Source organism: Hippoglossus hippoglossus, chromosome 11 (assembly GCF_009819705.1).
Source record: "Hippoglossus hippoglossus isolate fHipHip1 chromosome 11, fHipHip1.pri, whole genome shotgun sequence".
NCBI classification, from domain to species: Eukaryota; Metazoa; Chordata; class Actinopteri; order Pleuronectiformes; family Pleuronectidae; genus Hippoglossus; species Hippoglossus hippoglossus.
The window spans coordinates 10,066,034-10,335,961 of record NC_047161.1 but is presented as its reverse complement, the minus strand read 5'-3'; the positions used below and the strand labels follow the sequence as shown (position 1 = coordinate 10,335,961).

Genomic DNA, 269,928 nt, shown 5'->3' with positions numbered 1-269,928 from the left:
GCTCTCCTCAAGCGCTGGAACAGCTTCATGGGCCACAAAGGGCAAGCAGTTAACAATAGAGTCACGAGTTTTTTGACTGGAGACCGCTCAGCTCCTACAGATCAGACTGCATTCCTTATCCGACCTAAATCTTAAAAGCAAGGGAAGTAATTATGACGGGGACAGAAAAACTAGGTATGCAGAGAGATGCACGGTGCTCACGACCTCCCACTTCAGCCCAAGTTAAAGGTCAAATTTAGCTTGGCGTTAATCAATGTTCAAAAGTTTCAAGTGTCCCTTTAATGTGCTTTCCTATCAATAGCTGTGTAAAAAATGAATTTCCCCACGCATGCACCCATGGTGACCGCCTGCTACACGGATGTCTGGGTAAGCCCCGGTAGTCGAAGTCACAAGTAAACATTACTCAAACCGGAGGGCCAGTCCTTAATCGACTTAATCACCAAACAATAACTGCATTAATGAGTGCAGACTCATGCTCGGCTCTTTCTAATAAGAGGAACGAGGATTGTGGGAGTGTTTGAGCTTAAGTCAAGCATGAAAAGGATTGTCTGGTGGTATTTTTCTTGGCTGGCCCGTCTGGTCAGATCAAGGCAACCTCTGCCAGATGAGCTGAGGCGGACTGGTTTGGCTGCGGACTGGATCTTGTGATTGGGCCACAACACAAATTGTTGGCCTCACACTCAAGGAAAAAAAACATGACAGGAGAGGATGTTCAGGGGGTTTGTGTTTTTATTCCTGTCTTTGTGATGTTTCGGGAGTTTATCAAAACATAATACAGGCTTGTTTTCCCAGGTCCTGACAGTACAGTGTTGTGTGAGAATAATGCGACAGCTGAGGAGCTCAGTCAGCAACAGAACTGTCCTGTTTTTCAATAAGAAATATTTTACATTCATTTCTAAAATACGGAATTGGTTCAAAAAAGCCTGAAAGAGTGTTTTTAAGGGTAATAATTTGTTTGCTATAGTGAAGAAAAGAATTGCAGGATCTCTTCCAAATTTGAGTTTGTGTTAAATCATGTAAATGTAAATAATAGAGATAATGATTTATCAATTGGCTGATCGGCCAATATGAGCCTCTCACAGACACAGATATCAGTATCTGCATTAATACTTGCTGTTATGAACACTTAAACAATTTTAAGTGTAAACACCTGCAGAAAGGATGTGAATTTCTGTTTGCACTTTATGTAGAAAATATTATCTGAAATTAACATCTACATATTTAGATGCTTTTGCTTTTGCTTTTTCTTTATAGTTATTTACAGAGTTTGTGGTTAAACTGCAAAATTTCAAGCCTCATTTACTTTTCTTTGTCATGATGGTTTTTATATTCGGACTCAGCCCCACAAAATGCATATGGCTTGAATAAAAGATTCAAAATATTTGTTTCACTTAGATTTACAACAAACTTGCAACTTTAAAACAAATGGAATTCTTTGAATTTCAGGGCTGTTTTTTTCCAAAGTCGACTGCAACACATGCATTATACTGTCAAACACACAAACTTCATTAGTGTGTCTGTGTAACGATTGAGTGTGTATTCACTCAGTCTTTTAATAGCTCAGAGTTGTATGGTTTGAGGTTGTTTTTGCCGCACAGAAGTGAGGTAGTGTCTACGCTGCAGTGCCCCTCCACCCCTCTGAATGGTCCTCAGTGACATGCAGCAGAACCATGCTGCTCACTCAACACCGTTAAAAGCACTGAGAGTGGTGGTGAGCTACAAAGGGGCTATAGAGCGCTCATGAATGAGCCACTGAGCGAGGTCTGTGCCTCGACTTACTGTAACTTCCTGACTCCTTTCCTGAGTCTCTGCATGTTGTGCTGGACACTTGACTCATTCATGTTGCTGAGAGCGTCACACTGATGAACGTAGGAAAAGCTGCTTCCTGTCAGTTGACATTTTTACAGTGTCTACATGACAGTTGGAGTGTGTTGCTCAACGGGAGGTTCTCGCTCCCAACACGGGGCTGTTTGAGGCGACGTCATCCCATCTCTCCAAAGACTATAACCAGACTAATCACAACAACAACAACAACCCACAACAGACAGTGTCTCAACAACTAATCCGACCTTCCCTGCTCCCGTCAAGTCTTCCATCAGAGAAATAAATGCTGTGTTAAAGAGAGGGAAGCAGATAAAACAGCAGAAGAGAAAACAAAGGCAAACAATAGTGTGGCGTGGGAAAGCCATTAAGGAGTGTAAGTAAACGTCCGAGTGCGCAGCGGAAACACAAGGGTGGTGGGGGTCGTACGGACTGAGTTTGCACTGTACTATATGTAGTACACAATTGCTGATGTGAGTATTTTTAAAGTTCCCCCTGAGTGGCTGTCGACTCCAGCAGCTCAGTGGGCTCTGTGGGGCGTGAGGGAATGCTCGGAGTGAGGAGTGCAGTGGAAAAACAACAGAGATGGGAGAGGTGGGCTTCAAGAGAACACAACAGTCACCTCCTAATGCGGGACCCCTGTGGTCCCCTCCGGGCCATCCCTGCCTGTAATTCCACCCGTGGCGCACAAGTTGTTGATGAGTGCCACAAATTCTGTTTATACGATCGTGTGAGCTCCTCCTTTGTGCATTTGTGAATTGAACCGTCCGTTCCACATTCAGAGTTTTACAGCCTTTGACCTTGCTCAGCTGTCGTGTGTTGTCACACGGCGGCCTTTAGCCCAGAGGCCGTGTTGGATCCCCCTGCCTGGCCTGGCACTACTGAATGAAAGTAACACTGGAGCAGGGATGGCTCTGTGAGGGGGAGCGTGGCTTTGCCTCAGTGAAACTTTGATGTAAATCCCAGAGGGCCCAAGCAGGGCTCCTCTGTCCATCAACACCTTCTTCCTTTGCCGTCGCCTGGCCTCATTTGGACTGCGGAGCCACGGAGAGGAGAGGCAAGACCAACGGGAGGAGGAGCAGTTACCACGCTAACAGAGGGAGGGTTGTAGTGGGAGATCCCCAGTACAGGATGTTGCCGTGTTGATGTTCTCCTCCTTTCATTGTGGGGTAGTCAGGATTCACAGGACTCTACTGTTAGATGACCATCGTCCTGAATTAGATTCCTCTTTCTGTTGTTTACATGTGTTGCTCTCCAAGAACGCAGAAATATTTCTCATGCCTTTGCTGAGACTTGCGGGTGTGGAAAAGTTAGTTTCAACTATGTCCCTTTTAAAAGCCCAGTCCTTACATTTTCAGCATATCAATTAAGTTCAGATATGATAATATATCACAAGTTTTATTTATAAACTATATCTTTAATACTAACGCCAGCTCAGTATCAAAATTTTCGTATAATTTTTTAGAAACAAGTTTTACATTTTTGCTCAAATAAGAATGTATAAAGTTGAGTTATTATTATGAAGTATTTGTTTACTATTTCATTATAGAATGAGTCAGTGGTGGATCTAGAGTTTTCTAAATCAGGGGCCATAAAGGGGGCCACAATTTACACAGAGGAGCCAATTACAAGTCCAACATCCATGCACAATTCCTGATTCAGTAAGGTGCAGGTTTAAGTCATTCCTTGTTCACTGTTATCTCTAAAGCTTTGAACAAAGCCACATATCATTCAATATATTTTTATTAATTGTTCAACCACATTGTGTTTAGAAAATAAACATTCTTTAAAAAGTTGTCATTTTTACTGTTAGTACTGTTAGTAAGTGTTTTTAAAGACTACTGATGGGATAGGGGTATTTCAGGGCCCAATCAGATTTCACTTGGCACCAGTTCCCCCCTTGCCCCACCGACGGATTTGCCCCTGGAATAAATGAATGTTTAAAAGGAAAAGTTTCTGAAACATTTTGATGCCATGCATTTCTCTCTGTACCATAATGTATTGATGTTCAATATCCATCCCAAATTCAATCAGTAATTAAGTGCATTCTGCACTTCCCCTAACTCAGAGTAAATAGCACTGGGTGGAGGGATTAGGTCCTTTATGAAACAAATTAATTTAGTTAAGGTAATTTAAAATATGTGTCCTGTAAACTACATTGTAGTTCACTTTGAATGCACAATCTGACTTTACCTTTCAATCTGGTTTGTCATGTCAACTGTCTGCATCAACACAGCGGTGTGAAAAGGTTAATCCCGTTTGACTCTGTATGTGTGACGCAAAGTCAAGAGGTAGGGATTAGTATAATGTAAAGTTGTGTAATGGGAGAGGAGCCTGGGAATAACGTCAAGATGTGTGACTTGTGAGAGACTGCAGCCGCATTCCCACACGTCATTCCACAGACCTACATGTTCCACAGAGCAGCAGGCACAGTGGACAGGAACGCACATACTTAGCATGAGTAACCCCCCCCCCCCCCCCCCCCCCCCTCTGATGTTGTTATGGAACACTGTAAAACGTACACAACGCCAAACACATGTCTGAGGCGCACGGTCACTTTCTCTGTTTGGTGCAGAGCACGCGATAGTAAACATTTTATTTTAGACTATCGATCACAGGTTTTGCTTAGATTTCCGTTTCATCCCGTTTACTTGAGCAGATGCCAGAGTGATATGATTGGGGAAAAAGAGCAAATGTACTGTTTGTTTTGAAGCCCAAACTTTCTGATCCAGCCGAGCAGAGGTGTATCGGTTCAAACACACATTATGTCACTATATCTTGGCATCTGCTGGTGTCACTGTTGGTCAGATGAGGCCCTGCAGCAGGACTTTGGGGGACCCCCTCACAATGCATTCCTCAGAGGGCCCCACTGGCAGGTGAGCTCTCTGCAGGGCACCGTGCGCCAAAACCGCAGGATTTGTGCCATAACCACAAACTTGTTGTGTGTCATAGATTTAGAAAAGCTCTGTCCACATGAGGAGGAGGAGGAGGAGGAGGAGGAGGAGGAGGCAGTGGTGGTCATTGTTGCTGTGCACCCCCCCCTGCACCTGTCTCTGCTGTAGCCATGGATTCCAGCCCTGTCCCATATAAACACAAGTGGCACCAATAAACTGCTGTCACCGTGACTTCGTAATAATTGTGCAGAAGTGATCGGTGCATGAGCAACAGTTCTGAGTCAAAGTCAGCAGCTCTACCAGAGACCTCTCGTTCCTTCGGTGCACAGGATAAAACCCCGATCCCTGTCCGGTGCGTCTCACCGTCACTGCGCGCATCCCCGTGCTCACACTCATCCCGTGCGCCTCCTGCACTCCTCGCCTCCCTTTGCTCCGTGCGCGTCCACTCGTCCGGGGAGCGAAGCTTGTTTTTTCCTCCACCTTTATAAGCGCTTTTACAACAACAAAAAAACAACCACCGGATGCAGACATCGCGTTTAAGTGACCTTTTCACAACACTTTTCTGGGACTCCTTTGACATCACGTTCCCAGATGGGCTTCACCCCTGCGCGCTGCACGCTGCACCCCGCCTGCCGGAGCGGAGGAGCGCCGCTGGAGCGGACAGACGCACAACATGAGGAGGGCAGAGCAGGCTGGTGACCGCGGCCGTGGGGAGGCTTCAATCCGCCAAGTACAACTGTAGGAACAGCAGAGACCAACTTAACGAGGCAATTGTGGCTGGTGGAGTTTGTTCGGGATGGCGCAGATCCGCTGCTCGGCCCCTGTGCGCTCTTGCTTTGTGAGTTGCATGTTTAAAGTGTGTTTTTAAGGTTGGTTTACTTGGACTGAGGTGTTTTTTTCTGCAAAGTGATGGCAGATCATTAGCAGCTCACTTTAAAAGCCTATTTCCCCCGGACTTGGCACGTGTGACGACTCCTCTGCACCCCGTTTCTTATCCCCTCTTATCTGACTCCTGACAATGATCGCTGAAGGTCACGGTTCAGCGCCTCTCACTTCTCCAAGTCCTGCGCATCTTTCCTTCTGCGGTTCAGTGATTCGCAGATAACTTTTAACACACCAGACTGCAGGAGATGATCCCGGCTCCTGAGCTCTGATCGGTGGAACCACTTTTTTAAAAGTCCCACTTTGGACAAACCGGACTATGACTGTCGGGCGAAACTTTGCCGTGCGCCCCCGGTGATCCAGTGAAACGTGTCCAAACCACAGTTTCAACTCGCTGCGGGGCTGAGGATGTTGGGAAGCCCGTCGAACAACGGCAGCATCAGGATGCTGACGCCCACGACTCCGAGCGACGACAGGCGGGTGGAGTTCGTGGCTCTGACCGCGGTGCACACGGAGCGGAGCGAGCCGTCCACCCCGGAGCGCGGGCACCCGTCCCACCGCACGGGTCTGCTGGGCACCCCGCGGCCGGGGCCGCCGGGACCCCGGGCCCACGCGGCCGCCTCAAACAAGAGCTACAGAAAGTTACAGAACTGCCTGTACAACGTGCTGGAGAGGCCGAGAGGATGGGCGTTCATCTACCACGCGTTCATGTAAGTTTACCACCATCCCTATAATAACTTTTATAAATGTAACCACATGATCCAAAACTCCAAAGTCTCACAAAGTTAAAGCCACGTGCTGCCAGAGAGGCTCCACCTGACTCTTTCCATGTGTTGTGATCAGTTTACACCAGCAGTCATCTGATGGATTCTCCAATTAACCAGGCAGAGTTGCTTATGCTGCAATTAGCGCGGCCATGTGCCACGCGTCCGTACATCATCTCAACACGGGGTGCAGCGTTCAATTCCCCCTCATTGGATGATCAAATCATCAGGAGGATCTTGGAGGTTAAATTGAATTCATCCAAATCCACAGGGGATAATTGGCAACTTAAAAAAAACCCCTCTAAACATGGTTGAAACCTGCTGATTGTCACATTTTTCACAATGAGGATTGCATTGATTGAGTAACTAACATCATACTGGGAAGTAATGCCAGGAGACACACTCACATATGACCATGACACTTGACTGGACTTGATCGTTGCAACATTTCAGATAAAAAAGGACTTCAACCCAGTGTGAGCCCTGAGCCCTGTATGTGAGAGCTTATTAACCCAACAGGCAAAAACCTCACCAATTAGGCACATGCACGTCAAACTAACGCACGTCCCCCTCTTCTGTCAGGGTGTTAAACCGTGTCTGTCCCATGTGCTCCATAATGTATACAACATGTAAACACTGGGAAAGTATGAGCTCACTGGTGCTGCCTGCTTCCCTCTGAGAAACCAACAGTCCGGGAACAACATGTAAAGCATGCAGTGCTTATTTAATTAGGATGTGTTAACATAGCCCACAGGTTTACTGTAAATATGTGAAAGAAAAAGCACAAGAGAAATGTCTTAGAAAGGTATTAGATATTTATTAAAAGTATTTCCACCATGTCAACACACGTATCATGATCATTTTAGTGGAGAAATCTTCAAACCTTTCACACCCTGGCAGATCCCCAGTTGAAAACCATTGAACTAGGACATAAAGTCAAATTGTATTGACTTTTCGTTTCATTGAATTTGTACCAGTCTCAGATGTAATTTAACTTTGAGGAAACAATTGTGAAGAAAGCGTGGTGTGAACGACAGGTGTCCTTTAAAGTCAAAGTTCACTTAGTGTGTGTTTGCCCTCGACTTAGTATGTTTCAGTTCCTTCTCAAGCGAAGGCCGGGACAGTTGTGCGCCCGCAGCTGTCTTCCAGCAGTGTCTGCGTCTGGCACAGTGTGGACAGAGAATTATGTGTGGGAGCTCCTTGGACCAGGGCAGTGTTCCTGTGCTTTTGTTTAGACAAGTGCAGCTGTCCCCCTGCCAATGCCATCACCATGTTTAACGGAGGGAAATCCCACCACGGGGCCACGACTCGCATGTGTTCTCTTCATACACCTTTGGCACATTGGTGAGTGCAGGTCGGCAAAATCTATAGCCTCTGGTGCTTTCACTTTCTTACACTTACACGTCTGTATCCTCCCTTTTCTTTCCCATTGAGATTGCAAACATGTCTTTGTAGCACACGCAGAACAACATGTACTGACCCTACGTGGGGGGGGTTTCTCATTTAGAGCCATGGCCTTTTCTTGCAGGTTGTTGGTGAGATTCTCCCTGTTATTACATGGTGTGAGAGTGGATGGCAGCTCTGCCAGTGTTGTTATTTCTCTGACTGCGAACACAACAGTCGGTGCCCAGATCATGTTTCAGATGCCACAGCCTCATAGACGGAGCGGGACTGACTTGACTGGAAGCCAGCTGCTTCTGTGATGGTCTGTTTAATGTCTGTACCTGAGACTTAAAACTTACTAGGCCTGCACTTTGACATGAAATTTCTTGGGTGCACATATGTCTTACCCGAGCACATCATTCCCATGATGTCATATTACCCTGAGCTGTGCATTTGTTTTGATTAATTACACGTGAATTGCTCAGCATGCTGGGAGCCGTATCATGTGCGAGGCAAATTCCTTGTAAAATGAAGCTCCATTAAGGCGGCGTTGATCTATTGTAATTAAATTGAGCTGTACACTGCTGTGTAGAGCGCCGCGCTAACTTCCCCAGATCCTTTAATTAGTCCTAAATTGTAACTGCGGATGCTGGAACAGATGCGCTGCTTCCCTCTCGCAGGTGTGTGTTGCGGTGTGTTTGGAAAAGAGGTGAGGCAGCTCTCCACAGTAATGTCTCTCCGTGGGCATCCACTTAAGTCCCACCACACTTCTCAACCCTCCTTATTGCTGTCACAGCTGCACATAAGATGCTGCCTCACACAAACGGATTCCTCTGCTGCACAAAGGTTTTGGGAGATTTAACATCCTGCCCACTAAACAGCTCAGGTTACATTATGATGAACTGTTTCCCATTTCTATGTGCAGCTGTCTCCTCTGGATCACAAACTCTCTCTCCTGCCAGTCCGACAACTCTCCTCTCCTCTCCTCTCCTCTCCTCTCCTCTCCTCTCCTCTCCCCAGAAATACTCACTATTAAAGAAATTCCTTTGCTCTCCAACCTGATCTGTTTCCTTGGACACACTGCGCGTTCATGTACTCACCAAGGCTCCGGTTCAAATGATGCGTGGACCATTTGAAATGTTAAGTGCCTCGTGCCTTGTTCTGGTCCTATCCGCCATTCACAGTAAAATCCCAAGACCTCTTTGTCACCTTTGAATCTCTTCTCTTTGTTTTAACTGCAGTAAACGTACAATGTCAGCAGGAGGGTTGCTCTGCTTGTCTGAGCTGGTAAAGTCCGCCAAAGTTTGTACAAGCAGCCGCAGTCCAGCAAGAAAGTTTGGGTTGTAAAATGCAGAGGTTTCCAAAAATGTGCATAGTTTAGACATAGAAGCTTTGAGTTCCTGCAAATATTGATTTATTTATTTGTTTAAATAATATAACTATTTGAAAAGGGTTTCTGACTAACAGTTTAAGCCATTAAGATATGAGTTTTACAATTTTATTGAACAGAGAAAATAATGTATTAAATGAGTAATAAATTACTAATATTGTAGTAAATTATTTTCCTTTCTCTATGTGTGTATGTCTGTGTATGTATGTGTGTGTGTGTGTGTGTGTGTGTGTGTGTGTGTGTGTGTGTGTGTGTGTGTGTGTGTGTGTGTGTGTGTGTGTGTGTGTGTGTGTGTGTGTTTGTGTGTGTTGGAATGGTTGCAGTGTTTCCCCTCACCTTTAACGCCTCATCCTAACTCCAGCACAGTAAAAACACAAGAAGTCAAGTCGTGGCTGGATGTGCAGGAAAAAGAGTCGAGCCTGAGCAGCCAGAGTGATTGATTGGTTCTAATGAGGGTGACAATATACCGTGCATTTATTATTCATGTCTTATAGAGGTGCAGCAGAGATGAAGGGCCAAATTATACATGGGTGTGCCGCGCAGCTTGAACAGTATCATCTGTGTGAGAAAGGCAGAGAAAAAGTCTTTAAAAGTAGTTGTTTAATAAGGGATTTGTGATTGAATGAATGAACACACCAAACATGACTTTACTTGCCATGAGGACGACTCAGCTTGTGAAATCAGTTGGACAATAGTGGCTCTGGAGAAGTGGACAACACAGATAGATAGTGGATAGACGTCTGATGCTTCTACCTTTCCTCCCGCTATCCAGAAATGAAGCTAAAATATCTGAACAGTGCCATCTTGTGCCAGAGTTTGCGCAGTAATGATTGGGAGTAGAGCCGTGGTAGGGAGGTCTCACTATTACAAATGCTCAACCAATGGCGAATCAGTCTCTGCTGTCAATCATACCGTTTTTATAGCATCAAATGACACATTTTAAAACCAAACCAAACTTTGAGATGAGTTTATTTGATGTGTACTTTGACGATTTAGCTTGACCCATGTCCCATCCATTAATATGGAGGAAGCGAGGTTTATGACCTGCCACCAGGCGCCATCGAGACGCTTTAGCTTCACTTTTTAAGGAAGCTTATATGTCATCCATCTCTGTCCTTTATTGTCAGTCTAAAAGTCAAGATGGTTTGTTGGCCCATCCATCCATCCATCCATCCATCCATCCATCCATCCATCCATCCATCCATCCATCCATCCATCCATCCATCCAACCATCATAAATCCATCCACCCCTCCATTCCTCCATCCATCCATTTGAGTGTAAACTTAAACAAATACACTTCAATAACTGAATGCATCAGAGAACACTTTAAGTGCTTTCCAATCTGTTGCAGCTTTTAATAATACATTATTTATGCTTTTAAAGAAATAATCATTAGTCCAACTGCCCTGGACACTTAATTCTCTCTCTGACCCTTTGCCATGAATCAGTAGCTCCGTCTCATGCCGGATGAGTCTTTCCTGAATAAACCCTTCAGTCTCCACATCGTGCTGGAATCCCTTCACCTTCACCTTTTATGGCACCATCACCGGTGGTGTGTGTTTATGAAAGCTTGGGCCTAAAGCCACATTATTTATAGATGCGGAGGGAGATACCCACAACAGGAGCCATGGCCTAATGCTCTCCAAAACCTCCCCACTGATGGTTTGCTCAAAGAGGCTGTGAAATATCTTTACGGTTATGGTTAATTGATCTTCACACAACCTTTTGTGCAGTACACAGAATGCATCTTGCAAGCTTTTCATTATAGTTGAATTGCCTTTCTGACATTATTAAAGTCATTTCGCTCAGGCAGCTTGTTGATTGAATGTGTTCCCTCTGTCTATTCTTGCATTTTTTTCCTCCCTCTTGTCTCCAATGTGAGCGAGCTAATCTACCGGGGTCATTGAAACAGTCTGGTCGGCTTTTCCAGGTTTTCAACCACGCAACGAGAAATCCACTAAAGTTGTACCCCCCCCCCACCTTCCTCCAGCATCCTCCCAAAACCACTGACGCATTTGGTGTTGCACCTTTTTTTATTATTAATGGTGTGAGCCACGTCAGAAAATAGCTTTTTGTTTGGTTGTTTCCTTTTTTTTAGTTAGCACATGAATGTGTTTTTATTGATGACTAAGTAACAGAGAAAGAAGGAGGTAGTGCATGGGGGGGGGGGGAGTGGCACCATAAAATGGTGACGGGAGAGAAAGCCACTCGGCACTTTGTGTGGGGCTTTAACCGGCTCTGGGCTGCAGATTGGAGGCTTGTTGTTCATTTACCGCTGCTGTTTTTTTTTTATCTGTTCACCTCAGCAGGTTGTGTAAATTCTGCTCCATTAAGAATCCTTTATGGCCCAAATGCCTCAGCTCTTCATTCTGTCTCTCTCTCCTCCATCAGTCCCTCCTCCTCTTTCCTCCTGAGTGGAAATATCATCTCATTTGCTGTATTACCCTTTCTAATTGACTTCCCCTTTCTCGCTTCCTCTATATCTCTCCTCCTTTCTTTCATTCAAACCTGATTGGCTTTTCATGCAAATCAAAGAGTATGCGAGACCTGCTATAGCTAACATGTGGAGGATATATACATGAATATATAGATAATAAGGACAAATCTTCAAAAATGTGAAATGTTAGTAGTAAATAAACTTTTGCCACCTAATGTTTAAGAAGTTGTGACGACCTTATTACTCACTAACTTATTTTACACAATCATTAAATTCATTGGATATTTACTTGGGAAAACGAACGATGTTCAGTATTTAAACTCTCTACTGACGCACCAACATTCCAACTCCAGTCATGCCTCTTTGATATGGCCCTTATGGCATTTCCTTTGATTTATTTGAGTGAAGGAGGAACCGACATCTAGTCGAGCTCTGAATGATACTAAGGCCAAAGTAACTGGATTGGACGTTGTTCTTGAGATTTTTTCTGGAGAAAAGCACAAGGTCATTTAAATCTGTCTGCAGATGTGCTTCCTGAGAGGGCAGCAGGTCATCAGGGATGTACATCTTAAAGGTCTTTATTGGAGTAAAACCTGGGGCTGGGCAATAAAACAATATATAGCAATATAACAAAAGTCCAATATACTGTATATCGGTGTCATGCTAACTACCTTGAATTTGTAAAATGTTTTCTTTAAACTTAAAATAAATAATAATGTGACATTATCATAAAAAGTGTCGACATATTGCCCAGCCCTAGTAAAACCATTAAGTATAATCTCAAAGGTGAAGGAGTTAGTTTGAGAAAGATTTATTATTTAAATTTCTTATTCCCTAATGAAAAGTGCCTCTCATTCCATTTATTTAACCAAATGACACTGATTACACCATCTGCACATGCCTCTACGTCATCCAGATGTGTTTTTTTTACCCTTTAGAAATTGTACACCTGGCCTGTGTGTGCCACAGTTTGCTGGAGGATTTCATTTCACATTCTCAAGCAACTGCTTCAACCTCCTGGCCTGTAGCCCCCCCGTAGACAAGCTTGCTACCTGCTAACACCGATATGTGTGTGACACAGGACAAACAGAAGAGGGAGGGAGCATGATTTCAGTTGCTAATAATGATAATATAATACTGATATGGATTCCTGTATAAAAGTTCTATTTTTGCTCGTCCTCTACTACGACAGCAGCCCAGGAGCACGTAGGGATCTTGTGTCTTGCTCAAGGACACTCAAGAAGCAGGGTAAATGTTTCTTGACTTGGATGTAAAGGTAGTTTCTTCAAAGCCAACAGGGAGAGAACGTATGGGAGGAAACGTTAGGGGCAAACAGTGTGCACAGAGACAGTAGATTCAAATGCAGTAAACATCTCTGTTTTGCAAGTGTTCATAACATTTTCGCTCCCTTAAAGAAATGCAGGGTTTGTGACAGGACGGGGGATTTGTGTACACGTGTGGATGGAAAGGTACGAAGAGGAGAGTTGGAGAGAGAGAGAGAGAGGGGAGAGTTGAGGTTTGTCGCCGTATTAATTTCTCCTTTCGGGGCAAAATGTGTCTCCCCGGAGGAGGGGACTGATCTGTCCTGGGATGGCCGACCAGGAATCAAATTTCCCCCTCAGTATCCAGCTCTGCTCATTGTGCTTACTTTCACTCAGGAATAGGGCATAACACACACACACACACACACACACACACACACACACACACACACACACACACACACACACACACACACACACACACACACACACACGCACACACGCACACACGCACACACGCACACACACCCTCTCATCCTCCTGCAGATAGGTGATCAGTAGGGGTGTTGACACTCTTAAATCCGCAGTCATCTGTGCTTATGTAATGTTATTGATGCTAAATCAGGCCAGGAATACTGTCACATTTGGCTCGGAGGGTCCGAGGGAAATGCCAGGAGTTTATTTTGACAAGTCAAGACCCTCTAAACAATTCTAAACACTTCAGACCTGCTTTCACCATCCAGAGACAGCTCCCCTCTACTGTGTATTTTATGATTACTCCTCTGTATCTGCAAAATATGATATTGGCGATTTCTGCAGTGCCGGCAAATCCTCTCAAGTAGACATAATACAGGAGCTGTAAATACTGACAAAGTGTCCCCTGTCTTCTCAGAGGACTACACTGTTGTCCAGTCTACATGTTCCTCTTTGCTTTTGACACATTTCCGTGTATGTGGTCATGCAGAGGAGGTGGTTCGAATTCAATCAAGATGGATGAGGGCTAAAACCAGATCTGTCCACAGATACAACTACACATAGAATAAATGTTTAAAACTCATTACATCATTAAATGTTATTCATGTGACCAGCCTCCTAAGCAGTTCAAAGCAAAAAACTACTATTGAATGCACCTATTTTGAACCTACCAGTACTTACTCAGTAATTCAGACTCGTTTGTGAAGCATATCTTTTAAGTCTACAAACCTGAATGAGTATATAGGTTGTTTGTCCCAAAGCTCTGATGTGACTGTCCTTAAAAAGCACCTGTATCGTAGCAGGCGTATCTGCTGGGGTTACGATGATAAATATGCACTTATGTGGATTGAACAGTCACAGTTATGTATAGGTTTAGGTAAATATTTATTTGAATGATGAGGGTTTGGATTCAAAATACATACTACTTCAATATTAGAGGACCTTTAGTGTCATGGTTACACTAATAAAAAAGGTTGTGAAACAGTCATGTTTAAAGGAAAAAGACACTGACCCCCAGTTTTAGGGTTAGGAGGCTGACTTGACTTCCTGTGTCAAAGTCTTGTATTGATCCATCCACCCACTCCAACCCTCCTCCTAATGGGGACTTCCTCTTTGCTCCCATCTTAAGTACCATAGCCACTGGAGGATGCCTAACAATGAAGGTAACTATGGGTTGTACTAAGCTGCTTGGAGCAACAACCAATGAGGGGGAAGATCAAATGTTGTTGACGCTGCTGAGCATTACACTTTCACTGCAACAATTGTACCGTTGCAAACTCCCACCCACAAGCATCAGAGAAAGATAAATCGTCAGACGAGATTTCACTGCACTTGCTCAGTCCTGATTTATGTTTATTGATCAACCTTCCTTTGTTTCACTGCGAAATATCACCCAGCACCTTTCCACTCGGCTGATCTGGAAGCTTTCTCTTGGAAGTCGGTGCTAACACGACTTTGGTTCTCACACTCTGCTGTTTTAAATCAATGTTACACCGTACTGTCAAAACCCTGCAACCCATCCGATAAGTCAAACAGGACAACAGGACTTTGGCGACAATAGACGGCCCTGTCAGTGAAGTCTGACTCTTAAAACTGGAAATGTAATGTGTCACAAGCCATGGGAAACCTACTCCGAGCTCTCATCTTCTCTAAATGTTGCACAGTTGCTGCACGACTGAGTGTACAGTATCCATTCACAGCAGCTCAGCATGTGAGTTTTTTCTCTATGGTCCATGGTCAGGTTCTCAATGAGCTTTGATCATTGACAGCCACCGTTCACCTGCCTGTTCATTGACAAAAGAAGATTCAGGACTTGGTGGGATGGGGCAGTCAGGGTGCCGTGAGTTCATCGAGGTGTTCAGTGTGAGTGAAGTGTTGAAGAGTGCTTATAGGCAGGGTCCGTGTGTCGCCAGCGTCTGCGGAGACCATAACGCAGACAGAAAAAGATAAATCAATAGCTTTGGCTTTGCCATTATCTCTCAGCAGCACACTTAAGGCCTGACCCTAATGGGCGGCTGCGACTACACATGCCGATGATCAGCAGATACCGAATAATATGGAAACTAACCCTGTAGTTAACCGCTGATAAGGAATTAGCATGGGAAAGCCAGTCCTTCTTATCTAATTCACTACATGACAGTAACTCTGGGATTTAAAGATAAGTGAAAGGTGAAAGGTTTAGCTACTGGTGCATAACTCAGATTGAAATCTAAATATAACAGGAAATGCTGGAAGTGAGTTGTCATGGGTCACATGGCTAAGATCCTTCATCTTGACATATATTATTTTATATTTTCACATCAATATCCATCGTGATATTATACATTTCCTGGAAAATCTTCAGAAACTGTCCCAAAACAGTTTATGCGTAAATTAAACACACAGGTGTCTTTCTTTGGCTGATCCACAAAACCAGGCAAAGCTAGATTATATAAAATCTTGGGTCTGGGGTCCTCCACAGGCATATGGTCATATTGCAGACCCCTCGTCGTTGGCTGTTCATTGGTTCTTTCGCTGCAAGGTGTAAGGTGTTAAATAACATTAACAAGTATTCAAACTGTTGTAAATTCTTATGTCAATGCATATAAGCTTGATAGGTATAAAAAAGTTGAATGAAAATTGAACTTAATTCGGCGTGAGTGAACACAGATCATATCCCTGCAGAGGTGGGCCGGTCTCATTGATGTGTTTGGTTCCAGCCCCAACAGCTTGTGTATATCATTGTGTCTCTCTCTCTGCTTATATTTCTGGTATTAGATTTTTTGTTCAGTCCACGTGTTTGTAATTTGAAGCCCATCAGGCACATGAGCTCTGTGGATATAAGTTTTCAGGATGAGGAGGCTGCATGACTGTGCAGGCGAACCCGACAACCTACCATCACTAAAACACCCTCAGGTTTTTCAGTGAACCTTTGTCAAGTGCTGCTTAACATCTTACTTTCAGTTTAGAGCGACCTCTGTTCCTTCTTTCTCTCTCTCCTTTAGTCCACCTCTGCTCAGTCTCTGTCTCTTAGCCCACGTTAGGCCTCTGTGTCTTTCTGCTGTTGTCCCTGCCTGGCTGCGGCCTCATGCACAGCCCAGCTTAAGTGTTGTTAAGATAATTTTAATTTATAACGGCCGTCACTGTAAACATGTGAGGAAGCAGCGCCATGGAGACGGCGCTCAAACAAAATCACAATGTGGGACAGTATTTATAAGGTCTGCCTCGTCTGCAGAAAGCGCTTTGCAATGTGTGTATACACTGTGGTCGTATGTACGTTCGCCTTTGCTTATGTGGCTGCGTGTGCATGCGGTCAGAGAAGGTCTTGATTGGCGTGTGCACACTTGCAAAATGTGTGTGCATTCATGCATGTGCAGGTTTATGGAGATTGTATATGTGTATGGTGTGGTGTGTGTGTGTGTAAATGTGTGGCCAGTGGCACTGTGGGCAGAGCATAAACAATAATCAAATGTTAATGACGCACCCATAATTGCTCTGGCTGCCTGCTACTCTCATGAGATTGTTTTTTCATGCATTCTTCCCTCCCCTACTCTAAAATATCTTATATTTGCGCAATTGCTTCCGTTGATGGAAGTGTCATTTCCTCTATTCCCCTGTGACACTTGCTTTTTAAATTCCTGTTGTTGTGATCCGCCGCTCTGGTATCTCTATTTCCATAAGAACTTTGTGCCTTCTCGTCCTCTTATCTGCATCAATTTGTCTGTTTTTCTACCCTTTTCACCACAGTTTTTTTCTCTCCACTTCAATGCCTCCTCATTTTCATTTTCTTTGCTGTTATCTATCCTGGATAGACACACCATAAAGAGGTTCCTGTATACAAGTCGGTAGAAGAAGAGCAGGAGAGAGAGAGTCTATGTATTTTTGGGGCATTTCGCCTTTATTGATAGGACAGTCAGCGTGAAATGGGGAGAGAGATCGGGGGAAGACGCGTAGCAAAGGTCCGGGTTGGAACTGAACCTGCAGCAGTTGCAGGAGGACTCTAGCCTGCGTAAGCGGGGTGCCTGCTAGCTGATCTGGTAGTGACCCGCATGCGGAGGCTACAACCCTCCTGGGAGAGAGAGTTCTGTCCAGATTTTGTATTGTTTCTTCCAAATCCACTAAATGAACTGAATTTATTTACATATTAAAAGTTCCAGCCTGTCAATCGCTCATAGTGCTTAAGAACATACACTGATGATGCAGCGTCAAGTGCCAGTCTTGCTCAAGGACACTTCAACACACTTTGAAGGAGAACCCTCTGTTCACGAGACAACCTCTCTACCTCCTGAGTTGCTGCTCCGGCCTCACATCACACTAATTCACTCCTTTTTTCCCACATCAGAGGTTGAACACGATGAAGTGTTATTGACGGCGAAAACATTTCGGCTGATGTCGAAAACATGTTTTGCTGCAGAACGCACAGAAATGTATTACGATGTGATGGACGATGTTATGTAAAAGTGTGAAATACAAACAAACAAAACAAAACATAAAGCTGTCACATTAAACTGTCCTCATTTTTGTATGTTATGATGTCACGCAGGAGTCCAGCCTGACTCGTATGTGCTTCTTACTGCCGTTACTCCGCTAACGTCGCTTCATACACACACGGACACACGGTAAATCTGTCCCAACATGTTCCGTGCGTGAGTGCGTGCGACGGTGGGCCCTCTGGTCTCCTCTTGGCCCTGAGATTAAAGCAATGTCAGCAAGTGTGTGATGAGACCTCACAGACGATACCTCATCTCTCTCTCTCTCTCCCTCTTTTCCATTCTGGCTCTCCTCGTCTCACCGTCCCCCTCGTCTGTCCAATCCATTATTCAGCCACCTCCTTCTGTCTCGTGTCCACTATTTTTTTCTCATTATCTATCTGTCTGATACTCGCTCCTTGTGGTCGTCACTACTTTGTCCTTCTACCGTCTACTTCTATTTCTATTTATACATCTATTTCCATACTATATGTATTTTACTCTAAGTCTCTATTCCTCTGTCTTGGGGCATTTTTACACCTGTAAGTCTGGACCATGGTACAAAGCAAGTTTCATGTCTTTTAATTGTCTAAAGTTGATCTGTTTAGTTTTGGTTTCACATTGCAATTTACAGAGTGGACTTAAGATTTGTTTTTATGACGTGCTGTTTTCATAATCTACATGAGCTGCGTCTATCCATGTTCGATGCTGATTAGTTTATAGACAGGCGTTAGTCTGACGGTGCATGTTGTCAATTCGTTTATTGTATTGTCTAGCTTTTTTGAACAAGGTGCATGGAAAAGTCTTTCTGTTGCCTCAGCTTCCTGCAATTGGTCCGAAAGTCTGACCTACTAAAACAACATGGTTTGTTTGCTCCAGATCGAGACCACCTCTCTGGTCGTACTTAAGTTTGGTCCATTGGTTCCGAGGCACCTTTTTCATTTGTTGTTTTGGTTTGGACTAAACTTTAAAGTCTGAAGGTCTGGACCAAACAAGGTAGGTGTGAAAGACCCCTTTGCTGCTTGTCAGCGCACAATCTCTGCTTTTGGCCTCCAGCTGCCAGACGTTATGATGTCCTGAGATGTTGTAGCAGTGTCCTCAGACACGGGCAAAAAACCAAACCGCTGCGCAATCAGAAACTCTAATCTTAAGACTAATGCAGCTTAGAGTTGTCTAGCAGCGAAGTGCAGTGTGTATGAAGCCCACAACGCCACTCAGATTTAAAGAATAAGTGGGGCAGTGCATAACAAGTTCATTTTCAAAGGCCAACAATACAACAAGCATGTCTGCTTCACACAGTCATTGTCCAAGTTTGTGCAGGTGAGAAAGTTCGCTGGGCTTGACCTTCTCCTCTCATTGCTCAGACGGATGCCTCTCAGGAGAAAGTGACTGAAACTATTCAGATATTTTCAATTCATCACGTCTCCTCCCTCTCGATGGCCCCTCCTTCAAGCATATAAACACTTTGTACACTTTGTAGACATTGGCCTTTACTGTCGCTGTAGTCAAAGACAAAAATCATGTGAGAGTCTGAAGGGACAGAAGAGAGCAGCAACAAGAGGAAGACCGGTGCGGTGAGAGAGCAGGGGCAGGGCGGAGGTATTGGGTGAAGTTTTTAGCAGAAGGATGAATAATTCAGAAGAGTATTATCTCTCTGCTCTCATCCGCCTGTGCCCTCCATGGCCTGTCACCTAATTGGTTGTAATGAGTTAAAGAGGGGGGTGGGGGTGGCAGAGAGGCCTACAAGTGGTCCACTCTGGTCCTGGCTCGGCCTCCGCTACACTAAAGAGAGGAAGAGGAGGAGATGACAGAAGGGTTAGGGTGGGACGGTGGGTCCAAAATCCACTGTAAATATCGGGGAGTGTGAGAGGACTTTCCCATGCTGTTCAGTCATTAGCTCCTCATAATCAGTCTGTTGTGATACTGATATCTTGAAAGCCGATTTCTACAATCTCATGTGGGAGGCACTGATTTATGTTTGAGTATCCAGTCCTCTAACGTTAAGGAGGGACCTTGGTAGTTTGACAGAAAATGTAAACTTGGTGAACGCTCTTAATCCTGATTCATGTTTTTGTATACCCACAGGGGGATGTGTGTCAGAGGGAGAAAAAAATCACACCACACTGTACATAGAGGAGATATTTATGACCCCAAATTTACACAAACAGAAGTCCAAGACCGGGTGTTGAAAAGCACACTTCCTGTGCTATACAGAGTCAGTGGACAAGGGTCAAGAGTTTCTACAGAGCGATAGAGCTGTGCAGTTCATTTGATAAAAAACCCTGCTCCACGTTTTACTGTAAGCACACGCAGCAGTGTGTGAGGAGAAGTGCCCTTTATCCTACAAAAAACATAACATCCCGTGATGGCCGTGCTCTTTTCCCCACTCTTGTGGACAGTGATATTGTTTCATGTCTTAATATTCTGTATGGGTCAACATGTTTTGTTTGCGGTTGTAGGCGCAGCTCGGAAAGTGGTTGTGGAAACTGGCAAAGTCGCTGTGAGTGTGCGATGTTTGTGTTGAAGGTGTTTTGTTTTTTTTCGGGCTTCACTGGAGGGTGATGCAAGTCTTTTTTCACGATGGCTCTGGACTCTGTCTCAAAAATTACACATAACACAAAGAGACTCACGGTTACACCAAGACACACAGCGACAGACACACAAAAGATTTGCTTTGACAGGGAGGGATGGTGGCGCTGACACTGACAGTAACGCAGGACAGCTCCTCCATGTGATGTGACCGGTTACCAGTGTTTGACTCCAATAACAGCAAAGATAACGTTAGCAGACAGATAGCGAGGCAGACTCGCCACTCGTACAGCTGCTGCATGCCTGTGCCGTACCAACTGAGGGCCCTTCATCCAAGAAGGAAACCCACTCTCTGGGTCAAGGGGTCACTGCTGTGGCTACAAACATAGTGGTAGTGCCGCAAAGCCTGTTTAGTAGTGCCACATTTTGTTTATATAAAAACCTACCCTTCTGCAGTTCTACACATTTCAATGTCGCCAAAACAATTACTTGACAAATTTATGTGGGAGATATTACTTGGCAACATTTTATGAGCTTAATGAGGGTTAAGGACAGAGGATGTCACACTGTTAAGACCTGGGGGACAAATTGCAATTCATGAATATGGGCTATACAAATATAATTTGATTGATTGAAATTTTTTGATTGATTCATTATTTTAGTACATTTTTATGTCGGTTCTCTAATATAAATGTTTTCCTCAATCCTCTTTAACTGCAAAACCATAAATATTTGAGCTGGTATCAGAAAAAACTGTACATTTGAAGAAGAGTCTTAGGACAGAATTTGACGACCATTTTCTGAACTCAACAAGTGAGTGATTTTGGACACATCTGTAGTGTAATAGGTCCTTTGTTGCATGTCTTTGATTTTATTTTCCACCCTGTCAGCTGCAACCAATTTTAGTTTTCTTCCTGGAACAAATGACACCTTATCAACTGTACATACAGATGTCTTATGTCTTTTAATCTTTGGACAAAGGAGTGTGTCAGACTTTTTAGGTTGTGACAAAAATGTCTCCTGTCAAATATTTGACAGAAATCAATGTGTAGCCATACCTCCTTCAGATGGGATGATTGACCAATTTCCGCACAGTTCTTTAAATGACCTCTGACCTTGGTATTAGTGATCTGACCTTAACATTACTGCGACCATTAAGTCCTCTGGAAATCCCGTCAGATCTGCTGACCGCCGTTGTTATGTGTGACCCCGGCTCCCTTTCTCACACCCCTGTGCCTCTAACTTCTGGACCAATCCTATTACTCCGAGTTCAAATGTTACAGTGACTTTCTTTTTTAAGTTGTTTCTCAATCGCGGAGCGCTGCTGCTGACCCTCCGTAATCCATCACCGGAGATCCCCGCTGCCACGGTAACAAGATTAGACCTGTCACAGAGTAATGATGATTGGCCTGAAATCCAGTCGTGGCCCCTGTCAAGGAGGGGGGTAAAGGAGTGTAAGCTGTTTGTGTGTTGTGGGTCATGGGGCGTCTCACCACCAATAAACCTCTGAGAAGTCACATGATTGTGTCCTGACTTCTGCTGGCATGTTCAAAGTTTGAAAGTTTTTCTTCATCATACTTTGATGATCTTTATTACCTCCAGTGACCTTTCCCCAGTAACCAGCCCTGTCGATCCAAGCTGAGTGAAGGTTGAGCCTGTGATGGTTACATATCAGTACTATAAGCACACTGGTGTATGAAGTGGCTGCACATACACCTACTAACTGGTTTGCAGACTCAGGGCTAATAGGCTCACTGCTGGGAACAATGCTACAGCTAAATGTCAGCGCCCTCTCAGCACTTTGCCTGCACCCTGGTCACAGCTCTCGGCTCGGCGTAGTTACTCTCCACTGACAACGTGTCCATGGGCCGCAAAGAGCAGGAATCAGGGAAAGCATCACATTGGTTTGTGTTGGGCTACGTGTGTGTGTGTGTGTGTGTGTGTGTGTGTGTGTGTGTGTGTGTGTGTGTGTATGTGTATGGGTCAGTGTTCACATCTAATTATAAGCTCATCAGGGTCTTTATGATGGTCCCTATTTTTTCCAGTTTAATGCACACGCGATGTCAATATTGTGCATATAAATCACACATGGTCTCATTTTACCAGCCTCCTCTGCCGTAATCACACGCACATTTTCTATAATTTATGCGAGCGATTTCACACTGAATTGATCTGATGTCATAAAAAACAGACACATCTGATATTCCCAGCAGGTCAGAGCTCCACCAATCAACAAGAAATTGTCTTCAATTACGATTAATCCAGGTCAGACAACACACCCTCACACTGTCTTTCCCACATCATGAATTCGTCCTTTCCCTGCGGTCATACTGTAATTTCTCTCCATTTACTGGTGAGATGCGTGACCACACATATTTCTTCTGTCTCTAACCTTCTGCATCGCATATTTTAAAGGGACATGTCACATAGTCACCGGGTGAAAGATCATTTTGCGGGTTGCACGTCAGCTATTCTGGCAACATTTTTTTGATACTTGTGGAATAATGCGTTCCAAGACGACTGCTGTTACTTCTTTCAAGAGGAATCTCTTATGTGAAACAGTCCGGACCAGAGCTGCCACTGAAGACACCAAGGTCAAATGCACTGTGTTGTGTTTTCTCCCCTGTCCGTTTGTTGGTCTGAAGAATGTCCGCACAAATGGGTTCAGACAATTTCCGGAGTTTGCCTTTCACATATGAAGAGCCTAGCAGGAGATTCTCTAGTCAGACACGTTCACAACAACACAATAATCTCTGGAGTGTTCAGGTGAAGGGGAGCACAGGATGCAAGACTTATTAAAATCTGCTGCAGCATCGACACCAGCATGAGCCCAGATCACCTAAAGCTCTTGAATCTCGTTTCTTTCCAGGTTGACACCTTCGTCTGCATAGTCTACGTTTACGTGTTTACGTTTTCACCATTTATTTTAGGGAATCGTTTCAGGCACAACTGAAGAACTGATACCTAAGAGCGTGTGAATTTTAGTGCAGCATGATTGAATTGAAGGGGACTGAACACCTTTGGTGGAGGTGTGCGCTCTACTGAGTGCCATTCTTGTTTTCAGTGACTTGACGTAATTAACAGCTAATATAACTACTTTGCTCTAGTTGGACATTGCTCAGCGGAACCAGGCAAAACAATACTGCTTAGAGTCCTGTGGCTTAATGTTCCAAGGTCCAATGTTCTCCAAATGCATGCTGGGATGCTTGACCCTGATAAGCAGTTATATATGTGGACTCTTGATGGTGTAGATGGTGTTTTTGAATGTATTTTTGCTGAGATGTAAACACAACACAACAAGATGTAAACACAACACTGACATGTTAATAATGTAAAAGTAACACATTAAAGTCCAACATGGAATCTCCCTTTAACTCTGTTTATCAGAGCTTATCACTGAAAACAACAAGAAAAGAGGCTGATAGCAGCAGTGAGGGAGAATTAGAAACAGGCGTTGTTGAGCTGAGGGTAACAGCAGTCGAGTGATAACTCTCTGTGGATCATTATGAGCTTCCTCCTGCACAAAAGAGTTATTTGATCCATTGTAAATATACAATTATTGATCACTGCAGCTTTGAGTCAGGCTTGTGAACTGGATTTGGATGCAGCCTTATAGAAAGGGACACAATTTACTTTTATTATAATCTTCAAATATTCTGCTGTTTAAATAGGTGTTTTTTAGTCTCTAGAGTTTAGGAAATAAATTGTTAAGCTGGATAATTTATTCAGTGTAACCAAGAGTAGGATTATTTGTCAGGAGCGTTTGTGACTTGAGTTTCTTTCTCTCCCTCTTGTGGTCTAATTACTCCAACATGACTGCATTTGGCATAACGCCTTGGAGCTATAAACTGCTGGAGACAGCCTGATCCAAAAGAATATGGTTATTGGAAATGTCACTTGTAATTTAAAGATTTTCTTTTTCATAATTGTCATAATGAGTTAACTTCAATCTCTGGAAGAGAGTCACTGAAATAAATCCTCAAAATCCTCACGCTGGATAAAGAGACTTCAGGAATTCGATTTTACAGAACTGCAACTTGAATCCATTCTGTGTGATGCTCCAGTGTCCCAGTGTTCAGGGGTCAGGTCATTTCTGTTTTACTAAGAGAGAGAGGGACCGAGCTTCAGTGAAAGAGAAAGGAAGCCGCTCTGTTTACCTGGTGTTTTATGCAACTGGAGGAAAAGTTTCAATTAATCAAAAGCTGGGAACAAAGGACTCAATTATGATGTGTTGTAACACACGGCTGAGTGAGTGCAGGCACCGCGCGCGCGTGTGTGTGTGTGTGTGTGTGTGTGTGTGTGTGTGTGTGTGTGTGTGTGTGTGTGTGTGTGTGTGTGTGTGTGTGTGTGTGTGACATTCACCAGCTTGGAAAATGTATCAGTCTAATTGTCACACTGTTTGAAATACATAATTTGTGGACAGACAGTGTGTGCATGGCAGTTGTTCTTTGGTGTGTGTGTGTCTATGTGTGTGATTATCTGGCTGCGTATTGGATGTGTCATGGAGAGCGCTTATGTGTGTAAAGAGTCTTTGTACCAATAAAGAAAATCATTATTTTATTGTGGAATTGTCCGGTAGCACCGCTCGTGATGCAAACTGCCAAGGTTGCACCCTTGTGCGCTTTCTGACCAGGGCTCATTACACAACTGTGTTTCTCCCAGTTATGTAAATAATTGATCCGGTCACGTTATATTCCTGAACATTGTGGCATTCAGAGGAAAACAAACACATTCCTCTTGTTTTTACACAACACCCTCATGTCAGGTTTTCTCCTCTCCTCTCTCCATCCTCGCTCCCTTCCCGTTCTCTCTTCCGGGGCACTACTCCAGCCTGTGAATCGCTCCGTCAGCTTCTTTCCTCGAGAAAAAGTACTTTTCGTCTCTTGTTTGTTTGTGTTGCTTTTTTGGTTCCTGCCTTGAAAAGTTTGCTATCCCAGAAGAAGGAAGGGGGGGGGGGGGGACGGGACTGGCCTGTTTGAGCTGTGCTCTGCAGGACTATACCTGCACACATTTTGTCTGCAGTCGCTATTTAAAGAGGGTGAAACACTATTAATATCTTTCTACTGATTCCACCTTCCTCCCCTCTTCCTCCTCTCGCTCCCTTCTCTTTCTCAGCTGACAACTCCCTCCCTCCTCCTTCTCTGCTACCTCACCTTTTCGCTCTCTTTTCTCCTCTCCAGATAGGACGGAATAGGGGCTGTGAGCTTGGTTTAGGACTGTGTGCGTGTGTGTGTGTGTGTGTGTGTGTGTGTGTGTGTGTGTGTGTGTGTGTGTGTGTGTGTGTGTGTGTGTGTGTGTGTGTGGGTTGTGGTTACACTCGTGTGCTACATTTCCAAGGTGACATTTGCCATCACTTCACATGCATGTCTGTCGGACTCTGCTATAAATAAATCTCGGATTGGGCTTTCTTTGTGCATTTGTTTAAGCGGGTCTATGTGTTTACCTGTGTGTGTCCTTGGGGAAGGTGTCACTGCGAGTGTGTGTTCAATTATCGGACTGTGCGTGTGCTCTCCTATTGTTTGCGTGTTTGTGCACAGATCGTGGGTCAATGACTGAAAGCCGTTGTCAGAGCCTCATTGATCAGGGCTGGCGCCGCAAACACACATGCACTTACACAGGTACAGGTACAGTTTACGTGACGTGACCCAAGAGTCCTTCCAGGTAATGTCCCACATCATCCGTCACCTTCTCTGTTGCAGCAATTGCTCCAAACGGGTCTATCTTTCTCTTTAAATCGTCGTCCATCTGTCTTCACATCTTTCTACGTCAGTTTCCTGTGTTTCTCTTCATCTTCCCTCTCAGTCTTCTTCATCGCCGTCTCCTCTTCCCTCCGCCTCCTCTGTTGTGTGTAACTGATAGCTGCTTTATCATCCGCTGGTGATTGAATCAAAGGTGCATTCTCCGGCACTCCAGCTCTGCTCCTCTGCCAGACACGCCGCTGGAGTGCTAACCCCATACATATACTGTGTAATGCAGCAATACACAATGTCAAATATGTGTATTAGCACTGGTAATAGCTATTTATCTCAATACAGTCAAAGTAATGTGAGATCTCCCTGTTAACTTATGTATGTTTACAGGAAAACAGCAGTAAAAGCATCAGTCCAGGCCTCCATTATAAGAAGTGGTTGCCCCGTGAGCTGCTGTGCATTTATTTGTTGTCTGCCCCACCAGCTGCCCTCTGGAGCTTTACATGCCTTCAGCCAAAGAATGTGCACTTTATATACACAGAGGCAGATGGTGTGTAATCTGTCCATACGACACCACACTTTACAGTGTATGTATGTTTATCATGAAATAAGAGTAAACATGCAAAACATGTGTTAAGCAACACGCGGCATCTTTACTTGGCACCTTGTTAAGCCCCATTTTCACAAATTGTGATTTGTGAAAATGGGGCTTTACAAATCAAATTTGATTGATTCTTTACTTCTCACTTTCCATGTGATTCTGCACTTGCATTTTTCTTGATCCTCTCGTGTCCATGAGACAAATTACACTTGGTCGGCTTTTGGAGGAAAGTCAGACATTCTGCGCATACAGCCGAGCAGGCATTATTCTTTCTAAAATAAAGTTCTGGAGCAATTACCAAAGCAGACAGCCTCCCAGTGACTCTCTTGAGTGCCTGACTCTCATTATATCACAACAGCCTTTTTGATTCACACCTGGTGTATCTATACTTTAACATGGCCATTTATTATATGTCTCTTTATCCTCCTTTCATCCCCAACACGATGAGAGGAGATATTGTGAAGTTTCATTTTATATTGTCTTTTAAAAGAAGGTATTTTTCCTTCTAATATTCACTGTATCTCCTCAGTAATGTTTTGATGGATATATTTTGGATGCAAAGTAGTAAAAGCACTCAACTCTATGTCCTCCTGAGACCAACTTTGCTGATTTGCTGGATTTCGACTGATGCTTTCCTGCTAATTGACATTTCCCTGAACAGAATGGTGGTGCATGGTGGTATTGAGGAGGATGGTGGAGAAAGTGTGCCCTCAGCAGAAATGTGACTCCCACCATGTCTCATGCATTGTCTAAATGTCTCTTAATCTATTTCATTTTTTTATTTATTTATTGATGCGCTTGTGTATTTATATATTTATTTATTCGTTGGGGACCACATCAGAGATATGTGCAGAGGCGTCGTCTTGCCGGTTGCTCCCAGGTCACTTAGCTCCACATGAAGAGCTGTAGTTTGAGAGGAGGTAATCAGACAGGGCGACATTTGTAGATTTCCATTCATAAATAATACATGAAAAAGAAAAGGGGGAACCTCTGCTGTTAAAGTCAATTCTGAAAAAACATTACTCAAATCCTGTGCAGCAGCTATACAACTGGGGCTGATGGGATCAACCTATTTCAGTTCATCCCAAGTGGACTATATGAATGTCTGTTCCAAATCTCTAGAAATCCATTCAAAAGCTGTTGAGTTATTCCAGCCAGTGGTGGACTGACCTGGCTGGTGAATTTGGGAAGTGACCAGAGATGCGCTCTTGATTTTGGTCTCTTTGTTGGATTTGTGACAGTCACAGAATACAGAAAACCAAGAGCCTCATCCTCTAAGCACTAAAACCACAATTATTGACAATAGACTGAATATAAAGAGGAACAACGGATCTCCACTTCCTCCCACTATCCAGAAACAAAGCTAAAACATCCGGCGTATGAACACTACCATCTTGCACATCTGGAGCCAGAGTCTGTGCGGTGGTGATCAGGGAATGGAGCAGAGGTAGCAATCGACCAATCATGAGCCAGTGTCAGCTCAATCCTGATGTTTTATCCTGTTCTTATAACGTTAAATAACTAATTAAAACTAAACTTCCCAGAAACACGCACACTTGAACAAACATCAGTATGATAAGAATGACCTAAAATGAATTAGACCATCTTTGAGAAAAGTTTAGTTTGGTCCGTGTCTCATCCACTAACATGGAGGAGGCAGGGTTTATGAACTACACTGCAGCCAGCTGGAAGGCAAACAAGACGATGGAACACAAGGTGTAGGTAAAAACACAAAGTCTTAACTCACAGGCTTCAAGGTCAGACAGGACCAAGCATAAATCCTGAATCCAGTAGTGATGGCAACAGTCATGCATGAGGAGGCAACACTAGGGAGAGCGTGAGAGAGCATCTGAACACTAACAACACCTTGGTGATATACTGGTTTTTAAAGAGATAACGGCAGCTGCAAGCTAAGAGACCAAACCGTCTGATGCTCACACTTTTAAATTGAAGTGTCGGGCTTCAACTCAACCGGACAGCTAACGGTATGCAAGGCTCATTAAAACGTTCTTGTCGTGTCCAACTGCAGCTCTGTAAAAAAAATCCTTTGGAGACCAGACCGTCTCATTTTGGTTTGGCCCTTACGAACCATGTCCTCCACGATACCCCCTGAATCGGGACACAGAAAACAATGGTAATCACATATTGTTTTCTGTGGCGTTATTTTTGTACCACATTAGTGAGAAGTAGAAGAAAGACAGAAGGATTTTCAAAGAACACAAGAGAAAACAAAAAACACTTCGATTTGGCTGAAGAACATTCAACAGTCTCTACTAGTTTAGTGTCTTATGGTGCTGTCACATTTTTTAGGCAATATCTCCACATTTCTCGAGCCATTGGCTGATGTGCACCTGAGGCTGTGGCGGAATGTTAGTGTTATTATTTTCTGTCATTTCCTTCTTGGTTCTCTAGCCATGTTTTCAAAATCCCTCACTTGCTTCTTGTGGAGACCGCCTGATTGGATGTAAGCCAGCCAATCAGAATTGCTTCCTCCCAGTCTGTGATTGGCTGGTTTTGCGGTACGTTTATATGACCCTAACCCTGACTGTGACTCAAGGTTTGAATGAGATGAGGTTTTTAACTACTGTGTGTGGCTACACGTGGACATGGTGAGCCGTGTTAGCAGTAACTCACTGCAGTCTTTTTGGTGTTACCGTATGTAAGGGATAGTGTTGTTTCCGGGTAAATAACGAGCTGCTTTCATAGCGTCAGCATTTTGTTGAAGCCGAGCCGTCGATGCAGCTATCTGCGCTCTAACCCGTTTCCTGTCATAAAGCCGGTGAAAGAAACCACCTGAGATGCTGCCCCAACTTATCTCCCTCCTTATGGATATACACACAGTGCTTTGAGTTAATTGAGGGGAAAAAGACGGACGGATTAGTCAGCACATTACTCTGCTGATGAACGGCCAAAAAACATTGTTTGTGGAAAGTCATCATCAGTGTGTTTTTCAAACTAACTCAAGCCACCTACTCTCTCCTGTTCACACATCACCGGGCTGAGAAACGTACAGGACTAACTTAGGGATGACTGTTAATTCACACTTGGTGTCCGGTGTCTTTTGAGCTGTCTTTGCTCTACGTTTGTCTCTGTCTTTGTAGCGTCTCATCTTCTGGAAACTGTGGCCGGGCAGGGAGACAAAAAAACAGCTGCTCATTCACTCTCTGCCCAAAACAATGTTTTTTCACCCCAGTTTAAGATGGAGAAAAGAGACAAACAGATCCCAGACTTTTCAGATCCACCATATGCTTTGCAGTGCTTTAATCTAACTGGTGCAGAACATTTGCTGGTCCTTCAGTGAGCCCATGGGCTGCAGGACGAAGTACACACAATCTTGTACATCTCTCGTATCCTTCCTTCCTGTCCTCGATCATTTCTGGAGTAAAGCTGATGCAAGACATCATATACTATTTCATTGATTACACTCTTTAGTCTGTGAGGATGTGGGTCTTTATCAATGTTTCCTCTTCTAGGAATCAAATGTATTAATTTCTGTGTGTGTGTGTGTTGCATATTTCTTTGCTGTGGCTCAGTTCAGTATCTGTTTCTCAGAACAGCAGCTGTCCACCGCTGCTTCCTTATCTGACTCAAAACGCATACTTCTAAGCAGCTTTTTAATGCGAGCACTTAAAATGCATTTCATTTCACAAACATTAGGCAGGGTCGACTTGCTGATAGCATCACTAATCGTGCAGAAAGGGAACCATTGTGTGAGGCCACAACAATTGGTTTATCCGTCCAGCAAGTGCTCTCTAACTTTGGGCTCTGACATGTGGACCAGCTGGACCATGCAGCAGCTGCCACCTGGCTAATTCTGTCCCACTGTTCTGGATTCACATGGCACAGAGAACACGCTGCGATGCTGCTGCCGTATGTTTGTGCGCAAATCAGGTCTGCCTCCGTCCCTCAGCTCTAATTTTACATTACTTACGTTAATTCTCTGGTCAAAGATACGTGATAATGTGCGTTGGTTCTTTTAAAGGTGTCTTACATGAGGGGTTTGGTAGATTAAGTCAGCAAACACCTATAGTTGTTGTTTTCCAGGGTCCATTAGGCTTCTGACTGTGATGACTTTAGATTTTGTTAACTAAAGCATATTGATGTAACTTATAATAGTCAATGTACAATAAGTTTCTTATTCTCATGTACTCAATACAGCGCGTACCATCCCTGTTTCATTATGAAACCACATTCAAATTCCCTAAATCCAGATTTTATTTGGATCGGCACCAAATTCCACAGACTCATTTATACCAGTCCCCTAAACATGTCAGGTTTCTTTCATCAATCGGATGAAAACAAACTATTAGAGCTGTGTCAGTGCTGCATCACTTTATTAGGTCGTTAAATTGAATGTATTAGGTCGTTTACAGTTTTGGAGCTTTACAGTTTTATTATCTGAAGTTTTTTTATGAGTTTCCTAATTGTTTTTTCTTAATTCTCTTAATGTGCTATTTAGAGAAAGATCCAAGTAAAATGTTTTTCTTTTTACTCTCTATTCTCCGGCCTCCGATCTTCACTGTCGACGAGAAACATCTGCTTAGGTTCATCTTACAAATCTTACAAAAGTAAATGTGATGAGAGACTCGTAACGCTAACAAAGCAAATTGTGAAAGAAAAATGACAGAATAATGTGCTTGATAAAACGATCAACAGATAATGAAAACAAGAAATTCTTACTACTGATTATGTGCTCTGCTGTCTCATAAAACTGAAGCTTCTTTTAACCCCCGCTGTCGACAGATCCACTGAAGCAGCATCTAACAATAACTTTTTCCACTGGTGAAGAGGGACAGAGTGTGGCGGGTTACTTCACAAGTGCGAACATTATTCTTTTCAGCGGCACACCGTTCCTGACGTGAATGTTTTCACTGTGAGGTTAATACATCATCCTTTGCTGAGGGCCTTTCGAACAGCGGGGAATATTTGTTGATGTACACTTACAGTAACCTGTAGAGAAACGCACGTCAGTTATATACTGGATATGTGTGCGATGGCTGTGTGTGACCGCTATGCTACGAACTAGATTTGCATGAGGTAATAGTTTTGGCAGTTTAAAGAGATCTTAGGCAGAGCCTTTTTTTTCAAGTGCGTTGCTCGACAGAAAACGTAAATTATGTTCTCGTCTCCTGCGTCTCGAACCTGGTTTAATGATGGAGATCGTGCAGCGGAGACTAGTCACTTCTCCAATTTCGCTGAAGAGATGAATTGTTTATAAACCACGGGGGCACCTCGAATGTGAGACACAATTTCCCAGAATTTATGTCGTGTTTTATTCTCGACACTGAAATGGCCATTACTTCTGAGGTACAGTCATTTCTGTCCCAGGAGAGATTCACCGTCCCGTTCTTTCAGTGACGGCAGTTTGCTAATACCAGTCCTCTTACAAAAAAGGTACACATGTGGATCCTAACATGCTACTTAATTTGTCTATTATCTGTTATTTTTAACAGACCCAGTTCTCAGCCTCTTTGTTTCGACTGAAGATGTAACTCTTTAAATTTAGCTCACAAATAAACATTTATTATAATTTCTTTTTTAAAGTTTATGTAATATCCTAAAACAGCTGTAACTTTAAACTGAATCACATCCTGTATTTGGGATGACGTTTTTATGTCCCTCACAATAAAAGGAAATGGGACACGGTGCGAAGCGGAGCCTCAATGATGTGTTTAATTGTTTCTGGAGAACAATGGACGAACATGAAACGGAGAAACAAGCTGACTGTTGGTTTTGGTCTTTTCAGTTGTTATGAATGATGAAAACAGAAAAACTGTTCTAACAGGAAAGTAATCAATAAATGTTACCATCAGACCAGAAGGTATTCTGGGTTTCTTACATCACAGGACTCAGCGGACGTAAAGCCAAAGACATCAATGCTGCTGTTTGAAGCCAATATCGACCTCTTTTAACTTGAAATACTTGAAAATAACGTGCGTATAAAAGTACAAACATAACTGAGATACCTTCATTAAGCTATAAACACCTCTGAAGCTGGTTCCATTGTTCTGGTTCTTATGCCAATGACCAAATATGATGACATTAGTCAGCAGGCTGTGTTTTTGTTCTGTTATAGATCAACTAATCTTTTCCTGCTTATTTGCAATTTAGTTTTTCTCTGTTGGTTAATCACACAGAGAGTGAACAAAGCAGATTTTAATTAGTTGTGTGATTCTTCTCTTAAGGGATTAATGTAATGCAAAGTGTTCTTATTTCAAATGTGTGTATTTAAAAAAAGTGTTAACTGATTGGGTGTGTGTGTTTGTGTGTGTTTCAGTTTTCTGCTGGTCTTCAGCTGCCTGGTGTTGTCTGTGTTCTCCACCATCCCGGACCATCAGAAGTTCGCCAACCAAGGCCTCTTCATCCTGGTACGACCCTCTCCTCTCCCCCCATATCGCTCACACAAAAACAAACAAACACACACATACACGTCATATCACTTCCTGCAGCGTATCCGTTGAGTGCGTGTTGTTTTGTTTGGAGGCAAAGACAGCCACGCAAGCAGGGTGGAGGATTCAGGTGTTGTTGACTGTGCAGGAAATCACAGATATGATCCACTAACCTTAAAAGCCATCCCATAATCCCTTCCTGTGTGCTCGAGCTGCTTTCGGTAATGGACGCCCACTTTCTCCTTCCGTAACCCGGCTCCTCGTCTCCCAGCCCCCTGCTCCCCTCTCCCTCATCCCACCTTGCTCATCTTTACGTGTTATTTATCGGTTTGATTGACTTTCTCATTCCCGCTGTTCACTCTTTCGATCAATCCCCCAGCCATTAGCAGGCAATCAGCCATTAGTGGACTTTACTTACACGACCATTCGCTCTAATGACATTCAGTGCACCTTAAACTGCCTGTACGGTGCAAAAACCTGAAGGTAATAAAGACACAGACATAAAGAGAAGACCGACAGAGTGTTAATGGTATTTGACTGTTATGGAATAATCTTTATTAATTCTTTTATCTTTTAATTTAATCCTCTAGAAAATTAAAATGTAAATATTGCCTATGCTCTTGTAACATTTGAGCTTTTAGTTTAACAACCTGGTCAATGGAAAATATTTGAGGGCACAGTTTCATAGATCTTGAGGCATGTAGTTTATGAAAAGAATATACATCAGTTTCTCACAGAGAGGAATTATTGGTTGCTTTCCAGATGGGTGGTATGATCACACCCCAGGATGAGTAACTTATGCTCAGTTGTCGCTGACCTTTCTGTCTCTCTTTCTTTCTGTGTGTGTGTGCGTGTGTGTGTAGGAGTTTGTGATGATTGTAGTGTTTGGGTTGGAGTACTTCATCAGGATCTGGGCCGCTGGCTGCTGCTGCCGATACCGTGGCTGGCAGGGACGGCTGAGATTTGCCAGAAAGCCCTTCTGTGTCATAGGTTAGTGTGTGTGCGTATGTGTGTGTGAAAAAATTGTGAAATCTCCTCATCCTCATCTCCTCTTTTTGTCTCTGTGGATTGATTTCCTTCCCCTGCAGACTTCATAGTGTTCGTGGCATCGTTGGCAGTGATCGCTGCAGGCACGCAGGGTAACATCTTCGCCACCTCAGCCCTGCGGAGCATGCGCTTCCTGCAGATTTTGCGTATGGTGCGTATGGACCGAAGGGGAGGCACCTGGAAACTGCTGGGCTCAGTGGTTTATGCTCACAGCAAGGTAGGAATGACCAAATAACTACACATGCTCTGCCACAAAACTAACTTTCTGTGGTTTATATCTGAGAATCTTATACATTTGACAGTGGTCAGTTGCACGGACATTGACATATATAAGTATTCTAGTGCAGGGTGGTATTACAGCGCATTACAGATTATTGTGAGAGCAGGAAGGAGGCTGAGGGCTGTTGTTAAAAGGCTGGTTACTAATGGGACAAATAACTTAATGACTTTCAATGAAGATGAGCAGCTGTTAATAACATTCATGGTTCTAAAACACTGAAGATTACTTTGACTGCTTCGGCGGCCCTGAGAGCTCAATGCACTGCAACTGTAGAAAACACATGCAAGGAAGAATTGCACTCATCAGAGCCCATACCTCCGCCAAGGCCCGACAGTCCCCTCATGAAACCACATTTTATTTCACTAGATCCAGTGAGAAACAACTTCCTGGATCTGCCTTGGGATCCGGATCTGCACCCAAAATGTTATGGGTTCTTTCTCAAATCATTCCACCACTCTCCAAGATTTCATTGAATTCCGTTGAGTAGTTTTTGCGTAGACAACTCAACCAAAAACAGGAACACGCTGCAAGTAACTAAGATGACATTGGCAGTTTTTCCAGGGGACACCAGAGAGTGATGACTGGGTTGTGATGACCCGTCTGGACTGAACTCTCACTTCCTGTTTTATTTCGTCTTTCACTCTCTCTGCACATGAACTCCAGCTTCACTTCCTCCTGTTGTTTTCCGTTTCCTGCCTCTGCACTCACCGCACCTCATCACCAATCACTCACCCAGTATATATACACCTGCTCACACACACACACTTCCCTCCCACCTTGTCTCTGTGTGTCAGGTCGAGCTCTCCAGGGTTCATCCCTCGTGTCACAGTGTATGATCACAGTCTGTTTTTCTTTCTGAGGCTGCCTATGCCCCTGTAAGCTTTGCTGCCTTTTTCTGGTTTTTGACTTTTTGCTAGTTTTTGGATTGTGTGCTCTCTGCCTGTGGATTCTCTGTAACATTCCCACACCTCCCTGCCCGCCTTCCCATGTATGACCCTTGCCTGCATTAAAACTGAGATTGTTAATTTAAACTTTGTTTTGCCTAATTCTGCCAAGTCTCTGTTCTCGTTGCAGTCATCTGTGTTACTTCCATTTAGCTCATTTACAAACAGTTAAATTCAGTAACTTAAAGTCCCAAACTGAACAACAAACATGCCCTTGCCAGTTTTCTCCCTCTGGAAACGTTCTCATCTTTGCTACTTGCAGTGTGCTTCTGTTTATTTTGTAAGTTCTGTCTATTTGCCGTGTGTGTTGAGCCCTCAGAGCCACAATAGACCGCTCATCTTTGGCAGTCAGGTGTTAGTGTTTGTGCTGACGGCTGTTGGCTGCAGATCACAGGTCGAAGGTGGCGATGATGAATTGATGCATCAGCTGTCCAAGCAGAACCATACAACCAAGTCAAAGTGGAGGCCAAGTGTGGTGATGATGTTGGGAATTTGACCATTAACAATAATAGCAGTCTGGTAATGACGGAAGGGATTGTGATGGTGGAGATGCTGCTGCTGACAGTTGTGATTGATTCTCTCTCTCTCTCTCTCTCTCTCTCTCTCTCTCAGGAGTTGATTACAGCCTGGTACATTGGTTTCCTGGTCCTCATCTTCGCCTCCTTCCTCGTTTACCTGGCAGAGAAAGACGTCAACTCAGATTTCAACACCTATGCAGACTCCCTCTGGTGGGGGACTGTGAGTACTGCATATTGCGCACACACACACACACACACACACACACACACACACACACACACACACACACACACAGAAACACACTAGTATCTCCATGAATTCAGAGGAAATTACACTGAGTTCCTTTACCTTGCAGTAATTTCCTGCAGACTTACTCTAACCATAACCATACCTGCACCCTGAAGGGGTGTGGTTAGAGATGAGGGAAGGATGAAAGAGAAGATGAAGGAATGAGGGAAGGATTGAGGAGGATAACGGGATGTGGGAAGGATGGAGGAGAGGACAGAGAGATGAGGGAAGGATGTAAGAGAAGATGTAGGCATGAGGGAAGGTGGGAAGAGAGGATGGGATGAAGGAGTGAAGAAAGTGAGGATCGGGGTAAGGATGAGCAGAGGGGAGGGATGAGGTAGAGGGTTGTTAAAGTTTGGTTCATGTCCCAGGAGGCAGGATTTACGACTTATACTACAGCCAGCCACCAGGTGGCGATTGGGACTCTTTGTTTTCACTTTTCGGTAGCAGCCATGTCGTCCATTTTTACACACAGTCTATGGTTTAACCCATCATATTGTGTGTGTGTGTGTGTGTGTGTGTGTGTGTGTGTGTGTGTGTGTGTTCCTTCACTCCCAGATTACTCTCACTACTATTGGCTATGGTGATAAGACCCCTCGTACGTGGCAGGGACGGCTCCTGGCTGCAGGCTTTGCTCTTCTGGGAGTCTCCTTCTTTGCCCTGCCGGCTGTAAGTCTCCTGACAGCTGCTGCCAGTGACTCCTGTCTGCTCGGACAGAGTGGCCCCCCCTGACATAAATTTGACCTCTGACCCTCAGGGAATTCTGGGGTCAGGTTTTGCCTTGAAGGTTCAGGAGCAGCACAGGCAGAAGCACTTTGAGAAGAGGAGGATGCCTGCTGCCAACCTGATACAGGTGAATGACGGCTCCTTCAATCTTTATGAAACGTGACGTTTGCCAGGCAGGTTGTTGACTTTCAATTTGTGTTTTGTTCAGGCTGCGTGGCGTCTCTACTCCACAGACGCCAAACACTCCTATCTCACAGCGACATGGTACTTCTATGACAGCATGTTGCCTTCGTTCAGGTAGGCGCTCCCATCTGTTTACATGTTCACCACTGAATGGATTCAAACATCAGGAATCTGTAGTTTCCTTCGGTGTGATAAATATTTGTGACCGATTTTAGAGTTGCATCAAAAAACGGTGAATTGTGAAACGTGTATATTTTGCTTCTGCTCGTACATCCGTATCATTATGAAGAAAACACAGATCACACCTGCTGCTGTTTAACCGTTTTCAGTTTAGTGCAGTGGTGGATTTAATTTCTCTTTTACATTTTTTATTTATTATTATTATTATCCCTTTGAAATACCTCTGCCACCTTTTATTTCAATACATTTTCATTACTTTTGTTCTACGCAGTGGTTTCTTATATTTTGCATTTTTGTATTAATTTGACTAATTTATGAGCTTAAAAGGAGGGGAACATGAGACATGCACCTGTTTTATATTCACATCAAGTCACAATGTTCACCTTTCAATACGTAAACATTTCAAGTTCTTACATATTTTATTGCTCTCAAGTATCCCTCTTCTTTTGAGTGTTTGGACTGTTGATTTGCTTCTTTGTGAGGTTTCCATCATTTGTTGTTTTTTGTTCATTTGTCATGTTTTTTTTTGTTTTTTTTTTTGTTTATTTGTGCACGTGGGGGTGTCAGAGAACTGACTCTTCTGTTCAGTCACCTCCAGCGACAGCGTAGCACCAAGAAGGTTCTCCACAACTCCTACCACACGCTGCTGTCTGGGCTGCGGCCCTACAGCTCCCCCTACCTGTCGGGGGACAGGTACGCACACCGCCACCACTCACAGCCTCATGGTACATTCAGACGGGCGGGCAGCTGCCCATCTCATGCTCACACACAGCAGGTGCACACAGACGAACACATTCAACATGTGCACACACACAGAAAGAACAAGGCTGACTGCTGCCGGAGCTTCCCGCATGGACGTGTTGTGCGTTTAACAAAATGTCACTAATATCTAACCTGAGACCACTGTGTTACAGGACCCCCCCCTGCTTCTCTGCATCTTTGTCCGCGTAGCTCGTACCCTCACTCATTCTCCACCACCTTCCACCGTTCTCTCACCAATTTCCTCTTCCTGTCTTCCTCTCTCTTTCCCTTTGTCTCCATTGTGTCTTTTCTATGCCATCCATCCTCCATCCTTCATCTGTTCTCAGGAAGGCAGAAGTTCCATGCAGGTTTGTTCTTCATGAGCTGTGCTTGCTGATTTGAGGATATTCGTAATAAGGATGAATATACGTTTGCGATGATTCATAACTTTGTTAGCGTAAACCTTTAACAAGAAAAAGGACAGCTGATTATCATATTATTATGATATCGGACCTGTGCATGCATTGGACGAGAGGTTGTTGGTGCATAAGTTTTGCAGGTTGAAATGTCCTTGATTTGAGGAGCTGCTCTCACACCATGATGTTTAATCAGCTGTCTTGATGATTATACTCGGGTAAAACATCCCCCATTACTGTTGCATGATCCTTCCCCACCTCCCCAGAACTCAGAGTGTCTACATAATCCAAAGAAATGCTGTTTGGATTATTGAGATCTTTCACCTCGTCACTCTCTTCCTCTGGTTTTACCGTCGCTGCCTTAATCCTCACGGGTTCACCACGTACCCAGGTTGTGTCACAACTTCTCGTCCTCCTTCACTCCCCCCCACCTCTCTCTTCCCCTCACCCTCTCTCCCTCTGCCTTGTCTCCCCAGTCAACTTCTTTCTAAAAAGCGGGGTCTCTTCCGGATTCACGCTGGCCGCAAGCAGAGGTATCCATGGCAACGAGCCTGTGCACGGGGCACGCTAAAATGTCACAGATCAATAACAGCACTCTTCCTCCTTTCTATGACACTCACTTTGCCTGAAACACTCCAAACATTTGTGGGCCTATGCAAGTGGCTCGCTCAAAGTTTTAGGTTCTTGTTAAAAAGTTTCAGAAAGACGAATTGGCTCAGTTAAGATAGCTTGTTGTAGCAGATGCCATAAAATGTATCTTTTTTAACAACGATGCACTGTAGTACCTTTTTAAAAACTTTAATTAGGCTCCACACTCTGGTCCACATATGATTGAGTGAATCCTTTCCTGCTGTGGAGACACGTTGTGTTGATTTTGGTTGAAGGTCATGATAAACCGTGTGTTGAAAACATGACAAATGTCCTTGATGGTTTATTACTTTAACAATTTAGATGCACGTCTTTTCCTTTCATTGAACATCTCGGATGAAACGAGAGAACTAAATATTTGATTAAAAATGACCAAAGACATTTCAAAAATAGAAATATTTAGCATGATGTTCTATTTTGTATTAGTTGCCTTTCTGGCAAATCAGTATGTTTGCGCTTTAAAAGGTTTCAAAGTGCAAAATTGCATCTGTACGCATGCGATACTCCTCCAATGATTTGGAAAGATTCAGTTATTGCCCTGAATGCATCCAAATCATTTACTTGCTTTCCCCTACAGCATGCGGAGGTCTGTCACTCTTCCCCATTTCCTCCATTCAACCCGAAACATTTCAGCATGCTCGTACGAAATGCTGTTTCCACTTACGTCCCTTAACTATTTAAATTTTAATTTAAATGGCCTGCTGTAACACACGCACAACAAAGAGTATATCATCGTAAACATGTAGGAGTGAACGGCTGAGCTGGAATTGCTCTGTGGTGCATGACGTTTGCGTTTCTTCTGGATCTTTGACAGTGTGTAACATGTGAGTGGCTGCAGAGAAGGAGCATGCTTTAACAGCAGCGTTAGGAGTGTTTAGAAGGACTGGCCACTTTCTCCTGTATAAACATGGCCTCACGTATCGGCCCGCCATGGCTTGTATAGAGTCTTGATAAGCCACCTTTTGTACCGCTGCACTTTGATGGGATTAAGGAGGCGAATCTTGGTCCGATGGAGCGTCATCCCAGCAGAGCTGCAAGTCTTGAATCAGGTTTCAGTCTGATTGTGCTGAATCAGGTGCTGTGAAAACCACATTCAATAAGCAAATATTCAGGGCAGAATCAGTTTTTAGCTATTTTAAGTTGCACCTCAGGACTCTCTGCCTCGATGATAAATCCGCCAGTCTGCCCTTCATGGAGACGTAATGTAAATGTCTCCCTGTTTTATCTGTTTGCTGATGAGGAATGTCGCAAAAGATCTGAGGCCATTTTTTGGTGTTACATCACTTTTACTAACAATTTCTTTTCTAACAAGCTCAGGCTGTACTTCTGCTGCCTCCCTAAAGTCCCAGGATAACACAGTTTAGTTTTCCATGAAGGTCAAAGGCATGGACATTGAGAAAAAACTTGGTGGCTGTCATGATCCGAAAACGATAGTCTGCTTACGGACGTTTGACTGTTTTATTTTCACTGTCAGCAGTAAAATGGGCTTCCGGGATCGTATCAGAATGAACAATTCTCGATCATCCCAAAATAGTCGGAACAAGGCATCGCCGCTGCCCCCGGGCTCCGGGGTCCGACGCTCTCCCAGCCAGGAGAACGTACCCGAGGCCACCAGTCCGGGGAAGGTGCAGAAGAGCTGGAGCTTTAATGATCGCACACGCTTCCGCACCTCACTTCGCCTCAAACCACGACCTCCTGCTGATGGTAGGCAACACACACACACACATCAAGCCTTTTTTTATTATCAATCACAGGCACGTCTGCTGGATAATAGTGTCTTTGAATGTCCTTGTTCCAGTGGAGGGGGTCGGAGAGGACAGCGTGGAAGACAAACCATATTGTGACGTTGCAATGGAGGAGGTCATCCCAGCCGTGAAGACGCTTATACGAGCTGTCAGGTGAGTCCAGCTGTCAGCGTCACACCAGTAGTGGAAAGATTTATTCTGTACACAAGAGAAATATAAGTAGTACAGTAGAAAAACTGTACACATGAACAGATCATTCTATAAACCTTTGATGGTCCCATCCAGTAACATTGGTCTTTTGCACTGCCAACAAAATTTTGTCTGTTGCAAAATCCTGAATTGATTAATCCCGAGTGAAACAATTTTTTCGGTTCCAGCTGATCTTAGTCAGCTCATTCAGTGACAATATAACAGAGCTGTAATAGCATGTATTTAAAACAACTTTGCATTTAAATTATCCTTAAATTTTTGTACAATGTAATGTGTTATAAACACTTTATTTAATATTATTATCGTGTTTATAAATGCTAATTAGGAGGGTTGGAGTCTCGGTTCCAAGATTGCCAGCAAAACATTTACCATTACATTAAAGGACACGTCGGGTTAGTATTAGCGTGTTTCTAAGTTATTATAAAGTCATTGACCTTTTTTAATAGGTCTGTTGCGCTCAGTGTGATTGATTCACATCACATGCCGAGATGGAATTTCCCGGTGTCTGGTGTACGTTTTTTTGTGAGCTCCACACATCACAACCTCCCTGTGTAAACGGGCTCACTTCGGTCACACAAACAACCCCATGCGTGCGTTTTCAGATGATGGTATTAATGGGCGAACATGCCGCTCCTCCATTTAGGTGCTGGTGTGTGCAGATTCAGCTGACAGAGTAGAAATGTCCACTTAGGAGAGGTAACTGAGCCCTGCTGCAGGAAGCGCTACTCCCCTCTTGCGACCTTGTCACTCAGCAAGCCGAGCTCATTCAGGCAGGTCATGTGTAGGGAGGCATGCTAGGTTTGCCTTTTCAGGGAGCACACACACAAACAGAAATATCATACAGATGGATGGTCACAGTACAGTCGGGCTGTGTGGAGAGTGGAGACATGTGTTATTGTACAGTTTGGACAAGGACAACTGTAATAATGGACTGAGAGCATTGATGTTGATTGCTGTCACTGTGTCATCTCTTCGTGTTGTTCATCGACTGTAAGCTTGACTGTTTCTGTAGCACAGTGTCAGTGGCAGACGTCCTTACACAGGATGTGGTGTGGCTCTTTAAATTAAAGAGGCTGGTTCCTCCTTCACTTTCTCTAATGAAGCAAAGATAATGCTCATGTAAACAAGGTAGTTGCATTCATAATGTGTGTGTGTGTGTGTGTGTGTGTGTGTGTGTGTGTGTGTGTGTGTGTGTGTGTGTGTGTGTGTGTGTGTGTGTGTGTGTGTGTGTGTGTGTGTGTTCATTTTTATTAAAGCTGTAGTGTTTCTTTTTATAGCTACTCTTGATTCTACCCACTCTGTACTTGATCGTGTGTTAAATGATTTACTATTTGAATTTTGAGTTGGTGCTGGTTTTCATGCTGTATGTTACCTGACTTTGAACCAGATGTTGATACCGTGTTATAAACTAATACAATTTAGTGACTCGTGTAAGGATTTGTTCTTTAACTTAAAGTCTCTTATAGGGATAGTTTACCCACAAATGAAAATTCACTCATCTACTCACCACTGTGCCGATGGAGGGATGGGTGAAGTCCACAAAACACTTCTGGAGTTTCAGGGGAAAACAGTGTTGCAGCCAAATCCAATACAATTGAAGTAACTGGTGAACGTAAAAAACATAGCATTCCTCCATACTGCTCCTGTGGTGTCATCCAAGTGTCCGTAAGCCCCGATATTCAAACTCGACTCGAAACAGTGTCAGTTACACCAAGTTTTTAGCCTAAATGTCCGCTGTGATCCTCCTCCGGAGCCGTGTTCACGTTCGAGTGCACACACATCGCACAAGCTCGCGTCTCCATGCTCTTGCCCAAGGGACATGTGACGACATCAGCGAGAACTTAGAGCTTTTTTTTTGTTTTTTTCTTACGTTTGAAGAGTGGTCACCATTTACTTCAATTGTATTGGATTTGGCTGCAATGCTGTTTGCCCCTGAAACTCCAGAAGTGTTTTGTGGACTCACCCCTCCATCGTGTATAGAGGTGAGTAGATAATGAGTGAATTTTCATTTTTGGGTGAACTATCCCTTTAAGCGGCAGCCACTCATGTGTCTCAGGCAATCATCCATTCATCAAAGTTATTGCATGCTGAAGCATCCAAGGCCTAAAGGTTGGAGGCTCTACTCCTATCATGGAGTGTTCGGGTGATTGAGAGGCAGATTGTAATTCTCTTTGGGTAAAAGCACTTTATAAATGTAGTCCGTCCATTTGAGCACATTGTCAGTGTCAGCTGTCTGAAGCAGGTGCTTTGTGAACAAACTGAATGTTTCTCCTTCGCAGGCGTACAGCAGGAGGATGTTTTCCGTTCCCGGGATGCAGCATGATGTATTATTGCTTGATATTGTTAGGCCACTGACAGGGTATTATATGATCCCTCCTCGGGTTTGCACTTGACTCAGCAGATAGCTCTGACCTCAGCTGCTCCGTGCCGCAGACAATGGAAGAGAGGGACTTCCAATAGAGAGTGCAGGTGTGTACACAGCAGGTGCTAGCACACGCACGTGCTCACGCAGTGTCTTATAAGGTTCACGACTGACGTACTTGAAACACCGGGTTTTGCAGGAGGCCTTAGTGCTGAGGTTTCACTTTAGAGAGATGCATTATCAGTGCCAGGCTGTCTGAATAAATGCATACGGTGTTCTGTTTATGAATAGAAGGGAAGGTAGAGGGAGGTAAAGGAGAAGAAGAAGAAGAGGATGGGAAAACTACTGTGACTCTTCACATGCAAAAATCCAATACTGTGTATAACACCAAATTTCTGCTCATTTGCAGTCTCAGGTGAAGTGCCTACTTTATTAAATAAATAAAAATAGTTTGGACATGCTTACTATTTATATCCATTTGATCTTTCGTCATCATCATCAGTTTTTTTTTGTGTGTTTCAGCGGTAATATTTTTAAACCTGTATAATGTTTACGCGGTGTATTTCTGTAAGAATGATTGAACACACATACTGCAGCTCGTGCATTAACTTTTTGTTCACTTATGAATCAGAGGCGTCCCTGCAGTGGCTCGCCCTACTTGGCCTTCTCAGGAAATGTGTCAGCATAACAGTGACATTTTTAAGTCACGGTTAAAACCTTCCCACCGGAGACTATCTGGGATCTACCTTTGCTGAGCTGCAAAAAATATTTGCCCTAGCTATGCAAGCATTTTGGGACACAGATGACACTTCCTGTTCCTCCAATCGAGTTTTTTCACGTCTCCTCTTCCGAATGTTAGGAAGGTATAATATCTTTCCGTGAGCAGTGCCAGCTGTACTGTACCACTGCTTGCACCGTACCTGGACGTTTTCTGACAGTAGACCTGACCACGTATAATAAAAGACATTTCATCGACTGAGAAAGAGTCAGCATTTTGAGGAAACCTTTGGAGGAACCAATTCAAAAGCCCCCGTGCTCTTTTTTTTTTTGTACCTGCACCTGAGAAAAAAAAATCTAAATCTGCATCTACCTGCAAAATAAGAAAAGGCCGCGAAATACCCCAGGCGTAGGAGTCATCAAGAAACAAGAGTGCTGTGTTAGGGGGAAGAGTGCGCTGACGGCTGCTACAACACCAGCTGTGGACCACTCCTCCTCCTCTCGCTCCTCTTCTCCTTCGCTTGCACCTTCTCCTCTTCTTTGTCGCAGCTGCACCCGGCCGCTAAACAAATCTGTGTGCTGCGTATGTGTGTGTGTGCGGCTGCGGTAAATGCAAGCGCTGCATGCCCCGGACAAAGGTTACCGTGGGTAATTTCAGAAAATGACCCCTCTCGCAAGTTCAGATTTCACCTGCTCCTGTTTAGCTCGTGTGCAGTTGTGTTACTGTGTGTGTCCCTCTGACTGAGATGCAATGCATTTGTGGCATTGTATTTGTTTTTGTGCACGTGTGTGGTTTTGTACACGGGTATGTGTGTGACGTTTTCTGGAAAAAGCTGAGCGGTTCTGATCTTTCACTTCCCCAGACCTTTGATGTGATCCCTTTCTTCCTCCTGTGAGGGCAACTGGGACTATTATAGTGGGTTTAGTCATCTGGCTGCGAGAGATAGGGTTTCCTCAATCCCTCCCGGATTGACTCGTCGTTCAATCCATCACAGGATGAGATGACAGCTTGAGTGTGTGTGTATTTTGTGTCATCGCTGAGCTGCCTATCGAAGAAATGATAAGAAAGGAATTGAATGACCCACCCAACATAGAAGGCCAGACACACAAACACACACAGCATGACGTTCCAACCACAGCGATATTTACAGGTATGTGTTCAGCGGATACAGTGGTGCTGGGTCAACATTCCTCAGTGTGTGATTCCCCTCGCAGAGGGATGTGGGTAGCGATGATGAGCTGTGTGCACTGGGAGTGGGAGCAGCTATGGTCCACCAGTGGCTCCAACATGGCTGTCACACTGACAAAAGAGGAGAATCAGGGCAAAGCTCTAACTGTGTGTGTGTGTGTGTGAGAGTGTGTGAGAGTGTGAGTGTGTGTGTGTGTGTGTGTGTTAATTGCTGAAACAGCAGGTCCTGATAAGCAAATGTCTCTGGAAGATGTTGTCATCATCACAATATACACGCATGGTTTAGTAAGAGGGGCTGCTCTGCTCTCTTTATGGGGCTGTTTGTGAATGATAAGGTCACTCTGACTGTAATTAATCTTGTTATTCTCAGTGTTGGGCCCCATCATTTGATAGATGGCCCTGCATTTTCACAAAGGTTTACTGGACGTCCACTGATGTGTGATGTGGGGTTTGTTTCTGCTGCACGTGTAGGATCTTGAAGTTCCTTGTGGCCAAGAGGAAGTTCAAGGAGACGCTGCGTCCGTATGATGTGAAGGACGTCATAGAGCAGTACTCTGCGGGACACCTGGACATGCTGGGACGCATCAAGAGCCTGCAGATGAGGTAGGTTTCACACATTTGAAACTGGAAGCGGGGATAAACAGTTACTGTGCTCACACCAAGCATTTCACTGAAAATACAAAGAAATGAATATAATTGATTGTGTTTGTGTGAAAGGGTGGACCAGATAATCGGACGAGGAGCCGTTCAGCCTGACAAGAAGACACGCCCAGAGAAAGGAGAGAAGACACCGCCAGAACTGGATCCACTGGATGAGCTAAGCATGATGGGACGTGTAGTCAAAGTGGAGAAACAGGTAATAGAGGGGTACTTTGATTTATACGCCATTTGTGGAACTGTGTTTTCTGTGTAATCATATAAGCTATTAAAAAAATTCCAGGTGGATCACTTTTACGCTGGCGAATTTAATGAAAAGCTGCCATAAAATGTACAGGAAGTGCAATAAACCGAGGAAGTGATGTTAATGTCTGTTCCAATTAGTCGATGGATTTTCTTTCCTCGCTCCATCTTTTTCACAGCTCCCACGAGACGCTGACAACTAATGGCTGAGACTTTTTCCTAGAGTGATAAGATATACTAAGCTTCTGTGGTCAATACATGAAACCATTAAGACTCATTGTCCATCTTATCAGAACCAGTGATGAAACACACAAGTAAAGCATCTCCTACAATTTCTGAAGGGATTGAAATAACAAAAATTTCACAATGGAATGATTTAATATTTCTTTGTCTTTTATCACTTTGTCTGTTTTCTTTCTCTGTTCAAAATCCAGGATGTGCTGATACAAATTGTGCAAAGGTTTTTTTTCCATTTGTGTGTTTTCTCAGGTTCAGTCCATAGAGAACAAGCTGGACCTCCTGCTCAATTTCTACACCCAGTGCCTAAAGAAAGGCTCGTCCAACTTCACCCTGTCCTCCCTCCTGGACCCCGACCTCACCTCCGACTACCACAGCCCCACGGACCAAAGAGACCTCTTCCCCTCCGCCTCCACGCTCAACATCTCACGGTCCGATACCGGCAACTTGGAATGACAGTGAGCTGCACACACACAGTCCTTTGGCTGAGTCCTCACTCTGAGCAGCCCGCCGTCATCCTCCCATATCTCAAATCCACATCCTCATCTGTTGTCTTTAAAGCGAATGTGTTTCCACAGCTGATCCAGACGGAGGCCTCCACATGGCCTCAGCCAAAGCTGCTCACCGGACCCTCCTCTCAACCCACTCGACGAGGATGGAGAAACGGAGAGGAGCACGTGAACGATGATACTTGACTACTGAACCACTTTCCCCCTGCTCACCTCTTGCTTTCTATCTACGCTGACTTCGAAGCTTCATCTGTAGATAATCTGACTTTGAGCTTTGATGTTTTGTAATTCTTTGGAGAAATCTTTCTCTCTCTCTCTCTGATCATTTCAGTTGTTTTTTTTTCTGTGTTGGCCGCTTGAATCAACTGATGGAGAGTTTTCTGACTTTGCTGGCATCACAACTCTGTGATGGGTACGACCTGTACATTTTCCATTCACACCACCATAAAAACAAATGTATAACTAGAAGAGCTGTCTACAGAGAAATAATCTGCTCTCTTGGACGGGCAGACTGGCCAGAGAGCCACCTCGCCAAAGCACCAAACCTCCATGGTTGCCCTCTCCACCCAGACGATGGAGTTTGAAATGAGCGAAACCCTGCTTTTATCGCCCAAACCTGTCACATGAAAAAAGCTGGAAGAATGTGTTGGATTGACTCATGTGTACAGTTTGCGTTGACCTTCATTCATCCTCGACGGAATTCCGTCTCCTACAAGCCCACTTGCAAAAAAGATGTTTTGCTTGCATTGAAGGGAGGATTTAACGGAGCCAAAATGTCCTTTAATGGCTCTAAAATCCCTCCTCTGCAATGTTTTAAAAGGCTTCTGTTCCTCTTTAAGTGCTCCCGTAACCAGAGTTTGTTTTTATAACATGCCTTGTAAAGCTCTCCGTCTTGCAGCCCACGATCCAAACATGCATGTTCCCTCCGATGAGTCCTGTAGATAAAGCCTCACCGATTCCTCTGTCAGAATTTTTCCGACGTCTGACACTTTTTCTGCACATCGAGCCTCAGGTCAGGTTTTGTCACGTCATCCGGTTCAGGCGGTCATTCGTACTTCACCCCCTCTCTCACTGGAGGGATCCTTCTCACCTGCTGCATGCACTTGCAGAAACATTACGGCCAGTTTCGGAGCGAACAACCTGTAAAGTGTTTGGGTTTGACATGTGAATTCCAGGCCTTTAACCTCATGAACGCTCGTGTCTTAGGAAACGGTTTCGAGCCTCACAGCTTCAGTACGAACAGACGGGGTGCAGCAGGGTTGAGCTCCAGCCATCACTTATAGGTGTTTACTGTCATTGCCAATCCCCTGTACTGTCTTCTGTCTTTTCTTCCTCGGAGATGTTTGACGCACAGAAAATGCTCTGTGCTCGTGGACAAAACTGGAGACACACACACGAAATGAAGACAATTTCTTTACTTAAGTACTTTGGCACTTGATAATAACACATTTTATGTATAAAATCATCATTTTGTTTTGATTTCCTTGATGTAATTATGTTCATGCACTTATTTTTGTGTAACCTACGATAGCAAATATATTTTTTAATGATTTTTGTGTTTGATAAAGTGAATGTAGGGGTTTAATTTAACATATTTAATTCGGTTAGATATGGTCTCTAAATAAATGTAGCCTTTGTTAAATCATGGATGACACAACTGTAACACGCAGCGGATCAGGTTCACACACGACTCACAAAAGCTCCTGTGTGTTTTTGAGCTCATCATTTTCTTTTTGGTGTCGTTAGATTCAAATAAGAAAACATTCACTCATACTGTATTTGGCCAGTGAAAACACTTTATGTTCCCGAAGGTGTTTCGTTTATTTCAGTCAAGCCAGTTGACTCAGGTGCTCCACTTCTCCATTCAAGCCAAGCTCAGACTTCAAACAGTGAATGTACTTTATCGCTCGATCTTTTTTAGGTTCTAGTGCTCTCTCTTTATCTTCAAGTCTTTGCGTTCGTTCTGAATAGAAACATTAGGTACGTGGTTTCATTCTTTGGCCTAAACGATAAGAGGTGCCTCGTTGTTAGAGGCGTCGTCACACTGTCACTTCATCGTCACCTGGAATGTCCAGCTTTTTAAAAAAAATGTATGTGAGACCACTGTATTGCATGTTGTTGTTAGTTGTGGCCCCAGTATTAGAAAACAAGTAATAATTAAGGATGTCTTCTGTAAAGTCTTGAGTCAAGACATGAAAGGAAATGACTTGTGCCTTCTATGTCCTTGTTCTTTAACTGATATGTCGCGGCTTTTGATCTCAAACATAAAATATCAGTGCTGCCTCCAAGACAACAGTGTTTCATTGAGATAGCATCCTCATGAGGATAGCCATGCTGTTTTGTTTTTTTTTGCAAAGAAAATGTTTCACCACAGAAACATAATCAAAATTGTTATGAACACATAGTTTTTAGGGGTGTTCGCCTTTTATGAGGAACTTTAATATTTTCTGAGAATATTTACTGTATGTTTAGCGAATCATCGCAACTAACCCAGGACCTAGCATCGACGTCCTTTACTGTGTTTGAACATTTGTCAGATCTGGAGGCACGGGCATTTCTATCACCGCAGGAAACTCTGCAGGCATGTCTCCTTTCGTAAAAAAGCATGTCATGTAGATCTGAATGGCTTCCACACAACTACCTCTGAGGCCACTAGGGGGCACTAGTCTAGGAAACCAAGTATGAGAAGCAGTAACCGATTGTCGAGGTGACTGAATTCTATGCATGACTCAAATGTGCACGTTCTCTCTTCTCGTTTCACTCTGTTCTTGACGTCCTCACCGTCCATTGTTCACTGACTTGCTGCCATTTGACATTCCAGCTCGTTGCCCTTTAACTGCTCTCTTAGGTGTTGGAGCTGTTGTTGAAAACGAAAACGCGAACAGATCGAAGCAATAAGCAAAATGCTAAGCTAACAAAGTCTTCCAATTCCAATTGATGTAGCTACATGGTTGATGACATGGCGCTTATCGTATTTTCTAATCTAATGCACACCTCTGTTTGATCTTTTAAAGAGATACAAAGATGTGTATCTGCGGAGGATAAAATTAGCTCACTTGACTAACTTATTAATTTATTTGTTTCAATAAAGCTCTTTGACTGTATGTTGGCTTCTCGCTTTTCTTTTACACACGGTTCTACTGCAGGTGTTGAAATCCGACGGCAAAAAAACAAACGGGTAAATAATTTGTCAAGAAAGTTTACTAAAACATTGTCAATTAGGGAGAAATCACAATCTTGTTTCATCTTCCACTCTTTCATTGCCTTTTAGAGTTTACAAACATTTATTTAGAGCAAGATGCTGGTTAAAAGACATTTATTGACATAAGTTGCAATAAACAAATAATTTCTTCCCTTGTGTAACTCGAATTCCTAAAAAAAAGGAAAGTTAACTGACAGCAGAGCTTTTACGGAAGGTGATTGACAGGTTAGATTCAGACCACGGGATAATTTCTTCATGGTCACTGTATAAAGTTTCCAACACCGTAGAAGTGGCAGAACAAAGTCACATGACGTTTATAGGGGTCGACAATCAAATAGGCAAATGTCTGCTCCTCCTCTCGTATCCCGGGGAAACAACGCCCCGATTTAACCTGCGAGGGAGAAATTATAGTGTTTGAAGTTTTATAGCTGAAGAAAAAGATGTTTACTGATTTCAGGTTATTATTGATGGTTGTATAATGTCTTCAGAGCAGGACACGCATCATTATTTCCATAATAACACAAGGCTGCTGTGTGATCTTCAGCCAATTATAGGTCAGATCCAATGAAAACATGTTCACATGACCAGAGTTAGGATCAGAAGTTATGAACTGAGCATTTAGTTCGATGCATTTGTACGAGTGTAAGGAAGAAACAAGACAGTGAACCAGTAACTTACGTAGGCGCTGACTTTGAGCACCGTGGAAACAACGCTGATCCTCTTTGTGTTTGGATCCTTCTGAACGCTACAGAACAAACCATAAACTTAAGTTTTTTATCATGAATAACACAGACAAGATACTTTTATACTGTTATACTATTAGAATAATTCAAAACTTTTACAAATCCAGTTTTCATATACAAAAAGGAGCAATAAATAATAGCAATAACAGATGACCTGTTTGCAAAATGACAGAAACTTAATGATTTGAATGAGAAATAAAAAAACGTACCATGTAATATCATAAATGTTGTAAAAGAGATGTCAAATATGAAAGTATGTGATAGAACTAACATTGTTTAAATATATTTTAAATTAGAGTTATAGATAAATATAAGACACTTGATAAATTATAAATACATTCTTGTGATAGTTGGGTTTAGCTTTATGCTCTGGTGTTACAGATGCTAATAGTAAAGTAATGTGCAGTCATGTGTATCTTTAGTCATTATTTGGACTGTGTAGTAAAGGTGTAGGTGTTATAGGGTCGGTTTCAGCCTCCAACTTTTTGGTCAATATGTTTTTTGTTGTTATTATTCTATGCACAAAAATACTTTGCCAAACAAATCTATCTAAATCTCATATGTACACATATGGAGTTGTAAGGAAACATAGTATTTGACAGTATGGCATCATACTCTACCTGATCAGATCTTTGTACACTTGCTTCGTGGTGTTGATGTAAGGCTGGATGGTGTCTTCGTACTGACAGAGCTCCCCCCCAAGACACAGGTGCTTGAAGAGGCGAAACAGAAACTCTCCCCGCTCCTCCCCCCCGACCGCGGAGTAGTGCTCGCTGTCCTCCTCCCGCAGCATCTGGAGGAACAGAGGATGATGAGCACTGGCCTCAAATCAAAGAAGATCAACATAGACGAGACAAACGGACGGACGGATGAAGGAGAGAGAGAGAGAGAGAGAGAGAGAGAGAGAGAGAGAGTCACCTGTCTGAGTTCATCATAGTCGGAGTAGACTTCGTGTAAGCATTTAACTATGTGTCCAGAGGGCCTCAGGACGCCACAAGAGAAGATCGGGTCAAAGAGCTCCATGGAGACTTTGGTGCATGCTACCACCTCCACATGGACAGACACCACAGGCTTGTCTACAACACGCACACACACACACACACAAGTCAAAAACATTCCACAGGGATCTGATCGTCTGGCAGATGACATCAATTTCCTATGATCAGCGATGAAAGGCATTCTGGGGGATGTTGCATACCGAGAGGCACCTGGACTCCGGCCTCCATCTTTTTCAGACAGGATAACACGTCAGGGTCTCTGAAGAAATCCTGCAAACACATAGTGACATCAGGAGCATTCAAATACAATCAAACCAAATCAAAACATTTTTCATTTTCCACAAGATTAATTCACTTTGACTTCAGTATTTCCAGGAATCAAAATGTCAAAATATCTATTTCAAGTTAGGGCTGCAACTATTTTCCTCGTGAATCTGTCTTTCCTTTTCTGTAACGATCATAAATGAAAAAGAAAGGCAGCATATTTTCAAGCTAAACCGAGTCAATGACAAATAACTATAAATCGACTCTGAAAATATTTGCCGATTGATTTTCTTTCCCTCAACTAATCAATTAATCGACCAGATGTTGCAGCTGTTCATCCATTACAATGAGAAAGATTTAGTTTATGTTTTAGTTTAATTCAATTGTTTTCAGTGCTATCCAGAAACAATTTTACAAAACACTTTTGTAGGAAGAGCAGGAGGAAGAAAAAACATCCGACTCAATTCTACATTCATCAATATCCATCATCATGCCAAAACTGTTACTCAATACGTTCATATTGTTTCATTATTTCAATTTTTTTAAATTTTAAATTGATTAATTGAAGAATATCTGAGCAACTAACATGGTTAAGGATAGTTTTCAGTTACCAATCCTGTTCTATTAGTCACTGTTTATACATGAAAATGGTTTTATTATTACTTTATATATGTATGTTTTATTTCTAGTATATACATTTAGTAAGTATGTGATTATATAATATAGTGGATCTTACCAGTGCAAACTGTTCACAGTTGTAAGAGTGAAAGCTCTGATCAAAGCTGAAACACTGAGCTGAGATCCTTCCCTGCATGGACCTGGAATGACACACGTCCATTCATCAACAGCACGTTAGAAAGTGAATTTATTACAGTTTCCTGGTTCGTTCCATTTATTTACCATTTCATTATCAGCGTTGAAACCTCTTTGTCCTGCAGGAAGAAGAACTTCTTGTTGGGAAGAGCGCGAAAAGAAAAGCTTTGCTCAAACGGTAACTTCTCTGCCATGTTGTTTTTTTTACTGCTTCTTCACGACAAACCGTGAGGAGCGTCTCCTCTTCACCAACACGGAGCAGCTTGGTTGTCGCTCACGGGCCAATCAACGACAGGATTTCTCACCAAGAGCCAATAGACGTTTAGTTTCTGTTTTAAGGCTCCTTTGATGACATAGAAGATGAGTCTTTTTTGGCATCAGAGGAGCCGACTAAATGAAGAATAAGCTGTAAAAGAAACACCCAGCCATGCATTAAATAACACAGGAAATGAATACGGGTCGTTTTTGACCCACGTTGTGCATTAGAAGGAGTTTACATAGCTTGTGTATCAAAGGGTTAATCTGTTGAATCCCATCTCAGATCCGCGTGGTGTTGCCTTGGCAACAGACGCCGGAAACGGCCCCTGGAAGATTCCATGAGCTACAACGTAAAGTCTTTTTAACGCAACGTTACTGATATTAAAATATGAAGATTACTGTTTGAATACCTTTATTGTATCATACTGTACTTTTTTCGTATTACATTCACCGGTTTTACTTATTTCTACTTTTTATTATGGTAATAGGTGGTCACACTTAAATTGTAGTGTTTTCATTCTTTTATTATTTTTAGGGTTAGGGTTAGGGATATTTATTCTGTGTTTCTACTTGTTCTTATGTTATTTTTGTGTATCTGTACATGTGTGTCTTTTATTTGTGAAGCACTCTGTCACTTTGTTTTGAGAAGTGCTATAAAATAAAGATATTCTTATTCTTATTATTCTTATTATTCTTATTCTTCTTCTTCTTCTTCTTCTTATGTATATTTATTTAACTCGATAAATGTATGGAATTAATTTGACCAAACAACATGAGTGAGCGATGATAGTTCTGTTACAGCCACCAGAGGGCGACACTGTACTGCTTTGTAAACACTCATACATTTTTTTTGTGGTTATTTCTCTATCAATTTTCCACATAATAATAATAATAATATATGTGCATGCATTGCATTACTGCACACATAATAATAATAATAATAATAATCCAAACTTTAAATCCCTTAAAATGTAATCTTCTTACATTGAAATCTTTCACTTGACTGTCTATTCATTTCTAACAACTTACACATGTGAATGTGAAACATGTAATAACGTAGTTTGAACCATTCATTTTCCAGATGATTTATTTATCCATCCCACCCAAAGGGAATTTGCTGAAGCATCTCACCAGTTGAGGATGACAGGCCTCATATGCCGACCTTGTTCTTGTTCTTCCTCTAACTCCCCACAGATCCCGACAAATATTTGTTTTTATTATTACTGGCTCAAATACTCATTTCATTCCGCCTCATTCCCAACATTCTTGGATGGTCGAGGATGTGGGTTCTGTTTGATGCACATTCCATTACGGGACTCTTCGGCCCTGATCGTGTCCGTGAGGGGAGAATATCCGGTGTGGGGGACATCCTGAGGTCATGATAATGTAAACGCTTTGTGTCATCTCTTTAAATCTGTGTAAAACTTTATGTATTAACGCACTTACAACTTCAGATAAGACAAGGCAGGTTTAAAACCATGAGGGGTATCAGGGTTTTTACACTCTGATGGGGAGCATGAGGTTTTAAACTGTATAAAGACAATTGATAAAAATCTCAATCCTGTTAAGAACATAGATAAAACTCTAATGGTTTCATCTCAGCTGATGACACGAGTGATGGGGAGAGATTTTGTATCATTTGGGGGGTTCGTGGGTCCCTGAGGTCGATGCAGACAAACCTCAAACCTCCATCATGTCCCACATCAAATCTTAAGCCGTTTTAGTCATAAAGAGCTTCTGTAAATATGTAATTTTTACATGTTAGAGCAATTAAGTCACTTCTTCTTGTTTAAATTGATTAAAGTAGCAGGTTGATGATGTCAAAATGAACCGTTCTCTCTCTTCTATCCTGAACAATGAATGTATCATTATGTAAGACTGACGACCACATTAAAATGTAAACAACTCAACCATTTGATCATATTCAAAATATTTAAGATAATTTGAGTAATACAGGTTGAACTTTATTTAAACTTTACATTCTCATGAAGAAACCTCCCGATAGTGTGAGATCATAGTTTAGTGACGATACATGATGATGATGATACATAATGGGTCCTATAGGGGGGGCCAAATCCCAACAATTAACTGAAGCAGGGAGGAAACTGTGTCAAACTGATGTGTCAACACTTTTCAGTCTGGATGTAATGTGACAGGTAATGAGTCAGGGAATGAAAACAAAACGTGTTCTTCTCATTGTCTGCAGATTGCTGCGTTGTAATTGCGCCTAATTCCTCCTCATTACGTCCGTCAGGATCTGAACCGAAGCTTGACAGGCAGGCGGGGGTGGGGCAGGTGAGGAGATGTCAGAGCTGAGGAATGCTGGGAGGTGATTGCTGTCTGCGATCCTATCTTTCCCTGACAGTTATAAAATGATTTTAACAGCCGAGGCGGAACTTTTTCCAGATGCCATGGAATAGTTTGTGAAATCAGGATGACTCCCATTGGTCTGCGTCATTCAGCAAGGGAATATTCGTTAGTTTCTTTTGAAACCAAACAAATTTATTTAAAATTGGTGTTTGGGGACTTTTAGGGGCTCAATTAAAACCCACCTAGAATTACCACCCTGCGGTTATGCCTCCTCCAACATGTGCTGTTTCAGTCGACACCGTGACCTTTGACCTTTGACCACTGAAATCTAATCAGTTATTCTTTGCATTCAAGTGATGACTGGTCAAAATTTCCTCAAGGCAAACTTGGTACGTTCAAGAGGCAAAAAACATGTATTGTGAGGTCACCATGACCTTGACCTTTGGCTCCAAAACTCAGATGAGTTCAAGTGAATGTTTGTGCCAAATGTGATGAGATTCCCTCATGGTGTTCTGGTGAAATAGTGTTCACCAGGAAAAACATGTTCCTCATGAGGTCACAGTGACCTTGACCTTTGAGATGTTTGTTCCCTCAAGGTGTTCTTGGCGTATTGTGTTTTGAAGAGTGGGACGGACACAACCTGAAAACCTAAGTAACTCAAGATAATTGTGACCCTTCATACACTTTCTGTTTGGTTTTGTAAAGGGCCATAGGGCTGTATGGTGGAGGGTGATAACCTCAGGGTTTCGAAAATCCTGGCTGAGGTTGTGATTTATTTATTTTGTTATTAAACTTGAAATGAAATTAGAGGGTGGCACGGTGGTGTGGTGGGTCGCACTGTCACCTCACAGCAAGAGTCCTGGTTCGAAGCCATTTGATTGGCTGGGGTCTTTCTGTGTGGAGTTTGCATGTTCTGCCCATGTCTGTGTGAGTTTTCTCAGCTGGGATTGGCTCCAGCTCCTCCTGCGACCATCAAAGGATAAATAATGGATGGATGGATACAATTTGACTCCAAAATCATTCCTATCAAAACTTAATTTTGTTAGTGTTATATTCTCAGATGCTGAGATGATTTCTATACTGGATGGGTGATTTGTTTACTATATGAAAACTGTTCCCTGAGACATTTGTGCTGATGACGTTTTGCTCCAAATTCCTTATCTCGCTCCCACTCAGAACAAGAGATTACAGCCACAGATGTTTATTACCCTCACTCACCTGTGCCCAGGCAGGAGGGACGTGTTCTGGCGTCAGGGACAGTTTTGGCGAATCAGTGCGATAACAGGAAAATACCCCAGAAAGATAGAGAGAAAGGAGAAATGCAAAATACGCTGCTTTTTGGTGAAAACAAAAGTTGAGGAGCCCCTGTGACAGCCGAGCACTCAGCCTTGTAAAGTGCTGCTGAATCGATCATTTTTCCAGGCCCAGTGATAATATCTGACCTGGACTCAGTCAGGGCAGCCTGGGAGTCCTGTTCCCAAATGTCACTCAAACAATTAAGAGGCTTAACGTGGCTCCAGTTTGCAGCATCTCTCCCCTCCCAGGTGTCTGGAGGGTTTAAACCATATCATCTTCACCAATATCATCCTCATCACGTCGAGCTTCATATCTATTGTGCTTTCTTCCCTTTATCCTCTCGCCTCATCATATATCACTTATACTTCAAAACAGAAAGTATGTTGCATTAAGTTGAGTTGCGACCACTTTCGGGCAATTTTCTGTGCGGTTTTGTTGACTGTCTCTCAGCGTGACAATCCCTTTGAGTTGTCTACTCTGGTGCTGGATGATATGATCTATCAAAAATGTTGTATTAGTCGATATTGATAATTATCACGATGAATGTCACTTTATCATTCCTTCAAAAACAGATTTTTGCTCCTGAGTGAAGGTTTTGGTTTCCAATCTTCTTTATGAGCAGAAAATGACAAACAGCAAAACATTTTACAAGTCTGGATCAATAAAACGTTAAACCTCCTTACTGTGCATAATGCATACGTATCATTATTACTATTATCGATATATGTTGAATGTTTGTTATATTGCTATTGATGAAACTTATATTGATTTTGTTTTATTGCCCAGCCCCAGTCTGTGTGTGTATGTGTATAATGTAATGTCTGAGTTAAAATGAATACAGTGACTCAAAGGGAAACGTTTTAGCTGAGCAGAGAAACATGTTTGACTACAAATCGACTGTACAAAGAAAGCAGAACCGAGGCAAAGAGTTGTGCCCAGACTTGGAGAACAATGACAAATCCTGCTGCGCTGTTTTGATACTGACCAAGTGAGAATCTGAAACTTTTCCTCATGATGTCATGTGGAGAGTGAACTTTGTTACTGTTCTGTTATTTTTGTGTGTGTGTGTGTGTGTGTGTGTGTGTGTGTGTGTGTGTGTGTGTGTGTGTGTGTGTGTGTGTGTGCGTGTGTTCAGGGTCAGCGCAGAATCTGAGTCCCAAAGGGAGCTCAGGTGTTTTTCTTTCCCGTTTGTATGGTGTATTGTGAGAGTGCAGAGCAGTGTGACACCCAAACACATTCATTCTGTGGTTTATCTCTGTTTGTGTTTACGGTTCAGTTGGTTGTGACAAAAGTCACGATAACAGTATTTGCTTCACAGAATGTCAGTTATCGTTTTTAATATGTTTATATTTGTTAATCTTTTTGTGTTTTGTATCTTTTTGTAAAATCAGATTTTTTCTGTCCTGTACCTTTAATCATCTCACGCTGCTCTTGTAACAAACCAGAATAATCTCTCTCACTCAAGTTTTTCCTCAGAACCCAGAGCTTGTTTGTTGTGTCTTCCTCTGAGCACACTTTCCCCTTGTTTATAAATTTCCCACTGTGCGGCGTGAAATTTTATCTAAGATATTCTGGGAATCCTGGAGCTTTGCAGGGACACGCCAAAGAGGAGGAGGAATACGGAGGAAGGGTAGATAAGAGAAGATGGATAGAGTTGAAGGAGGAGTGGGGAGGGGGGGGGGCACAGGTAATGTCTCTTTTAAAGCAAGGCCCTCACTGATGTGGCTGTCCATGAATGTTTGATACTATCTGTGGAGTTGTTGTCTGCTCTGCGTCTCGACACCACGCTCACCTTCTTTTACCGAGTCAGCGAATCAGCGTAAAGCGTATTGATGGATAGCAGCGCTGTCATCAGACGCTGATGGTTCCAGGGGTTTTACAGGATTAGTGTTTCACTGACAAAAAGGTTTCAGCTCTATGAGGTTCAGAGGTCAGCACTAGAGTGGCTGATGCATGGGAGATAACTGATTTTTGTTATGGCCAAACAAACAAAAACTATACAAAGTTATCAAATTTTTTATTTTTATATATATATATATGCATGTGTTTGTCTGTACTGCGATATGCTATATGATGGCAGCGTTTTTATGCAGAATATTTTGATTAATTTCTGGATAGTGGGAGGAAATAGAGTTGCATCTTCATCTTTGTATACAGTCTATGGTCGGACCCCACCTGGGATTGGCTGCAGCATCTCCTTGCAACCCTAAGCGCTGTAGATGATTGGATGATTTGATGGATCTATACAAAAAAGGTTGTTGACTTTGTCCAAGTACTTTTGGCCATATATCATATAACATAAAATAACAGAACTATCCTTTTGAAAAAATTGACGAATGAGGGATTGGCTCTGTTTCTATGAGCACTATTTTCCAGCTACTGTCTTAAAAGAGTCTGAAGAGCCACTGTGCACAAGTGAAGTTTTTATGTCTGGTGACTAATGAGAGAACATAAATAATTTGTCATATGTCCATATGTCAAAGTGTCCCGGATCAAAAACACTGAGCCCTTCATTGTTCCAGATGACGAGAACTTTGAAAATGTGAGGAACTGAGTCACTTTGGATTCTGCTGAGTCATGAATATAATATGTGAGTTGATTGGTTCATTAATAATACGCCTGGTTTCTAAAGAAGAAAGAAGAAGTTATGATAAAGTGCTCTAGTTTGTTGACATGAATTATTGCAGCTGAGGCAAGCACATTTTAGATTCGCAACACTTTCCATTCGTCCCAGTTGGGTTCCAAGTTGATGACTGGTCTTGTTCATCTCTTGCCTCTGTCGCCCTTTCGACTTTAGAAACACTGTCTTTATACTGCTTCTGTTTGCACCACTTCTGTCCCGGTCCCCGTGGCAACCGTCCCTTTACAACCCTCCGACTGAAATGGAACATGGTGCTGGATGTTCCGCAGGCGTCCGGGAATGTAATCACCAGGTCTTCGCCAGCCAGTTGTAGCCTCTGACGGAAACAATCTTGCGCCCTGTGACAGTGGCTGGTATCGATGATCTCATGCAGTGCGTGTCTTCCATGCACAACATGTAGATATGCATGTGCTGGTGTATTTATTTCATGCACTCAGTTATTATTGCTTTGTGCAGCCAATGAGACCCTCAACTGGTTCGCTGTCCTTCAAAACAAACCATTGAGGGGGGGGGGGGGGCAGGATACCAGCCAAAGAATGTCTGTCATTGGCCTGAAACAACACTCCTTTCAAAATCTTAATTCAGCAGCGTAAACAAAGAAACACAACGTTTCTAAACCATGGGATGTTTCTTCAGTCTTTAGTCCCTGGGGAGATCAGTCAGTGGAGCGCTTGTGTAACAGTTGTATAAGTGAGACAGGAGAACCAGAGGATAAACACAGCAGAGGTAAGGAGCGCTGCTGATGCTGCCGCCCCCTGAAGCCCCGTCTGCTCCAAATAAAACACAACTCTTCCTCAGGGCCAAACTCTTCCTCCGCTTTATTTGTGTGGAAGATTCTTTGGCAGAAGTGAAGCTGTAAACGTGTCGTACTCCGAGGAGTCACGCTGCTCTGAACGATTTTGCAAAATAAAGTGTGTATTTGATTGATTCAGCATTTTTTGATGGTTTTGCTGAAAGGTGCAAGCTGAGGAAACACCAGAAAGCCTCAGTCCCATCAGAGTCTGGCCCAGTGAAACACATGTCTTTGTTAAATAGGATGAATCCTGCCTCCTCCATGTTAGTGGATGGGACCCGGACCAAAGTACACGTCAAATAGATTTGTGTTGAGATGCATTGTCTATTTTTATATACAGTCTACGGTCTGTTAAAGGACTGTGCGTGAGATCATTTTCTATTTACATTTTTTTCTTCATTACATTCACTGGAGCATTCTATATTTACTGTCCAATTTTGGGGATTATAAGGTCGTAAAAAATTCATTATTTATCAGCAGCACAGCTAACAAAGGTAGGACAGCTTCGTACACTTTGAATTCTCCAGCTCTAGAATCCCTTAAAGATCGGACGACTTACCAAAGGTCAAAGGTGCAAATACATGTGTCAGAGTTCATCAAAGTTAAATCATTTGTTTTTTAATGGAAGCGTATTGCTAGAAATAGAACAAACACACAGAATGTGAACTGAATGAATTAATTCATGAAATGTTTCTGTTTTGCTTTAAATGCAGATGTGATGAGAATTTAAAAACAGAACAGACCTGGTGAACGTCTAACGCCCCATTAGGAGGGACGAGTACCTTCACATAATGCATGGATGAGTGGATGAGTGCATGCATGGGTGACAGGTATTGAGTGAGGTTGTTGAGGCACACAGGGCTGGGTCAGTTCCTGTGGGGACGGAGAGATGGATGGATGGAGAGCTGGGAAGGTTTGAGTGGAGGCGCTGGGGAGATGGACCACCTGAGGCCACATCTTCTGTTTCTGTTAAAGTAAAGGGATGACATCATCAGCAAGGGAGATTGAGGGTGTGTTTTGGCAGGACAAACACACACACACACACACACACACACACACACACACACACACACACACACACACACACACACACTCTCAAATCTGGACAAAACGTGTTTCCTTCACTGTCCAATGTTACATTTCCTCCCTCTGGAAGTTAAAGAATCTCTGTCTCTCCCAAATGAATCTTGATTATTTGTTATTATTAAGATGTGTAACCTTAGTTGACATTATTTTTGAATTACTGGTTATTTATTATATTCTTATATTCAAAATTACTTCTGTTGCATATTAAGTTATGTAACATTATCTTAGAATTAAGTTTATTATATACTAAATTGTTGCATTATTAAATACAATTATTATATATTTTGTATAACATATGTAAATGTACCATTTGTTAATTTGATATTCATTTATATGTGTATTTAGTTTTCTTCCTCGTGCTTTTGGTTCGAACCTGCCTGGTTTTCTGGGGGGACAATTAAAAGAAAGACGCTGGAGTTGAGGATTAGAGAGAGAATTAAAAAACCTACGTGTTACCCACAGCCCAGAGAACACGATCCAGCCAGAAATCAGCGTCACACATGATTGCGACACTCTCTTGACAAACAGTGTGTAATGTTTTTTCCTGAGCTACCTTTTTATCAACACCTCTTACTCAGCCGAGACGTTGTGTGCTTGTGGCTGAAAAACACTAAAGAATCAAAGCAACAAGCCCCTGCACGTCACGCACAGTAACTTTGACTTGAAATGAACTTGTGGCTACAAACTGTTGGAGGTCTTTACTTAATTAGACACTGCAGACACTCCAGGCACTGTAACATGAGACGTCATCTCAGGCTCTGAAGATGTGCTGTGTAATTATGTAATAAAAGTAATGAATTATCAACAAAGATGTTTCTAAAAGGATTTGTAGCAACTTTATTTGATAGGACCACATCTGTCACTGGATGAAAATATAAACAGTGTTTGATGAGAGGTAGCAGATGATTCACTCTGTGAGTGGCTTCCTAAATAAGTCAGGACATGCTGCAGTTTTTGGAAAAGCTAGTTAGTTTTATAGCAAATACTTTATGATAAATATTTGATTAAGAAGAATGTAATTGTATTTTCTTCTTATTACCTTGTAGTCCTGTAAAAATACTTAAACTGAGATATTACAGTAATCATATCATTTATTACGTTAATTAGCATAAAAGAGACATCTGTTCTCAAGTCAACATTTTACAACATGATTAACACGACTCTTTCTTCCACATATTCATGAAAGTTCCACTGAAGCAAATGATTTTTCCAGAGAATCATTATTTCCAGCAGCTGCTGAGCTTGTGAATGATTCTTCTCATCAAGCAGAACTTATCATTTTGCTGACATCAACGCAGTTCAGATATACCTTTGGCAACTCAGTTTTTCCTCTGACTGAATGATTCAGAATCTGTCACCTCTCGGTCAGCAATAATCAGTCGATGGTTTCACAATCGATATGAGTCTGATGTGACGGACAAACATGTGAGGGTGGCAGAGGTGACAGCGTTTTACATCCTGCAATAATTCAAATTCTGCAATTTGTTTTCATCTCATAGGTGCATGTGATTAACATTAATACAAACTGTGGAAAAGGGCTTTGTATATGTGTATTTCTCTGTTTATGTAAAATGTGCTAGTAGCAACTAAAGCATGATATGAACTCATTAATAATTCTAAACTCATAACTGGCTAAATACTAAACTAGAATGACAGTAGAGCAAATACCTCCCCCACATGCACGGATCTTCACCAAACTACACACACTCATAAATATAAGTCCCCTAAACATCTCTGATTTCATGAATTATTCTCTGAGAAATCAATGAAAATGTTGAAAAATACCCGATCCAGATTCACCCCCTAATCCAGATCAACAAAATATAATGGATTTCTTCCCTGACCCATACCACATCCATCCAGTGGAAAACACAACACGTGTGTGTGTGTGTGTGTGTGTGTGTGTGTGTGTGTGTGTGTGTGTGTGTGTGTGTGTGTGTGTGTGTGTGTGTGTGTGTGTGTGTGTGTGTGTGTGTGAGTGTGTGTCAGAGCTGTTACGATTGTCTCCTTTGCCCTTTAGCAGTCAGTCACTTTCAGGAATTGACCTGACGTCCTCTTTCCGCAGTTTAGTTTCAAATCTGCAAAATTGTGGTGACAAGGATTTTCACATCCATGCAGTCATGTCCTTGCTCCGCTGACTGACTGTGAGACAAATGTTTAGTCTTGGAGATATGCCGAATAAAAGCAACTATAGATCGGGACCTGTTTTACTCGACCCCGAGAAGCAATCTGAGCCTGAAACTGACCTGATCAGGAGGATTTAGGGGACTAGTGAATAGATGTAGTGTATCTCATATTCCTGAACCCATCAAGTTGTTTGTGTCGGGGCTGTTTTGCGAGAAGCGTCCAAACAAAAGTGCGTCCACTGTTCTCCAAAACAAAACTGTTGCGGAGCTGCAGCTGCAGAAAGAGCGAGAACAAACAGTACATTGAAATTCTGACAGTCTCCCAGATGTCTGTGCTTCTCATTAACCCAAACACGTGGGTGTTTTTCCAAACACCTGCTGCTACAATAAGCACCACAAAACATTTTGGACGGGTTGTTGACGCACTCCGTTCACGTGTGTGCCGCGAGAACGCCCATTCTTGTTTACTATCAGCAGCGCCCGTCCCACATGTTCTTGGAACGGGGAGAGATGGAGATGGATACGTGTCCACTCCTCCGAGGGGGTCAGGGGGCGCGGACCTCCACTCTGACTCGGTGCAGCTGGGATTCCCGGACTCGCTGCGCAGCATCACGGGAGGATTGTGATGCAATGATCATGAAAAAGAGAGGGATTGTTTGTCAAGATGACTGTGTGTGTGTGTTTGTGTGTGTGTGTGTGTGTGTGTGTGTGTGTGTGTTTGTCTGGCCCACGCCATGCGCCAAGGTCAAATCTCAAAGCGAGGCCTGGAGTTACCTAATCACAGTAAAAGTCTTAATGCACACAACTGTCTTTTTGTGTATGAGTGTGTGTGTGTTTCCCTGCAGTGCACTTGCTGGGCTCTCCTCGTGTATCTATAGGCTCTATTGTTACCATGTGTGTCCTCGGCCTCCACAGTTCAGGCTATTCTCGGGGAAATGACATCACAAACAGAAGCTGATCTGATATCACTTTTCTCTTCCGCTGCCTCTAGGAAATGAGTGTCACAGTGAAACATCTGAAGGGGCTTGTTAGGGCCTGAGTCACCGAAGGCTTGGTCGGGCCTGTGTGTGTCCATATCGAACCTACACCATTACATGAGTGTTACAACACACCGCCTACAGATCCTGTAAAACACATTTGTAAGAGCAATCGGAGGTGATTCACTGTCCTCGTCTGAATCACACACACACACACACACACTCCCTGGTCTGGTGACTTCCTCGTGTGATTCAGAGGGTCTGCTATCCGAGGGTCCTCAAAACACACAGACACACACACGCACATATACACCTTCTTCTACAGATGGTGACAATCAGGCTTTTGTCTCTTGTGCCTCTCAGTCATTCCGTGAAGACTGCATGGATGCAAAAAATCCTTGTGACGAGCAATTTTGCAGATTTCAAACTAAATTGAGGAAAGAAGACGTCAATTCCTGAAAGTGACTGACTGCTAAAGGGCAAAGGACACACACGCACACACGCACACACCCACACACACATGCACACACACACACACACACACACACACACACACACACACACACACACACACACACACACACACACACACACACACACAGGTTTGCGCAATTATCCTTAATCATTAGGATCATTATTAATAGGATTATTATGACTTTACATTGACTTCCATTCATAAAAAAAGCCTATCCAAAACCTTATCACTAACATTAACCATAACAAAATAATGCCTAACCGCAACTTAACCTCAACCTTACCACACACACACACACACACACACACACACACACACACACACACACACACACACACACACACACACACACGTTCTTCTCCAGATGTCTACAATCAACCTCTTATGCATTTACAGTCAACCCAGCGTCACATACACTCGGGTACGTGAATCATTTGCATTCTTTACATGTCAGTACAACTGACTCAATCTTCACTGGAAGGTAAACAACAGGCTCAGTAACAAGGCTTAATAATGACTGAGTGGGTGGTGACGGCAAAACACTGTGAACGCAGCTCAGAGCCCCTTTCTTCAGGAGGCGTACGGCTGCTCCAGTCGAAAATTATAGTGTTGAGAAGTGAACCTAGAACCCAGAACTGTCTCATCTTCTGCTCACATTACTGAACAATAATCAGTCTGAGAGCTTTTCATTTCTGTCCTGTAAGTCAGACACACTGTTTGGAATCTTGCAAATGACAGATCCAGGTTGTCTGGGGATTCCCCCCGAACCAGACTTTATATGACAGTTTACTGTTATGTCAGTTTTTTTGTTGTTGCATAAGGAACTCAAGAACATTTCACATTTGTCTGACATGTAAGTGTATTTAAAAATCCATGAAATATAAAGTATATGTTGCTTTATAGATGTGGTTACTTGTCTTATATTCCACATAGAATTGCAGTAAACCCAGTAATGACAGATCTACAGAGTAAAACAACACAACAGCCGACTGAGGTGTTAATTTAAACAGTTTTATATATTGCAGAGTTGCAATGCATCATATTTTATATACTGATCATAGAGTGAAACATTAACCTGTAATGTAACTAGAAACTAAAGCTGTTAAAAGAGAGAAAGTAGAATATTTATCTCTGGAGAAAGAAGTATAAAGTATAGAATCAAATTGAAATACTCAAATAAAGTTAAAGTACCTAAAGAATTGAGCTAAATTATAATACTTGAGTAAATGCACGTAGTTACTTTGTTCTCTCCCAAATTAGAAACTGTTTTATTGCTTTGATTTTGATTTAAGTGGGTGAAGAAGTTAGATTTTGATCCATTTGCTTCTTTTTTGTTTTTTTCTTTGAATGCTGTCTATTTAATAAGTTAATAAATTCTATGTTAACCCTTTTTATAGGTCAACAAACAAAAACTAGAAGTTAGGAGGATTAGGATTTTACAAGACATATAAGAATCAAAGTCTGAGCAGAAGATGTAGCATTTGAATCATATTTGTAAAAAACTATGGTGAGATTTAAGAAGTATCAAGTCAGTTCAATAACTATGCAACATTTACTTATTTATTTAATCATTAATATTATACAGTTGTTTGTGTATTTATTATTGTGATGAGACTTTGCTCCAGATCAACCAGGAGACACTGGAAGACACTGGAAGACACTGGAAGACGCTCTTCTTTTCCTGTAAATATTCTACAAGTGCAATTTAACTTGTATTTAATTTAACACCAAATTCAACTCTGACATATTTGTGCGGTCAGTGTCTTTTGTCCTGAGAGGATTTTCTCCGAGACGCCCCGCCCTCTGTCCAGCCCCACCCTGTCTAACACCCTGCTGTGTTACAGTTATTGATTCAGCCTCCAGCTCATTGATCAACCTAACAGGGGGTCCACGGGGCAGCTGGGTCTTTCAGGACCACCATGTTTGTGCTCTAAACCCCTGGTTGGCATTCTAATCCAGGAAATAAGCAAAAAGCAGGAACAAATTAATACAAACTTTAAGAAATTAATCCAGTATTATTTTATTTTAGTGTTTTTTGCCGATAGTTTGTATGTTGTGTCTTAAAATGATGCATCAAATATGACAATCATCATCTTATGAGAAGACTGATTCATATATACAATATATATATATATATAAATATATATATGTACATTTTCATGCATTCTGAACATTTTTTAATCCATACAAAAACACTTCCTTTTTGATTTCCTGAACTGAATCAATCCAGGAGGAGGAGAAAACAGAGGCAGATGATGTAAAACAACTAATTTGGGCCGAAAACTCAGCTCAGGCTGGTTTGAACATTTCTAGAAGTTGGGAGTTTGTCTTCAAGCCAATCAAATATTTCCCTGGCTCCCTGAGGGGAAGTTATGCAAACCAGTGTCCACTAGAGGGTGAACACTCAGCAACTGTGTGTACAAGGAGTGGATTCATTTGACCATGCAGGGGAAAAACCACAGATAGTGGCAGAGGGGAAACCGCTGCTGTTAACAGTGGAAGTGACAGTGGAAACGAATGGAGGGAATACAGATGTGGCTCGTCACCTTCAGATCAGTGCGGCTCCAGTCTGATAAGGAGAGGGAGGCATGAGGAGATATCCAACCTGTGGGAGTCACAGGGAAACAAGTGTGAGGGAGGGAGGGAGGGAGAGGGAGCGATCACAGAGCAGGAGGCAGTGGAGCAGGGGGACAGGGCCGGGAGTGAGGTGGAGGTGGGGGGGGCACCGAGGGGGGGGGGGAGTGGTTATTCGTCACTGGCTGCCTGTATATAGAGAAGACGAGAGTCTGACAGAGCAGATCCTGTGAGAGAGGCAGGAGGGAGGCCGACTTTCATTTGTTGTTTTCCTGAACCTGCGAGCCAGCGACACTTCATCCGAAAGCCTCTGTCGGATTTAAAAAAAACAACCTGGATTTCTCTTTTAATTCAAGGTAAATAAACTTTTTTTCTTTTTAACTCTCTTTACTTTTTGACTCTAGATTCAGAGCAGGTGCAAACTGAACAGTACAGATTCACTGTTCTCAAATGTCTTCATGAATCAGAGGAACTTTATATTTGATTTTATGTAACCTGATCTTCTCATCTTCTTCCCTCCATTCTCTTTCTTTCATTTTCACTCTTGCCGTATATTTACCTTCAGGGTGTGGGGTTGTGTGACACAATATATTCAGGCATAAGAGTTGGAAGGCTGCTGAGATTTTTTTTAAAGAGGTTATTGAGTCCAGTGAGTGTGAGGCTACATCCAGACCAGTGATCCTCTCCCCTGTTGCAGGCCTTATTAGACACCTGTATGCTTATCATAGATGTCGCCCACTGCCTTGAACTGGTGGGCGCTTTAAAAATAGAAACGGGTAATAGCCTGTGCAGTGTCACACAGAGGGAAATGGAGCTGAAAGGGCTTTTATGCAGATTAACTGCGCCAAGATTCCTGAATCATCTGGTGGTTGGTGCAGCGCAATCTCAAAGTTCAGCTGAGTGAAGCAAAGTTCAGCTGAGTGAAGCAAAGTGAAAGAGTCATATAAGAAAAATTACAATATAACACAGTTATTTTCTTACCCAGGCGGAAAGTTTAGGTTTTTATTTTTTGTCTTTATATTTCTGCCTCCACCACAATACAGCAGTGAGGTGAACAACTTTAATTCAAAAGTAAATTTCTGGTTCCCACAGTTATTTGTTAGAAAAGAAAATCTGAGTCTAAAATGGTCCAGTGTGGGATCTGTTCTGCTGTTGAATTACATCTCAGATGTTTCCTAACCTGGGAAGATCATAACCAAACTATTTGAATTTCTAGATGTCTGCTCAGATAGGTGAGAAAATGTCTTGGTAAGTTTGGTGAACTGACCCTTTAATAGAGAAAGAGCTGTGTTTTTTAATATAATCAGTTTGTACAAGCAACCAAGAAAATTTAGGTTGTGAACATTGTCCTGCTTCTGTGTGATGTGTGTGTTCCAGGTATTACTAGTGTTGTGGGGATGTAATCTGTTTATACAGTCACATTATGGGGACTTAAGGGGACAAAAAGCAAGTCGACATACGTGAATTATTACATTTTAAGGTGAAGACATGTTTAGCTTTAGGTTAAGGTTGGGGTAAGGGTTAGGCAAGAAGCAAGTCTTCAGGAAATCACTGTAAGTCATGTCGTGTGTGTGTGCGTGTGTGTGTGTGTGTGTGCTGAGGGTCCGGAGTGGGATCAGTTGCTCGACCGCAGCTGCCTGGATCACTGATGAGCCATATGGAAGCTTCAGAGACGCTCTGTCAAACATATGTTTAATAAAACTAAAATGAGCTGAGACATCAGTGTCTAATTAAATCTTTAATATCTATTGATCAGAATCAGATGTTGTTACTTAACTGATTCTGTCGATGTGTTTGAAATATTGAGTTTGACTGTTTGGTTCGGTTTGGACTTGGATTGACTTACGCTGAAAACTGTTTTCTTACATTGAAGCTACAGGAATAATAACAGTGACGAGTGGTTGAAGTTGCTCCTGATGGCGTACGACTGTCAGCAGGCAACGCCAGGGTCATCACTTGTGGTTTCACTCTGGTGTTGTGACCCGAAGGCCTCGGCACTTTGTTGAGCAGACTGGTGGGTGTTTTATTATACTGCTGCTCAGAGTCTGCCACAACAAAACACTGGGGTAAAAGAGGAGGGCTGCCCAACCCATGCTGCCATATGCCGGTGTGTGTGTGTGTGGGTGTGTGAGTGTGTTTCAACTAAAGGCACAGTCATGCAGAAAACAGCGCAGCAAAGATCCTTTTCCGGAGCCCCGCTTTATGTGCGGAGTGTCTATTGTGCTCTGAGGTCTGATTGGATAATTAATGATGCTATTTATGTAAGCAGCAGGCCAACCCCACATCTTTGTCCGGCCCCCGCAGAGACTCACTCATTGAGTAACCTGAGACAGACACACGCACACAAACAGCCATATGGATGATTGTTTGACCTTTGTCGGCTCGCAGAGGGACAGTTGTGATGCTCTTTTACATACACACACACACACACACGCACATGCACACGCACACACCCACGCACACAAACACATAATGGAAAGTGTTGTGTCGAAAATCACAGACAAAAAGTAAAAAAGTATCACAGTGTACACAGTAGTGGGGTGTAACAAAGTACATTTACTTCAATAACAAGATCTGGATCCAATCGGGGCAGGCGTTAACATTAGACCCCGCCTGTTTTAATGAGAGCAACATGCACCTGCAGCAGCAGCATCACTGGTTGAGAAACAACTGAAATGAATTCAGAGGAGGCCGAGTATGTTGTTGCATTGGGGAAAAGCGGCACTCTGCAAGTACTTTTACTTTTAACACTTTAATCTTTAAAAGCGAGTACTTACTTACTTTTACTGAAGTAGAAAAGGTAATGTGATACTTTTACATTAGTCAACTGTTTGAGTTTGAGTGCCTCCTCCACCGCTGACTGTGCCTCATTTAAAGTCAGAGACCAGGAGAAGTTTCTTTCAAAGCAAATCACTGATTCATATGTTGTTGTTTTTTTATACTTTCTCCATACTGGCTCCAACTTGTGCTAAAATGGTTGTTGTGTGATTGTAGATTGTGCAGTTGGAGTATGAGCTACCAACATGACATTTTAGATAAACTTTATTGTCCATAGAACGCAGACTGTAACAGTTCACCCACACAATTTCCTCGAGTGTGACAGATTAGCTCTGACAGCAGGACATTACTTTATTTCCGTGACTGTGATAGCATTCTAATCTGGGATAATAAAGGTGACCTGTGACAAGTGACTGCACAGGGTAATTATAGTGCAGCTGAATTCATGTGTCACAACCACTGCAGTGTGAATACGAATAAATCTGGTGCAAGAGGAATATACGAAGAGGAAATATTGGGACAGGGAGGGTAAAAAAAAAAAAGGTAGCGAGTGAACTGGCCTTTCACCCTGAGACCCGACAAGGCTCCATCGTTCATCCGGTTTAAAGCGACCATCGAGGACTTGTTCTCCACCACTTCCATCCTGCTGAGAGCATTTTCATATTAAGCTGCTGTTTGTCTTGGCGGCTTGGAAGGAAAAGCTGGAATAAGCAAGCAGATGATCTCCAAGCATCACATGGGTTTCTATTTGGACCGTTTGCTGCCAAGGTTGTTTAAATTTATCCTGTGTGTGTGTGTGTGTGTGTGTGTGTGAATGTGAAATACGCAGCAAGAGGTGGATGGTGAGTTGGCAGCAGTCCTACCCCAATTATCCTTCTCGCAGTGTTAACCTCACTCACCTCTCTTCCTCTGAAGTGTGAAGCGTTTGTCCAGCGTCTTCCTTTGGAAAAGTTTCATAAATACGTTTCCACTCCATCATATACGAGTTGTTTTAATGAGCATTACACAAAAGCATGTCTTGAATAGAATCGCCTCAATCTCTTGATATGTCTCCTTCACAGATTTATCATGAAGCTCATCCTGTTGACAGTGTCAGCGCTGCTCCTGCTGGTAGGAGAGGGTACAGCAGACAGAATCCTGTCCAGGAGGACCAAGAGGGAGCTTGCCAGTCCTCTCCATGTTGGTGGCATCAGGGACCCACGCGGCTCGTACTGTGAGAGGAGAGGAGGCTGCTGCCCGGGCAGAGACGACCTGTGCACGGTGCCCTACCTGGACACCATCTGTTACTGTGACCTGTTCTGTAACCGCACCGTGTCCGACTGCTGCCCTGACTTCTGGGGACACTGTTTAGGCGTGGAGCCTCCTTTCATTGGTAAGTCAGGGTGGACAAGTGTGTGTGTGTGTGTGTGTGTGTGTGTGTGTGTGTGTGTTTGGGCCTGTTGGAATTAGTTAAGCTCAATCAGAAAGCAGCAGAGAACCCTGCCGACAACTCTGTGCTGGACCACAATGCAAAGCAGCATGACACCTGAAAATAAATTACGTAGGTATGTAACCGGCTTTCCCTCAAACTCGGACAAGTCAGAGATAAAATAACAATTAAAACTGGGGGATATAATATATGTGCTATTTTAGTTATAACTTCCAATCAGTAACCACTGAATAGCTTTATATGGTCAAAACTGACAAATGGTTTCTAATGTTTGATAATGATTTTAAAAAGCCCTGAAAAAGACAGAAGCTTTTTCCTTTATATACAAATTTAGACCCCAAAAAAAAAAATCTTAATATAAATATGGAGTAAGAAATAAATTACCCTCTGTTCCTCCCTTTTAAGCAAACATATGATTTTGTATATTTCATACCATAAATAGATGAGTTAAAGTTGAAATATTTCCCCCCCAATTTTTCTCAGTGTTTGATTATCTGAACTCTCTAAGCCATTGTCACGCCACTCTCCCAGTGCAGAGGTGTAAAATGTGCCAGCGACAGCAGAGTCCTGTACCTGAGAACAGAGCAGGGAACAGTGGGCTTCTTATGTACCCAGACAGGGGGAGGGAGGGGGGGAGGGAGGGAGGATGAAAGGATGAATGGAGGTCAGGAGAAAGAATGTAGGCAATGCAGAGGGAGGGAGAGACAGACAACGGGCGCAGGATGGATGGGGGTGGTTGGCCGGGGTGGGCGGCGCAGGTATGTGCTCCCTGAGCGACAAGGTAGTGGGATCAGGAGCTGGGATGTGCACACTAATGCATTTGCACACACACACACACACACACACACACACACACACACACACACACACACACACACACACACACACACACACACACACACACACACACACACACAGAGACACACAATGGCACCGTCAAGCAGCCTAGAAGAAAGCTGTCGCACTTCAAAAGGAAGGAGGCGACAGATTTTTTACAACAGGTCCTTTCTCTTATTGCTGCCGTCCAGTCACAGATCGTTCAGATCAGTCATCAATATTCAATAGTTTATACAGCCTGACTTTAAATGCAGTTAAAAATGTCACAACCACCCATTATACGGGATCACATGGCCGACTGTCAGCTCTACAGCCTCCTGCATATAAATCAGCTCTTCATAAAAGTGTGACTCTCCCCACGCTGCAGCTCGGCACTAAATGAGTTGTGATATAGGCCGGGTGAGGCAGCTGCGAGGGGGGAAAATGGATATCGGAGCCATAAATCACACTATCAGCTCGAGGCCTCACACCACAGGCGAGGAAAACACACTCGCAGTGTTAATTTTCACAGAGCACATGCTGTGAATTCCACATGAAATTCACACTGACAGCACCCTCTGCCGTAAATCAGCGTGCAGATAAACCTCAATGCGAGCCTGTCACCAAGTCAGGGCAGTTTTTCAATCCGCCAACGAGCAAGGTTCAAACTCCAAGTGCAGCTGAACAAATGCCTGCAGAAGGAATGCGTCCCTCTTGGATCTTTTTTAGCGCAGATCGGACATAACTTCTCCACAGACGCTCTCAAATGCCAATAGATGTTTTTTGAGTGCTTCAGTATGATTAATGCACATTTGTGGCGCTTTCCCTCAATTTCACAAGAGGTGGCGAAGTCGAGCGTAAGCTGGTTAAAGCATGACGAGGGCCTGGGAAGCCTGGAAAGCAGCTAACAGCACATTCCTAAACTGGATTAGTAGAGCTCAGGGTGCACCCAGACCCACATATACTGCACACGCACTCCAGGAGTTGCACATTCTGTTGTGTTGTTTGTGTTTCATTAAGTGTGAGTGCTCATTTGTGTCTCTTGTGTTATTGTGAGATTAGCAGAAGGATCTTTGTTGTTGAGCCACATGAAACCCACAGTTGCCCCTCTTTGTCTCCCTCTCAGGCAGCTGCGAAAGAAATGGAAACAGGTTCCTTACAGGGCAAACATACAAAGAAAACTGCAATTTATGGTATGTAAACCCCTTTCTCCTTCTACACTTTCCTCTTTCAACCTCTTAAATCCTGCAGGCTTTTCCCTCCAATGTCCCCTGAAGTAGCTCAAAGCTGAAAAAACATCTTTCCCTCACCTTCTGACTGTTTCATCCACATGTGCTCGCTATCTGCTCCATCTAACACTTTGTATAAACCATAAGATGAGTGGATTATTCAAGCCCTACAGGCCATGTTTTCATGAATGCACCATTACAATAAATTAAATATTGTGTTTATGTTTTGCATCACATTCCTTTACATTTCCTGTTGTTTTCTTAAAACCTCAGGGATCTGTACTCGAATTCAAAATCAAGTTGTGTGGGTTTGCACAATACATGTGTTTGTGTGTGTGCACAGCATGTGTTTCTAATAAGAAACCAACTTATTATCATAAACACTGGTGGCTTTATGGAGTAATATCCAGTTTTTATGATATCCAGCCTTTATATCTATGTTGTGGGTTGAAATCTCACATTAATGACATGATGTTCATACCACACACAGACATAGAGACACACACACACACACACACACACACACACACACACACACACACACACACACACTGACCCTGTGTACTTGCACTTCCTTTCTATCCTAACTTCTTTGTAAACAATAGGCAATATATAAATATATTTTAGGAGGTAGAGAGGGTCGTCCACTAACCAGAAGGTCAGCGGTTCGATCCCCATCTCCTACAGCCTGCATGCATTCCAAAATGTCATTGGGCAAAATACTTAAGTACCCCTAACTTACCCCTGACGGTTGTGCCAACAGTGTATGACTGGTGTGTGATTGTATAAACGGTGAGTGAATGGGTCTTCACGCTTCTGTCTGGTTCAGATTCCTCCTCTGCTCTTGGATTTCTTTCTTCTGTGCAACAAATCTGTCCAGATTCCCAAACCAATGCACAGCCAGATGTAATGTTGACAAATTAAATTGTTCTGTCCAGAGGAGGAGCACAGGAAATCTGTTCAAGCTCACAGTTTGAGCACCAGCGGAGCAAATCTAAGCACAAGCTAGGGCTATTTGAGTGCAAGCGCAGGGTTTTGAGTGAAAGCATTCCAAAATCTGAATGGGATATCAATAAGTGCTTCCCTCAAACTGACAGACCACAATGGTAAACATCATGCCCCCAAATATCTGACATCAAGTAACAAACAGCTCAGCAGTGTGTAGCTTTTCTCTTTGTCTGTAGTTGTCTGTGCCCACCTCTACAATAGGGTCCCTGGTAAATTCAATCATTTCCCCTTGAGTCTCTGAGCTGTGTTCTTACACATGCATAAAAATGACCCTGAACACAGCAACACAAAGCTCAAGCATTATTTTTCCACTTCAGTGATGCTGATGATATACTCTTGATTTTATGACCTTCACAGGAAGTGAAGACATCCTAAATAAGTATTTTAGATGAGCTATCAGTTGCAGCAATGTGACTTTTATCTCCACAGCCTTCACAGTGTAGCTGTTGTCGTTTTTTCTCTAAATGTACAAGTGTCAAGGAGACACAAAACAGTCCTTGAGAGACTTGAGGGAGGCTGTGAAGGCAGAGAGAAGGGAAACAGAATTCCTCACCTGTCCTCCACTATGGTTTCTCACATCTGTGTCATTGAAGGTTCCTCAAAAACCCTGTAAAAGTATACGTGTGTGAACATGAACACTTGACACATAAATGTTAATTTAACATCTTTTAGTGGATCAGTCGTATATTCGGCTCCATGCAAAAATGGACTTGCTGTGGCTGTTTGTCATGACACGTCCAACCCAAACCAGCCTGACCCCACTGATCTCCACACCATCCGCTTTAGAGGCTCCAGCTGCTCAGCTCCAGTAGCTGCATGTGTCAGTCTGACAGGCCAGAAGTCTGACTCTTATCAAGACGGCACAATTAGGTTTGACCCAATGGGTGCGATGGCCTGCAGATGGGCGAGGATGCACGTTGATGAATGGCAGGATAACATTTCTGTCAGAGGAAAGACTTGTGTGGGTTGAGTGTGGTGAAAAATGACCTCTCAAGGTCTTGAAGTCAGCATTTACGTGCTAACTCCCCCTTTCACAACCAAACAATAGAGTGTTATGTGCATACGCTCTAACATGTGCTTGTCAGGGCAATACACGGATGCTTGAAAAATTGCACCACAACTTTGGCACACAGGGACAAGCACTCCCCTCATCCTGCGCCCACTCTCTCCACTTATTAATTTCCCAGATGTGCGTCCTCCCAGCTGGAGGAGGAGGAGGAGGATGGGGCTTCCGCTCTTCCTTCTTCTCCCTCGAGTCTCTCATTAGCAGCGGTGGAGCCCCCGCACACGCACACTCTTATCTGCGCCTCCTACATATCGTCACTGATAATAGCAGCAAATGGCCTGTCACAGAAACACTCAATGAATGTGCATTCTTTGAGACGCAATCACTATGATCTTTATACGTCTCTACATAGTTAGAGCTTCACCACACTGAGCATGAGGTATTAAAGTGACGCTTGCACAGTGTGTACAGTCGTGTGTGTGTGAGGATGTGCAACGATAAGTGTGGCAGTCTTTTGTTGTGTTAATGGGATCTCCAGCCAAGGGGGCCTTTTCCTCCCTTAGCTGTTGGCATCCTGATAACGCTTTATCTCCTCCCAACAATCTGGAACGTGGCGCCTCCTGCTCGCACCGCGGCAGCCTCCTACAGGAGCGCCCATCGCCGCTCTGATTTGCCAGCAGCTCGGCTCTGTCTGCTCGTCGCGCAGCGTCCTTCAGATCGGACGACAGACAACGACAGCTGTAGCTTTGTCTCGTTGCGTAGCGTCTCGGATAACGTCACATCACAGTGTACACAAACACGGCTCCGTTCCCACGGCTCTGACAGGGTCTGTGATACCTCGTGTCACTCAGGTGTGTATTGTCTCCGAGGTGGAGAAGATCTCTGTCTGTAATGGGGGGGACTGTGACGGGGAATGTAAAATATGGCCTCTCGCTGACAGACCTTATATTTCACTCCAATACACACTCCTGCCCCTTGTCTCCGTAAGTCATGCTGCCTTTCACCGTGTGTCTGTCTGTGTGTGTGTGTCCACTGCTGTGTGAATTTATTGCTGCGACTATAGCGCTGAGCTGCAGGCCTGTGTTCCTGCTGCTGATGGGACAGAGATGGCAAAGGTCATTTGTCTCTTTCCTCAAATCAAAGCCGTCGTCTGTGGAACACTCACAGGTCTTAACTCTGCCAGTGTGTGTGCATGTGTGTATTTGTATGTAGGCGTGTGCATGAGCATTGTGTTTGCATGGGTCTCAGATTCCCAGGGAGGAGCAGTTTTGTGCCCGTGTGTGTGTGTAATGATCCTCTTGGAAAGGTTCCCTTCTCTTGTGAACATAATATTAGATGTACAGTAGACACTATGGATGGCAGTCCATATACGTCAGTGTGGGAAACACCCCTCATTGTTTCTCACACCAACTCAGTCCTCATAATAATCTCATATCGAGTCGTGGCTACACACAGTGAATTATAGACACTACTTTATAGGTTTGGCATTTTGTCTTGTATAATCAGGAGGTTTTGTTGAGATAAGTATTTTACGAGACACATGAGAACAAAAACACTTTTAGTCAGACACTGAATAAAACAAGAAAACCCCAATAAAGCTGGAAAATTTCCCGAGAACAATCGAGTGTGGGAGCTGTTTGCAAGTGATTTAAAAGATATATAACAGTCAGTCAGGTCCGCTGAGCACCAGGACTAATCTGTAATCCTGTAACAAAGCAATCTGTCATTAGTACACTTCAGCTTTTGTACACATTAAACACACAGAATATAACCTGTTAATTAGTGAGCTTTATCGGTGGATTGTGTCCCATGTGGCTTGGTTTCTCCAGGGTTTATGCTAAGCTACGCTAAATGACAGCAAATTCCCATTTACCACACAGGCATGACAGGGGAAGTGTTCACCCCAAAATGTTGAACTGTTTGTGAATGTATTAACAAATGAATTATGACACATAAATTGTGACTCCCCAATAGTTTGATGGTTTAGAAAAATGTCATTTATAAACTGAGGTACTATCTCTTTAATTATTACGTGTTATTCTGTAACAACCTGATAGGATAATATAAAAGTGCAGGACAGTTAGCGATAGTAACGTTTTTGTTTTATTCAGACAGCTACAAGAAATATACAGGCAATCCAAAGTTCTGTAAAATGTCATAGTTAGAAATAATTAACCAGCAAGACAGGGACTCTCCAATGAAGCTACATTTTTGTGCAGGAATGTTTTTAATCATTTACTCTGAGGTAATCAAAAAATCTGTGACAATGAGGAAAGTTTCTGTCTTGTGCAGTTTTTGTCAAGTATGATTTTCAAGTCGGGGTCTTTGTACTTATATACATTTTAAAATGTGGAACTTCAACTATTAAAGCTATAGTGTTTACTAATGAAAGTTCCTGCGTTATATTGTTGTGTTGGTACTTTTGCCAATACAATGGATCATTTTTCTACTACTTGTGTGACTATAACTTATCTAATGATTCAGGGTCCACAGACACACACACACACACACACACACACACACACACACACACACACACACACACACACACACACACACACACACACACACACACACACACACACACCTTCATACCAAACAGTTTTTTAGCATCCCCAAACTAAACATCTGAACATCATCATTAATATCCTGCTCTCTTATCTGCTCTGTCATCTTCTTGACGTCTTCATTCCCTCTGGACTAAAAATGGCTCTGCGTTCTGCAGCCATAAAAGGCTGAATGTTCCCTTTAACCTTTCCCTCTCTTTGCTGACTCGCTTCTTGGGAATTCCACTGAACCACTGTATATTTGACTGAGATGATCTTTCTATTTTAGCCAATGAGTTCATCGGAATTTGCTTAAATATGGAGAAAGAAGCTATTTCTGTGCGATTACAGCATCTCATTGTCTCTACTGTCCATCTCCCCACTTCAGCACATGTGGGACTACAGGACGATGGGAGTGTGAGCAGAACGCCTGTCTGATGGAGTCTGACATGATCCATGCCATCAACAGAGGAAACTATGGGTAAAAAACACGGACACACGTAAACACACATATTTGAAGGTATATCATGGTTGCAAAGTTCACACATTTTTGTTTTTAGGTGGAAGGCTTCAAACTACAGTCAGCTGTACGGCATGTCTCTGGACGAGGGGATCCGGTATCGTCTGGGCACACAGAGACCCTCCAGGACTATAATGAACATGAATGAGATCCAGGTACATGGCGGTCGTCCTCCTTGAGAGAGAATCATTTTGGGGGTGTATCTAACTGACGAAACAAAATATGTGTGTGGTCAAATTCCTGAAGGCACAGAAGCAAACTTAAGCCACTGATATTATTGTCAATCCCGAGAGCTGCTGTTTTGTAGCTGACCTCTGACATCTGACCCTGCTTTTAAAAGTGAGAAGAAATATCACCTTACTTGTTGCCAGTGGCATAACCTCGAACACCTCTTAAACCCTGGATTTCCCCTTTTAAATAATACAAAAATAAATGTTAAAGACATTCACTTGAACTCACATGAATGTGGTGTCATTAGAAAACGTTTATTTGTTTTTTTCATCAGTCATATCAGTCAGAAACTAGCCTGAAAATGTATGTGTCCTAGACGACATGGAGGTGAATGAGTACACGTGTGTGTGCGTGTTGGGGGGTGGGGGTGTTGGAGGCAGGAAGTTTAGGCGACAGGTGAAAATGCAGAGAAAAGCTGACTTGTTACCATTGTGTTATGTTCTTTATACTTCCTCTGAGTTTGGGATTCGCGGTATGCTGGTTCCCAGATCAACTAGAATAAGGGAGAGCTGATTAAACTCTTTCACTTAATTATGGCGGCCCGTCGGAATGCGATGGCGTTTCCGTCTGGAACCTCGGCCCACTCTGATCCACTCAGTCTTTGTTTACATTTCCCGCAGACAGATTACATAAGACGGAACCAAAACATCAGACAGGAGAAGACAAGCGAGGGTGATGGTGGCAGCCGAGGAGAATAAAGAGCAGGCTCCCCTTCAGTCTGCACCTCGCTACCTCTGCCCACATCCATTACTTCGCCCATCCATCCATCCATCCATCCATCCATCCATCCATCCATCCATCCATCCATCCATCCATCCATCCATCCATCCTTCCTCACTTCCTCACTCCCCCGTTTACCTCTCCCAGCATTCCACGACTCTTCCACCTGTAAAACCTCGCCGCTCCCCCTCCTCCTTCCGCTGTCAGCGTGTCCCTACCTGTGCCAGGAACCAGAGCAGAGTCCATTCATAAATCTCTCTCCCTTCCTGCGTGTCTGCAGACTCATGTGTAATGGATGGAAAATTGGAAACATAATCAATTACACAAACACAGACAACTCTTACTCTTGCAGCCATTCCTCTTCATTTTTTTTTTATTCGGCCTTTAGTTGAATTTCTTCAGGTGTGCGGATTTTCTGGACTTTGACCTTCCGCAACAACCACTCCGTGACCAGTGGCACATTCCTGAGTTATGCATCAGGTGGCCGTCTGTTCTCTGAATACCTCACTATTTAACCAGAGGAATGCAGCGCAGGCAGCCCGGCTCTTTGTGGGCGAGTGGGCGGAAATACATCGCAGAGCAGCGTGCGTTCTGTTGCCGCACATAACTGGGCGATTAGGCGAGCATCCAACCCAGAGTGGAGACTAACAGATTGAGCCTGTTTGGCATCTGAGAAGCACCTGGGAGTGAATGCGCTCTGTCATCCTTTCGTTCTAATTAAGATTTATCATCACGCTGAGGTTGATAATCTGAATGGAGGTGGATGCCTCCGTGGATGCTCAGTTCACTTGGTACAAATGAGGGACTCAATTATGCATTGATGTAAGCACATGGCCTCTTGGTTTCATGGAGAGGGCCTGGGACCAAAAGGTTGCTGTCTATTCTACCGGGTCAGAGATCGACACAGGCCCAAATAGTCCAAATCGTCGGTGAATGGGTCCCTTCTCCCGCAGGGTTGATTAGCAGACTTATGTAACCTGCCTGCGTCGTCCACTAGTATTTGAATGGCAGTCGTTAACTAGTGTTTTGTTCGCTTGTGCGGTTGTTTTGCTCGCACCACGCTTACACAAGCTTCAGAGCTGCAGCCCCATGTTGGCGTGTGTGGAACTGGAGTCTCCTCTGTTCTACTTTACATTCCTGCGTGACATGTTGTCTGTCTTTTTTCACAATGATGGTTTTTCCTAAGAAGTGTCAATAGCAGCAGTCTCGTGAGACATTACGGTCAAAGCAGATAAACAGGACTCTGACGTCTCCTCCCTCTCTCCGTCCGTTAGATGAACATGGATCCTCAGAGTGACAGTCTGCCACTCTACTTCAGCTCAGCAGAGAAGTGGCCCGGGAAGATTCACGAGCCACTGGACCAGGGCAACTGTGCAGCTTCCTGGGCTTTTTCAACTGCAGGTAAGTCGTAAAATAAATTCAGTATTAGTCGAACTACATGGAAATACCCTGAAAATACAGAATTCCATTATGAGACATACAGCAATGATAAATAGCGTAGGGAAGTAAAAAGGTGTAAAATTAAACATCTTTTGATACAAGTTCAAAAACACAAACAAGAATAGCACTGCCGCCAAGGCCCAACAGTCTCCTTATATTCAAGTCATAGATATCAGTTCCGTAAATGGGCCAGATTTCATCAAGATCCATGATTCCCTGGGAAAATTTATGAAAATGTCAAAAACAATGCCCTATGTCACAATGTTAAAGAATGTGAAATAAAAATCCTGGATCTGCCCCCCTGATCCAGATCTGTGCCAATGATTAATGGGTTTTTCCTTTGCCCATTTCCCATCCTTCCACCAAGTTCCGTGGTAATACGTTGAATAGTTTATGTTAAAATCCCGACATGCTGCACTCTTGGTCAGAAGTTTCCTTCTTGTCTCCGTGGACATGATGATGTTTTCTGTGGTCAGACGTTGTCATGTGCAAATAGAGATGAGGAGGAGTTTACCAACAGTATTCAGGGATTGTTCATCTTTTTGTTTAAATGTTTGTTAACCAGCTTCACCTGGTTAGTTTTCATGGGTGTGTATGGGCCTCCTGATAAATAACTGACATCCGTTATAACACAATTTTGTCTCCTTGAAGAATTTTAGGTACAAAAAAAGTAAATCAAAATAATCCTGTAACCTGTGATCAAATCTTTTTGTTGTGTTTCCGATCCTTGTCTCCAGCTGTGGCCTCGGACAGAATCTCCATCCAGTCGATGGGTCACATGACTCCTCAGCTCTCGCCCCAAAACCTTATTTCCTGTGACACACGCAACCAGGGAGGCTGCGCCGGGGGCCGCATCGATGGAGCCTGGTGGTACCTCAGGCGTAGAGGGTAAGCACAACACCCAAAATGACCCTCATTGTATGGAACCAAGATATGGTGATGACTTGTTGACATCTCTTTCTCTCCTCTCCCTGCTCACAGAGTGGTGACGGAGGAATGCTACCCCTACCGACCCCCGCAGCAGACGCCAGCAGAGGTGGGACGCTGCATGATGCAAAGCCGCTCCGTTGGCCGGGGGAAGAGGCAGGCCACGCAGCGCTGCCCCAACTCGCACAACTACCAAAACGACATCTACCAGTCCACGCCGCCGTACAGGCTCTCATCCAGCGTAAGCAGCACATCGCCAACACCCGACCTGCCCTTTAAATCTCCAGCAAACTGTAGAATTTTGGATCTCCCTCGTGCTACAGTAGACATAATCTCTCTCACATGTTTTAAGTGTTTTTGCACATTTTCTTTCACGCATACTTGACCCCCTTGTGAATGAACATGGGAATGTACAGGATTAAGCTCTCGCCGCTGACGCCACCTGGTTGTATTTCTACCTGTATGTTTGGCAGCTTTCATGGTGCAGGCAGTTGAAATACTTTATAAATGTATTGGATACTCATGGCAGTGAGTGAATTATACTAATTTACAGATGGAACTGTGGATGTCCTCATCTATAATCGTTATCTGATATAATATCCCATGTGTCTGTATCAGATCTCTGTGTTTACCCTCTATTATCAGATTACTCAACTCTACACATCAGTTATATTCTCTATTTGGTCATTGATTAAGAAGCACAACTTTACATAAGAGTTTCTAATGTTTATATCAAAGTTAAATCGCTGGATGATCTCAAATTTCAACCGTCCCCTCGTCCACTTCACGGAGAAATCGCCTCTGGCCTTTCTTATTAGCGTTAGGTGTTGTGCAACATTCACTCAAACTGCTTCCAGAAGCCGTCTCTGCGTGCAGCCACCGCTCTCGTGTGCCCTCTCCGATTCACAGACGACCCCCGAGCTGCAGCCGACATGTGGTTTCATCAGGCAGCATCCATCAGTGCTAAACGACAGCTAATGCCTCTGAAAATCATTACAGCCTGTTGTTACTGTCTCCCGATGGTCTGTGAAGTCAATAAGCCAGGCATTAAGGCCGGAGGGCCCCGCTGGACTCAATCTTGTTATCTAACTTTTAACATCCAGAGGAGGAGGAGGTGGGGGGGGGGGGGGGGGGGGGGGGGGGGGGGGGGGGGGGTTGTTTTCATCCTCTCCATTTCACCGACATGTAATGATCTTCCTCTCCATCTCCCTCTGCTCTGCCTGTAAATCTCTGCCTCTATCTTCTCTCTCAGGATAAAGAGATTATGAAGGAGATTATGGATAATGGCCCCGTGCAAGGTAAGACGATGCCTCCTTCTGTGTGTTCCTCTCAAATGTACATTAATGTCAACATTTGCTCCCGGTGAGTGTTGCTGCACTCCCGAGGGACGCGCAAATCCAAATGTGTGCTTCCTCAAGCCTCATGTCATGATGTCATGTTTGACCTTATCAACCCGAAGGTTTTGTCCCAGGTTTTAACTACGACCTCAGTCGCTTGGTCAAAAATGATGGGCCTCCATGTCAGTGTGGTTGAACTGACCTTCCTTTATTAGCTCGCCTCACTGTCTGGTGCCCATCTGGACCGTTGTCAAGTACACTCCAGTAGAGGAGTCATGTGTGTGTGTGTGTGTGTGTGTGTGTGTGTGTGTGTGTGTGTGTGTGTGTGTGTGTGTGTGTGTGTGCGTGTGTGTGTGTGCATGTGTGTGTGCGTGTGTGTGTCCTCAGTGATCCTCTGAGTCAGTGCCAGCCTCTTGTTTTATTGTTTAGCAGCTCAGGATAACTTACTGGCTTCATGTCAAGTTTCCCCTTTTGTCTTTGAGCTTGTCTCTGAAACAAAGGTGTATAGGTGTGTGTGTGTGTGTCTGTGCATGTCCCTGTGTGAGTGCACATACGCATTGTGAGTTTCTGGGAAGTGTTCTTGGCCAGAGAATGCAGGTAGATCTCCAAAAGAGGGAATTTCTGAGAGTAACATCCAGAGAGTTATTAATCTGGAAAGTGAAAGTCACACGGAGTTCAGCTGTGCAGCACACACACACACACACACACACACACACACACACACACACACACACACACACACACACACACACACACACACACCAGGGGAAATTAGGTAATTACTTTTAGATTAATCGAGGTTTAAGTAAGATCTTTATCTCTCTTCAGCAGCTCTTATAATAGATATTGATATTGTTTCTGTGTGTACGTGTGTGTGTGTGTGTGTGTGTGTGTGTGTGTGTGTGTGTGTGTGTGTGTGTGTGTGTGTGTGTGTGTGTGTGTGGGTGTGTTGTATCCGCCTACTAATTCTCCCTGCCCATTTTTTCTTGCAGCTATTATGGAGGTCCACGAGGACTTCTTTGTCTATAAGAGTGGGATCTACAAACACACTGACGTCAGCTTCACCAAACCTCCACAATACCGCAAACACGGAACACACTCAGTCAGGATCACTGGGTAAGTCACCCATGTACAGTTTCCCTGCACGTACCAAGCCTTTGTTTTCTCAGTTTTGTGGCGTATAAATAATAACACGGGCCCAAGTCGAGTTCTTACCCTTTGCACAAACATGAATAGACTCAAGATAAATACGATTGTGCTGCGATTTTATGATTCTGTGTTTGATGATGAAATATTCAACAATCGACAGGAAAACTAAGAATAGAGTTTTCATTCTCCGGCCAAAAAACATTTGCCTCGTCTCCTCCCAAACAGTTTATTAAGGATGAATCAGGTTTGAATTGAGCAGCTGCTGCTCCCATCAGGCTTCATTCAAAGCTTCATGTGCACGTGTGTTTGCACAAGATTGGCAACACATGTACATGTGGATAAACTTCCCTCCAGGTCTCACAGACACACCTTGGCTCCACTCCTCCGTCTGCCCCAGTCTCCTTTATCTAGTAACTACTGCGACCACAGGTATGCAGGCGGGCAGACGGCTGACACACCTGGAATACCTGCCCCCACCCTCGGGTGTCTCGTTACCCCCCCCCCACCCTCCTGTCTCCATCACTTACCTACCACAACTCTTCTCATGTCGCAGAGTCTCCATCATCACCGCTCTGCTGGTCGTCTTATTACCGATCATCCCACCTTCTCTTCTAGCTCCTCTGTACTCTTGTTCTCATCCAGACCGTCCTCACACAGACAGGTTCGCTGTTAGCTGCGGTTTTCAGGTGTTGTTTTCAGGGCAGTGAGAGGCCAGAGGCTCTGACCTGCAAAAAGTCATAAATATCCTTCATTTTTTGGACTTACAAAAATGTGGTCGCGCTCTCCTCCATTAGACCTCCAGCTGGTTTTGAAGTGTGTGTTTCAGGACAATGATACGTTGCTGCTCACCAGTCTCACTTTCCAAATTAGAGAAATGAGCAGCTATCCTCGTAATGGGTCTGTTATGGCGGCTGAGGAATGTGAATGTTTGACTGTACCTCAGAGTCTGAGCTTGTCTCTGAAGTTACATGAACTCCAGACAGAGGGGGGGTTGGGGGGGGGGGGGGATTTCAGCTCCATGATAAAAGCAGTCTCTTTCTACTTTTATCTGATTGGCCGTGGTTGAAGACAAAATACAACCTGTTTACCAGGGATCTTCACTTGTTGTGTTCATGTACATTTTATAACATTGCATACATCATGTATAGACATGTATATGATAAACACTCAGGCCTTCATCCTCCAACCTGTACTTAGCTCTTTCAAATCACATACCTGAGGAGCGCACGCTGTTCAGAAATGTCTTGTTGGGAAACTTTGCGCACTGTGTTCAAGTTAGGATCACACACTGTAGACTGTAATTACACCTCAGCCTATCTTTTTCAATAAACTGCGGAGGTATGCAGGGTGTGAGATGATGCTGAGGAAGAGGACATCCAGCGTTTCCTGAAGGCCTCCCGCTGTTTGGCTCGAGTGGATGTGGATGGGCCTGCGACACAGGTTTTAAGGACAGATGGAGCGAAGAGGGGAGCCGGTGAACCCAGTGTTTTGAGCTCCAACCTGCCAGCCACTAGCATCGGTGTGTTTACATAGGCCAAATCCCATAGCGGTGCGTTCCTCTAAGCCCAGGGCCTGGGAAAGTTTTTGGAAAGAGCATTGAGGTCCACTGTGGTGGAAAGGTCTTTGTCTGGGCTGCTGATCCTCGCTGCACCGGACAGAGAGAGGGGGATCAGTCCCCCCGTAGAGGAGGTCAGGGGTGGGCTGAGGGGCGTTGGGGAAGGGCGGGGGCACGTGGGCACAGCGGTATGCTCATCATTGTCCCCGACTGAGCAAGTGAGCTGATTGGAGGCCAGATTAGAGCTCAGCAGTGGTCTGATGCTGTCTGGCTCTTTCCATATCAATAAATATGCAGGCAGGCAGGCATGCATACGGGATCGTCACACACACACACACACGTACAGGTGTGTGCCCCAGAGCCCCTGAAACTCTTATCCCACTTCTCCCATTTATTTCAGTTTGTAGCATCTGATGTTTACGCAGCCGTTTTTATTGTGTCTACTCGTGGTCAGTGTGACGTCCGACTCCAGCTGACGAAACACCGGGCTAATAAAGTCACTCGCTGATAGAAGGTTGGCACTATCTGCCCGTGTTGTGGTGGCGGGCTACTGACTTGGCAGAGTCTGAGGCCAGCCTCTCTATTTCCCAGCATTCCTTTCCCTTATAAAAGATAACAAGCGCTCGGGCACCCGGACTCTCTTGGGAAACCGAAGGCCTAGAGTGCAAAAACAGGATGGGAACGGGCTTTGGGAGAATGTTTTGATCATGTCCAGCAGAAACTGTAGGCGTCTAAAAGTTGGCAGCTGCTAAGCTGAGACGAACGTGCAAGGCATGATGGGAATTTGCGGGGCCTTTGGCAAGGTTTTCTTAGAAGAAACAAGGAAGAAGGGTTAAGATAAGCCTCTAAGTTCAGATTCACACGTGTATATTTGTGTTTTTATAATCATCAGTTTTGTTGTGTGTTGTCCGTCCACTGATGGAGCCGAGGTAGTGTTCACTTCCTCTAAACCAACCCTCTCCTTCCTGTTTCATGGAAGGGGAAAGAGGAAAAGGGGAACTCTGTGTTCTTTGAATTGGAAAGATGTAGGAGTGCCTCAAGGCGTTGTCCAGCCATAAATACTCTGTTTTCAGGATGTTGTTAAGAAGATGAAAAATGTTTCTTTCCATTCCTCCCACTTGAACCTGACTTATACCTCTTCCTGCTTTTCTATATCAATAAAGCCAACTGCGAAAGTATGTGAACACATTCCTGAGAAGAATGCTAGCTGCAAATCATCCGTACTTTAAATATAGCTGTGCACAGCTGATCTTAAGTCTATATGTGAGGACATCTTCTCTTCCTGTTGTTTGACCCTTCACTCTCATGCATGTTCTTTCTGCTTTGTGCGTCAGGTGGGGAGAGGAGAGAAACGTTGATGGGACGTCAAGAAAATATTGGGTGAGCACAAGTTTCTTTCTTGACTGTGCTTGAATCTTCATTAAAATGTAAACATTTGTAATATATTTTGTTGACTTGTGTTCTTACATTATCCAAAATGTCTCCAACAATCTTCAAACCTAGAGATATCCCCCAATTGTATTTAAGGAAACAGGACGTTTCATTTTAGTCGCCTTGTAATTGCGTCATATCTGCTTTACCTGTGGCTTTGCAAGTCTCTGCTGTAACGTCTGGGTCAAATGACCTATGAAGAAGGAAAAACACAAACTAAATATTTTGGAAGTGGTTTTCTTTAGAGACTCTAATTGGCTGAAGTTACATATTGTCACAAAACAATCCTCATCTGTATTTTCTTTGTGTTTTTCCAGATCGCTGCCAACTCCTGGGGAAAGAACTGGGGAGAGAGCGGTTACTTCCGAATCGCTCGCGGGGACAATGAGTGTGAGATTGAAGCATTTGTGATCGGAGCCTGGGGCAGGATCACGATGGAGGACATGAAAAACCACCAGCACCACCATCATCGTCGACACATTTAAAGACACGCCAGATTATTTTTTTTAAATCCCATCTATAGTCAGGTGTTATCCCAGAGGAGAACCACATCCAGAGTCTGAGAACTTCACCACTTCCCCTTGTCCACCAGGCTGGAGGGGGGGACAACACCAAAACCAGCCCCAGAGCCCCTGAATCTTCTCCTTTCTCACCTCACTTCACTCTGGGGATTAATACAACTCCTCCCCTCCTCAGTCTTCAACCTTTTAAGAGAGCGACCTTTCCCTCTTCTCCCTCAACTCAAGGTTTATGGCACCAAAAACAGAGAAAAACTAAGCTCCAGTGCTTTAATGTTGCCTCACAACGAAGCACCTCAGGTACCGACTGCTCCAAAGACTTCCCAGAAACCTCAGTCATTTCTGGTGAAGCCATGCTCATGTCACGTAGGTTGATGACACAAGGAGAAGCTCAATCTGATGCTTTCAAGAGTCAACCTGAAACTTTAGTCGTCTGCAGCTCTGCATGCTAGAATCCAGAGGGACGCGGTTACAGAGGGACAGCGTAGAAACGAGGAAACGCGAGAGCCAGATTATTAGAAATCAGACCTGTTCAGAGGGACACACCCAGCTTAACCTTGTAATGTGATAATATGTCACTGGTCTTAGAGGACACACACGTTTAGAGTTAGTTTCTCACACATTCCAGTAAAATCGGAGAATCCAGCAGAGGAAACATGAGGTGATTTGTGAGTATGCAATTACAAAAAATTCTGACTTCAAAAAACCAAATACCGTTAGATTTTGTTGACGCACTGTGATGGGAAGGACAGCGTCAGTGGTTAAACATGTTTCTTCTGTTATTCGGCTGCAGGTGAATTCAATTATTTTCAGCCAGGACAGATGAAAAATGTCACCAACAATTAAAGGCATACAAATAAACGCCATGCTGTTTTTTTCTGACCCCGGGGCACCAAGTCATTTAAGAAATAAAAACACTGAAGCGTCAAAGAAAAAAGAAACCACAGTTGTATTGACCACTGCAAAAGAAGGTGTTTGTGAATAGTCGTCTTAAAATGCTTTTTTTCTGTGTACACTGTTACAATTCGAGATCAAGTTGTTGTTATTTTTTTTGCCGCGGTCACATGTTAAAGTTTTATTTTACTACTCATGTTTTAAATGTACTGTATGTAGTAACTCTCACAACACACACATCACTCAGCTGCTTTTCTGCTTCTGCATAGCTGTAACTGTTCAGGAGGATGAGGAGGAGAAGCTGCTGCTAAATCCAGTCTGTCCTACAATATGTCTGTCTTTAGTTTTAATGCATTTCACATGTAATAAACACGTAAAGCCACTTCTCACTGGTGCTGAAAAAGCGCTTCATGTCACGCAGGTTGACGATAAACTGTTTAGCATTTTAATGTTCTCATTTTCATTTTCATTTAGTTTTGTTTCGCGTTCTGCTGGAAATCGAACATGTTCTGACTCATCGGCCCTGCTACTGTGTCACGGCACTTTGTGATGCCTTCATTTCAGCATGATTGCAGGCACATTGAGGGACTTTCACATAGTTTTCGAGCACAGCCTCACTTGAAAAGGAACACATGCTATATTATTACCACTTACCTTAAATTACATCCCAGTGTGCTTCAGCTGTAACTTCAAAAAGAGCCTTTCTATTTCTCTATCAGCAGCTCTTGTGATCTTTAAGGTCCCTACATAGTCTCCTTCAGGCATGGATAGGTAGATGGACGTAAAAGCAAAGAGAAATGTTCGGATGGTCACACATTGTGTAATGTGGTGGAGGCGGCTATAGATGGATGAAAGTGGTTCGTGCATATTTCTCATGCAACGCACTGAGTGTTTGCTTTCAGATTGATATGAGCAAAGGCAGAGAAGGGAACAGGAGCGGTCCATCAACATGAGATGCACAACAGGTTTATAATAAATGACAAAACACAGAGAATAATGTGAAACATCTGCAGCCTGAGGAGGAGAAGCTTCAAATATATGTTTTCATGTGCTAGTTCCTTTGGTGACTGGTTTAGAGATGAAGAGTCATTTACACAGAGTATTTCATGACGTCCTAGTTATTTGTGGGACAAACCAATGCCGTGTTACTTAAGTGCACCTTAACAGGGGAAGCATAGTTGCAGACAGTGTAACTGATGTGGAGCAGGGCCTGAGAAGAGCAGACAACTTAGTTTTCATTCAGATGTTAGTTGAATCTGACCAAAGCTGGAATCTTATTTCATTTCCATTGTGCAGAGACATCTTGTTGTCAGTGTTGGTTTGTTTTGCCGACATTAAGTTGGATTAATGATCCTTCAGCTTCAAGCTTGGACCTAACTGCTATATACAGCATTGAATAGCTTAACATATGTAAAAGGTTCAGATGGGACCAATAACAATAGATATTATCTGCAAAACCTGTCCTTATGGATTCATATCATAGACATTAATGTTAACTTCAGCTAAACAGTTTTCTCCAACTACACAACCTCTCCTCTAAACCCCCCCCCCCCCACAGAGCTGCAGCAGACATCTGCTCACAAGTTGTGTATTTTATGTAAAATGAACCACTTAGTCACTGATGTGTAGACTTTATTTATGACGAGATGCGTAAATTATATACTTTTATTCTTCTTTGTTTTCCCTGTGCAATGTTTACTATCTCACTGTCTCTTTGTATCTCCTGTATTGTGTGCACCAAACGCAAATACCACATTAGTGTTCACTTGTGCAGCACAATAAAGTCTTTCTGAAACAGCTCGTATTGTGTCTTGCATTGACGGAGGGTGAGATAATGAGGGGAAAATGCCTGACAGATTAGGTGGAAGGGGACGGTGTGTGATTTTTAGGGAAGATTTGGGATCAGCGAGGCACAAAGGGAGAGACGGGTCGCAGGGTGTTCAGGGTGAAGCTCCATCGGACGTGGTCGGGTGGGATGAGGACAGTTTTTCTAAGGACCTGCTGTGTCAGCGTAATCTTCCATTACTAAACCCAATAACTGTGGGCAGAGGACGACCAGCCAAAGAGTATGCATGATAACAGACAGTTTAGTAGTAATATACATTATTTCTCATATAAATATATTATTATATTAATTCTTCAAACTGGATTTAATTAAATTCCTTTCAGACGGCCCCATCTCCGCTCAATACTTGATCAAATTATTAGATCTTTTCCCTGCCATTAATTATACTTTGATTTGTGTATGTGTTTGTGTGTTTTGTATGTCTGTGTCTCCCCGTCCCACATAAACACCTGGCTGCGCATTTGCCTCAGAGAGGGACAGTTTGACAGAGTCGCCCTCCTGTTTGAAGTGTGAGAGAGAAATTGCAGGTCTTTAAAATTGGCCACAGTGAGCAAATTACTGCATATATCAACTGGTTGTGTCAGTGAAAACTACCAGGTGCAACAAAACACTTTGACTAACATGAGGGTGAGCAGACCTGTGGAGGTGTTGACCTCAACCTTGCATTCCTGCAATCGAAAGGGCTTGTCTGTGGAACTTTTTTTACGAGCTTTGAGTAAATTCGTTGCTCAACCCTTCAACTTTAAGTACATTTGGAGTTTCTGTTGGTTACAGGTGAATGCGAAAAATGCATCTGTTGAATTTTCTGTTTAAAAGTTGTACTTTGAGATGGTCACGCTATGCTTTTCACTGCAAACTAATGTGTTTCCCGAGAAAGATTAAGTTGCATATACAGCAAAGTGATGACGATAATGCTACAGGTTAAAAAAACAATCTGTTCTCTCTTATTGCGTTGAAACCATTAGTCTTATGTTTCGTTGTGTTAACGAGATAATGTTTTGAGATAAAACATTCTGAAGGGCACTGAGTGGAGTCCGTACCTCCACCAAGGCCCAACAGTCCCCTGATGAGACCACATTCAAATTCACTAGATCCAGATGTTTATTTGGATCTGCACCCAATTGCACACACTTATCAAGGTCAGATTTTTTTTCATCAAAATCCATGAAATATTATCTGAGAAATCAATGAAAATGTTGAAAAAGCCCTATCTCACAATGTTCCCTGACCCATATCGCATCCTTCTACATCCTTCATTTTCCCTGTCCAACCTAAACCCATCCTTCCACCAGGTTTTCATTTCATTTGTATAGTAGTTTTTGTGTAATGCTGCAAACTAACAGACATTTTTTTCCTTGACGGAGGTAATTCAAATACGTGACTGGGAATTTTTCCGCCATTATGTAGAAAAAAAATCATATTTGAGGGCTTATGCAACAAGATATTTTTGCCATGTGATTATTCTCAGATGATGAAAGGCCCTTTAATCTGTAAACTATTAATACTTTTCTATCTCGTACTATAATGTGTCACAAATACACTTACAAATGCAGATGTAAAAATGATTAATGAAATCACCACCATCTTCACCTCCTCAATTTTTACAAGCCCAGTATTAAAACTCCAACCCATAAACCTCCCCTCCAATGTGGCTCTGCACTAGATAAATACTACAAATCATCAATTGCAATAAAATTCATCCCACGGGGTTATTAAGATCTGGCTTCAGCGAAGGCTTTAGATTGGACTCTGGAGAAAAAGAACACAATATTACACAGCTTATCTCTTTCACAGCAGCCCACGAGGGCCAGTTTATGGAAACTTAGATCAAGGGATCTGTCTGGGGACTGTTTACATTTCTCTCATTGTTTCTGCGTCACCGAGCAGCCAAGCATTTCATTACCTCAGAAGCTACTGCTCTTTTCCCTCCAGCTGATGGGGAGGAATGGACACATACAAGGAAGAGGAGGAAGCAGTTATTATGACGGAGGAGATGGAACAATCAGTGGCTGGAGACCCCCACCCTGCATGGGACCCCACCCTGGTCGCCCTCCGGTCCAGGAATATGATCTTCTTTTCAGTTTCTGTTCTGCTTATGTTACACCCACATACTCTGACATAATACATCCCCCTAGACCCATAACCTAACTATAATCATCATATGACATTCTTCAACCTAATTCTATCCCTCAAACCCTAAACAGTCCTTTTAAGGTTTGTCTGAAACACTCTCTCTCAGGTCTAATATTTAAAGTGGTCCTCACAAAAATAGAAGTACAAGTACACACATTGCCGCCTACCACTGTTCCAAGTGCTGTTCATAACTGGGCGTACTCAGGGGATGTCCACAAACATGTTGTTGAAGATCTGTGCCCTTTCCCACAAACAACAACCTAATAAAAACAAAATACTATTAGTTTGGGGGGGGGGGGGGGGGGGGGGGACCTTGTCAGATGTTCGGAGCAGGGCCAAAACACACAGCTTCAGGCAGAATCCTGAGACAAAGGTATGTACTGCTTGATTGTGTTGTTCTCTGCTGTGCAAATATTCCCATATTACATTTTTCCCACTATATATCACAAGCACTTCTAATAAATGGTTCCTGAGGGGAACATTGTTTCATGTCACCTGTGGAATATGCTCCCACCAGCGACTGGAGCTGGAGATGGATGCAGGAGGTTTCTCAACATCTTGTGATTTCGTCAGACATACACCTCCTCCAGGGAGGTTCTGTTTTCCTCTGCGTTTGTCTGTTAGTTGGCAGGGTTTACGCAAAAACTACTGGACGGATTACCTATTAAATGCTGGTGCAGATCCAGATCAGGAGGCAGATCCACAAGTATTTGTTTCCACATTTTCATTGATTTCTCTGAGTATAATTCATGGAAAGAAATCCGGCTCATTTAGGGATTGATTTTTACGAGTGTGTGCAATTTGGTGCATGTCCAATCAAAAACCTGGATTTGTTGAATTTAAAAGTGGTTTCATAAGGCGACTGTCTGGCCTTAGTGGAGGTATGAACTCCACTCAAAGTCCATTCTAGTTATACATCATCTAGTCATACTTGTAGTGGAGTGCTTCAGTGCTGCCATCTTCTGGTAGTCTGTCAGTACAACCGCAAAAAACACGCTACTTTCATGAGGAACAACTTTATTATTTATATAATGTGCCAAACTCCAGCAATATTTGATTAAAGGAAGTTAAATAAAGACCTATATCATGTAACAATAATGAGACACATGATTATCTCAATGGAGTTTTATCAACATGTATATTCTTTGGAAAAAAATCCATATTGAAATAATGTAACTTTTAGAAAAACAGACAGTCTAAGGCCTCCAGGAGCAGAACCAGACATCATATCTTCAGTAGATCAGTCAAACCTGCATCAGTGTTTACTAGTTTCCTTCTATTCAAAGTGGCAGTGTCTTCTTTAAAAGATAAACAAGCTGTTTTTACCGTGGACTAGTTCCTCTCCTACACTCACACATTCTGTAGGCACATATGTAGAAAATACCTGCAACAGACAGAGGCAGTGTGTTTGGTACAAGCGTTGAACAATCTGACTTAAAAAGATATCTTATTTTTTATTTCAGCTCTAAATCTCCTATCATATATCAACATTGTATTCATTATGTATCAAGAGGACTGAAGTTATTTTAAAAAATACACAACAAAAAAGTGAAATTAGTCCAATCTCACCTGCGAAAAAGGTCATAAGCATGGCCACCCATCCCAGTATGTATGACCAGGAGAAGCGCCAGTCCCCAAAACGTCTTCCCAGGAAGTTGATTGTGACTCCGGTATAGATGGCCATACCCAGTAGAACAAAGAAAGCTGGGGGGGGGGGGGGTCAGTGGAAAGAACATGTCCGTTATGCTTGAGTATTTGTGTAACTGCACATTGTGTGTGTGTGTCGGGCTCAGAGGGAGGACAACTCACTGGAGACAAAAAACATTGATTCCTGCAGCAAGGAGCGGTTGAACCGTTCAAAGGAGGAGAAGTGTGCGAAGGACATGATGCCCGCGATGATGCCCGCGAAGCACGACATCCCTGAGAGGATCATGAATGCCCGGGTGGCGTTCCAGTAGGCTGGAAGGAAACAGGATGAAGTCGTCAGTTATGTCACCCTGAAAAAATGTCTTTGAGAGCATCCTTGATTAACGCTAACATGACATCTGCCAAGATCATTTTTACAGTCAGGCCCAAAGTGCAGGAAGTGATTCAGGGAGTTTTGCCTTTTAAAGTGTCAGATTGTTGAACCATATGGGGAAATGTCTTTATCTCTATAGATTCAATTTAGATTTGTAGCTCAGGGGCACAAACCAGTCCATCATTTTTCACCAGACAATCAAATGAACTGTTTGTTCCTTCCATGATTCTGAGAAAAGGTTTTACTTTTGCCATTAGAATAAAAGAACGAGGTGAGGAAGTGCACAGCTCCAGACAGCAGCTCTCACATCTTGAGAGAAGGAATGGCTTGTCTCTTGCAGTAGCTGATGATGAAATATACTGGGACTTAGCAGGCAGGGGTTCAAAGTCTTTTTGAGATTGTCAAGCCAGTCACACAGCAACAGTGCGATGTCGAGCTGAAAACAAAGCTACACACTCCCCTGAAAAAAACACAACCATGCCTGTGCTTCTCATTCATCTTGTTTCTTGGATGTCCTGCAGGAATAACAATAAAAGAAACACTGTGAGGGTCTCACCTATGCTGTCGGTCTGCATGTAGCACTTGTTGGACATGCAGTACCTCCACAGACCCTGGTGGGCATAGTTTCCAGAGAGACGGTACTGCATCCAGTAGTCAGTGGCAGTGGAGACCACCAGCAGGATGTTACCCACTATAGCACAGAACAGGCCTCCTCCCATGAAGCTGTACATCTTGAGCTGAGATAACGGGGCCACTGCAGAGCAACTAGGGGAGGTAATAGACAAATGAGCAATAATAAAAATCACACTTATTTAATCATGCACGACATAAACTTGTGCACACAGACTTACCTGCGTGTGAATCAAATTTAACACGATTTCTCAGAGCTGAGCTGCAACTGAAGCCATTGAATATGCAATAAAACGCAATAAGCTCCTGTTTTGCCACCACATGATGATGTAAACTTGGGTATCTTTAAAACAAACCAAACAATACTCATGCAAATTCTGCAAAAACCTCAAAAAGGATCTTGAAAAGAGGACCACATTTGGTGCCAGCCAATCACAAAGCCATGCCACAATACAGAAAACCAGAAAAACACGAAACACACATCCAAACTGAAAATATTTGTCTCTATATGAACATATGACAAGCATTTCAACAGCTGCTTTATTCATCAATGTATAATGAGCATGGGTGAATTTCAAAATTCAAACTTGTAATCAAACATTTACCTCTTCTTTTGGGGAAACATCACTTCTAGTTGAACAAGTGCAACGCTAAACCACAGTTACAGCTACTCTTTATGATGGGGCAGTTTGCTGTCGTTCCGCTTCTAGATCCGTATGTCACATCAGTGTTTTTTCTGCAGTAATGAGGTTTTATCTGATTCCGCCAGGCCTCTATTCAATCACAGTCATCATAAATGTAAATGTATCGCTCTCAGATAAAAACACACACACACACAAATCCTGAAATTTGATCCCTTACCTCGTTTCTGGAAATGCACCGTCTCTACTGCCCACCTTCCAGAGGTAAAGAGAGAGACGGGTGAGAGGGGCGAAGTGAGAGAGCTGCTGCTCACTTGGTGGGAAAGAGAGGGAGAGAGTATCAGACAATACTTCCACCAAAAAGTTGTCCCCTCGTTTTTTCTGTCGATGAAAGCAAAATCCTTTGCGGCCATCGCTCTCCCAGTGTGGGATGCACTTGAATGAGATGCTGCAGGGGCCACAGTGCATGTGACCTTGTACGTGTATGTGTGTGAGTGTGTGTGGGTATGGGGCCTTGGAAAAGGGGTGGCGGTCCATGTTTCCTTTTTTTAGGTTTTGTTTGTTTGTAAATGGTGTGCTCTAGAACTGGGGATGTGCATAGGTATGCAGGACTGTCTGTCTGTGTCAATGCAACGTGCTGAAACAGACACTTCTCTTTCAGTGCTGTCACACTGTGGCAGCATGGAGGGACACATATAGAGGGAACACACGCAACTCATTGTCCCTCCTATAGGACTGTCTTGATTAAAAATCTGTTATCACATGTGTTTTATAACATTCTGATCTCTATCGTACAAATTATATTGTGATAAATATTTAGAAATGGAAAATGTGTGATTCACTGAAAGATATATACAAAAATGCATATTCTTGCACTCTGTACAGTAATAAAATGTCAAAATGTTTCATTCAAAATAAAAGACTGTACAAAATTAGGATAATTACCAAAGTTTAAATGTATTCTCTTGTAATAACAGGGGTCATGAACTTTAGGATATTTTTCGGATAATCTGTTTGTAAGCATGTGTTTCTATATATGAATGAGCATCAGTGAAGATGACGTTTTAGTCCCTCAATCTGTGATATAGAAGGAACGAGAAATGACCTGATAATGTACTGATACAGTATGGTGTAAAGGTGACTAAGGTGCCATTAAGCAAGGCACTTTAACCCCAACAGGAATTCAGAAATCCACGGCTTAGTCACTGGCAGATTAGTCTGTGGTTCCACCCAGCAGTTTCCATTTTTTGGTTAAAATGACCAAGAGGAAATGTGAGCAAGCACAATGTGAAAAAGGAAAGAAAAGGAAGGAAGGGAAAATAACAATATTGACCAGAAAGGCTGAATTAACATGAATATACAATACAATAGCACCACATGTTCTCACTGTGTTACAGCATAATGTGGCTAATGTTAAACCAGCTCCCACACGCCTCTGGCCAGTTCAAGGTTTGATCTTTGAACCCTGCGCAAAGATCCTGATTGTTAAAAAGAGAACCAGCCCTTCTGGGACAAGGGTCATGTGTTTAACTGGAAAGAAAATAGCATATAGTATTGATCAACATAGAAATCAAGACTGACATTTGAATACCAATGATGTTGTCATATGATGATGACATAGGGCATACAGATTAAGGGACAGAAGTAAGTGTGGAGATAAATAGTCAGCAGTGGAAATTAATCACATGCACTACAGCAAAAAAAAAAGGGTTAGGGTTAGAAACAAATTTGATAATCAAACGTTCAGTTAAGTTTGATATCTACAAATTAACTTTGAGCAAACTTTACTGATATTTATGGGAGCATGCTGTATTTTTCTGTATTTGTAATTTGATTAATTTATCAATAATTCATTCCATGCCAGGAAGGCAATGTCTTTTCTTATTTATTTGAGAAACATGTATTGATTATTTTTCCTTTGATAATCAGAACTGTTGATGTCATTAATATCGTGTTAATCTATGATTTTGTGTATTTAAAGTTGAAAAAAGGGACACATTTCCTGTCTCCGAAGCTCTGAAGTGGAGCCACCTACTGTTTTGTATTATAGTAACAAAAGCACCACCTTCAGACACATGACCAGCTGATGAGCACATGAATGTATCATGTAGTTTATCGTGTAGTTTAGCAGTGATAAATCTATTTTCACTAGTGGACCTGAGGTGAGGGACAGACATGAACCCAAGAGATTCCTTCTGGAAGGAGGTTTGACCTCTTATGACCCGGAAGCTGACGCCAGACGTGAGCTGTTCCATTGGTGGAGTAAAGATGGCTGACCAAGGCGCCGCAGATCCTGGTAATAACAACAATAATAAAGCCGAAGACTCGGAGGGAACTATTATCAAGGTCACAGTGAAAACCCCGAAGGACAAAGAAGAGATCGCCATCGCAGAGGATGCCTCCGTCACTCAGGTGTGTTGGTCGGAGAGCTGCGTGCTCTAACGTCATGCCCCTGCCCACAACTTCAGCTAGGAAGCTAGCTAGCCGCGTTAGCATGTGTCGTCCCTCTCACCGGCTAACTGTGAGTGTGTGAAATAAAATAAGCTGTGCTTGGTGGGAGTTGTGTTGCTTGGGGTAACAGCTCTTCGGCGTGATGAACGTTGTTGACATCCGTTCGAGGGATGCGACCACGTTATCATGTGTGCTGGCTAACCGGCTAGCTGGCTAATGGCTAACGGCTAGCTACTTCGCGATAGATGAGGCAACGTTAGCTAACTATGTAGCCAAACAAGTGTCAGCTGACGGGCTTGTTCTGTGGCTGCGGTGCTAATGGCCCGGTGGAACCACAGAATGGGCTTTTGGGTGGGGGATGAATCCAGTCAGTTTCATTTCCCCCCACCTCAGCTCAGCAGATCAGAAAGATACCAAAGCTCCTCTTGTCTCTAGAACATTCTCCCTGCTGCCACTGAGTCATTCAGCTTCCCTGGGAATACACTGCTCTCTCTGAGCTGCAGTTTGCCTGGAGACGTGTTACAGTGAAACCATCGTGTAATCACTGAGCCAGGGAGGAACCATGCTCTCTGCTGCAGGGTTTGCACTGCACTCACTTCTTGGACCTGTATCTCTGATATATCTCTGAAAACTGATAATAGATATTAACAAAAGGAAATAAGTATCAGCAGCTTGAAAAAAGAGATTTGTGACATTTTGAAAGGAAATGTACTTGTGATCGATCTTCTTGTGCTGGTGGTCATCCCATCGACAGAAGGAGCTCCACAGAGTTTATCGTAATACAATTTGTTTGTGGCCATGGTACAATCAGATGACCTGTGCGCGTGAATAACGCTGTCGCTTGTGCCATAATGCATGACAGGGATCAGCCTGTCTCGTTTGCTTCAGTTAATAAAATTAATATTCTGTCTATTGTATTGTTAGTTGTAAAACTGTTCCTTCGTGGCCACACCAGCACTACGAGTGCTTTATCATGGCTTAGTGTTAAAATGAGTAAAATGTAATATGTGCAGTAAAAATGTAAGATGGACCCACACTGCTTGTTCTCTTCATGAAGAGATCATTGTCTTAGTGTATAATGGTTCACACAGTAGTTAAAGAGTAACTGATTTGGCAGATTTAGAGAGTTTGGACCACTGCTAATAGGATAAGGACAAAGGACCTTCTTGGAAATTGGATTGTTGAGGCTTGAAGGTTGCAACAGAACAGAAACAGATTAGAGCAGTGCTGCTGAAGTGTATTCATCTCATTCTAAATAATACCCTTTTCATTTCAGGTTTCCCTGCCCCCCCCCCCCCCCCCCCCCCCCCCCCCCCCCCCCCCCCCCCCCCCCCCCCCCCCCCCTTTCCCTCTCCCTCTCCTCCTGTCTAATCGCAATTTTGCTTTTATCATTTTTTGCTGTCGCACAGTTCAAAGAAGAGATCTCAAGGCGGTTTAAAGCCAAACAGGACCAGTTGGTTCTGATCTTTGCAGGGAAGATCTTGAAGGATGGCGACAGCCTCAGCCAACACGGCATCAAGGATGGCCTGACAGTTCACCTAGTCATTAAGACAGCACAGAAGTAAGTCTAAATTAATTTACAGAGTAGGGATGGGTCATGACGCTCGAATTGTTCAATTATGAAAAGTCTAATGAACAAAATGTATGCAACTATCATCAATTCAAATTCAGGGAACTGTATTTGTCATTTATGGTTTATTTGATATTGACTGACACACTACACATTGTCATAGACATACAGTGGCAAACGGAAAACAGCATCTGATGCATGTATTATAGTGTTTATAGCAGAGGCGAATTTGCAACACTAGTGAAGAAGGGCTTTTGTGAAAATGTTTCATTTATGTTTACCTGCAACCCCTAACCCTGAGCCGAACTATCAGCTCGTGCATGTTCTGAATTTCCCCTTACAAATGATCCCTGTAGGGCAGGAGAAGGTGCAAGTGCCGCGGCCTCTAGCTCAACCTCTACTCCAGCTGCCAGTTCATCCACCTCTAGTCCAGGCACCAACCCCTCCTCCACAGCAGGTTCTACTGGTTCTGCCCCACCATCCACACAGACACCCAACTTACTGAGTGAGTCCACTTGTATTTCAAGTATTTTGCATTCAGGCAATTTGTCAGTTCAGAGCTAAGATAAACATGTTTAACCGTCACCAACTCATTTCACCTCCTTCAGCTGGCTTTGGTGACCTGTCGAGTTTGGCTGGACTGGGCATGGGCTCATCTAACTTCATGGAGCTGCAGCAGCAGATGCAGAGGCAGCTCATGTCCAACCCAGAGATGCTCTCTCAGATCATGGAGAACCCGCTGGTGCAAAACATGATGTCCAACCCTGACCTGATGAGGCAGATGATCATGGCCAATCCTCAGATGCAGACGCTGATGGAACGCAATCCTGAGATCTCCCACATGCTCAACAACCCCGAGCTCATGAGACAGGTAAAGGAAGTAATGATGGCTGAGTCACGCATGAAAGACTACAGTAGTTTCCAAGTGCATTTGGTTTATTAAAATGTTTACCTGTTGTGTGTTTAAAAACAACTTGAACTGATGTACCTTCTCTTTTATCTCACCCTCCAGACCATGGAGCTGGCCAGGAACCCAGCCATGATGCAGGAAATGATGCGGAACCAGGACCGGGCTCTGAGCAACCTGGAGAGCATCCCAGGAGGTTACAATGCTTTGAGGAGGATGTACACAGACATCCAGGAACCCATGTTCAGCGCTGCCAGGGAACAGGTAGCTAGGAGGAGGGCTTACTGATCAAATCTGTATTTGTTTGAGCTGTATTAATTCATTGTTAGGATTAGCTTTCACACATTATCTCATCTGTTGAAATGGTAAATGTTTTTACTACTGATTTTAAAAAAAAACGTGTCTGATCTCTTTTCCTGTAGTTTGGTAGCAACCCGTTCTCAGCTCTAGGTGGCGGCTCTGACTCTGGTGTCCAGCCATCACGGACAGAGAACCGGGAGCCTCTGCCCAATCCATGGAGCCCACCAAATTCTTCTAACCCCCCTGAGAGTGGAGGGGGGACCACAGGAAGCACTAGCACTACCGGGGGCACCACCCCCAGTGTGTCCAATCCTCTGGGCATCAATCCAGGAAGTCTGGGCAATGGTAAGAAAGTGCAGCTTGTGATTCTCTATATAGCATGTGTGTTATTTTGTTGTGCACTTGCAAGTTGTTCAGTTACTGTATTTACCTGTATACACATATGCATGTCTATGTGTTACAGGCATGTTCAACAGCCCTGGCATGCAGAGTCTACTGCAGCAGATCTCAGAAAACCCTCAGCTGATGCAGAACATGCTGTCTGCTCCCTACATGCGCAGTATGATGCAGTCACTGTCTCAAAACCCAGAGTTGGCTTCCCAGGTAAGGAGCGGAAAGAGAAATGCACATACACAACCACCACCGTAGAGAAAATACACAGATATCATCACACCCTGAAATAATAGTTTAAATCTTGCACTAGGACCTTTTTGTTTGGACTGCACACCACATATGGTTTTGATTGATTCTACCGAACAGGACCAGGAACATACAGCTTGTAATGAATTGTAAATAGTGGGTTCTGGCTTGGCCTGTTGTGTGTTAGGCCAATAAGCCCAGTTATTTAGACCATACTCCCAGAGAACAGAGGGGATTGACTGTTAAGCTCACTTGCATTTGCAGCAAATCTTAAGAAAGAATAAATAAATATTTGCTTCCAGGAAACAATAATGGCTGCAGAGGAAATCAGAACAAGTTTACTGTGGAGTGCCGCACAAACAGTGACATGAAACACAGGGATTCACCGGAACATTTATTTCTGTTATGCAACACTTGTATTAAATCTCTCCGAAGGTGCTAAAACACGTTTAATTTCAACATGCCCTCTTGGGACTAAGCAGCATAGTCGGGTGTGGAGTGAAAATAACCTTGACTGTTTCTTTCTCTCTCACTACCAGGTTTTGATGAATAATCCCTTGTTTGCTGGAAACCCACAGCTCCAGGAACAGTTTAGATCTCAGCTACCCGTCTTTTTGCAGCAGGTACCACACACCTTTCAGTCCAGTAACTCATTCTTAGAAGTTGATCTTAAGTTTCTTTTAAAATGGCTCCAAGACAGTCCTGGTAACATAAGAAAGGATGGCAGTGAGCGGCTCAGAGGGGGAAGAACTGTATTGTATTGTGTCTTAGCCTAGATGGTGTGAAATAGATATGTATCTGTACATGCAGAACATTTTGTTTCAAGGATTATGGACACCTGACATACATTTTCTGCTACCAGCTCAGATATTGTTGATAAGTCTTTAGCCATTTTCTCATAAGCCCCAGGTCAGAATGTCATTGACATTTGGCAGGTACATTGCTTTTACTCAATTAAATTAAAATGCTTTAGATGGACCATAAACATGTCAATATGTTAACGTATTGCTGCTCTCTGTTTGGTTTCAGATGCAGAACCCAGAAGCCCTGTCGGTTATGACCAACCCCAGAGCCATGCAAGCTCTAATGCAGATCCAACAGGGCCTACAGACACTGCAGACAGAAGCACCAGGCCTCATGCCTAGGTATGTGCACACAGACAAATATACACATTGCATTTTATTTAGATGATCTTTCTTCCAATTTTGATTATTCTTTTGGTCTAGTTTGATGCCAGGTGGGATGCCTGGGATGCCAGGTGGGATGCCTGGGATGCCAGGTGGGATGCCTGGGATGCCAGGTGGGATGCCAGGTGGGATGCCTGGGATGCCAGGTGGGATGCCAGGTGGGATGCCAGGGGGAATTCCAGGCATACCCACGGGAGGGGCCATGCCCACAGAGAACCCGGCCTCCTCACCCAGCAGTGCAGCAACAAACCCCGCCCAGCAGCAACTGATGCAACAGATGCTCCAGATGTTTGCTGGAGGAGGAGGAGGAGGAGGAGTAGGAGGAGGAGGAGGAGGAACTGCAACGGTACAGAGGAATAACGTCTTTTACACCCGTATGATGCTTTCTGTTATTCGTTTTCTAAAAGATTCGTCAATCTGCTTTGTGTAGACCCAGACCCCAGAGATGCGGTTCCAGTCCCAGCTGGACCAGCTGAACGCCATGGGCTTCATAAACCGCGAAGCCAACCTGCAGGCCCTCATCGCTACTGGAGGAGACATCAATGCCGCTATCGAGAGACTGCTGGGCTCACAGCCCTCGTAAAGACATACAGTGCACACTGACACACAGACACGTGCATACATACATACATACCTAACTCATACACAGACCCAGCATCTACAGAGAACCAAGAGAAATTTAAGTCTATTGTCCCAAACTTTACAGAAATAAACTCGGGCAGGATCTGTTAGACCCTCATACTTCATCTGTTCTCAGATCATTCCCTAGTCCCCATACTTTCTCTGTTTGGCGTCATTCACCCAGATCTCTGTCCCAGAGTGCTGCTGTAGAGTCGGACTGACCCACTCTCCCCTTGTGGGGTGTTCTGGTGCAGAGAAAAGGAGCCCAAAAATTCTCCTAAGAAGGGATTCCCCACAATTTCCTAATTCATTGTTTTTCCTCACGTAAAACTGGAGTGTAGTGTTGCAGACAGGCATTTACACAATACATATTAAACCCCTGTGATGTGATTGGCTGTTGCTTCTGTTTCATACGTGGCCATCATGAGACAGTTTGTTAGCATTTAAACTCGCAGATCAATACATGAAGATCTTCTGGTATACAGACAGAACACAAACAGGATTCTTGTCTGACTGTGTTCAGTCCCATTCCTTGCTCTTTCCCTGTTCTTGAGATTCTACATAAACGGCTGTTTTTGCCCAACAGTTTTCACTATTTATTGCAAGCGCTTCAGAAAATGACGCCCTCCGTACATCCCTAAACTTGTAATTTGTCATTCCGGATCAAAGTGCCCAGTCTAGGGTGCACAGTGTCTTTTCCTTCTGAGGCACCACTGCTGTGCCTTCTGTCCTCCCATGCCCTGTAAGAGCATCGTCAGCGATCTACACCCTCACTCGGCGGGTTCGTGAGAAACCACGCAATAAATTCCACACAGCGTCATCCAGAACTGTATCCATAATCAAATATCCCACTGCAGCAGCTCTGAAGCAGAGGACACTGTTAGAATGAATATGAATGAAACAAACAAGCTTTCTTTCATTTTAATCTGATTCTTCGTTTAATTTTATTATTTCTCTTTTTTTTGTTCTTTTTTTTTTTTAGGTGCATTTAGTACCTAGAGATAATTATAATTTGTCTCGCATTAAAATAAATGTGGAAATCAGTAAAAGAATAACTAAAGAAACAATGGAAAAGGCTTTACAAACAATTCTGGTATGGTTGCACCATACGTTTCTAAAATCAAGTTCTAGGTTGTCTTATTCTTTTTTCCTTTTGAAAAATCTCAGCATTGTAGTTGTGGTAACCTTGGCAACTGCTTCGATAGCTTTGCTTTGTCTGTTGACCTCAGCTGAAAAGAAAAAAAAAACATCTCCCAATCGAACATGTTGGAACTAACTTTTAACAGTACTGTACTAAAAAAATAAAACATGGTCAAAAACAGTCAATGCCCAGTGTCAGTTGATTGTAGCCTTGTGATGGTGCAAGATTACTTCCGTAGCTTTTTCTTTTCTTCTGGTGTTTCTATAAAATCCTCAGGTTCTTATTCTGTTGCTGTTTGTTTAGATATGAAGATGCTGGAGTTGTAGTGAAGTGTGTTGTTTAAGTAAAGTGTGTGTGGGGAACAAATTAAAATTCTGCAAATTATGTTGGGCACAGCTATTGATAACACTTTATTTTATTGATACCATATTTATTTATCATTTAATAGACGGGAGCCAAAATGTTAGAATTTCTTAATTGTCTAAATAGAAATGATAGATTGAGAAATTAATGACAATTTGAACTTTCTTTTAAAGCGACCAGTTCTTTTAATGTAATTCCTCTGGAAATGTACCAACTCCGCACAGCCAGCGAAGTTAAGCCGACTGCCTTTGAATCCTGTTTCCTTCTCTGACTGGAGTTTATCATGTTCTTTTGTTCCATGAAATAAAGCATTAGACTCGTGTATGAAACAAAGCTGCATTGTGGCTCATATTGTCACAGTATGAATGTCACAAGCAAACCATGATGCAGGATTGTAAGATTTCTGCCATCTACCTTTAACACCTATAGTATAACTATGTGAGTCCAAACTCAAAATGTGCTGTGTGTAACTGTTTATCTGTTTAAAATTTAAAAAACCAAGTGCAACCACAGTGAGACGTGTATATTAGCCCATCCCCATCAGACAGGTGGCAAAATGGCGACAAAGAGATCCACCTGTTAGGTCAGGCTTATTGTCACACTAATGAAAGAAGAGCATAGGAGAGGGTGGAGTCTGTACCTGAGAGCGGTTCTACCTGTTCCACCTGCTCCTACCCCCCCGCCTGTCTGCCCTCCCTGTTGTGTCAGCTGATGAGGGATCGGCAGGCCGGCAGGACTCCAGCCTAACTGCCTGCCTGTCTGCCTGCCCTCAATCAGGAGCTGCCCCCTATCCACACAGAAAGGAGGAAGCGGGTGGATAAAGCCTGTTTGGTTTATTTTTTTATTTTTTTAACTCTCTTTCATCAATTTTCACCTTTACACACACTCTCTCTCTCTCTCTCTCTCTCTCTCTCTCTCTCTCTCCACACCGGAAGGAGAGAAAGAGAAGTGAGGTTGTGTGTTCTTTCTGTTCCTCTTTTTTATTTTTTATTACCTGTTGCTCTTCTCTGCTCTGGGAGCTGATATTTACTGCGTGACACCAGATCCTGTCGCCACAGCGTGCACCATGGGGTCTGATGATTCGTACAACTTTGTCTTTAAAGGTGAGTCGTGTTTAGTTGAGCTGTGATTGAAGAGACAAAGCAGTGTATTCGTGTGCGTGTGTTGCTGTAAAGCTGTCAGGTGCAGCTCAGGTTGTAGCAGGAATTTCACAGGCAGGAGGGAGGTGAACAAGGAAGTGGATGCTTTATGTCCATTTGATTGTAAACCTATTGACCTTTGACCTATTATGGAAATAATCTTGCATTTCCTCACACCTCACTAACAATGAGAGGTTGTTTTTATGCCTGGTTTCATGGTTTAAATGTGACGATTCATTCCATCCATTCCAGAGAAGTGTCAGCCACTGGGCAGACCTGCCACGTTTATGTGATGTCATGGTGTCTGGTGTGTCTTGTGAGGGTGACAGAAAGTCTACATGTGTCAAATCAGACCAAGCATCTCTGATTAGTTACAGGAACCTATAGATTTTTTTATCACTGAACATTTATATTCTTGGACTTAATGTGTCATCAAGGTATTTCTTACAGATTGATTTATTTTGGCCCCGTCTTTGCCTGTTTCCAGTGGTTTTGATAGGGGAGTCTGGTGTAGGAAAAAGCAATATTCTGTCCCGCTTCACCAAAAATGAGTTCAATCACGACAGCCGCACAACCATTGGTGTCGAGTTCAGCACGCGGACAGTTCAGCTGGACAACTTCTCCATCAAAGCTCAAATCTGGGACACGGCGGGGCTGGAGCGCTACAGGGCCATCACCTCAGCGTGGGTACACACACACACACACACACATAGTATATGGATTATACATAGGTTTGTGTAACTGAGTTGAGTAAAAACAGTCACACCTCCTGCACCCACATCAGTAATTTTTCTACGATAGCAACTTCCTTAAAGGTTCCATGTGCCGAATTTAGTGACCTCTAGAGGGGAAGTTGAATGCAGCGCTGAAGGACCCGCTCCCGATGTAAAGCTAAAGTATTTAAATATAAAGAGCCAATTCTAGGGTAAAGAAAATAACAATGAAACAGATGAAACACACTAGTGAAAACATCCCTAAGATTTGTTTATATTCAATTTCTGCCAATAAATCCCTTTCTCCAAAATCGTACACACTGAACCTTTAAGATCCAACCCTCTCTCACCTGGTGGACTCAGGTATTACAGGGGAGCGGTCGGGGCCCTGTTGGTCTATGACATCACCAAGCACCTGACCTATGAGAGCGCCGAGCGGTGGCTGAAGGAGCTGTTCGACCACGCGGACCCTCACATGGTGGTCATGCTGGTGGGGAACAAGAGAGACCTGGAGAACCTCAGGACCGTGCCCAAAGAGGAGGCCAGGGACTTTGCAGGTCAGTTCACCGGCGTCGTCATTACCCACAGATTCTTGAGCCACATCAACTGACAATGAAAAGTATAGTGTTCAATAGTGTTAAGTTTGCTGCCTGAAAATAGCCACTTTTCATTGCTCCCAATCCAGAGAAGAAAGGTTTAATGTTTATGGAAACATCAGCGTTGGACTCCACCAACGTCGAGGCTGCTTTCAATGAAGTCCTCTCTGGTAAGGGTTCACTAACTCTTGTCAAAATACACATCCCTTGTTTTCTTGGAATTGCCCTATGACGTGTGTGTGTGTGTGTGTGTGTGTGTGTGTGTGTGTGTGTGTGTGTGTGTGTGTGTGTCTCTCCAGAGATCCATAGGAAGGTGGCCAGCAGAGAGGTGACCCGCGGCTCCATTAGTGCTGTAACTCTATCCAGCCCCATCGGTCTGGCCAGCGAGGCACAGGACGAGCACAAAGGCTGCTGCAAGAGCTAACAGACGAGCGGCCCCCATGAAAATAAAGTTTCTGCACAGGCCATGTTGAAACAACATCACGCTTGACCGTCGCTCACGCTCGAGCACGACATCATTCACACAAATTTTGAAGAGCGAGGTACCTGCTTGAGACAAACCTCCTTCACTATAAAAGCTGTACAGTAGATAAATCAAAACCAAAACATTTTTTACACTATATTTCCTGTGGTGAGCAATTGGTGCTTCTACTTTAGATCAATCTGTTTTTTCCTTCCTCTCATCTTCATATTGTTAAGGAGAAGCTGTAAAGATGTGTTGCTTTTCTACAGGAATGCACTGGGATTCATTTTGAATAAATTATTTATGTCATTCTGTCTGCAGGTAATTAATACACAGAAATGAATGTATTAGTGGCATTACACAGATAATCTAAATGAGGGACTAGGAGAGAGGGATGATGTTAAAGAAAGAGTCAAAGAGTATGCAGCTGTGGTACTGAGCCTGTGGATTAAAAGAGTTTTATATTGAGCTTTTCTAGTCTTGATGTTCACTCAAAGCATTTTTCACGACAGTTTTGCCATTCAACCATTCACACACACCAGTGTTACCAGTGTGTCTACCTGCAGCTTTTCTCTGTCACACATCAATCGCACACTGCCGGTTTAGCCATCAGGAGCAATATGGGGTTCAGTATCTTGCCCAAGGACACTTCGGCACTCAGAATGGGGGGGCCTGGATCGAACCACCGAACGTCTGGCTCCACCTCCTGAGCCACAGCCACAGTTCCTTTTCCATTGGTGGGAAATTAAAAAAGAAACAGTTCCGCTGCACAACAATATTTTGTTTTGTGTTGAGAAATACAGTTCGGCCTCTGAGAGTTATTCAAATGAAACAGACTGAAAACAGGAAATTAACTTTTGATCAAATTTCTAAGAAGTCAGGCACGCACCCAGTGAAGGAGCTGGTAGTAGACACTGCTTCATATTTAAGTGCAAGTTTTAAACCAGAATGATGTTTTCACATTTATTTTCTGAGGGGAGAGGAATGTTTCTAAGTGCTCACATTAAATCTGATCTCAGGATGTGTTCGTGCAAGTGTAGCTCTGTGCAATATTTAAAGCACAAAAGTGTATCGTAAAAGTCTGAAACCTCATTCATTTATAATTTTTGCACTTTTTTAGGTTCTGGATTTTTTTTTAAATTAGGGGGAAGATTTAATTTTAAGAAAAGTTATAAATAATGTAATTTACTTTGTGAAAAAGCACATTGGAAGCAGGTAATCACAAAGAATTTTGAATTGTCTTTAATCTTTAATTTATAGGGTCTCACTAAAAAGTTTTGAAAAATTGCTATAGTATCTCAAGTTGAGGGCGTTGTGTCTCCTGTCCGCCTGTAGGTGGCAGTGCTGATGTGGAAAGCTGACTATGTGTAGTGCATTTGTTCAAACTTTCATTTCCCTACCACCTCCACTACATCTCATACTACCATCTAATCCCTTATCATTACATTAATGATCGTGGTGCTGTCGCCATGGCAGCAACCTCTGATTTCTCTGTCCACTTCACAAGCTAATCAGCGCGTTCGTGAAGTAGGAAAATTAATTTACACGTTTCCCACAAATAGTAGATTCATTCACAGGTTTTATGTCAGCATGTGAAGATTTATTAATACAGACTCACAGATGTGCATTAGGGGAAATGAATGTCGTTTGAGTGTGTGTGGCCAGATTTCACTACTGAAGATAATTTTTGCTCTGGTGAAATTACCCCAAAAGCTTTTATTAAGTTTTCCCTCATGAAAATATGACAGGGAAGGCTCTGCACCGGGCAGCGAATGTTTAATTATTTCCTGTGAATATGGATATTTTTATGACCCGAGTGAAAGCATCTGGTGTAATAATCCACACAGACTACACAGGTTGAAAGGATGGACATGAAGTGTGTAAATGTCCATCTGTCCCACCGAGCCTCCAGGTAAGGGTTTGCAAAAATCACGAATCAACGATATCACAAGCTCTTTTATTCTGCGTGTCGGAGCGAGAGGCCTGAACAATGAAGCGAGATATCACAAGCCACACCTGGATCAGCGTGTGTTTTCTGGCCTCACCTTAAAGGCAAAGTTCAGAGCAGTTGGAAAGAACTGGTATTTTAGCACATACATGTGGTGGCTATTACTCACATGCTACTAGACACATGTAGCCTGTAAAAAGTGTGTCTGTCCGAAACCAAGACTCGTACACTGATCACATTAATACTGGTTTTAATGTAGTGGCAGATTGGCGTATGTCTGTGGCCTGTTTTGAAAGAGTTAATTTTGAACTGTCATTAATGGAATTTATTTTGGCAGATGGATACATGTTACACTACCTTTGTCTCAGACATGGAGCTGTTAGCTATGATTCCTCCTCCAGCACTTTGCCTCAGTGGGGAATCTTGTACAGTTGCTACATCTGTCTAGGTTTAATTATAACCTTTGTACTCAAGACCTTTGGCCCCATGGAGCGTCTCTAAAACCCGTACTTATGGCCTGCATGATTCCTTTTGTCTTTTTGATTCTCTTCCTCCTCCCTTCTTGATTTCACAGACTTCCTGATTATTTTTTCCTGACATGCTGTCTGGCTCCTGCTGTTTATCGCAGCTTCCTGTGTTTGTTAGTTTATATGTCTTGGTACCACAAATCCACGTCACCCAAGTGAAGCAGAACATTCAATTACCTACAAGATCTTAAAATGCATCTCCACTCTGTCTCTTGTCTTGGACTTGGCAATAAAACAATATCAACAATTATCGTAACATAATATGCATCAGTAGCAATATAACAAAAGTCACATATTGTGCACAGTGAGGAGATATAACATAATAATACAATAATAATTGATCTTCCTCAGAAAAAAATAATTTGCAATATTAAGTGTTTGTCATTCTCTGCTCATGAATAAGAATTTAAAGCCACAACCTTCAATCAGGAGCAAAGATCTGTGATAATTTATTGTGATAATTATCAATGTCAGTAGATATGTACATTTTAATCTTGATATGATTTTTGGGCGTAACACCCAACCCCTCTGTTTCCCGTCAACACACCCTCTTCATGAAGCTTTATGAAGAGGGAAAGATTTCCCAACCCATTAAAATCCCTTAATCCTTCCATTTAAATCTGGGACAAGAGATTTTGAGGTGGGACAGATTATGTAATGATCTGAGGGTTGGGTTGCCTGATGGCTCACCTGGCTAAGCGGATGAACGACTCCTGCAGCGGCTGCAGATTCGGTTCTGTCCCGGCCCTGTCTTCACCCTCTCTCTCTCTTTCTCCCACTTTCACACCTAAATCCAGTCCTATCAAAAAGGTGATATTTTTCAGACTCACTGAACCAAATTGCTCTGGTGGTCAGACCAGCACTGGCCTCTGCTTTCAGTCTGTGTGTGTGTGTGTGAACCAAATAAGTCAATTTACCAAATGGAGTCCACTGACATGACTACAGTGCAATGTGGGGACGTTTGCCAGCATCTGTACACGCAAACTCAAAACCAAAACGCAGGAGTGTGTGTGTATGTGTGTGTGTGTGTGATGGTCTACATTCCTCCATCACCCTTCATCTGTCGGCACGTGTCAGCCGAGAAACACAAATTAGGAGATTTCCACATCGGCTGACATCATTGCATAAATAGAATCAAAGTCAATACCCACTGATTACCATGGTGATGTTGTTATGGCGACCATTCAAAGGAAGAGGTGATCCGATGGGGTGGCTGTGTACTCAGACTCTCTATATTAACCAAAATGTGCGAGGTGAAAACCTGCTGAGAGGTGGATTATTGCCTGGTAGTCGTCTGTAGAGCAAATGTTAAGTAGTGTGTTTATCACCGCTCAACCTATTATGGGATTAAAAAGTGCTTGAAACTTCCCATACCTGTGTCTTTGTGCATTTGTCTGCCCTCTCGTAATTAACTAAATCATATAATTTGGGTAATTAACTCCTTTAAAAGGCCTTAATTTCTTAATGGAGCCTGTTGTGCGTTGACGTCTGTAGTCAAGGCTCCAGCTGGGGTCACACAAGATTCCATGAAAGTAAAACAGGTTGCCAGCCACAAACACAGCCGAGAGCCTTTGTTGCCCGTCCACTTAACACAATATTACACACTTTGGTTGCCATGACAGCCAGTGTTTGTCTGCGAGCGTGTGATGCCAAAACGGCTGCAGGTGTAAAGCGATGCATTGAACTGTGTTACTCGAGTGCGGCTCCGAGCTGAAACCGGAGAGCAGAAACGGGCTCATCATTATCTCCGGTGTGACAAGGGCGATTTCTGCTGAGTTTACATTTGTGCTTAAGCGATGACATCTGGAGAGCAGGAGGGCAGATCATGTTGAAGACGAGTCAACAGCCACTCATTCGAGCTTAATAAAGTAAATTACTCATGAGTAATGTGCTCATACTTGTCTGTAACCTGGTTTCATGTTGCTGCCCCGACCGCAAATCCTCTGACCTCCTTTGACAGCTTCACACCATCACTGCAGTGGTGATTTCCATCCTTGGCACGACTCTCTCGCTTGAGGAAAAGAAGACATCTGGCTAAAACTAGAATCCCTGAACTCTCAACTGTGTGTCACTCTGAGAGAAACTTTTCAGCTGAGATGGGAAAAAGGCAAATAATACCACCCAGCCCTGAAAAGTGCTCTGCTCTTTCTCAGAGGAACGCCAAACGTCTGGCAGTACCGTAAATGACAAAAGGGGCGATAAATTGAGTTTATGAGTGGATATTTCCATGTCTGTGCTTTTCTCCTCCGCAGCTTTTGTTCCATGGAGTGTCTCTGTGTGTGTGTGTGTGTGTGTGTGTGTGTGTGTGTGTGTGTGTGTGTGTGTGTGTGCGTGTGTGTGTGTGTGTGTGTGTGTGTGAGCATTGAAGTACTGTCCAGATAGGGTGGCTCGGCCAGGAGACGTGCCTTGAGCGTGTCGTACATAGGTTTTCACTTCACATACTATTTTGTTCCACCAAATCATTTCCCTGATTGACCCTGAGAGGAGCCTATCCACCAGCCAGGCTTTGTATCAGTTCATTTCACTTCTTGTTGCGTGAGTCCTTGTAGTGAGGCCCTGTGTGCCGCTTGCTAATCAGAAATATGTTCTGAATTCATGGGCATCACTAATGAACAGGCTTGTTTATTCAAATGCAGGAGCACGCGCACACACACACACACACACACACACACACACACACACACACACACACACACACACACACACACACACACACACACACACACACACACACACACACACACACAGAGGCAGTGTGTCTGCCCATTTTCAACAGTTGTTGAATTGACGGTCTTCCTGAGCTTAGTCTCCTTGGAGTTCTGTACTGTGGGAAAACACATGTTGTTGTCCACTTTCCTGACATAGAGGTGGGGGGTGGGGGTGGGGGGGGGGGGCGCTCGGGCTTGAGGACAAGAAAGTTAAAGCGAGGTCACTCTGCCAAGAAATACAGTACACCACCTCTCAGAGGATGTGTGTGTGTGTGTGTGTGTGTGTGCAAGACAGATCTGAACATATGTTTGAGTCTCAGTGAGTGAATGCATATGCACAACCCTGCATAGAAGCATGCATATGGAACCTGCATGCAGTCTGTGATGTTTTCAGCTGGACTGCGTGTGCAGGCTGTAGTGTGTCCTTTCCTCGCTGCCCAGTGAAAGCCTCGGGATGCATCTAAAAATACCGTGCATGGGCCCGAGAGGAAAAGAACTGAGGATGGAAACCATTTCCAGAGGCAAGTAGGAAGAACACAGAGCTCCGTCAAAAGAAAAAGAAAAAAAGACAGCAAAGCCTGAAGACATGAAGAAATCCCCCCTGTGACAAGCAGAGGAAGGATTTCCCCTCCTCCCCTCACAGGTGCAGGATTAGTTATTTTCAATAAAGATGAGATATCCTTGTGTCTGTTGTGTGGTGTTTCATATATATTGAGTTACACACTGCTCACTGTCTGTATTAAACCTGGAAGGGCTTCTCAGTGCAGTGTTTGTGATGGCACCGCGGGTTGCACTCATCCAGGGCGGGTGCTACTCACACACTCATTAAGTTAATTTCCGTCTATTTTGCCGAATTAAAAACACATTTCTGGGAGATGTGAGATGCAGGGGCAGACTGGTGCACGACTCGTGAAGATATGAAGAGGAGGAGGAGGAGGAGGAAGAGGAGGAGGAGGAGTGGATCCAGATGGGAAGGAGCAGCACCGGCGCTGCAGGAGGGGAGAGACGGAGTGTGGAGGAGAAGACGCGCAGCCTCATCTCCGCCTGGAACATGACACACACTTTTATCGAACACTGAACGACCGGATTACACCTCGGTGGAGACATGTTTTTCGGTATGTAAGCGATGCATTATGGCTTTAATCTTTAGAGGAGTGTGTGCTCGTGTGAGTGCGTGTTTGTGTTTTACGCAGTCACTTGTTGCTATGTTGGAACCGATGTAAGCTTTGTGAAGTCAGTCACCTGCACAGTGGAACAGAGAGAGATAGGGATTGTGCGGTTTATGTATTTACTGCAGCTCTTAGAATAAAACTAAATATCTAAATTATAATCTACATGTTTGTTTTAATGAGAAACAACTGGGTGAATTATTTAATAACAGGAGACACGATGATAGAGAATATAACAGAAGAAAGAGTCACTAAGCAAAGTGGAAGAAAATACCCCATATTTTATTATAAATGATAATGTAGGCTATGTGATTATTATTCTCCTGTTTAATAAAGTATAAAAGTGATAGAAATTATAATACAATTTTAATATGATGATATAATAAGGATAATACTATATTAAACCGTCATACACATTATTACATAAACATTTAATATGACAAATCACAGTTGTATTATTCTTTTCAAAATTGACCAGCTATGGTTTTGTTTAAGGTCTAAATTCTTGCAAATGCAGGAAACACAGCACAAAACACACACACACACACACACACACACACACACACGCGCACACGCACACGCACACGCACACAGCTCGTTAAAGGTAATCAGACAGTGTCAGAGCGGATGGGTGTGTTGCTGTGATGCTGATTACACATGTGAGCTGGTCCTGGATCAAAAGCTCAGAGAAACATGCAAACTGGACATAAAGCTTCAGTAACAACCAGCACTCAACAAACAAGACACTTATCACACAGCACTTTCACTTTAACGACCACGTTAGATCAGCTGCATGTTTGGGTGAAGGTTTGAATGTGTGTGTGTGTGTGTGTGTGTGTGTGTGTGTGTGTGTGTGTGTGTGTGTGTGTGTGTGTGTGTGTGTGTGTGTGTGTGTCAGTCAGTAGGGTCATTTTTAAGCAAAAGTTGCAAAACATTTAATCGTATAATTGAACATTTCTGTTGTTTTAAATGAACTATTTAAATATACAGAATGTCTTTGGGTCATATTCAGTTTGTTAATTCATATTATTCACAATTTTTTACTTTCAATGGATAAAAAGATTAATCGATACTGAAAATAATAATTGGTTGCAGCTCTAATGAGTTGGGCTTTTAGTCATTTTAGAATTTAGTGGGGTCAATACATATCTGCCCTAGTTAGCTAAACTACCCGTGTTCTGACACAATTGGAAATTGACAAGTAAATAAAAAGCATCGTACACACATTAGTTCGGTTGTAAGTTAAAACAAATCTGAGAAAAAACTGCTTTTTTTTGGACAGTTTTAAAAACATTTTCAATCAATCAGGTTTTTGGCCGTTGACACTTTGAGGTCAGGATGTCTTTGAGTTTTTATCATCATCTTAAAGAATGACCTCATCCCTCCTGAGATAATTCTCCATGTGTCTCTTTGTCTGTCTCCGCCCTGCTGTGCTGTCTCTCAGGTAATGTGTGTCACAGCGTCTCGCCGCCGCTGGCCCGTCCCACGCTGTGCAGGGCCCAGCTGTCGCCCGACCCAAAGCCCCTCCTCCCCTTCCACCTGCTGCCTGGATTCCTTGACGTGAGTACTGTCAGTCACTCCGGTTGTCATGGCAACCACAATCTCACATATACTCTCCTCAAAAAGGACAAAACCCCAAAACCTAATTTTGCTCGTGAACGACTCTGCCTGCTCGCAGTTGTTTATTATTTTTTTTAAAACACAGATGTATGAGCCCACTGCCTACATCTTTCCAAATATACCACCACTGAGGCAGAGAGCTGTGACATTTCCTCACATCCTGGGGGGGTGGATCTGATTCCTTGGTATTCCTCACACAGAGCCTTTCATAGAGCTGTCTGCCGCTGTGTTTGTGAGGGGTGAAGGTGGAGAGAGCCAGAGCCAGAGCCGGCCTAGTGCAAGCCCCGAGGAGCTGACGTGTCAGGAGAGGCTGAGGGCTGACGTCTGGTTCACAGAGGAGTCGTGCTATTTGTCTTAATGTATTCCTTTTGTGATCATATGCGGAATGACATAAATCGATGGAGTGTATGTCATGTAGCTACAGTGAGATGCACTCGCCGACATCACTGAAAGCAAGCCTCTTACACACTGTGTGTATTTATTTCGAGCTCACGCAGCCAAGAAAACACAATGCGTTTGTTTGCCGCTGACATGAAGAGGCTGAAAACCACTAATAAGACCATCACTGAGTCTGGCTGAAGACTCACTCTGAAGCAAAAAAACAACAATTTTCTTTTTGATCCTCCCTTTACTTTGCTTTCGAGTCGTCCCTAATCTCTGATGTGCTCTTAGAAGAGATACACAGAGACAAATTGAGGGTTTGAAAGAGGGAGAGCGTGTTTACATATTGACCGTGTTGTTAGTCTAAAAAGTAGTTAGTGTAATGTATTTTTTTGCGTAGGACTGTGTGTGTATTTCCTTTTTCTTTTTGTCAAACCCGAGGAGACATCAGACATCGGTCGGGGTCTCAGCGTCCTCCCCACCTTCTCCACTTCTTCGCTCTCTCTGTGTATTTTCCACTTTGTCTCCTGCTGTCCACTTCCCCGTCCCTCATCCTCTCACATGCTTCTCTTGCTTTTGAAGCATTTAGGTCCTGGTTTCTCTAAAACTTGCTGCACTGGCCCTCCGCTCTGCCTGACACCAAAAATAAATAAATAAATAAAAAATAATAACTTTCACTTTTCACTTCCTCCTGGTGGACAACATTCACACTCAAGTCAGAGAAGCTCCCTCACTTTTAACTGAGCATAGAGTGTTGTTCTCACATCACCCTGTTGAGTCACAGCCCCTCTCACCTATTTATAACCACTACTAAGGACGTGTCGCTGTGGCCGCTCACATAGGAGCCCCTCGCTCCTCTAACTGGATTGTTGCACCAGAGGGAAAAAATGTCCTCCTCTGCCTTTTGTATGATTTCATTTTCAGTATTTTGACATTTTCTGTAACATTTTACCTTTATTCTGGAATAAACCAGTCTAGATGCATTTTCTTTATATGGGGTCAGGATATATGAGGACAACTGGTCAACAATTGAAGAAATTCCCTCAAGACAGACTAGTCGAAGAGGCCAAGACCATGTTATGTGAGGCCAATGTGACCTTGACATTTGACCCCACAAATATAATCAGTTAACCCATGCGTCAGTGGAATTTGAAATGATTCTCTTGCGGCATACTTAATATAACATGTGGTGACACAGTGACCTTGACCTTTGACTTTTGAACACCAAAATTCGAATCAGGTCATTTTTGAGTTCAGCTGAACAAATCTGTCCAAATTTGGAGAAAGTCCTTCGAGGCATTCTTAAGATATCATGTTCACAAGAATATGACGGATGGACAGACAACCAAAAAACATGTTGTCTCAGAGCAGTGGCTGTCACCTGCACAGAGGCATAACAAGTCTTCCTCCTCTCACTCTTTTTCTTCTGACTGCCCCTTATACACTTCTGTAGAAACCTGAGATATTAGGCATTAAATATGAACGTAAATAGCATCGAACCTAAATTAACTTTTGACTCAAGTTAACTCTGTTTGGAAACTGAACATTGTTTAGAGAGAATCTTCTCCCTCGTCTGATTTGAGCCTGTGGCTTCTCAGTAAGTTGTCACACAGCTGACCTCTTTCTTTCTGGAACATGTAGTGTGTGTGTGTGTGTGTGTGTGTGTGTGTGTGTGTGTGTGTGTGTGTGTGTGTGTGTGTGTCTCCTGTAAATGCAGATGCGCTGTTGGCCTCTGTGCAGCGCTGCACAACAGTTTGTTTGGTGCCCACATGTGGTTTGTCATGGTTACAGCGTTGTGTGCATGTCTGTGGATGTTTGCGCTTTTAGTTTCACAGTGCGTGCGTGCGTGTGTGTTTTTCTTTTCCTGAAAATGGAAACATAAAACGTGTCTGTTTCAAGGTGAATACAAATTTAAATGACAAAGAACACAAGGCAGCAGCTCATTCATCATAACCGACCCATTTTTAGAGGCTTATCGTCATGCAGTCACGCGTAACTGTCGCGCTGGTACATAGTACATAAATCCAGGAACATTCATCATTATAAATGTTGGAGCTCTTGACTGTGCTCCAGGAAAAAGTCTGTTTTACTTCACTCTGCCATATGTTTCAGTCATAACCTTCTGCACGGAGCAGAGTGTCTGACCGGCCATCGGCGCTACGTGTGAGGAGGTTTGTAGAGGGAACGAGCCCCGTTGTAAATGGAGCTGTGAGGTGGAGGCCACGCCTTCATTTACTGTATCATACACATACACTCAATCCACTGCTTTTCTTATGACTCCACGCCGGCCACAACCAGTGGCTGGAGCCTTTATGTTTTCGAGTTGTCCTTCTGTCTGATTATTGTGAACATGATATCTCAAGAACGCCTTCAGAGACGTTTTTCAAATTTGGTACACATGTTCAGTTGGACTCGAAATTGGAGGTCATTGGTCAGAGGATGATTTCACAAACCCCGTTGTTTGCCTGATGAACGCTTTATCTTAAGAACGCCTTTGGAGAATCCTTTTGAATTTGGCACAAATGTTCAATTAGACTGATGGATAAACCGATTAGATATATACTTTATAAAAGCAATCTCGTTGTAATCATAGTCCACGATCAGCTGCCACCACTATTACGATCCACTATCACAATCTCTAATTGGCGATCCACCGTCATGATCTATGGTCCACGATGACAATCTACGAGCCACCATCACGATCCACGATGTGGCCACAACAGAAATCCCGGATCTGCAAACGATAAAGCACAAGGACTCCGGGGAGGAAGTCAAGTCAGTAACATGTATTGATAAGACATTAATGAGAGGGTGTCTGCCTCCTGAACTGAAACTGGGAGATGATTCCACAGGAAAGTAGCTTGATAGCTTTAATGTGACAATAAGCAGAAAGCGCATCGATAGAGGTGGGTTTGTTTCTACAGGTGATATGCCTGGAGAGGAAAGACAGAATGGCCTGTGTAAAAAAAAAAGAAGGGCCAAAATGACTTTGCCACAGGTGCTGCTCCATCCCAGAGTGTGGAGTGGGAGTGGGGGGTAGGAGGGTGAGTCTACAGGGGAGGCAGGGGGATGACTTTGATCACACGGAGACGGAGGGAGCGGCAGAGGGTTTAGAGGGGAGCAGATGGAGAGTTTGAAGTCAGGAATGTGTGATGGAAGGTCAGATGGTGATACAGGAGCCTCGGGCTGATGAGGGAGGAGGGGACTGAGACGAGAGGCTTTTACTTAAAATGCTCACGCTCGCTCGGAGAGACTTAAAACTACGCTCACGTTATCAATTATTAAATGCTGTCTAATAAACGTTTCACTGTAGATTCACACGTCGTGGTCGTTACAAATGTTATTTTATGATTTACTTTTATTATTTCATAATTTGTATTCTACACGTTTCACTCGAGACTTGTTTTTTGTCACATTTGTTTGTTATATACACAAATAGCTGCAAGGAAGCAGACGGAGATAAGAGACCAATGACTGCTGAGAATCATTCCAGAGCAGCTGGAGTGATGATCAGAGAAAATGAGCAAGCGTGTGTACTGCACACACACACACACACACACACACACACACTGAGAGAGGGAGAGCGAGAGAGATTCTGTTACATGTTTTACTTTTAAAGGCAAAGAATTTATCTTCAGCTCTACAGACACAAGCAGTTGACCCATAACAACACAGATATTCACAGATTTTCCTCCCTAGCTGTGGCTACTTATATATATATATCCTTACGTTCTGTCACGGTTCATAAAGTAACCTACTCTGCAGGTGAAAAGATCTGTAATTTTATCAAAACTCACCACAACACAACACGTGATCATAAAGCTGTGTACCTTGCATGTAACTGCATGGTAATGGCAACTGATCACATCTTGCAGTGTTTTCAGACCTCACCTAAAACTGTTTGACGGTAAAGACCCTCTGCAGGGTTGGTTTCGTGGAGTCTTCCTGGAACAGGGCTGGGTGCGTAAACACTCATAAGACACACACACACACACACACACACACCCCCCTGCAGACTTTAAAGATGGCTGTTAAAAGTTAGTATTTCGTCCACTATGGAGAGCAGAGGATGTGGTCAAGTTTGCTTCACTGTGGTCTGACTGGATTCCAATCATGATGTTTTTTAACTGCAGAAACACAGATCAGGACAGTTTTAGACATTTTCAAATAACATATGTGACATCATCTACTTCTCTGCTGTCCATGAGAATCTGTATTATGCTATTTTAGTGCTATTTTGTACCTTTTATGGGGTTTTCTGCTGCCTTTGAGTGTTGCAACATTATATGCAAAGGCAATTGGCCAGGACCCCGGGCTGAGAGGGGGGCCTCCAGAACGGCTGATTAGATTAGTCCACAGCAATGACCATGTTTTGACAACCCCCTTAAGTTGTATGATCGTAAATAATTGTTTGAAGATTGGAATTATGCAGTTTTTGTGCTTTGGTCGGTTTGGTTTGATCTAGGGCCCCCAGGTCCCTTTTGCCTGGGGCCCCCACACTGAAGCACTCCCTATTGAATGTTGAAATGTTGCTTTGTGTCTGTGCACATGTGTATACATGTATCGCACCAGCTGTGTGTTTGTTGTTGTGTTCATGTCTGACTGGCTGCCAGAACAACTACTCCCTCATTCCGCTGAGAAATGTTGCGGTGCTTCTCTGAACACATTGTTTGCAAACAATGTGTAATTTATAACGTAGCCTGATCACTTTCACTACTCATTGTTGTCTTTCACAATCCTGATCCAGTTTGTGACGTCCCGCTTCTCCTTTGTTGCAGCTGGATCACGTCCATAAAGCCCTGATGGGCCCCGGCTTCGGGCTCACCTCGCACCTGAAGAGGAAGAACAGCTCCTGTGGAGTCTGTCGACTGAAGTTCAACTCTGAGGTGGGCGGTGTCGTGCATAAAAGAAATGCAGTGAATTGTTTTTCTATCTGTGTTAATCACATTTCTCACACACACCCTTTTGCATGACAGGAGGAGGCCTGTCCTGTCATGCTGGTTCTGAGGTTTTAGAGCTGCCTGGTTTATTCACGGGGTGAAATGTTCACAACTCTAATATTTGACCTTTGCATAGTGTTATTTTTTCCATTGTGCGAAATGCAGAACGATTCATAATCTATTTTAAGCAAGAAAGTCTGGTACACAGATTGTTACACAGAAATCGTTGTCAGGAAAAGTACATGAAAAACAGCATCCCCTGCACTTTCATCAGGAACATTCTAAACTTTTATTTACTTGCTGCTCTGTGTAAGTTTGTGCATTAAACACTTCAAGTTTACATAAGTAAATAATTATGTGTTTGCAGTTAGTTCATTCCCTCTTGCTTGCTGTTGTGCACAGGTGCAGGCGTCTTCCCATTATAGTGGCACCAAACACGCGAAAAGGCTGAAAGCTCTTGACGCCCCCGATTTAAAGATCAGGACCTCTGAACCAGTCGCCAAGGAAACCACATCGCAAATCCTCCCGTCGCCCTGCTCGCAGCCCTCCAGCTCTGACACAACATCAGGAGGTGTGTGTCTCTGCAGGCACACACACACGCACGCACACGCACACTGCATGAGTGTGTGTGCGTATGCCGACGTTAAATATATGACAACGATAGATATTTGAATGTACAGCTCAAATCTCCTTTTCCCACTCATGACTTTTAACTCTTTGATGTGATAGGCCCCCCCCGCTGCTTCGGGTTTCACAGTGAGGAGATTAAAGGTTGAGCCTTATACTCTACTCCTTCTTCATATCTACATTTACCCTCCTCATTCAGTAGCCTCCTGTGATCAAAAACACACTGCAAATGCTTTGAATGCATGATCTGTGGGAAGCTGTGCAGTGTGTGTGTGTGCGTGTGCGTGTGCGTGTGCGTGTGCGTGTGCGTGTGCCTGGAAATATGTCAGCATAAATGTGAAAGCGCCAACTGCTCTGCAGCATGAGTGCGTATACATGCGCCAGTGCTGATATGCTACTTTTGCATGTGTGTGGGTGTTAAGGAATGGAAATAATACATTTGGCTGCAAGCTCAAGAGCAAAAAAAAAAAAAAAGATAGAAGAATTGCATGTGACACCACTGATATGAGAGTTTGTTTGTGTGAGGGAAAGATCGAGGGATCATTTGCAGTTGGGAGTTAGTTTAGGGCAAGTGGAGGAGACGGCAGGAGAGGCCTCTGAGGGTTAGTTCAGCAAACAGCCTGCTCGGCCTCTCAGAGTGATGAATCAATGCTAACACACAGACACTTACTCAGCCAGGCAGAGCTAATCATTGTTATTAGCAAAGCCTGAATCCTTAAATCAGCACAGGCTCCTCCAGGGAACCGCTTAGAAAATAGATAATAGAGCCAAAGCATTTCTACACAAAACTGTGCGTTTGATTGCTGGAAGACAGATCCTACGGGAAATCATTGATTATCAGTGTGATTAGAGGGGTTGATAGAGCTTCTAATCACTTGTAGCCTGGTGAGTTTTTATCTCTGTCTCTGAGGAAGTCGTGAAAGTGGTGCCTGTGTAAGCTGCGAGAGTTCCGAAATTTCTGAGGAATACAAATTATAAATACAAAAATATTTGTCCCCACTCCCTCTCCCTGGCTCTCTCTGTTTGCTTCTCACACTTCTCAATGTACCCTTCAGAACCTCCAGCCCCGAACCCTGCTTCCGAGGCTGTGCCAACGAGCAGCGGCTCCCCTGAAACTGTGAAACCACCGTCTGAGTCCTCGCTGTCACCCAGCCCGAGGACGACAGAGAAAGAGGCGCAGGGAGTTGGGGATGCCGAGGTTGCCCCAGAGGAGGAGACGGAAGAAGAGAAAGCTATTCGTCTCCTCTACTGCTCCCTCTGCAAGGTGGCTGTCAACTCCGCCTCGCAGCTGCAGGCCCACAACAGCGGTGAGAAGCTCATCGCAGTTGTCAGGTTTACCGTGCACGCACTGTGTTTGATCCTCATGCTGAAGCGACTTTGTGTCTCCCGCAGGCACTAAGCACAAGACCATGCTCGAGGCTCGAAGTGGCTATGGAGCCATCAAGTCCTTTCCCAGGACGGGGGTGAAAGCCAATTGGGCCCCGCCGCCGGAGTCGACGACCGGACTCCAGAACAAAACTTTCCACTGTGAGATCTGCGATGTGCATGTCAACTCCGAGACTCAGCTCAAACAGGTTCATTGATGAAAATGCCAAGTGAAAAAACTGAGCTTAGGTCGGTTACTTGTTACAGTGATTCACCCAGAGATGAATGTTTCTGACTGTGGTTGTAAAATACGACAATATTAAGTTAAGTCAGTGAGTCCTCAGTCTTGGATATCATGTGAAAGGAACGTCCAGATGCCAGACATGCATTTGAGATAATTCAGCATTGGAACAGATGTCAGATGTGAATATGCCTGAATATAACAGTTGCTCTTTAGAAAACCTTTGCATGAACATTCCTGGAGTCTTTTTTCTTTTTTTTAAACTTTTTTTAACTTGCACACAATGTTACTCATTCATAAGAAAAGACGGTCTGCATATGTTTGGTACAAACCTAAGTTACAAGCTGTAATTTTGGAGCCTTGTGTGAACATTCCTCTGTGTGCACAGATCCACTCCCCTACATTTGCCATTAGCTATAAAAACAGGCAGGTTTAATATTCCCCCTCAGCCGGAAAGGCTTTGTTATTTAATTTAGGTGTGATTGAAGACCGTCTGTTTTATGATTTCTCTGCTCATTATGGAATGATGTATGGGCTACGCGTTTGAGTAAATGTCTTTAATCTTGCTTGTCTTGTGTGTATGAAAACGTATTTGATGCAGATTGTGTTCGTAGAGCTTGAGACAGACAACATTCTTCTTTTTCTAGTTACGTTCTCGTCTGATCTTTTTTTCCTCCTAGTCTCTGTGCATAATCATTGACTGTATATAAAGATGGATGACATGACTGCTCCACAAAAGTGAAAACAAATCATCTCGATTGCTCCCTAGTGGCTGGCTGCAATATACAAACCCTGCCTCATCCATGTTAGCAGATGGGACATTTTTCGTAACAATGTTTTCTGTCATTTAAGGTGTAGTTCTTATCGCGCTGATTTATGTTTATGTGTGCGAAATGTCCCGATTGTTAGCTTGTGACTGTCTCACGATTGGTCCAGCGCATGCATGACAGGACCTCGATATCGGGGCTCCATCCTCCAATCGTTACTGGTCAAACTCTGGTTCCAAATTATGTCAAAACCAAGAGACGACGGCATCCGTATTTGGAATGTTTTCATTTTTGTACAATGGGAGGTAGTGAAGACGTATCGTCCATGTTCATATACAGTCTATATGGTTAATGCAACAAAGACCACGATTAACTCACTAACTTTAGTCGTCGGCTGAACACTGGGCAGGTGACTCAAGACAATGGCCCATCACACTCACTGGTTGGTGCCTCTTGTGCATGTGAAGCTATGAAAAGGTTAACTGTCACACAGAAATAACCCTTCACAGAGTCGAGACAGTCAAATGCATAAGCAGATCCACCAGCAATTCAGGACCATGCATATTTATTCCAAATCACAGTGTGAACATCTCACACCTGTCACGCCGCCCGAAAAGTGAAACCCACAGATCCCTCATCATAGAGCGCAAAGATACTCAGCTTAGTCTGAATGTGATGATAGCATTAGCATCTGTTGGCGATATGAATGCATAGTGCTGGTCCTCATATCTGACTGTTTAAACGTTATCTTTGGCCAGGTGCTCATGAATATTTAGCAGTTCACCGCTGATTGTGTGCGCCGCGCTGGCTGAAGCCATCTGCTTGTGCTTGTCAAATTTACGAACCCAACTCCCATGAATATTTTCAACCTCAAAGTCAGCGCCAACAAATTATCCACATTCTGCCTGAATCGTCTATATAGGAGCTTTGATTAGGCTTCCCTTAATTTCCTCTTCGCTGATTATTCAAATTTCTAAACAAAAGTGACCTCCGCTTATTTTCTCCGCGTGCTCCGTTTCCGTGCTGCCGCCGGCATCCCTGGGTTTATTTATTGCAGCGCTTCTCTGACTCTGCGTCTCCCCCCTCTCCAGCACATCAGCAGCAGGAGACACAAGGATAGAGCTGCAGGTAAACCGGCCAAGCCCAAGTTCAGCCCCTACACTCCCACCCTGCGACACCAGAGTTTCCAGGCGGTGAGTTCGCTGCTGTTGCTCGATTTATTTTCCCTCCTCATCAGTGTTTGTGTACAAGAGCTGATTCTCCAGAGCCTTTTCCAGGAAGCTCAACTCCCTACTGCCAATGTCAGAGATGTAATAGGAGTTGAAGAATCTTCCGTCTGAAATGTTTTACTTCTGCGTCAGAAAAACTCTTATTAAGATTAAGATGTTTATAAGTTGGACGGCTTGTACTCTATTTGTGAAGTAGCTGCTGAGACTTTATCTTCTTGTCCTTATCTGGTTTCCTACTGTTCACTTTTCACTTTAAAAATCTTGATTGCAGCTTGTTTGTCCATTTCCTCCTCAGATCCGACTGGCCCTGCAGAAGAAACAAGACCTGATCAAACCTCTGGCCTCGACTCTTCTACAGCATCAACTTTCTGTCGCTGCCGCAGCTGCCATGGCAACACTGGGCCCCTTCCCCCTCCGGCCCGCCTCGAACTCCAGCCCCGCCCTATTTCAGAGTCAGCCTCTCTCCCAGGCTCTTCTGCATCCGGCCCCTGGACCCATCTGTTCAACACACACATCGGTGCTTTTTTCCCCTTACTGACCCTATGGACGTCTCCATCAGCTCTGAACTACAGGTAAAGGCAGAGCTGACACCTGAGAAGACGTGATATCAAACGGTACTTGCTGTTCTCAACACAATAATAGATACTGTGGGTGTCATGGACCAGGGGGATACGGATGGGATGGACCAGGGGGATACGGATGGGATGGACCAGGGGGATACGGATGGGATTGACCAGGGGGATACGGATGGGATGGACCAGGGGGCCGGGATGGAGAAGGCACGAAAGCAGCAAATGAGTGAAAACAGTATTTTCTGACGAAAGCGTGTGTGTGTGAGTGATTATGTGTGAGTGCACGCACAGATGTAGCCATCACAGAAGTACAACTTAATGCAACATTTGTGCTCTACTCCATTAACTTTTATAGATTTATAGATAATCCGTATAACATTTAAGAGAGTCCTCCTTACAATGAACCTCCATGATGACTATAACTCTGTGTGTGTTAAGATATGCAGATATGCATCTTATGAATGAACGTGTGAGTGCCAATCAGAGCATGCTTGACTCTTGCTGCTTTTTATTTTCCAATAAACAATAGCTGTGGATACTCATATTGGATTCAATATTTTTAATTTTTCTATAGTTTTATCAACACTCAAACTGCCTATTGTACAATCCACAGTCACCCATTCACACACACACATTCATACAGCGCTACCTGTATGCTGCACTTCTTCTATCACACACTTCTGGGACAGCCGTCAGGGACAACTTGGTGTTCACTGTCTTGTCCAAGGACACTTTGGCATGTGGACTGGATGAGCTAGGGATCGAACCACTGACCTTCTGGTAGGTGACCCTAAACCACAGCTGCCCCCAGATGACATCACATCGGGTGAAGTGTATTCCAGGGCTAACGCCCATTCACAATCACAGCTATAGTTGATTTAGAGCCTCCAATTAACCTCTGGACGGTAGGAGGACACACGCTGAAACATGCATTTTAGTAGATAACTTTTTAAAACAACATTTCAGCATGATACTCATCAGTTTGTGGGATGGATATTTGTTTTAAAAGATTTATTAGATAAGGCCCAAGCCAGGAACACGTCTATCTGCGTACTTTCTGCTCCGTGTGTACGTGTTCACCCAAACATGTGCCGCGTCGAGACGCACTCAGGCATCACCTCCTCCCAAACCAATAACTCTCTGTGTTGAGCCTCTGACCTGAGCCTGTTTCTTTCTCCTTCTCTATTTAGCAGCAGGCAGAAACAATCATTCCTCGGTCTGTGTTCAGGTATTTGCCAACGTAATGAAAAGGACACATCCATAGTCTTTATTTGGCTTCAGTAGACATTGAAGTCTTTTTCCAACTATTTATTCCTGGGGAGTACAGATAACCCCTTTCACCCCCGCTGCATCCCATCCAACTTCATTTCTCTGAGAGGAAATCAAAGCAGGAATGTGGTGCCCTGCTTCATTGTCTGTCTTTTTGATCCGGTTTACTGCATCGTGCATCTCATTTTAAAGTTAATTTTAAAAGCCTTGAGGTTTAAAACAAATGTGCTGCAGCTGAAGTATACGGTCACTGATCTGAGGAGCTGTTTATGCTGTTGAAACACGTCAGGCAGGCGATCCGATTTTGTCTCAGGGTTGTTTCTCCTTCTGCATATTCCTTTTACAACTATAAACTATTTCAACTGAGACTGAATCCGATAATGCCGACGCTATCTAAATCATCTGACATTCTGAGTGATGGCCATTCTAACCTTTCTCCGAGGCCGAGCTCAGTTCGTCGGGTAAGAGGCTGTGTGATCGCAGCTTTTTCAACTTTCCGTGACTTCTCTTTTTTTCTTTTTCGTCTTCCATCAGCCGACTGACACCAAACTGGAATAATTAGATATTGTCTGCTTTTGCTACCCACAGCTGCTCCAAAGTAAATAATTCCACAGAATTATCATCCACTCAATCACTGCCTCCTGATCCTCCAGTTGTCACAGCAGTCATTATTATTGTTATTAATTGTGTGGTGCAGTGATCGTGAACATATGTGTGTGGGATGCTCTATTCTTGAAAAGGCTGTCGGAATTCATACCTCCTCTGGCCCCTTACCTCCCGGGCTCAGTCCCTCGCCAGCTTTCACTTTTCACCTTCACTATTTGTCATCTTTCTTTTGTTATCTCGCCATTACGTTCACTCTCTTCACTTTCTCTCTCTCTCTTTCTCCTCTGTCAGATTTGTGGCATGCATGAGCAGATGCACACATGAGCATATGTCAGCAGCACAAAAGCCTGACTCGGCATCCAGGGAATTTTTCATTCTCTGCTACCTGGAGGGAGTACAAAGGTGCAGAGCAGAGCGGTGCATGCCATGTGAGGGCAGCTGTGCTCGCTGCTCACAGAGAAAAAGACTATAATAAGATTTTGGCATGAGGATGCAGCATTTTGACGTCTGCGTTTTGCGCATGTCATAAAACAAAGATGGTCATGGGTATTTGCAGATGAGAAAATGACATAACAGAGATGTGGGATGGAAAATATTTTATGAAACTCGACAAAAAAAACCAAACATGAAATACACCTGCAAACTGAAAAGTAAAGTAAAAATATTAAGTTAAATAAGAATAAACACTGAAGGAAATCTTGTCGCTGAAATATATTAGGAAAATAAAAATCATACTTTATGAGATGGGAGAATGGGTTTTTCGGAGGATTGCATGAAAGAATAGCTCAACATTTTTGGAAAATACAATAATTAGCACTTTATTGTTTTTACACTTTTTTGTATGCCTAGTGTGAAAGGCTGTGAGTTTCCTTGTTTCCAGCCTTTATGCTAAGCTAAGTAGCTGCTGGCTCAACTACGTATTTACCTGACAGATATAGTAGTATAGTAGTGTCTTCTCATTAAAAGCAGTCCCTTTAAAAGCAAACTCAAATTTATTTGTGTGACATAAATATGGCAAATTTACTGGGGTTATGACTGAAACAATTCAAATGATTCATTTAGAAAAATATTACATCATTGTTACTCATTCAGAGCACAGCTTCTCACTGCCCAGGAAACAAAGTAGGGAGTTGTAAATTACATTTTATATTTCCTATTCTATTTCCATTTCTAAGTAGCAGCCGTTGCTGTCGTAGCGCCTAACAGAATTTGTTTTAGTTTCCTGAGTGGCGGTGTGGCGGTGTGGCATGGAGCAACACATCAGTAAACGGAGGGGATGTTGGCTGTGAAGTAAATGGCACAGCAGGGTGTTTAAGAGCAGGCTGTAGGGCATAATGACCAAGCTGCAACCCACAGAGAGCTTAATGTGTGTCTGTGGCTCGGTGCCGCTGTCGGCCAGGTTCAAAGAGATGTGCTGCTGGAGGAGAGCTCCTCCATTTAGCGATGCAGTCAGACACAAGCCAGCCTCACATCAGGGAAAGGCTGTCAGGTTAGAATCCCTCTGCAATATTGTCCAGCTGTCGTAGCTAATAACTACACAGGTCTAGGTCTGGACTAGTTATACTATTAATTATGGTCATTTTATTTATTAGTTGGTAATGTTCTGATGTCGGTTAGAGGGGGACACAAGTTAATCTCTGATTGACAACCATACCCAGCATTCAGGGGATTGTGTTGCAGCCCCGTCAGCTTTGTAAACCTTTGCAAACTACTCGCTAAACACTGCAAATGAAGAATGAAGTTTGGAATTATATGATTTTGGGAAGGGTATGATCACATCATAATTTGGGTTGCTGTGGCTCAGGAGCAGGTGTTCCACTAACCAGAAGGTTGGTGGTTTAATCCCCAGCTTGGGCAAACACTAAACCCCATATTGCCCCTCGCCGCTGTTCTATCAGCATGTGGCTGAAGTGTGATAGAAAAAGTGCTCAATTAGAAGCTCTATACGAATGTGTGTGAAGATTTAAATTTAAAGCACTTTGACTGGTCTATAAGACTAGAACGTGCTATATAAATACAGTTGAAATTATATTGTTTATTATATAAATATTTAATGTTTAATATATAATATTTTGATATATGTATATTTGAGTTTTATTGTTATTGATGATGATATCAGTTTCAATCATGTTGGAATGGTTAGTATAATTTCCTGGCCTCCTGCATCTTTCCTATATTTACAAGTATCATTATCCTATAAGTCTTGGACTGGGTGGTTGATGTTCTCCATGTGTAACTAAACTAAAGAAAACGTGGTGATGATGTAGGTGGCAACTCATCAATCCGAGATTCATAAAACAAGCTATAATCTGATTTCCCGAGCTGTTTCTGGCTTACGGTTTGCTTTTGTGGTTGATTACAGACCCTGTGTTATGATTTCATTATCATAAATCGTGAGTATGGCACCATATGCACATTTTTCCATATTAAAAAAAGGAGCGCTGTGTATTTTTAGCCCCGGCTGAGGCGAGTGCACAGATTAGAGCTAATACTTTTCATCTGGCAGGAAAGCAGATGATCTTTTTATTGGCCAGTCACAGTGTCTGGACAGGGATGGGTGAACCAGAGATCAGACTGGACAGGGATTTGTTTGTGAATCCCTGATATTAGTGCATCACATCATTAGATATTTGAGCCAGTAGCTCCTGTTATACTAAAAAAGGCAGTGTCTTCGCCCGTGTTGACGTCCGCAGTCAGTGGTTGTTGGTATCTTTATCGTGCCTTGATTTCTCTGACTGCCACAAAACCCACTCCGTTTAGAATTTCAGTCCCTTCTGTCCTTTTCCTGTACCTGTGATAATAAGTTTCCCTCCAGGTGTCTGACACAAGGAGAGTCAGGGGTGGCATGAAATGACTGTGTGATAGATTTGTCTATTAAAGCAAGCTGTGCTAAAACCTGTGGCTGTCTTCATGTCTTGCTCTCTATGTTTACCTCCCTCCTGACTCATTTTTTCTTTGCAATACATAAACGCCTTCATACAAAGCACACACTCACTATTTCCCTGCAGTAAGGGAGCAGCTGTAACACTTACTTGCCTTTCGCAGGAATATTGCAGCTTTTAGGTGAAATAGAGGTGATCTTATTATTAAAACAGTGAGTCATTACAGATTTGTATGGCTCACTTAGTAACAGAGCACTCACACCTACAACACTTACTCAGACCCCCAACTAATACCAAAAGGCCATGCCTGTTACTAAAAAGAGCTTATGACGTTAGCTGGATTTTCATATATAGTTTTTTTAATATATTTTCTTAGTAATAAAGCTTAACTGCTACATATCCTTATGCAACCTATACAGAAATAATCCCATTGTGAACATCTGGGAGAAAAGTAAGCTGAATCAACAACGAACCGCATGCTTTACTCAAGGGTCTTGGCCGAAAGTACAGGCCTGTTTTACAGCTGAGGCACCCGTACTGAAGTCATTTGTTTTCAGAGGGCGACACTGACAACACCCGAGCCTCACCAAAGCCCTTTCCACAGCCTCAATATGCCACTCACTTGGCTGTCGCAGACACTTTCTTGGATCCTCACTGACAAAAAACGGTGGAAGGATGTTATATTAGCTGCAGTACCATGCATGAAGGGTGCTAGTTTCTTCCCCAGTGGGCTGCCAAGTAAGACATGCCTGCTTGACTCTGACTTGAGAAAGAAAATGAGATCATGACCAGGTATTTTACTGTAATTCAATATTTATGGAACATTTACTGCATGAGCAAAACCTGAGAAAGGGCAGGAATGGGCACTCGTGGCATTGAAGCAGGATTTTAATGGGAGACAGTTGTGCTGGTGCACGAAGGTATATAGGCCCTAAGATCGTGTGTATATAGACCTGAAGATAGTGCATATAGGTAGTATGTATATAGGCACTAAGATAGTGTGTATATAGGTCCTAATAAAGTGTGCGTTTAGGCCCAAAATTAGTGTTAACATAGACCCTAATATAGTGTGTATATAGGTCCTACAATCGTATATATAGGCCCTAAGATATAGGACCTAAGATAACCTGTAAATAGGCCCTTAAGTAGTGTGTATATAGGCCCGAAGATAGGGAATATGTATTAGGTCCTCAGATAATGTTTATAAAGACCCCAAGATAATGTGTGTATTGGCCCCAATACAAAGTGTATATGGGCCTTAAAATAGTGGTTGTATATAGGCCCTAAGATAATGTGTAAATAGGTAAGATATAGATTTATAGACTATAGACTATATAGGGCCAACGATAGTGTGTATGAGATGCATCTTTCATTAACATGTTCTACATGCACAATATTACTTTTATTATTTCATGGACAATATCTTTACTTCCATTATTAACATGTACAGTATCATTAATACCATGACAAATATTACGTTCATTATCATGTGCAAGACTTAAAATGTTAAAAACATATTTTTCTACTCTTGTTTCAGTCTAGTTCCCTATATTTTTGGAACTTATCTTACTTATAATGTTATATATTTAGACACTGGTCCTAACTTGATATTTTCATACTTCAGTTATTTGTTATACTTTTTATATTATTATTTGTTATAACAATTTTGGGGAAAGATCTGGCACAAGAATTTCCTTCTACATTATTAAAGTTCTATCTTATCTTATCTTATCCAAGCTTTGTAGAACTGTACACTCCCTGATTCTGGGTTTTTAGAGGAGCAGCGAACATTAAATCACTTGCAGGTAAATGAAGTTTATTTCCCTCTGTGCATCAGCGCCATCTTGCGAACCGATATTTTCATTCTTAGGAAGTGACGTCGTCCGAAGTTTCATCCAATCAGCACTCGCGGCTCAGAATTCGAACGTTAGCTCGCTGAGAGTCTGCTGGTGATCGGAGAGGAAACGTATCATCTGCTGCCATTTTTAAATAAATAGCACAGTTTATTGTATTCACACATCGATACACACATGCTGGTAAGTCGCTTACATATAGAACGTCCTGCTGCAGCTGCCGGAGATAGACGGTCCGTGCGGTTTACGTCCACGAGCGTGCTAGCTTAGCTAACAGGTTAGCCGAGTCGTTTGTTTTGCTTAGGCTTCTGATCACAATGCTGCGCTGCTGATTAGCCGGACAACTCTCAAACACTTGAAACCCGAGCGGAGGCCGTGAGCCATGGTGAAGGAGCGGGCCCAGAAGAAGTCCTTCCAGCAGAGTCTGGAGGACATCAAGGAGAAGATGAAGGAGAAGAGGAACAAACGGCTGGCCAGTGCCTCGGCTCCCAGCAGAGGAAGACCCCGGATCATTCACAAAAGCAGCGGTGAGGATCAGCACGTTCCCCACAGTTAATGTAACTGAAATCAATATATATACATTCATTATAATGTACTTGTAAGATGTAGGTGACATGAAGATGCTTCAAACAACCATGAAAATACCACCAGTAGTGATGATCAGCACGTTTTCCTCAATTAATGTAACTTAAATCAAAATATGTATTCACTGTACTGTACTTTGTGTTGTGACGATGATGGTATCGTGCCTCAATCGAACACATGCTCATCTTATTGTGTTCACTCCTAGGGGCTATGTCCGCAAACACCATCCTGATCGGTGTCCAGGAGAACAACAAGACGCTGGCCGTAGCCCTGCAGTCTGAAAAGGAAAAAGTGAGACAAGCCAACGCAGTGATCCTGCAGCTGAAACGAGAGCAGCAGGCTCTGTTCCTTCACCTGCTGCTGCTCAAGAGGAAGCTCAAGGAGCGGGAAGCCCTGACGGCGAGCGCTTCAGAGGTACCTGTCGCCTCCTCTTGCCCACATCCAGTCCATGATTCACATTGGTGCCGATTCTGGGTTTCACTTAAAAATTGTATGAATGTATAATTTTCTATCTTTTTAGACAAAAGCTACAAACATCTCAGTTGAACCTCAGCACCACAGGAATTCAGCAAGGTAACTTTAAAATGCAAAGTTCATGGCAGGACATTTTTTATCACAACCTTTATCCTGAGTCCTATGACTGAAAATCGGTTACCTTTTTGATTTTCAGGAGAAAGCGGACCAGCGAGAACCTCGATGAGCCCGTTGTGTGCAAAGCTTCACCAATTAGTGCAGGTATACAAACACATGCGCTAATATTCCAGGTCAAAATCGGGGATTAGTCACAATAGTTGACTCATTATCAGCTGAGAAAAGAGTAGAAATACTCATTTTGTTCATTTCCATTTATTGTTTTGTTTTTTTAATCTAAATGTAAATTATTCTCAGGTTGATTAAATAGAATCTGTTCTTTGGATTTTCAGATAGTTACACAAAAGCTGTTGTTTACAATATACAGTATTTTAATATACTATTGCATTTGTCCTAATCCTGAAGTTGAGCTTGTGTAATTCATGATGTTGTCTTTTTCCTCACAGAGCCTCAGACCTCTGGACAACGTGGATGTGACAAGCAGCTTACTTTGCCAGCCTCAGTGGTTGTACGGCGTGGGCACACGGACAGAAGAAACAAAAGGAGGTCTGAGTGTGTGCAGGAACAGAGGTTGTTGAGTGGGGGCGACGCCACGGCAGGGTTAGAGACTTTAATAGCAAGTCCTATTCAGGCTGAGGATAAAAATCCAAATCAGCCGCAGCCAGCACCGGAACCAGAACTCGCAGATCTCATTGACACTGAAGAGTTTCAGCACTCTACCCCTGAACAAGTCCCGCCTAAAAAAAGCAACCAAAAGCAGTCCAACAGGAAACAAGCCCAGCAGCAGCCCCGCACCAAACAGGAGGCGCCTGCACGGAAAGCTGAGAGAGGCCGCAGACCAGAGCGCGCCCAGTTAAAGAAGCCATGGGACAAACCCAGAGCCCGCTCCAAGAGTCGGGACCGTTCGGCCACACGTTCCAAAGCAGCACCTCCATCCCAGGGCAATAAGCTCAACACGTCACTGGGATTTAATGACACGTTTGACTTTGACTGTGAAGAGACGGTACACGTGGCGCCGTTCAGGGCGAAGGCCGAGGGCAGTCAGCCGGCCACACCGATCAGCGAAGAGGCTCCGCAGAGAGAACAGGCCCAAACTGGTGCATCACCGGTCGCCTCCAGACTGGATGAGTCAAGCTCGTCATCACCATCATCTGAATCAGAGGACAGCCTTTATGTTCCTCAAAAAACCAGGAGGAGACAGACTTCACTGGGCAAGACCAAAGCGATCACCACTCGTAGAGGCCGGCCCAGACAAAAAGAAAACATCCCCCCAAACAAGGAGATCTCTGGTGAGAACTTAGGCATTAATTTCTGTTAAAAGCTTTGAAAGAGACGTTTAATGGTTATAATTAAACAATTTCTATCATTGCTTTGTGTTTTACAGTCTTTAGAGATGAGGAGTCAAGTCCCAAGACTGCAGAGCCTGAAGAGGAAGAAGCTCATCTCCCTCACTGCCCTGATTCCAGCTTCTCTAACAGCCCGAACCCTGAGGGGATGGAACAGGAAACTCACCAAGGTGAGTACATGTTCTGAGACATGTTCACTTTATGTCTGTTACAATAGCTTCATAGTGTCTGAGATCTTATGCCACAGGGAGACTGACAAAACAATCTGCTCATCCTGCCTGTGTGGCAATAATATTATTATATTATTAGCTATTTACCCTCAGTAAAGGACTTGCTGCTCAGCTGGGATGCAGTGGCAATTTAGTGACGACTCCTTGTTGGAATCTTGCTGCAGCATAGACAAGTCTGACTTCAATGTTTTTCAACGTGTTATTGTCAGAGAAACATGGCTGTTTTATTTATAAATGTGACATAATAACAAAAATGTCAGGGTTAAGAAAATAGAGTCCTTTAGGGGCTTGAATGTTGGTTTTTTTGCAAGTGGTCATTTGCTTTAAAGGTGAATGTGTGTGTTTTTTTGCCAGAGCCTCACAGGGAGATTGTGGAGGAGGATTGTTTGCTGGCTGTCAGCCCTCTGGTTGAAGCTGAGATGATGAGAATAGACAACGTCCTGCACAACTTCAGAGATCCCACCAGCGACACTGCTCCTCTCTTACCTCATCTAACACCTCAGCGGATCAAGACGTGCAAGAGACGTAAGCTTATTCACCAATGACTGTGTATAAACATGGAACATCCATCTTTACATACAGTCATTGCTCATTTCCCAAACCTGCTTGTTTAAGTGAAATCTGCTTGGGAGTTTTGGTGAGACTCACTGTGTTATCTCTTCTCTGCATTGTCTCTATTGCACTCTGTTCACTGGTGTACGCACAAAAAAACACACAACCTCTGTTTCCTTTTCTCTTTCTTGTGTCACATCTTCCTTCACATTTCCACAGGTGGGCTTGGTGTAAGGACAGCAGGGCGGGGCTTGAGTCTGTGTGATGTGACCAATATGTCCCCTGCAGCCTACCGCAAGTACCCGTCTGATGGCAGATGCTCCACTCCTGTCCCCGCTCGCAAGCGGCGCTGCACCATGGTGGTGGACTACAAGGAGCCCTCGCTGAACGGGTAAGATGGCATTTTAAAGCTACTCTTGCAGTGAAATGTTTTATGCTGTACGAATTCTCAATTATATTCTCATCCTAACAGGAAACTTCGGCGGGGAGACAAGTTCACAGACTTGCAGTTCCTCCGTTCTCCTATATTCAAGGGGAAGACTGACAGCAGGAAACCGAGGAACTCTGTGAGCAGCAAGCAGCCGTTTGAGAAATACAATGAGTCGTTTGTTGGCTGCCGCTGAAAGCAGCGACCTCGTTTCCAAGTGTTCGCTGTCAGTTTTTAAGTGCTGTCATAGAGTTTGGTTTTCATTTGCAAGGTCCTTTTTGTTTTTGTGATTTGTGTGAGATATATATATATCTCGCATATAATTTGACTGTGAACAGTTTAAGATTGTTTTCCCTTAACTTTTCATTGTTTCATACTTTTAGCTTAATTTTCTTGTCTTTTCTTTGAGTCTTTCCTCTCTCCTACTTCTTCATTTTCCGAAGACCAGGTTTTGAAAATTTTAATGCCATCTTGCCTAAACCAGAATGAGCTGAACTGAATATGAGCTCGTATTATTGTCTTTTAATAAATTGAATGTACCCCTCGTCTATACATCTTGTCCTTTAAGACTTGTGGGGAGGCTGGAGCCAATCCCAGCCGACACTGGGCGAGAGGCGGGGTACATCCACTACTCTATAATACAACAATAACTAATAATTTGCTCATTTACATAATACAAGATTATATTAACAGCTCTGCTCAAATGAGAAGTTTAGAAAACTGAATTCCAATCTAAACTTGTTTAGGTTGAACTCAAAATTGACTTTAATTGTTTGTTAAATCTTGGCCATTGCAAAAAAAGATACAAAAATGTACCTTGATTATACTTATTCTGTTGGTAAAACTGTTTCCCTTTATTGCAGCTGAAAAGTTTCTAAGTAGTTAAAGAAAGCTGGGTCTGATTTAGCAAAGAAATCCAGACTCATTGTGACCTTTGTCCACTGAAATCTAATCACTTAATCTGAGTCTAAGTGAAGATTTGTGCCAAATTTTAAATGAATCTCAGAGGCATTCTTAAGATAACGCATTTAAGAGGGTTACATTGACCTTTGACCTCCAAATTCCAACCAGGTCATACTCGTGGCCAAGTGAACATTTATACCAAATCTGACTAAATTCCCTCAAGGTGATCTTGAGATATCTTTATCACCAGATTGCGACATGGTGTTGCCGGCGCGGAGGCATAGAAATGATGTGATTGAGTTGAATCACCACAGACGCTGAATTAGCCTCACCTCTTTTATTCAGTCTATAAAATAGGCTAATACTATGTCATTAAAACCAGTTGTACAAAGAGCATGAAGTATTTTTTTATCCAGACATAATACAAAACGTATTTTCCTAAAGTTTGAAAAGTACAAACACCTTTTTACAAAACAGCAAAACTACATAGTATTGCACAATCTTCTCATTTATCTCCAAAGTATAAAGTTATCAATCTCCATCTGCAGGGCAAAAATAAAGAGAGAATAAATTAACCTTGTCTAAAGCATTTCCTTTTTAAATTACAGCACATAAATAAGAATAAACTCTAGATAATTAAATTAGTCCTTAGTCAGCGGTAATTTATATGTCAAACAAATTTTTTGAAGAGAAGAGGATTATTTTTATGTTTACTAATACTTGGAAAAATAAAAGTGCATTTCGATAGTCACACTGCCCTAGGTGGCTTATACAAAAAAGATTATTTAGTTTTAGTTCTCGAAACAGAAAATATATGTTATATACACATTTAAAATATACAATGGGAATAAGTGCTTTAAAATAATTAAAATCTGTACAAATTTAAAGTATGTATTCCTCTTTTGGCAGGATGAACTCATCACAGTCAAACTTTGACCTCATTAATGGCGCGCACGATTACACAGACTCTGATCTCAAAATCTGATCTCCCAGTCGCAGCCCTCGAAGGTAACACTTGTGTAATGATGTAACACACAGTAGATGTGACATATCTACCTGAGTCCACTGAGAGGAGGAGGAGGAGGAGGCAGGCATTCAGAAAGGCAGGGGGATGAAAGAAAAGAAAGGAGACGGAGAGAGACAAGGTAAGAAAGGTGAGCGGGGACTCTCCAATCAGCCGTCAGTCTGTGTTGCCTCTCAAAGTCTTCACACACATACAACAGAAGCTCCCTGCTCCGTTCAATATGTATTACTCTCACGCCTTCCTCTCTCCTTTCTCCACACGGGACCCTGGGATATGTGATGAAATGTGAAGACACACGTTTTCTTGTTATGTTTCATGGCAGCGACAGTCTCACAGGTCGTCAGTGAGGCCGTCCCTCGCGGCCTATCTTTCAGTGTAAATATCAGTCTAAGCTACCGATTCAGGATCTTTGCCTGCATGCATCGAACATTAAAGGGTGCTGATCTGAGACCAGTGTGCACCTTTTACATCAAAATATGTCTCTGAAACCCGACAGCTCCAGAGTCAGTAGTCCCGCTCCTGGCTTGTCTTCACACCCGGCTGTCATCTGCATCACTTATAACCTGGACCACAGAGGCCTTGTCTCATTTTTTGTGGAGGTGAAGAGAAACTTCTCCTCCTCCTCCTCCTCCTCCTCCTTCCTCCTCTGTTCTACTTCTCGATGAGGCCTGCCTCTTTAATCTTGGTGTAGAAGAACTTCTCCAGTAGGTTGGCGCACTTGTAGTACTCGCTCTCCGGAGGGTTGTACTCTCGACAGTTGGTGAAGATGCGCTGCATGTCGGCCATGAACAGCTTGCGCGTCGTGTAGTACCTGCTCTTCAGGCGCTCGCTCATTGTCTTCAGATCTGTGAGCAGAACGTGAAGTTGAATGTGAAATGTGATTTCTTTTCTGATCATACTCTCTCAGTAATTAGTTAAATGAATACAGAGCTCTTCTCTTTTTTCACCAAGGACACTTCAGTCTTGGTGCCACTAGAACAGGATTTAACAGTGAGAACCACCGAAATGTGCTAAATGTGATATTGAGTCATGTTTCAATCCCAAAAGCTACTGTTTCATTGAAGTAGAGTTATTCTCTCTAATCACTACCTCCTCTAGGGATGTTCTGTTTGTTTGTTGGTTTGTATAATTGTTTGCAAACAGGATTATAACTACAGGACAGATTATCTCGAAATTTGATGGAACGATGTGCTATGGGTCAGGGAAGGAGAAGGATTTTTTTTCCATTTTCTTTAACATTGCGAGATTGGATGATTTTTTACATTTTCACCAATTTCACCGGGAATAATCCAGTATATTTAGAGGACTGAGGGAGCCTGTTGGGGAAATGACTGAAAAAGCCACAGCGTCTCCCACACACACACTTTGGGTGAGTAACTTTGAAAGAAGCTAAATGATACCACCATGCTAAGCATTAGCATTGGTTATTATTAAACTGCTGCTAATGTACGGATCAATTCTTGCTTTACACATCTCCCAGGGGATGATGTGACCCATCGAGAAGGGTGTTGTTCAATGTTTAGGGGAATGATATTTATGAGTGTGTGTAATTTGGTCCAAATGAAAGTCCAGATCTAGTGAATTTAAATGTGATTTCATAAGGGGACTGTTATGAAACTGTGGATTTTATTATTCATTAGTTAATTATTAAGTAGAGCCTAACTAACATATTAGTCTGATAAAATTGGCCAAAATAAGTTTTTCATAGACGGATCACATTTCAGCGTTTATTGCAGACATGAAAACCTTTATTTTTCAGAATAAACAAAGCAGAATAAAGGTGCATTTATCTTTAAAAATGTATGTAAAAAAACTATTTGGTTTTATTTTTATAAAGTGTGGTTAACCTGTAAAATATCAAGGGTAAACTATATTTCTTTGTGATAGGAATCATTGTCAGATTTGATTAAAATATATTAGTTATCAGTTGCTATGTCGCGGTCAGAATTTGGTTACTCTCTAATATCGGTATGAGGTCAGGCTCTATTATTAACCACAATTTTTGGCTCCGCTTTACTTTGATGTCATGTGATTACATACCCATGGGGAAGCGAATCACTTGATAGTACCCAGGGGCCTCTGTTTTCTTCACAGGTTCCATGAACGGCCAGGCGTTCGGGTGACTCTATGACATGACATGAAGACGAGTGATTGTTATGGACAAAAGAGGTGTGTGTGTGTGTGTGTGTATATATGTTGTCGGTGCTGTGCGTGTGTGCGTTTGTTCCTCACCTTCACATGTTGAAGGATGGTCTTCAGAGTGCTGTACAGTTGATCAGGGTCCTTCAGTTCCTTACTGGAGAACAATAAATAAAGAATGCAAAAACATTATATCAACATAGTAATAATGACAAATAGTGGTATTATATGTATAATAAATATATAAGTATAATAAGGAAAACAGTGTTGAAAATACCATGATACAATACTTGGAAGAAGTGATGTTTGCCTATAGTGGGATTAATATACAATTATCATATTGTATTGTATCCATTTTTAGCTTATCGTATCACATTGCATCGTATTGCATCGTATCGCATTGAATCATATTACATTATATTTTAGCTTATCGCACCATATCACATTGTATCGTATCATACTTTATCTTATCATATATCATATCACATCATATTGTATCGTATCATATTGTATTTTATCTTATTGTAGTGTAGTTTATTTTATGGTATCATAAGGTATCTTATATCGTATTGTATTCTATGGAAGTGTCTGTAACACCGATCATTGCTGTTTATATCCTTGCTGACCTAAGAGATTTAATAATACGCCTGCAAACTGATCTTCGGTCCTTAATTTAGAAATATTGCTTCATGCCAACGTGGGGAAAACATCAGCCAAGTCATTTGGTGAAGCAATGCAGAGGCACAGTGCTCGGTTGAAATCTCTCACAGAAGAGTCACACTTACCCTTTGCCCACAGGTTTCCAGCCGGTTTCACCTGTTTATAAAATGACACCAAAATTAGCACCATCTAAAATACTCAAAATAATATAAATGCCATATACTGTGAATACGGTTAGTACGAGTAACGTACGTATGCCCGGAATGCTTTCTATAGGAATCTGCCGAACTCCTTCCTTAAAACAGGAAAGTCCGGGATAGACTTTTCTGATCTGAGCCTGTTTCCTCTCTATCAGTTTCTTAATGATCTGACAGAAAGAGACACACGAGGGTGGAATCAAAGATAGTGAGTGTAGGAACAGAGAGAAGGAAGGATTTAAAAGTTTCTGAGTTTTCATTTAAAATTCCAAACGCCCACACACCTCCTTCTGCTTCTTGATGATAACGGAGAACTCCGTGTAGGGGATGCTGGGGTTGAGTTCACAGCCCATGAGTGTGGCTCCCTCGTAGTCCTTGATGTAGCCCACATACTTGGCCTTGGGAACTTTGATGTCCTTTGAGAAACCCTGAGATGGAGGAGGAGACATGTTTATACAGGGCCACGCAGCCTCTGCAAAAATGTTCCTATTTAAAAAAACACACACGTGTTGTGGAACTCAACAGTGCATGGACGGATTTTCACTTTACGTGGCGTAAATATTACTTGGGGGGGGGATCTCCAGATCATTAACTTTTGTAGCAAATGTCAAGGGGATAAAAAAATCTAAATTTTGTTCCCCAAGATATCCCCATAAAAATAGGATTAGAGGGACAATCTAAAGCTTATATTGATAAAAAAAAAAGACTGCATCATATGATTATATATTATAATTCATCATAATATCTTATAAATGACATCATGATGACTTCATTATGAAACGCTTGTTTTTCATCATTACGTACATAGTAGTTTATTTCTCCACTTGTGTCATTAAAATGATTTTGTTTTACAGAGGGAAGACGTATGTGAGAGACTGGGGAGGACGACAATAACATCCTGTGACCCAAGCAGCTGTAATGTAATAAGCATGTGCTGAGCAAATGAATGAACTCCGCATGTCACCTGTTTCTTGAAGTAGCCGATGGCGTACTCATCAGCATAAGTGAGGAAGTTGAGGATTTCATGCTTGATGTGATACTCCTTCAGGTGGTTCATCAGATGGGTTCCATAACCCTGCAGCCACACAACCACAGGCAGAGGTTAAAAACGGATCAACTAGAGAGACTGAAGTTTCGATTGGGGCTGAGAAGCCGGAGCCGCTCTCACCTTGACCTGTTCGTTGGAGGTGACGGCACAGAAGACGATCTCTGTGAAGCCCTGCGATGGAAACATGCGGAAGCAGATCCCTCCGATCACGCGTCCGTCCTTGATCAGCGACAGCGTCTTGTGCTTCCTGTCAATGACAAGATGCATTTCAGTCACCTCTTCAACATCCCCCCCCCCCCTAACTGTGATAAGTGATGATGACTAACTACGGTTCCACCCACGGATCGAACACCAGCCGCGTGATGTACTCCTTGGGCATGCGGGGGAGCTGGTGGGAGAACACGTTCTGGAGGCCCACGAGCCACATCAGGATCCGCTTATTGGGCTTCTGGTTTAAGGAGTTGCCGATGACGTGGAACTCGATCACCCCCCTGCGCTCCTCCAAACGGGCAGCTTCGTCACGTGCAGAGTGGGCTGACAGCAGACTGGTCTGCACAGGAAGGAGAATCATGAAAACATACATCATGATTATAACCTTTACTCCCAGCATCAGCATCCTCGTGAAGAAAATAGGTTTAGAAAGGGTTGAGCTGCATTATTTTCTGTGTCTTCTTCTTCTAAAATTCTAAATTCGTATACGGTCACATACCCACAGATCAGATTGCCATATGGATTACTCTAGTAAATATGTCGTAGAAAATCTGTTCACTAAATGTCTCAATCTTTTTTCCTTTAATAAAACATTTTTGCTAATTAAATCAATATTTTCTCTGTATGCTAAACTTATGGAAAAACATATGGAAGACAAATATCATAAAGGCATACAAATACATTTTCAGTCAACTCTTTAGTTTCACCATCATGATATTAATCATCCAACTATCTGTTTCTATCATTTCCTTGAAGTTTTGTGCCTTTACCTCGGGAATGGCAGCAGGGTCGGTGATGGTTGCCATCACCTCATTGATGAGCTCCAAGGGGATGTCACCCACCGCCCGCGGCCTCTTGTTTTCCTCATGGGGAAGGGGCTCGGTGGGTTTACGCTTCTCTCCCACTATGACAGCACAGGGGCAAAGAGGGAGGGACTTGTCATCATCAGTGCATTAAAACCCAAACTAGACGTCAACCAGCATTCGAGTTCAGCTTATTGTGGATTCATCTCCATCTGTTATGCGTGGTAGTAAAACCGATGTACAGTCAGTGTGTTTGGTGCCACTTTATGACCAATTTTCAGTTTCATTGAGGCAAAGAAATCTTGTTTTAAATCAGTCAGATGAAGATGATGAATATTTTCTAGATATGAAGCCATGTAGAGGTTTGACTGTAACACCTGGGATTGACTCCAACACAGTTTTCCTGGCTGGACTGACACTGCCACAGGTGGTTGGGTCCACCGACACAGGACTGGTGCTGTAGTACAACGGCCTGGCCACAGGGGGCGCGCTGATGACTGCAAAGGAATACAGAGGATGATAAAAGCAAAAGTTAAAAAATCAGAAGTCGGCTTCAATGATGCTTCTGCACGTTTGTGTTTGGCCTGCGAGGGTGTGTGTTACCTGTGTGAATAGGAATCTGCCCCCCCGACGCTCCTGCCAAGAAGTCTTGGCTCCAGATGGGAGAGCTGTGGCTGTACACCTCCTCCTCCAGCATAGACAAGAACCTGAGCCAAAGAAAACACAGCAAAAACAGCTCAGTTAAAAAAGGTAGTCGAGTGCACATATGTGATTAGTGGTTGTTCTGGATTGTTAATTACGTGTTAGTTTGAACATAAAGCCAATTTAAATGTGCTGTACATTTCCCGGTGATAAATCTCGGGAGTTGCTGTATGTTTTCTCTATTTCCTTACTTAGGAAAGTGTGTGAGAATGAGTGTGCGTTTCTCGGGTGGCAGCTTGTCCTTTTCCTGTCGGGCCTGCTCTAGCAGTTGTTTCCTCATCACTGTGAACACCGAGCGCAGCAGCGTCCGCCCGAAGATCTGCGTGGTCTCGTACCGGGGCAGGCTGTCGCAGAACTGAGGCACGTTGCAGTAGCAGAGCCATCTGACAGGAGAAGCTCAGTTTAAACGTGACTGTGTAATCAGGTGTAATGCACGTTGACGGGATGTGTGCCCACGCTGCTACCTGGTGTAGTTGGCTTTGTATCCAGCGGCGTCGTCGGTAGGCACCCTCTGGCGTCTCTGCGAGGGCGTCTCCAGCTGCCAGTAGTTGATTTGGTTGAGGAACATCTTAGCAAGCTCCATGATTGTTTGACGTTCCTTAGACGGCAGGTGGCTGAACTTGTACTGGACAAAATTGTTCACCCCCTATTTGTATGGGAAAGAGAATAAGCATGAGGAAACAATAGAATCCGAATATTGATGCGCAATAGGTCAATATGTGTATTTACCTGCTCAATGCTGGGTTTTTCAAACGGAGGACTCTCCTGTGCTTCTAACGTCGGTTTACCCATTTGTAGAATGGATTTCCTCAGCAGCTGAAAGATCAACAGAAAAGACATATGTGTGATTACTTGTACACAACGAGGGTCGGGAAACTCCTGTGTTTGTGTATGTTTTAATACTCAAAGCAGAGGCTTACTTTGAAGAGTGAAAAGTAGACCTGCTTAGTGTCAGCATCCTCCTCTTTGTGAACACACGTGTAGAGATACTCCACGTCCAGGACGATTCCGAGAAGCCTGTTCATTTCCTCCTCCGACACGTTTTCTAGATGGGTCACGTGATCACCTGGGAGAAACGCAAAAAACAAGAATTAATAATAAAATCGATAATAAGTCGAATGTCTAATATCATTTAGCTTCTTTCCAGGTCACTCACCCAAAGTGTGAGAGCAGCTGCGACAGGGCTCCTGCAGGTTGACTGTGTTGGACTGCTGGTCAGTTCGGGGGGGAGTGGGAGGGGGGTTCTGGCTTTTCCAGCCATTACACTTACAGGCTCCTTCAGCCTAAGAAGCACAGTTTACATTAGTACAAGCATAAATCCAACTTATCTTAAACTAGAGTAGCACTCAGAGGACCTCCTGCCTGTGCCAAGGCCCAACAGTCTCCTTTAAATTTAATCAAGCTGCATCAAATTGCACACGCTCAAATGATATCAGCGACTAAATATGTTAAGTTTAATTCATCAAGATCCATGAAATATTTCCTGGGAAATTGGTGAATATTTAAAACAATTCTCTCCGCGCCCTGATCTGGATCCACACCAGAATTTAATGGGTGCTTTCCTGACGCATAATAATAACTTAATAATAATAATTATAGAGCACTTTTTAGTACAAAGTACAAAGTGCTACACAAGAGAAAATAAGTAAATAAAATACAGAACAAGTACATGAATAATAATGGTAATAATTATAGAGATAAAAGAGCAATATTAGCCTGGTTACCCCAAGTAAATTCAGGAATATGCCCTCCGATAAAAGTATGTTTTAAGCCGAGACTGACAAGATGGCACCATCTCAGACAGCATTATATCCTCAGGCGATTCATTCCAGAGCCTTGAGGCCCTGATGGCAAACGCTCTGTCCCCCTGGTTTACAGCCAAGATTCTGAAGGGAAACTTGACCCTGGGCAGAAGTAAATAGGGAATTAAAAGATCAGCGATAAAGCCTGGGGCCAGGCCATGAAGATCCTTAAAAGTAATCAATAAAATGCTTAAATCAATCCTGAAACAAACTGGGAGCCAATGTAAAAAATTATAAAACAGGTGGGATGTGATCAAATCTCTAACTTAGGTAATAGCATAAATGCTGAATTTTGTGCAGACTGCAGTCGTTTCAGGGTTTTCTAATTAAAACCAGGGAAAAGGCTGTGGCAGTAATCAAGGTGTGAGGGAATATCATGTACGATCGTTTCTGCATCTCTGCATCCTTATGCCAAGTTTCCTGGTAATCCGTCCAGACTAAACAAACCGAAAAACAGAACTTCCTTTGTTGACTGTGCAACATTAGATTGATAGTCAGATCTGGCAGTGAGTGATCTTACAAGTGGAACGAGCATCGATATGTTGTGTTTGTAAAGTTGTTTTAGGTAATGATCCTTCATGACTCACAGGTTGTCGCCCACTTGCATAGTTTACCTGCTTTGTACTCACAATATATTAAAGGTTAGATGGTCTGTAGTCATGTAGCACTTTTATAGTCTTGACGACCACTCAAAGCACTTCACCGTACAGCTTATTGCCACTCATACAGTGCATCTATGGGCAGCACTTTTTCTATGAGAGGCAATTTGGGGTTAGGCTTCTTGCCCAAGGGCACTTTGGCATTCGGATGGATGGATGAAGACCGAGATCGAACCGCCGACCGCTCTGCCCCCTCAGCCACAGCCTCTTGACACTCATGTTTTTTATTGTAAATGTGCCACAGCAGCATACAAGCTTTTTTACACCTTGTCAAGGCCTCTCAGGTTAATGGAGGTTTGTTGTGACTGCTCGGGCTCAGTAGGTGGGGCGAGCAGGCCTGTCACCGTCAGCTGGACGCGCCGCACTGCGCATGCGTCGTGAAACAACAACAAACTCCGCCTCCCTCTCGGCCACCCCCCCTCCAGCAGCTGTCACCCTGTCAAAACAAAGACCCAGTCCCTCTCTCTCTCCCTGCGGATCATATACTCTGCATGAACCCCCCCACCCTCAAAATAAAAATCCCCTCCGCTCAGCACCGCGCGCTCACCGGCGGCGCGGCGCTGAAATGTCCCCGTGGGGGAAGCCTTTACGCACGGATGCAGCCCCTGCGCGCACAGCACCGCACAGCTACTCCCAAGAACCAGCGCCAAGCCAATGTTTACGTTCACAACCCCCCACCTTGACAGAAACATAGTGCGGTCGTAAAAGCAGCGGACAGTTTGCAGCTGGAGGCCCCAGCTCTGAACCCCTGTGCCCGCGATGACGCTTTAGGTCACTTGATTTTTAATAGCGCCTTCTCGGTAATTGCTTCGTGCATGCAAAATGAAAAAAAAAAAAAAATGAAGTGCGGCAATGGCTTCCTTTGCTGCGCTTGCATTTTGTAAACTATTGCAACCTTGCACAGGGCAGACGCTTTGTAAAGAGCGAGCCCTCACACCGCTGCTAGGGAAGAGTCTGCAGGTAGATCGTACTTTGCAGGAGGAATACACGCCGAGTTTTTCCAGTTTCTTCGGCCGAGGTGAGGAGCGGAGTTGCGCCTTCTTCACGGCGATACGTGCGGATCCTCCAGCGGCGCCGGAGCCCTCCGTCCCCCCGGCTCCAGGAGCGGCCGGAACCAAGCCCGCGGCCCCGATGGCCGGCGAACCCTGCTGGATCCCGGCGCTGTCGGCCATAGTTCGCAACGAACCCCGACGGGAGCCGCGGCCCGGGGAAAATATTCGCTCTGCCGTCCGCTCTTATTCCACCAGCGGAGGATCAGACATGGCGCTCATCCTTATTTTCAATTTCTCACTGTAGGCCCATTTTCCTCCGCTAGGGGACTGAGATGGGACATACGGACCGATTCCACCAGAATTCAGAGAGGAAAGGTCACGAAATGCGAGAAAAATCTCAAGGTCAAACCAGATGGAAAAACATGTGGCTTGGTTTCCCGAGCTGCTGGATCACGGTCACTTCATGCCACAGCGAGCAAATCCTAGAATTAACAACAATAACCATGTTTAATAGACTATGATAATATTATGTTTTTGCTTTATAACAAAAATGTGTTTGAGAGATAACAAAAAGTGGAATCCCCCTAAAGGAAAACACGCGTAATTTCTCATCACATTTAGACAAATATTAGCATCAGGATTTATGAGCCATGTGGATAATTAAACAGGGTAAATGTCAGACATAATAAAAATATCAATCAGTGTTTATCAGTGTCAATTTGACAGGTAGAGGACAGTGGTCCATGCACACACACACACACGTATATATATATATACACAGCCTGATTACAATAATAAATGATCAACTTTATTTCAGTATTTATTTGGTCATTACATAACAGTACTGTAAAATGCTTGCATTTTTAGGTTTCTCTGCTGCAATTAAGTGTTCGTGGCAAAAAACAAAACAAAACCATACAATTTAAGTCCCCATTATGTGTTAATTCATCATTAATCTATTCATGAATCACCATCGATCCCCGGCTGACAGTTGTTAACACTGTTTGCTACAATACGGTCACAAGGTTACTGAGATGTTATGGAGGGGCAGACGGCTGGTTAATCAAACGGTTTTGTATCGTGTCCGACTCCTCTGGAGCTTTTAGGAGCCTCTGGAGGTTCAGATCTAACTACAGGTGGAGGAGAGCCGGACAAGGAATCGCAGCCTGATACCACTACAAAAAAAACCATTAGTGAAATCCAAATAGTGTTACAAAATAGAAACCAAAATATTTGGATTTTGTTTTCTTGTGAGGGAAAATAAAAAGGTACAAGACAGATGACTAAATAAATGCAATTTCATTCTTTTTGTTTATAACACTACGTACATTTATAAAGACCGCCACTGATTATGATTTAACCATTTGTGTGGAAAAGGAACAGCAACAAAACTCCAAAGCTGTTTTTTTTTTCTTCTCCAACTGTACAGTTTTTTTTAAATGATTATCTAGACAGCTCCCTAGCAAGCATTAGTCCGGTCACTGGTAAATCAAAAAAAAGGTAGACTACACTGCAACACCCTATTTACAGTATATTATTTATATATTTATATTTATTTATATATATTTATATCACACTGGCTGTAATAATGACAAGATATATTCATGAGCATCATTAGTGCAAGGCATGAGTAAGACAGGTCTGTAAAAAGAGTTATGAGTGTGTGTGTGTGTGTGTGTGTGTGTGTATATAACAATGATGTATAGTTGGGGGGGGGTTGGACAAAAAAAATACAACACAAATAGGTTGCGAGGTGGTGGTGTAACAGACTACATGTGTGTATGTGTGTGTGCGCTTATGTACAATAATGTTTAGGTCGCACAGAGTTCAAAGGGGAAATTTAGATTTTTATGTGTTCGAACATAAACGAACATAAACGGGCACGTGTGAGTAAGTCTATGGATGAGATCTGTCACCAGCCAGCCAGGCCCAGTTTGTACACAGCGACACATGACCGTGTCTAAAGCACTTCCTTATCAAGAGAAGATGACAAATAATTAACGATTCAAAAGGTGATTATGAAGCAAACGGACATATTGCAACTCCCTGCTCGCTACCATCACCTTCGCTTTTTACCATGTGCAATCCCAGCAGCCGTCCATCAACATCAACACGACAGTAAAGGTCACCTGCGTTAACTAAATCATCCAAAGGCAGAAACCCACGTGACCCCAGTATGACCACGGAGGGGTGGTCTACACGAGATTTATGAAAGGACACTGCATGAGGAGGTGGAGGGGCGGTGACACTGATGAGTTGCTCAGAGACCCCCCTGCGCCTTGTTGTGGAGAAAGCTGGGTGTAGCAGGGGGTTCTGCTGCTCTGCACTGGTCCTGACACTTAAACTCACAGACTTAAGACTGCGAAACATTGCACGATGCCACTGGGGACAGCTAGAAGCAGGCATGGCCCCAGAATAGAGCCTACAAGGGTGGAAGAGAATGTACACTAGTGCTACTTTGGGTTTAGGGGGGAGAGGACGTGGATAGTAGTGGACAGGCAGAGGGGAGTCAGATAGAGAAAATCTAAAAGGACTACAGTCCACAGCTGTTTTTTTTTTACTTTCACATAAAGGTTTCCTGGTGAAAAAAGATACATAACGCTTTGGGTTCTTCTCCATCTGTCTCCACCCTCCACTTTTCCACCCTCGCATTATTAATGCACTCCTCTTTTCCAATTGACTATTTTCTAGGCTGCTGCCGTTTTTTGTTTTTCCACTTTAGGCCATGTGAGTATACAGATATGTGCTTACACAATTCTGACTGACTTCTGGCAAAAATGATCAAAAAATTAACAAAAACAGATAATTTGTGTTTTAGATTTTTTGTCTAAAGCTATCCAAGAAAATGGAAGTGGTCACTTCCCACATCGACATGTTGGAAGGAAGATGATGGAAGGCAGGGTACACTAATAATCTCTAATACGTGCTGTCATTGTTCTATCAGTAATAACTGCAAAAAGCTAGATGACAGAAAGTAAGAGTGGATGGTAAGGAGGCTTCACCAGGTACCAGCAGAACCACGATGTAGGAAAAGAGAGATCAGTGTAATGGAGTTGACTTCACTACACTGAAAAAAAATGAAAGGTGGGCACAGGGCATCTTTTTCTCGATTTGCCGATCAGAGATGTGGAGATAAGAGTACAACACATTGCATTAGTAACTGCAGTGGCAGTCAGGGCATCAGTCGCATTAGCTACTGCTGTACAGGTTGGTTGGAGGGAAGGCGTTCTTCACGTTAGTTACTGCAGCACGGAGCCTTGGCTGGCTGGGCGGCTTCTGTCAGGTCCACTCCCCGGGTGCGTGCAGTGTTTGGTCCTACAGCCTGAGGCTCACTCTTCGGCAATCTCTTTGCTGAAACGGAAAGAAAAACTAAACTTAACAACAATAAAAAGGTATTGCAGCTTTTGTATGGAGCAGAAGCAATGACAAGTGTCTAATCTTCCATTATCCAAGCCTGACCTCAACCATTTACTAACAAGAAACACTTTATAGAACTTCTTGTGGGACTAATTAGTTTAGTTCAGATTACCACTCTATAAATGCACTGGCAAAATCTATGAATGAAGTGTCAAGAGTTACCCACCAATAGCCATAAATATCTCGTTCACATTCATAGAAGTCTTAGCGGATGTTTCCATGAAAAGTAAGCTGTTGTCATCTGCGTAGGACTGGGCATCCTGTTGACACAGCGTAAACACCATGAGTTTAACACATCTTACACACGCACACACTAACGCAGAGGAGAAACACAATTAGTGGTAAAGGGTGTCAAGACACAGCATTTTTTTCTTGTCTGACCTGGAAATCGACAGCTCTCTTGCTGGCTAGGTCAGCTTTGTTGCCTGACAGAGCGATGACAATATTTGGGCTGGCTTGTCTCTGCAGCTCCTTCACCCAGTTCTTAGCCCGTGCAAAGGATTCCTGCAAAATACAAGAAATGTGTGCCATTTGTCAATACCTTCACGCTACTTCAAACTGTAACAGCAGCAGTATTTGAACTTGTTGTAGGGTAAGGGTGGGGCTGAATGCACGGCAACTATCATCAGTAAGTGATGAGATCATGTTGGGAAAGTTGCATGAAGGACAAGGTGGACAAACATGCCTCGTTTGTGATGTCGTAGACCACAATGGCAGCCTGTGCTCCTCTGTAATACATGGGTGCCAAACTGTGGTAACGCTCCTGGCCTGCAGTGTCCCAGATTTCGAATTTCACTGTTGTGTCATCTAGACACACTGTTTGAGTGAGGAAGGCCGCTGCAGGGAAAGGAAAAGGTGAAGGTTAGTCAGCATCGGGTAATCAGTATCGACACCATAGCAATTTCATGTGAAGAGAAATTCTCATAAATATATCAAAACAAATGCTGTCAATTCCCAATATGTGAGTAAAACTAACTCTCACTCTGTAGAACTAAATTTGACCTTGGATCACAAAACAACTATTTGAATAAAAGCAAAATAATTAATACTATTACAAAACTACTATTTGCTCACCTCCTATTGTGCTCTCCTGGAATTCATGGAACTGGCCTTTGACGAAGCGAAGCACTAAGCTGGACTTTCCAACAGCTGACTCCCCCAACAGCACCAGCTTAAACTGACAGATCTTGTTCCCTGCGTTGGGCCCATTGGGTCTCGTAGCTCCTCCCCGATTGGCCATGACCAAGTCAGATCACCTGGTGTCCTGTGTGCCAAACCTCACTATCAGGACGCCTACTGCAAGAACCAAGAGAAGAAATTGCTTTATCAACGGCCATAAGAACGTGTTAGACATAGAAGAGCATCGCAGCTCAGAGTAAATGCAACAAACAACAAATCAGCTTGAATTAAATGTGCCCCCAGCATTTTATGTTACAATAATGTTTTTATAAACAATGACAAAATTCATACTAATGGTACTACACAGTGTCTTGTTTGTTTAAGATCTATCAACAGTTACTAAAATGAACAGATTTGTCTTTGTTTTGATGAGACATTTACACATAAAAAAAGATGAATCTACTTCAGTGTAAAATAACAGGGTCCAGACTACATTAGCCTTATTGTACAAAATACAAACATAGGCTGTGACCTCTATGAAGCACTTATAGGAATGAATATGTAACATGGGGCATTTCTAGAATTCTGAAAAATATTGGATGCAATTAACAAGAACTTGTGTTCACTGATTTGACATTTACAGAGGACAAGTACCCATCAGCTGTTGAGAATAAATCATGTATGATTGCCATAAGGAGCATTAGGCTGCACATCACTCTCGTTAAATACGCTCTCCATTCTCTGTTAGTGATCAATCTTTAAAGTCACGTCATTCAAAAAATCCATTCTTCAGCCCTGTTGCATCATATTTTCTAATGTTGTGCATTGTACAGGCTCACGTTTGTGTATTTAAGTCTTCATGACAAAGTAAATTCCTCCATATCCCCATTTGTAAACTTATTTTCAAATCATTTGAATGCCGCTGGTTTACTCCATCTTAAGTCTTTCAAACATGTAAAGCCCTCATTTAAGTATAATGACATCATTGTTGACACAGTTTATCAGACGACACACAAGTAAGCATTTCTTCCCAACAATGTATTTATGAATAACATTATCCAATAGACAAAAGAAGCCCACCACAGCCACATAGAGTAACAGCGAGCAAATCCCTTCAGTTTCAGGAGATTCCACGAGACTTTCACCCACACGTATGAGTACATTCCATGCATTCATGCATTGCTTGCTAACTGACTTAGGAAGAAACTGCTGACTAATTTATAAACCACAAATAGCTGTTGTCAGGAGATAATCAAAACACATATCTTACATTGCAGGGAGAATTTGTCCTGTGCATGATTAGTGAACTCTTATCCACGAAAACAAACATACATTACTGTAATGACTTTCAATGTGCACCTCACACCAAACTCCCTAATCCAGGGGACACATATAAAAGAGGTCAGTCTCACATATGCTCTCAAATGCTATGAGGCCCGGTGGTGCTTCATGGAGCATATCAGTCACATGTTTGCCGATATTGTTCTCTGAGAGGTGTTGGCAGTGAGGTCACAGTTAATCGTGATAATATACTGCTGCACTAAATTATACTGAGAGGCGTACACCTTGCCATGCACTGTCACTGTCCTATGAAACTGTGCAAATGTTCAGGTGCCTTTTTTTGTGCTTGTTTCACTGCTGTAACAGTGAGTGCATATACCTACACACGTATATTCAAAATAACAGTGCAAAGACAAGTCTGATCAAGTGTAGTCTGATCACCTGAGGTGCTGAAGTGTTGACAGACATCATGAGGATCAAAATATAAACTGATCACAAAATAAGGGACTAACCTCTCTACAGGTTTAGCTTTACAAGTCTATGAATGTGTGTGTGTGTGTGTGTGTGTGTGTGTGTGTGTGTGTGTGTGTGTGTGTGTGTGTGTGTGTGTGTGTGTAGATAACTTACGTCTGGGTAAACACAGAACTTGTGACACACAAACCCACACAGAAGAACCTGCAGAGAGTAACTGCGTTTCAGGGACTGGAGTCAGAGGCTGTCAACAAACGACTGTGACGCTCACACACGATGTGGGTGTATCTGTCGTTAGTTGACTGTAAACACACTCACTCGTGTTAGCTGGAGCCTCGTATCCCTTTCCATTAGAGAGAGGGGGACGCCATTTTCCAAATTGTTTTGGTTGTCTAACCAGTTAGCTTCCTTTGCAGTAGCCACTCTGACGTTAGCCTCCCAACAGCACACAACGACAGGCTCAGACAAATAAAAGTTACAGACAATGTTGACACGCGAGTCAACGCATTGTTTGGGGGTCGTTGTCACGCGGGTGCGTTGTGTTGGTGGGCCAGCGTTATTTAACGTGGAGTTGTCCAAACCGCAATAAAACAAACATGAACGTTAGCCTGGTAGCATCGTTGGCATTCCACCCACTGACCTGATTCCACCCAGTTAGCTGTTAGCTATTAAGAGTCAGCTGTTAGCCAGACGCACAGCTGCTCACAGCAGACCGCGTTAGCCGCATGCTAACGGCGACACATCGACACAGAGGAGGAAGAGCAGGACTCGTTCGGATGTGCCACGGGGCCTGCGTTTCTGCATTCACGCAGCTACCGAACACCAGCTGCAGTCGGCTAGCCACGGGCGCTATGCTAACACCAGCCCACCGATGACAAGTGAGCAGAGGTTAGCTTTAGCCTGTCCGGCCAGCTGGGAAGCACAACTTGTCGATTCACGTCGAGTACCTGAGAGACGATGGAGGGAACTTTCCAACGCCGCCGCTGTGGGGTTTCACGCACGGAACCAGGGACACCGTGGTGAGGTGGTGGTGGTGGTGAGGGGGGAACCGAGAAAATCAATTTCAACAACCCCGTCACGTCTCCTCCTTTTTCTTTCTTCTCGCAACTTCCCCTTAGAACCAAAACACAAACAAGACCTTCCGCCCCCCCCGCGCCACGTCACACCGCGCGTCCGCCTCCAGACTCCGGGACATGCGCAGTGTCTCGTGAACCGACGTAGTGTTTGTGGCGACACTCTGTAATAACGTGTTTTTAACCGATGATCAGACTGATTTAGTGCATCATCAGTGGCTCATGTTTGGATAATATTGCCTTATTTTGTAGGAGCACATTTAAAGGTTCAGTGGTGAAAGGGATCTATCGGCAGAAAATTGAATATGAAATAATACTAATGATGTTTACACTTGTTTGTTTCATCTAAATTGCATGAATTGTTTTTTTCTTTACACTAGAATAGGCCCTTTATATTTAAATAATTTATATTTACATTGGGAGTTGGTCCTCTCTACGGAGGCCGCCATGTTTTTTACAGTAGTCCAAACTGGACAAACTTAAACACCTTTTGAGTTTTTATGACAACTGAAGGCGACCACAGGTTCTTCTTCATGTTTGAAGGGGGAGGGTGAGACGAGGGGGGCTCAGCTGCAACATGACACTTCACCACTAGATGTCACAAATTTCTACACACTGAACCTTTAATAGACCCTATTTATAAATGATAAACATATTCATGGGACAATGCACATCCATTTATCAAAGCAGGAGCATATGATGTGTTCATAAGTAGGCCCAGATCATTATTAATGTCTAGATATGGCCCATTTTACTGCTAGTAGCTCATAATAATAACCATGCAATTTATGTTTAAATTAAGGTTAAAGTCATTGGAAGAATTGTTCATTTGATATCAGTGCCTCCAGGATTTGAAAAGAAAATACAAAAATTTACATCTGCAACAAAAATGTTGCTTTTTCTCTTGTAACTTTTATAATCTTATTAACCTTAAGATTGATCTTTGGTACACTTGGGGGGTTCATTAGATAGGTACGAAACTAAAAAGAGGATTTAGGGAAAAAGTGATGTGATTATGTGTGGGATTTAGAGAAAAGGAAAAGTGAAACGAGCACTTCAATCAGCCACTTACATCACCGCAGATAATAAAAAAATCTGATTATATATTTGGATTTACTGTATCTTGAGATAAGTTAAGATCAATGCACCTGCATTCATTTCTTTAATAACTGAGTAGTTATCAAACATAAAAATAATATCTGGAAATCTTGGAAGATACCACCTGAAATATATTTTAACATTTAACATAGTATTTAAAGTACTTTCATACAATAGAAAACTACCAAATATTCACATTTGAGGAGATGCAGGCGACATACATTTTGAAAAAAAATCAAAAAAGGGCTGAAAAAAAATCAAAAAAGTTAATCAATTATCAAAATTGCTGCCAGTTAATTTTCTGACAGATGATCCATGAATTCATCAGTTTTCTGGATAGCACTGACACTGAAATGTAGGAAAATAGAATTCCTTCTGTCCTGGTGTCCCCGATGAGGTTATTCCAGGCCTCGGCTCATTAAAAGAACCGTAGCACAGTGATGAGCCGACAGGTGGTGCTGTAGCAGCTTCAGTGACGGAGGTGAAGGAGTAGAAGAAGAAGAAAGCCCCGCCCTGCTCCTCCGGCCCTTCCGGATCAGACCATCTCAGCACGTTTTCTTTATTTTTATCTCGTGTCTGCGTTGAGCCACATTTTTATCCTCGGGTTATTCTAACTCTTTGTTTATTTAATGGTTAGTTTCATGTCGCTGCTCCAGACTCAGTGAACAAAGTGAGCAGCAGCAGCAGCATCCAGTCATGGAGGAGGAGACACCGGAGGAGCAGCTGGTGAAACAGCAGCGAAAGGAAAAAAAAGATCTGCAAGGTAGCTGCTGCCATTGGTTTAAAAATGTTTTATTAAATGTAATAACCTTTCTCAATTGTTAGAATATGATGTGTTATTCAATTTAGTAGAATTTAACCCAGTTAAACCACTAGCAGCAGCAGTATGGCAATTTAATTTGAAACAAGTCAGAGCCTTTGGAACGGCTGTCAAAAAATACAATTAACTCAAAACACATATTTTCAACTTGTGTCTTTGTTAAAATACTGTCAAGTCAAGTATCGTAACGTAACGTAACGTAACGTGACGTAACGTTTCAAGTGTCTAATCACTGCTGCCAAACCTGATCAGAGATGTTTTAAATCAGCTGTTAGAGGCCAAATACCACACGTGACACCACAGAATGGGATGTGGCATGATGAGAAATTATAGCAGAATATTCATTCCCTATTTTACACTCATCCCAGCACTCTTTCTTTTTTTAATTGTATTTCTTTCATTGTTTGTAATTCACACAGTTTGAGTATAGACATGTATGTTGTTGTTCATGGTTGCTTTTTATGTATGTTATATATGCATCTTTTATTTCCTCCCACTGGTATGTACATAATTATTACATGTTATAATAATTATAATAACTTAACCCTAACTCCCTCAATGACTGGAAGAAACCTCATGCAGAACCAGACTCAGTGTCGGCGGCCATTTCTTCCTTGATCGTTATGTTTACCTATCTTCTATCATCTTTAGCTCCATTTCTATTTGTATCTAATATGTATAAGTACATTGTTGGCAACTAGATAAAGACAGTCATGTTCCATGTTTACTACACATAATTGCCTAATAAAGCTGATTCTCTTTATGCCATGTTACATAGGTTACAGTTAACTAATAGAACGAGTTTGGCAGCACATGCCTCATATCTATTATGGATTTATGAAGGATGTTTAAGTAAACTTCCTCTAACCAACTAACACAAGGTGCATTAATATCATCTGGAGATGCATCCTTCTTCAACAAGCCTGCATTTAATATTTGTTCAGCTTAAATTAAGTATCGTGTTGTCTGTACTTCATTTTTAGCTAAAATCCAGAGCATGAAAAATGCGGTCCCCAAAAATGACAAGAAAAGGAGGAAGCAGTTGACAGAGGAAATTGCCAAGCTGGAAGCGGACCTCAGTCAGAAACACGAGGAGGAAATCGGGCAGCGCCAATCTACACCTGACGTAAAGGTAAAGGCCTGCATTCAGATGGTTGACAAATATCATGGTTATGCATCAGAGTCAAACTGTAAATGATGAAAATGCATTTAGTTACTGAGCGAAACATGCAAGGGATGTATTTTTTCACATTTGCATGATGTTATTCATACTTACACAAAGTCTGTTTATTGATTGATGCTCACCTCACCCAATTTTTCAAGGTGGAAGAGTTGGTGAATGGAGTTGAGACCATGGAGATGGAGGATAGAGAACACGAGGAGGGCAAACAAACACGAGTATCAAAGGCCCAGAAGAGAAGGGTGAGTTACAGGTTCCTTCTCAAACAGGACAGGTTAAAAGCTGTTAGTTTTTTCACACAGCAATTTACTCTGTCAGTGTACAGAGGAAGACGCTCATTTCCCAGAATTCCCATGCACAAACCATTACATACCGAATAATAAGAAAATGTCAGGACCTTACACAGCAACATGGTAACTGATTAAACCTTAACATTTCATCAATGATGTAATGCATTTAATGGAAATGGAACCTCTCCAGGAAAAGAAGGCTACACAGGACAAGGAGAGGGAGAGCAGGATAGCAGAGGCCGAGGTGGAGAACCTGCAGGGTGTGAGGCACCAGGAGGGCGTAAAGCTGGCTCAGAAACTCGCCCAGCAGCAGCTCCAGATCAAGGAGATCTCCTCCGATGGCCACTGCATGTACCGAGCTATTGAAGATCAGCTGGCACAGCGATCAAAGGTACGTATTGTCACTGTCGCTGCGTTTTGAATATCTAATCAGAAGTGGGATAAGCAAATCCAGACAATGTAGAATTGCTGCAGGTGAAAATGGCGACTTCCCGCAGGATTTACACAAAGGGAACATATTATGTTGTGTTTTATTGCAGGCTGGTTTAACCATGAGTGTGAAGAGGCTGCGGTCTCATACTGCCGAGTACATGAGAGGCCATGTTGATGACTTCCTGCCTTTCCTCACCAACCCCAACACTGGTGACATGTTCACAACAGGTAACACGGTCATCTTTCCTTTGGTTAACTGACCAAAAGTGTTAGTTACAGATATCTATTTAGAACGTAATAATGTGAATGCCCAGTATTCATACAAGTGTTTGTTGGTTTCCAGAGGAGTTTGAGAAATACTGCAGTGAAGTGGAGCTCACAGCAGCTTGGGGTGGACAACTGGAGGTTAGTCATTTATCATTGATGCACTGTGCTCTTGCTCCTGTTGTTCTCTACAATAATTAGCATATTTTTCTTGTCTTTTATCCTGCAGCTCCGAGCTTTGACCCAAGTTCTCCAGCTGCCGATAGAAGTGATCCAGGCTGATTCCCCAGCTATAAAAATTGGGGAGGAATATAAAAGCGAGCAGATCACCCTTGTGTATGTTGTTAATATGTTATTATCTGTTTGGGATATATGAAAATATATTTAAATGAGACACTATGGTTGGATTTGTAACTGTTGAGCGACATTGGCAAAGCAGACAAGAGACTTAATGCAGGAATATAATTTAGATATAATCTGGAATCATGAAAAATACGTTTGTAAAAGGCAAAACAAAAGACAGTTAAGAACAGCTTATGTACATCACTTCAAGAAATTATGTTTTTTCACATTTTTCACTTGATCAGCAATAGACCAACTTGTATGACTCTAATTTACGTTTAAACTACATCAGAGGTTCTGATATGGCTTTACAAAATGAATTGCAGAGCTGTATCTAAGAGATTTTGACTCCGAACTTGTCTTGTTGTTTACAGCTACATGCGTCACGCCTATGGATTGGGAGAGCACTACAATTCCGTGGAGCGGCTAAAGGAACCAGCCAATGCCGAGGACAGCTGAGAGACAACTCAGTCTCAGTGTGACATAAACCAGTTTGTGTGAAAACCACTCACACCAAGGCCCCATAAATACAAATGTATTGCAAAGGGTGAATTGTGCTTAGCAAAAAAAAAAAGGCATATAAATTAAATGAATGTGCTCATGATTTTACATTGGACACCCTTGGTCTAGATAACCCATGGTGCCCCTGCAGCCCCCTTTTGGGATGTAGTGTTGTAGAACGTACTTTTAAGCAAAATCCACAAGGACAGAGGAAGAGCTGTTAATTATACATGTCCTATGAGGATTCTAAAGGTTTGCCGTGTTCTAGGAGGGAACTGAGTTGTTGGACCTGTTAACTCATATCAATGTTATTTAAATACGTACTATACTGATGAGATTGAGTTGTGCCACTGCTCGATGTTTGGTCATTCTTATCAGGAATTATTGATTGTATTTGAAGTGATGTTTTTAGTGTTGGAAGTACGGCACAAGCATTATCTGTAGAAAAGAAGGGAAAGTACCAGTGTGCACCAGTGAGTCTTCATTCTTTACAAACACGTGACATTGTGACGTCAACCTCCGATGTTTTTCCTCTGGTTTATTATTAGGCGTTTTCAATAATGTAATGATAGTAGATTCTATTTCTATAGAATTTTTCAAGCTTAAGCCCAAAGTGTTTTCCGAGTGAAAATAAAATTGAATCAGAAACCCATGAATCCATAAATATTTTGGAACATGATAGCATATATATATAAACAGCAGAAAATAGATGTACAAGTACAGTGTTTTTATCATGTCAATAGAATAAATAAAATCAGAGTGTGTTCAACGAGACAAATAAAGGATAAAATGTGGTTAAAAGAAAAACATGCTCCATTAAGAAATCTATGTAAAGGAATTAAACTGGTACAATGCAATTATAAACCAATATCATGTGAAGTGAACATTTACTGTATTCCTGTAAAGTTAAATAAAAGCACATATAAATAAAGAAATGATGAGGAAACAATCACTATTAGATTTATGTAAAAATGTGAACACACACTGCAGAACTGTCTCTTCATTCTCTTGTCGCTAGATGTCGCTACCGGACAAGAGACGAATCTTAACGACAAGTCAGGAGCAGGAAGCGTCTTGTCTCCATGGAAACCTGTGGAGAAGACTGAGGTGTGTTTTACAAATGGCTGAATTCGTGGTCAGAGCTTCCTATGGTAAAGCGACGTCTCTGAATTTGAGCTCAAAGAAGCTGAAAGAGGTTCCTCAGTGTGTTTTCTCTTTAACAAGCCTGTCGGTTCTCCTGCTGAACAACAACTGTATCAATGCTCTGCCCTCACAGCTAACATCTCTCCAACACGTGAGTCTGTGAGCTAACTCTTTAAATCACCTACACGCCACCTGAGTTGGTCATGAAATATTTGTCTGTACCTAATGTCTGTAAGCTGGCAGAGTTGAATCTGGGGAATAACGCCCTGAAGGAGATTCCAGCTGTTTTGCGCCACCTGGAGTCCTTGAAGAAACTTTATCTGTTCAGCAACCAGATAACAGCAGTTTCACCGGAAGTGATGGGTAAGTTGTCAGTGTTCTACTTCTTCAGTAACATCTGCCCCAAAAAACACACAAAGCTAAAATCTACCTACTTATTATATTTTGTATTTTTCAGGTGCCCTACGAAATCTTGTTGTGCTCAATCTGAACCACAACCAAATACAGAGACTTCCTCCAGAGATTAAAAGGTACACGTGGTGTCCATGATGGTTCTTCATACTGTCAATGATCTATCTATCTATCTATCTATCTATCTATCTATCTATCTATCTATCTATCTGTCTGTCTGTCTGTCTGTCTGTCTGTCTGTCTATCTATCTATCTATCTATCTAAGCTTCTTCCAATCTTGTTTTTATCAACCCAGAAATGTTGCCAAAATAAGACACATTTTAAATTGGAAAAAGTCTTGTAAATGCTTTAATCTCACGCCTTGATAATTGCAGCAGTCTTTATTCGTGGCTTATCCAATAAAAATAAAAATATGAATACCTAACAGCCTTTTCTTGATTTTATCTGAAGAAAACATTGAAGTAAAAGCACAAATGAGCTAAGAATGGTGGTTTTCTGCGTTAAATACCCGTCAGTTTGAGGAAGCTTCGACATCTCAGTGTGCTGGACAATAACCTGGAGGAGGTCCCTGCTGAGCTGGGTCATCTCACCAAGCTGTCTGAGATGAACCTGACTTCCAACAAGCTGTCTCGGTTGCCTGAGCAGCTGTACCAGTGTCGCGAGCTGACCAAGCTCCACGTGGCCAGAAACCAGCTGACCAGCCTCCCAGAGGTCGGTGTTCACTGATCTGATCCTGAACTTCTGAGGATATGCTAATGCGCTCGTCTCACATCTAAACACAAAGAGCAGTTTTCTTTTTCAGCAATGCTGGATTTTAATATTTCTCATGTCACCCAGGGGATTGGGGCTCTGGAAAAACTCCAGGTTCTCGATGTGGCTGGGAACAAGTTGTCCATGTTCCCTGTTGAGGTACAACGTATAACATTATCTAATATTAGGCCATCATATATCTAACACACATGTTAATAACTGTAACTGTCTGCCCTGCAGTTTCACCTGCTGCCCCTGAAGGAGCTGCACTGTGAAGGCAACAGGTTTGTGCACTGTGAGCCAATGCCGTCAACGCAGGATGCAGAAGTACTCACATTAAAGGTAACTATCATGAAGTCTGTCCGCTATGTAAGATATCTCACAAAATATCTGTTTATTTTGTAAATACCTAAAAAAATGTCTTGTTTCATCTTTGTTTCCCAGGAACTGGTTGCAAGATTTGTGTTGTGGGAGAACAGGAACAAGTTCTCTCTGATCCACAGGATGCTTCCCCACTACCCACATCTCACTGCTCTGTTAGCCAATGGCAGCTGTTGTGCAGTTTGCCTCCGCCCCTTTCTCACCACCTGGCTGGAGTGCGTGCATTTTGTCAGTCTGAGGAAGGTGAGGTGAATGCTTTTTTCTTCACTTACATTCAATTAAAGTGTTGTGTGAAAACATTTCGTTAAATTTTGTGATTTATGTGTTTATGTGACACCCGATTATGTATCTATGACTTTTATATTGGGATAAAATAGAATTGATTGTGTGTGTTACAGGACATGAGAATTAGGAGTTCATTGACTATTCCTGTCCGTGCCGTTCTCTGCTCCTACAAGTGCTTTAATACAGAAGGACACTCCTACTATGGCGTTGCTATAAGATGAATGCAAGTTCATGAAAAAGGTACTAACCATGATCTCAGACACATTTCATCACACATATTTGCTAACGCTCATATTTTAGACCTTATGGATGAGACAACACATTTCAGACAACAGTTTGATGTGTTGATGCTGCAGTCAAAGTTTTTGTTTCTTTCCAACCTCTCATGAATGAGATTTGACTCGGTGTCCACTAGATGGCAGCAAATGAACGTGGTTGTTTGCACATTTAGTTGGACCCTGTTTCAGAGCTTAACTCAGTCCTCAGCTGACTTTATAATAAACCCTTAATGTGTGGTAAATACAGCTTTTATTAACACGTCAACACACAGTGACCTAAAATATGGTGTTTATCCACACATTGTTTACCATGCATACAACCTATGACCCCTGTTTTTTTCATGATGGTTATTGTCAGTGCAGGTACACATTTAACCGTGATCCCTGTAGAGAAACACCAAGCTTATCTGAAGCCTCGATCATCCCACCTAATTATCGATTCATAAACATGTCAACAAACTATTTACTAAAATGTTTACCCTACACATTTGACGTTTTAAATTGAGTGCTGATCGAGCTGCACTAACTGACTCCACGGATGCCCCCTATCTCTGTCTCCATCTCCAGCCAGTGGCATCTGTTCCAACCTGCCAGATAAGAGAGGGATAGAGCGAGAGAGAGAGAGAGAGAGAGAGAGAGAGAGAGAGAGAGAGGGTGAGACAGATAAAGCTTCATTTCTGGCAAATTAATTTCCCATCCACGCCTCCAGAGCTTGCTAGCTCTTTCGCTGTAGCTGCTGCTGCGGCCGCCGCTGCTGCGTGTGTCTACTGACTCAGAGCCTCATGCATAATGCATCAGGTTTAATTGCAAACCCAGAAACTAATGACTTTGGACTGGTTAACAGCAGGGGAGCCATACATCTCGAGCAAACTGAATGAAGAATCAGCTCAGAGGAGAGAAAAAAAGGAGCCTAGTCCCTAATTGATGAATAATTGAAGCGGCGAGCTACAGGGCATAATTGTGACATTTTGTTTCAATCAATTTCCAAGTGGTGTGGGCGAAAGTACACTTAGAGGGAAAAGGCAATGACAATTAATGAGAGGGAAAGAGAGAGACAGAAAGAGCGGATGGTGATGGAAATGGACGTTGGGTCTTCGGTCATTGCAGGCGTTCGCTGGGGGGGGGAGCTGGACTCATTCAAACATGTCTTTTCTCTCAAGCTCCATCTCACTTTGTAGGTTCTCTGGCAAACTGTGGAACTAAAACCCACGCCAGTCTGTCTTGGCCTGATTGGCGTTGACTGGTCAAGCAGACAAAGCGAGGGCGACAGGGCAACCGGGGCACAAAGCCACTAAATCACTTGCATGGGCAGATAAAGTCCTGCCCTGAGCATGGTCCTTAACATTTTACATTCTGTATTTGTCAACAGTTTCAGTAAAGACGTGAAAATGAAACTGTGTTTTCACTTCCACACATGTCGGAAGTTGTGCAAACATTTCTCAATCTAAAAACATTTCGTTAAGCCGTGAAATTATCACCCCGGATACCGTCATTAATTTCAGATCTGTGTGTTCACGAGAAAATTCAGCCTGATTACATCACTGTAGATTTTGCTCCCCAGCCTGCAGCGCTGGAAGAGCACTGTATGTTCTAAGATTACACCGACACTATTTGGTTCTCGGGAACATTTTTACCATAAATGATACATAAGTTTACATAATGTCCTCACAATGGAAATTCAGAAATAGTTTTAAGGGCTGCACAAGAACTCACAAATAGGTCATTAAATAGGCCATTTCAATCTGCTGGGACCTCGCTAATGGGTGAAAGGCCAACAGTATGTGCCTTCTTGCAGGCAGCAGATGCTGGGTCCTGGAGCAGTGGAGCAGCAGCAGCAGCAGCAGCAGCAGCAGCAGCAGAGGCCTCAGGACTTTGTCTGTTAGTTGGTCTGGTGTCTGGTGTCGAGCTTCCTGCTTGTGTTCACACAAACACACACGCCACTTTAACACGCTGCAGAAAATCAAACACAATCACTCCATCCACTCTGCACTGATGGCACATCATCAAGATAACTTTCCCCCCACCCGCTTTGTCTTCATCATGTCGTTTTCACGGAACACGTAGTCGCACCCCCCCCCCCCCCCCCCCACCACCACCACCACCACCACCACCACCCGTGCAGACACACTCTTCTTCCATATCACTGAGCTGTCCCTCATGATTGCCATATTCAGAGAGCCCCGTGTGTTTGCGCAGAGCGTATCTAAAAAATCCACGCACGGCTTTGATTGACGTCTATGGAAATGAGGAGGTTGCATCCTCAAAGGAGACACCATACGGATGGGAGCAGCGCACTGACGAGAGGCGTCGACAAAAGGTGCTTGTAAATTCCTGACATGCCTAGCATATGTTAATGAGCCATTCTCTTGCTCTGATATAATTACTGCGAGGGGATATTGCCTTTGGTGGAAATATCTGTCTCACATGGCGTGGCTACCTCGCGGGGGCGGGAGAAAAAAGTAAAGAATGATAAAGTAGAGGGTGCATAAATTCTCATTTACCATGCTTGGAGGTAAAGAGAGTGATGTTGGCAAATTCGCTCAGGATGATATATTGGGTAGAAGGCACCTTGGGTTCATTACATGGCTCCTTTGTTAAAGTGCTTTCTGCAGTCTTGTGTCGTTTGTTAGGGGGTATTTAGTCTGTCTTGTCATTTGGAGCACTTACTTAGGATGTCTTCAGAGGAGCCTATGGCTGCCTGGGCTCGCGTCGCATCTCGGGGCTAGAAAAGCCAAGTGATACTGTGGCTAAAAACAGAACGCGGGATTCTGGTTGCAGGCTCCTATTGTTATGGATATGATGAAAGGTCATATGCAGCCTTGTCTCTGTATTTTTCACTGTGGATTCTTCGACTCTGTTTTGTCAAGTCTGTGTATTTTTATCCTGTTTCTAAATCTTAAAACGTCATTTGCTTTTTTCCCCCCTGTGGTTTTATATGAATCCACACTTTTATGTTTTATATGCTCCGACAAGTGTTTGCAGCTGGTTCCAGGAACAAACCCCGTCCCGCAGGATTTATTTTCACCAGCACTGTGGCATGCTTTGTCATTTCCAGGGCTCCATCAAAGCAGTGATGGCGGGTTTTCGCCTCAGAAGAAAGATCTGACTCTGGTTCCCCCTGATTTCTCCTCTTCTGTAATAGCAGAGTTCCTCCTAAAATGAATATTGTTGATTGCTGAATTAGGGCCCTTGTGAGCGAAGTGAGAGAAACAGACAGACGAGTGGTCGACCAGTGTCATCACCAGTAGTGTGCATCACTCCAATCAGCAGACTCTATTGTTGTCCATCGCTGCCCATGACAGGACTTGGTATCGAGCCACTGGCACTGTACCAGATTCTTGTCTGGTCGATGGCCGCACAATTAATTCTGTTGTGTTACTAATAGCAGCGAGCACTAGGGGGCAGTGTGGCTCTCTGCTGGCCCTCCAACAGAGGTGGGGGGGGGAGAGATGCAGTGATGCACAGCACACTGAGACGTGCCTGATGAATCCAAGAGATAGAGCAGTTAATAAAAACAAGAACAATGAGGTGTTATTGGAATTCAAAGATTAATTGAAATCGGTGCATCGGATCGGAGCGCGGCGACACACGTGTGACTGTACAATCTGACAAGTGCAGCCAAATATGAGAAAAGGTGAAAGTCTTCTTGAACCCGTTGATGCGTATCAATGGAGAAAAGGGACGACACAGGCGGCAGACGAACGAGACAATAACCGCACTATCTCCTCATCGAGATCAATCAACACACTCCACAATAGAGCTTCCTCCACACGCACGAGGAGAAGAAACAATCTGAACGAACCAGACTTGTGTTGCAGACCAAGACTATAAAAAAAAAGATGCCATAAAACAAAACCACCCAAATGTAACAATCCAATAACTCAGCTTCCTCCTAATCTCTTCTGTTCGCCTACAACACAATGTCATATAAATAACAGTCTGAATGCGAGCGGGTAAACTGTCTGTCCTTTGAGGTTCCAATGGAAGCGGGGCCATCGCTGCGCCGTCCCTCATTAGGGGGAGCTGAGACCAGCGCCCGGCCGTCGGGCCAGCGACCTCTCCGTGGCAGTTCTGGGTCGGCACCAACCACGCTGCGGCAAAAAAACACCATTACCACGCCACATTTGTTGAAGAAATAAGACACTGCTGCAACTTCAAAAGAGACCCCAAAATAAATCTTTAATCTCGAGCGTCTTTGAATCTCTTCGCAAAGTTTCCTCGTGTTCTGGCAATAACGGGGACGGCGGAGAGGGACGTGGGTTTCTGTTTGTTTTCGAAAAAAGACAGCTACTGTTTATTTATTCGGGGAACAAAACTGGAAGTGGGGGGGGGGGGGGGGGGAGAAAACGAGGCTGAAAGAGACATAGACGCTTTGATGTCACTTCAGAAAGTTCACTCAGTGGAACGCCATGTGGTATTTGATGTGTGTTTTGATGCTGGCATTTTCCAAAAGTACTTCTTTATTGTGCGTTATTGGTCCCTGTGTTGCTGTGGTTTTAATGTGACTCCTAGCACTGAAGAGAATGCACATCCTCTGACATGTTCCTACAGCTTCCTTATTCGATTCATCATTTGAACCAATCAGCTGCTGAGTTGACCCCACGCCATCTTTCTGCTCTCCTCCATCATCCGCTGTGATTGACGGCACATGATCTCGAAAACCCAAATCTGGGGGGGTCACGTGACGACCACTGGAGCATGCCCAGTGCAGCAGATCGGCGGGCGGGTGGGACACCAGGTAGCAGCATCTGGTCTCCGCGTTTTTCTGGAACACACGAGTGCCTGTGGCGCTGCAGGCTTGGCTGGTCGAACATCTGTCCGCGAGCTGCGGCCGGCTGGATGAGCAGACCAGCAGCCCAACCAACCGGGCCAAATGAGCGTCCTGCACACATGGATGTCCTTCAGGAATATGTGGGTTAATGTCTCTGTTATCGCAATCTGACTCCACTCAGTCCTGTCCATACTTTTTTTTTTCCAGAGAGCGGATGTCTTTGTATTTGCTCTTTGTTTGTCTGAATAAAATCTATGTTTCTCCCCAGCTCCGTGTTTGTTGATGCTTGGTTTCTTGTGGAGCAAAAGCTTTCTTTGCAGCGTCACTCGATTTGCAAAGAAGCAAATGTAGAGTGTACAAACTAACATTCATTTTCAATATATTTGGCATTTCAAGCACATGTGGATTTGTTAAAAGATGCAACAAGAAAATCCTTTATACTTTTATGACAAATCAATATTTTAAGGACTTGCCAAGGTCAGCAGGACTCATCCTCCGGGGCCACGGACGTCTCAACAAAATCTCAGAGCAATCCGCTGTTGGAATATTTCAGTTCGCACCACAATGATTGAGCGACCGACCGACAAAGTGAAATTGAAAGCAGCCCTCAGCTCGCTCAGCGTTTTAAACACCACAATCCTTTTAAAAGCTCCAACTCCCTGTCCATCTTGTATCTGTAGCAAATTTAAAATTCATAGGTCACAGCGGCGAGGAGAGAGGGAGAAAAAGAGTTTAGCATCGCCGCGTTGAGAATGACAAGGACCCGCTGTGAATCACGAGGCGGAAATCGTAACCTTGCCGGGATAATTGATGAAACTCCGGAGCCACCGCCATGTCAATCACGCGCTCATGTGCTGTGTGCCTGTGAAGAGGGGTAAACATTTCCAAGATAATTAGGAGAGGGTTCAATCTGACAAAAGACAACCATTTGCATGTGGTTTTAATGAATCCAAAACATTCTGTATGGGACATTGCCTTCGTGTAATTAGCATATGCTGAATTTCCTGAACAACAAAAATGTGTTAATGCCCTCAAGAGAAGCTCCAATTACTTTTAACATCGTGACAACCACACAGTTGTTTGTATTTGTAGCTTAATGCAAAATTCAGCTTTCCCTTTTCCTGTTGCTATAATATCGCAGCTAATTGACGCCGCTAGGAATAAAAACAACCCAAAAAACAACTCAACACTTCACACAACTCCGACCAGTAGAAAAGAGCAGCATGATGCATGGTGCCCGCTCGTCCCCTTCGAATCCAGCCTCGCCGACAACAGATGGCCATCTCTCCCACAATGCCGAGCGGTCACAGATGCCAACAGAAGAGGTGACAAACACTCTGCAGGTGTCTGTCCCTCTGCGTCTGTGGCATGTGCACACATTTTCATCTATGTGTGCGTGTGTGTGTGTGTGTGTGCATCGGGGGACAAAGAGCATCTTCCTTGCAGGGAGAGGAGAGTGTAATTGATAGCAGAGGACAACCTGCAGGAAGGAAGTGCCATCGTATGCTAAATGGATGGGTTGGCACAGACTGGCACAAACTGTTGGCACAGATGCGGCAGAAGTCAACGTTATTCATTATGGAAACTTATGTGAGTGTGTTGATAATCTCTTCTCCTAACAAGTGATTTGTGAAGCATCGTTTCCAGAAGCACTGACATCTGCATGGCGACAATTATTTCTATATTAATACATATACACCTCCTAAAATATATCACGTGGTTGCATTGTGCATATGATACGTTTATACCTTCTAACAGCAGATATGTCCTGTATCGCTGCTTTTATTCCGTGCTGCAATTTATGAGTGGCTTTGACTGCACTGGGCAATCTGCTCCCTCTCCCCGTGTGCCGGCCAGGCCAGGTGTGGTGGTTGGCAAGGGCTCGCAACGCCAGGTGAGCAAGCTGCTGGCCAGGTGCCCTCCAGAGGATCGCTAGACTGACCAGATACCAGATGGCTGCGGAGTACGGCAGGCAGACAGACCAGTACACACACACACACACAGACACACACGCACACACCCACACGCACGCACGCTCTCGTGTGCAGTAAAAAGCAGAGCATTAGGAAACATTGCAGCCCTCCAGCGAGTTTGAAAGTGAAATGCTTAATGTGTTTTTACTGTACTTCTCTTCAAGCAGCTGAGGCAGAACTCATGCACAACACATAACGGCCACAGTACAACTCACTGCACCTCAGAGCTCACATAAATGTCACTCGTAAAGTCTGACGCTAGATCAGGATGAAATGTCGAGAGTTTATGGGACACAGGCTTTGGTGCTGAAATAAGTTCTTTGGCATGCGAGGTATGTTACAATTGGAAACATTTGTCTACAGAGACGTTAACAAAGAAATGATGCATGATTAAAATATGGATCTGTCAACAGCTGCAAAGGGTCGATTTGCTGGAGCCAAAGATTTTTTGAGCAAATTGAGAATTTTTTTTTGCGGGAACATTATTTTTGTTTTTACAGCGTACATTCACTCATCTGCTTCCAAAAAGCCACTGAAACTGAACCGCTCACCGGCCACAAGTCGTGCTGTGCGTCACGTGAAGGTTCTCCGAGCTGCGCCTGTAGCATGTCGAGGCACAGTGACTGTGTGGCGGTAGTTTATCACGACGAGCCTCGCAGCTCCTCTGTTTCCACAAAGCCACCCACGCCTGCTGTGGATTTAGGGGTTGCTATAGAGCTCCTGAATCTCAGCCCAAAACCGATTAGCCTGGCTCTTTTTGGGGTTTGGCTTGATTCAGGATCTAATTCCCTCTGGCTCAAATTAGGTCAGGTTTAATTTTATCTCACCCCCCCCCACCCAATCACACACACACATGCGGCACACATTGGGGCACTATTTATTTATTTTTTATTATTTTGATGTCTTTTTTTTATAACATAACATTTTTCAGGTTAAAACAGGAGCCTGTAAAAGTGTTTTGGGTTATTTAAGGGCAGTGTATTAAATATTTTATATATTCCCTTTACTCTTCTACATTGCCAGATTCCACCATATCTGACAAGACCTGACGCTCATTGAAGCTAATGCCATGACGGTACGTTTACAGCTTCATACAGTGTCGAGATCCTATGCAAACTCTGAACAAATTCTCTTCACACTAGTGTCCAAGACATGAAATACCATAAAGCTGCTTTTAATACATGCATTACATTTAGTCCATGATACTTCAGCCTTCATACAGAAACAATGACAGTTGTTTTTCCTGCATTAACTGATGGTTCATAAATCACACTCGTGGGCCTGGCCGGGAGAAGACAGATTGGCCATCTGTAAATATTTATTCAGCATCTCTATAATTAAACAGAGCCAATGCATCATGTCAGCCATACATGTCTGATGACTCCGGCTCACATACAGCGCTGAATAATACAGTGTGGAACAACTTGGTCAAACATTTACTGTAGATCTGAGAGAGACGGAGAGACGGAGAGACAGAGAGAGAGCAACGAAGTGACGGAGGAGAGATGAGTTCAACATGTTAGAATAATAAAGGATGGATTGATAAATGCAAGATGTCATTTGACAAAGAGCGATAGGAGAAGAGGAATCAACGGATGACATGATAAATACAAGATGTTGCAGGAGGGTGGGGGGCGGGGGGGGGGGGAGAGAAAGATGAGCAGCGAAGAAAAGATGGATCCAAGATGTCAGAGGAAGGAAAGAGTGGGAAAGTCTGATGGAGGAAATAGTTTCATGATGGTCTGCCGCTCGCTGTGCGACCTGTAAGATTTTAATCACGCTAATTTTAAATCGCTTAATTTTTCCAATAATATTTGGTTTGAATTACTTATTCATTACGATAAAAATGGATGAAACGCCATGATTGACAGCTAAGACTGACTCGCGAGCGCGTGTATCAGTGGGACCTTGACACTACTGCGCAGACTCTGAAATTACATCATCGCCACAAGAGGGCAGTGTTCATATCCATATGCTTCACGTCTGTATCGGAAGTGGAGACGCGTCATCCATCTTTACATATAGATTTTTATATGATATATAATAGCTGCATTTGCTCCTAATCATTTTATGTTTAGGTTGTCGAACAATACAACTTTAGTTGTTATCTAAAGAGGAAAATGGTCTAAGGTCATGTCATAAACACGGCCACTAATCCTACAATTATTTTTATACTACTCTATAGGAAGAACTAATCTAAATAATTATCTAGATATTACAAAGTTGTTGTGATATCCTGTGCAGCTTTGTGCTGGAGACAGAAGAGGAAAAGTTCATTCAGTTTGTTGAGAATGTCTTATTAGAAGGAACTTGAACCACCAGCCAACAAAGTTCAGTAATCTATAGCTGGATGAGCGGTGCAGACGCTGGAGAAGCTGCGGAGCTCCGAGTAGCGTGAGACAAATTAGGCTCATATTAATCTCTTTTTTTCAGAATATGAGATATCAAACGTCTGTGTCTTCAGTTGTTAATACGAGAGAAGCTCAGTAGCTCCTTTACAAAAGAAAAACTGTTACTCTAATTTAGTCTCTTGGTCTTTTCAGCTCTCTGAGTATTTGCTACACAGAAAGGATGCTTGCCACTTGAAGGAGAGAAATAAACACAGTGAATTATGTCCTTCACAAAAACATGTGATTCAACTACAATTTACATTTTAACACAAAGATTTCTGAAATATGCCCGTTTTTTTTAACTGTACAGTCAGGGTTACTCTGGCCTGATATCGCTCACAACATTGTTGACCATCTGAGCTACAAGCTTTGTAGCCACATGTTGACTGGATTATGATTTTGGCCACTGCAGGAAAAAAACGTGTTGGAGGAGTGGGTTAAGCAGTGTAATACTTTTGGGTTAGGGGGTTAGGGTTAATTTATTCAAACGTCATTTAATTAAAATGTATGGTAATTAAGGTCTGTTGCTGTCCCACATGCACACGACTCCTATGTGCACAGTTTGTTTATTAGTCGTGGATTGTGTCTGGATTTAAATCCATATGGGAGCTGCCATTTTCGATCGGAGACATTTCACGCAGCTCCAGAGCGGTGTTGTAACCTCCCTCGGTCCCATGACAACCAACCCTGGATAATCTGTCATCAATCTTCCCTCCGTCTCGCACCAATCAAATCTGTGTGCCATGGGATATCAGAGGAGCCCCATGTATATTTCAACAAACTATCTCAGCCGATCTGCAAAACTCAGAGAAATGTGACATTCTGAATGAAAAATTGATTATAACAAACAAACCGTTCACCGATAAATAGCTTTTAATCAAGATGATGGCTTGACGTGCCTCTGGTGCTTTATTGCATTTTAACATTTTTATTAATACATGACTTCGGAATAAATTCCTCATCCACGGGGGAAAACTGCATGAAGTGCACAACTATAAATAATCCATTGGCTCTCCTTCAACTTTCATCAACTCATTATATGAAACTCATTTTTTTCTGACAACCAGGAAAAACATTACAAGTCAAATATCACTCTGGTGAAACATTGAGAGTCCGCACTGGAGATATTTTTTTAACACATTTCAATATTGGACAAACTTCGAACTGAAGTTAATTGAAGTTGTGATGTATTTTTGAGTGGAATAGAATTTGATTCCTAATATCTGACAAGAAAAGATTCCTACACATTATCACTCTTTTGACACGACATGAAAGGGGAGAAGACATCCCACCAATTACAAACTACTGCACATAGATGGGCCTCATAAAGAATGACCAGTAACAAAAATCTATTCAAAAGAACCAAGAACCAATCATCTTATGGATCACGGTTCAATAATGTCTCCCAAACTCAGACACTGAGTTGAATCCTAACGTATTTGCAAACATTTGGACGTTCTATCCAAGTTTAACCTTGATTGTCGTGATGTCCCCCAATTTATGACATTTATTGAGGATTAGAGACCACCATCAAATCTAGGGTCGTTGAAGCAGCACCAACCCAAAGCTATGTCATCTATGGTATCCGCAATGCAACTCCCCCCATGTCTCTTTGCTCCCTGGAAGCTCCAGCAACCCCCAACACTACTCGCATGCACTCGCAAGCACACACACACACACACACACACACACACACACACACACACACACACACACACACACACACACACACACACACACACACACACACACATATACTTCACATGCCCCCTGAGAGAGATGGATGGCATGCCTTTCCATCCCTCTCCTAGGCCGGCATCCAGGTGCACAACAGCTGGGGAAGCCGAGGCGGGGGTGCTGGATGAGGAGGGATGGGGGAGACAGAGGACCGGGGATGGGTGGATGGAAGTGGGGCCAGGGGGGTGTAAAGGATGCTCAGGAATAAGCTATAAATTTCCTCAGGAGCGCTCCGGGTGCTCGTGGCTTCTCCTTGTCTGTCCAGACAGCTGAACTAATGTATGGTGTTGCTGTGGAGGCGAGCCCAGTTTCATCAGGCAAACTTTGTAATGGTTCATTTTTTTTTGGCGCTCTCTTGACCGACAGGCGTAGACCTATGTAAATGTGAAAGAAGAAAGCATGACAGCGGTTCTAAACGGAAGAACTAATTTAAAAAAAAAAAGATGGTAGACATTGATAGAAGAGTGTCTTGTGCAGAAAAATATTCCGGCTGATTTATGACCCTCCTTTGGTGCTTCATTTAAGATTGGAAAAGATACATCACAAGCACTCAGCAGCCACACACCCTCAATGTTCAAATGTGGCCAACAGTGATTAACTTTCACTTTTTGATACATGGCTCAAATGTGTGATTTAGCCCAAAGTATTCCCCCAATGTTTAATCGTGACTTCTATGTCCCTCCAGTGCTGGGGAAAAGGAGATATATGGAGCAGCAGGCACCTCTCGGACCATTCTATGTGTCTTATATTAATGGACAGATTCATTTGAACAATGTCAGGAGTTAGAGAAAATACAGCTAGAGGTCACACACAGAGAGAAAATGAAACTTTCTTATTTATCATTACAGTTATTGATCATTTTCTAGATGACAGATAATATCAACACTATCCATTTCTATTTATTTATTAATAATTCATATTTCGACAAATGTCCTTTGGTCTGTCTAATACCGCAAGAAACAATATATTTGAATCTTACACTGTGAATATACTGTATATAACTGTTTTAAAGTCATTATTTATGTTTTATAAGCAGGATGTTTGCATATTTGGTCTTTTGCATATTGTGACATTCTCATGTCGACTTATCTCCACAAATATTACATTCTTAAGTACGTTTTTTAACTTGTGGACCTGAAACAGCTAAATTCAATAACTGAAAACTGACCAGCAACAATTCTTATAGTTGATCAATTAGTTGATCAATTAAAAACTTGTTTTGTCAACAACTTGGAATTTTCTGACCTTTGATAGATACAATTATTAATAAATTAACCCAAAACATAATTTAAATAATTAATAACTGTTATTTGCTCCTCTTGTCATTTGAATGTTTTTGGACAGTGTTTGTTTTAATGCATGCAAAAACAAACATTTCACTCAAGGTTACAGTAGTTTACAGTTCAGGCTCAATCTATGGACCAATTCATCACCTTATGAAAACCTGGATGATAGGAAGGATTTTCCTAACTATCCATATGTTGCAGGGTTTATACGAGGTTTCATGCAGCTGAGAGGTGCTATGATGGTATGGGATGGATCCACTTAGCGGGAGACAGTGGGGTTCAAGATGACGGATGGTGCGAGATGTCCCGCTGTGTGTCATGGTAAACTGTTTTTGGACGGGATTTGGCTCAGTGGGCTTGGAGAGGGACGGACGATGTTGAGAGAGAGAATAAAACAGGAGAGAAGGGGCTCGAACGTGGTCATAAGAAATGTAAAGGTAGAAATATTAAAACTAGATGAAACTTCCATATCAATATGCCTTTGTCTCATAAACGCTTCCACAGAGACCACACGTGGAGGCATATCCACAACTTGAACAGTATCATGTGTACGTGTGGGTACTATATCTCAGCGTGTCATTCATCATGTGGTAAAGCCGCAGTAGGCAGTGTACAGTATGCTTGGCCTCTGCTCCTCATTCAGCTCTCATTAGCCATCAATCACCTCCCGTCCACTGGCTGCCTGCATGAGGAGAGACCTCCTGACTTCACGTCCCACCAAGATGTTCACTTTGGCACTTAACACACTCACACACACACACACACACACACACACACGGAAAAATGTACTTCCTCACCCCATGAAGTCAGCATCAAATGTGGAGGTTCAGAGAAATGTTTACTTACTGAGAAGTTTTTTTTTTTTTTTGTGATTTGATGGTCTGCCAGTTCTTGAAGTTTAATACTGTGGCTTGTTTATCTTCCATCACACAATATAAGCAAAGGGGCAAGATTTTTCATTTTAAGATTATTCTCAAGCTATTTTTGAAATGATGAACTACAGATTGTAAACTGGTTCTTGTGCCAGAAAGCAACTGCAAGATTTATTGTTTGCAGGAAATGGGAGATTCTCTATTATTTTACAGTTTTACAGAGGAAATCTTCCACTGACAATGTACTGAGCAAACTGTATGTTTTCAATTTGTTACGCTTTTTGTGAGAATAGGAAAAAGCATTGACATATTGCAGGGTTTTTATCAGCCATATGTGCTCTGAATTCCACTCATTTCAAGCCTTATTTCTCCACAGTGAAGAAACAGGTGTGTCTTTGACTGTGTATGCTTGAATACGCATTTCCATTTGTGTGAAACAAATGCGGCTGTGCTGTTTCAACAAGACCAGATGCACAATGGTTTACAGGATGCTGCCGTGGCTAAAGGCCAATTTATACTTCTGTGTTGAATCATACTTTTTAGTCATGTACCCTGTCTGCGTTTTTACATTTTTTACCAGGGAGGTGGTCACCTGTTGGTTGTTACATGAATATATGCAGTAAAAGTTGTATTTACCGAGTTTATGCAGAATCCTGTTAGACTGCCAAGGACGGTAACATCTTTATGGATGTTTTAACGGCAGATGCAGGTAATATTTTTTCATGGTGCAGCTGATGAACATACTGTCTCTGACAAACAAATGCTCATTGTGTTTGTGTGGGGGAGAGAGGGAGACTCAAAGCGCTGTCCTGTTCTTTTATGCCATTTGGATTCCGTTTTTAAAATTGAACTGCAGATGCAGCCTTCTCTCTCATCAGGGATGAGCTGAGAGAGGATGGCAGAATTGACAGGTTATCAAGGGGGATGGATTTTTGGTCCTTTTGGTCAAATTCACCTCTTCGTACACCCCAAGCCACAGCCTACTCCATTACTGGACGTGCTCCTCCCTAGAGATGTAACTACACATTGTCAAAAGGCAGACCAACTGTGGTTGGTCCACTTTGTAGCATGACGTGTCCATATCGCTCAGTGGCTGGACAAGGACACTCAATCAGTTCAGTGGTCAAACACATTATCTCCTGCAGCTTCTTCTCTCTTCTCTGTGCAGCAGTAATGTCAGTAAAACAAGTCAGCCTCTTGTTCAACATTTGTTCGCTCCAACTATAACGTCATCCACTCCGTTTCAGCCGCTATTGTCACATGGAAATCGTACAACTAATTGGCGTTTTAGCGTTGCAGAGTAACACAGACCCACCTGCACTCAGCATATAGGCTCTGCGTCAGTCCTACATAGGAGCATAAACCAGGCTTAAGGGGGAGAGTGGAGGAGCTGGCGGGGAAGGGGTGAGGGAGTGGAGAGTGAAGAAGAAGAGGAGAAAAGATTACTTTTTTCTATTGAATCTTCCCAGTGAGTTTTCACTTTCCCCCCAGGGACATAAGGAAGCATTGTGTATTTTTCTCTCCACTCACCTGCTGGGCAGTGTATGGAGGCCATTACTTGACATTGATAGCTGCATGGACTTTTTGTCCTTGGCCTGTATACGCTACAGCTGATTACACTCTGCAGCACGGCTGAGGAGATACAGTACAAGGGTGTAGGACATTCTTTCACTCAGCAAGCTACAGTGTTTGTGACGTAATTGCAACCTTGACCTCTGTCCCTGCTTCCCAATGTGTTGGACTAATGAACAAAATAACCCTCATTCAATGACTGTCCTCGGATCAGGAGGGAATTAAATAGCTTTAGTGGGTTACAGTACACACAAGTGTTTTGTCATTTCGCTTTCGCCAAGTCATAAATCACGTAGAACTCTGATATTTGCAGGGCATTTTAATCAAATGCCACTGATAGAAAGCGTTTCAGCCTCATATCCTTTACCCCCGACTATCTCGCTCCTCCTATCTTTCCCTCTGTCTCTCTCAGTCTGGTTGCTTGACTCCTAGCTATCTCTTCCTCCAGCTCTCCCCATCAATCTCTGCCCCCTGTCTCTTTTGCTATTTTTCTTCTCCTCACTGCTGTTTGCAATGTGTGTCTGAAAGACAGTGAGAGATGGATGGAGAGAGAGAGAGAGAGAGAGAGAGAGAGAGAGAGAGAGAGAGAGAGAGAGGCAGAGAGAGAGAGAGAGAGAGAGAGAGGTCTGACACATGGGCCCAGTTCCTTAATAATGTCATTCGGTATGAACGCTATTAGCAGATTACCCCTGGCCCAGGGCAGCCTAGCCATGTGCAGGAACTAGATAACCTTGTGTTCGGTAATTTAATATCAACACTTCCCCTCTTTTCTTACCACGCTTTACAACACACAAATACCCTGCTTGTCCCCTCCGGTCGTGTTTCTTGAAGAGAGGGGGGGGCGAGGGAGAGAGAGAGAGTGAGAGAGAGAGGATTACAAGATAGTGACTTCTTAAAGATTCCTTTCCTCTGCTGAGAAGTGTGGCAAATCGTCCCTTGTCCATGGATGTGAGAAAATACATAAACAGGCTTATAGTGAAAATTCCATCAGATTTAATGCAGTGAATTTAACTCAGCGCAACATCAAAGGAGCCGCCCATCTTTTAAAAGCCCTCGATTGGGTAATGTCATTTTCCCCCTCCTTCTAGTTTTATTCCTGGCGGGCTATCATATGCCCAACATTTACCACATATCAGGCCAATATGAAAAGCGCAGAGGAAATTTCCTGTCACACAGTTGGATTTTGTAAGAGTGGGTGAGAGAGGCAGGGGCTGACTGAGAGGGGAGAGAGAGATCTACCACTCAAAGTAGCAAGTCGTTATGGAATCAAATCCCACGCTCTATCCCCCACAAGCTGAATCACAATCCTGCATTAGCTGCGATATCACTCTTCGTCCTGCTGCTGCTCTTTTTCCCACCGCCCGTGAGCCAAGCGGGTGCGAGAGGCCAGACGGCGCGGCCCTATCACTCACCGGCACTCTCTCACATCGGCATTACCACGCCTTTATCTCATCTCCTGCAGCCCGGCATGGCCGGCCGCCTCTCGCTCCTCCAGGCTACTTTACTAATAACCTATTCCTTATCAGTCACCGTGCACCTCTGCCTGTGATCAAAGAGCCAATTAATGGAGTGAGAAAAGGTGAAGCATTCAAATAATGGAGACAGCTGTTTTTCTCTGTTTGAGAAAATCCATTTTGTATTGTTATCGGCTCCAAGCAGCTCCCGCCAGAACAGCGCTTAATTCAAGTCGCTGTCTGCTTCTGCCTGGCTTGATAAGAGAGAGTAAGAAAAGACAAGGGGAGAGAAAGGGGAGATGAGGGGAGAAGAAAAGAGCCCTGGTCACAATGAACTTTATGTATAAGAATGTGGCAGGAATATCACAGCAGTCCAACTCATCCCTGAGCTTTATCAGCTCCAAAGTGGTTCAACTCAGAGATAAAGATGGGGGGGATGGGGGTCATAAAAAAGGCAGAGCTGCTGCAGCCGACAAGCTGCTTTATGGCTTCACTGTCATTCATTTTGAAAGGGGAGCAGCTGATCCCAGCTCTTTGAGGCCCAACACAATCTCGTCGGGCAAAAACCTGAGGTTAGTTAAGAGGTTAATTGTACTGGTGTCAGAGCAGCATATAAATAGCTCCATCAAAGACTCACATCTTAACAGCTTTGTTGTAATTTGTACCACTCCACTTAATTTTAACAGTTCCTTTAGCCCTGTCGGTTATGTGTGGTGACATTTTAAAGCGTCGGGTGAAGTTGTTGCACCGGATGTCTAATCAGTCTTTCAGGTGGCGAGGATGCCTCTTCATAAACTGACGCTTATTTCACATTCTAGCTTCAGTAATGATTAGGCTGATTTGTTTCCTATATTAGTCAGCGAATGGTCGTATCCAGGATATACTGGATATTAATGGGGTGGGTGGCTCTAGCTGGTTCTTATACTGTCGTCTTCACTGCGAGACCAAACACTAGTCATTTACTTGTCATATCTAATCACTTATCAAATACAGCGGCAGAGCCCACTTGGAGATGGAAATTATATTTACAGACTTAAACATATGATTTAAAAGGGTCCATAAAATAGTTTACGGGCAGTCAAACAGGGTCATGGGATTTGAAGACATCCAGACATATAGTCAGATTTAATGTATTTAGTGCTAAATTGTAACTGACATCATTTTTATTCCTCACTTTACCAATTACGCAAAACGTTGACTGAAAATGTGACGTCAACACATTTTCCGTAGATATCATATTTAAAGGAGAGAAATGAAAGGGAAATATATGTTGTGCTCTGTTAAGGTATATATTGCATAGGATTATGTTGCATGATATTTTCTGTGTGGGTTTTGGTTTAAACTGTACATACTGTACTGTGGGCAGTGTGTTAGAAAGAGGATGAGGGAAACAGACAGTGAGTGTGAGGAAATTAAGGAATCATCGGGAAAAAAGGAGAGAAAAGAGTGTTTTAAGTCCACAATGCTTGTGTCATAGTATCACTGATTACTGTAAATGAGTTTCTATCACGTCTTGTGTGAATACAAACAATTCACCCCTCACATAGCTACATATTCCAGGTCATTGAATGCTACTTTAGGCTTGTGTGGTATAAAGCCTTCCTAACCATGTCTTAAGCTTAAGCGGGAACAGGCTACAGAAAATTCCCAAAACACTCCAGCAGTAAGGAAGTGCACGGCCACCACCTTGAAATAATTAAGGAATGGTGTATGTACTTAGCAGTCATACTTTATACAGACGAGCTGGGGCTAGAAGGACAGGAATAAATGTGTAATAGGTGTCATCTGTGTAGCAGTGACATGAGTGGATAAATGAACCTAAGTAGCATATATTACAAAGAAAAAGGGCCCCAGCATCGAGCTTTGGGGGACACCTGTTGGGAAGGGATGGGATAAGGATGTTTCTCAAAGCTCACACCTCCAGTTTGTGATGTGGAATGTCTGTAAATAGTTTTAAAGCTTAGATAACCTAGATGACATCATCAGAGTCGTACACCTCATGACATGTAAACTGAACTAGGGCAGGGAAATGAATGGAGTGTACTTGCAGATAAGTTGGTGTTGATCTGGATACTATCTATATCTTGGACACTGCTGCTGCAGAGAAAGAACACGAGTCTCAAAACTGCGAGGCAGGTATTAACATATTTATTACACCGTAAAGAGAACAACAATACCAGAATTATACTGCAAAGTTTCACAGACTGACAGACCATAGTTTACAGCCCAAAAAAGGAATAAAAAAAGAAACTAAAAAGAAATAAAATCAACAAGAAACCACAGTTCTGACATAGTAGACTGGAAAGCTCTCTAGAGGACACTGACTCTAAGCGATGGAAAGACCGCTCAGCGTCAGCCTACCACTAACCTGTGGTTTTCATGTCTCAATTAAGTATTGCACAACAACTTCAAATCATTTGAACTCTTTTTTTTTCCACAATAAATTTTCTCAAGAGAACGTAAAAAAAACCTCCCACCCTTAAAGTTCAACTCACTCCCCCAGATTAATGCTACGGCCTTTGCTGTTCACTGTTGGCCCCAACTCATTTTCCCAATGTTCCTTGTTAAGTAAGAAATTTAAATAACATTTCCTCCTATTGTGAAAAAACAGGCATGCCTAAATTCATAGCCTTAGTCTTTTTGTTTCTTTATTTTTTTTATACTTTTTTTATTTTTTATTTTTATAAGGTTTTCCTTTTTGTGTATCCCCCTTTTGAATTTACCCCAGCTGACAAGTTGACAAGCACTTCAGCATGTCTTTACAACAGAGAAGAGAAAAGGAGAAATAGGTGGAGGGGAAACGGGGGAGAAAAGAGAGCGAGAGAGAAACAACATTTCTTATCTGTGACCTTAGCTCGTGTCATCGAAAGAGGAATCGACAACACTTTTCATTAAAATCAGCACAATTTTTTAAAAATCTGTTCAAACAATTCAAACTCTTGATGTACTCTAAAAACGCCACAGGCATAAAGGAACATAACAAAAGTTTTTTTTTTCACTTTTTTCTCATTTGTATTCATTTATGTTTCATTTATTTATGAGGTCTGCATTGTTACCAAGTAGTGATATGGTTTTGCAGCTGTATGAGCTTCGACTTTGGGTTTTTTATTTTCCTGTTCTCTTGTGCCCATTTGGTTTCGACTAGACCAGTATCAGCGCCGCGACTGATGCTCTTATCGTGCTGTAAGAGGTAGAGTGAGACTTGTTTGCCACCGAGGAATTTGTAGCAAAACACACATAGAGGAGGGAAGAAAGAAAAAAAAAATATATAGAGCTTTTCAAAGAATCATTGAGCAATAACTTTCATCTTCCTTTTTTTTCTTTTTTTAAAACCCAGGTTTTGCCCTGATAATGATGACCACACGTTATTTGTTGTATACTTTCAAACACACTTGTGTTAAAACAGCTTGGCTGTTCCTTCACAGCTTCTGAGGAGTCGCGAGTTGGGTGTCAGACACCTTTTTGGATAGTTTAACCCTTTGAGAATGCAGTCGTGTAGTTTAGTCCGACAAAAAGAGAGGGAGAGATGAGGAAGTACAGAGGGAGAAAACTGCACAGAACCTTTGTGGGCGTCCACTTGTTCCTTGAGGTCAGAATTTGTAACGCGCTTCCGTGTAGCACCAAGGTGTTTGGGGTGAAGAGCCTTTGTGTGCGTCAGGTTAAGTGCTCTCTTACTATGGATGAGAGGTTTGTTTGATTTACATTGAAGGTTTACAACAAAGCTGTGACTGATTATCTATCCCAAAAAAAGACATACTCTGATATAAATAAATATAAAACAGCTGTAAATGGCGTGGGTGTGAAAGCCCAGTCTCACATTCACCTCTTTTATAAATAAAGAACTTAACTGCTTAAAGCTAAAATGGGCACTTAATCTGACATTTGTGTAATGAGAAAATGCACAAACAAGATCAAAACAAATCCCAAGAATTTACTTCAAAAATGGTCACAGAAGTCATTAGGGTTCATGTCACATTAGTTATTATTGCTCCAGTTAAAATGTAACAGTGCTGTGAGACGTCGATTATGTTTAATTCACACCTTCTCATTTCACAATGCAAGATGAGTGTGGTCGGTTTCCAGAAGGAATTCAAATAAACGATTTTATGAAATTAAAGTTTGACCTTGTTCTGTGAACGTGAGAACAAAAGCTGCAGAAATAAATAACCAAATGTTTGTGAGAACAAACCTCTGTTGAAAGTTGTTTAAATCAGGATTTTGGTCCTTGGTGTCAGTCTTTGGCTGTTTTTGGTGTTTATTATTATGTTTTTTTTATCTCTTGTGTTAATACTGTGTGTTACCTGGTGCTTTGCAGTGTTAAAGCTGTCAATCGGAGTCTACACTTCTGCATTTGGAAAGTTAGTTTGTTAGATTTTTTTAGTTTTGACATTTTTTTGGTAGATTTTCCGTTTTTTTCTTAAAAAATAACAAATATTTAACAAACGTTCAGTAATGTGCATGCACTGTCTGTAACTGTAACTATAAAATAAAAATAAACAATATGGCTGCTTTTGTTAGCATGTTAAGAATTAAAAAAAGTGGGTTTGGTGATTTTACATTTTTCCAGCGGCCCCAGACCCGTCCCACCCGCCCCTCCCAAAAAATTTAAAAATGGATTATGCTATCACTACGTACAAAATGGCTGAAGAGTTATGGCTCTATACCAACAACACAAGTATGCTGAAAAGAAGCATGCCAAAATAACCTCCGTGACAGTGCAATACATTTATGTATGTCCCTTGTACAAAACATTTAGGGTAGCATTCCGCGCAACATGCTAGTTCTCAGAAAAGATCTGGGTCGGACTCAAGTAGCAGCTCTGAGATATAGCTTCTGTCTTTTCTTGAGGACAAAGGGAAGTTAAACTTATAGTAACTACGAGGGATCTACCACCTACGCACAGAATAGAAAAGCAGCTTGGAAAAAAGATAACACTTCTTTTTTTTTGTCTCTTTTTGCACCAGCTAGACTCCAATCAGATCTGAGAGAGAGAGAGTCTATCTAGAGAGCCCACAGAGAGAGAGAGAGACAGAGAGAGAGAGAGAGAGAGAGAGACAGAGCTATGAAGGTATTTGAGTTGTGACTGGTTGAAGTACTATGCAGTGTCACAATTGTCCAACACATATACAATAAATAACCATTGATGACACCACTGGACAGAAGTCTTAAACACCATGACATCTATAGAAAAAGAACATGAAGAAAGATGAGAATGTTTTTTTTTCAGAGGTGAGTCAGGAGGGGAGAGTGTGGGGTGAGTCGTCACACTGTGGATTTTCAGCTCCGGGTGTCCCGGTGTGCTGCTGTCGAGGTGATTTGACAGTCTCACCGGCGGGATGGTGCCTTTGCTTGCTGCTGGAGAGCTTCCCCGACCCACCGAGCATGCACGTGTGAATTGTAGTCAGTACATCCTCCACATGTGCAGTGGGCAAAGTTTTTGTATCCTTTTACATGCTTCAGGGAGACGGATTTGTATTTCCCAGCCCACTGACCTGGATATTATTACAAGTGAGAGGGAAATAACATTGGTTGAACAGCTGGCTCTGCTCGCAATCTGCTGCACATCTGCCCGTTTCATGGCAGTCTGTGGACCAGAGATTCAGTCCATCCCTCTCCCCTCTCCAGGCAGCAAATTTATTTATGTCTCCATCCGTCAGCGTCTTTCAGAGTTTTTTAAATCGAATTTCTTTCCTTTCGAAGAATGCTGATGCCATATTCCGCTAGCTAGTTATATTCCCTTGGTATGTCGTTTGGTAAATCGTCTTCTTGAGGTTGACTAGTCTCATGTCCCAGGTACAGGAAGTAATTAAGTGTTAATTCCAGGATGGAAAATAAAAACATAAAAAACAGGGAGGTCAGATATATACTGTTCTTGGGTTCACGGCTATCTCTGGTCAGTCTCATATTTACAGGAGAAAATAAGATAAGCTACAATGACAGCAACATTAACAACAACAGGCACAACGACAAACAGACAACAAGAATAGCAAGTGTAACGACAAAAGGATGTCAATATTTAAATTCATTCATTCAAAACAAAGAATATCTTTGAGTTTCCTTAAAGTCATGGCAAGTCAATATGACCTGATTATGGACCTCCTCCTCCTTCTATGACTACGCTGCAAGATAGACAGAAGCATTGCCATCTCTCTCTGTTAGTCATGTTAGCTTAGCATCTTTGCAAGGCAATGTAGACAGTCATGCTGTGTGTGGGGTTGAGGGCTCTCAGCTCCTCCAGGCCTTCACGCCTCCATCCTCTGTGAGAGTCTCTTAGCGGGGTGTGCCATCCAGGGTGGAGGAGGATGGGGTGCTGGGGGTGGATGAGCGAGGTGTAGCAGCAGGCGGGGTAGCAGCCGGACTCCCTGTCCCACTGCTCGGGGTGCAGGCGGATGAGCTAATGGGAGCGGGGGTCTCTGACCCGGGAACGCCTCCCTGCTGCTGGTTAGCCTGCTGCTGCTGCTGGGCCTGGAGGGTCTGGCCGCAGACGTGGTGGTGCTTCTCCCAGTCCTTATGCTGGCAGAAGGAGCCGCAGTAGCGTGCTGTGTTGCACCCACTGCAAGTCTCACTGGCTTTACGGCCACAGTTCCAGCAGCTCTGACAGACAGAAAGAGACAAAGTTAACTAACACACAAAACAATGAACTTCTGATAATTGATGAAACTGTAATTTGTTTTATTTTATGTGTCTATTCACACTTCGAGATGATCGTGTGTTGGATGAATGACAGAACACAGCTACATCAAACAGAAGTATCGAACATGACGCCAAAATTAGCTACAGCTATCGGAGTGCCAGTCTGCACTCCCTGCTTTTACAACACTTAAGCTTAAAACAAACCACAGACAGATCAAAAACCCATCTCTCATTACACTTAGGGCCTCTTATATATCTTAGAAACCGCATGGAGAGCACGCCGGGGCGGCTGCATATCCACAGGAAACAGGAGGACAAGGTTACAAACAGCTTCTAGAAGTTCTCCTCTGGGGCGCTTCTCTCTCATAAACATCACTCCTGCAATTAATGTCAGATGTGAGCCATACTTCCCGCTCACTTAACTGATTAAACGTCAAGGTCTCCAATGGTGATTAGTAAATGAAAGCTCCTTCCCTTTTTCCTCTCAACTGAATTTCAAAACATGCTAGCTACTGAAAAAGAAAGCGGAAGGAAGAAAGCGAGGCTAATAGATGCATGATTGACCTTGTTTTGCTTTATTTATCTACCGACTATAAACTAACCTTTATTTGCAGGAACTTAAAGCTGCAAATAATAAGCAGCCTCTTTAATATACTTGAGAGATATTGCACAGTGATTTATTAATTATCATCTGTGTAATTTGGGAGTCAACAGAACAGCTGGCAACAAAAGTAAAATCAACGACATCAAAGGAAGATGCGACACCATAACTGCCAAACAAGACGGTGACATTGGCGGTAATGCACCTTGGCGATGGTTACCACCGCCAATAAAGCGAACAAAGAAAGAAGAAAGAAAGAAGAAGAAGACAATGTGAAGTGTTTCAAAGCTGAGGGCACAGCTTCTGATGTTTTGAAGTATCTGTGTGTGTGTGCGTCTATGTTCCTACCTCGCTGGAGTCCTCCTGCTGGTTGATTACGGAGATCGCGTCGTCGGCCGCCTGCCGCTTGGCCTCGGCCACCGTGCGCTCCATCTTGGCCCGCTCGCTGCTGATCATCTCGTGAGCCTTGCGCTCCGCCTCCGACACGGCCTTCTGCAGCTCTGACATGGCTTGACGCTTGACCTCATTCACTGCCTCTTCTGGAAAGAGTGTGGACACAGAGGAAGTCAAGCCTCCGGCACCTGCAACGCAATTTGTATCACATCATCCTGTCGTTTGAGCTTCATTTGAAATTAGTACACAGTCTCTCATGTTTGATCTTGGCCTAAGACACCAATGTTACAATTTCTGTATGTAAGCATCTCTCACACAAAAATGTAGAGTGGTTTGTTTGTTTTTTTAAATCCCATTCAAAACTACTGTGTCATAGTAGGTTTGTACAGAAATCGTCACCATCACACAAATGCTTTTACAAATTTGTATGTAAATTACAAAATCTGAGAGAAGACACTTTGTAGTTTTGTTCTGAAGAGGATGAGATATATTTCAAATGGCAAAGAAAACTACTTAAGCTATTGTAGTTTGTAGCTTTTTTAATTCCCACATCTCATCTGAATGTTTACTGGGAACATTAACACAAGACTCGTGATTTGCTTTAAATTATTCAGGTTTGTCAACCGACATCCTCTCTTTTGCATCCCCGCTTCTAATTAGGGAATTCTTATGACTGTGACTGGGGCATGTTTAATCACTTAGATCCTCTAATGGGTCAATATGTGATGCTTTTAATTGAAAAAAAGTTGAAATTATTTTTATTCTAAGAGAAGATATGTTTTTTTTCTCTTTTAATTTGAAAAATATCCCCGAGACAACAGCACAAGCCAAATAATCCCAGGTAATCACTCTGCTCATGAGCGGCAGCAACGTGTTATTTTAGACTTGTTTTGTGGAGTGAATAACCTTGCCGTGCGGGTGTTAAGCGGTGGAATTCCAGCCGCACACGTCAAAGCAAAAGGAGGGCTTTTTGTTTGCTCCCATCAAGCCTGTAACTTGACTAATTGTGTATGCAAATCAGGCAATTTATATTTAAATTATGCATTTCCATTGTGATCCCAGAGGCCCATGCGGTGAGGGGAAGTGGGAAACCGGTAGGACACCGTGCAAGGTGCTTGAATATTTATCACCAACTGTAAACATTTTGCTCATTTAAAACAGATGTATTCACCACCACACTCCATTGTGTTAAAAATCCTATTTTGCAATCCTCCCTAGGTCACATTTAAATCAGTCACTCCTCAGCCAGAATACGTACAACTGAAGTGAAAGGAATAGAATAAATACTGAGAGGAACACAGGGAGGATTAAAACTAGCTGTCAACATTATGAAAATTTACTGAATAAAGAAATATACAGCTTTATATCTTATAAATATGCTTAACTTTACTTCATTTCCTTTGTGAAAATCACTCCTGTAATTGTAAATGTAAAAAAAAAAAAAAAACGACCAGACAAGTGTGCTTTTCTAAAGACAAACATTTTCTTTTCATCCCTACTGAGCTAAGTTTTTCAACCAGGGGGGTTTTGTCTTTAACCTACTGCGCTGCTTGAAGTCATGGAAATTGCCCTGGTGCCGTGTGATATATGCCGTGTGCATGGAATTGTGATTACACACCAAATGCCTTAGATGGAAGATCGATCAAAGCTGGTGTGGGGAGCAGAGCACTGGAGAGCAGGCAGGAGTCCCGGTGGTGATACTCAATTCAATTTAAATGCATATTACTTGTTCTGAGTATCTCACACATCATGCTTGGTCAAGCAAGGGGACAAATTCTTTTCTCCAAGGGGTTTAAAAAGCAGATATGCTGTATCACTGACGGTGAATATAAAATGGATTCCTCAAGCATCTAACCCTCGGCGGGAAAAAATTCTTTCAGTTTTTCAGGACAGCTATAATGGGGATTGCAGCTGTGCCCACAAGTTTTTAGAATGCTGTTTGTGTACACTAAAAATTTAATAGCAACTAATGAAAGCTGTTAAAGAAACAAATTAGTTTCGATACTTGATCTTAACTGGCTCTCCAAATTTGCCTCGACAATTTTACATCACTTTCTTAAATAGAATAGCTGCAGTGTTTATCGCTGAGGGGATTACAAAAAGTAAAATGACACCAAATCTTTCTACTGTACGGTTAACAGCAAACCCACTGGTCCAGCTGTAATAGCCACTTAAGTCCTTTTTTTGACTAGTGCAATAAAATAATTTTATTACCTGACATCATATTTTGAGGGCATTGAGTGTGATGGAGAAACTTTAAAAGATTTATATAACTTCCTACTGTATCAAATATAAAGTAGTAAACCTGGTACAGTACTTAAGTTCTGTAGATTACACTCGAATGAGATGGTAGAATGGGATTTAAATACAACAAAGAGAGGGATAGATGATGGTGTAAAAGTGAAACTCACCAGCTTTCTTCCAAATCTCTTCCGGGACGTAGCCAGACACAGGCCGGTGCAGCAGCTCCCTGTGGATTTCTGGGAAGACAAAACCACACCAACAACTTAGCAAAGGTTATCAGAGATCAACTATTATTTGGCAAGAGACATAATGTAAAAGACTGTAGAACAAATCAGAGCAGAAGCTAGAAGCTCCTCTCTGTCAAAACATACACACTCTCATCTGTGTAAACAAACAGTAAAGGACCCAGAATTGAACCCTGGGGCACTCCACATTCAGTATGTACAAAATTTAGAAAAAAACATAATTTTCATGTAGAATCCAAGCTATTTAAGTGAGAATGGAAATTAGTTTGGATCAGCTTATAAATAATATTTGTATGTATATAAAGTTGCTGATTTGATGATTACGTATTTAAAAGAAGAAGAAAAAAATCCCTTACCTGGTGTTGCATTTTCCTGTGCTGCGGGGCTCTGCTGCCTTGGCTGCCCACTAGTGGCGCCCTTCTTCAGCTCTTCAGCATCACTGTATCTTCGGATCCAGTAGTTGAGCTCCTCTCGGTCGGCCTCTTGGCACCGCCGCAGTACCGTTAGCGAGCGCCGTGTTTTCTCCACCATGTCCATGATACAGTTCAGCAGCTGGGGGGCGACAAGGAGCAGATGTGTCGCTGAGTTTACACATAGATGTGGATGGATTGATTGAAACTCAGTGAGGATGTGGTGGGGTTATAAATTAAAGATGGAATCGTATCATGTTATTCTAGTGAGTGGGATTAAGTTTCGATGTCATATTTCATGTAGTTTGAACATTTAGAAAGTTACAGCGTCTTTAAAGGGGCTGGGTTAACAACACTGACGATAAACAATCAAACAACATTGCAGACAAACAAACATTTACGTGCAAGCATGAACATATACAGCTCCATTCTATAAAAAACGACTTTAGGACTATTAGTTGTGATTTAAATGTAACGTTAAATCTTTATTTTGATGGATTTAATTAAACTTAACATATTTTTATTCTGCATATGGAAGTTATCACACAACACAGATTTTCACAATTTGCCACAGAGACTTAAACTTCAATGCACAATGTCATACTGTGTATGACAGTTTCACTCATTTGAAATAACTGAAACGAGGACTTAGACAATCTTTGCTTCTTACAGAGACAGAACTATAGGGTATAGTAATAAAAATGTTATTACTTTTCTTACATGGTCAAGGTGCTTCCACTCCTCAGCCCACTCTCTGTCCGTCAGCCTGTGGTCTATCACTTCCTCCTGCCTGGTCCCTGCATGCATTCCTGTAAGAAAGAGAACGATGGACAACAGAAAGAAAGATAAACAAAGGGTAAGTCAGTATGACACAGAGGATCGATGTAACATTACGCCACCACTTGCTTTGCCCTCCCTATTCATCTATTCTTCATTTGGTCCCTGGTTGGCACTTTCCCTCCATCCATTTCTTTCTCTTTCTCCCCGAGGGCAGGGCTGAAATGACCGAGCTTCTAGTCCAATAAACATCTATCACAGGGCGAGACATGGTAAATGTCTCCTATTTTTAGAGGAGAGCCAAAGTCGTTATTATAGCTTCATCAAGGGCTACACAGAGAGAAATGTCTCTAATATGACAACACTCTGCCCAAATGTGCTTCTGCTGTGAACCCTCCGCCATCGGGTTTCAGTTTGTCCACATACAAACCAACATATACCACGAACCACTAAGCTTCCACTGGGCTGAAGTGGATCCTGACTGTTATCAAATTCCGATCTTGTTATACAAAGAAGCGAGAAGCCTGAGAAATGACGTAAGATGATGTAACCGTTGTCAGTGCTTACATTCATACACAAAATCCTCTTGGTAATAATACTGAATAGGAGCTTTGAGACTGTTCAGCATTGTGGGATTAGTTATTTCTCTCTTCACACATATACACACACACACACACAGACACAATCACACAAACACACCATTCCCCACGTCCTCACCGATGGACCTGGCTCTCTCCCGGATCTCCCGGTGGTTGGAGGCCGAGTGTCTGTAGTTGTCTCGGTAGTGGTGGGCGATGGCCATGTCGTCCAGCCTGTAGTGCTGCGGGGGGATTGGACCCGGGTGGGGCAGGCCGTTGGGCTGGTAGGAGAGCCCGTTGGATGGGCTGAAGCGCTGGGCGGGGCTGATGGTGCAGGGCCGTTTGTTGGGGTGAACGTCTGGGTGCAGGGCGCCATCTCGCTCGAAGCCATTTTCTTTGGTTCTGGGTGGAGACGGAGGAAGATGAGTTTTGAGTTTGTGTTTCATTTTCTCCCAGTGAGGGACAATAGTTAAGATTTTTACATTTTTTGCAAGAATCCTGAGACAACACCTGCATGTAGAATCATTTCACCATACTACAACATAACTTGTTACAAGTAAAATACAAGATCTAAATATCAGACCAAATATGTCTGAATTGTTTGCTGTTGTTTGCGATGACAGCTGCATTTCTTGTGCGTCAATAGATCAGGAGGAAAGAAAAAGGGAATAAAAGAAGAGGAGTGGACAGGACACAGTCATCACACAGTGTGATGTTGATATCCCACCTATTTTGTTAAAAAATAACTGATTCAAAATTTGTTTGTGAGCTATTACAGAAAAGAACCAAACATGTCATCACAACAACTGTGCCGGTCCTTTGTGATAGAGTAAAGATTGGAATTAAATCTCAGACAAAGGAACTTCCATATAAAAGATTGTTTTTTTTGCAATCGTCGTGAAAACCCTTTCATTGAAAACATGGCCATTCATATATACACACACATACACAACTAAAGCTTGAATGTGTGTGTGTGTGTATGCTCACAAAAATCTCAGGTACACACATACATACTCACACAAGTAGCTTCCAGGGGATCAGGTGGATTTTTGTCAGCCTGCTTCCAAAGATTAATGTGGCCAGGTGTGTTTGTGTGTGTGTGCATGCTTGCACATGTGTGTCCGTGTGTGTGTGTGTGTGTGTGTGTGTGTGTGTGTGTGTGTGTGTTCTTAGCTTTGTCGGTTCACAGTTAAATCTTGCCAACCTCCCCCGACTATCTTCAGTTTTCTCTCTCTCTCTCTCTTCCCCTCTCCTCTTCCTCTCCCTCTCCGATGAACAGATTGAACTTCTTAATGAGCTGTTTTTATGGGCTCCTAATGCTCATCCACAGCTCTCCATATGCTCTTTCCCTCCATCCGTCCGTCTCTCCCTGCCTCCCTTGACTCATCCATCCATTCCAACCCCCCCCCCCCCCCACACCCCCAACCACACTCTTATCTCCCTGGCTTTCCTGCTGCAACAATGTTTATATCTGCAGGCACTGGAGTACACGCATGCACATACGCTCGCCGTCATCGACACAATGCCGTAATGTGGGCGCAAATAATTTATCTACTGTAGATAAATACATGTTTTGTATTAAGGGGCCTGTGGCTCAGGAGGTGGAGCAGGTCGCTCAGTCACCAGAAGGTCAGTGTCCTTGGGCAAGACACTGTGGCCACGTCCATATTACTCAACAATTTTACAATGATACAACTGCTAACAAGCTTTGATTCAAGCATGTGAGGTCACGTGATATGCGTTTTCAGGCGTGTTAGTATGAACAGGGATTAAAACGGATACGGAGCCAAAACGCTTGTGTGGACAGAGATTGGTTTAGTTTGATAACACCATCTTCTTGTGAAACCTTCGTAGTGTGGAAGTAGCCTGAGCCCCTTATTGTCTCAGAGTGTGAATATGGTGAAATAGAGTAAGTACTATATATAGAAGCACTGTATGAATGAGTGCGTTTGACTCACAGTGTGAGGCTCCTTGAATGGTAAAGACATTTCATCTTGTAAAACATCTGCAGTATGTGTTGACTGACTGGGATTTGAAGATGATTTCAACAAACAAGATGGAAATTGTTTCAGAAACAACTTACCAGCCCGATCTGTAATGCTCTAAAAATACGCTGCATTATTCTGAATTTACCATGCAAGCTTTTACAGTACACAGCCCGGTAATTTGTGCACTCGCAACTTATATCAAAAATATCAGCTTTTGTTAGAGAATTTACAGAACACGGGTATTACAATGGGTATTTTTCTTTCAGCATATTGTACTGTGATATCCCTGCTCTAGTTTCTGCAGTGCACGGTATTAATGAGGATCCATTGACGGTGCATTGTTGTCTGTAATTAAGGATTCCCATTCAGATTCCAATATTCTGAACCAGGGCTCCAATAAGTGGGAGTGCGGAGCAGAGGTAAGCAGAAAGCAGAGGTGCTTAGCCAGCCGTATTGGTGCTGGAGCCTCATCTGTATGTGTTATCAGCCCATCTCCCTAGGTACACACACACACACACACATACACACACACACACACACACACACACACACACACACACACACACACAAACTGTACAGAGGTGTGCATGAACCCTCCTTACACTTTCACACTGGATAGTCAGTTCCTGTACACACACACACACACCCTTACACAAACACACCACATATTCTCGCTGAATACAGATGCCTACTTACTTTCTCCCTCTCCCCCCATATATTCTCTCCCTCTCTCACACATTTACACACACATCTCCCCTAAGCTCGCTCCCCTATGCACCAGACGGCCTGCAAATATGCAGGTTTTACAGAAAAACTCTGCCTATCTGACTGTTGGGGGAAAAAGAGGTGAGAATTATTAATATTGCGTTCAGCTTTTTTGTCCCTCAGCAAATATAAAAATTACATTTTCCTCCCCGCTGCCTGTATTCAAAATTTTAGACCCGCAGGAATTACTCTTTATTTCAGAAGACCTGGGACACATTGTACTTTGCAGCAGAGGCACAAACTCACAACAAATACTAACACACTTTCTTTCCAAGAAGTTAATGCTTTATAAAAAAAGTATTTGTATGAGTTGTGCATATCTAATAGCAAAGGTAAAAATCTGGATACAGATTCTTCAGTTGTGTTTTTGTCATGTTGCACATTTCTACCACACAACATTCACTGCGGCCTGGGAATGAGCCACACAGTCTTAACCATGCAAATGTTTTACGTCGGTCTGGAAAGCTTTTCTGCTTGTTTTCATTTTCTGCTGCTTCGGGGGGGAGACTGTTGGAGAGAGGACAAAACGCTTTTACACTGCTGCGTGTTCCTGGAAGGCAACATCTCACCGCTCGTCCATTAGAGCTGGGAACATTGAGTCATAACCCAAGTCCATGACAACAAATGATTGTAATGATCTGGCAGGGGGGGGGGGCCTGACTTCAAGCATGGAAGTAAAAGATCATTTAGAAATCTGAATCATACACAACCCAGGAAGTGCTCATACACCCACACTTTACATTAAGACACGGCTGTCTCCTATCTTTTTTTCTGTCAGGGTGTGTGTGTGTGTGTGTGTGTGTGTGTGTGTGTGTGTGTGTGTGTGTGTGTGCGTGCGTGTGTGTGTGTGTGCGTGTGTATCCAGGTCTTTCCTATCTCTTCCTCTCCTCAGTTCTGCTCCATTAAACCCAGGAGCTGGCAGCCGAGATGTCCAACGGAGCACGTCATGAGGCCTGGTGGCTCTCTGACAGACTCTTCCCTCATATACATGAACACATTACACTATTGCCTTGTTCTAACCCAAAATTAAGATTCACTTGGCACCAAAATCCAATTTCCAAAGTGGCTGCGACTTCCCGATTCACACACCTGTCTGGCGTCCTCCTCTTGCCGTTCTCGTTGACGTCCATTAGGAGTTCAGAGGAGTCCACAGGGGAGGTGGTGCTGGTGTCCAGCAGCAGCTGCTCGTGCTGGGCCAGGTACTGGGCCGGGTTCTGCTTGGCCAGCCGGGCACAGTGCAGCAGCTCCCTCTGGAGAAGCGGCAGGTTGGCCTACGAAGAGAAACAGCACTGGATTATTAGCGGAAAGTGTTTGCTGTATAGGAAAAGATTTTTTGTCTTTCGATGAAGGTAAAAAAGTAAAGACATTTCTTTCTGAGAGGTTCATTGTTTTCAGATTCTGAGCTGAGTTAATTGTACTAAAATATCTTGTAGCCAGATCTTGTAGTGAAAACATAGCAATGAAACTTTAGAGATAAAATGCAAATCCATTGTGCATAGACACAAATTGATCAAGAGGTTATTAAATCAACTTACGCTGTGAAAAGAAGAAAAATACATTCAACTAAATATAAAAAGGTTATTGATGAAAGATAAAATTAATCAAACTGGTGCAACTCAAATTGTAAAGCTCTACAAAACGTAATTGAGGTTATTTTTGAGAAATACTGCAATATCTGATAACACATAAAAACTTTACTATCAGTAAGAACATAAAGTACAAAGCTTCCAGACAACATGTTATTATAATAATATATATATAAAAATGTTTTTCTACAGTTATTTTGTTCCGAATACATCAATTTGAGGTAACAACAGATCCATTTCCTCCCTGTTATCCGGCCCCTTGTTTGCTCATTACCACTGAACCAGGACCACATCCTGTGATCTCAGGTGCATTAACACTTTCTCTATACGGTGGGTCCACTTTTCTTTTTTTTTTTTATAGGAGCAGCAGCGATTTTCAATCTCTTTGACATAACAAGGGGGTCCGCTTTCTTGTGCGGAGTTACGGGTCATGCAGGTACGCGAGTGTCGACTTCAAACGCGTCTGATGGGGTGCATTTTGAAGCAACGAGATGAAAGTGTTGCGTCAGGCGGGCTCAGAATGCGAGTGGGGGGCTATTTTGGTGGAGGTACATCACAGGAGCCCTTTGAGGGGCCATCTTTGTAAGTTTCAGGTCCGTTAATCTTTGTTTTGTCCTCAATAACATAATCTCTTTCTAAGTCTCTTCCTTATTTTCTACTTTCCTCCTTTTCTCCAGTTTTGTAATCCTCTCCCTGATTTAGGATTTTATTCACTCCTTCATCCTTTTCTTTCCTCTTGTTTTATTCATCATTAGCTGATGAATTTTGACTATTCAATCTAATCTTTGCCGACTACATAAATAAAACTCTCAAAACAGAACCATGATTTCTTTAGTGGTATTTATGTTTCATAATCACAAAAAGAAATCTCTCTCCGGTAATTGGCTGTAAAGGAAATGCCAAACACTGGCCTTCACTTTACCTGCCTGAGTTAATGGTCCGTTAATAGTTTATGATCGTAATTACCCTCGGAGAAAAAAGAGAGTATAAAATAGATTGCTTTGACCCTGGTGAACTCATCTTTCATTAATTAGAGGTCATCCTAATTGCCAGAGATGCGGGATGCATTAACAAAAAGACTGAGTCAAGTAAAGCAGACCGCTGACGAGACCGGATCATTTTTCACATGACAAAGTGCAGAGATCTGCTTCTGTACAGTCACGGTAAACCAACATCTACTTGTATTAAGGGAAAACCTCAAGTAGTGTTCGCTCAGCGGCTGAAATCTGCTCCGGGTGATTTATTGAGAAAATGTTGGAACTGTCATTTTGTCAAATGGAGCCGAAAAAATAAAATCAGAAAATGCCGCGCACAGGATATACTGCACTTAATCATCTTTCTCTCACTGTGTAATTTGCTGGAGAATCGCTCCTTTGCACGTCTGGATTGTCCTGTTTCAATTATTTCCTATCACCGCTCTCTCTTGTGCTAAATGTGTTTATTCCTCTGTGTCGCAGCACGTCTCTCACTCCCGCGCGACACAAGAAAAACAAACCACTCGACAGCCAAGACGGGAACGAAAAAGCACAACTTGAAAAACAGAGACAACGCCGATACTTCTGAAGCCAGTTGTCTCGTGTGACGGGCGTCCCGCCAGCACATCACGTCACTGGAGCTGTGCGGTTTATGATTGCCTCCTTCCAGTAAATAGTCCCAACCAATTTGTGGTTTAGTATTAAGAGAAGGGGGAAAGGAGTTGAGTGGGATGGGTGGGTGGGTGAGGATGTTGGGGGGGGGGGACTGGAAGGGTCGGCTCAGTCTAACATTAGCGGAATGAAAAAGTCTGAGCCCTGACACGCATTGTTGCAGCTGTGCTTTGACGCACCTATAAAAGCTCCCCCACACCTCCAACCGCTCTCTGCTACCATATGGTAGCTGGCATTAAAGGCCCCGCAGTGGGAAGACACTAAAATTAGACTGGGGAGAGGGAGAGGCAGAGAAGGAGCGAAGGAGGAGAAAAAAAAAAAAAAAGAAAAAGAGAAAGAGTTGCATCTTTGATTCCGCAGCCATCCCAGTGATTCGCTAACCATCTGGCGAGGAGATGAGGAGGGAAGGAGGGACTGGAGGATGGATGGAGAGAACACAGTGGATAAACAGATACAGGAATGGGATACAGAGAAATCAGGAGGTAAGTTAGGAGGAAAGATGAAGAGATGAGAGAAAAAGATAAGGGTAAGGGAAGGACATGAGGAAGGAGAGAGCGAGGACACACACTCCCTCTTTGTGTTGTTAACAGCCAGTAATGGAGGTTCTAGTGGGACCAATTTCTGCCGCCCGCATCCGAGCAGGACCTCGGTGGATAATATAAGCTTGTGAATGTCAGCTCACACGTGCACACATCTGCATATTCACTCGTGCACGCACACAGACATTACATATCGCACAATGTCTTGTCTTCTAAAATTACATTTGCTTCACGACTGTCACAAACGGAAACGGCAGCGTGCGGAGGGACAGATAAGAGATGGAGAGAAGATAAAGAGGAATAAAGAGAGAGAGGAATGAAGAAGAGGATTGAAAGGAAACTGAACAAAAAAAAAAAGCGTAAGCCCTTTAAATCATGCTGACTTTCAGAGTGCGCTCCCACTTGACACAAAATGGTCACTATTTCACCTGATATAGAAAAACCAACATCCCACTTCATTTATTCCTCCGACTGGAATAAAGAGATGTGAGGTGCACTGCTGAGTGAATGAAACAAGGTGAGCGGCAACAAATGGGCTGAGGCAAGGTCACGACTGGATGCTTAAGAGAGTGCTCGGCCCTCTGTAATGTACCTTGTTAATGGCTGGAAATGGGAAATATGCGCTGAAAATGTGGCTTAGTGGGATGAAGAATCGATGACAAAGCCGGAGAGAAAGAAAAGAAGGAGGCTGGAAAGCGAACACAAGAAAGGGGGACGTTGTCCTCGTGCCAAACCCACATTGCTCTGTTCCAGCACATGTTAAGCTAAGTTTCTTCCAAAAAAAAAAAAAAAAAAAAAATACTTCTTTCCAGTTCAAACAGTGAACAGATAAATTATAATCTGAGGAAAAAGTTGCCAACTCTAGGTTTAAAAAGAGGGAACTAAAAAAGTGTGACTTGTGTATTTAATTTAGAGGAGAGACTAAAGCTGCTTTCAGACATGCAATGACATCTGGAGATATTCCTGAAAATATCCAGAGGGGCTGTGTTTGAGAATGCAAATGTCCAAGTCAGTTGCTCTGGACATTTTCCGGAACTTTTCTTGCCAGCCCTCCTGGTAAATTGTCTGGAAAATGTCTGAGTGAGTCCATGTGAGAATACAGCAGGAAGACGTCCAGAGAATTCACAGCGAGCGAGTGGACACTGACACGACACAAATAGAAGATGCAGATGAAGATGTCAACATGATTCACGAGTTTTTTCGGAAATGCGGGCCGACGCCTGTGCTGATGTGCTGTAAACACAAACACTGCGATTTCCTCTCTCTCGTCTGAATATTCTTGACATTTTTCTGATGTTGTGAACCCGTCAGAGCATCATTTTCTGGACTTTTTTTTACAGTTACACGTCTGAACAGCTTACGACCAAAGAAATAAAAATGGTTGATTACGTAACAGGCAAAAAATTGCAGAGAAACAGATAAACAGGAAAAAACAGGTTACGGACAGTTATAAGAGAGAGATAAAGAGAGAATCTAAAATAAGGAGTAAACTGGAATATAAATAGCACGTGCTGGCTAAATGTTTTCCAGATTTGGTTGATGAGGCAGAGTGACTCTCTGTAGTAAGTTTGAATATGTACCTTCAGAAAGGGGATGACAAAGGGTCGCAGCGGGAAGTTGGTGGCTTCTTGGAGCTTGGAGTGAAATTCTTCGATGGTTAGCGTGGAATTCTAAAGGAGAGAGAGAGAGAGAGAGAGAGAAAACACATGAATCCATGTGGAAGGCATTAGGTGATAATATTACTTATTGGAAGCTAAGCTATATCCTGGCCTGGAGTGAACGTTTTGGTTTTTTTTCTAATAGGAAGCACATGTGCAGGCCACAGTGAAGAGAGCCGCAGAAAGCAAAGACACACATCTCCTGCAATTAACAAAACAAATACAAACGCAGGAGTCACATCATTGAAAAACATATGTGTTTATTTTAAACCAAGTATAATCTTTTTCGAAAACATGTATTTCATAATGAATGTTAGTGGACTTCATCATTGTTTTTTGATGTGTCTAAAAATGTAATTGCAGTTGTGGGCTTTTCAGTCTATTTTCACATCGGCACACAGACACACAGACACACACACACACACACACACACACACACACACACACACACACACACACACACACACACACACACACACACACACACACACACATGTTTTCTGTTGCGTACATGTAATGGCATCCTTGTCCTTATCAACACAGTCTATGAGAGCCTGTCACACTGGTGCCATAATGCTCCTCGCCTGTGTTACCTCAGACTAACTGTCTCGACCAACGTGACTAAAATACCTGCGTGAAGTGGAGCAGGCAGTAGACAGGGAGGTGGAGGTTGTATATTTAGCGTGTATGGTTACAAATAGGAGACACGTCCGTGTATGTTTTTAAAAGTGGGTTATAGATTTCAGTTTGTCAGCCCCCCCCCCACATGCAAGGTCTACTTTTCTTCTTTGATTGTGTGCAACACACACGATAATGCCTGACAAGACGGCAGCGACACTATTTTTAATTTTCAACATGAAGTATTCCGAAGCTGCAGAGACGGTGGGAGAAAGAGGAAGAAAGAGGAAGAAAGAGGAAGAAAGAGGTGAGCGTGCACATGGGAGAAGAATCTGCTTTATAACAAGCAAAAATACAAACAAAGGGGGGAAAAAAATCAAGCGAGACGGGAAACATAACAAAAAAAAGAAAAAAAAAGCTGCAGATATTATTTTTTCCTCCCCACACTCTCACAGCCTTATTTCCCAGACCTGAATTTTGTTACATTCAGCCTTACATCTGTTCGCCCAGATTGCGTCGGGGCTGTTCTTGACAGCTAGTGAAACCTCCCGAGCCTCCCTCTCTGCAGCGCACAAGCAGCTAATTAACAGTGTCACTCTCTTCAATGAGGCAGGGGGAGGGACGGAGGGAGAGAGAGAGAGGGAGAGAGACACCGAGGTGGTGGGGGGGGGGTGCAAGCCAAAAGGACACAGGAGAGGCATGTGCGTATGTAGACGGTGAGAAAAATAAACACGGTGAAGCCAAAAGGAGGCTATGCTCTGTGTGGCTAATTAAAAGAATTCCTCCCTCCGTCTCCTCCGTCTCCTCCGCCTCCTCCGTTCTGCACGACGTTCAATCACTATTTCTGTATTCCCCTGCTCGCCCCGCTCAGATTTTTCCTCAGATCACACAGACGTGCGGTAAATATTTAGATTTGCACATGTATTTTATACCGAAAGCTCCCGGTGATGTAGCCTCGATAGAACCGTGTCAGCGAGGCGGCAGAGATGCATCTGTCTCATCAAGCCTCTGTTTGATTGAATGTATTTTGATGTCTTGCGGTGCTTGATTTGTATTTTTTGCAGTTTTACTGATGAAGAAATCTCTGGTGAGGAAAACATCTCTGCACACGCTGTAATTTGAACATTTCATGGATCCAGTTGTTATTCTATGAACACTGAACATGTTGCTTTTAAACTCTTTGATTGCTATTTCATTTTGATATCGAACATCCCACTGTCTTTATTCTCTGGATCTTGATTTCTTCATCCTCTTAAAGCTACAACCATCATTTTTTTTTCATTGCAATTCAATATATTTATTCTCTAAATAACTACAAATAAATAATTTAAAGTCTTAATGTTGCAACCGGCTGAGTCAGACGTTTATCAGGAACCTGCACAACCTCAGGTTTGATGTTAAATTAAGAAGCTTAATCCTTATCGCCTCGTGCCCGTTGTATTTCAATTTAAATAAATGTAACACAGTTAAATCCAGAGTGGATCAGGTGCATAAAAATGGTAGTTTGGTGATTTGATGTCGGTCTTTGTAGTCAACAACATACGTTCGGTGTTTCGTGTTAGGATGAAGAAAGTGCTGCGAAAGTAGATGTGCAAATCTCTCCAGGTGTTTATTTTACTCTCATGCCTGAAGGAGCAGATGCGTGAGATTTTTTTTTTAGCGCAAGAAAATAAAACAGCGAATATAAACCCCCTGGTGGTTTTCATTAGCCGCGTTAAGTCGCTTAATTCCTCATCTCTGTGACTTACAACTAACCTGACACTATTTAAACTTTTTTTGGGGGATTCAATAAACCCTTTTCCATCTGGCTCTTCAGGTACGTTGGACAAATGTTCAGAGTCATTCTCAAATAACCCACTAATTGATTCACTTATTCCTGCCCAGGTTAGACCTGGTGTCAGCTTTCACTCAATGAGCCCTTTGAACTGCAGCTCACACACACACACACACACACACACACACACACACACACACACACACACACACACACACACACACACACACACACACACACACACACACACACACACACACACACACACACACACACACACACACACACACACACACACACACACACACACACACACACACACACACACAGTAGCTACTCACCACTAGTCCCAGCACTAATGTGCGGACCCGCTCGCCGATTTCAGGCGAGATGTCGTTGCCAAACTGCTGCAGAGTTGTGAGGAAGCGCTTGAGCTTGCTGAGCTGCCGGGCGCCACAGGCCGGCGGCAGCTGCTGGTTGGCCAGTGAGGATGAGGAGGACGAGCTGGGGCCGTTGCTGTATCCGTTTGGGGGAGACGGAGCGCCGTTGAGCGCCGTGGGAGAGTGGCTGCTGCCATTGGTTACTGCGTGAGTCAAGAACATATATAATAATTATCAAGAGAAAGACGGCCAAAATGAGAACGATTATGTTTTGGGTAAATATCATTTCCATGGAAACAAACTGTTGTGCAAAGGGAACTCTGAATTTTTGTTTGCCGAATATAAATCACGAGATACAACTTAAAACCCAGACTGGCTAACACCAACATGGGTCAGCGTCATGGAGACTCAACCACTGATTTCAAATGGTTTACATTCCACTGAAAACATTCACAATACTCAACATTTGTTTCCAATCATCCCGACTTGTTTGATCCTTTGCGGCATCCTCTCATTAAAAACATATTTCTGCATTTGGCGACACGTTGCCTCGCTCCACCTCCTTCTCCCTCCCCCTCCTTTCCTGCAGTCTAAACAAGCGGGGACAGCGTGACCCCCCGTCTTGCCAGCGCACGGCAGCAGTTTGTGTGTTGTGTGTGCGCGCGTGTCTATGGGGGGAGTTGGTGTACAAAGAAATACAAGGCGGCATAAAGCTTTCTCTCTAATGAGATTAGGTTTTGACTAGCGATCCACTCACTCCCCCTCTGGCCGCCGTCCAAAGCCGCCACTGTAAAGAGAGGAGAGAGACGAGATGCTCAAACTGCATCTGGTAACAATTACGTCGGGTGGAAATCAAAGCATACTGCTTTGTTAAAACCTTCGGCATGCGTAATGAGAGAGCTGGGCCTTTCCTCTCTCATCGCACGGAAGCCCCAACGTTAATTGTGGAGTGTGAGTGTTTGCGAGGGAGACGGATACAAAGAGAAAGAGAAAGCAGTAACAAGAGATGAAGAAAGGGTGAGTAAGAGACTGAAAGAGAACAAAATAATGCCTTTGTTGCAGAGGAGCAGCGCTGCAAATGCAGAATTGAAGGTTTTGAACCACGGAGCCTTTGATTCTTTGATTCTAGTGCTCTTCATGCAAGTGGTTAAGTGTGTACTTCGGAGTGAATACCCGGGTGTAATTTGCTCGTCACGGCCTGTGTTCGCGTCGTGGCAAAGCTCCAAGGGTTTGTAAGCGTGGGCGTTGATGAACTTGTTGGGGGAGTTGCTGGGAACGACAGCGATTTGGAAAAAGCTCAATGCAAATTGTAAAGAGCGTCTCGTGATGTTGATGTTTCCTTTTACATACGATACCATTGAGCATCATATATCTTTGCATGTGCCAGTACGCGACCCTGCCTCCTGCTTTCTATAAGAACTAAACTGCAACAGCAGATGTGTTTTGTGATAAACGTTGGCTGGATTAGATTCAGATGTTTCAGTGCACGAGTCCCCACATTTATTAACAGCAGCAGAGTCGCCAGCAGGTGGTTGAGGTGGAGAGCATGCGTACGCAGTGCATGAGCATCACACCGCAGCTTCTCCCCCACAGCCACGACTGTGGTGAGGCGCAGGCGACAAAAGCACTTTGGTTTAAGGTTATGGAAAGGTGGTGGTTTTGCTGAAGTGTCAGTGTGTCTGCGTTGTCCCTGTGAAGTTTCTCTGTATTAAACAATGTTCACAAAAAGATCACAATGTTTTCTTAACCTTAACATGGCTGTAAAAAAAAGTTAAAGATTGTTGGAGTCACTGTTCCGCAAGATCAGATATTTTGTCGGATTATACTCAGTATCAATGAATTTGCAACTTGTCAAACACATTAATTAACAATATATCCTCATTAAATTGATACAAAAACCATATGTTCGCACTTATTTTACCATGTTACATATTTGCTGTTGCAGATTAATTGAATAGAAACATCATTTCGAGGAGACAGGGTTGAGGGCACGTGTTTATCTGCTCTGTTTCACCTTTTAAAACTGTTTGCGTTATAAGGATCCCGGGTGACATGCACCTCTGCTGCTCTATTGCACAACCCTTAACATACAGTAGAACTCTAAACCCGTCTCTACTCACAGGTTGTGGGGGTGTAGGAGCTGTTGCGTGGTGCTCCCTGTGTGCTGGGTGGGGGCGGCATGGTAGGGGGGGTCAACCTGGACTGTGTCTTGACGTCCGCAGGTGAGTCGGGCATGGTGGAGCGCTTCCCAGTGCGATCTGGAAGAAGACAGCAAAGGAAAAAGATTATAATAACAAACCAATCGCGACAATTAAACACAGGGAATAAACAACATTTCGAGGCAACACATCCCAGCAAGAGCTAAATCATTATTCCCGCAGTGGCAGGATTTAATATAACAACAACGCTTTTGTAAGGTGTCCCAAACACACACACACACACACACACACACACACTAGATGTGGAAATAGATGGCTCACCACATCATATGTCTTTCCACTATGACACTGATGCATTATGCTCAGACTGTCAAATGAGAAATGGGAGAGAGAGGAGGGAGAGACCCACAGACAGACGCCCGAGAGACGAGTGTAAATCTGCAGCGAGCGCGGGTCTCATTCCACCACCATCTGTGCCATCCTGCATGCCCGCTGTACAGGGTGGCGACAACACCCCCCCCCCCCCCCCCCCCCCCCCACCCACCCCTCCCCTGCTAACGACTGCAGTGCTCATTACACACACACACACACACACACACACACACACACACACACACACACACACACACACACACACACACACACACACTTGTGCCCCTAATGCTTGTATCTCTGGAAAGTATAGTCACATCTGTTCAGGACAGGATCGCTGCAGACAGGCATCTTCTTCGTGAACTAATTCCATTTAAAAAAAAGGACATGAACCTAATAACTCATAAGAAATATGTCAAAGATAAACCATCGAAAACCAAACTTTGTTTTTCCGATTACATGACCATTGTCACCTTATTAAGTTGCTTTGTGCTCAGCAGATAACCCAACCACATCAAACGCATGAGAACGGCAACACAACATTATCAGAGCGGTGCCCCGGCGTGAGGGCTGTATTGGGCAGGATAAGACGCGTGCACACACACACACACACACACACACACGCACACAACAAACAGGCCTATCGCAGAGTCAACAGTCCATTATCAACTGTCTCTGTGGCACATTGTGAGGAGGAAATTATAAAAAAAAGAAAAAGGAAAAGAAGAACGATTTTAGAGGGTGGAGGATGAAACATAGAGAGAGGAGCAGCGAGAGAAACAACAGTACTATCAGTGACATTGGAAACTTGTAGCTATAATCATTAGGACACACACACACACTCATTAATCAGGGTGGTCCCAGTCACACATTCCTCTGGTGGCTATGCATTTTTTGCGTGATGAACATGCATCCTGTTGGGTTTTTTTTACGTGTGTTTGTTTGCATTTTCTCCCTCAATGTTCGTGCCGTCATGCGTGTTTAAAAACACACTGCAGACAACTTAAATGTGAGTGCTCCTCTGTGCCGTCTGTTTGCCTCCACGCTGCCAAGTTTAGACAAAATGAAAGAGAAATACTGACGCGGGAGACAGGATAGCCTAAGCCTGTTGGCTAGGCCCGAGCCTCAGTAGCACTCTGCCTCGCTCGCTGCTGCCGAGGTGCACTGTGACTAAGTACTTTAGTCACGCCAGCTCGGCTTTAGCAGCCAGGCGAGCGAGAGATGGAGATGTCAGTGAAAATTCTGAAATAGAGCGCACTCCGCAGCTCCGTTACTGAGTTGAACGTTTGGGGGTCAGATCTGTTTCCTCCACATGTTGACCCCTAAAAGGAAACAATCGAGCTCACTGCGAGACAAACACATGATATGAAAATACACACCAATTATCAGAGTGTAATGAGCAGCAAAACGTTCAGGAACAGCAAAGGTCACATGCATATGCAGTGATATGTCGTTGTGAGGATATTTTCCTGTTAAAACTTGTGGATTTCTTTTTTTGTCCTAGAGAGCCTCCAAAGATCCTCAAGGCAAACGCGACCCGAGCTAGATACTCAAACTCTGTCGGAGGAGGGAAAAGAAAAGGGAAGAACCATCCCATCCTCTCTCCAGACAGAGGTCACACTCCTCCTCCTCAAACCATGCACACTCCGGTGCCGTGCTAGGAGGGGTCGACTGATAAAGTCACTGGGAAGGTGGGAATTATCTGGCTCCCAGCACATCAAAATAAAAACCTCTCAGGGTTATTAGCTGCAAATAGCTTCAGTTTAGGCAGAAAAGGTTGAATTTTAAGGTTTGGTTTGACCCAAAAATATGTTTGATTCTACAGTTAAAATGAATATATCAATGTAAGTGCATCCCACTTAATATATGTTAAGGTTTAGCTTGGACATGGGGAATGAAATGTGAAGGGGAAAGCGATAAATTCCCGGAGAGCAGCATGAACGGACACAGAGCAGATTAGTGGAAAAACTGGAGTGATTGGGAAAGCAGAGGATCGAGGGATGGAGGTGAAAGAGGAGTAAATATGAAGGGAGGCCACGGAGAACGGAGCGACTGTCCAAACCTCTAACTGTCTACCCACTGTGCTGCACATTTGGTAACTGTCTGCGCTTTTCCCCCTCTCGCTACCTTTTTCCACACACATTCATCCTCGCGACCTGGCCAGACTGAGAAAGGTTTACTGCTCTAATTTCACCCCGGTAAAAAAAAGTAAAAAAAGTCTGGATCCGACTATTTATTTTATAAACTCGGGCTTCAGCAGAAAGGCCAGTGGAAACATATAGTCTTACCTCTGGCTGCCAGCTATCACATCCTGTGTGCCTGCTGAAAATATGATCTACGAAAATACAAGGTCATTAAAAGAAAGACGGCCGGGTGACGGCACCCAAGGTACTTCATCATTTTCCAGTCAAACACAAAGACCGTATATGTATATACTTAACCAGCCCAAGTTAAATAAGGAGAAGTCACCGTATCGCACATGGTTGCACTTATCCTGTTTCAATTGATCTTTGAGCTCATGCTTTCCATACTTCTGTTTATTTCCTCTTCTAATTGTGCGGTAATTTCTGGGCCCAGTGGACATCGTCGATTGTTAGCGAGTGGGAGATATAATTAGGATCCAAATCATCTTATAATTAATCTTCGAGACCTGATAAGGAAACGGATAAAGTGAATGACTCACATCACCACGAGGCAATTTGAAATCAGACACTGACGTCCGGCAGTCCCGAGGGTGGCACATGGGGGGGGGGGGGGGGGGGGGGGGGGGGGGGGGGGGTCTTTAAAGACATGGCTGGAGCTATATTCCATTGGGTGTTATCATTTGAAAACGTTTTTTTTCTACAATAAAAGATGAAAAAGTCAATCTGAAACATTGAAGGCGAGGCAAAAAAAAATATCCCAACGAAAATTCTGGACTTGCGATCCACCTGAACTCCCACGTGGCACCAGGAGCCCGATGGCCGTATGGAAAGATGAGTCTGGTTGCAGGCTTGTAATTGAGGATTAACACCTGGGTCAGTGTTATCGTCGGATGGCAGTCGCCGGGTAGAGATGAGAGAAAAACATAAACCCAGAAAGCATTTGAAACTCATCCGCAGTCCCTCAGGTGAAGAAGATGAAGGATAAAGGATGAATTAGTGGGGAAATCCATGCAAACGGCAAACACACACACACACACACACACACACACACACACACAGGCAATATTCCCCCTCTTATACACACACAAACCCACACACACACACTTTTGTGATTTATAAGCACCATGCCCTCTGTTTCTGATTTGATTGAGGGCATTGCAGAGACTATAAGCAGAATAAAATCAATGTCTTCATACTAACCAACAAGGGCTGCACCCAACCATTCACTCAGCAATTACTGTGCCACTTGAATCAATAGCAATACTCCCTCCACGAGGTAATTTATCCTCTTTGGCAAAAATAAGAAATACACCCGGCAAGTGGAGCACATTATTGCAAACACATAGGACTGTGTATTTGGCGTTTTCATGAGCAAATATGGCTTAAAACTTAAAATATATATACGTACAGACATGTGTCAGACAGGCCTCTGATTGACGGCGATAGCAAGCGACTTCATGCATAATTCAACTAAAAAAAAACCAGCCTTCTTAAACAACCTTGAAAACAAAGCCCGGCGTCTCCTCCACAGTAATACACCTGTTAAACGTTAATGGCTGAACTTAAATGCACGTCTATTGTCGTCCATTTATTAGCCCTGTTACCGCCCCATCAGCTGCACACTGTAAGCGAAGGATGGTGATATTCCAGGACCGGGCAGATATCGACGTGCAGGAGCTTTAATGGAAAGGGGCCCGATGAGTGCTTTGACTTTGCCTAACTCGCTTTACGACTTCTCAGAAGTGCTGTTGTCCAGGAATTAATGGATTGAAGAGGGTGAGGACGGCTGCTGAAGAGGCAGCAACCGGCTATTAAAGAAGAGGAGAGCTTCCCAAATGTGTGTTGATTCATCTTGTGCACTCCAAGCAGGCGAGAGATGCCAAACCCATTGACCATCGCGCCGTGGTCGACGGTGATTTAAGCCTCACAACAGCCACTTGGCGCGTGGCTTCTCATCGAGCATCATAGCGGAACTCTTAGTGCAAATATTTGTATCACAGGTGGACTGAGGGAGGCTCAAACTCATGAGAATACCGGGGCTGTAGTGGCACTTCAGTAAATGCATTATTATCCCGCTATCATATTGTGTGTGTCAGGTAATTACACTGATATCTGACTGAATTATGGGCTCCCCCTGAGGGATGAGGCTGAACTTGTTTCACGGACACGAAGCCACCACTGTCAGCATCCTGCGTATAGCGAGAAATCATTGGGTGTAAATCCCTGCAGGTTCTCACCATTTTTTTGGCTGCTCCCAACTCTCTTGTGCCCCTCGGATTTATTTTTCAATCCACCCCAGTTTCTAAACCACCAGTTTCGTCTGCCAAGTTTTTGTCTTTCACTCTTTGTAGCAGTTGAGAATAATACAATTTAAGAATTTGAATATGCTAACTACCCTCACGTCTCCTCTCCTTGCTAACAGTAAGTAAAAGTTCAAATGACTCTTGTTTGAAACTTCCCTAATCTCTTTACAATCTATGTCTCTGGCTCACAGAGCGATCCTCGAAATGAGGAGAAACCCTGGACAACCACCTGCCACTCACAGGGATGTCTTCACACTTACATCACCCGTTTGCATCGGCCGTGATTACGTGATCCTCGATGTTTGCAAAACCTCTCTTTCTTTCCCTCTTCGCCTTTCTCGCCCTCCCGCTCGTGCGCCCCCCCCCCCCCTTTCAGCCGAGCTCAAAGAAAGGAGATTTTTATCCCCCCGCTGACTTGTGATGCACGCCTTTTCTAAGGTTACATGCGAGTTACATCACTCGCCTAAAACAAGGTTGCTGCAATGAACGATATCTGGGAGGAACGCGGTCCCGAGAAACAGTTCAAAATGTTACCGAAAGGACTTTAGCTCGATGCAGAACTACAATGTTGAACCTTATGCATTTCATCATCACACGCGCACAGCGAGGAGGTCATTTCATATTCAAATCACCATGAGAAATGAGGACAACATTGCCTAACCTTGGTGTTTTATATTATTCATAGAGGCTACAATCACTTCAAAGTCTATCATCAGGAGTCAAACAATCTCCATTACACACTTCATAAGCTCCAATTGCTTCTGTGCGTATACGTATGTGTTTGCATGAGCGTGTGCGTGCGCTGTGATCATACAATTGGAGACCCAGAAAATGATGTGATAACAGTGGCAGTAATACGCCACTCGAGAGTACTTCACACAGGCAAATCCCATTCTTCAAAACGACAATGGATTTCAATCATGCTGGGTGCATTTTCCAGAGTTGGCGGCTGTGACATAAACAATTTACGCGAGCACAAGATTGTATTAGTCAGACATAAGATATCATCATTATGGAGTTAAATGGAAAAATGTGTGCGTGAGAGTGACCCACTCGTGCCCTGCACACACACACACACAAACACACAAAAGCCCACACACATGCACAAACATATAACGTACACATGCATAATACCTCCAGCACACACACTGATTCGTTGCCGTTCAGGTGACAACTGTGAGGCACTGACGCTGCGTGAAGCCTGTGAATTGAGCGGTAATGTCCACACCGTGCCAATGTCTGTGCAAGATGGTGCCTCAGGGTGTGTTATACCCCCCCCCCCCCCCCCCCCCCCCACACACACACACACACACACACACACACACACACACACACACACACACACACATATATGTACACACACAATAATGTGGGAAGAGAGGGAGCAGGACGGATAGGTAATGGAATAGATGAAGCGATACAGAGATGGTGGCGATAGCGGCTTGTAGTGAATCCTCTGTGTGCTGGGTACAGATGAGAGCGAGAGAGAGAGGGAGCAGGGGATGAACACAAGGGAGGGATAAAAAAATGGAGAGAATGAGAGAGGAGGGATGTGTTGAAGAGCACAGCTGAGGGACAGGTGGGGCGATTGAGATTCAGGCGGCGTACGCGGAGAAACAAGAGGAATCTATCGGTATGCAAGAGTGGTAACCTCTCTCCTCTCTTTCCATCATCCCCTCCTCTAGACCATGCACACACACGCACGCACAAGCACACACACGCACGCACAAGCACACACACACACACACACACGCACACACGCACACGCATGCACGCACACACACACACACACACACACAGCTTCATCGGCAGCCAGATGGAGCAGTATGCAGAGCATGTCCCATCAAACTCCACCCGCTTGTCAAGAAGATGTATGGATGCTACACCCTACCGCAAACCCACAAACACACAAATACATACACGGAACTGCAAGGATGCATGTGCACACTACAAGCAAAACAACACAACTCTCTCTCTCTCTCTCTCTCTCATACGCACACATAGATCTGATTTCCATCATCTCATTTATTTCCCTCCCCAGCAGATGCAGGATGCAGAGGAGAGCTGTACCACCATCAGTTTGTCCCTTTGGACTTCTCCCTCTCTTCTTCCTCCACACGTTCTCGCCCTCTCTCTCATTTTCCCACCCTTCTTTCCATCCCTCTCTCTTTCTCCTCTGTGAAGACAAATATTCCTACCGAGTGAACGCTCCACATTCACTTACGACTGCTGCGCCATCTCATCACCCAACAAAATTACAGTGAACGACTGGGCACAGTGTGGAATAGCCTCCGGTAATGAGGATGTCATTTTATTTAACGCAAATATCATGGCTTTAAATGTTACTTCATGGGATGTGATCAACTACCTGGTAAATCTCTTTTCAAATCTCTCTCGTCAATCATTGATGTTGGTTTGTTTCAAAGCTCAGCTCCCCTGGTGTTTGATGTTCCTGTCTTCATCGCAGTCCATTCAATCAAAGTGGATGGAAAAAAATTCAAGTTTGCCATTTTTTAAAAACGTATTAGAGATGGAGCCTCGGGACTCAAGGGAATCTTTAATAAGACTATTTTTTATGATGAATAAGTTGAGGTAATTTGTCAAAGGAGAAAGAAACTTTTCTGCGGACGTGTACCAACTAATATTAAATGTTTAAATAGTTAATGTGTTCCACTGATCTGAGAGCATCACATTTTTCATCTCCCACAACCAGTCATTTTATAGAATATGTTACATTAGGGAATATGGTTTTCTTAAAAATGGCTCGTTCACAAGGTCCAACTAATAATAGAGGAATTACTATGAGAAAAAAAGGCCATCTTATTTATCTTATTTTAGAATAAACACTGCTGCATAATAACTGTTTATACAGAGGAATCACAAGAGGAATAATCTGTGAGAAACGGCAGTATCCAAAATAAGTGTTTTCCCTCTAAATGCTCTGATTTTCAAGAGTTTTGCATCCATTCTGCTTCGATTTATGGCGCCATGTTACCAAATATCATAAATACATAGACATATGTACAGACTGAGGATAATAGTGAATGAGCGATGGCACAGTCACATCACTGGAGCATTGTATTTTTCTCTCTTCAGTCGCACATTGTGTATTTACACTTTTTCAAGCCAGCAAAGACATAAGGAGATTTCTCAATCGCACACAAAGGTCTGAACACCATCTGTTCCATCGCACAAACATTAACACACACACGCCAGCACATATGCACACAAACACAAAAATACATAAACTGAACATACAAATCCTGCAGAGCATCTCAGACTACACACACACACGCACACACACACACACACTGGACAATAAAACATATGCTGTGAATAACATTCGGAGCCCTTCACTCTTTAAAAGAAAAAAAAAAGGATTTATAGTAATGTCTGTTTTACCCATCTGTTAAAATAAGGTCTCTCTTGCAGGGAGGAGGAGAGGAAGCAAGTGTTAAGGAACAATAAAAATGATTCACGGTGCCCGTTACACGTCCTCTCAAATCGAACCGATTCCTGCCACATCTTGTTGCCAGGCAAAATTGAACTACAGGGTCTTGTAAAAGAAAAAGACGGGCGACGGGAACGGGTGGTGGAAAAAGAAAACATACAGCAAGTGGGTGAATGAGGGGAAGAAAGAGGGTCAGGGCGAGTTAGAGGTAAAGAAAACATGATGATATGCACAGTGACAGAAGGAGATAGGAAGAGGAAGCATTTGCTTTTGAAACATAGACATTTTTCCAAAGCACGGCTCAACATATTTAGAAAACTATCAAAAATGTGCTTTTGAATAAAGCTGCAGCTGTTGCTGCCATTAACGACATGATGTCAATATAATGACACAAATGTTGTTTTCCCGGGGAAAATAAAGTGTATATAAATCAGACGTAAGCCTTGGTGAGCTCTATTTGTCCATTCGATGGAAGGCAGCCGACTGAAAATGACTTTCCTCCAACAGTTTGGTTGATTTCTGATGCCACGCTGACGCAGGGCCAAGTGAACCCAAATGGATCTGGGTGTTTTCCCAGACAGGACTCAGTGCCAGCGGAGGACGAGTCACACAGAACGCTCAATGCACATCCTAATGCTGAAGACACATGCTCTATAAGCTCCATGCACAGCCGCAGGGTTACCTTTAATACTTTAATATACACATATACAGTTTGCTGTGTGGCTGAGGGATGATATAGTTGCAGCATATTAAAAAAGGTATCTAGTTTTAATGTTTACTTTTGCAAAGCCTGTTAGTGATTGCAGTTATGCCTGCAGACTGGCACTTGATTCGCAGGTCAAACATTTCAGTTTGATGGTGGATGGGTGAAACAGGCCAATTGGACGAGTCATCAGAGGAAACTTTGCTTTCTTCTTGGGAGAAACAAAGCCGCCCATTCCCACGGCTGCAGCACCTAACGAAGAGAATCCTGTGCATGCAACGAGCGCTGTGCGTGCGAGTGCTCATTCACTCATTCTTTTGGCCCTTAGCAATACGAACATTAACAATGAAAGGTTCTAGGGAATTCTTAGGTCGATGGATAAATGGAAATGTCATTGTAAGTCATGCATTAGAACACAAAGCTTTGCTGCAGTCAATGTAAGTGGCTCAAGAACACACAGACCCCTCTATGAACAGCTTGACCCTTGTAGCATAAGCACAATTTGAAATCACTGATGCATCCAGTCCATCTCTAAACACAAACACACTGACACACACACACACACACACACACAGACACACACATGCACCCAAGTGGCAATTTGTATCTGTTTGCCTGCTCTGCCCCCCCTTCAGCCAGATGGAAGCTCCTCTCTGCAACCAATTTATATCTGTGTGTGTGTGTGTCCACGATAAAAGGAATCATATCCCCGTCATCTGGAGCGAAATCAATTTTCAACAGACAGTTAAGGCCCTCGTGTTTTACATGTCGGTTATCTTTTACTATGTGGAGAGAGCTGAAGGATGGAGGCCCGGCGGATCGGATGGCTGGATGGAGAGATAGACAATGCTGGCAGTTATTGTGTGTGATGGGTATAAAAACAGCAGGGGATGAAAGGATGAAACACATGCGGTAAAATCAGAGTTCAAGAAAGAGGGACGAGGTAGGAAAAGGGAGGTGAGGACGCTGGGAAAAAGAAAGGAGGCCGAAAACGAGAGATAACAAGCGACTATGAGAGACAGATGGGGAAATCAAACGCCAAAGAGGCAGAGGACGAGCACAGAGAAGAAAAAGAGGGCAGAGTTTAACAGTAAGGCAGGGAGGGTTCCTGGGGGGGAGGCCGGTGGGGGAGGGAACAACCCGTCTGCCTGGTGTTTTCAAAATATCACATGACGGCTGCCATGTGTTGGAAATTACCGCCGCTTAACTATCTTCCCCAAAACCGCTCCGAAAAAATATGTCTGCAATTTATGAAATGTGTTCCAGGACTCGGCTAAGTAGAACCAGATTTGCAAAACTGTGGGGGAAAAAACCTTTACCCCCCCCTTCACCACCCCCTTCTCTGAAAACCGCTACTCTTTTCTTTTTACGCTCCCTCTGCACTCTCTCTCTCTCTCTCTCCCTCCCTCCATCCCTTCTTTTCCCCCTGCAGAAGGAGATGTTTAAAAACGGGGTCTTAGTCACATCTGGTGAGCAGGGAGCCGGAGAGTGGTGGCTGGTGTGACCTCGCATCAGGGCATTTCCAGGATTACATAGTATGTGTGTGTGCATGTGTGTGTGCATGTGTGTGTGCGTGTGTGTCCCAGTGAGGCCGTGTGTGATATGGTGACCCTAGTTTGCTAATGGCTCTGAGTGGCTGAGAGTACGGCTAGAGACGAAGATGGCAGAGGGACACACACACACGCACGCACACAAAATCAGTATCGGCACAACAGGCGGAAAAAGCGGAAATTGATGATTCTTATTACCTCCGCCAAGAAGGTTATGTTTTCAATTATATTGCTTGTTCATGAGCGATATCAGGCATATTTAGGGGACTGAAATCTGTAAGTGTGTCATTTGGGGTGATTTGATTGAATTAAATGGGACAACTGGGCCACAGGTATGTGCTCCACTGAGTGCCATCATACTTAAAATATCGTACATGCTATAAATATGTAAATAAATAAAATGTCCCATTAAATGTTGCTATAAAATATCCGTAACCATGCCATGGATAGTAACTGCTTGGCATTTCTTCTTTTCCTTTTTGCTTTCAGCCCTGAGGAGCCAGGATCCTCAGAACAGGGCAGTACAACTTTGCTCAGACTTCATTAGAGTTAACTCTGCGCTGTGGGACACATGCTGCAATATTTGTTCTGCACGAGGTGCCTCAGATCACTGACCCCCCCCCCCACACCAACCTCCCACTCGGCATCAAACAATGCAGCAGCTTTTTTAACAACTCTGAACTCTGTCCTCACACCCACCGCCGGTACTACTAACAGCATCATCGCGACAACCGCGACGTGTTTAGCTTTTCTGTGGCATGGACACACACATAGAGACACAGAGAGCGAAAGAGAGAGACTGTGACACGCAGCCGAGCCGCTCTCCAGTGCTACAGATGGATGCCACCACTCTCTCTGGAGTGATGCCAGCGCCAGCTAGTGAACAGCTTGCCTGGCACTGTGCTGTGTGTGTGTGTGTGTGTCTGTGTGAGACTGTGTGTGTGTGTGTGTGTGCCTGCAGAAACAGTAGCGAAATAGCCTTGCACAGATGGGTGGCCAAAATACCCCCCCTGCATACACAAAAACACACACACACACACACACACACACACATAGTGTCTTAGTTCTGCTTTTCCAACCTGCCACTCGCTGCCTCTTGCACAGCTGCTTCCTCAGAGGCACATACACACAGTTTACACACAGCGGACAACTGCAATACCACACACAGACACACAAACACACACACACACACACACACACAGACACACACACACATCTGTGCTTAGTTTACACTTCCTGTTTAAGACATTTAAGTCCTCCCCACCCACGCATATGCGCGCACACACACATATCGCTGCCACCACCAAAGCCCACACGCAGACTGACATATGCATTTGTGTGCAAGTGTCTGACACACAAACACTGACTAATATGCTCCTTTATCCTCCGTCTTTATTCAACCTTGTATGGTTCTGCTTGTTTCCTCACCCCACACAGAGAGAAAACATCAAGGCGTTACGCTGGAAAGCCTCCAGTGCTGGCAGCCTGCCAGCAGAGGCCTATAGATCGGCACGATCAGAGGAGTGTGTTAAGACACGTCACTGTGAATGATTTGACAATGAAATTAAGACATGAAAGCTCTTGCTGGAACAATAGAAGCCACACAATGTAATTACAATGCAGTTGAAACTGTTTCAAACGCTCAAGGTGCGATGTTGTGACGGGAATCTGATGTCACGTCATGTTTTGTATCCGCTGCCACTGTGCGGTAACCCGCTTCATGAAGGACTGAGTCTTGAACATTCAGAAGGTTTTTCATGATTCAGGGTGAGAAGGCCGCTCTGTGAAGATGAAACAAAGACAGAGCAACTTTAACCAACTGAATAAGTCGGTTGGGAGACAGCCTGCGAGTCAGTCAATGAGCTTAGGTGGCTGGCAGCAGGTTCCCTCGCCCCGGTGCATAGGGGAGAGCACGGTGGCTGGCAGCGCCAACTGTGCACTGCGTCGCCGTGCCAACTCCGCCAGCCTTGCAGTGTCTGTTTGCCAGGGCCATCTGGGAAGAACAGCTCTGTGCACATACAGCACCGCTCCTCAACTCAGAGGGCACAGACACACTCACACACACATGCACGGATACACACAAGAGAGCAAGGGCAGACGTGTGCTACACATACATGCAGCGTGCGCAAATATGCATGGTATGAACACTGCACACACACACAAGCGCAGCCGGCCACTGACAGCTCACCATCTGTGAGCTGCCTCTGACTTCTCCCTCTGCTTCGTTCTCTGCCCTTGTTTCGTGCTTTCATAAACTCCGAGTCCCTCTCCTCACCTCCTCACTCTCTCTCACCCAGTCTCATCTTACTGGATGCATTTCCAAAACACAGATCCCGTCTTATGTCACGGCCACCTGTGTACGGACACCTGACATGTATGTTGATATCCCGGCATATGAGATTATAAGATGTGCCATCACCTGACAGATCTGTTTGCAGGTTATCTGAAACTGATAGAGACGGACCAGCCTCTCCCCCAACAGATGAGATGAGGGGTCTGCAATACTGTTTGCAATAAATATACGCTTGGGTGTGGACACATGTAAAATCCAGCGATTACCCATAATACATCGCAGAAAACCGATGAAAACCAGAGCGAGAGATGAAAAAACGTGGGGACAAAAGGAGTGAATGTGAGGTGGCGAGAAGTCCTATTACACACGGCGTTCTTCTGCAGAGCGGAGTGAGTGAGAACAAAAGAGAGGATAAAAACCAAGGGAGAGAGAGAGACCCAGTGACGAGAGGAGGGGAGAGGAGGAGTAGGGAGGTAATACGAGTTCATAACCGTGGAATTCACATCAAAGAAAAGCTAAAACAGGTCAGTGTCTTTAACAGAGTTTTGCCTTGGGTGAATCTCTCTCTCTCTCTCTCTCACATGTTTCTCATTTAAAACCCTCTGAACCACTGTTTGAAAACGAAGGCCAAGGAAACGCACAAGTCCTCAACACATCTTTTTTCTCCTCTTTCTTCTGTGGGAGTACGTTCACATGCGATTCACTCAATCAGCTCATTTGCTGAACAGTATCGAGAGAAAAAAAATCAATACACTTTTCCAGATGGCGTTCAATTTATCTCAATATCTTTATTCCGGCATCACAGTTTAACAGCTTGAGTGTTGGAAGACCACCAAGCCATTACTCTCCTCCTCGACAACACAACAGCTGTAATATTTTCCATCACAAATATCTTTCTACCCCTCGCTCTGTTTATTTCTTTTCCCTCTCACTATCTGCAATAACTGATTGTTTCTCCCACCATCTTACCTCTCCTCCGCCTCCTCCCCCCACAGTCACCTACGTCCTGCTCTCCCCTTTATCGCCTCCACCCATCTTCACCACTCATCCGCCACTATCTCTGTCCTTCTCCCCATCCAACCTCCCCCAGAAACACCACATGCTCTGGCAGCGGCGGCAGAACAAGTAGCCTCATTACAAACAAGGAAAATCCATTTGGAGCAGCCGTCTGCAGCTTCTCTGGCCCCCTCTGAACTCTCCTGAGTAGAAGTGCCCCACATCTCTCCCCTCCTCGAAATGTTCTCTCCATTTTTCTTCTCTGCTTTATCCGTTTCTTGAGCCAAAAATAATAACATGTTTTCAATTATATTGGACCAAACTTCTCAGGCCGACACTTTAATATCTTATTTTCTTGCACGATTTAATCACGTTGCTTTGAAATCGCCCAATCAGCTCCTTCACGCTGCCTGTTGACCTCTCATTACTTTGCTAATGTGACAAAACTCACTTTTTATTTCACAATTAACATTATAACACCTATAAATTATTATTATAATTCTATTTTAAGTTAAGGCAGGATGTGTATATTCTGTATATATATCTGCCTGCATGTGACTGAGGGATCATGCCTCAAGTAAAATGGTACCGGTGACTAAACGGTGTCAGAACCGATACGAGGGTCGACAATAAGAACGGCTATTATATTGCTAGAGCAAATTGGAAGATTCAATTTAAACTGTCAACAGTTAAAAGATTAATCTATTAATATAAACTACAATCATTTTAACGGTAAATAACACTTTCATTGCTTAAGGTACCGGCCGTGTAGAAAACAGTGCCTGATTGACAGCAGATTTCAGCATCTGATCGTACTGGCAACCGGTCAATCCATAAATATAAAGATAATAGCAACTTTAATACTGAGTTACTGTCCAGTTACTGGTGGATTTATATGATACATATGGCAGATATCAGATGTTACAACCAGGTTAAAACAGGGTAACAATGTAGTAGTAAAATTGGAGACAAAAACATCACACTGTGTTTGGCTAATGTATCCCAGTGCAGACAGGAAACATTTATCATTTTTGTTCAATGACCTCAAACTTATAGTGGAGGTCCATTCAGTTAAACTAATGGATTGGATCGATTCTCTGCAGTGGTTTGGGCAGTTGGAAAATAAATCACTGCACCATTTGGCTGTCATTTTCTCTGTTCTCCTCCTCATTTCGTCTTCTCTCCTCTTCCTGCACGGTTCCTTTTTCTCCTTCCTCACACTCTGTCTTTTAAAAGCTCTGCATTTATTTTCACCCCTCATCCGTCTCTCCAGTGCTCTCTCTCTCCCTCCCTCTGTCTCTCTCCCTCTCTCACTCTCGCTCTCTCCTTCTGCTCTGCCATCATCACAACATCTGATTAACATATGTCTGGGCTTTCACTCCCTGTCAGCTTGCAGGCATCTGCACACATGCACACCCACACACATTCGCACACACTTTCGCACAATCCCATGCACCGTGTCTCAGGTTCAGGAGGGTAGGAGACAAAGAATGGCACCGAAATTCCCCTGATCCTCCTTTTAACTGCGTTTACCTCCCTTTCTGTGTGAGTGTGTGTGTTGTGTGTTTGTGCTTGTGCGAGAGTGTGTGTGTGTGTGTGCCCACAATAGTGAGGATGAGAGACAAAGCATCTTAACATTATTGCAAGCCAACAAGCCTCATGTTCCCAAGTGAGCTGCTTAAAACGCCAGTAATGGAGGAGAGAGAGAAAGGGATGAAGAAATATAATAAGACAGAGAATTGAGATAGAGACGGATGAGTGTGTTTGTGTGCGTGTGTGTGTGTGCGCTGATAAACAACAGCAATAGCTCCACCAGCTCCCCTGAGACTTGTGGCCCCTAAAAAAACTCGCACTCACATTCGTCTCTCTCTTTAAGCTCATATTTCCTTTCATAAGCAGACACTGATACAATGGATTCAGTTTATTCAATAAACAGCAGTGGGGAAGTTGATTTCATATCCCACCTTCCAGTTATTGTAATCAGAGACCTGTTATTGATTATTTTGAAGCCTGTAAGCGCCAGGAAGGCCCGCCATGCTAACCGGGGCCAGGCCATATATACCAGTCGGGATACGTGATCAGTCAGTACAGTGGAAAGCTTTTTTTTTTTTTTACCTAATAAGGAGTCATTGGCTCACAGCACCAATGAAATCATGTCATATGTGTGGAAGTGCGCTGTAGCGGGATGCCGAAGCCTCTCTTCAGGCCATTTGTTCTCTCTGTCCCAGATTGCCTGGCAGCGGTCCCACTTTCACCATCTCGTCCACAACAAAAACATGTAATAACAAGCAACAGACGTAGGCTACCAAACAAATACTTTAGCGAGAGGCTTGCCAAAACACATAATCCGACTGACGGCAACAACAGCTTTGCACAACTCCAAATAGTCGGGATTGTTTGCATTTTGGTCCGCGTGTTGTAAAACCTACAATTTCACGTGTTTGTTGTAACGGCGCTCCCTGCCATTTGGGCACGTTTGTTAAAAAAGGCACAAATGCATTCAAAGCGCTCCCATTGCAAACACCACATTTACATTTGTGTGGGATATGAGTCGTGCTGTGTTAAATTACGCTCTCATTGTGCGAGCGTGTCTGTGAATGAGCATCAGGGCCGTACTTTATGCAAGTATTAAACAAGTCAACTTGTCAGCGAGCGACAAACGCTGTGGCTTTCAGTATAAGCTCGCCGAATCCCAATCATATATCTGTCTCTACTCGCCTCCTTTCCTGTCCCCTAACACCCTCCCTTCGCCTCCTATTCACAGTATTAAAGAGTCATTCCGTACAAGGGTTAATATATGGGCTTAAATTCAAAACAGGCGAATAAAAGCCCTTCTTCTTACAAGCGCTTTAACAAACTGAATAGTCACACATGCTGATGAGGACGGTAAGGGGGTTTTATTGAAGCGTCAATGCCATTTTGCCTGGGCCAGAGCATCCGTGCGTGTGTGTGTGTGTGTGTGTGTGTGTGTGTGTGTGTGTGTGTGTGTGTGCAAGGGGTGGGAGGGGGTGTAGCTCACTTCAACAAGAATGAATGGGAGTGACTTTTTGTGGAAGACTTGATAAACTCAATAGAGCTTTGGAGGGCCCACTCAATGATGAGTCAATGAGGTGGACTTGAATAGTGGGGGTGATGGAGTGAGACAGACACACACACACACACACAAAATGCTCCCTCTCTTTCTCTCTCTCTCTCTCTCTCACACACACACACACACACACACACACACACACTGAAGTCCCATGAGACCACCTCTGGCCGCTCCATGTGTGTAGGTTTAATGGCACAGAGGGATGTAAGCGAGGGGATGGAGGAAGAGAAATATGCAAAAAGAGCATATAGATGCAAAAGCATGTAAATATAGGGTTGTGTTTGGACTCACATGACACACACACACACACTGTTTTCCCTTTCCTTTCTCTTTTGCCCACTAATCCCTGCTCATGTGCTGACTAAAACTGATGTGCGTGCTTCCATGTGCATGTGTGAGTGTGTGTGAGTGTGTGTGTTGTGTGTGTGTGTGTGCAGCCTACAAAACCCACAGAACCTCACACAGTTTACATCCCAGTGGAGACCATTACTGATTCTCTACCAGACACACAGGAAAGACGTAGTCTGAGAGAGACACGCAGGAAAAGAGGCAAAAGAGTAGAGGAGAACGAAGTGCGGGTTGGTGGAATCAGAGAAACGGGATAAGAGAAAGAGAGCGTTAGGGAGAGACTGACAGACTGATACACACACACACACACAAATGGAAAGATAAATGAACCGATATTCTGGCAGCGCTACACAATGCTGAGAGAAAAGGAAAGGGAACATCAGGGCAAACGTCAGTACTCTTCCTCTCCGCGACTCTCTCTCTCCCTCTTTCCGCTTTTTGCTGTCAAAGGATCGACCAAAGATGGCCTCAGCTTTAGTGCAATCTGATGTAACTCGCCAGAAACAGAGTCTCAATACCGCATATCAAACAGCCGTAGTCTCCAGTCATCAAACTGGAGAAGGAGGCTTTGTGAAATCTGTCCAGAATGTCTCCGACTGTAAGCCGGACGGTCCGTGTAGTCAACCAACTCCAGTCGGCTTTTATTAAGGGTGTTTTGATGGAGATGAGAGGAGAGGAAGGATGGAAAGAGGAAGGATGGATGAAGAGGAAGGGGGTGGTGGTTGAAAGAGATACCAGCCCGTGTAGAAGGGCAATGGGCCACAACAAGCCCTCCTGTAGGCTGTACTCAGCCGCTCTCTGCCTCCTGGTCTCACACTGCCTCTGTGTGTGTGTGTGTGTGTGTGTGTGTGTGTGTGTGTGTGTGTGTGTGTGTGTGTGTGTGTGTGTGTGTGTGTGTGTGTGCGTGCGTGTGCGTGCACATGCACAATGGCTGCAAGTGAACAAGAACTCTGAAGGGAGGTTACATGTGGGCTCGGCTTTTGTGTGTGCATGAGCGAGAAGAAGAGGGAGCTGCGGAGAGACAGCGAGTGAAAGCAAGTGTAGTCGAAACGGTGCAATCAGCGGAGGAAAAAAAAGAAAAGCGGCGAGCGAGAGACTCCCTGTGTGTGCGGCAGGTCCCCAGCCATCTGGACACTCTCCTCCTCCTCCACCTCCTCCTCCACCTCCTCCTCCTCCTCCCTCTTTTCCCCTCTTCCCTCTCTTCTGCCGACTGGTGTGCTATTCATGGCGGACCCATTTCACCTTTCAGTGTGTTACGCCCGCTCGCCACAATACATGCTAATGAGGTAGAACAAATTACTTTTTTGCCGTGGGTGCATGCATGTGTGAGGGCCCGTGTGTGTGTGTTGGTGGATGGATGGGTTGCTGAAATCTTCCAATCTCGGCTGCTTGCTACCAAACCAGTTGCTTAACTGCCGTAAGAGTTGTTAATGGTTATGCAGACACCATTTTTCCCCCTCACCTGAGGGCACAAATAGCAGCAGATTACTCAAACATGATCTGATGTCTCCGAAGGAAGATGCTTGATTTCTAACCGACTGCAGGCGGAGAACTATCAATATATCTTATAAACCTTATAGAGTGGAGGGAACTGTATTTTAAACACACTGTGCCTCAAGGATCAATGGCAAATAAACCATCTGATCCCAATACAGGGCACTACCGGCCTCAACCAGTCCCATAAATCCTCACTCACGGCCAACTTCCATTTAGCCGGCGCTGAGTGACTTGGCCCACTTCCAATCTGATCTGCTCACCGATGATGAAGTGGAGAGGTGGCTGTCAGAGGAGAGGCAGAGGAGGGGAGAGAGCACACATTTCCAGTTTCTCTGTAGCGCACAGATGACACCAGATGAATGGAGCACTTGATTTGTTGCAACGGCGCGACTGACACCGGCAACACGGAGAAAAACTGAAAAAACAAGCGAGCAAGAAAAGGGGAGTGCTCGGCTGCTGAGAGATGGAGGCGCGCGATAGAAGCCCGGGACATTTGTGAAGACATGTGAACAAGGAAAGGGGGGAAAAGAAAAATGTGTGCCAATACAGACAGGGTGACATAGAGTTTGTCAACTCAGGAAGATCTTCTCTCTGCCTCACTAGGTGGCGCTAACGATACATCTGCACACCTGCCAACTCCTCTCCCCTTACCCTCTTCTTCCTCCCCCCCAACTCTCTCTCTCTTTCCATGGTGAATCACTGTGACAGCCGGGGCCTGGCAGTCATAATTAACCGAGCGCAGTAGCTAGTGTCGCGCTCCGTGCAGCCCCACCACGGTGAGCCGGGAGTCCCAGAGGGAGGAGGTTATACGGCACAAGAGTGGACTCAAGTCACAGTTGGAGCTGCTGAAGGGAGCTGTGGTTGTGGCTGTGAGTGTGTCACAAAGTGTGTGTGTGTGTGTGTGTGTGTGTGTGTGTGTGTGTGTGTGTTCCTTCAAACCAGAGGACGCTCTGTGCAGACATGTGCAGCACACACACTTAATGATGTGTTTTCATCCCATTGTCGAGTCAATGACACAGATAATGAGGGGTGAGTGTGCCGAGTTCAAGTTGTTCTTAAAGGTTGGGGGGGGTGTTAGGTTGCTTAGGTCAGTATTGCTGCCATATACAATTCTAAAATCAATAAACAACAAGAGTAATTTCAAAGGCTATAAATGTTGTTAAGAAGCATGAAGGAAGAAGTTGAATAAAAATAATTCTAACAGTGGCATTATCCGTTTTATATGATTAGAAATGTCGGTGACTGCACGATTTGTATATAAATGTACCTGCGTCTCAGTCACTCCTCAGAATCCTGATCCCAAAGAAAGACATTTAAAGTTGCACAACATTTCTTACATGTAAGACACAGATTTGTCATGTAACAGCTGTGGAACAAATTGTGTTACTAAGTTATTTTAACACCCAGAGCTTCCAATTAAACCAGAGAATTCTCCTCATCAAAGTCACCGCTCTCCCCCAAAGCCAGGGAAGCAACTCACGTGGCTGTTTCCACCAAAATAGCCCTAAACTCAGTTTTTCACAGCAGTCGTGGAAGCGGTGCCACAGTTCCTTTAACTAGTACAGCAACAGGAACCAGACCATTCCTGGCTCCCCTCCCAGGCCCCCGGGGCCCAGGGCCCAGCCCAGCTCACCACACAATGGGCCGGCAGAATGAGAGGAACCACTGGCCATCCACAGATAGCCCCGCTGGTCAGGAACCAGAAATGGAACCAGAAGGAACCTGGGAGGGGGAGGGGGCGGGGGGAGAGGATGGGAACCCGCAGAGAAAGCGAGAGGAGAAGGGTGGGGATGGTTGGCTGGTTGGGGTCAGGATGTGTGCGAAGGGGACAGTGTGTGTTTGTGTGTGTTAGTGTGTGTTTGTGTGGAAGACAGAATTGCGCCGTCGAGATAAATGTCTTGTTCCTCTGCAAAACACGCCGTGCACGCACAGCAGCACACACGCACGCCGTCCACTCAGTCACTCTCTCTCTCTCCGGGTCCAGGATGTTTTTCCTTGTTTTCAAGTAATTAAAGCCGCAGCAGCGACTGTGGGATGGAGGGCGGTGGAAGGATAGTTGGTGGAGCAGGGAGAGGGGGATTGGAGGGTGGAGGTGGGACCGGTGGCCCTGGACCTGACCCCACAGGCCTGCCTCCTGCCCCGGGTGAAGCGGACTGTCCTATCTGTCTTCCTCAGACGCTGCCGGGGGCATCGAACAGTGAGTCAAGCAGCGGTCTATTTACTGGAGTCAAACAATAAAAAGTAGAGGTGAATTAAGTCAGAGGTAGAACGAGGTCTGAATGTGGCCGTGGTCCTCCTGACCAGAACTCAATGCTCTATCTTGGGGGGGTCTCTAGTGAAACACACTTAGATATATATATATATATATATACACACACACACACACACACAGTGCCCACTGTTTCCATGACAACAGGAGAAGCAGATATGCTCTCCCAACTGTCAAAGGACACATGCACATATATGCACATGCAAAGACAGGTGAGTGCAAGGATGCTATTTATTTTATTCGCACTTCTTACGCTACTGGTGTGACAGAGAGAGAAAAGTAAGCTGAAAGGAAAATTGCTGGAAAGAAAAGCAAGGTGGAAAAAGGAGAGAAAGCAGAATGGAATGACTGCTGAATTAAAAAACATGTGTATTTTGCACAGAACCCGCAGTGATGATGCCTCTTTGAACATGCCAGTGAGATCGAACACAAAAATAATGTGAATCTAAATATGGTGTCTCTCTTCTCAGTACCCTATGTTCTTCACCTGTCTGTCCCTGAACCACACTCAGCACGTCTCAGGCTGGTAAAATAAAACACGGTGTCCTTGCCTGTTCCTCTGGCACCATTACTGCTGCTCTCAGACACCAGAGAGAGAGACAGACAGGGACGGTCTGGTCCGTCCTCAATCAAAACCACTGAGCAGTATCAGGATTGATGGTTTTCCAGGGATGGAGGGTTGTCATAGTGTGTGAATATGTGTATGTGGGTGAAGGCATTTCCTTTGTACCTAAGGAGATTTGTTCTATCACTCGCTCCTACACAATTCGCTTCTCAGGGAAGTGTATAAAGTAAAAACTCATATTCCAGGATTTCCTGTAAATTAACTTTTTTAAGACGTGTGAATTCATGAATTAAATTTTCTTACACTGTCACTTTCATATTGCGAGATCCAGACTCAATTTGCGGGGTGTGAATGAAACGCTGGCACATTTCAAATGAGGAGACCCATTAAATTCAGGATGTGAGCGCGCTCTCGCAGCCCACACGCGGTGGCTGCTGTGTCTTCTTTTCTCTCATTAAAAGAAAAACAAAACATGAAAAAAAAACATGCACGCCTCTCCATCCATCTTCAGGAAGACATCGTCACCCGGCAATCATTTGAAGAGCAAGAAGTTGTTTTTCTGCGAGCTGCGTGTGTCATACTTTACAAGCTTTCTTCCACATACCATGAATGCAAAAACAAAAATTCCCAACCTCTTAATCCCCAGTTGCACTATAATTTTCTATTATACAGTAGAGCAGCTATATATAGTGGCTCGCATGTAGCTGTGGTTAAGACTTGCTGTGTGAACTCCTTGACATGGACAAGTTAAACATGGGTTGACTGATTTCATATGTTATTTTCCCCCCAAATGCTGAAGTGCTTCCAGTGTCGACGCCGTGTCGCTGCCTGAGAGAGGGAGCGACAGCGGATCTCAAAAACACATTAGAGGTCTGAGAGCTGAAGCTTGTATCCGAGCTCAGCAATTTGGAAACTCATAACTGTTGTTTAACATCTTGTACTGGGTCATTTCTTTTTTCTCGTTCTCTCTGTCACTACCTCCTTCTCTCCCCCCTCCCTCCCTCCCTCCGTGGCTCCTGGCAAAAAAACTCCAGCGGTTTTCGAGTCACTCACAAACGTGTCCCACTCTATTTCCAGGGTCTTGTTCTCCAACTGGCACCGACACACAGGCTTACATCAGAGCCACAGATGCACACACAACCTCACGCAGCCTGATTCATAACCTGGCTTTCAGTCTAAAACACAGGAATCTCATTTTGGATTGTTCCCACTAAGTACTGGTGCCTAGAGTCACTGCTCTCAACAGATAGAAGAGTTGGGTTCACAAGATGTTTGTTAAATCACAAGCTGACTATCTATGACAAAACTAATGCCCTGATTATTACAATATTGTCTGTATTTAGTTTTTTTAACATACAGACTGTTCTATCTAATTAAAGCAGTTTAATTTAGTTTTTATTTAGCCAATGACTTTGGAAACGGCTGCAATTTATTTCCTCACATGATGGATGTCTCATTACCTCGGCCAACCAACTTTGAGTGTGTGCAGTTTGGTGCAGATCCAAATAAATATACAGATCTGGTGTTTGGTTTTGGCAGAGGAATGCATTCTACTGAGTGCAGATCTAGTTTTGGTAAATATCCTCCTCTCTCTCCTCTCTCGTCTCCACATCTCACCTCGCTGCACCTCTCTCTCCCCCTATCTCCACTTTGGTCTCCCCCCACCCCCATTTTTGTAATCACAATCTAATCCTTTTCAATCAATTCCCCATGAAGACACCACCCGCCCACCAACACAAACACACATGCACGCACATTAAAGCCCACACACACACAGAGTGAACAAACAAAGGTCGACTCAACACACTATCATCTGCAAACATAGTGGTGGCATCAGAGCACACACACACACACACACACACACACACACACACACACACACACACACACACACACACACATACAACACGCTAATTCACTTGAATCAAAACTACTTAAAATAATGGCCTATTCAAACATTTTGATGTATCAGAAGAAAAACACACAGCAACAAACTGAATTATTAAAACTGACTGATTACGTTCAGCTACACGTGTAAATCCCTTCTACATGCTAATGGCAAACAAACACGGGCTCAGCCTAATCACACACATGTGCTTGCACCAGCGTGACCGTGCGTCCTCCATCCCTGATATCAGCTGGTGACTCGGTGGTGGTTATTGTCCTACCAGGCAGGAGCCCAGGGGCAGTGCACGACTAATGCATTAGTGTCTTTGGCAGGAAGGGGCATCTGTCATGTGTGGGCTCGTGTTTTTGTGTGATTGTGTGTCGTAGCCTCGGGCAAAGTGGCAAAACCAAAGACAAATTTTTTTATTTTTATTTATCCAAATACAGGGACTGTATGCATGGCATGGTGCTTGTTGGGACCTTTTAATTCATTTTAATATACATGTAATAAAATTCTACGAGACTGTGTTTTGTGACAGTAAAAAAACAATGATTTAATGAAACGTAATCGGCTGTAACATTGAGCTCGGCGTGCTTTTGTTAAGTGGCTAAATGACAGGACGAGGGTGTTGGAGTAAGAGTGGTACATCTGATGTGTCCGTGCACAAAATAAACTTATTTGTGTGTATGTGCTTCTCTGTTACGGTAACGCCCCACAACACATAATCCTCGGTGGCTGCTCTGTGCCCTATCAAATACACACCACTGCCACACAGCACCTTACAAGACAAAGCACCTTCCCTCATTTCAGATTGAAAACTCTGCCATATGGTGCTGAGCTGCAAATCTTTGTTTGAATATTCAACTTCATGCTGTCTGTGAGCATGTGAGAGAGCGATTTGGTGAGTGCACACCTGCGTGTCTGTCAGTAGATGTGTGTGTGTGTGTGTGTGTGTGTGTGTGTGTGTGTGTTCCACGTGAAGTTCAGTCCTGTGTGTGAGGTGGTTAAATTCGCAAACATAAAGTCGCAGCTGCGCCACAATGCACGATCCCTGCGCAGCTGTGAATTATACATGGACACTTTAATACTGCCAAAGAGGAAATAGCAAATTAAGATCTTAGTGTTGCTGCACCGCTAAAGTGTGGAGCAAATTGTTTGTGTGCATTTCTTCCCAACTAAACTTGTCTTGTTCCTAGAAGTGAATTGATGGGATGCGTCTCCGACCCTGAGTAGCAGCTTTACTCTCTTGACTCCCGACTGGGTCGTGGAGGTGCTGACACAGACCCCAGGGTCCTACTCAAATAGTTAAGGGGTAGGGGTTTTCCTCTCACTAAAGCATCCTCCAACTAACATCTAGGCAGTAATTTGTCCTCTCACTGGGGAGGCATAAAAAACCGAACCCCAAATTCTTTGCAGTTATGGAAAAAATAAAGAGAGAACAAAAAAAAAAGAAGCCAAATACTTTATCTCCCCCTCTAACTGAAAGTTATTACATTTTCTGAATGGTATGACTTTCTAATGGTTAGCATATGTGAATATGTGTGCACAGACAGAGAGCAGTAGTTGAGGATAAGTTAATAGCACAAGCAGAGGGGGAACTGCGAACCCTTGGCTTATAAAGGATACTTGTTTCCCCGCCGCACCGAAAACCAGATGTTGATAAAGAGGCATAGGGGGAGGAGAGAAGACAGATGGGCAAGAAATTACCATCGCTCGGGCCAAACATCTTGAAACATCTGCAAAAAAATTTCGGACCTTACAAGGGGAGATGGATTTACGCTCTCTCCTGGATTTTTATTGCTCCGTGAGAGCCCTTCTCCCTCCTCTGCTCTGCGCCTACTCTGTGTAACCAGGACTAAAGAGTTTTGCCGCAAATCTGGAGCTGTTTAAATCCTGGAAAAGAGATCGGATTCTTCCACAAATGGCTCTATCGTGTAGAGTGGACAAACATGTCTGTGCACTGGAGGAGCCGTAAAACTTCAGAAGTGTGCCTCGATAGCAAGTCGGCACCGGTTCACCATCACGCCGCCTTGCTCGATATGAAACGCCATAAATGTCAAGGTACATTGCAATACGGACACCGGCGTGTTTAGACATCATGCACATGTGGGGGCTAAAAATATAATTCATATCATATTTCTAAAAGAGGAGTTTGGTTACCATGGAGACACATCATCTACAGAACTATAAAACGCGCAGCTGAGGATGACATGTCCATATGGTGAGACTATAACAGAGGGAAAGAACAGATGCTTTGATGAAAGGACTGTCAATCGCAAATCCATAAGAGCAGCTGGGGTCATGAGTGTGTATCAGATAACACCACAGACATACAGATAGAGATGGATAGATAGATAGATACACAGATAGAGATGGATGGATAGATATGTTTTCTATATGTAACAAACACACACATCTGAGGAGAGGTGCTTGCATAGAAGGACTGACGGACGGACAGATAGACAGATGTTTTCTATCTGTAATAAAACACACCCCCCCCCCCCCCACACACACACACACACACACACACACACACACACACACACACACACACACCCACACACACACCAGAGGACCGAGGAGAGGCGGTTCTTGAGATCTCTATCTGTTCATCAATACCCGGCTACAGCCTCACATCTAATCCTCTCGTCCAACTGCAGCAGCTTTCTTTACTCAACCACCATTTTCAGACTTTTTATTATTATCCCCTTCAAGAAAAAATAAACCCCAGTGTGAGTGTGATTATTCTGAACGTAATCGTCTTTTTTGGAGGAGGAAATGCCATCAAATATCATTTGTGTTGAAATAAAATGGACTGTAATTTTGTTACAGGCTATATCGACTCTGAGCGTACAAACACTTAGCGGGGTGGCTAGCGACAAGTCAGGCTATTGAAGGTTGGATGGGGATTGGGGGAAGTGGATTGGGGGGGGGGGGGTTGTCAGCGTACACTAGAAGTTAAACAAAATGAGGCTTTTACTTGGCCCCAATTGGGGAAAATGGACCAGCTCCTTCCACTTCCATTCCAATTTCCAAAATGGCCCTTCCGCGAAATAATTGACTCTCGGGCGTTTATCATTCAAGGCACCTGCTGTCGGTTTGACAACAACACAATTGGACGGAGGAAGCGGCCGTCGCTCCATTGTCCTATCTCCCTGTTTGTCTGTGACATCAACTGACAACAGCTGGAAGCCCCTCTCCTCCTACAATACCCATCATGCAAGTCAAATTCAAGCACAAAAGAGGGGAGCCTCATTATTTGGCTGCAGTGGTGTGATATTAACCAGCAAATGGAGGAAACAATGATTGAGTTGTGATGTCGGATAAAAGGCTCGGGGGCGACTGGAAGTCCTAAAACAACAGTGGCCGTGTCTGCTCTGCAGTTGTCAACCGCACTTTATTATGAATATTAGAGGAACACATCTTAGACGCAGATGTGCATTGGCTGTTCGCACTTACTCACACACGCAGGCATGTGAGCACACACATATTTGAAAACACACACACGCACACGCACACGCACACTCTCCTGCTTCTCTCCTTCTCTCTCTCTGTAATTGACTGAACACGTCAATACTCGCAGGGAAAAAACAGAGGGTCCACTGTCTGCGTCCATCGATCGGCACTTCTCTCTTTCTCTCCCTCCCTGTCTGCTGATCTTAATTACACTTCTTTTTACCAGGCTGTGCCGAGGCTCCACTCCAGCCGCTGCCCTTTTCAAAAAGTGTACCGTCCAAATCCATAGATCAAAATTAATGAGAGAGAACGGAGCTGTAAATCATATATCGGGGGGGGTATCCAAGCTGATAAGTCGGCATGGTGATCGTAAATTATGTCTTTAAAAGAAAAAAAAAGGGGGGGGGGGGGGCAGAAAGAGAATTATTTTCACATGCTCATGCAGGTCAGCGTTAACAATGTAGGATTTTATGCGAGAAGCAACCTCGGTTCGGGTTATTAAATGTGCTAAAGCGTGACAGGGCCGAGGTGACGTATCTGCCCACCCTCACTCAATCTGCCACTTTCTCGTCTCCTCTTTTTGTGTCTCTCGTTGTCAATTTGTCTGATTTTCTGCCTGCCTGTTTGTTTGTTTTAAGAGCTCTCTCTCTTTCTCTCTCACTCACACACACACACACTCACACACCCACACACACACAGAGTCAAGGTCAAAAGCGACTTTTATGGCAAGGTTTTATGGACTGGCAGCAAAGCAAGCCGGTCCATTCCTCAACAATTGTCCTCTTGTGAACTCAGGAGAAAAAAGGCTCCTAATCACACAGTTTCACAGCTCTTACTCCCCATCAATCAAACCTGCCTGTGTCTTAAACGTGTGTATGTGAGAGTGAGAGAGAGAGAGAGAGAGAGAGAGAGAGAGAGAGAGAGAGAGCTCCCACCTTCCATCATCCCAAACGTCTGCTGAATCACAAAACAAAAGCTATTAGAAATGGCAGTGCAGTAATCTCCTTCCACATACGCCCACACACATGTGCACACTTTTCTTTTCACACCAACCTTTACAAAATACAAGTAAACACACACACACACACACACAAACAGACACACACACCATCTAGTCTTTAAATGTAAATTAGCTGACAGGTGAATATCGAGGAGGTGAGCGATAACGGGGAACATCTTCACTCAGCCACATTATCACCGGTCCGCATCACTCAGAATCTCCTATTCAATATCGTTACCTTTGGCGGAGTGGAGGGAGAAATACACTTTTGTGTGTGTGTCCTTTTGTATTCTTTAAGACATACTGTATAGACACCTGCGTGTGCACTCTCTCACACACACACACACACACACACACACACACACACACACACACACACACACACACACACACACACACACACACACACACACACACACACACACACACAGGCTGCAGTCAGAGAATCACATCCAGTGGCTTATCTTTTGGAATAAGAAAAGGGGCTTGTCAGGATGGCACATTGTGTGTGTGTGTGTGTGTGTGTGTGTGTGTGTGTGTGTGTGTGTGTGTGTGTACATGTGCGAGGGGAAGGCAATGTGCATTAGGGCGATTACAATATCAGCCGACTCCAGATGGAGGCAGGAAAATAAACAGTGGGAGAACGAGAGAGCGAGGGGACAGACATCATGAGAAGAGGCCTAAGAGAGAGATTCTTTGTGTGTGTGTGTGTGTGTGTGTGTGTGTGTGTGTGTGTGTGTGTGTGTGTGTGTGTGTGTGTGTGTGTGTGTGTGTGTTTGTGTGTGTGTGGCAGTCTGCCTGTGCGTGATACAGTTAGAGAAAGTGGAGTTAATTAGCAACTCAATCCCAGTCTATATACAGAGGACTATGAGGGCATAGAGTGTGTGTTTGTGTTGCCCTGCACAGGTCTATCAGTGTGTGTTTTAGCCCAGCAAACACTGAGCGCTTTCACACACAGTTTCGCCGTTTACCTCAACAACGACCAACCTGTATTTCCCAGCTGTCCGTCTTTTGGACGCCGCTTGTACAGCTGTCGCTACGTCACTGAAGAAGAAGGAGGATGAGGAAGTTGGATTTGGTCACATTTCCATCATGGTGACTTCCCGTTCGCTAAACGGCTTGAAGTGAGGAATCCCGCGAAAAAGAATTTACTGCGTCCATGAAACGTGATGAATTGTCCGACACTGCCCTATTGGCCTCCTCTTCAGTTGCCCTATAAGTCTCATGTTATCTGGAGTAAAAAACACGAACAAGGCCAATAAAAATCGGTTTGTAGTGCTCGCTGTTGACTTTGACATTAAATAAGCCCCCGCAAAGGCCAACTCACAGCTACAATAAAGCAAAGACCTCTTGCCTTTGTGGGCATGGGAGAGCGCGCACGGACACACAAATACATACGCAGAAACACACACACACACAAACACACACATACCTGCAAGTCCTTTTATAACACTGCTGCTCTTTCATGGGTGATGAAATTCAATAAGCAGTGAAGAGAACTGCCCTCTCGCTGATAACCATCAATGGGCCTATCGATCTACAAGGGCAATGTGTGTGTATGCACACGCACACACACACACACACACACGCACTCTGATTCCATCTATAATTCACTCTGGGACTTGGTAACAGACGGCTCTGAATAATCAGAACAGATCTATACATCTTGAAGGAGTGCATGGAACAGTGGTTTTAGTATCCAGTTCTACAGCTTTACACTTGCCCTCTGACTGCACGTCTTCAAACAAAACCTATCTCAAAACACCCCACCGTCTTTATCTTCATATATCACAGTTCAGTTACCGCGGCCGATGTGTTTGAATGATTAATACGTTGAGCTTCACAAAAGGAGTCAGCAACAAACCCTCCGAGCAGCAATCAACTCCAGGATTTGCAGAAAAAAATGAAAAGCCAAACTGTCAACTCGAAGGAATTCATGGCTTTTCCAATCGCGTCGCCATTTGGGCTGCAATTTATTAGTTATCTCTACCAAGGATGTTGTGTTTTTATCTGTTTGTGTTTGTGTATTAGCAGTATTACACAAAACTACAGTTCGGATTACAGCGAAACTTGGTGGAATGATTGGGTATCAGGGAAGAAGCCATTGGTGATGATTCGGATCAGGGGGCAGATCCAGGAGTTTTTTTTTATTTTAGTTTTTTTTTACTTTCTTTAACATTGCGATCATCATTGATTTGTCAGATAAAAATTCGTAAATCCCGATGAAAAAAATTTGACGGGGACTGATAAATATGATTTTAAATGCAATCTCATGAGGGGGAATGTTGGGCCTTGATAAAGGTTTTTCATTCTCAAATCATCTGTTTGATCAATCGTGTAGTTTAGAAATACTGAACCTAACTGTTCATCGTACAGTAAAATATTTGTTATTTTTGTCATTAAAAAAAGACTGAAACCTTGTAATCAATTATGAAAACAGTTTGTGATTAATTGAATAATCTATAACAGCCCTACAGCCAGTCCATTAATGAAGTAGCTAGTTTCTGCAGAAGCACAACAAGGCAGGACAAACATGCCAAAAAAGATGCATCTACTGCTCAACGTGTTCAAGAAGCCAAATGAGCCCATTGGAACAACACAGGACATTTGCAGGTGCATGAGCCAATACTGAGCCATTAACATAAACAGGCTTCTGCTGGGAGAATAGTTCATATGCTAAGAGAAAGTAAAACCTTCCAGCTGATGCAGAAATACACAAGGGGCCTTCACAGTGTAGCCGGCATATTAACTCTGTTGAGTCATCATCACTTGTGCGCCATATAGCAAATCTGGACTGCATCCAAACGGCCGTGTGTCACACTTAAAAGAAGTGCTCCGTAATTACATCACAGCGGCTCAGTGTGACTGTGCTAAAGGGGAAATCAGCAGTTTCCCCTCTAAAATAAATGAATGCTGTGTTTAGATGCACTATAAACCACTAGCAAGCTACTAGCTGTGGTTAACATCAAAAAGCATGGAAGGGGAAAAAAAGCAGATAATGAAAGCAAAGTGATGGTATATATGAAAACCACATTGTGTGCTCGAACTGCGTGCACTTTTCCAACCTGCCAACTAGCAATATGTAGTGTTTGTCTGTAGGTGAGAATCAAATGACTGCCATCATGTTTGCGAGGCCACGTCCGTGTGTGTGTGTGCAAGCGGCGGTCTGATGCATTTAACCCTATAGCCCGGGAAGCGGGGGTGAGAGAGCGGGGAGGGGGAACAGGTGTGAGGCAGGCTGGTGGCTGCAGGCAGATGGCCCCTGGAAGTGACGGCTGATTCTGCAGAGCCCGGACCACAGTTAGTGGCTAATGTTAATACGAGCCTGTTTATACAGCGTACACGTGGACGCAGCAACACACACACACACACACACACACACACACACACACACACACACACACACACACACACACACACACACACACACACACACACACACACACACACACACACACACACACACACACACACACACACACACACACAAACTGATAACCTGCAAACAGCACTTATCATTTACTCTCCCCTCATCACCAGCTTTGTTTACCTTTCATTTACTCCTTCTCTCTCTCTCTGTCTCCCTCTCTCTCTTTATCTCTGTAAACACACACACTCCAGGTAATGGTCTTTTCAGTCAAGTCACTACTTTAATGGAAGTCCCAGTGGTTAAAGAATGGGGAAAAGAAACAACAGATGACACAGTAAATGATGCCCGGGGTAAACAATTTGAATAGTGTGACCACAGCAGTAAATAAAAAATAAATACTAACAATAAATACTGAGAATAATAAGCTTGATAATATTGAATTTACTTTTATATCACCATGTATCCATGATGACAGCCCAGTAAAAACTCTTCTTAGATGCAGATTTTTTCTCATCGTAAAAAACAGTTTTCTTGTTGACGTATCAATGCAAAACGCTCGTAAACAATCCCCCTCCATCCACATTTAACACAGCAAAGTCTACATCAGCAGCGGCTCAAGCTTTTGAGAGGAGTTAACAATCGCCCTCTTGGGTGCCTGCAAGGCTTTGCATGGGACTATTTGGCATGCGTCAAAAATGTCCAAAGCCCCTGCGTGTTTCCAGGAGATATTTTCCTCCTCCTCTATAGTCAGAGCCGTGAGAACTGTAGGGCATCGACAGCATTGTGTCCCAGCAGCCTCCCTCCCTCTAACCCGCATGTCTGCTCTTTTCCCAGTCGGGTGAAAACATTCCCACTGGAGTAAAATATAGCCCAAACCCTTTAATTTCAATCCTACGCCATTCCATTAAAAAAAAAAAAAGAATCCGATTTCTGCCTCTTTTTTTTGTGCTTTAGGTTGTGTGAGGATGACAAAGTCACAGCGGGTGGAGCTGGAAACTTCATATGGATTTGAGAAGATGCGTTTGACAGTTGTAACAGAGTCCCTGGAGGATGTTTTCAAATGCAAAGTCTCTCTCTATAAATGCTTTCCAGGATGCCCGAGCACGCAAGGAGGAGAGGAGAGGAGGATAGAGGAGAGGAGGATAGAGGAGAGGAGGATAGAGGAGGCTTTCCACAAACACAGACAGAATAACAAAGTCGCTTCATTCAAAAATATTTCCACCAACCTGCCAACATCTTCAACCACAATGTCTTGAAAAATGATGATGAATGACAGAATATTTGTTTCTATTCGGAACTTTAGTGAGAATCTATCTTCAGATTTTGGTTTATTCTCGTTATTCACTTGCACCCTTTGCCATTTTCCTTTTTTCCCAGCTGCTGTAAAGGCTGTACTTCCCTTTTAAGAGAACAAACTTGACCAGTGAGTTGCCTGTTGCCTGAGAACAACCCTTCATCCTGGATTCAAGCTCATGAACTGATGTGTGCTCTTTATGGGGACAGCTGTGACTGGATGTCTCTATCTCAACAGACTCAACCAGTCATTTGTGTTAAGGGAATAGTTTTGTTTTTTTAAATCACAAAAAATGACTCGATTCTTCGAAAATATCCCCAGATACAAGAATTGGTGAAATGGTTAAGTTGAGAATTAAAATTTTTCTTTAGAGTTTTAAGGGAAATTGGGAGTTAAATCTGTAAAGTTTGGGATATTTAGTCAATCTACACATTAAATGTCGTTCCATGACAAATGAGCTCACTGTTAATTTCCCATTAGAATAGAATGTGTCTGTGACCACAACACACAGTCACGCACAGACACATCGTTCAGTCCCGCAACTTGTCATCTCAGTAGACAATAGAAAATGAAATGTTGCACTTCCGTTAATATTTAAAAGAAACAGGCAAACGTGATGATTGGCTTTGATTCAAAGCGGTTTCGGACTTTAACTCTACAGCTCGATAAATCACCATATATGGCACCAAATCACAAAACGTTATATTCTGTCCATGGATCAACAGCTATTTGCTCCAATGTGGCACCGATTTCTACGCGTGAGAACAAAAACACAACAACCGCGGCGCAACTGGGGAAACACAACCCGTAAAGCGAGAGGGCACTTACACTGAAAGGAGGCAGAAATTCCCACCATGCGGTACGTTGATGTGAGAGGGCTAAATAATTTCCAGTCCCCCAGATTGCGCGCACGGTCCCCGCGATGATCCGCTTGTGTCGTGTGGACGAAAGCTGCGGAGTCCCGGGGCTGAGGCGGCGTACTTCCAGCGGCTCGAGAAAATGTGGTTTCAAACTCCGACAAAAGAAGAAGGGGCAGCTCACGACGAGGCTCGTGGTGAGTGGGAAGAGGGAGAAGCCCGGAGTCTCGTCAAAAAGCGCAGAGGCTGAGGAGGAGGAGGAGGAGGAGGAGGAGAGAGGAGAAAGAGATGGAGAGAGGAGAGGATGCAGTGGTGCGCAAAAGCCCCCTCTGGTTTGCTCTTTACGCGTCTTCGCTCTTTCCTCCAGAATCCTCCAGACGTCGAGTCGCTTTCGGATCGTGTGGAAGTCGGTTTTGAAAAAGGTGAGAAAACAATTCTCGCTCACACCCGCGGTTTTCAGGGGCTCCCAGGTTTCTGCTTCTCCGCTGGTGTGGGGAAGAGGAGTAGCGGCGCTCTGCCTCCAGTCGGCGGTGCGCAGCAGAGCCAGGTGGCGGTGGGCGGGACTGAAGCTGAGGAAGAGGAGGAGGAGGAGGAGGAGGAGGCGAGTGGGCAGCAGCAGCAGCAGCAGCAGCAGCATCTGTGTGTCCTAAAACAGGTTGGAAAAAAAGCAGGGTCAGGTCAAGTCGAAGTGTTTTCAACTGCGCCAGTGGCTTCCGAAGCTTTTTCACGCCAAGGGCTGTCAGGGAGATTACTCCCCAAGGTTCTTCTTTACCCAAGGGCGCTAGAGAATGTGAGCAGTCAAACAGTAGCCAATGTTGGTCAAGAATGAATTAACACACTTTTCAGGTCCATCCTGAAAAATACTAAGATGCCCGCATGTGCAGTAAAAGTGTCACTGCTTCTGTGGTATTCTATGATGTTTTCCCTGTGTTGGTGAAAGATCTTTCCGGTGTAAGTGACGGAAGACAAAATCTACCGGCCAAAAAAAGGGAAGGCAGAATTTAAAATGAAAATCAAATGAGGCTTAAGAAGTCGGACTTAGACAAGTTCAGTGGTCATCTGTCCGTTATACATCTTTAACACTAAAACGAGCCGGTACACTCTCCTTTTCCAAGAGAGGCCTTCCTGTTTAGTCCCCTGGTGTGTCTGTGTTTAAGGGTTAAGGGTAGTCTTTATTGTCCCAGAGGGGCAATTTGGTTTGCAAACAACACACAACCAACGCACAACCCATACACATCATAACAGTACATGAAATATGCATCACGTTTGACGTCACAAACGCACCGACAGATGAAGCGCTCTCATCTCGCTGTCTTGTCAAATTAGCGCGTTCTTCCGGGTGTCAAGTTTCCACCACCGCAGATCGGAGCCAGAGCCGATTTAAATCTTTTGACCCGGGAGTGAATCCATTTCTATTGCAGACAAAAGCCAGATGTTATTGGAGTTTAGTTGTTGTTTTTTTGATCAGTGGAAAAGGGGCTTCAGTCTTCTCACAACAAGTCCTCCAACCTGACAAAGCATACATAGATAGCTTGTCTCTGACCCATGTAGGAGGGTCTCCTGAAATAGCATCCATCTGTGTCGTGGTCACATTATGCTCATTGTTATAATTTCGGTTAAGGTTAGGTTTGGTTATGGTTGTGTTATGTTTCGGCTCAAAAGTATTTAAGGTTTAGGAAAAGATTGCGGTTTGGGTTCAAATAACTGCTTCCTTAAGGTTAGAGGACGTTTATAGCCATGGTTACAACAACAAGGCGGTTAAGGTTGAATGATGAGGAATCCGAGAAACAACAAAAACTATGGGTTTCAAATGGGAAACAAACTGAAGTGTTTGGTGTGAAAGTCCCGTTGCCTGTGGATCCGTCCAAGTCTTGTTCTAACATTGTCACTCATTTGACTTTGACTTCGATATCCTGTTTAAAAATTGGGACACCAGAAGTTCGAAATGAAAATAATTGAAAAATGCAAAAAGCTTTTCTGCACTTTACTGATGTGGAAAAGTCGGTGTGTTGATGAAACGGATTCCAAACAAAATGCAAAGGAAATAGGCTTAGTTACTAAATAATACATGACTTTAACATATGAAAGCATGAGATCATGTATACATGAAACAAACATAAACAGCATATTCCCATTATTTATTGATGGTTTGTGTTTTAGGTTTGACTGGTGCTCTTCCAGTTGCATCATCTCACTGCACCCTGTTCTTCTGCAACAGTTTAACGGCACCGATAAGCACCAGCAAATGCTTATGTCGATATGCCCAGGTTGTAAATTTCATATACGAGTATAGTTTATGGAAACACACGTACCTTTTCTCTTGACAGTTTTCTGGAAATTCTGTTAAAAAAATTGAACTACATTCATATGGAAACTTGGCAACACAAAGTCTCACTTTGGAAAGAAGCCACTTGACTCGTCTTTCTCTGGCAGATGAAGCCTCCTGTTTGCCTCAGATACACATTTTTGCACAAATAAGAACCATAAAGTTGTTGTGTGTTGTTGTACTGTATGTTGTCTTATATGTGCTCTGGGGCATAATGACATAGAAAAGTTCTACTTGTCCTCTATCACATTAAACCTGCTCGATAAGGGGTTCTGTTTGTGGCCATTATGGAAAGGACCAACCAATAATTATTTTAAGGTGTAAGTGCTTTGTTTTAAAACTAACTTGAAAAGAATTGGACCTTGTTATCCATCCACATTGAATCAACTATTTTTTTTAGTTTCGTTTATTTTTAGTTGGGATCCCGTGGCGTGTCCTCGTGGTCCTCAGACTCTACTTTGAGAACCACTTGCACAGACAGCAGCTGAGTGTCATGGACAGGAACCAGCCAGTTGAGAGCTTGAGGAGCCGGTTGGCTGTTGTGTGTGTGCGGGTGTGTGCGTGTGCGGGTGTGTGTGCAAAAAGAAAAGTAGGTCTGCATGAAGCATGTCTGCACTTACACAAACACACAAACTGTGTCTTTATCTTTCCCTCAGCTGAATAAGGCACAGGCAGGCTGGCCTGCAGTAACCTAAGGCAAACGCTTTCCCCGGACCATCTGGAAGTCATCTCGCCTGCAGAGCCAGTGAAAAGCACAGAGCACGAGTTACGTTTACAACTCGGTGATAACAACTGGTCCACTTGAACTGCATGGATGAGCAAGTCATGCACCGTAGCCTTGTTCATAACATCTCATAAAACATTCACGCTCTATTCTACGCCGCTCTTTTCTATTATCTTCTATTCTGCAGTGCCCAGGTACATGTGGTTTTGCCTTTTGCCTGAAACTAATTTACAAAAACATGATGTTGGTGCTAGCGCCAATTACTGAACTTCAGATAATTGCAACACATTCCTCAGTGAACCTTCAACATTCAGCCTTGACGACACAATTCCTGAAAAATAATAAAATCTCATCCAATGTGTTTTTACTGGCAAAAATGAATCAGATTTTCAATGTCCCTAATTCAGCAAATGGAGCATCATCAAAACTAAAGTAGAGGTGTGTGTACTTTTGTCTGTCATGTAAATGTATATGTAAAACACTCTGTGGATTGTTAGTGAACCAACGTGGAGCTCATTGTTCCCTCAATGCGATCTCTGTGGGGAAAAGATGATGCCATTAATGGCAATTGTTTGCAACTGTGCCATTGTGCATTTCTCTTTCATTTTGTCTTTCTCCCTCTCCCCCCTCTCATCCCTCCCCTGTCGTCTGGAGAGCTTCTGCTTAGGGTTTGCATTGTGTTCTCAAACAGGCTATGGATAGATACAGTCGCTGGCACTTTCATAAGCAGAGAGCTGGGACGCTCCACTTCCATTTTACGTCCTGGATGCTTTTGTCTCACATAGACAGTGGGCTACGCAGGATGTGCGAGCATAGCATCCCTTACCCTCTCTCCCTCTGAGGAAAGAAGGGAATATTGAACATGAGACATGACGGAGATGAAATGAAGGAAGGAGTTTGTGGGGAGTGCGTGTCTGAGAAATCAGTGGCCTTTCAAGAGAAAGGTCACCGGGGGGGGGGGGGGGGGGGGGGGGGGGGGGGGTGCAGAGGTAACGTGCCCACTCAAACCAGGCATCCAGACGTGGTCAGAGAAGCCAGCAGGGCCCGTGTGGATGCCGTCACTCCTCGCCTATTTGCGTCCTCTGGTTTGTTCCCGGAGAGCTGGTTCTTTCATGACAATCACAGCGAAACATCTTGACGGCCGGAGGCACAAGGATAGGCGTTGAGGAAACCTGCAAGGGAAAAGAGAATAGGGCAATGATCCGTGTATGTGTGTGTGTTTGTGAGTGTGTGTGTCCTGTGATAACGGCGCGTGAGAGCAGGAAACACACAGTGCCTGTTTTTGCTGCAGGGGTTCCTGGAAGTCAGCCGCCCCAGTGCGATCGGCGACACACACACCGACACACACACCGACACACACACACACACACACACACACACCGACACACACACACACACACACACACACACACACACACACACACACACACACACACACACACACACACACACACAGGATACCTCGCCTCTGAAAGGGAAAAACATGCTGCGTCTGATACATGTGCACACAGACAAGCAGACTTCCTGCATTTTCCCACCTACTGGGCGGCCACCTGTAACAGTCTCTCACACACACACACACACACACACACAAATATAAGTTGGGAGTTGACAGAAGTGCCAATCGAAACCCCTCTAATTATCTGCTACTGGATCAACATTGCCTGAGGCCAAACAGCCCATCAGCTTCATCAACACCACCGGTGACTAAAGCAACTGCATAAGAAGAGACACAACTTCCAGTAGTGGGATGTAACAAAGTACATTTGCTTCACTACTGCACTCAAGTACACTTTTCATGAATCTGTACTTTACTTAAGTAGATTTAATTTCCGGTACGTTTGACTTTCCATCACATATATCAGCAAGTATTGTGTATGAGAAGTTTGTATTTACACCAGCCCAATTAGTGCGCACTGTGTAAATGTCGTGTTTTTCGGAGTGAAGGATAAAATTCCTCTGCAGATTAATTTGTGTGAAAAAGGAAAATGGGCTGTCAGAGAATAACGTCCAAGCTTATGATAACTTTTAGAATTGTCCTAAAGGAGTCAGCAGAGGTTGAATATTTGATGAATCTCTGATAGACATAAAAGCAGCATTGATGGAGAAAGGGGGGGCCAGTCTGTCCATGGGAAAAAAATAATTTAATTTTATTGAATGTCCTTTCAAGGTTCATTGTTTTGAACATTGAAAAAGTCAGGGATTTTGTTAACTACATTTATTATTTGACATATTTGGGTGAATTTGAACCGAAGACACAGCTGCCACACGGAACAATGGCTTGACTCCAGTAACAACATGCTACTGACACGCAGGGACATGCAATACTGAACAGATTCATATAAAGTTATCTATCACAAAATGAATATTTAAATACAACATGATACCCACAATATCCTACAGCTCGTGGATAAAGTCTAAAAAGCAATAAAATCAAGTTTAAATCAAACAATACTCTTCACGCACCTCAGAGATTGTGGGAGGCAGGAATAGAGACAGAGCTGCATGATGGGATAGCAGCTGCAGTGCAGCATCTTATGCAGGTACAGAGTCTGGAAAGGGATTTCTGTCACTCACTTGGGTATTATTGAATTCAACCCACCGTCTGGCTCGCAGCAAAGGAGAAGAACTAAGTGGGCGAAAACTGACATCCGCAGCTTCCTCCATGAAAATGTAAACGAGTCTCTCCGACTTCCAGAGCAGACGACGGCGTACAGATCATAACCAGACTGCGGTGATGTCTTATTATGTCATGGAATATAACAGGACAGACTCCTACGTCTAACGAGTAACTAATACTTGTGGAAAGGTAAGTGTAGAAGTATCCCCTCAGCACTTTCTCTGTGTGCATCAAAACGGCAGATATATGTATAATCTGTTGTTGCCTCTCTGCTAGGGCCTGGAGGGTATCCCACAATCCCTTGAGGTGCTGTAGTTTTCCACGCGCATTTGATGTGAACATGTGAAAAACACATCTCCCCGCGCAACCTGCGCCGCCTCTCTCTTCCCATCCCTTTCCTCCCTCTCTCGCTTCACTCCTGTATTCCCTCTGGTTGTGGGAAGACAAAAGAAAAAGTTGACAGACCAGAGGAAGACAGACACGACGCAGAGAAATGTTCGCTTGCCGTCGGTCTGACACAGAGTTTATTTTTTTTTTCAAAGCGAGCACTACCTGTGAAAGTTGAGAGCCAGTTTTACATCAGGGATGATGGAGTGAATTCATTTGCCAAACGGGTCTATGTTTTAACAACTGGAAGTGTACTCAGTCAATGAGACCTTTACAACACATCTCAGGAGGGTTTTCAAATTGCGTGGGTAAATTAAGAAGCCAGATACGCTTCCCGTATATGTTTGAGATTTTATACGCACTACAACCGACAAAGGCAAAAAACATGAACTGCTCCGACGTACAGTTCAGTCCAAGTGAGCCCAGAGTTTTGACCCCAAAGAAAAATACTGCACATGAAGCTACCTTGATTTATATACCTTACCTTGATTTATTAAAATGCAATAACTGCGTTTCTCTTTACACAGAGGTTTTGCCCTTTGTAATTCCTACCTCCGTAGTTTCCTTCCGAGAGCTGTGCTAATCCCTCCGTTATAATGTCGCTCGATTGATGAATCATCTTCTGAGCCTCTTGATGTTTGCAAAACAAATGTACAGTGGAGCTGAAGTGATAAAACTACTCATCAGCTCAGAAAGTAATTAACCACCTAACATTATTCCTTTGTCTCAGGAAACAGAAGCATGTTCCTGGCGCAGTGTTTTCATCGACTCCAGAAACACCCTTTCACTGTTTATTCATGTCACGCAAGGACATTTAATGCCTTTAGATGTATAAGCACCCTGATCAAAAAGAAAAAAATAAAGTAATTAATTATAATTTCACAGGTTCGTCGGAACAATGGTGAAAAAAAACATTGTTTTTATCTTACGGTGGAATTATTCACGCTATTTTTGTTTGGAGATGCTATAATCGTTTCTTTCTTTTTGATTCTGCCCATTGAGATGCCAACCACAGGTTCAAACAGTAAATGCTCATATTAGTAGCACCCCCATTTCTGAGATTTACTTCTGATTGCTCATGTGTGAATACTACATCATTAAAAAATGAATAAATACATGAAAAAGACAAACATTTGAGTATTTTTAGTTGAAAATATAAAGCCAACATTGGTGATCGGATTGGGCCAATGGGTGCTCATTGAGCTTCCACTTCCTGTTAGCACAATCTTTTGGTAACTTTTGTTAAAGTGTGTGCATCATAATGACGACGTAATCAAAACCTGTACATAAGTGTGATTGTGAAGCTCATAGGTCTAATACAGGTGATGTACATAGGCCTCTGCCCACGTTCTGTCATTATGGAATCAGTGAACAAAACTTTTCCAGAGCTCGACCCTGCTCGATATACTCTCACCAACACTCCTATTCACCATATGGCCGTCCAAAGATGCATTCAAAGACACGTACAAACTGATATTTATATCTCTAACACTCCTGCCTGCAGGTTTCCTTGTGTGCGTCATTTGAAAAACTACTAAAGGAACAGCAGTGGGGATCCACAAACCTACAAGTCATCATCCTCAGACTCTGGACTGAACCGGCTCCTTTCTGAATGAGGGTTTAGTCGTGGTTAATGTTAACAAGTCGGTAAAGAAGGTACAACATGGAAAATCTAAAGCAGAGACAAAATGGCTCCTTAGGTCGCTGGTTCAACCCCGGCTTGAAGGAGGATGCTTATATGAATACTGATAAGAAACTGAATCCCTCCATTTCTCCAAGAAAAAAGTGCTGCCCATAGATGCACTGTATGAACGGGCGAATAATCTGTAAAGCCCTTTGAGTTAAAAAGTGGTATACAAATACAAAAACTCCAAATAAATCGATATACATGAATATTAACAGCTATAGGACAATAATGCCTGTATACTCACGTGGTTATGAAACACTTTGTTTATGAATGCATTTATAATGGCTGCCAAAGGTTGATGTGATTGGCAGCGGTACTCCTGGTCCCATCCATCATCATCACCCAGCTCGCTCTACCTCGCTTGCGGACCTGACTTCCCAACTTCCCCCAAATCATCGGCCAGATGGCCCTCTCCTACGCTCGCTCGCTTTACACACCTGATATGAAGCTATCCGTCATCTAATAACGACCGAGCTTTGGCGGTCCCCCAGCTGGGGCCTCTGCTGCGGCACTGGGCACTGGTGGGTAGCGGGGATGGGTGGTGGCGGGGTGGCGCGCAGCCTGACTGCCCCTCTGATGGATTAGTGCCAGGTAGTGTGGCTGGGGAGGGGGCTGGGGCTGCGGAGGGGTGTCACCTAATAGGATTCACGGTGATCCAGTGGACCATGGAACAGGTGGAAGCAGAGAGAGGGACATCGGGGAGAAAGGGAGGCGTGTGTGTGCGTGTGTGTGTGTGTGTGTATGTGTGTGTGGTAGCATGCAGCTCAAAGAGATGGAGAGGTGAGAAATGTATGGCGGAAGAAAGAGTTAGAAATACTCCAGAAGTTGAGGAAAGAAGAGACAAAACAGGGAAAGACGAGACAGGCCTCAACATGACAACATGAGTCATTTCAGCGCCGTTAGCAGACCGATGTCCATCTGGAGCGAGGCAGGAAATCGTGTGACATTGTTACAGTCGGAGTCAGCAGATGAGGAAGCCGGGTGGTTAAACATCGGACTTCAACACGGGAGAGTTTCCTGTTTCCAGCCATCAATGTTTTTTCAAAGTATGACCCTAATTGTTTCATAATCCTAACCACATGTTTCTTATTGTAACCGTGGTGATAAGATTCTGACAACCTCAATGATGAAAGTTGTTTTACCTAAACCTTGATGTTTTTCTAATCTTAACTGAGTGTCATCTTTCTATAAATAGTGTCATTCCACTGATGGAGGCATTAGGTCAGATTATTTTACACATATCTTGTGGTTTCATTTGCAGGATTTGTTGACTTTGACATGGGAGAGGTCTGCTGTTCGCTTCCCTTTTTCCTACCTACAGTAAATGCAGGGTTTATTTAACCATGACAATGATCACTTCCTCACTATGAACACTTTGTTTTTGTTGCTAAAAATAACAAGTCAGGACAAAAAAACTGTTTTATTATTGCAATTTTAACACAGTTTAGGAAGAATCTTAACAAACCCCTATGTATATGAAGGATTTACAAACTCAAATCAATTAAATTCTATCTGACCCCCAAACTGTGACCTACCAGCTGAGAACAGACTTTCATCATCTGTTAGTTTTTAAATATATTCTCAAAATATAAAAAAAAGCTTTAATCTCTTTGTGAATTATAATTTATGTTATTTAATTGAATTGAATGATATTGTATTTTTATTGTTGTTTTAGACTTTTACGCTTTATAACTTCACTATGAAAATAATAATAATAATGTATCTTTATAATATAATGTAAATACTGTTGTCCTGATGGGGTGGCAGATCAGAGGATTGTTTCATAAGACATAGCCCTGTATATGTTCAAATAAGTGAACCAAATTGTGAATGCAGACATGTTGAGAGTTTATGAGGAGTCGGAACACATCTGATTTTAATTATGACAACCATGTTAAAGCAAACAGTACAAATATTTAACCTACAGTGTAAATAAGGGCAAAAATTACCATTTCCTTACTAAGATGATTGCCATACTAACATTACACTGTACTGAATAAGTACCGACTGTAAATAATGAGTTTTTAAGCAGTTAGATTGAATACTTTGCTTGTTACAGTACCTTGGTGTGAGGGTGATTGACAAGAGAAAAATGCCTTAATGGCTTATGTTGAGCCTAATGTAGCAGCGTTTCCAACTTTACACATGCCAGTGCACAGCGAGGGAGGCTGGCTGCACAAATGCGAGATACACAAACACACACTTTCACTCCATTCACAGACATACATTTACACTCTTGCTCACACACACACACACAGTCGCACACACACACTCACTCACTCACTCACAGACCAGCGGTTCTCATTAGTGTAGTCAGTGTGCTCTAGGCAGGCAGGGCCCCTGCAGCAGTCCTCAGGAGTCAGAGGAGCCATTTGTCAGTGGAAAACAATTAGCGAGGAATGATCCGTTCCATTGGTTTTAATGAGTACAGCCAGGTCACTCCACTCGCAGCGGCAACACGCAAAGGTCGTCAGAGGCTGAGAGCGACGCGCGGCCAAGCAGCATTCATACCAAGTCGCAGGAACACACCCACGCGCATGGGCCGCACACACACCTCTGTTCATTTTCACCCCTCTATGCTGCTTTCCAATGTGAAATATGCACACACTCACACACAGGTGCAATCACACAGAGACAAATGGACACACTCCGCCACATCACCCCACTCCCATCCATTTCACATCCCTTTCACGCAGCCCCGCTCCTTCCACATCACCGCAGACATTGAAAAGTCATCATGCTAAGTGGGGACTTGTATTATATTAGCAGATTATTGTGCATATATGTGACCTTGTACAGTACCTGTGCCATAATAATATATGTACTGCACACACCATGTTGCATGGATGATTAGCGGCAACATGGTAGCTATAGTAACATGGTACATATACCTTTATTTTGCAATTCAAAGGAGAATAATAGCATATGGAAACGGCGCGTCGTAATGGAATGAATGTTGTTGCCGATGATTCTGGATTCACTTCATTCAGATCTACGATTAAAGGTTAGTTCTCATGTTTGAATGCGCTGTTTACATAAAAGGTTAATATTACTACAGGCATCTTGAGGTAAACAAAACTAGTAGTTTTAATCAGTCCGATTGAAACTCTTAATTGTGACAGAAAGAAACGAACCCAACACAAACATAATTAGGTACTTAGTAAATATTTAATCTGTTTTTCTTCAGGTCAAGTGTGATTGACCAAACTACACAAGACTGGGTCAATATTTAGGTTAATTGTATTTGACCAGAGGCACATTAACCAAAACAGACATGGACTGAATGTTACAGGCAAATAACAGAACTGATGTCGCCCAGTCTCAGACAGTACAACATAGTACATCTGTTCTTTGTTGTAGTATTATTTGTAAAGGATGGGATGAGAACTGTTATCCTTCAATATTCTGGTTCCAGGAACAATCAACTCAGTGGTGTGTCTGTTTGGACAGACGAGGAGGGACTTTCCTATTCATTATTTTAATAGGGATTTGTTTTGAGGAGAAAATATATTAAATCTACCTACTTATTCCACAAATGTCCGTCTGTCTGTCTGTGAAACGCATATCTCGCAAACTGTTCACCCATCAGCCCATTACAAACAGGCACTGGTTATTTTTAATAAGATTAGTTTGGAATGGAACATACAGGATAATTTCGACCGATATGCATCCGTCCTCCACGAAATGAGCCAACAAACAAAAACAGCCTGAAGACCAATTTAAATGTCGTTAAATCTACTACTAAAAAGATTTAAACAAACTACAAATCAAATCTGTTCACTACGGGACCATGAAATGAGGCAAACTTCACGTACACAGTCCAAACTTGAAAAGATGAGCCCCCCCCCCCATGTGGTCGCCCTGTAGGTCTCTTTGTTCAGGAAGTGAGCCAGGTGAGCCAGCTTCCTGTATAGCTTCTGGAGGTGGAGCCACAGGAGGAAGTAGGAGGCCAGGTGAGGAAAGGAGGGGAGGTAGGAGGAGATTTTCCACATTTTGAGTATTTGTTTTTCTTTAAATTTATCATTCCGTTTTTTTTTAAATTGTTTTAAATGTTAAATTAGCTTTTAAAATCTATACTCTGGTATTTAATTGGCCGCATTTGTATTTGTTTTCTCTTATTCTTGGCTCATCAGTCAATTTAAACGGCACTAACCTGTACTACCTGCAACGCAAATAGAGATAGATATATAAAAAGATAGGGAGATAAAAAGATTGATTGATTGATATGTTATATATGTTAATATATGTTCTGTTACTCCATGTTTCTTTAACTACAACCAAACTGGCTGACGCTAAGACATTTAAACTGGCAAAAATATTTACCAATTTTAATTAACAAAGATAAACCATTTTACTGTTTGGGATTTAAAAAGCCATACATTGAGAGATACACCAATGAAACACTTTTTAGATTTTAAGATTTCAACACTATATTGAGTGTTTTATGTCGAAATAAAACAACAAATTGCCTGCACATGCACACAGAATAAATAAAAAAGCAGAGCTTGGAGATAAAACATGGAGATGAACAGTATAACAAGCCTCTGGGTCCACGTCTTTGTAGAAATAGATGTAGACCTGTGTTTTGTTTAATACCAGCATGTATTAATTTTACATGAGGTGCATTATTTAGCATTTAGCTTCCATACTAAATCCAGAACTGCTCTTAGTCAGTGACCTTCAACTCTGTCCACACAAAACATGAAAGGACTGTTCTCTCTCAGATTTTCTTTTTTTCACCCACTCAATACAAACCACTCAAGCCTCCATTTAAATGTCCCCCTCCTGCCCCTCTTATATCAACACACAGATGTGTGTGTGTGTGTGTGTGTGTGTGTGTGTGTGTGTGTGTGTGTGTGTGTGTGTGTGTGTGTGTGTGTGTGTGTGTGTGTGTGTGTGTGTGTGTGTGTGTGTGTGTGTGTGTTCTCTCCAAAACGTCACAAAGGTGCATATTGATTAATATATTATCTTAACTGTCTCCATCTCCTCTGTGGTTTAAACATTAAGTGTTGAAGAGTTCTGGACTCTCTCCGCTTCGTGTGTAACAGCTTCGGGGTTGAAGACGGAGACAGAGCAGCAGAGTAAGAGAAATGGAGACGACCGATGGAAACACACCAGGGTTCATATCGTGTTCACACAGGAAAGGGTTGTCCGACAGTATCACCACTTCACTGCCTTTAATGGGCACATTAAGCCGGCGACGGCCATTTAGCAAAGAGCCCACCTGGTGGAACTGCAGGGCCCCCCCCCCCCCCCCCCCCCCCCCCCAGTGGAAAATACCTCATAATGGTTGGTGAGCGCTGTGACAAGTAAAATGGGGCGATGGTGGTGGGAGTTGGGGTGTTTAAAAGGGGGGAGTCCCAGCTCAAAGTTGAATTCATTGTTATTTATATAGTGCTGTGAGGCCCAGCTTCATGTTGTTAATTTAAACATCTCACCTTGAGCTGAACAGCAGAGAGGCTGCAGTGATGCAATCAAGAGGGAAACCCTGCAGTTTCTCTGTAGATGAAGAAAATACTAATCCATAAAGAATTGATTTCTATATGGAATACATGTTAAAATCATTGTAGACCCACTGATTCTCACTGGCTTTCAGTTTGAGTTTGATATCATGATTTTCATGTGCTTTTGAGCAATATTTTAATTCCCCAAAACATGTGTTTAACGTTGTATTGCTTATTGTATTTATTATGCATTGTATTTTTTTATATCTCTATATATATAATTTTATTATATACTTTGGTCAACTGTTGTTTTACATAAATAAACTTTGACTTGACTTAATTTTATTTTATTACAGTTGACTTTGAAGGAAACATAATGGTCTCCTCCAGTTTTCAGTCACTATCTATTCACTTCATTAACTGATTCATGTTGGAAGGAGATATGTGCAGTTTCCTTATCAGAGCTTATTGTGACAATTAATGTATTAAACATCAGCTTTGCACCAATTTGTGTTTTAGCTTTTTCCTCCAAAACACACATATATAGATTTTTTTTAAACCAAAATAATCGGTTTCTTTTTTTTATTCATCCCCTGACACATGCAAAAGCTCCTCCTGAGGGAAGCATTTTAGATTGTAGAGTGTAAGGTGTTTTCCTAAATTTAGGTTTTAAGTTGCTTAACCATAAAATCATCCTTTAACTACCAGGAATATATACTGTATAGAAAAACGTTAAAAGTTAAATGTTCACTTTAGTCGAATATAATTTCATGCTATTTTGTTTTAATTTAAAAGAGAGGGAGAAAAAGTTAAAACAGCTAACTTCTATTATTCCAAGAGGTCGTACAAATACATATTAACCAGATCCACAGTCTTGTGTGTAAAAAATACATCAATGTCAGTTTATCAGAAATTACAACAGTGCTCTTCACCAAGGTTGTAATCTTTAGCTTTTGTTGATTTTTTATTTCAGTAGTTTGTGATGTGATTGAATTGTTTTGTGTTACACTGACAGGTGTTTTTAGTTTTTCAGTTCTCATATGTATATATATATATATATATATATATATATAAAACTGTTGCAGCTTTGAGCACAAGTTTGGACTTGATCTGACGAATTTAATTGAAAAAGACATTTTGTTTGCATTCGAGGGCGTTGGGTTTTAGTGCCACTCTCTCTCTCCCTCCTTCTCCCTTTTGCCCTTTCTCTCCTTTTTTTCCGCTCACATGCTTGCAGAGTGCATCAGCGAATGAAAGGATGTGTCACGGCAATCAGAACAATGTAATTAGAAGTGTGAGAGAGGTGGAAAGTGCTTTACGGTGATAATGTGGCACGGTAATTAAGGGGAAATATCGTGACCCTCGCGCCCACGGCATTTTTAAAAAGAGTCATTTAAGCCCGAGATTACACAGTGATTGTCAAATCAATGGCAGAGAAAGAGCGGAGGGAGGAACGTGGAGAATGAACCTGTCTTGATGGGGAGCATCGGCGTCCAATATGTGTGTGTGTGCACGTGACAGCATGTGGACTTACAGATGTGTGTGTAGATCTGTGGATCTATGTCCTTGCTCCAAATCGTACAGGATTTCCTGCAGGGTCTCAGAATAGTTGAGTTTACAAACATATTCATATATTATACAAAATATGGGTGTTTTTTTTTTGCAGGTATCACTCGATCGTCACACACAAATCCCATGTACTGTATAAACGTGTTGTATTATGGCACTTGCCAATATTTTGACACTGTCAAGCTGCCGTTGCAGAACAACCGCAACGAGGCGAGTTCGACAAAGGGGAGAGGGGAAGAGAGTTAGACAAAGGGAACGAGGGAAAACAGAAGGGGAGAGATCTTGGTAATGACACGCACTTCACAGTCAGATCCAACCTCCTTCCACCCACGCACCCCAGTGAGATAATTCCTCTCTAAATTGCAATCAAAGCTCAGAAAAACACTTGAGGAGCAGGATCCCTTTCAGCCATTAACTTGCCAGGTCCTGGGGTGCTGCTTTTTTAAATATTACATTTCTTTGAATGCATTTTATGCATATTGTTTTTCCCCCCTCTCTCTTCATTATTCTCCCTTTGTCTTCATCTCTCCAGTAGCACTGTTATTGAATTATTAATATTCAAGTTAAGTAACTGCATTGACAAAAGAGTTGATTCACTTAATCACAACTTTTTTAAAATCTAGTACTCACATGACCGGGCTCAACTGTGTTAGACAATCAGGACAATAATCAGGAGATGGTTTTCTTCTGGTTTCTGTCCTGCAATAAGACAAATGATGTATTATAAGAAGACCCAATGGTATTGAAGGCACGTCCTTAAAGCAGTCACTACATCATTGTGTGCAACAGCAGGAAATCATATCCAATTAAACTGATTAGTTTTTGATAATGACTCATCGTCTATTATATTTTATATTTCAAAGCCCCAATTTAAGCGGTTGGAAAGACTTAACATCATATTGTCGATAAAGCACAGTCTGTCCAGAGAGTTGAGCTGGTGTGTCTGAGATAAAAGTGCTCTGTGCGGGTTGATGTAATCTTTTCACCGATGGTTAGATAAGAACTGAACAACAGTTCGGTGGCCTCAAAATAAACAGCGGTAATCCAGGATAATGTGGCCTTGTGACCTGCCTGCAGAAACCAATGCAGGACCTGAAAGACTCTGAATAGGCGAGAGAAGAAAGCTCCGTCCGTGCTGCAGGTCTGGTGTCAAGTGGCTCTATTTGTTGTAATTATGTGGTTGTAAAGGGAAAGTCTAGAAAAGGGCTAATCAATCTGATTTAATTAAGTGCAGTCAGTCATTTGAAATGAGCAGAATAGAATTAATAAGCACACTATAAATTTGCATTTAAACTGATGTAATTATGCCAATTCAGTGGCCCCACAAGCACACTCATTTCATCAAAAGAGACGGGAAGAAACTGTTTCTCGCTTTTTTCTCGATGTGATTCTGAATATGCGGCGAGAGGAAGTGGCTTAAATAATAAAGATGGAGTCTGATGGGGAGGATAGGTGTTAAAACACTCTGTTCCTCTTGAATCAGGATGCTTTGATGCTTAAGTAATAAGAATTATGCATCTAAACATTGACACGTCTGTCAATACGCCAACGTCGGCCGTGGAATAAATCATGTCCCCGAAGGGCGGAGCTGTTGAATCATTAAATTTGATGAACATCATTATTTTATGAGCAAATCTTAATGATTTCCAAGTTAACCGATCACATCAAGATACATATTGTACACAATATAAATGTTTATTATCTTTAAAGTTTTAACATTCCTAACATTTTTATTTTGCAATGTTATTTAAGCTCTCTTCACTCTGCACCAATAGCAATGCTGTTATATATGGTTAAAGATACAATATGTAACAATTCCTCATTAGAATGTTTAAACCTGACTGGACTTATGTTGTATATTTTTGTTGACTTGTGCGTTTACATTATTCAAAATGTTTCCAACATCGTTCAAACCCAGAGAAATACCCAGTTATATTCAAGGTTACAGGACGTTTCATTTTGTTCGCCTTTTAATTGGATCATAACCACTTTACCCGTAGCTTTGTCTGTTTCTGCTACAACTTCTGGGGCAAACGACGTATGACCAAGTAATTGAATCAGGTAGATTTCTATCAGCAGCGGTGGTGAAGACAGCAACTCCCATGATCCCACACCGCTTCACAGTGTCATCAAAATAAGTCTTTTGTTATTGTTTTGATTGAGAGACACATTGTATCGAGACTCAACCGAAACACCCCAATCTTCCCTATGTAATGTCGATTATAAAGATAACAGATTTACGGATAAAAATGCTACTACATACAATGCAAACTGGTTTAATAAAGTGGAAGAATACATACAAAATTTTTGTCTGGGAGATGTCCTGCAACTCCACTAAGCATTAGTAAGTGGAGGAGACACTGGATCATTTCAGGTCTGTGAAGCTCAGACGGTGTTGAGGAGTTTGGGAAACGGAGGGAGGAGGAACAGTGACTGACTCGCTGGATGGAGAACTGGTCTACTGACTGACTGACTGACTGACTGACTGACTGACAAGGTGACTGACAAGGTGACTGTTTATGTGTTGGGTCTTGCATGGCTGATTCTCTGAGATGCACGGAAGCGTTTCCTCTGGAGAGAGAGAGAGAGAGAGAGAGAGAGAGAGAGAGAGAGAGAGAGAGAGAGAGAGAGAGAGGGAGAGATGTCTGCAGCTGAAGAAAACTTCCTCGACTTTCCGTTTGACCTGTTTCTTAGTGGAATATTCCCTTTGCAGAAAATACCTGGAAACTCCCAGTAACAGAAGATAAACAGACTCTTTGGAGGATTCCAGAAGAATAATATTCCAAAAGTCTCCACATTCCAGCCCAGTTGTTTAAACAGTCGTGCAATCGAAATTGAGTTGTGTCAGTGTAATTTCTCACGTTGCAACTTCGCCTTGATTTTTCTCGTGCAGACTTCTGAACTGTGGAAAGCATGTCCAACATGATTTCACACGCCACGCAGAGAAACGATGATCACCTGCCATGGGAAAAAGATGACCCACCTTCCACAATACTCTGTTCTATTTACATTTCAAATCTTGCCTGAGCAGCTCATACCTCTCCCTCTAAAAACCACGTGGGCATGACGCAGGCCCGAGTCTAAACAGATACCATCGAGAACAACATCGCAACATCTGTCTTTTAACTGGGAACAGCTGAAAAGGGGTTTTACCAACAGAAAACTGTGTGTCAGTACATATGTGTGTGCATGTGTGAGAGATAGAGTTTTGTTATTGAAAGAGAGAGGAGTGACTGTCGTTGAAAAGATGCCTACGAGGATTTACTGTATCTTACACATCTCTGCTCCCCCCCCCTCCTCTTTGATATCAGAACGCTGCCTCACACTCCCCAAGATTTCCCAGGCGTCGTCGAGTCATTTCCAAGCGGCTTCCTCCATCTTTGCCGCTAATCAACAAAGTTAATTTGTTTCCCCACGTTTATTTTTTATGAATCCTCAAGCCACCGCACTCGGGTTTTCTGCTGCTCCACAATATATTTCTCCAGCTAACTGGCAAAAGCTCTCTTCATTTATCAGATCCACACAGCCGGCTTATTACAAGAGTCCTCTTATCTGTCATATTTCCTTCCAGTAGCGCTGCAGTGGTTACAAATGGGACTTAGTCTATCTGGCTTGGAGCTGATGAGGAGGGAAATGAAATTATTGCGATTAGATCTGACCCATATGCTGGAGTGCTTGGAGTGTGTGACTGTGTGTGTGTGTGTGTGTGTGTGTGTGTGTGTGTGTGTGTGTGTGTGTGTGTGTGTGTGTGGTGTTGGCAGAGGCAGTGCTTCTTTATTGTGTTTGTGAGTCTCACGCTGTGGTGGGTGGCAGTGGCTAGCAGCTCGATTAAGGCATTAGGCAGAGCTTGCACCAGTGAAGGTGGGTGATAATAAGAAGCAGATTTCTCTCAGTCGGAAATATTAGGTAATGTTCTGCATTTCATTTTCTCTCATTAACTACTTCTCTTTTCTCTTTCATACATTTTTTTGCAGTCTTTCTCACCCGCCCAACCACACTCACACACACACACACTCTCACACACACACTCACACACACACACTCACACACACGCGCACCCCCTTCTTTTATTCCTCTTTCCGTGAATAATTGAAGAGTTTAGCCGGGGCCAAGATTTAGCATTATCGTGGCGCGTGCCGTCTGACTGCCAATCAGTTGACTCATCTACTCTCGTGGAGAAAACAAACAGGAGGGCATTGATGCAAGCCAGTAGGCAGCACTCCAGATCCTGCACCACCAGAATGAATAGTGGCGCCGTTATCTGTCGCAATCCAACCACAACGAGAGAAATTATATGTATTGTAAATGAATAAATATGTAGATTCAGCTTCTTTTCCCTAAGACATAAACAATTCAATGGAGATCTGAGTCTTGTGTTTCCAAGCAGCTATGATATAGTAAACTTTATTGATAGCAAAAAGTAATGAATGATAAAATAAATGGTTTCACATTCCTCTGCATATCAAACCATCTCTCAAAGTATGATGCATCCAAATGTCAAGATAGCTTAACAATTAGCCAAAATGAATATGGTGCAAATTATTGACAAAGCAAAACAAACCCACTCTGGCACAGTTTTAGTAAGAGACGATAAAGAGTTGTTATGTCCCTGATTCAGATCGAAAGATTTGTTATTGATTGCTGGTAACTGCTGCACATGCAACAACAATACGAAGGATAATTGTAAACCATGAACAAAAAACAGAAAACAGAAACAAGGATAAAAACTTGAAACTTTGTTAAAGGTCACGAAGCACAACAACACTTTGTTTATAAGGATCAACGGCTGCAAATTATTTCCTAGCATTTTGCCCTCGTGGTAAAATGAAAGGACACAGTCTGAGTCACATTTGCATGAACTGGTCATTGTCAGGGTGAGACACAGATCAGAACTACAGGCCAACAGGGAAACAAAGACAGGCTGCAGGTTCTGGATGCAGGTAATTGCTTTAGCTCTGGCACCAGCAAATATCACATTGTATGACAACAGTGAGGCCAGCTGTACGTCGGTATAAGTGCTCCTGCATTGTGTCGCTGCTGCTGGCGCTACTTTGTTGATCCCTGCTGCTGCTACCACTGCATGAGCCGTGTCAATTGATTTCTCCCTCCGTGACCCTGACTCCTTCTCTTCCAGTTTGTCATTACCACGCTCCCTGCCATGTGCATATTGTGTAGCTTATATCTACACATGTGTGTGATGGATTCTTTACTTTACATTCTCACATTTATTTGAATGCGTCCTCTGGAGAGTCTTTGACCAATGGCGGTATACAAAAGTGGCCACGTGCCCTTTGAAGCGACGCAAGCACATGGTGTTTAAACCTAACCGCCTCATCCAGCAACACGTCTCTGCACTTCCAACCCCCGAACATCTTCTCCCACATTCTCCCACAGCTTCACATGGAGACCCCCCCCTCCCCTCATCTCTCTGCCTCCCTTCAGAAAAGATCAAGGTGCCGCAGCACCAGTGGAGCTGTCACAGCGAGGTGCCCTCTCCATACTTAACGTGGCATGATCAATAATCATTGGCTGGGAGGACACAAGGACGAATAATGAGCAACAGGCCCAGGAGAGAAGCGCGCGCACACACACACACACACACACACACACACACACACACACACACACACACACACACACGTTCCTGCAAGAGTATCCGTTTTTTCACCTTGATGTTGATGTGTTGTTCTCTACTGAATATTTCAAAGCTGCTTTATAGCTCGACCCTTTCACCCCTGCATACACATTGATATGTCTGTGCTCATCTGACTCCCCAATAACCCCCCCCCCCGACACACACACACACACACACACACACACACACACACACACACACACACACGCTAAGAAACAGAGAGAGAGAGCAATTTCTTTGGCTTACGCAATGTACTGCACATTGAATACACACTGAAACATAAGTATTGAGTCATCAGCACAGTTTTGCTGCATAAAATAACCGACAATGAGGCAACATACTGTTACATGTGAAGCAGAAAACAGACTCAAAATGTATCTGGAATCTCAAGTATTTTATGGATATAAAAATATAAATCTTCAAAAGGTGCTGCAGGACAATGTAACGTGCAAACTTAAAAATGGTTCCACTCAACACTGAGTGCGTTAATGGAATAGTCAACTCAAACCTATTCATCAACAATTGTGATAATAGTTTGATTATTCAAAGCATTTATTTTGGAGAACTACAGATTTTTTCCATTGTGTCAATTTGTTGCTTTTTTATGTTTTGTTTCGTTGTGAACCCAACATTTATTTATTTTTCTCTGACAAAACAAGTCATTTGAAGACGTCACCTTGGGGTCTTAGAGCTTGTGAAGGACATTTGGCACAATTCCCAAAGATTTTTCAATGAATAAAATGAATATTCAAAACTGGAAATAATTATTGCAGCCTTAATTCTATTCTATTCGACAGCATTTTATTCAATTCTTATTTTCTCCTTAAGAAGCAAACCTGAAACACCAGGAGCGGTTTATATTCAAAGTCATTGTTAGATTTTAAATATCAATGTCATTCAATGCCCTTCCTGTTCGTGTCATTAGTCCTTGGAAAAGACTCGCTCTCTCCAATGCAGCTTGTTTCTACGACAATGTGCCAGCAGGTGAACATAGGAAATAATAATATTTGAAACGATTTTAAAACCACTGAGTGTTAATGTGTAGATTTGTGTCTGATGCTTGAGAGGCCAGGGACTGTTTAGTAAATAAAATGCAGCAGCAGTGTTACAGGGATTTTGGTCTCATGGATTTGTTTTTATGTGTTTCTTGGACTCTAGGACTGCATATGTAATTTTCTCTCTGAAAATAGGTGTTTATGGAAAATTTGTAAATGCGTGTGCCCACTTTCATGCTTCTGTGTGTGTGTGTGTGTCTGCGTGTTTGCACTCAGCAAAGCAGATTAGCGTTTCTTGGCCTCTAAGTGCGTACATCTGCAGAAAGGGCTCCACATCTGGATCTCACATTTTCTCTCCCCGCCGCCGCCGCTCCCACTGAAAATGAGCACAGGAGGGAAATAAAGGGAGCAGGCGAGAGAGAAGGGAGAGCACTGGAATCACAAGTTTTCTTTCTACGACCACTTTTCTACTTTTGGGTCCAACTTTTTCTTTCATGCACAATTTAGTGTTCACATTCAAATCTTTACGGTATCATATAACATGGAAGGAACAGAATACACAAATTTGTGTAGGGAAACTGGGGGTTTGTTTTCATAACAGTAAAAAATGTTCCTGATTCCAGCCCACAACATTTTAAAATACACATCACAGATTTTGACAACAACAATGTATGTATTAGCTGCTATGGAGCTTTTAGTCACATCACATGACCTTCATCGACAAACTGAGTTCACCCAATTGTCACAAAACGGAACATGTTTACATGTGTTTCTGAGCATGTGAACAATTCCTTGTTTAATTTGGCCTAAAAGATTTAAACTTTCATTCAAGGTCCATTAAGTACTTACTGTGGAGCTTTCAATCAGATCACATGGTCGACAAAATGATTCAGAGGATCATGTGACAGCTACTTTAGGTGAGATTGTTTTGGATACTGATGTTGCTGATGTTTTTCTGAGTCATGGTTTAGATGTTCCAAAACAAGTTTGGTTAGTTTCAGTTAAGCTTTTCCTTCAGTTTCTTAATTTGTTCATTTATACATGTAGACACGAGTGTAAGTTGTGTTGATAACCTTTAGCCAAACCATGACCACTACGACTCCAACCCCAAACCCTGATCCTAACTCTGATTGTTTATTAAGGTGTCTTATTTAACTTCTGCTTCTCAAGTGGGCTGGATTTTATTCCACCGATGGGAGGTGAGTCACTCATTAATGCTGATCTTAACAGATTTTTGTCCCCACAACATGATACACACATAAAACACACACCCACACACACATAGACACAGTCCAGCTCAGATGGCAGCCTTTCAGCTGGGCTGATTTAGCGGCCACAGAGTCAAGCTCTCTGTGCTCGGGGACAGACAGTTGGTCACACAGCCCATCCAAGACCCATTTAGTCCTCTCATCAGAAACAGATGTCAGAACACAAGCCATAGAAACATGGCGCTCACACACACACACACACACACACACACACACACACACACACACACACACACACACACACAGTCATCTCTCATGGACACAGTTATGTCTCCATGACTCCAGAGGACATTACTTTGAATTATATATGTTTCCTGAAGTACATGGTTTCTATTATTCAACTTCTTATTTTAGGATTTGCAGTAGAAACATAGTATTTTTTATTATGGTCTCATGCCAGAAAAGGTAAAAACAATACGATTTGGACATTTGAAAGTAGCGGTATTTGTTAAGTTAAGTTTAAGTTGTAACTTTGACTGAAGGGCATTTAACTCATCTAACATTTTCCCTTCTCTCGTCTTCTCCTAACTTTTCTTTGATCATGATACAAGTATATTCACTTCAAAACCTCCCCGGGCCTTCTCTCTCTCTCTCTCTCTCTCTCTCTCTCTCTCTCTCTCTCTCTCTCACCCCTCTCCTCCTTCCCCCCTTTTCTCTCTTGCCACCATCCATTAGATGACAAGAGACCGGTTCAGAGGCCGTATCAAAGCCCATCTGGGTTTGAAGTCTGTCTTTCTCTGCCTCCCAGTCATCCTCTGGAGTCAGTCTATTGCTGTCCATGATTGGCGATCGGGTTTCTAGGACTTAGAAAGCCTCGAGGTGGGTGGTTAGATAGAGCATGACCTGACTCCATGCTGGTCAACTTCATTATAAAGCTGCTAATGGCAAAAAAGCTGGAAAAAATGTTTTCTAACCTTAATACTTTTCTGCCAGTGAGCTCTGATAATATATTGGCATTACATTTTTTAGTCATAGTCGTATTATTGTGATCGCTGTCTCTATTGTCTATAAAATCCACGTGAATAAAAAAATCAAATAGTACTTGTTCTATTTAAGACTCAACCACTGTGGTATGTAATGGCTTTCCAGCAGATAAATTAACTTGTGAGAGCATTTGGAGGTGTGTCAAGCATTCACTCATTCAGATGGCGTCTGGACCGGGGAGAAGGAGAAGGGCTGAACCTGAAGAGCAGGAAATCTGAACACAAGCTGGGTATATTTGAGTGCGAGCGCAGCGTTTTGAGTGAAAGCATTGCAAAACCTGGACGTGAAATCAATAAATCCTGCTCTTAAACCGAAAGTCCAGACTCTTAAGGAAAGATAGGGTTTTCAACATTTCCATTGAGTTCTTAGAGAATAATTCATGGGTATTGATTAACATGTTTAGGGGACTGATATTTATGAGCGTGTGCGATTCAGCGCTGTTTATATGTTGTTTCATTAAAAGGACTGTCGGGCCTTGGCGGAGGGATGCGCTCTGCTGAGTGTTAGAGGTGGTTCAACACGACAGAGACAAATATCACCAAAACAACTCCCATTTCGGTTTCAAACATTTGCCACACAAATTACATTTTTGCTTATCCATGTCAAATAACCTCAGATCCCTGCATGTGTTGGTTTTTACAGCGGCAGTGCGGTAATTGATGGGATCTAGTCTCCGTGTGTCCGTCCTCCTTTAACACACTGACGCTTTCCCTTGTAACCGTGAGCCACGTTTTACTGTGACACAATCACAACACCCCTTCCTCCCTCTGAGCTCACACATGCACGCATCTTACACTTAATAAAATATTAACTACATGCGTCTATTAGCGCGGCCAGCCCCGCTGAAATATAGCTGATGGATTTACGGTCTCGAACAACTGCTCCGAGGGACTGTAACGCCCCCCCCACCCCACACAAGCCCCCCCCTTCTTTTGTGCATTTCTTTCCCCAGTAGCCCGTCTGCAACCCTCCTCCAGCTGTTTAAAGTACAGCTCCATCTGAGGGAGAGGCATGCAGGCCCACTTAGACACCCCTACCCTCCCTCCCCGTTTTCAATTCCCTCGTCGCAGACATTCACATTAACCCCCTCTGCTGTGCCAAATGTCCTCACCTGAAGCCTCGGCTAATATGCTAATTGCTAATGAGGGGCTCGGTCCGGGATCTCGACAATAGTGAATCATGCCCAAGTAGCAGATGGATTGAATTCTACCTTTTTTTTTTTACGCCGTCAAGTCATCTCGAAGGTTTCTTGTATGGAGTATGGGCTTAATGTGATGAAATGAATGGCCTTCTATGGACAGCCTGTCCCATAATTCCATGGTTTCGGTCGTGTTTCTGTTGTTATGTCTATGTGCTCTTTGCCTTTCTTGTCACATTCGTATCATTCCATTGAGTTGAACAGAATCCCTGCAACCCCCGTGCTTACACAACACAAACTCATGACCCCTGTCAGTGTGGGGAGAAATGCCAAAGGAAGACAGATGTCTGCTTTTGTGGAAATGACACAGAACAGCTACTTTCTCCTCATACCTTTTCCCTTTTAAGGCCCTGGTGGCTGGGAGCAGCTCCTCCTCCGTTCTTGGTCCCGTTTTTCGACTCCTGGCAACATCCTTATTGATGACAAGACCATTTCTAGTTGGCTTGCAAGTGGTGGATGGAGTGAGTGTAACGGATCATCTGCATCTCTGACAAGAACAGGAAGGCGTGCCAGAGAGGCTGTAAAAAAAAAGGCAGAAACGGAGACTCACCGAAATCCAAATCCAAATCCTCATTCTTCTCCAAATAGTAAATCCCAGTGAGCAGCTTCACAGCTGAAACAATGCGCTGTGTAAAAGAAGAGGCTTTTTGTCTGTGTTTCATATGATGGATAGTTTTAGTAACCTTAACATGAACTCCTCAGCTCCTTCAAGTTGAGAATTCACAGAGGAGCGATGCGTGACTTTAACCACACGTTCAAAGACTAAACTGCGAGAGATGTTAGATAAGGGCAGAGCTATTTCTGCAACACGGTGTCTTGACATCGTGGCGAGATCACAACACCGTGAGACCTTTGAGTTCCCGGAGTTGATCATAGTGGCTCGAACATGTGGGAGTTACTTGTCAAATCAGACAAGTAGATCTGACAGGGAGCGAGGTTAAGACGCAGGGGAGCTGAGACCGGCAATTAGCACCGATTGATTTAGGTTGAGGAGCCACCCACGTCATGTGTAGATAGGTTCAGGTATGTCTGTGTGAGCGTGTGTGTGTGTGTGTGTGTGTGTGTGTGTGTGTGTGTGTGTGTGTGTGTGTGTGTGTGTGTGTGTGTGTGTGTGTGTGTGTGTGTGTGTGTGTTTGTGGTGTGTGCATATATAACTCTCTGCTCCCTTGTGGAGTGTATATGACCAGATGTGTGCTAAATCACACACATTACGAATACAATCCCCTGCAGACACAACCACCCCCCCATTAGTCCACATACGTGAGAACTGAAAATACACACACACACACACACACACGCATATTTTGACAAACAGCTGGCTCCACAATGCTCCACCATTGGTTGATTAAAATGACTCCAACCCAGTGTCAGAAATGACCTGGATGTGCAAAAAGAGATGCGACACAAACACACACCCTATAATTACAGAAGTGTGCAAAAGAGATTGCGTGCGTGTGTGTGTGTGTGTGTGTGCGTGTGTGTGTGTGTGTGTGTGTGTGTGTGTGTGTGTGTGTGTGCGTGTGTGCGTGTGTGTGTGTTCGTCACTCTGACTCTCTCTGTGCAGAGCCTGACTTCTCATCCTCGGCAATTAAAAGGTACCAATTGTGGTTGTCATTAATCAGCATGTCTGCATGGCAGTCTCCAATTCATATCTGTCAAATGCAATGGGCAGAAAGTAATAGGTCACCAATTATACGCAGGGAGCCTTGTAAGGCTTTGGAGACGGCGGGTTTAAACAGAACACACACTGAGTCACATGGAGACACATGCACACGGCTGCATAGACAAGAGTGCACTTAGAGACTTACGTGCACAGAAACACACTTTAACACACAGACACACAACTCCGAGAAGCAACACACCTTCTGTTTCTCCCCAGTGAGCGGTTTGACAGGACCTGAGGAGAGGAGAAGGGAAGAAAGGGAAGGAGGAGGGAGAGCGAAGAGCGAGGAGCGCGGAGATGAGAGCAAGCGAGCGAGCGTTCCAATTCTTTAACAACAGAGCCGCTAAAATGAAACAAGATGTTTTCCCTCAACGGCCGAGCTCTGAGTGAAGTTTTAGCAGCTGTTGAACCCGAGCCCCGTCAGAAAAGAAACCACAAGAAAAAACCAGCGGCATTCTTCTGAAACCCACTTCTTGTTCAGTTCGGTGATAAAAAAGCTTATGGAAAAATTCTTCACCCAGGCGAGAACACGGATTGACCTCCACAGCGAATATCAGGGTCAGAAATTCATCTTCGAGGAACAAAAACACCCAACAATGACTTTTGCTCATTTGAACAACTATCGTGAACTAATAAGTCAAAAACTGTGACTTCTTTAAACTGATGACATGTTTAGTTTTTTTGGATCACAAGTAAAAGCATGTAGCGAGGGATGTAGAACACACACACACACGCTCACATACAGTACAACGCTCTGATGTGATGCAACTCCCACATATGCATCGAATTCAGCATGTGGGATGGAGAGCTGAATGATATAATTGCCACCAGATGTAACGGCCTGTCGAGCAGCAAGTTCTGGTTTCTAAATAAACAGGCTTTTATGACTCATAGTGGTGACGGAGCTCCGATTTCCCCAGTTGAAACACAAATAAATAATCAAGCGCACCCCCCCAACGTTCCACCGTTGCCATTCTATTCTTGGCGAGCTCATGGGGGAGCGTATGGTTCATATTAGCCTGAAAAGAAAGGGTAAAATGTTTTTCAATATGGAGCTGTAGACCGTTTAGTTTTTTTTTATATGACCATGCAGACCTACAAACATCAGCTATGCACAAATCAATGGGCTGCACATCAACCTCAACGATATAAGGTCTCATACTTTTTTTCCTACAGCACATGTACATGTTCAACACACAACTGGTGTCTGACATACCTTTTGTTGTCAAAAACATAAATCAACGCTTTTTCCCCTAACTCCATGCTCCCGTACGGGCTCAGGAATACATCTCGTTGAAGCATATTACCTTAGCTTAGCATTAAAACATAAAAGAGCCAGGTAACCACCTCTAGAGCTCAGTAATTACCACGTTATATCTTGTTTGTTTAATCCATATGAAAATCAAAGTGTAAGCTAGAATGGCAGTCAGAGAACATATCTTGCAATTTTCATGAAAGTAATTACAAATTCCTGAATCTGCAACATTCAGATCTGCACCAAATTCAGGGGGTTCTTCTTTGAGTCATGCCCTCCACAAGATTGTATGGAATTTAGTTGATTAATTTTTGTCTACTCCGGCTAACAAACACATAAACAAGCTCAGACGAAAACAAAACCTCCTTGGCACAGGTAAGAATTACACCTTTGTGTTTTATGGGGGATTATGTGCTGGGGACCACTTTTTTGGCAGGCTGCCAAACCAGGGAGACAGAGAGACTCCAGGAAGTCGCAGCCCCCGCCGAATAATCTGAAAAGGCTGAACATGTCTATATTATACCACATGGACAACAAAGAGAAGCAAATGCTGCACAGTGGAAGTGAAGATCCATTAGAAGATGCTGGGACTCTTGTTAGTTAATTCCAGTTTCTGGTGGTTTCAAATCAAAGGAATAATTGAGTGTCTTTCCATCACTGTGAGACACATCCAGCACATGAAATCACAGTCTGTCCTCATTTACAGTAACACAACTGTTCACCAATTTATTATAACATTCATACTGTTAAGCAAATGCCAGTCCTTCCTTTTCACCCACCCCTCTCATCACATATACAATTATCCACTCAGAGTGCTGGGCCCAGTGTCAGACCTACAGTACCCAGGACATCACATACATTTCAGTTCTTTCGGGGTCCAGAATGAATGCCAGGGACCTTTTCTGTCTCCATGTGCCAGCAGGTAGAATTTTAATAACTGACAGCCAAATTACAGAGATTCTGCAGAAGGCAGACAGGTTAATAGCCTGCACAGAAGACAGGAGAAAGTGTGTGTGTGAGTGCGAGTGTGTGTGTTGGAAAATATATGCGTGCAGTATGTGTCTGGAAAAAAGGAAGAAACGTAGCATGGATCGTCTCTTTTTGCAGAAGGAGAACATTCCTTAAGGCAAAAATGCAGTAAAATCGACTCATTCTCTGCATTTAAAGAAAAAGAGGTGTATCCTGTCTTCTTGCTAATTGTGAAAGGTTAACATTGCATTAAACAGATGAGCTATGTGGGGAACCCTTTTACGATTAACGCCTCTATGCAACTTAATGAGGAGATAATGTTTTATCTATAATAAAACTGTGACATAAACATGCAAAACAGAGACCTGAAGATGTATTTTATGTAAGGGGGGAAACAAGTATGGTCTTTTGTTCTTTGATTCTGTGTGTGCACTTAAATACATTAAAGGAGAAATATTGAGCTCACAGTCATTTCCATATTTTTCATTTGGGTAATTACCTGCAACTGTCCATTACTACAACTCCTCTTTTCAGCCGCTTTGTCCTTTTAAGGCCCCCCCCCTCCGAAGTATGGGTGCCTTTATGGTACAAAACTATTGGAATCTATCTAGTTGATCACCTCTGCTGGAAGCCGCGACACGGCGACAGTGCTAGCATGTAATCTTATGGGGCAACTGTGACAGTCCACAAAGTGTCCAATTAAAGCAGATTGTGTTTGTTTTTTGTGCCAAATTGTTGTTCTTGGTCTTTCCTAAGACAACAGCATTTCCAGAAGTTTTTGTAAGTAGTATTCATTTACACACTCACATTTATATACAATAGGACCCAGGTTGAAAAATACCAGAATTCCCTTTAAACTCTGTTGATACATGCATTGAGTGTGTGTGCTCTTTCTCAAATACACATCAGTTACACACACTTTCATCCAACAAGTTGACCACTCAACAACTCCACAGCCCAGAATCCATCTATTTGACCTTCTTATCGGTACTAAATAAATAAAATTCTGTTCGTAGCATTAGAGCAGGTTTTTAAAAAAACAACCAAGATCTCCTTCATCCCTGGAGTTTTATTATTCTTTAAACGTGAGAGGAAACATAAACTACGCTGAAAGAGCACACATATTAGTCTGCCCTTGACTGGGAGGGTACACAAACAAAGTGATTTCTATGTTTTCCTCAAAAAGACTCACAAAACACCTTTTCTCCAACCACAAAAGGCTCTCATCATTATCAGCATTGACAGATTCCAAAACATGGCCACAAAAAAAAAAATAACGATAGTCATATCTACAGTACTTTCTATGCATTGGGTGAAATCCACAACACAGAGGCGACATTTTCTATGCATGAGTAACAGCCAGGAGGCAATCTTTACTGGTATTGTCGATGCGCGGTACTCAGAGGAGAGAAAATTGCTCAGAGTGAGTTGAGACCAAAAAACACGACTCGGGCTCCAATGTCGAAAAATAATTCCAAGCAACTTCAGGGGTTGGAAACAACAATGGCCAGACTGGAGCGCCAGACATTACATTGCTTGCATTAATTGATTTGTTGGTGTGACCTAGTTTGAAAAAAATTGAAAAAATGAAAATGAAAACTTACAAATAGTTGGAATTGCATTCCTACATTAAATATGTTGTTTACTCTCCGTGACAATGTAGCCAGAAGCAGGGTGTTGTTTTTGTACCGCTGTTTGTGTGTATAAAAAAAACTGAACAATGCATGGATGGTAACTCCGGAGGGTTTCTCCACATGATGAACTTTTGGAGCTGATCAGTCAGAGGTCATAAAAGTAAAGTTGAGCTCAGACTAACTCATTTGATTTTGAAATCTGGTTGCATCATGAACATGAGGAGAATCTTCACTGTTTCCCTTCTCTATAATCACATGCCCATGCCACAAGATTGGAAAATAATAGGATGTTATTATTGCTTCAGTGGCAGCGACGCACCACCTCATGTCTCTCATGTGACCGCATGGAAAACAAAATGAAGAGTGGCAACGAGTCTGAAAGATGATTCAGATTGTCTGGGTTCTGAGTTCCAGACCAGAAATCTCCTCTGATTCTCGGTGCATGGAGGTTAAATCCCGATTTAGTCTAAACCCATCTTAAGTCCAAGATTTCTCCACAACAATATCGATCAGAAAATGACTCCCCGTTACACGAGGTTATATGATTAGCGATGAAAAAGTCCAAAAGTCCAAAATGGCTTTGTGGACGTGTATCCACATTATATAGGACCACAAGCACAACCTAAACATAGATTGAAAAATCGTTTACGATCATACGGTAGAAATGATGTCATCATGATGTCACTATGAACTCATATTGTGTAGTAATGACTCACTACAAGTTTATAAAAAAATACATTTGCAAGATTCGAGACACAATCTATAGTTGACTTCATTTGACCAATCATTTGTCTTGATACGATAAAAATTATGTCACGATAATGGCATTATGAACTGTCAGTATTAGAGTATAAAGATATAACAGTATATAGAGCCCACGTGCAGGGTAAGCATCGCCCCCAGTGCTGATGGTGAAGATGTGTCCTTTGCAATTTACTGCCCAGTTTTTTCCCCCTCGAGCCTCCTCAGCTTTTAAATTGCTTCATTTTAGCCTTTTGACTGTAAAGCTGAAACATCACAAATGAATAACCTCTTCATGGTAAAAGAGAAAGCTTGGTTTTGATTCTGACACATGCAATCACATAAAGAGTGCACTGCTTCAGTTCCTATTCAAGCCCGTCAATTTGGCAAATTTCAAAAGCCTGTTGATTTCTGCATAAGCAACGTTTTGCCCCTAAAACTGCCACTTATCTATCAAGCAGACCTAGAAAGTGGTTAAAAAAAAATCCGTACAGAAAGATTCAGGTTCACACACAAACCACAGGTCATTGCTTGTATAAAAGAACCAGCCACAACTGACAGAGGCTGTTAAAGAAACGAACGAGCACATGATGTAAAAAAAAAAAAAAGAAGAAGAGTGGCAGTGATGGAACTCAAATGTATTGAAGCCACGTATTCATTAAATATCTTCTTTTCTTAAGTCAAGGCAATTCTCTTTTCAATTTGACATGTCCATTGCTTTGTGGAACAAAAAATGTTTTTCAGGGCTTAAATGATGAAAGAATGTGAATCGCTAGCAGCTTAAAAGGTTCTGTTGTGAAGGAGAAATCACTTTTGAAATGAAATGGAATGTCTCTTTCGTTTTGAAATGGTAAATAACAAAATAAGAAATAAAGCAAGATGTTGACTTTTTTAATCTGCTGGTACGAACAGAAACAGTCCTCAAAAGAAATATTCAACCTATTCTCTTTAATATCATCAACTCTA

The 269,928-nt window shown here is 43.2% G+C and overlaps 13 protein-coding genes and 2 long non-coding RNA genes across 27 annotated transcripts in view; 9 read left to right on the top strand and 6 right to left on the bottom strand.

Moving 5' to 3' along the window:
* Positions 1-4,984: 4,984 nt before the first annotated feature.
* LOC117770622 (potassium voltage-gated channel subfamily KQT member 4) lies at positions 4,985-50,059 on the top strand. Of its 2 annotated transcripts, XM_034600259.1 has the most exons (14): positions 4,985-6,307; positions 32,854-32,944; positions 33,829-33,955; positions 34,054-34,229; positions 35,849-35,974; positions 36,602-36,712; positions 36,801-36,896; positions 36,978-37,066; positions 37,700-37,825; positions 40,412-40,641; positions 40,736-40,835; positions 45,632-45,763; positions 45,878-46,016; positions 46,550-50,059. In XM_034600259.1, exons 1-14 carry the CDS (start codon positions 6,006-6,008, stop codon positions 46,751-46,753), a joined length of 2,049 nt encoding a protein of 682 aa, XP_034456150.1. In that variant the 5' UTR covers positions 4,985-6,005; the 3' UTR covers positions 46,754-50,059. The 2 variants fall into 2 exon arrangements, with proteins under 2 accessions (XP_034456150.1, XP_034456151.1); XM_034600260.1 differs by lacking the exon at positions 37,700-37,825.
* A 50-nt stretch (positions 50,060-50,109) lies between these two features.
* Positions 50,110-53,346, bottom strand: cfap300 (cilia and flagella associated protein 300). The gene is made up of 8 exons (XM_034600270.1): positions 53,248-53,346; positions 52,914-53,130; positions 52,750-52,831; positions 51,950-52,019; positions 51,670-51,827; positions 51,372-51,544; positions 50,687-50,753; positions 50,110-50,399 (listed from the first exon to the last, which is right to left on the bottom strand). The coding sequence occupies exons 2-8, from the start codon at positions 53,018-53,020 to the stop codon at positions 50,268-50,270; spliced, it is 789 nt and encodes a 262-aa protein (XP_034456161.1). The 5' UTR covers positions 53,021-53,130; positions 53,248-53,346; the 3' UTR covers positions 50,110-50,267.
* A 14,216-nt stretch (positions 53,347-67,562) lies between these two features.
* tinagl1 (tubulointerstitial nephritis antigen-like 1) lies at positions 67,563-90,696 on the top strand. Its single transcript, XM_034600267.1, has 12 exons — positions 67,563-67,718; positions 71,202-71,512; positions 73,512-73,578; positions 78,563-78,655; positions 78,735-78,849; positions 80,920-81,046; positions 81,823-81,973; positions 82,067-82,253; positions 83,265-83,310; positions 84,342-84,465; positions 87,388-87,433; positions 87,802-90,696. The coding sequence occupies exons 2-12, from the start codon at positions 71,209-71,211 to the stop codon at positions 87,967-87,969; spliced, it is 1,428 nt and encodes a 475-aa protein (XP_034456158.1). The 5' UTR covers positions 67,563-67,718; positions 71,202-71,208; the 3' UTR covers positions 87,970-90,696.
* Positions 90,697-93,880: 3,184 nt separating this feature from the next.
* LOC117770630 (lens fiber membrane intrinsic protein-like) lies at positions 93,881-96,475 on the bottom strand. Its single transcript, XM_034600276.1, has 5 exons — positions 96,387-96,475; positions 95,452-95,660; positions 94,685-94,834; positions 94,445-94,579; positions 93,881-94,259 (listed from the first exon to the last, which is right to left on the bottom strand). The coding sequence occupies exons 2-5, from the start codon at positions 95,624-95,626 to the stop codon at positions 94,198-94,200; spliced, it is 522 nt and encodes a 173-aa protein (XP_034456167.1). The 5' UTR covers positions 95,627-95,660; positions 96,387-96,475; the 3' UTR covers positions 93,881-94,197.
* A 1,886-nt stretch (positions 96,476-98,361) lies between these two features.
* Positions 98,362-105,163, top strand: LOC117770623 (ubiquilin-4-like). 3 transcript variants are annotated; one of them, XM_034600263.1, is made up of 12 exons: positions 98,362-98,578; positions 100,027-100,178; positions 100,544-100,692; positions 100,796-101,058; positions 101,200-101,358; positions 101,517-101,739; positions 101,858-101,997; positions 102,573-102,656; positions 103,063-103,178; positions 103,260-103,270; positions 103,334-103,566; positions 103,651-105,163. In XM_034600263.1, exons 1-12 carry the CDS (start codon positions 98,384-98,386, stop codon positions 103,801-103,803), a joined length of 1,878 nt encoding a protein of 625 aa, XP_034456154.1. In that variant the 5' UTR covers positions 98,362-98,383; the 3' UTR covers positions 103,804-105,163. The 3 variants fall into 3 exon arrangements, with proteins under 3 accessions (XP_034456154.1, XP_034456153.1, XP_034456152.1); XM_034600262.1 differs by having other exon boundaries at positions 98,363-98,578; positions 103,260-103,283; positions 103,323-103,566; XM_034600261.1 differs by having other exon boundaries at positions 98,363-98,578; positions 103,260-103,566.
* Positions 105,164-106,262: 1,099 nt separating this feature from the next.
* Positions 106,263-108,724, top strand: LOC117770629 (ras-related protein Rab-25-like). Its single transcript, XM_034600275.1, has 5 exons — positions 106,263-106,448; positions 106,972-107,167; positions 107,561-107,754; positions 107,883-107,963; positions 108,093-108,724. Exons 1-5 carry the CDS (start codon positions 106,412-106,414, stop codon positions 108,215-108,217), a joined length of 633 nt encoding a protein of 210 aa, XP_034456166.1. The 5' UTR covers positions 106,263-106,411; the 3' UTR covers positions 108,218-108,724.
* Positions 108,725-114,381: 5,657 nt separating this feature from the next.
* Positions 114,382-126,892, top strand: LOC117770626 (zinc finger protein 385D-like). Of its 4 annotated transcripts, none has more exons than XR_004615430.1 (9): positions 114,383-114,554; positions 116,053-116,168; positions 121,388-121,495; positions 121,952-122,120; positions 123,232-123,483; positions 123,569-123,750; positions 125,641-125,742; positions 126,074-126,390; positions 126,495-126,892. XR_004615430.1 is itself a non-coding variant. In XM_034600269.1 (8 exons), exons 1-8 carry the CDS (start codon positions 114,545-114,547, stop codon positions 126,314-126,316), a joined length of 1,176 nt encoding a protein of 391 aa, XP_034456160.1. In that variant the 5' UTR covers positions 114,382-114,544; the 3' UTR covers positions 126,317-126,892. The 4 variants fall into 4 exon arrangements, 2 of the variants coding, with proteins under 2 accessions (XP_034456160.1, XP_034456159.1); XR_004615429.1 differs by having other exon boundaries at positions 126,447-126,892; XM_034600269.1 differs by having other exon boundaries at positions 114,382-114,554; positions 121,958-122,120; positions 126,074-126,892.
* A 2,553-nt stretch (positions 126,893-129,445) lies between these two features.
* Positions 129,446-130,041, bottom strand: LOC117770631. Its single transcript, XR_004615431.1, has 2 exons — positions 129,853-130,041; positions 129,446-129,751 (listed from the first exon to the last, which is right to left on the bottom strand). It is a non-coding gene; the product is annotated as an uncharacterized LOC117770631 (long non-coding RNA).
* A 2,952-nt stretch (positions 130,042-132,993) lies between these two features.
* sgo1 (shugoshin 1) lies at positions 132,994-137,234 on the top strand. Of its 2 annotated transcripts, none has more exons than XM_034600266.1 (9): positions 132,994-133,487; positions 133,751-133,959; positions 134,066-134,118; positions 134,216-134,280; positions 134,583-135,425; positions 135,521-135,652; positions 136,067-136,237; positions 136,553-136,655; positions 136,737-137,234. In XM_034600266.1, exons 1-9 carry the CDS (start codon positions 133,343-133,345, stop codon positions 136,885-136,887), a joined length of 1,872 nt encoding a protein of 623 aa, XP_034456157.1. In that variant the 5' UTR covers positions 132,994-133,342; the 3' UTR covers positions 136,888-137,234. The 2 variants fall into 2 exon arrangements, with proteins under 2 accessions (XP_034456157.1, XP_034456155.1); XM_034600264.1 differs by having other exon boundaries at positions 132,996-133,487; positions 136,484-136,655.
* A 682-nt stretch (positions 137,235-137,916) lies between these two features.
* kat2b (K(lysine) acetyltransferase 2B) lies at positions 137,917-148,465 on the bottom strand. Of its 2 annotated transcripts, XM_034600257.1 has the most exons (19): positions 147,810-148,465; positions 145,534-145,660; positions 145,298-145,443; positions 145,107-145,193; positions 144,842-145,023; positions 144,569-144,760; positions 144,279-144,382; positions 144,053-144,172; positions 143,643-143,776; positions 143,004-143,212; positions 142,783-142,909; positions 142,579-142,689; positions 141,899-142,042; positions 141,670-141,784; positions 141,543-141,573; positions 141,035-141,067; positions 140,851-140,914; positions 140,659-140,743; positions 137,917-139,463 (listed from the first exon to the last, which is right to left on the bottom strand). In XM_034600257.1, exons 1-19 carry the CDS (start codon positions 148,008-148,010, stop codon positions 139,270-139,272), a joined length of 2,406 nt encoding a protein of 801 aa, XP_034456148.1. In that variant the 5' UTR covers positions 148,011-148,465; the 3' UTR covers positions 137,917-139,269. The 2 variants fall into 2 exon arrangements, with proteins under 2 accessions (XP_034456148.1, XP_034456149.1); XM_034600258.1 differs by lacking the exon at positions 141,035-141,067.
* Positions 148,466-148,637: 172 nt separating this feature from the next.
* LOC117770628 (ras-related protein Rab-5A) lies at positions 148,638-155,193 on the bottom strand. Of its 2 annotated transcripts, none has more exons than XM_034600271.1 (6): positions 155,066-155,193; positions 152,322-152,543; positions 151,933-152,084; positions 151,629-151,751; positions 151,414-151,507; positions 148,638-151,181 (listed from the first exon to the last, which is right to left on the bottom strand). In XM_034600271.1, the coding sequence occupies exons 2-6, from the start codon at positions 152,485-152,487 to the stop codon at positions 151,066-151,068; spliced, it is 651 nt and encodes a 216-aa protein (XP_034456162.1). In that variant the 5' UTR covers positions 152,488-152,543; positions 155,066-155,193; the 3' UTR covers positions 148,638-151,065. The 2 variants fall into 2 exon arrangements, with proteins under 2 accessions (XP_034456162.1, XP_034456163.1); XM_034600272.1 differs by lacking the exon at positions 155,066-155,193 and adding an exon at positions 154,759-155,026.
* Positions 155,194-156,736: 1,543 nt separating this feature from the next.
* Positions 156,737-161,053, top strand: otud6b (OTU deubiquitinase 6B). 2 transcript variants are annotated; one of them, XR_004615436.1, is made up of 9 exons: positions 156,802-157,052; positions 158,093-158,241; positions 158,433-158,531; positions 158,770-158,970; positions 159,119-159,239; positions 159,355-159,416; positions 159,505-159,611; positions 159,992-160,150; positions 160,307-161,053. XR_004615436.1 is itself a non-coding variant. In XM_034600364.1 (8 exons), the coding sequence occupies exons 1-8, from the start codon at positions 156,986-156,988 to the stop codon at positions 160,074-160,076; spliced, it is 891 nt and encodes a 296-aa protein (XP_034456255.1). In that variant the 5' UTR covers positions 156,737-156,985; the 3' UTR covers positions 160,077-161,053. The 2 variants fall into 2 exon arrangements, 1 of the variants encoding a protein (XP_034456255.1); XM_034600364.1 differs by having other exon boundaries at positions 156,737-157,052; positions 159,992-161,053.
* Positions 161,054-161,171: 118 nt separating this feature from the next.
* On the top strand, positions 161,172-167,695 carry lrrc69 (leucine rich repeat containing 69). The gene is made up of 9 exons (XM_034600363.1): positions 161,172-161,412; positions 161,498-161,624; positions 161,719-161,791; positions 162,189-162,384; positions 162,511-162,582; positions 162,664-162,765; positions 162,868-163,047; positions 163,203-163,329; positions 165,564-167,695. The coding sequence occupies exons 1-8, from the start codon at positions 161,239-161,241 to the stop codon at positions 163,308-163,310; spliced, it is 1,032 nt and encodes a 343-aa protein (XP_034456254.1). The 5' UTR covers positions 161,172-161,238; the 3' UTR covers positions 163,311-163,329; positions 165,564-167,695.
* Positions 167,696-181,551: 13,856 nt separating this feature from the next.
* Positions 181,552-238,409, bottom strand: runx1t1 (RUNX1 partner transcriptional co-repressor 1). Of its 3 annotated transcripts, none has more exons than XM_034599990.1 (12): positions 237,835-238,409; positions 204,378-204,515; positions 202,219-202,460; positions 199,408-199,497; positions 195,146-195,327; positions 191,425-191,705; positions 190,669-190,757; positions 189,895-190,090; positions 189,461-189,529; positions 187,005-187,237; positions 184,437-186,016; positions 181,552-184,391 (listed from the first exon to the last, which is right to left on the bottom strand). In XM_034599990.1, exons 1-11 carry the CDS (start codon positions 237,860-237,862, stop codon positions 185,693-185,695), a joined length of 1,872 nt encoding a protein of 623 aa, XP_034455881.1. In that variant the 5' UTR covers positions 237,863-238,409; the 3' UTR covers positions 181,552-184,391; positions 184,437-185,692. The 3 variants fall into 3 exon arrangements, with proteins under 3 accessions (XP_034455881.1, XP_034455883.1, XP_034455882.1); XM_034599992.1 differs by having other exon boundaries at positions 191,443-191,705; positions 237,835-238,407; XM_034599991.1 differs by having other exon boundaries at positions 190,660-190,757; positions 191,443-191,705; positions 237,835-238,406.
* Positions 238,410-260,256: 21,847 nt separating this feature from the next.
* Positions 260,257-269,928, top strand: part of LOC117770480 — a 21,408-nt gene continuing 11,736 nt past the window's right edge. Inside the window, exons 1-2 of the long non-coding RNA XR_004615398.1 lie at positions 260,257-260,267; positions 269,578-269,584. This is a non-coding gene — a long non-coding RNA (uncharacterized LOC117770480). The remainder of the gene's footprint in view (positions 260,268-269,577; positions 269,585-269,928) is intronic.

Bases quoted from the DNA above. Each gene is read 5' to 3' on its own strand.
- kat2b (XM_034600257.1), bottom strand. From the start codon at position 148,010: ATGGCCGACAGCGCCGGGATCCAGCAGGGTTCGCCGGCCATCGGGGCC. The intron at 142,043-142,578 runs GTGACATGCGGA...CCTCCATCTCAG, and splicing joins TCGGCTACTTCAAGAAACAG to GGTTTCTCAAAGGACATCAA. The intron at 140,915-141,034 runs GTATTTTCAACA...ATTGTTCTCCAG, and splicing joins CTTCCAAGTATTGTATCATG to TAAGGAACTGAAGGACCCTG.
- LOC117770628 (XM_034600271.1), bottom strand. From the start codon at position 152,487: ATGGCCAATCGGGGAGGAGCTACGAGACCCAATGGGCCCAACGCAGGG. The intron at 151,752-151,932 runs GCATGTTTGTCC...TGTATTTTGCAG, and splicing joins TCTACGACATCACAAACGAG to GAATCCTTTGCACGGGCTAA. The intron at 151,182-151,413 runs GTGGGTAACTCT...TTTCCGTTTCAG, and splicing joins CGAGATATTTATGGCTATTG to CAAAGAGATTGCCGAAGAGT.
- otud6b (XM_034600364.1), top strand. From the start codon at position 156,986: ATGGAGGAGGAGACACCGGAGGAGCAGCTGGTGAAACAGCAGCGAAAG. The intron at 158,971-159,118 runs GTACGTATTGTC...GTTTTATTGCAG, and splicing joins AGCTGGCACAGCGATCAAAG to GCTGGTTTAACCATGAGTGT. The intron at 159,417-159,504 runs GTTAGTCATTTA...TTTATCCTGCAG, and splicing joins CTTGGGGTGGACAACTGGAG to CTCCGAGCTTTGACCCAAGT.
- LOC117770630 (XM_034600276.1), bottom strand. From the start codon at position 95,626: ATGTACAGCTTCATGGGAGGAGGCCTGTTCTGTGCTATAGTGGGTAAC. The intron at 94,580-94,684 runs GTGAGTTGTCCT...CCCCCCCCCCAG, and splicing joins ATCAATGTTTTTTGTCTCCA to CTTTCTTTGTTCTACTGGGT. The intron at 94,260-94,444 runs GTGAGATTGGAC...TGTCTGTTGCAG, and splicing joins GCTTATGACCTTTTTCGCAG to GTATTTTCTACATATGTGCC.
- lrrc69 (XM_034600363.1), top strand. From the start codon at position 161,239: ATGGCTGAATTCGTGGTCAGAGCTTCCTATGGTAAAGCGACGTCTCTG. The intron at 161,625-161,718 runs GTAAGTTGTCAG...TGTATTTTTCAG, and splicing joins AGTTTCACCGGAAGTGATGG to GTGCCCTACGAAATCTTGTT. The intron at 161,792-162,188 runs GTACACGTGGTG...AATACCCGTCAG, and splicing joins CTTCCTCCAGAGATTAAAAG to TTTGAGGAAGCTTCGACATC.
- LOC117770623 (XM_034600261.1), top strand. From the start codon at position 98,384: ATGACCCGGAAGCTGACGCCAGACGTGAGCTGTTCCATTGGTGGAGTA. The intron at 100,179-100,543 runs GTAAGTCTAAAT...TGATCCCTGTAG, and splicing joins GTCATTAAGACAGCACAGAA to GGCAGGAGAAGGTGCAAGTG. The intron at 101,998-102,572 runs GTAAGGAGCGGA...TCTCACTACCAG, and splicing joins ACCCAGAGTTGGCTTCCCAG to GTTTTGATGAATAATCCCTT.
- LOC117770629 (XM_034600275.1), top strand. From the start codon at position 106,412: ATGGGGTCTGATGATTCGTACAACTTTGTCTTTAAAG. The intron at 107,168-107,560 runs GTGGGTACACAC...TGGTGGACTCAG, and splicing joins TACAGGGCCATCACCTCAGC to GTATTACAGGGGAGCGGTCG. The intron at 107,964-108,092 runs GTAAGGGTTCAC...GTGTCTCTCCAG, and splicing joins TTTCAATGAAGTCCTCTCTG to AGATCCATAGGAAGGTGGCC.
- cfap300 (XM_034600270.1), bottom strand. From the start codon at position 53,020: ATGGCAGAGAAGTTACCGTTTGAGCAAAGCTTTTCTTTTCGCGCTCTT. The intron at 52,020-52,749 runs GTAAGATCCACT...ATGTGTTTGCAG, and splicing joins ACTGTGAACAGTTTGCACTG to GATTTCTTCAGAGACCCTGA. The intron at 51,545-51,669 runs GTGACTCTCTCT...CTGTTCCTCCAG, and splicing joins ACTATGATGAACTCAGACAG to ATGCTGCGGGAGGAGGACAG.
- LOC117770626 (XM_034600268.1), top strand. The intron at 116,169-121,387 runs GTGAGTACTGTC...CCTTTGTTGCAG, and splicing joins TGCTGCCTGGATTCCTTGAC to CTGGATCACGTCCATAAAGC. The intron at 122,121-123,231 runs GTGTGTGTCTCT...TGTACCCTTCAG, and splicing joins CTCTGACACAACATCAGGAG to AACCTCCAGCCCCGAACCCT.
- tinagl1 (XM_034600267.1), top strand. From the start codon at position 71,209: ATGAAGCTCATCCTGTTGACAGTGTCAGCGCTGCTCCTGCTGGTAGGA. The intron at 81,047-81,822 runs GTAAGTCGTAAA...CCTTGTCTCCAG, and splicing joins CTGGGCTTTTTCAACTGCAG to CTGTGGCCTCGGACAGAATC. The intron at 82,254-83,264 runs GTAAGCAGCACA...CTTCTCTCTCAG, and splicing joins CGTACAGGCTCTCATCCAGC to GATAAAGAGATTATGAAGGA.
- LOC117770622 (XM_034600259.1), top strand. From the start codon at position 6,006: ATGTTGGGAAGCCCGTCGAACAACGGCAGCATCAGGATGCTGACGCCC. The intron at 34,230-35,848 runs GTAGGAATGACC...TCTCTCTCTCAG, and splicing joins TGGTTTATGCTCACAGCAAG to GAGTTGATTACAGCCTGGTA. The intron at 40,836-45,631 runs GTGAGTCCAGCT...CTGCACGTGTAG, and splicing joins ACGCTTATACGAGCTGTCAG to GATCTTGAAGTTCCTTGTGG.
- sgo1 (XM_034600264.1), top strand. From the start codon at position 133,343: ATGGTGAAGGAGCGGGCCCAGAAGAAGTCCTTCCAGCAGAGTCTGGAG. The intron at 135,653-136,066 runs GTGAGTACATGT...TTTTTTTGCCAG, and splicing joins GGAACAGGAAACTCACCAAG to AGCCTCACAGGGAGATTGTG. The intron at 136,656-136,736 runs GTAAGATGGCAT...TCATCCTAACAG, and splicing joins AAGGAGCCCTCGCTGAACGG to GAAACTTCGGCGGGGAGACA.
- runx1t1 (XM_034599990.1), bottom strand. From the start codon at position 237,862: ATGGTGGGAATTTCTGCCTCCTTTCAGT. The intron at 190,758-191,424 runs GTGTGTTTGTGT...TCTTTCTTACAG, and splicing joins CGGTGAGGACGTGGGGAATG to GAATGCATGCAGGGACCAGG. The intron at 186,017-187,004 runs GTAGGAACATAG...TCTGTCTGTCAG, and splicing joins AGCAGGAGGACTCCAGCGAG to AGCTGCTGGAACTGTGGCCG.